The sequence below is a fragment of the Rhinolophus ferrumequinum genome, chromosome 6 (genome assembly GCF_004115265.2).
Source record: "Rhinolophus ferrumequinum isolate MPI-CBG mRhiFer1 chromosome 6, mRhiFer1_v1.p, whole genome shotgun sequence".
Lineage (NCBI taxonomy): Eukaryota > Metazoa > Chordata > Mammalia > Chiroptera > Rhinolophidae > Rhinolophus > Rhinolophus ferrumequinum.
Window position 1 is genome coordinate 23,361,990 of NC_046289.1, and position 287,411 is coordinate 23,649,400.

The 287,411-nt window shown below is 43.6% G+C and overlaps 7 protein-coding genes and 2 long non-coding RNA genes across 26 annotated transcripts; 4 read left to right on the top strand and 5 right to left on the bottom strand.

Annotated features, from left to right (window-relative positions):
* Positions 1–25,011: 25,011 nt before the first annotated feature.
* On the bottom strand, positions 25,012–28,403 carry FOS (Fos proto-oncogene, AP-1 transcription factor subunit). The gene is made up of 4 exons (XM_033109549.1): positions 28,095–28,403; positions 27,115–27,366; positions 26,574–26,681; positions 25,012–26,449 (listed from the first exon to the last, which is right to left on the bottom strand). Exons 1-4 carry the CDS (start codon positions 28,233–28,235, stop codon positions 25,808–25,810), a joined length of 1,143 nt encoding a protein of 380 aa, XP_032965440.1. The 5' UTR covers positions 28,236–28,403; the 3' UTR covers positions 25,012–25,807.
* A 32,179-nt stretch (positions 28,404–60,582) lies between these two features.
* LOC117023874 (uncharacterized) lies at positions 60,583–82,101 on the bottom strand. Of its 2 annotated transcripts, none has more exons than XR_004423270.1 (3): positions 81,993–82,101; positions 80,588–80,741; positions 60,583–60,700 (listed from the first exon to the last, which is right to left on the bottom strand). It is a non-coding gene; the product is annotated as an uncharacterized LOC117023874 (long non-coding RNA). The 2 variants fall into 2 exon arrangements; XR_004423271.1 differs by lacking the exon at positions 60,583–60,700 and adding an exon at positions 76,698–77,015.
* Positions 82,102–92,469: 10,368 nt separating this feature from the next.
* LOC117023710 (uncharacterized) lies at positions 92,470–96,254 on the bottom strand. Its single transcript, XR_004423246.1, has 3 exons — positions 95,750–96,254; positions 95,318–95,440; positions 92,470–92,642 (listed from the first exon to the last, which is right to left on the bottom strand). It is a non-coding gene; the product is annotated as an uncharacterized LOC117023710 (long non-coding RNA).
* Positions 96,255–96,395: 141 nt separating this feature from the next.
* On the top strand, positions 96,396–132,743 carry TMED10 (transmembrane p24 trafficking protein 10). Its single transcript, XM_033108791.1, has 5 exons — positions 96,396–96,681; positions 115,132–115,243; positions 120,464–120,537; positions 129,104–129,230; positions 129,642–132,743. Exons 1-5 carry the CDS (start codon positions 96,457–96,459, stop codon positions 129,761–129,763), a joined length of 660 nt encoding a protein of 219 aa, XP_032964682.1. The 5' UTR covers positions 96,396–96,456; the 3' UTR covers positions 129,764–132,743.
* Positions 132,744–135,456: 2,713 nt separating this feature from the next.
* On the top strand, positions 135,457–169,288 carry NEK9 (NIMA related kinase 9). 3 transcript variants are annotated; one of them, XR_004423245.1, is made up of 22 exons: positions 135,457–136,531; positions 139,266–139,443; positions 141,140–141,195; positions 141,762–141,832; positions 143,070–143,175; positions 144,750–144,881; positions 146,490–146,600; positions 147,389–147,453; positions 149,687–149,737; positions 150,195–150,387; positions 152,516–152,660; positions 153,530–153,730; positions 153,920–153,966; positions 155,172–155,327; positions 156,418–156,526; positions 157,023–157,184; positions 160,279–160,449; positions 161,226–161,285; positions 162,432–162,634; positions 163,725–163,920; positions 165,068–165,277; positions 166,751–166,886. XR_004423245.1 is itself a non-coding variant. In XM_033108788.1 (22 exons), the coding sequence occupies exons 1-22, from the start codon at positions 135,908–135,910 to the stop codon at positions 166,871–166,873; spliced, it is 3,336 nt and encodes a 1,111-aa protein (XP_032964679.1). In that variant the 5' UTR covers positions 135,715–135,907; the 3' UTR covers positions 166,874–169,288. The 3 variants fall into 3 exon arrangements, 2 of the variants coding, with proteins under 2 accessions (XP_032964679.1, XP_032964680.1); XM_033108788.1 differs by having other exon boundaries at positions 135,715–136,531; positions 163,725–163,886; positions 166,751–169,288; XM_033108789.1 differs by having other exon boundaries at positions 135,716–136,531; positions 163,725–163,874; positions 166,751–168,292.
* ZC2HC1C (zinc finger C2HC-type containing 1C) lies at positions 169,108–179,506 on the bottom strand. Its single transcript, XM_033108790.1, has 3 exons — positions 179,393–179,506; positions 177,068–178,415; positions 169,108–172,766 (listed from the first exon to the last, which is right to left on the bottom strand). Exons 2-3 carry the CDS (start codon positions 178,394–178,396, stop codon positions 172,503–172,505), a joined length of 1,593 nt encoding a protein of 530 aa, XP_032964681.1. The 5' UTR covers positions 178,397–178,415; positions 179,393–179,506; the 3' UTR covers positions 169,108–172,502.
* Positions 179,507–179,643: 137 nt separating this feature from the next.
* On the top strand, positions 179,644–221,867 carry LOC117023263 (acylphosphatase-1). Of its 13 annotated transcripts, none has more exons than XM_033107699.1 (14): positions 179,645–179,927; positions 184,132–184,229; positions 193,721–197,051; positions 199,725–199,823; positions 200,517–200,602; positions 201,452–201,556; positions 202,664–202,736; positions 206,715–206,786; positions 208,596–208,707; positions 209,744–209,903; positions 215,099–215,122; positions 215,229–215,307; positions 218,893–219,044; positions 219,979–221,863. In XM_033107699.1, exons 1-14 carry the CDS (start codon positions 179,765–179,767, stop codon positions 220,099–220,101), a joined length of 4,677 nt encoding a protein of 1,558 aa, XP_032963590.1. In that variant the 5' UTR covers positions 179,645–179,764; the 3' UTR covers positions 220,102–221,863. The 13 variants fall into 13 exon arrangements, 12 of the variants coding, with proteins under 12 accessions (XP_032963596.1, XP_032963590.1, XP_032963591.1 ...); XM_033107708.1 differs by having other exon boundaries at positions 179,648–179,927; positions 193,721–194,435; positions 219,979–221,857; XM_033107701.1 differs by lacking the exon at positions 179,645–179,927 and adding an exon at positions 183,628–183,728 and having other exon boundaries at positions 219,979–220,177.
* Positions 221,868–226,824: 4,957 nt separating this feature from the next.
* EIF2B2 (eukaryotic translation initiation factor 2B subunit beta) lies at positions 226,825–232,989 on the bottom strand. 2 transcript variants are annotated; one of them, XM_033109501.1, is made up of 8 exons: positions 232,739–232,988; positions 232,531–232,651; positions 232,222–232,370; positions 231,135–231,298; positions 230,436–230,531; positions 229,713–229,850; positions 228,624–228,690; positions 226,825–227,394 (listed from the first exon to the last, which is right to left on the bottom strand). In XM_033109501.1, exons 1-8 carry the CDS (start codon positions 232,899–232,901, stop codon positions 227,237–227,239), a joined length of 1,056 nt encoding a protein of 351 aa, XP_032965392.1. In that variant the 5' UTR covers positions 232,902–232,988; the 3' UTR covers positions 226,825–227,236. The 2 variants fall into 2 exon arrangements, with proteins under 2 accessions (XP_032965392.1, XP_032965393.1); XM_033109502.1 differs by having other exon boundaries at positions 226,833–227,394; positions 231,243–231,298; positions 232,739–232,989.
* A 34,699-nt stretch (positions 232,990–267,688) lies between these two features.
* Positions 267,689–284,629, top strand: PGF (placental growth factor). 2 transcript variants are annotated; one of them, XM_033106962.1, is made up of 7 exons: positions 267,693–268,165; positions 269,348–269,390; positions 273,609–273,774; positions 274,579–274,704; positions 276,807–276,836; positions 276,942–277,004; positions 280,694–284,629. In XM_033106962.1, exons 1-7 carry the CDS (start codon positions 268,046–268,048, stop codon positions 280,719–280,721), a joined length of 576 nt encoding a protein of 191 aa, XP_032962853.1. In that variant the 5' UTR covers positions 267,693–268,045; the 3' UTR covers positions 280,722–284,629. The 2 variants fall into 2 exon arrangements, with proteins under 2 accessions (XP_032962854.1, XP_032962853.1); XM_033106963.1 differs by lacking the exon at positions 276,942–277,004 and having other exon boundaries at positions 267,689–268,165.
* Positions 284,630–287,411: the final 2,782 nt, after the last annotated feature.

Here is a 287,411-nt window from a genome sequence, read left to right on the forward strand (position 1 = left end):
TGACTCAGGTGCAGTGACAGCAAGGGGCAGCCCACAGCTCTCCCCATCTGGAAGGCAGAGCCAGCTGCTGAGCAGGAACCCACCTGGGCCAGCTACAGAGCAACTTCCATAAACAGAAGCAGTGGGGTCTGGGTAGGAGCCAAAAGAAGAGGAAGTAGGAGAACAGGACAAGGGGGAGGGTAGAGCGACTTCTGCTTCCCAAGGAGTGTCTCATCCATCCTCACCACAGACGGAGGGGGACATCAGGAACTCCATCTTGCAGACGAAGGAGTCTCAGGGAAGTCGAGAGCCTTGCTCAAGTCCCACAGCTCGTGTGGGGAGAAAAGCTACCACATGTGTGCTTTATTTGAGGCAGCAGCAAAGCAAGTGTTGCCAGTGGTGAGGTACGGCAAATGGGAGAGCTGAGCCGAAACAGGGCCAGCTTTCCAGCTCTGGGGACTGGGCGTGCTGGGGTGCAGGCCCACTGTGGCTGGATCTTCTGAACTAGTGTGTGAAGAGTCTCTATTTCTGACTGTTGGATTCATTTTTAAAATAAAATGCATCTGCAAGTCAGACAGCACACCCTTACAAGCTGAGTGTGGCCAGCCAATCTGTGCCCTCAGCCTCACAGGCTGCCTGGATTGGAGTCAAGCTGCCTGGCTTGCCCAGTGGCCCCCCTTATGTATGCTGCCTGGCGATGGTTCTGGAGTTGCAGGTTCCCTGGAGAATAGGTGACATTTCCCATTGGTCTGGGGTGCTCACCCCAGAGAAATGAGAAAAGATATACAGGTTTTCAGACTATCATAAATAATAATAAAATATACAGCACTCTTTATTGTAAATTCCATAGAACCCAATAGATTTTTCACAGAATGGTTTCATCGATTTTTGCTAACACTTGGGTCTGGAGCCGATCTATTGTTGGAATTAATGAACAGTTGTAGTTCCAACAGAATATTGGCTGATGTTGTTGTTTATGTTAAAGCAAGACAAAAGGGAGACGACAACAACGTATGTTAGAACTTATCTGTCAATGGCATGAACAACTTCCTTGCTGAATTGTAAGATAGTTTTTAAATACTGAATGACTTATTTCCGCAGTTTTGCAGGCTATTCACAGTGTAATGGCTACAAGTACACTTTTAAGTTTAATCTGTATTTTTAACATTTTCTCCATCACTTAAGTTGAGACAATCAACACAACACTAACTCAATTCCTGATTTATAGCGTTTGCCAGTTTTCGTGGTGTAAATATACCCACCAATGTGTTATGAGCGGAATGTTTGTGTCCCTCAAAATTCATATGTTGAAATCCTAGCCCCCAAAGATGACAGTATTACGAGGTGGGGCCTTTGGGAGGTGATTGTGTCATGAGGGTGAAGCCCTCATGCATGGGATTAGTGCCCTTATAAAAGAGGCTCCAGAGAGGAGCCTCTGCCCCTCAGAGGGCGTCCTCTGCCCCTTCCACTGTGTGAGGACACAGAGAGAAGGGAGAAGGCACCGGCTATGAACCAAGAAGAGCCTACAAAATATGTAGTATTTCTACCATATGGATACAAGAGAGATAAATAACCTCAAGAGCATAGGGAATAGAAAAATGTAGTAAATTAATTAAGAAGTGATGCATTTTGAATATTTATTACCATAGTTGAATTCTTAATAATGGCTGAGTTTAACAACCAGCTCACAAAATTCCTGACAATTTAACACTCAATTCTTGCCAGGAACATTGGTGAGGCACCAACCTAAACTTTAGGGAGTGAGGCCAGCTGAGACCAAAGGGGTGGGCAAGTGTCCAGGCAAGGAAACAGCATGTGATGAGAATACACCATCTCCGCAGCTGAGCGGGGAGAATATTATTTAGAAAGAGAATCCTTTCTTTTTCAAGAGAGGAAAAGGCCTTGAAATTGGGCAAAAGCTGAACCTCTAAGTCCAGTGTATCTGGTAGCCCTGAGGTTTTAAAGGAAGGGGGCAGTTATGGTGCATGATGGAGGGAGTGGAGTGGGAGCTCCCAGGAATTCCAGGTGGGGAGGAAGGTGGAGGGAAAGGAAGGGGAGAGCTGAGTGCTGCACAAGGGGACCCGCCCTAGAATAGTCCCCGCCCTCAAACTTCAGGAAAAGTCACACCACAAACAGGCAAAACACTTGCAGAGTTTAATTTCTTGTGAAAAATGCAGTGTAGAGGCCACGATTTGTGTCGGGGTTAATGCACAGAGCAGCCCAGAAGTGAGAGAGCATGGGATATCCTGAGAACTGAAAATGGCTCATCCCCAAGAGCCCACGGTCTGCGGTGGGAAGGGGGAGGAAGACTGAACCCCGGAAGTCCAGTTGACAGAAATGGATCCTGCCTTGTGCAGCTCACGGCACCTTATTCTTCACGCTGATGCATAGTTCTGGGCCTCTCTGCCTCTCTTTTGTGGTTACTCCAGGTATTGTCACCTAACAGGTGACCTAGAATGTGCAGAGCCCCACATCAGAGTCAGGCCTGGCCCCAGTCCCCTGTTTTTGACCCCAAATAGCCTTCCCTAGGACCCAGAGGCGGTGGTGTGACAGGACTCAGGCAAATCTCCCCCTGAGGAGGCCACTAACACCTGTCCCTTTGCTAACGATGACCTTTAATGGGCATCAGGGGCCCAGAGTGAGGACAGCAAGGATTTTCCCCCAGCTGCAGAATACCCTCCCCGTGGACTCTTGACATTCACCCTGTGGTGACACAGCCAGCTCCTGGCAGTGACTAATCCGGGTTTGAGGTGTCTTTCCACGATGGGGCAATGAAGCCTTGGAAAAAGCCCACTCCCTCTGCAGGGGGTTTTTCTTCCCCCATCTGCAGTTGGCTCATCCTGAAGCCACAGAATTCTTGCCTTCCACTTCCTCATTTTCTAAAGCCCCTAGCTGTCCTGTTCCTGTGGGAAAAGGAAGACAGCTCCTGCCAGGCCCAGAATCCAGCTCTTACTCCCTCTGATCCTCTGCCCCTGAGCACATCTCCTGCCTTCCAGGGATTAGAGCTGCACAACCTGTCAGTACTACACATTCTCATCTCCTGGGATAGTCCAGTGGGCAAGGGGACAGACAAGTGAACCAATAATTGCAATGCAGCATGACATGAGCCCCAGTAGAGATAAGCCCAGGGCCCTCTGCGGGCCTGGAGATTGGGGCACCTAATCCAGCCTGGGCTACTTGGGAAAGGCTGCCCAGATCTGGTGGCAAGTGGGTCTAGAATTAGACACTGAGTCAAGTTAGCCTGGCTGAGAAGCAGGGACTGGATTTCAGACAGAGGCAAAAGCATGTGCAAAGACCTGAGAAGGAAGCCACATTCAGGTCTTATGAGTGGCTTGGTGTGGTAAACTATATTCTTGTTTCTATTTCTACACCCCAGAACTCAGAAATGGCCGTGGGACTTACTTGGGCAATGACATTTGAGCAGAAATCACACCCATATCGTTTCCAGACAGAAATGCATGCCCTCCTTCCCTACCTTTCCAATAGTGGAAACAGGTTAAGATAGAGCTTCCATCAGCCTGTATCCCAGAGTGACCATAATGAATAGAGCCCCCTGCTGGTCGGAATGGCCATTTGTTACTGCGGCAAAACCTAGCCTGTTCCAAACTGATACCATCTGCCTGGCTGAAACAAAGGGCTTCTGGGGGTGTGGGGGGAAAGGGGCCGTTAGGAAAGAAGCCTGCGTATGTATGCAGTCAGCTAGATCCCCTACTATTCTTTCTCCAGATCTCAGATAGCGGCACCATTTGTAATTAAGTGGGTTGGAATCCCAGCTCCATCATTTCCTAGTTTAGTTCGACCCTTTGAGCTCAAGTTTATCCATTAGTAACTGAGAATAATCAAAAAAAAAATCACATACTTCACGGGATTGTTGTGTTTCCTGAATAAGTAAATGCTGGATCTTCCCTATCCCCAGTTATAATCCTTGTGCCCTGTTCCCTGTCACCAAGGTACTTACTTAAAAATGCAAATTCCTTACCCCAACCCTAGACTTACTGATTCTCAGCAGGTAGGGCCCAGAAATCTGCACTTTTAGAAAGCACTCCAGATAGCATTTTTGTGTGCTGGAGCTTCAGAACCACTGCCCTTAAGGTTCTGATAGTCAAAAACCTCTGCCCTGAGGAAGAATCATTGCATGGAGGTTGGCTTGGCCCAAGGCCAAGAATCTTCAGCCTGCCACTGACCAGGTGTCCACCAGGGCTCAGATGAAAGCCAAAGGCTTAAAGTATTACTTAGAGATCAGGTAACCTCACGTGGAGCCGCTCAGGCTGTACAGCTCCAGCATTAATCAGCCTTCTGCAGTCAGCCTAGATCTGCTGCTGAGCTTTTTACAAGGTGTTGTCTCTGCTTTAACAATGCACCTCTCCCGCCTTTGCCAACCTCCAGTCCCTTTTCCTTCAGGACAAGGATGATTCTTAAAAGAACATAGAGTCCATAAGATGGAGGCAAGAAAAATGGATGCAAAACTAGACCCTGGAAAGTACCCTTCTGTGTGTATAGAGCTGCCCACGGGTCACGGAGGAGAAAGATGATTTAAGCTACCTGTACTACTGCCTAGACCATGCCCAGGGCTCTCCTGGCCAGCAATTTCGTCCCAACGCATGCCACTACTGTATGACTCTTCCTAAACAGAGCAATCTTCTTGATTCTTAACAATCATTAAGTTGATAGAAATTGCGCATGCACCACAAAGCCAACAATGGCCAGCTCACCTTGGCTAATGTTTCATTAAGAGGTGCTGATTGTCTCAGCCAATACATGTTCACGTTGTCCACAGGCTCTCCATCTACAGAGTGAAGAGAATAATTCTAGCCTTTCTCACATGATGATCTGGGAGCACCAATTCAGAAAAGAATGAAGGACCACAGAATGCGAAGCCACTCTGCCTGGGTTCAAATCCCAGCTCCATCTCTTACTGTCCGGGGATCTAAGACAAGTTGATTGACCTTTCTATGCTTCCATTTCCCCATGCATAAAATGAGGTTACTATTGCCAGCTACTGCACGGTGCTGTTGTGAAGATGAATGAGTTATTAAATGTAAAGCTCTGAGAGGAGTGAATGGCTCAGAGTAAGCACCAAGTAAATAAATGTTGGCTGTTGGAATGTCTGGTCTTCGGTGTTGAAGAAATTAGTCATCATGCAAGTCTCCCTCACTTACACAACCCACTCATATACACATAACACACAACTAAATACACACAACACATCCAACACGCACAGAACAAACCACACAAGACTCACAACTCACATACATACATAACCTAACCAAGCATTGTTTCACACTCTGTACTTGGTGGTTTCAGCCAACTTTAACATACCTACATGACGCTCATTGTTCTTCCATACTGTATGTCATTGTGACATCATGCAATGTCATGATAAAGCAATTTACCAACCACTCATTCTAATTGCTCTCAGAACAGAATATTCATTACCAATTTTGTTTCACAAACGTCTCAGCAATAGGGTCTTCTCCACCATAGTGTGGTGATCCAATGCAAAGTTTTGGAGTCAGAGGGACATAGGTTCAAATCCTAATATTACCACTTACCAGCTGTATGACTTGGGAGAAGCTGCTAAACTGAGCTGTAATATTATTCTCATTTTCTGGATGAGGAAATAAAGAACCAGAAAGAACAAACTGGTAAAGGTGAGCCTCTCTGAAAAAGATTCACCTTGCATCATTTTTACAAGGAATGAAAATATAAGGTATCCACCACATTTAGATTAGTGCTTGGCACATGCTAATATAACATATGTTGGGTAAGTAGTGGTGGAGATGATGGAGTACTTCTTAAAATGGAGAACAAGTTGCTTTGAATAAATTGTTGATAGTTAATGGAACTGTCTGGTGGTGACCTGCGTTCCACTCATGCATTTGGGCTCCAGATCCCATCAACTTCAACCCAGAATTGTGTTGTAACTGCACCATTTCCCTTCATGAAATTTGAGAGGCAATGTTTTGTCACTTTCATTTCATTTCATTTCCTCCTGATGGGTGGGCTTGTTTCTCAATTTCAGCAGAGCAAAAGGGAGACGTATCTTAAATCGCTGTGATAGCCCAAGTTGGACTTACCTTATGGCCCCAGAGAATGCGCCCAGAATTCTCCTGTAACTCTCCTAAAATATTTGGGCTTGTTCCATTCCCTCTAATTGCCAAATATAATCCTTTCCTTAGTTTCCTCCAACGCTCCCCCTTTCTCCTTCCAACTTGCCCCTTGGCATTCGTGTACCTTGACAATGAATTTTGAAATAATATCATAGTCACATTTCACGTTCTTATGGAGCATTTCAGTTCACTAAGTACTTTCACTTCCATTTTTCATGTTTGGATAAAGGAAGACGTAAGTCTACTCTATGCATGATACAGCTGAGGCTCAGAGAGGTGAACCAACAAGCCCTGAGGGTCAGCCTTCAAGCAAATGCCACTGTCGCGTGATACAATAAGACAACGTTTAACAGACAAGACACTTTTTTTTTAATTGTGGTAAAATATACATAACATAGAATTTACCATTTCAAGCCTTTTGAACTGTACAGTTCAGTGGCGTTAAGTACATTCACACTGTTGTGCAATCGTCACTACCATCCATCTCCAGAATTCTTCCCGTCTTCCCAAACTGAAACTCTGTACTCATTAAGCACTAGCTCCCGTCCCCTCCCCCAGTCCCTGGCAACCAGCATTCTACTTTCTGTCTCTAAGAATGTGACTACTCTAGGAACCCCATATAAGAGGAATCATATAGTATTTGTCCTTTTGGGTGACAGACACTTTTGCAGCACAATTTCTGGAGGAAGACTCTAAGATTCTTTCCTCCACTGCATATGTTTTGGCCAGAAAAGGTGTCTATTCTTCCCTTAAAGTAACACACCCCCATGAAGAACACCCTTCAGGCCCTGCCCTGCAAAGCAGATGTTTTCTAACATTTTGTTTTACACTGAATGCTCTTTATTGCTCTTCTCCTCCAGGTAATTACTTGAATTGTGGTCATCAGCAAAATAAATAAATAAACAAAAGCTCCTGGGGAAGGACATATTTTCACATTCCATCTCTGAAGTTCCCAAAGGCCCCTTTATCCTCCATTGGCTGGTGTGTGTGTGTGTGTGTGTGTGTGTGTGTGTGTGTGTGTGTGGTTGTTTGTTTTTTTGTTTTAAAGAACTCTGTGATCCACTTTGATTCATGTTTTGCCCAGAAAGCTAACACAGCTGCAGATCCTTTCTGCCCAGAAAGCCTTCCAGCCTTTCCAGAGGCCTCTTTGCTGGTTCAGCGGCCACTTCCCTCCCTCTCAGGCCAGCCAGTCTCTCTGAGCCCGCTGCCCCCCAGGACGCCAACCCAGCTCCTGAGAGAAGGTGCCGCTCTCTGTGGAAGTAGCCATAACTTCTCTGTGGATTTCTACTACTTGGAGAAGCTCAGGCCCTTCTGGTACCCCAACCCCCTCTGTAGGCTTCCCCCTCAGAGAACTGGCTCTACTTACTGCCCACTGTAAACCGACTGGCTGTCACCATGACAACGGCCTGGCCCAAAGCCTGGATGACGCCAGGCCTGACTCCCTCCCTGCCTCACCCAAGTCTGTTTGTTTGGGTTCCAGCTGCTTTTGTTGGGTTCAGTTTTGCATGTCAGTTTGAGGCAGCTCTGTTGCTGATTGGCTGCAGGGGGCTGGGCTTGGAGTCCCTGGGATACCGGGAAGTCAGCTTCCTGCCCAAGCAGGAATTTCCTGGCACTCGGGGGTATTTCCCCATCACAGTAACAAGATCTAGAAGAGCCCTTCGGGCAAGGCAGAGCCTACATCAGATACTCGGCTAATCCTCTGGCCCCACAGCCAATTTCAATCAAAAGCACTCTTACTAACCCATGCTGGCTTCACGATGCCACACTCATGAAGACCAGCCTGTGGTTTGATAAAACAAAACAAGCAGTACATGTTGACAGAACAGTCTGGCTGTGCAGAACTATCAAAAATAAATAAATCCAGGAAGAAGAAGAAACAATTATGTGGATTTTGAGGAAGTTAAAGTGAATAAAGCGATAGACATTCAAGTGAAATTTCACCTCAGCATTTGAGGGGGTTTTGCTTCTATTATTTGGATAATGATAGAAACAGGAATCTGGAACATTGTGGCTAATTGGAAAACACACCTTCCAGCCTTTGGTCATTTCCACAGGCGTCTATCTGCCCAATAACTCATTTTAAACTTGGTTAGCTGCCAGGACTCCTGAGTTTACCCCCAGACCCTCTGATTTGTAATGTAAAAGGTGCTTCTCTTCATTGTCCTTGAAGCTGTGTCAGGACAGCCTCCGCTCCTCATCTGAGGTAAATAAAGCCAACCAGCCAGGTTGTAGAGAAATTAGCTCAGGCCTGGCACTTACAGAGCTGCTGTCGTCATCGCTGACTCCCATCTGTGCCTTGTTTCTGAGGATCTTGACACCCTTTATAAGAATTATGTCACTGATTCATTTAACAAATATTCACTAAGCTTCAATGGGCCAGGTGCTGTGCTGGTCACCAGGAAGAAAACGATAGACAAAACAGCTCTTTCTGGGCCTTTGCGAGCTTCTGGACTCGTGAGGGAGGCAGACGTTAGTCAGATAACCACACAAAACAGAAAATTACACCTATGTCAGGTGAATGAAGCCAGCTCAGATCCGCCAGACCACCCCACCCCCAGCTGAATACCATGGAGGACACCAGTCTTGGGTATATTGGGCAGAAGAATTTCCCAGCCAGTTCCTGTCCTGATTCCTGATACACAAAATCCTGAAACATGATAACTTGGTTGCTGTTTTATGCCTCCCCTCCCCCCAAAAAATAATTATTTAAGGTGTAAGTCTCTAAAGCATTCAGAGAACATGAAACAGAGGAAATAAACTACCTTGTTGCCCCTTTTCCTAGTTAGGAAGCTAGAGTTCAGGTAGATTTAGATACAAGAATTTAGAATGAAATGTTTTGGCCTCCTAAATCCTAAAGCTTAAAGCAAAGCTCAGGGATGCAAATTCTCAATCCACAATCCTGCAGAAAGATCCAGGTGGGTTCTTTATATAAAACCTTGTTTCACTGAAGAGTGCCCTCTTCTGGCTTAGGGCCCTTTCTCCAGCCTCGCTGCGGCCTCTGCTGCAGCTTTTGAAGAGATTTGTAGAGAAAATGAGGTCCATTCCTTCATCAAATGTTGCTGAGCACCCAGGCTCTGGGGATACAGCCTGAATCAGACACAGGCTCCCCACCCTTATGGGGCTGGCAATCATTTGAATTTCCTGACTTCCCTGAGAATGTAGGACAAGCGTCATAACTGCCATTTGATAGATAAGGAACTGAGTGAGACAGGGATAAAACTTGGCTATGTTATTGATAATTCAGGATTGGATTTTAGGGCTCAAGAAAACAAAGAACCTCTTAGAAAATGTTATATTGGGCCCAAATTTCTCACCCTCCATAGCCACACCCTGCCTCATCACCTTCTGCTTCCTTGCAGATTGGGAAGTCTTCTCATGGCCCCCTGAACCAGGGAACACCACCTCCACATTTTTGTGGCCCCCAAATGTCTTTCCTGCCATTTCATCTCTGCAATCACTGTATCTCCATAGCTGGTCTCCAGCCTTCCTCTTCCCTAAACCCTCTGGCCCTCCCTGACATCTTGCCTCTGGTAGCCCTAATACTCTCACATATATTTGGGGATGTATATCCAGGCAGGCACCTCATTACATATCCTGTCACATTGGGGCATGGCCTTTAGAGTGGATCAGACAGAACCCTTTAGGTTCAAATCTCAGAGCTGCCACCTACTAGTCCTGTGAGGTGAGGAAAGTGAGGTCACCTTTTCTCAACTCTGGTTTTCTCATGGGTACGACATGGTAGTAATTCCTACCTAACAAGGCTGTTCTGAAACTTAAATGATGTGTTTAAAGCGCTTGGCACAGAGTAAACACTCAGCACACTATATGTCTAAGTCGTTTAACATGTTCAGTTTGGTCACCTGCTTAAAAGCAATATGACCCTCTAGGCATCTAGTACAGCCTTAGATACATGTAGGGAGATATAACCCGGGCACCAGATGAACAATAGGAGGCATGGTGCCTAGAGCCCACAGTATTTTTAGGAACTCACGGAAATATTATAATTTCTTTTAAAAATTCACCTTTACACCAATGCAGTAATAAAATATAATTTTTGATTTTTATAGAGGAAGAGCCCACAAAGGCCAAAGTGCCTTTGAAAAGTTACAACGCAGCCTTAATGAAGAAAAGCCTCTACTATTTAAAAACAACAACAACAAAAACGGGTCAGGGTAGGGGGCGGCAAACAGTGGCAAAGGAAGAAGAAAGTCCCTGACTAGATGAGTGTTAACGGTTTCTCCAACCCTAACACCCTTCAGTTCTGGGTGTTCCTCTCGCCTCAGCATGGTAGGGATCCGTTACAGAGTGTATTCTTTTCTAACGCTATGAGAATCTGTGTGCCCATCTGTTTTTAGCAGATCTTACTCCCCAAGAATTGTGTGTGAGTTGTAAAAGTCGTGCATGCTGTTTTTAGTTGGTCAAAAGTGTAATGCCCTCCAGTGACCGACAGAGGGCGCAACAACTTAACCTTAAGCGTGGGAATATCAGTGGCCTGTAGAAGAGAAAGAGGCTGTTATGTAGTTTGATGGTCTTGCTGCTCAGAATGGTTCTGGGACCAACATGGGCATCACCCGGTGCATGTTAGAGATGCAGAATCTTGGCTCCTAACCTAGACCTCCAGAATTAGAATTTTCATGTTAAGAAGATCCCCAAATAATGTATATACATATTAAAGTTGGAGAAACTGATTTAAAGTTGTAGGCTTAGAAAGGGAAGCCTGCTTCCTCAAGGGATAGAAGAATGGGAGAAGAGCTGGCTATGGCATCCCTTATAGCCCCCCAAATCTCCTGTTGCTTCAGCCAATCGGCCAGCATCAATCAAGATGGAATTGAAGCCACAGGAGGGGTATAAAAGCATTTTACAGGTCACAAATGAACTGGCTAATTCTTCTGCCATTTCAATAAATGCTTATTGAGTGTCTACTATGTCATCAAGGATGCAATAGGGAGTCAAAAACAGTCCATGATCCTGCTGTCATGGGGTTTTCAGCCTGGAGGACACCAAGGGTACACAGACACACATAACTACAAACCCTGACATTGCTACGTGGGTGCAGAGGGCCATGAGAGAGTAATGGGAGGAAGCAGGGTTGGTTTATACCGAATGATCAGGAAAGATATCTCTGAGGAAGTGAGCTTTAGGCTTGAGATCTGAAGGAATCTCTCATAGGAGTTAGCCAGGAAAAGAGTAAGAGTTCCTGGCAAGGGGAACAGAATGTACAAAGGTCACACAACAGGGAGAAACACGGTGCACTCAAGGAACTGAAAGAAGACTAGCATGGAGTGATGCAACAGGAGTCTGAAAGGAAGACAGAAAGCAGCCTCGAGAGGGCTGGGGACCAGAGGACACAGGCTCAGCCTCAGAGTGTACAGAGGTGGCCTCCCAAGCTGCAAAGTGACAGACACATGGCTCTGTTTACGAGGGTCCCTGCTCCAAATGGCCCATGTGAACATCTTGCCTCCATCCATTGAGTTCCCTTTCCCCGCACTGCCCACTCTCTCCTCTGCTAACTTTTCCTCACCCCACTCACCATCAGCCCCCTCTCTATGACTTGTTCACTTCTACCTCCTACTCTCCAGCACTTCCCCATTCACCATCTAAACCTGCTCAAGTTCTCCCCCCAACTTTCCCAGGCAACCAGACCTCAATTTCAAGACAACTTCTTCCACTGAAGAAAACACAATCCATAAATCAGAAACAAGCACCATTTATTGAGGGCTTATAGTGTGCTGCTCTAGCCACTACTATCCACATTTTTTTATCCAATCCTCACAACAATCTTAGCTGCTATCATTCCAGATTTACAGTCAAGGAAATTAAAGTGCAGAGAAAGTAAGTAATTTCTGCAAGATGACACAACTAGAAACTGGTTGAGCCAATACTACCTCCCCGTTTGTAACGGACGGCACAATGGACTACGTGACACTGTACAGACTACATGACTACGTTTCAAAAGCCTTACAAAGCAGCACACCCTTGGCCCACGTTGAAAGAAATAATCCTGGATGTGCACAAAAATTTAGCCTCAAAGATATTTGCCACCTCATGTATAATAGCAAAAAGATTTAGAAACAACCCAAATTCAACGGGTACAGGGTTGGTTAAAGTGATCACATAGAAAAATATTTTATGTTCCATGATCTACTGTGTAGGAAAAGCAGATTACAAAACAGTATTATATCATGGTTCTATTTTCATAAAAACTACAGTATATAAACTAAAGAGTATAAAACTAAATGATACATGGAAAAAGGAGAATAAAAAATGTTGACACTGAAAAAAAATGTTGACACTAAGTATCTCTGTGATGGAATTACAGTTGATTTTTATTTGCTTTATTTTGAGTACCTGAATTTTTTTCAAAGGTTTAACCATGAGTGAGCATCTATTTCTTTTGGAAAGAGGGCAGGGGGCGGGAATCAGGAGGTGTTTGAGCCTTCTCATTTACGATGTTCTCTTATCTATTTAAAAAAAAAAAAAGCGATCATACTACTCTGCTGGGAACATTTTTAAAATATTTTTTTCTTATTACAAAAGCAATATGCACTTGCCAAAAACAAAAAATCAGAAAGTACAACAAGCAAAATAAAATAAAAACACATTTCCCTCCTCTGCAGAGACAGCCTATATGAGCACCTTCAAGACTTTTCTTAAGCCATGTTTCTGCCTTTGATTTCTGCTCTAGGTGCTACTCATGGGGACCCACTCTGTTGCCATTACTGGAAATATGTGTTTGGAATGAGGCTTCCAGATTCCTCTGTGATCCCCAAACAGCTCCTCAAGTGGATTTTTCCAGCTTTTGGAATCCCTGAACAACTCGCTTAATGCAGACCCTGACCTGTTGGGGAGCATACAACTCCTCATGGGTCACAGGGGACAAGAGCTGTCAAGTAGGAGGACCATAAGAGTGATTCCCAACATGCCTGAGATTGCAACACTCTGTCATAGTTGGATTTTGCAACCCTCCTTCCCCTTCAGAAAGACTTCATACAGCATTTGTACATTCCGTTTAGTACTTTTCCACACATGCAGCTGAAGGGAATTAATTTGACTTTAAGACTGTCATAACCTGCTCCCTCCCCCCACCCCTCGGATAATTGCTGGCAATCAGTGTGGGGTGTCCTCCATCAGAGTTGGGAATGGCAGCTCTGAGGAGCTGTGCTAACAGGTTCTGCCACGAGGAAGTCCGCACCAGGCCTGGGAGTCCAGCTCCCAGGGCACGATGTCTCTGGCCCATTCCCCCCCACACACACACTCACCAACAGCAGGCCTCGCTGCCCACACCCTCTCCTACTGAAGTCCCCTGTCCTGGGAAGGAAAGCAGGAAGGGCCTGCAGCTGCTGGCACCTAGCCCCACTGGGTCCACACCCTCAGCACAGCCCTTGGGCAGAAAATGTTTCTAGAGCTGATGTGCAAGTCAAACCATTCCTGGTTTCTTCACATGCCGTGCTATCTCGGCAAGGCCCAGATCCAGGGCCTACCCTCCCACCCCCAAGCTCCATGACTAGAGCTGGGCATTCAATATGTTCAGTATGATGTTTCTTGAAATACCGAAGATTTTAGAGACTCTGTTTTCCTTTATATATGGCTCTTCTCATGGATAATAACTACAGCTTATTTATTAAGCTTCTTCTATGCTGGGCATTTTACAAACGTGTAATACACACAACAGTCTTTTCAAGTAGCCACAATTATCCTCATTTTGCAGATAAGAAAACTGAGGCTCCAAGACGTAGAATGATCTGCCCAAGGTCACACAACTGCTAACAGAGACAGGAGTCAACCCAGACCTGCTTGACCCCAAAGCTCATGCACTGTCCTACAAGGTTGGTGTGAAGAGAACCGCAAGATCATATAGTCTTCCCCCATTCCATTTGCAAGACAGCTAAGCTGGAAAATTTATGTACAACCTGTTATATGGCACTTACTACACCCCAGGTGCTGTTCTAGCACTTTGGAAATATCAACTCAATTTATCCTCATCATCATTGAGATGGGTACCTATTTTTACAGATGAGAAAACTAAGGCACAGAGAGAAGAAGAAAGTTGCCCAAGGCCACACAGCAAGTGGTGGAGTCTGGATATAAGATATAAACCCAGCTCTAGATAGACCTTGTACTGCCTCTATGATCCCAGGACCAGGGGCACCCCCTCCTAATTTTTTGTCTTTTGACCATTCCATGCCGCCACCCTCCTCCCTATCTCTCTGAGAGTCTACTTCAGACTTCCTCATCCCTCTCTGCGTGGTGGTGGTGGTGGTGTTCTCTTGTGAAACGACTTTGTGAAACTACTCATTGTGCAAGGCTATATTTGATTAGGTCACGATCTAGATTCCCCCAAAGAACTTAAGAGTTTTGAAAGGTTTATCAAAGCAAGGTCTTAGAGATGCTTTTGTAGAATTAATCAATTATTTAATCAATAACTTATTGAGAGCAGTTTTTGTCCCCAGCCCTGTGCTGGATACTGCGGGGTGGGTCTATGAACACAAAAGACACACAAGACATGGCCCCCAGCCTCAAGGAAACAACAGTAAAGTCAGCATATAAGTGTGTGCCCTGTGTGCTGGGTCTGTGTACACGTGTATTTCAATAGATACTTAAGAGGAGAGTCTGAACAGTTGTTAATAAAGGAGGTGGAATTTGAAATCGAGTTTGGCTAGCAGGAAGGAAAAAAGCAGTCCAGACAAGAGAAAAAAACAGAAGTGTTTTCTGTGTCCAAATCGACCAGGTCCTCCGAAATAAACTAGAGAGAGGGGAAAAAATGGGATTTTTTTTCTTTTTTCTGCCAAGTTTTGCTATTTCCATCGGCGTGAACAAAGTAAATCTCTTCCCCTATCCTGCACACGGTGATGGTGCTTCTGGAATTGGAGCAGGGCTCTCGGCCTCACACGTCCACCAGGGGGCAGAGCTGCCGCTTCTGCTGCTTTAGCTTAATCAGAGAACGGCGGCAGAATCCGAGACCCCTTCTCACATCAGACAGTTGGAATGGCCCGAGGCCAGCAGCCGGCACCAGTCTTCTCAGTCTGAGCTGCCTTCATAATAAGCCTAAAAGTTAGGGAAGAAATAGAATATAGACTTAAAAGGAAATTGAGTGAGACTGAAACGGAAGAGAGGCAACAGAGGCATTCCCCCAACAGGATCTACCTCTATGTCCCATGAAAAAAACACTTTTCAAAGAACAGAAAAAGTGTTTCCATGGGTTCAGACTACTCATGCCTTCTACTGTTGTCTTGGCTGAGAAAAGCTTAATACAAGACTTGGGTAACTATGAAAAATTACCAACTGCTGCCTAAGACTAGTTTCAGGACAGCCACTAACGGTCTCTGGACAAGGGTGGTCACTCCAGCCACTGTAAAGAGGAATGCTTGTGGCTTTGGGAGTACACACCTCCTGACCATCACCCCAAGCCCTGGTGTCACGCTGCGGGCTGGGTAGAGCACCAGGTCTGCCTAAAGGAGCCCTGATGTCAGTTTGTACCTTCACTGTATACCCCACCAGCTCAGCCAGGCAACAGGATAGAGGCACCTAGGTGAGGTGGAAGGGAAAGTAGTTTAAAGTCAGATATCCTGGCTTTTCTCTGTCTCTAACTAGCTGTGCAAGCTTGGATGGGTGAACCAACTTCTCTGACCCTTAGTTTCCCCATTTGTGAAACAAAAAGGCTGAATTAGAGAATCTCTGATGTGCGTTTCAGCTCTGAAGTTCTGAAAAGCACACATTTCTTTGGCCAGAGTAACTGGGGAATGTGGGTCGGGGTGGGGGCGACGCAGCTGAGCAGCTTGAAGAGTTAACCCCAAGCCGGCAACGGGCTCCCCAGCAGAGGCCACTGCGGCACTTCCCGCCCCACCCCCGCCCTCAGGCCCCGCGGCGCACACCCACGGCTCCCTCAGACACTTCTGGAATCTCGCTGGATTCCTCCCAGGAATGCTTATTGCCCTTTACATCTGCAAATCGCTTTACATCAGCAACCTTGCTGCGCGATTATTACTCATCGCAATATTCCTCCTTCCGCCAGTAAGAGGAATTGCGGGGGTCCAGTTTTACGAAGGTGAAATCTGAAGGTAATTTCCCTGTGGTTAATTCAGTAACCGGTTAAAAAGTTAATTAAGCGCCTAATATGGGCAAGGCGCAAAGAGACACAAATCCAGTTACCACAGAGACAGAATTGGAGGGGTCCCCAAAGAACTTCACTGACATTCCAGTTGTCAAGGTGATACACGATCGATCTCCCCTCACAAGCCTGATGATACTGCTGCAACCTTTACGGTCCCATCCCCACCCCCCAGGCCGGATAAAGGGAAGTGACCTTCCCAAGGTCACTTATCCCCAAAGGAGCAACAGTAATACCAAAACCTCGGTCTACAAAGTTTTGCACTAAGTCATGGGCGAGAATCTTAAGTTCAAGCCTATAAAATTATAAAATAGACTTAGGCGAGGGATAGCCGTTTCCATGATTTCTGGGCACAGAGTGAGAAAATCGTGATCCCAGCTCATCCACCCGGCACAGACCAGACAGTGCCAAATGCTGACTGCAGTCTCCACGAGTCAAGGAATGTTGGAGACCTCAGAGCTCATCCCTCAATCACCCCCTTCCTCTCTCGAGATCCCTAGCGCTGGCCTCTGCTGGGGTCTCGGGGAAGAGGCGGGGGGCACGCGGAACAGCCTCCCTGGGCACTCCACGGGGGCGTAGCCGGAGACAGAGGGTGGAACCAGGCGGGAGTCCCGCTCCCAGTCTCCACCCGTCCGGCGGCGCGGTGGCGGCGCCAAATATGGGCAGAGCGGAAGCGGCGGGCAGACGTCACGGCGCCGGGTGGGGACCGCGCTGCGGGGCGGGTGACGGGAGGTGCTGACGGCGCCTACGTGTCACCATGGGAACCAAACAGTAAATAGAGGACTCTCGAGCTCCTGGCGCGGCCTGACCCAGCGACCTGGCCTGGAGCAAAGGGCCAGAAGCTGGGAAGGGCCAGGAGAAACCTGGGCTTGGCAAACGAGGGTGCTGAGAGGACGGGGGAGGCAACGCCAGGAGAGCACCCCCTCTGGGGGGTCCCTGAAAAGCCAGCCCTCCCTCGGCCCAGGATCCAGCAGGCGCAGGTCAAGAATAGAAAGGAGCACTCCTGGATGGAAAAAAGCCTGCATGTCCTCTTTGAAAGGCTTCCATAGGCTTCCAAGGTTGTTGGGGATTTTGGTTTTGCTTTGTTTTTTCTTACTAGTGGCTAAGAATTCAGGAATTGGAACCCCCGGGCTTAAATTCTAGTGCCGCCATTCTATTTGTTTTTTGTGGTTTTTTGTCTTTTTTTTAATTTATTGGAGTGACGATTGTTAGTGAAATTACATAGATTTCAGGTGTACAATTCTGTATTACATCATCTATAAATTACATTGTGTGTTCACCACCCATAGTCAGTTCTCCTTCCATCACCATATATTTGATCCCCCTTACCCTGGTCTCCCTCCCCCATCCCCCTCCGCCATTCTATTTGAATGATCTTGAACAGATCACAATCCTTCTGTGCCCCCAGACTATTTTATCTATAAAATAAGGATAATAGTAAGACTTACCTGCTAAGGTTGTTTTAATGAGTTAACATAGGGTGTGTGTGTGTGTGTGTGTGTGTGTGTGTGTGTGTGTGTTTGGAACACTGTCTAGCACATTGTGAGCCCAAATGAGTGCTCGCTATTTTTATTCCTAAATAGCACAACAGTAGCTTACTTAGGCAACTTCTAAATCATAACACTGATGTAATGTTTTGTTTTCCTGATTCGGTTTTTAATTTTAAAATAAGCAATTTAAAAGAATTTTCCATTGTAAAGTTAATATTAAAATTTAGTAAAATATTTCATGTATTAACTGAAATGGGCACTTACAACATTGCTTGTCTCAGTTTGCACTGCTTCACGGTTTTAAATTTTAAACACAAAAACTCCAAATGGTCATACAGAATAACAGAACTGAAGTAACTCACCTTCAGTTTCTTTGTCTTTAGGGTCACTGTATTATCTTTACTTCAGATCTACGTTTTAAACACCGTGCTGTGTCCTACCACAGAATTGGGGACATACTACACCCAAAATGATTTCAAATGAGTCTGAACCATTACAAATTTACCCTTAAAGTGAAGGCACATAGCAAAGTTCATGTGTTGGAGACCAACTGTCAGTATAACTGGGAGTTTGCTTCCATGTAGAATACATATTTTAAAGGATAAGTAATTTTTTAAATGAAGCTTACATATGCATTATGAAAACTTAACAGTAGTCTCAGCAATTGTTTAGAACTTAAAAGAACAAGATTTTTTCGAGGAAGAAATATTTTGTCACTGACAACCTCTAGAATTGTCAGTTTATGTTGTTTTATTACTAATTTTACATTCTCAGCTGGTGTTGTGACCCCTTGTGGATGACAGACCCTGGGGTGACCCCCAATAATTCCTGCCTCTTGATGTTCATGCCATTGTGTAGTTCCCTCCCTGTGAGTGCAGGTGGACCCTGAAACTTGCTTCTAAGCATTAAGAGCTGGCAAAGGTGATGGGATGTCACTCCTGCGATTGTCAGTTTATATATGGGCCTCCATCTTGCTAGAACACACTAAGTGGGCTCTCCTGGTGAGCTTGACAAAGGGAGCAGCCATATTGAGGAAGCTCACATGGCAAGGACCTAACAATGGCCTCCGGCCAACAGCCAGCAAAAAGCCAGGCCCTTAGTTATGTAATCACAAGGAAATAAAGTCTGCCAGCAACCGGAGTGAGCTCGGAAGCAGACTCTGCCCCATTCAAGCATCCAGCTGAGAACACAGCTTGGATGACACCTAGATTGCAGCCTTGGGACAGGACAGAGCTAAGTCGTGCTGGGACCACTGACCCCCAGAGACTGTGAGATAATAAATGTGTGTTGTTTGGAGCTGCTAAGTGTTCGGAACTTGGTTATGCATAAATAGAACCCTAACCCATCCTCTTTGCCTGTCCGTGGGACAGACTGCTCATGGCACTTGCTGTATGCCTGCAGCACTGCATGCACTGCTCAGGCCTTCTCTTCTCCCCTGTGATGCAGTATGGGCTCCTATCAGGGCAATTCCACAGAAGTCATCTAGTGTCATCAGAGTTTTGAAGCTGGAAAGGGAGCTTTGAGATTTTGGAAACCCACTCCTGATTTGGTAACAGAAACAGTCTCAGAGGGGTTGGTCTCGCCCTAGTCCACATAAGAACATATTTGGGGACAGATTTTAACATTCTAAGAAAGCATTTAAGCACTTTGGACTTTAGAGTCACGAAGAGCCAATTTCAAATCTAAGATCTGCTACTTATCCTTGGTTAACTTATTTAACCTTTCCTAGATCATTGTCCTATCTGTAATATGAGGATCCTAATAATATCTACCTCATAGGATTGTTGTGAGGACTACATGGGAACATCCATTCAACAAAAATTATTGTACACCCATGATGTGCCAGTTGCTAGAGGTGAAATGATTAGCAAAGCAAATATGGTCCCTGATTTAGCAATGCCTGTAAAGTACACAGCACAGCCTGGCATGTAGCAAGCACATGTGAAATGTTAGCCATTATCAAAATTATATCATAGGGCTCCAGGTTCTATCCCAACCACATGCCTTCAGACAAGCTCTATAAATTAACTTCATAGAACCTCTGGCGCGTAATTCCAACTGCCTACACTCCCCTTTGGATATTCTACAGGCATCGCAAACTCGACATGTCCAACCCAGAGCTTGCCTTCTTATCCCCTGCTCTTCTTCCTATCGTCTCAAAGTCTTTGGTGCAACCACAAGCCTCCTTGTGTGTCAAACTTGGTAATCCTGGGAGTGAGTTTGGGTTCCTCCCTCTCCCTCACCTCCCACTTCCACTAAATCACCAAGTCCCGACAGTCCTACCCACTAATTACCTCTTGTTCCCTCTCCATTCCCACCACTGCTGCCTTGGTTCAGCCTACACACAACAGAAGTAAGTAAATACCAGACTTTTCATGATCTGGCCACAGTTACCTCTTTTTGACCTATCTCCAGCCCTTCCACTTGGATGCTGCAATATTGATGCAAATGAAATCCAATGTACTTATAGGATAAGATCTTTAATTTACATCTCCCATCCTCTCCTTCCCCCATCCCCACATTTTATAGTCCAGCCAAACCAAGTGCATTGTTTTATGAGTCTGTGTCTTTACAGTGCTGTCCCTCTGGCTCTTAGAATCCCTCCGCCTCCCGCTTGTTCATCTAGCGAATTCCATCCACCTTCCGAAGCCCAGCTCAGAGGTCCCTTCTCAGAGACTCCCCCAGATGGAGTCCATCACTCCCTCCTTTGTGCAAAGCCCGCACCTTGTGTCAATTTTCATTGCGACCGGTGTATTATAATGGATACGTTTATGTGACTTCCTCCCTCACTAGACCATGCGCTTTTTGAGGATAGGGCTGTGTCTTCCTCACGTCTGAGTCTAGCACCTGATACATAGTAGACACAGACAAACTTTTTATTGAATGAAATGAAGCCCATGCTTACTCCAGAACCCCTATCTATCTAAATTATAAAAATAATAAATAGTAGCTAACACTTTTATAATATTTCGGTGTGCCCAGGCACTGTAGTTAGCACTCTATACACACGAACTTATTTAATGTTCACAACTCCCCAAGAAGGAAGTAAAATTATTCCCCCCAAGAGGGCAGTACAATTCTTATCCCCCTTTTACAGATGAGGAAACAGGTTCCCCAAGATCAAGGAGACGAGATCCAAAGCTGACTATGCTCTGACCCCTCTGCGATATTGGATCCAAGTCCTCAAATCCACATTAACTCATCTTATTATTTTGATAAGTTTAACTGTGATGACAGTTTCACGATCGACAAAAAGCCTGAAGGTGAATCATTGTTTCTGTAGATCTGACCACAAATTGCTCCCCAGTGTATATATGGCAGAAACTGGGGCCTGAGCCATTTACCCTTACGATAAAGCTGATGCCTTTTGCTTCCACCTTTTAACAGGCCCCCTTCCTATGGGCCCTCTTCTAATGTAACCAATGATCAGACTCCTCTGGGTTCTTATTCTAATCAACGGATTGAATGAAACCCAAGCCCCATGTTAACTTGAGCTGAAGTAAAAGGGGCTTGTTAATTACGAAGAGCTGATGGCCATCGGGCCAGGCAGCCTTCTTGGGACAACGGCAGAGCCCTTTCTGCTCTTTGTCCTCTCCGGCAGCTAAACAATGATTCAACGAAGGAAAGGCAGCTTAGTTCAGTCCATGAGTAGGTGTGTGGAGCCAATGAAATGAATTGTGTTGCAACTAAACTGGGCTACGCTTCTGTTGCTTTCTCCTTTGTGCAAAGAAAGTGGAAATCCATCCAGCCAGCACTCTTCAGGGACTTTGAACTCACTTATCAGGAATCAATACACCTATTCACATCTGCTTTTCATCATGTCTGGACATGTTCTTGATACATGATGATTATGATAGAAATGACATTGATTCTGATAAGGCTCATGATAGCAGCTAAACCTTATTATTCTGTTCGAACACAGACTAAATTGTAGGATTTATAATTTTACAACCAGTTGCTAAGAACAAATGAACTCAAATGGATTTGTGTGACAGTCTGACAATTTTATATCAGTAAGAATGAAAAACAGTTTTGTTTCTTTGAAGATGAATATACCTATATTAGCATATGCATGCAGTCTTCGTTTAAAAGTTGTTTTAAAAGGAAAAGAAAACATAAATTACGTGCTGCAGATAGTGATATGGGCTGTGAAGAAACAAAGCAGGATAACGGGATACAGAGTCATGGAGAAAGGAGTCTGTGCAGAAGTTGTTCTAGATGGAATGACCTGGGAAGTCCTCTTGGAAGGGACGTCCTTGAGCTGAGTCCTGAATGACAGGAAGAAGCCCAAGAAAAGAGGGCCCAGGCAGAGAGACAGCAAGTGCAAAGGCCCTGCAACAGAAACAAATATACTATGTGTCAGGAAGGGAAGGAAGGCCCCATGAGCAGAGCACCTGTGGGGGAGAAAGGCAGAAGATGGAGTTGGAGAGGAGTCAAGAGTCAGCTCTTTAATGTTTATAGCAAAACAGCACAGTGTAAGACGCTCTGATACTCAGCATTCAGGGGATGCTTCTGCCTCCTTTATTTTTTGAGGAATTTAATTATTCTGTGTTTGGAGGAAGTCTCATACACAGTTACGGATTGATTTTGTGTTTTAGATTTTTTTTTTTTACACATTGAAACGTCAGATGATTTTCTTGGAGTAATCGTCTGAGAACTTTTACTTTGCCTCAGTCTCTTCTTTGTCCATTAATTAAAGATAACATAATTGATTTACTTTCATTCACACATGGAAAGTTGCTGTTGATACAAAATTACTGTTATTAAAACAAATTGTTAAATGTTACCCTCTAATCTTGATAATTACACAAGATGCAGAGATAGGCAAAGACGAGGCAGACGCTACAATCCGCTATTATATAGAGATAAATATTTCTTTTCTTCTCCCCTTTTTCCATCTACAATTAATCTGGAGCTGGAAGCACTATGGTAGTGCATTCACTTTGAAGTTGAGTTGGCAGAGGTAATCCAGGGGAGACAGTAGTGGAATTCCAAGAGCCAAAGATGGAAATGGGGTATGTGTTTAAAGCCAGACATAAAAGATGTGAAATCCCCATTGCTTAATAGCTAACAGGGCCTGGAATAGGAGATTCAGAGAATATGTGAGGAATATATTTCTGCTTGTGGAAATAGTGCAGAATTTATTCATTTATCCACCTGGCAAATATTCGTTAACCCTGTACTATGTGCCAGGCACCAGGTCTGGGAATCCACTGGTGAGCTAACCTACATATTCTCCCCATAAGAAAATTACCCCCTCCAATCCTTAATCCCATCCCCTGCGTGTATTAAATGTGTATCTTTTGGATCAGTGTTGAACTATGGTGCCCTGAGATAGCTGCTGTGTTGAGACCAGTTTAAGGCCTTATCTTGTGAGTAGGGAGCAGTCTTTCCCAAAAGGAACTTGACATCCCCAGTGTCCATCATCCATGGAAGCTGTGGAATCCTGACTCAGGAAAGGAAGATTTGGAAGGAGCATTTGGCTGGAAAGAGAGGGACTTTCTTTTCTTGATCCCCTAAGAAGAGCTGGCAGCGAGCTTGGTGGGATGTCATCCCTGTGGGGCCTCTGAACAGCCTATTACAGAGATTTCCTGTGTGCAGCTCCTCTCCTTGGCCCTTCAGTTCCATCTTGTTGATGGAGCAGCCTTGTCCCAGTTGGGATATAGTGAACTAGAGGAAGAAACTGTGTCCAGGTGTAGTCCAGCGCCGTCAAATGGAAAGCAATGCCCTCTCTTTATAGTCAGCACGGGGCTTACAGGGACCAACAGTCAGGTCCCCAGGAGCAGTTCAATGTCCAGGGCTAGAGGGCCAGCCTCCCTGCTCCATCTGGGCAATCTCCTTCTATGGGTCGCTATTACTGAACATGTAAGGGAGCCAGCCAGTTTCCTTACAGAGTATATCACCTTGGTATTTCAGAGTTGGGAGTTAGTTACAGTATAGCAAATCTGCATTTAATGTTTAAAGACTATAGAAAATTTACCCCCTGAACAGCGAACAGGGAGTCTAAGGACACTTACATTATTGCCAGACAGCAGAAATATTATGCAACTGGTGTGACATGTCAGTGCTCTTAAGTGCCCAAAGTAAGTTGCTTTCAAATGTCAATTATTTTGTGAAAAGCAGGGTGATGATGGGTAAGAACATCAACCTCAACAGAACTGCCATTTTAAATTAAAACTCAACTTGACTGAGTGTGACAGCCCATAACCACCCAGTGACTTTCATTATCACCAAAGCATTAGGAAGCTGGCACTGAAGCCGCTCTTCCACCCAGTATGTGTGCAAACATGGTCTCTGGCTTCCAAGCTGGTGCCTGCATTACACCTGAGCACGGGGGAGGAAGGGTACCTCCTCCTTTCTTTGTGGTTTGTACCTGTGCGTGTAAGTGCCCCATTACCAGAGGTGTCCCAGACAAAGGTCATGTTCTTCTTTAAGATGATAAAGTTTCTAAGTTAAAGCTTATTCAGTCATGTCGACTTCTCCTTATTGAGCTATTATGTAACTTTTTATTTACCAAATGATCAACCATTATTTGTACTGTTTGAGATCTCTTTCAAATTCTCAGAGCCACCTTTTCTTCCCCCAGTGTAAACTGCACGTCAGGCATGTGATATTAAAGAACCTTCAGGAAGTACAATGTATTTATTACTGAGGGATACAACAATAATCCTCCTTTCCTACCGAGAATAAAAATAATCCAAATAAATGTATGTATGTCTGTTAAAGGACTGAAAAGATTCGTTTGTTTCCTAACCAAGTAAAAACTTTTTTGTTTTTTAACCCAGTATTAAGAGGCACTTCAGCCTGGGGCATAGAGTAATGAGGAAGTTAAGATTCCAATCCCAATAGTGGCACATTGAGAAAGTCATTCATTCTAACCATTCTTCAATTTGCTAGCTCTCATGGGAGTAACATTTCACATGATTTTGTGGGAATAAAAAGTTAAAGTAGTTTGTGCAAAGATTAATTCTGGTTGCTAAAAGGATCCCTTTAAGATCAAGACATTTTAAATTTAGTATTAGCACTAGATTTAAACATTCATCACTTTGTCAAGACAGAAAAAGAAGCGGGAAGACATGTTCCCACAAAAGCTATACAGCACAGTAGGTTCCCACCCTCAGAATCTGTAAGTGGAGAATCTTAGTAATGTCTGTGAAGATTACGAGTGTATATAAAATATTCTAACATCAGCTCTAGAGTTTCTTTCTCCTCTTTGATACAGGATCAGAGACGTGTGTCCCCTCCAGAAGGTATCCTTCTTGACAAACTGGTCTCCACTACCTTTCAGCATCTTACCAAACTTCCAGAATGAACACAAGGTTGGTCGCATTCAACTTAAATGCTTTTATTGACAATGTCTTTGAACAATAAGCAAACAATGCTTAAATTTTTCATTCAAATTCAATTCACTTTCCACATGTCAAAAGACCTCAAGGTAGAAAAAAATAAAATAAAAATATAAATATCTGAGGATCCATCTTAATAAATAAATTAAAAACACAATAAAACGTTTTCATGGAAAACTGTTAATGTCAGAACATTCAGACCACCTCAACAATGCATGATCAGTAACGTTACAATGAACATTGATGCTGAAGAAAAACTACAGTACATGGATATAGCTATTTATTTCTATCTACTGGAAAATAAAGTCATATCTTTTCTTAATTGCTAATCAGAACACACTATTGCCGGGAACACAGTAGTTATTGTTAAAATCAGCTGCACTAGATACAATTTGAGAATATCCAGCACCGGGTTAATTCCAATAATGAACCCAATAGATTAGTTAATGCTATGAGAAGACTAAAGAGAAAGAGAAAAGAGACACAGACCCAGGCCTGGCTCAACATGCTACTAACTACCAGCTCTCAGATGTATCACTGGGAACAATACACACTCCATGCGTTTTGCTACATCTCCGGAAGAGGTAAAGACTTGAGTCCACACGTGGATGCTTTCAAGTCCTTGAGGCCCACAGCCTGGTGTGTTTCACGCACAGATAAGGTCCTCCCTAGGTCTACAGGAATCCTCGAGGGAAGACGTGTTTCTCCTCTCTGTAATGCACCAACTCCGGCAGTGGCACTAGTACGTGCCTGCTGCCTCCCCTCTCTGCCTGCTCACAGGGCCAGCAGCGTGGGTGAGCTGAGTGAGTCAGAGGAGGGCTCGTTGCTGCTGCTGCCCTTGCGGTGGGCAGCCGCACAACTGGGGAAGGAGTCAGCCTCAGGGTAGGTGAAGACAAAGGAAGATGTGTAAGTAGTGCAGCTGGGAGTACAGGTGACCACGGGGGTGCACAGGGGCTCCAGCTCTGTGACCATGGGCCCCATCCCCAGGGAGCCACCATGCAGGGGCTCCCAGTCTGCTGCATAGAAGGAACCAGACAGGTCCATGTCTGGCACGGAGCGGGCGGTCTCAGAGCCGTTGGGCCTGGACGAGGCTGGGAACAGGAAGTCATCAAAGGGCTCGGCTTTCAGCTCCATGCTGCTGATGTTCTTGACAGGCTCCACTGAGGACTTGGGCTCAGGGTCATTGAGGAGGGGCAGGGCGAAGGCCTCCTCAGACTCGGGGGTGGCAGCCTCCGGCAGGCCCCCACTCAGATCAAGGGAAGCCACAGACATCTCTTCTGGGAAGCCCAGGTCATCAGGGATCTTGCAGGCAGGTCGGTGAGCTGCCAGGATGAACTCGAGTTTTTCCTTTTCCTTCAGCAGGTTGGCAATCTCAGTCTGCAAAGCAGATTTCTCATCTTCTAGTTGGTCTGTCTCCTGTATACAGAGGGATAAAGCAAAGCATAAGACACAGTATTGCTCAAGGACATTGCTCCCTTATGCCCAATCTCCAACTTTCCCCTTAAGTTTTAAAAAGAAGTGACCCAAGAAATCTACCTACCGCTTGCAGTGTGTCAGTCAGCTCCCTTCTCCGGTTCCGGCATTTGGCTGCAGCCATCTTATTCCTTTCCCTACGGATTCGCCTTTTCTCTTCTTCTTCTGGGGACAACTAGAAGAAAAAAAGTCCAACATTCAATAACAGTGTCTGCCATCAGCTCCATTCATCCACCCCAGCGAACTGACTCCTGCAGCTTCCTAGCTTCCTGGCACCTCTTCTGCGAGGCCATTTATTTCTATGTAACCTGCAGTTAGTTGCAGCCTGGGTGTGACTTGCATTTCAAATAAGATTCTCAGCAAGAGAATGAAGAAGAGCCTGGTGTAAAAGCATGAGCTAGAACCTCTTAGGGAAGAAACTATTAGGATATTCCTTGGGGTGGGACTATCAGAATCTGACTCGGCATAGAAATGGCTTGGAGCCAGAGTTCCCGGTTGGGAATGTGGAGTCAGTTCCATCAGTGCCTTCAACCTATCCACTGTGCTCCCCATCTCCACCAATGCTGACCCGGCTCCCTGTAGAGAGAAGGTGCGGATGAACTCCTCACCTGTTCCACCTTGCCCCTCCTGCCAATGCTCTGAGCTCTGCCTCCAGTCACGGTCTTCACAACTCCAGCCCTGGAGTAAGCCCCAGCTGAGGGGGTGGGAACTCCATAGGGGTGGGGGGCTCTGGTCTGGGATGGGGCCACGGAGGAAACCAGGGTGGGCTGCACCAGCCACTGCAGGTCCGGGCTAGTCGAGATGGCAGTCACAGTTGGGATGAAGTTGGCACTGGAGGCGGCCAGATCCGTGCAGAAGTCCTAGAACGAAACAGAAGGGGGAAGCTGATGTGAGTGAGCAGCCTCGGGACACAGGTGGCCGAGTTCCCAGGGCCGCATGCAGGAAGGAGAGAGGGAGTAGACACGGTCCTGCCAGGGGCTGCTCCTGTCTTTTTAAATGTCCCTCGTCCTGGATAAAAGATCTGCCCTTTTCCTCCAAGATTAGGCAGCGCAGAGCCTTTCTCCTCCATCCCGCTGCTGCGTTCCCGTTATCCCTTCAGCATCACTCGCTTGAAAGGGGGTTTGTTATAAATATCCCTGACGTCTGCGCTGACGCAGGCGCCGCTCCGGAGTCTCCTGAATGAACTCGCTTTTTATCAATGAAACTGCCTTACACACCCGCCTGCTTCGCCCTCCTCCCCCGCCCCTGCACCAGACTGCAACGGGAGGGGGGATTGCCGCTTTTGCCGCCTCCCGAGAGAAGCCAGGTTCCAGTTAGCATGTCTTTGCTTGGGACACGTTTGCCCCAGCTAGTGTCAGAGACCAGACAGAGAGCGCGGGCCGGGGGCAGCTCAGAATGAGCCTGCCGCGGGAAAGGAGAACCAATTGTTACTGACAAGCGTGTGTGAGCGCCCCACAAGTCCGGGACTCGCGAGTTAGGGCTGCTCCCTCCCCGCCAAAAGGGGTACCCGACTCGTCTTCCTGAGCTTCCCGCCCGATGCCTCCACCCCAGTGACCCCGAGCCCTGGGCTCGGTGAAGCCAGCCTTACCTGCGCATTGACAGGAGAGCCCATGCTGGAGAAGGAGTCGGCGGGTGAGTGGTAGTAGGAGAGACTGTCCCCAGCTGGGGAGGCGCTGCTGCAGCGGGAAGAGGCCGCGTCGTAGTCGGCGTTGAAGCTGGAGAACATCATGGTCGCGGTTAGTCACAGCCGGGCGAGGGGCTGAGGGAGGCAAGCAGGTAGGAGCCGTGGGGCAGAACTGGGTAGGAGCGCGGTCACTGCTCGCTCGCTGCGCCGCCGCCGCCGGCTCTATCTGCACTCCTCGGCTGCTCGCTGCAGATGCGGTTGGAGTACGAGGAGCCGCAGCCACCGCTTTTATAACAGCTTTTTGTGAATGAGCCCAATGACGTCACGGCGCAAACCATTGCTGCGCTGGAGGGGTGGCGCGCAAGTCTCGACACATCTGCGGCCTCCTTGCTGCCTCCGCCGCCCTCGCAGCCCCCAGTTCCCGTCTTGTTGTGTTTTTTTATCTTATGAACGTTTAGCATTGAGTCTTAGGGGTTTCGTGGACCCCCTAGGGTGAGGGACTGCGGGGATGGCTCCCCGCACGACCGCAGGGACCGGCCGTGGAAACCTGCTGACGCAGATGTCCTAATATGGACATCCTGTGAAAAGGGGGAAGGGATTGACGGGAACTGCGCTCCGGCTGCAGCCAACTCCGAGGGTGCAGCGTGGGGGGAGGCGGGGGCCGCGACCGGGGGAGGGGAGGCGGGAAAGGCTCAGAATGCGAGCGGACGTTAGCACCTGCTTCAATGCGGACCCTTGTTCCCGCGGTGAGGGGAGGGGGGCGGCGCCTTTTTACCAGTATGCAGAAACCAAGGAACAGTTCTGAGGCTCAGGTATTGGAGAAACAGGTAAACAGCCCCGAGGGCTTAAGCCTCGGCCCGCGAAGGAATGGGGACTCCTCCTCTATTCCCAATTCTAGCAAGTTCTGTGCAAACTGTGGAAGCAGACCTTCATCCCCTCGCCTCAAGCCCACGGGCTCCAGCAATACTAGGACTGTTACTGCGTGCGTTTGGAAGCTGAAAGTCGGGGTATCCGAAATAAGAGGATAACCGATTTTTATCTATTATGCTAGGTATTTTCATTTAATTTTATTTTTTGTTTTTAAGGAAAAGGGCGCATTTTCTTTCTCGGTCATATATGGAGACATCAGTGTTACTGTCAAACCCCTGAAGCACTAGCCAATAAACATTGTGCAGATCCTCCAAGCAAGGATGTCTGAAGGGTTCAATTGCCTGATTCTGAGCTGGGGCCCGGGGCGTGGGGTTGGGGTCGGGGATGTTATGTGGATAAGGTCGTCAGTTCCTGGTTTCAACTGGAGCGAGCTCTTGGGGGAGTGCAAGCCCAAGCTGGGGAAGTGGGGGCGATCCGGTCCCCCAGGAAGCTGGGCTTGCTGGGAGCCCGCAACGGGTGATTTTCCAGCCGGGACTTGAAGGGGGAGGGCCGGGGGCGCTGGAAGGACGGTGCCCAGTAGCGCCCAGGCTGGAGACCTCTGCTGCTGGGACCTCAGGCGCAGCTCTGTGGCCTGAAAAACGAGGCTCTGGAGCGACAAGGTGCTCGGGAGGGCGCTGCGCCCCCAGAAACCCCCCAAACTCCTGCCCGCTGCAAAGGACAGCCGGGGTCACACTACCCCGGCTCGGTCCCAGCACGCCGGCCACCTGCGGGGCACGAAGCCGCAGGTCCCCGCAGAGCCCTTGTGTCCCTTCTCCCCGACTCTTCGGGTCTGGGGGTCACGGTGAACACCTGGAGAGGGTCGAGGAATGATTAGGACACTGGGCGGATCCTTCGGGACGCACTGGGAGCGCGACCGCGACCTGCCTCCCGCCGCCGCACCCGGGAGCCAGGCGATCCAGCTATAGATAGTAACAGGGAAGCGGCTGTTTACAGCAACACAGCGCCGCCAGGGCCGTCTCCAGGCGACGCCGCGCGGCCGGGCGCGCCGTCCGCCTGGCGAGGCCGCCCTCCCTCCTCGCTCCCCCAGGGCCTCGGCCTCCCTGGCCCGGCCCGGCTGCGGCCACTCCTGTCGCCTGACATCATCCACGGGGTCCGCGGGCTGAATGCGGCTCGCGCGCGACTGTGCGCTAACCTCCATTCTTAGAGATGCGAACCCCGCGGGAGCAGGGAGGGCAGGGAGGCGGGGATTCGTGGAACTGGGCCACTTGCTATTTTTGCATTCCCTGTCACAGGCAGAGATGAAAACAAAATTTCATCATTGTATGTCACTGGTTTATGTCGGTGAGAATTTAGGCGCTTTTTTTCCCCCCCCGTCTCTTAAAAAAGGGGAGAGGAAGGAAAAACACATAATACATAAATACAGACTACTCAGAGCTACTCTGAATCCTAAAGCAATTTTCCTAATTCTATCATCGGTCAGGCTACTTCATTATCTTTGATTATTTAATTTAAAAAAAAGTCTATGAAGGCAAATCCATCTCTCTCATTATTAGCTTCGGACAAAGTAGGTCAGGCTGTGAATTCCTGGGTCTAGTCTTGCATTCCATTCATAACTGTGTCTCCAGCCTCTTAAGAGAAAACCTAGAATAATTTCATTTACTTCCCCTTCAGAGTCTTGAATCAGCTTTGGCCAACATCTAAAGGTTGTATCAAGATTTTATATGCAGGATTTATCTCATACCTAACTTATCCTGCCTATGCCAATAAAAAGGGCAAATGGGCTTTGGATGAACCTGTCTCCTCCAGATAGCTTAACTCTTTCCTTCCTGGCACCATTATGACCAGAGTTGGAGACTTAATCCATCCTCTGAAAAGGACCATGACTCCATCCATGAATTCATTTATTCTTTTATTTATTGAACAGAACACTTGAGAGCCTCGTGTGGTAGGGCATTGTGCTGGGGGCTGATGCTTACTAAAATAAACAAGGTGGACTTGTTCCTACCCTCATAGAGATTCCAGTCTCATGGAGAAGACTGACAAAGCAATAGAGAATTGCAGGGCAGCAGTTAAGTGGTTTGACAGAGGTAAGAACAGAGTGCCATGAAGAGGGTATGAAGACAGGTATCAGAGGAAGTGACTGCAATACAATTATGGGGCTTGGAACCACTGTCCTCTGGGAAACAACATGATAAAGATTGAAATGTCAGAGCATCATCTGGAGAAGCAAGTGCTCAACTCAAAGCAGTTCTATCAGATGATACAATCTCAGACTCACTTTCCTGCCCCACTAACATCTGAACCTGTGATCATTCTAACACACTCTCACATCTCAATCTGTTCATAGTATCCATTTCAGGACTGCAAAATCACATTTTTAATATGGAGTTCACATGACATAGCCTTAAAATAAAGAGAAATCAGAATCATCATTGAAATGATCTTTGCCATTTGCGAAGGTCAGGGTGACTTTGAGACAGATGTGTGCGTGCCTCTGAGTACCGCTTTGCCTTCCAGCGGGGCAGAGGTTCCACGTTCTGGACAAGCCTGAGCATCTCAAACCCAAACTTACGTTGTTTGTGATTATCTACGTGCTAAGTTCCTCCTATTTGGGGATCCAGAAGTGAAAAGGAGGGTAGAATCCCACATCTGATTTTAACCCAAATTGAAAACAAATTTATTTCTCCTCAGCAGTTGTTCCTTATCAGATAGAAACTTTTCCAATTTTGCACTTCTCTGGCATTTGAGTAAAGAGACCTGACCCACATCAAGCATTTGTTCAATAACTCTAGAAGTCAGTGTTTAGCCTGGTGCTATTGCAACATTAAGTGAAAGGCTGCTGTCTGAGCCACCTACGTAAATGCTGCCACGCACAACACGTCCCCAGCATGCAGAAGTAGTTATTTATTTGGGGAAGTGTGGTCTAGTGGTGAAGGATTGTGGTCGGAGCACGGGACCAGAAGTCAGGAAAATGCGTGTAGCAAAATCAACTCTTTCAGGGACTAGGGGAAGTCGCTTCTTAGACTTGTTTAGCATATACATACTTTTGGCCTTTGTCTTTTTCATATACTGTTATTCAATTAGCACCTAGCACAGTGCCTGGTGCATAGTAGGTATTCAATAAATATCTATTGAAGGGATGAATGCCCTATCCAAGCAAAGGAAATATATATTATTGTCCTTTTTGGGTACTTAGAAGTCAAATCGATAATGTTCGTTAAATCTTTGGAAAGGCTGAACAGGCTGAGTCTTTTATTCTTGGGTATGAATAGGCAAAATTTGGGAAAGAGAAAATAACAAGATGTTAGAGCTATTTTCAGCTGGTGCAGCCTCTGTGTATAAAGAACACCCCAGTGGTTCGTGATGGAACATCAAACTTGCCTTTGTTATTGAGCCCCACACATAAATGCCACATTGTCTGCAGTGACAATGACCGTGTTACCACCACCCTCTAATTTATTCATTCTTAATGTCTGGACCCAAAGAGGAGAAGCATTCCACAATTCCTGCAGGACTCACACACATGTGAGCCCAATTAAGGGTCTTATGGGTCAAGGTTACTCACTCTATGGCTCAGACAGAAACCAAAAAGACTGCCCCTATTTTAAAAGATTGGAGGCATAGGCGTAGCACCACCATCACCACCACCGCCACTAATTAGTAAGAGATTTAGTCTCTGAGAAAAACTGTTTTCATTCTGAACAACTTTTGGCTTTTTGACAGGAGATGATGATTCAATGGGATCCCCATCCTTCTGCTAAATGCCAGCATTTAAACAAAGAAGTGTGGTCCCTGGGACATGCTCCATCTGAAGCTGATGAAACTGGAGAACAGCTATGGTGCTTAAGAAGGACATATTTCAGCCCAAGCTTCACCATAGGAAACTCTCATTCTGTCCGTCATGCCAAACCTTGCTGCAAAAACAAGAGCTCCCCGTCAGCAGACAAGCAAGTCTTCTCCAGGCTGTCAGCAACTTGGATGAACTTCTGCAGCTCTGGTGGACTTAGCTGCTCTAATTCCAAAGGAACCCCATCTACGTCACTAAACCTATAGGACACCAACACACCCTGACTAGAAACTTCAACTGCAGGCCTCCCATCCAATGAGAAAAATCTCACAGTCAGCATGGGCAGGGCAGGGAATGGCTAAAATGGGCTGGCTCATGACGCACTCCAGGGTGTTAAGACATCTCAAGCATAGTTTACACCATTTCATCTACCACTTTACTCAACAAGAAAGATCTTTAAAAGAGACATTAATAATTGTAATACAAAAAAAAAAAAAATCCCGTTTCCTAAACGAGGGAAATCCTGACCAGCCTGTAGGAATTCAGAGTTAGCCTGCCTTCTGATCTATTGATCACAGTTTCAGCCTGAGATATGAACATTTTTTTTAGTTTCCTATTTGATTGTGTTCTGCAAGAAAACCTCCAGTTGCAACTCCCAGCTGAGGTCTGATTTTCTCCACTGATGTTTTATCTGGAGTGTCAATGAGTTAGAGTTTCACACTTATGAAAATCTCCAAAATGACTCTACTGAAGAATTCCCCCTTCAGACTTTGGCCCACCCAAGATGGTGAGGTAATAGGGACAGATTATACACTGAAAGTCTACTCTCCCACTTAGTGGGGCTCTGATTAAATCATAACACTAAACACTAACGCATAAATCCTTCCAAACCTGTTTAGTGGTCAATTTACAAAATTACACTTAGACAAAAATCTACATACCTGGCCCCTGCCTGGCCCTCCCACTTCATCTTGAGCCACTTTCCCTCATTCACTCCACTCCAGCCTTCTTTCTGTTCCTCAAATATGCCAAGCTGGTTCTGCAGCTGGGTTCTTGTGCTCATTGCTCCCTCTTCCCTCCAGTTCGTGACATGCTGACTCTTCCCCATGATCAATATCTGCTCAAATATCTCCTTCTCCCGAAAGCCTGTCCTGTCCCCTGTCCAATGTTGCCTCCCTTATCTTTGTCCCTCAGGCACTTTCTGTCACATTACCTGGTCTTATTTTCTGTCTAGTACCTATCACTATGTTACCTTGCTCGTTTGTTTATGTACTTTTGTATTGTCCGTCTTCCTCTACTAGGCCATAAGTTTCACAAAAGCAGGGACCTTATCTATCTTATTCAGTAGGTATCCATCCTCAGTGTCTAGCTTCTTGACACTAGTGGGCACTCCACAAATATTTGTGGAATGAATGAATGTTAAACAGAAAACTCATAGCTATTGTCTATGTGGCAGATGGATTCCCTTTCTGGATAAAGGGGCTTGACGGGTGACTTCTTACCTATACCCTCATCAGGTGAGGGGAACCAAAATCCTGATCAGCACTTTCCTTATTTATGTACTTCTCAAACCAAGGGGTACACCCATCCTTAGAGCTGCATGGACCTATCATATCTGCTGTCTTAAATGCTTCCACTACCTGCCATACAAGAGGGTGTGAGTGCTGGGGTTTTAAATCCCTGCCCAGAAATAGTGATCAGCACAATAAGAAATTTCATCTGGGGTGGGTTATCCCCCAGGTCCTTTCTTTTCCACAAACTCAGCCTAATAACTACAAGCAACATTTCAGAAAATATTTGGGCATAAAAGTAAAAACCTAACAAATTTTTTAGTTTAAAAGTCTTGAGAATAGGGCCCTAATAAAACTCTCATGGCCCCAATCCTAAAATCATTATGGTTCCCTTCCAAGCAATTCAAAACAAAAACAATATTAACTTGTTTACAAATTTTTATTAAAAAAAAATAAAACTTAACAAGTATGCTGAAATAATGCCAGGATGTCAGTTCCATGAGGGAGGGGGAAATTGCTGTTTCCCCAGTGCCAGGAACAGTGCTTGGTACAATAGCAAGCTCTCAATAAATAGAATAAATGGATACAGTTTTTCTAATTCTTCCTTGAATGCTTCCTTCCTTGACTACTCCACCCCCTCCCCAGCTTGCTTGGCTTCTTGGGCAAACCGGCCATGATTGGTCACATGGCTGGAACCAGGTTGGAATTCGTTGATTGTTAGACTTGCACAGAGCAGAAGGACTGAAGTATCACGTACTACAGGATCACCTGAGGCCAGGAGGTAGTGCCTACAGCAGCCCCATCTGGGCTGAGCTGATCTCCGAAGTTACAAACAAAGCACCAGTGTGCCCCCTGCGCAGTTCAGAATGCTTAGCACTGAGGGAGGGGATCAGCCTACAGGATTCTTCATTTGAATCATTTGGCAGAACCATTCCTTTCTCCAAATTAATCAGGTGGCTTGGAATAAATCATGAGTTACCTGCCCAGGGGGTACCCGAGGGTGAAGAATCTATGGTCCACTAGTCGCTGTTGGTCGTGAATAGGAAAATTCATAGTAGGTGGGGATTCAGGAATTCATTTGTTACTGGTTCTTCACCATCCAAGTCAGGTTTATTTGAACCTGGGGCTTCAGCCAGCTAGTGTGTGTCTGAGCTTGGAACTTGGAAAATAGTGAAGCAAGGGGTTGTGAAATAGGCTGGGGAAATAGAGAAAACCTGATGATCTTCAAATAGCTCTCCACTCATTGGCCCGCCCAAAGAACAGGCTCACCAAACAACAGCTCCAAGCCACAGTGACTATTTTAACACTTCCTACCCATTTCAGGCCCATATGGTAAAATGACCAAAGAAGCATGAAAATAATAATAGTAATGGAGAAAATCAAAGAGTTTCAAATTAAGTGATTTTAGATTGTATTTTAGATAAGAGCAGCCCTGAGGTGTTTATATCACACATCTGCTTTGAGATTAATTTTGTTGTATATTCTTATCAGATATCTCTATCCTGCTTTCATTTTTTTTCATTGGTTTCAGAATTCCCTCCAGGGAAGAAAAAGGTTTCACATACTTCAAATTATTATTACTTTGCATAAGAGCCAGAAAAAACAATTACCTACAGGTACTAGGGTATATCCGCCACAAAGTTAGTTCTTTCTTAACTCAAATCATACAATTATCCTATTCTTTATTCTACTTTCAATGCCTTTTTTGAGCACCTACTATGTGCCAGTCGCTGGACTCCATAGTAAAGAGACAAGCTGCCTACTAACCCGAGGCTCACAATCTAGTAATATCCTGGGCAGATAATTAAAATGGAGAGATATGTTGTGAGGGGCTGTGTTGCTACTTTGGATTGGGTGGAAGGAAGTGACATTTGTCGTGAGAAGTGAATGACAAGAAAGAACCAGCCATGGAAGGACAGGGAGCAGAACAATCTGAGCTGAGGAAATGCTTCCCAATGTAAAGTACTGAGAAATATAACTTGATTTCCCCCACCTCTGAACCCAACAAACGTACTGTCCTTGCACCTCAAGCTCTAGTGTCTAAGTTACCAGCAAACCAGCTCTCCCTCCTCCAGACCATAAACAACAATTTTTGGATCAGTACTACCAAATTTGGAAATGTCCCAGCTATATCCACTTTAGTTTCCTCCCTAGCTGTCACTACTCTTCAAATTAGGATGTGGATGGTTCTAGTTCATTCTCACGCACTAACAACCCATATGAATCCTTCTTATAGATGGCTCCACACTAAAATTGGTGATTTTAGATCACTCTCAATAATTTAGAGAGTCTTAAATGAAAGCACTGAAAAATAGTGATGTAAGTTGCCCTAAACCAGGCTTTGAGGTCTTCCAGGCCCTTTTTCAAAGGAATTTGAAAACAGGCGCATTCCATTTTGCCTTTTGTTAGAGAGCTATTGACAATAAACAGAGTTCAGCTTAGAATTTATGCTGTAAAACAACAGAACATGAAACAAACCAAGCTTTCTCACCCAAAGCAACACTCCCCTAGATTCTGCTGATACTTACACAGGGTTCAAGCAAGTACACTTGGGAAGTTTATGGGGGACTAAATTCTCAAAGTATTCATTTCTTGAATTCTTTGTTATTTTGACTGTACTGGAGACTACTTCACAAGCCATTATTAGAATCCACCCATCTTCAGTTCCTGTAAATATTATGTCTACACAAAACTATGTGAATTATTTCATAGCTGCAATATGAACCAGGCTGTGAAAACTTGCTAATATGAATGACATAAAAAGAGCATTAAAACTTAAATGAGAGGAAACGTAGCAGCAGGGAAAGTGACTGAAGGATGATTTGTGTGTTGGGAAAAGAGAGTAGCTCAACCCTCAGAAATTGATTATTCAGACCTTGCTTGATTATTTACATCCAGAGCAAATGTATGCTGACACTTTTTTAGGGGCACAACGGTGACGTTAATTACAGCAAATAAAAGAAGCCAAGTTCAATTCTCAGAGGTCATTCTAATCGTAGTTGGTACTAATTGATCCAGGCAATGAAAACCAAGGGAAACTGAGGCAGTAACTGTCAACGGTTAGTTCCTTCCTGGGAAGGAACAAACTATAGGCAGGAGCTGAGAGCTAAATTCAATCTGGTTGCAAACTTCTGCAATCTGGTTGCAAAATTCAATCTGGTTTCAGGGACTGTCTCCCATCTTTGGCAGTCCGAGGCTCTAGAACATTTGTGAAAAGGCATTGTAACATGGAAAGCACAAATTAAATATAAGTTACCAGTATTATACATGTTCTCTTGCCCCCATCACCCACTCTTCTAATCAATGAAGCCTACTCTTATCCAGATCTCAAACTTGAAATGTCATATCCTCATAGAGGACTTCCCTGAGCACGCAGGCTGAATTAGGAACCCTTTAGAAGCCCTCATTCCACCCTAGGCTTTGCATTTATACCATGTAACCCCTACTGTTTGTAATAATATATATTTATTTAGATAACAATTAGGCTAATATCTAAAAGGTAAGTTTCACAAGGATAGAGATCTTTGTTTAGCTCATTGATGGACCCCCAAGCACCTAGAGAAGGTCTAGTATTAGCCGCTATTAATTCTTCTTTTTTTTTAACTTTTATTTATTTTAAGTGTGTTTTTCCAGGACCCATCAGCTCCAAGTCAAGTAGTTGTTTCAGTCTAGTTGTAGAGGGTGCGGCTCACAGTGGCCCATGTGGGGATCGAACCGGCAACCTTCTTGTTCAGAGCACCACACTCTAAGCAACTGAGCTAACCTGACACCCCTATTAATTCTTGATTGACTTTGGTGTCTATCTCTCCACTCCAGGAAGGCAGAAACCTTGCCTATTTCACTCATCGTTGATTCCCTAGCCCCTAACAGTGTCTGGTTACATATTAGCTGCTCAAAATATACTTCTTGAATGCCTAGAAATAACAACAGCTTATATTTATTGAGTGCTGGCTCAAGGATTTTGCTGAGTGCTTTACAGATATTATGTTAATATTCACAAACATTCAATGATATAGGTATAGTATTATGCCATTTTGGTTGAATAGGTTCGATAATTTTTGAAAAAATAACAGTTGTATAATTCTCTAATCCACAGTGGATAATTGAGCTAAGTTTCCTCCCCAGTGTAGTAGGTGGTACCCTGATGACTGCCCCAAATAAATAAGAGAATTTATTTCCCTAAGTTTCCACCAGAGAATAATTGATGAGAGAGAAATTCAGTCTCATGAGTCTTAATTATGCTTAAATTGCTTAAAATTAAATTATAGCCTCAGCTTCTATTTACATTGGGCTTTGGAGGGCAAAAATATATGAGAAAAATAGATAGATAGATAGATAGATAGATAGATAGATAGATAGATAGATAGATAGATATTGTGCTAGTTGTTCCATTGTGTTCACATGCAACCACAACACATGTTGAGCGTTTTCCACTTCTACCACAGGAAAATGGAAGCAGGAAAAAAGTATGGGCCAAATCTTGCCCAAGATGCTGGTTAAACTGGCTCTGCCAGTGTCTCCTGCATCTGCCTGGGACACCGGCTTGAAAGCAGGTTTGTTCCCTTCTCTGGGAACCATGCCAATCTCCCCCATTCAGCACCATCTGATCTGGCTAAACCAGACACAGAACAGTCAATAATCCCAGCTCCCCAGGAAGGAAGTGTTTGGATGGGTGGGTCATGGTCCAAAGCAAGGATTAGACCAAATAGAACCAAAATGACCTGCCCCAGAGTAGATGTAATTCCAAGGGAATTACTCAAAGTATTATATTCCCACCACCAGGAACCCATCCTGGTGAGATTATGTTACTTTCTTTTACCAAAGAAACTGATGACCCAAAGATGCATAGTTCGACAAGTGGTCAATTTGATTAGGAAACAAGCAATTCTTGAGTCAGATTTTTACCTCTCCTTGATTGCTCTGTCTGCTCTTAACTACTGTCAACACCACCCTATGGAGAATGAAGAAGGAATATAACTGTCAGTGGAAGATAGGAAAAATAAAAACAAAGCAGGGATTTTTCATAAAGCTACATATATTCAATTTCAAAGCCTGTCCTTTAGTCTTAGTTTATGTCTTTTTAAAAATGTCTTTTTAAGACTTTTTAAAAACGTCTCCTCATGTATAAAATGATGGTGATAATAAATGGTAATTGTCATTTGGTAAAATGAAAAGTTGGCAACCCATGTCAGTTCGACAAATTTTTAAAGCTTTGCTGGTCCCTAAAATCCAATAGTGTCGGAACCCCTGGATTAGTGTAGAGTAGTGTCACCAGAAGTTTTGAGTGTGGGTAGAGCTACAGGTGTGCTGGGTGGGCTACCAGTATCCTGTCAGCAACCAGCACAACTGTGAGGGCTGACTTTCAGTAAAATGAATACTCTTCTCTCAGCTCCCAGCATCCTGCTTCTCAGACCTATCCGTGAGTCCAGTGTTCCCACGTGGTGCCATCTCACCTGTTGAGGCGGAACATATCTGATAACCTAATTTATGTTAAACGTTAGGAGCTTACTGCTCATAAAAGAATCTGTATGTTAAAACTAAGACCTGAAGAGAGTGACAAATACATAGGCATAGATTGCTGATCATGGAATTTTAGGGACAGTGAGGGAGCACGTCTTGATATAGGACATCAAATCGCACAGGTGGGCACTCACCCAGCCTATTTACGAATTACACCCCTCCAATCCATCTTGACAATGCTCCATTTACAGGTCATTTCATCTTGTGAAATATATTTAAACTTGAAAAACCTTCTGTGTTATGGCTTTCAAAGCCCTTTCATAAGTGTTACCTGGCGTGATCCTCCTAACAGTCCTGAGCGGTAGGCAGGGCAGATAGCGATGTCTTTGTTTTCACAACTGAGGAAAGCCACACTTGAAGAGTGTGTGTTGAAGAGCGGAATTCAGTCAACAAATAAAAAGTGTTAGTAAGGGTATGAAGAAAAGGGAACTCTCATACACTCTTGATGGGATTGTACACTGGTTATGCCACTAAGGAAAACACTATGGAGGTTCCTCAAAAAATTAAAAATAGAATTATCATACAACCCAGCAATTCCACTTCTGGGTATCTACCCAAAGAAAATCAAAATACTGATTCAAAAAGATATATGCATCCCAGTGTTCACTGCAGCATTATTTATGATGGCTAAGATATGGAAGCAACCTGGGTGTCCCTCGGTAAATGAATGGATAAAATAGATGTGGTATGTATGTATAATGGAATATTACTCATCAATAAAAAGTATACAATCTTGCCATTTGCAACAACATGTATGGACCTAGAGGGTATTATGTTAATTGAAATAAGTCAGGGGTGGCCGGTTAGCTCAGTTGGTTAGAACGTGATGCTAATAACACCAGGGTTGCCGGTTCAATCCTAACATGAGCCGCTGTGAGCTGAGCCCTCCTAAAAAAAAAAAAAAAAGAAAGAGAAATAAGTTAGGCAGAGAAAGACAAGCAATATCATATGATTTCACTTATATGTGGAATCTATAAAAACAAAACAAATGAACAAACAGAAACAGACTAAAAAGTTTTTTAAAAAACAGAAAAAGACTCATAGACACAGAGCACAAACTGATGGTTGCCAGGGGGGATGGAGATGGAAGGATGGGTGAAAAAGGTGAAGAGAAATAAGAGATACAAACTTCCAGTTATAAAATAAGTAAGTCATGATGATGTAATACACAGCACAGGGAATATAGTCAATAATATTGTAATAACTTTGTACAGTGACAGATGGTTACTAGACTTATCATGGTGATCAGATCATAAGGTATATAAAAGTCAAATCAGTATGCAGAACACCTGAAACTAATATAATATTGTATGTCAACTATACTCTAATTTAAAAAAAAAAAGGGTGGATGGGTGGCTCCGTTGGTTAGAGTGCGAGCTCTGGGCAATGGGAGCTGCCTGTTCGATTCCCATCTGGGCCAGAGAGCTGTGCCCTCCACAACCAACAACTGGACCTGGAACTGAGCTGCGCCCTCCACAACTAAGATTCAAAGGACAACTTCACTTGGAAAAGTCCTGTAAGTATACACACACTGTTCCCCAATAAATTCCTGTTCCCCTTCCCCAATAAAATATTAAAAAAAAAAAAAAGAAAAGAAAAAGTAATACAGTAACATTAAAAAAAAAAAAAAAAGACGTGAATTCAGTTATGGCTGGGCAGCGACGGCTGGGATGTGAAAGAGGTATGGTGTGTGCACTTGCACCTTGTAGGGCCAGGTAGGTCACTGCTCCTATACCTCCTGGCCTGAGACAAAACCTCTTTGCTATGGAAAACTGGTGGGAGGAGGCTCCACTCAGCACTAAGATGGGAAGGTGTTGGGGAAAATTGTACCCATTAATCAAGCATTTATATACCATTTGGTGTTTCCATAGTACCAGCTAATAATCACTGTACCATTACAACCCTCTTAGGTCAAAAGCAAACACGTGGGGTCAGTGAGTTCTCCAGATGCCATTTTATAGACGGGGAAATAGGCTGGGGAGATTAATTGCCTTGTGGTTTGAAGAAATCAGCAGCATAGCAGGACATCATGGTCCTTGGGTTGAACGTGGTTGGCTAAATGTCTCAGCCAAACTACAGGGCAGGAAGGGTCTGTGTATGTGTGTGTACATGCAAGCACATATGAAACAAACTGCTGCTTTTAGTGCCATCAAAACTATAATCTATTTGATATTTCCCAGATTAAAAACTCCCTGGGCCACACACATGGCAAGAACATTTTTGGGTCATGGTCAAAAGAAAAACAACAACAAAAAGAAACAAAGAACTAAGTCTGAGAGGTGGAGGCAGAGAAGCTTTGAGGTTATAATTGATGCCCTTGGACTGAATCATAAAATCCAGTTCATGTGCCAGAGTCAAATCTAGGCACTTAGAGATGCTTTCATATTCCATCTTCCTCCCCTCTTCCTCATCCACACTAAGAAAATTCCCTCCTTCTAGCTTTTCAGGTCATCTTCAATGTACAATGTAAATATTGCCTCATTATCCCTCTTTCGGTGTAACCCAGATATATTGGCTCTCAGAGACCAGGACTGTCTGTATTCCTGGAAATATAAAGAGAGATGATAGAATTAGAAAGTGATGTTTGATAGTCTAAAAGTGACCCTATATCAGATTTTCAAATATTCCCTGGCAGTGTAAGGACAAGAGGGAGACTTGCCTGGCAATTTAATATATTTACAGGGTAAATAGTAAGCACTTGCAGTCTCTGTGACTTAATCAGAATGAAGTTCATTAGGATAAAGAGCTGTGCCCTTTGGTCCTATTTGCATTAAGCAGGCTCCCAATTTCATCTTCTAAGGACATTGTAGGTTATGAGGCTAGGCAAGGGGGTGGCGGGGAGGACGGATGAAAGGAAAAGGAGGCAGTGAGCTAAAATTAGAGCACAGAGAACACATACCCTGCTTATCAACCCCAATCTAATTTTACTTTCTTGTTTTTAACTTGAGGTTTGCATCAGTCTCTCTCTCTCTCCCTCTCTCTTTCTCTCTTTCTGTTTTGAAAACATATTATCAGGTCATCTAAACCTTTTATGAAACATTTCAGACTTGTATGTGCATGAGCTGGTGAAGATTTATTATATTTGACACCATAACTCAAGATTTTAAGGCATTCTTTTAAGCACAGCTTGTCTGAATTCCCTGAGGCTGCTAGATCACTATCTCTTGTCAGATTAGTTAACTTGGTTTCACTGATGGGAGCCCAGGGTAAGGTTAAAATTGTTCTGGAGACATCATTTGTGCCTCAGAATGTTTAACTCCATTAGTATATTACTATTATATGCCAAGAAATCTGAGATTTTAAGACCAGAATTTCCCCCACCCCACCCCCATCTCTGTCCTTAATTTATTTCTATTTCTTTTGGAGAAGGCAAATGGCCCCTCGTTTTGAATTAAAACAGGCAGAGAGAAAAGCATAGATTCAATCAGGGCACGAATATACCAACCCTTGTCCTTTGGAATTCTTTGGTATCTGCTCAGGCTACAAGAAATCTGGGCATCTCTGGGTGGGAATATGGATAAATGATGTCATTCAACAGAATTAGGACTAGAAGGAGAAATGTAGCCAAATCCTGCAGGGGATAGCACTGAATCCTGGCATCAGGTCTGAAAGGCCCCTGACTACGCTGGAGAACATGAAGTACAACTGAAGGCAATACCCTCTCTGGGCTGAGGCTGAGAGGGTAACAGCATTTCTGAGATGTGATGCGAGGTGTGGTCAGGGGTGTAACAGCAAATATTGGGCCGTGACAGACGCCGGGCCTGAGAGCCGTGATTCCCACAATGAACTTGGTCACAATGGAGCACATGTCATTTACTGGGCTGTAATCGGTAGGCGCAAGCTGCACGTTGAGCACATTTTCTCCTGGATCTCATCCTTAGCGACAGATCCAGACCTCAGCCTCCAAGATCTGTTTGAGAAATAAACAAGTGGAAGACAAACAACCAAAACAGCAAAACAGTAGAGCGGGCGCGGGAGACGAAGCTCCGCCTTTGGAAGCCTCGGACCAATCAGAAGCCTGTTGCTGGGGCCCGGTGTTTGGCCGCCTGACGTTGCCGTGGAGACAGAGGAACTTTACACACTAAACACTAGGCGACGTTGACGTCTATGCATTATATCCATGGAGACGACAGAGTTAACGTCATCCCCCCCGCCCCTCGCCTCCCGGCCCTCCCGCTCCGCCAGGGGCGGAGGGAGCGACGCCGGCGTCGCCATCACGTGCCGCCTGCCCGGAGCGAGGCATGGTGGGTGGCGCCTGTCGCTATGGTTGCGGCTGTGGCTGTTATTGTTTGGAGCTGGAATTAGAAAGTGCTGAGCCTGCAGTGGAGCCAAAACCGATTCTGGAACAGTGTCTCACGCCCCCGGGCCAGAGAGGGTTCCCCAGCCGCTGAAAAGCCAGGACACCCCCTAGGCTGTCCCCGCACGCCTCAGCCCTAGGTCCTGTGCCAAGATCTCTCTGTGCTGCCTGTGACTCCAGACTGAGGGCCAAACCCAGACCACTCCCTCCACCCTTAATTGTCCGTAATTGTCAGGGTGACCTCTGGAACCTCCGTGTCCTCCAGACAGCAGCCCATAGGACAACCACTAAACTGCCTTGTCCATGAGACAGGATCAAAACCCAGCGTAGAAGACTTACCCACTCTTGGAATAAACTTCAGAATCAAGAGGAATCAGAAAGAAGTTTGGATTTGCCTTTTATACTTTAAAAGTAGCAGAACGTTAGACGTTCATTCCTTAGACCTCTGTTGAAGACTTCAGGGAGGGTTGCCTAATAACTCCATCCAAGAACAGTTCCTTCTCAAAAGAAGAGAAAGTTTAGAAATCCCCTAGGACTGTAATACTGGAAAAATGGGAAGGCCTGTGAAAACCCTAGGTCAGTAGGAAGTGAAGCTTTGATTTCTATGTGGCTTAATTTCATCTTGACGCTACAAGCTAGGGGAATGTGAGAAATCTCAGTGTGCCACCCTCCTTTTTCTCACACAACTCTGGAAACAGTTAGAGGAAAGTTGCAGCAACAAATTGTAAACAAAACCAGATCAAGTAACAGAGGAGTGAAGGAAGGGTTGAGATGGCTACGTGAAGGCAACCACCCTGAATAGAATGTAACATTTGAATGATAAGTTACAGCTGAGAAACCCCGGACTTTGAATTTTCTCCAAATACAATCTTTCAGCCTCGCTGAATTTAATATTTATTTTTGAAGGAAAATAGAGGGGGTATTATTTGCTGGAATTAAAAATAAACTATTGAGGTGTATATGTAGCATCTTTCTGATGGCAGAAACATAAAGAAGAATTTCATTAAAATGAATGGCGTCCGGGTTGGTTGGGATCACTCCATTCCTCCACCAACACATATCCAATCCCATTTTCAATTTCTGACAAATCGGCACCTCAGTGTTCCCTCCCTATTACTCCATGCTGACCCTCCCTGGACTCCCATTGTGGGGACAGAGTCCCAGAGAGCAGTTTCCAGGCTCTCCGCCTCGCGTGGAAAGGTGCGGGCTCTGTAGTAGGTGGCCATCAGCTGTTACCAGTTAGTCATTAGCCACTGATACAACTGCCGTGGGTGCGTTGATTGGTTGGTTGGTTGGTTGGCAGAGAAGCGGATGGCAGGTTGCGGATCTTATGGCTACTGCTTCCTGTGTCTCCAACCCAGCCGCCAGCAAGAATATAGTGGTATGACTCCCCTGTCTATGGCTCCGTTGGTGTTCCCTTTTGGCCTCACCATATCCTGCGTTCTTGTGCGGGGAGCAGGAGCTGAGTCCCTGCATGACACCTATTCAGGTATTTTACCACCAGTCCTCAGAGCATATCCATCCCTTTCAACACTCCCTCGCTCCATCCTCCGACATACCTAATACTCACTTCCCTGACAACCTTCTCTCAAGAGTTCTCTCTTAACTCCCATCTCCACTATAATGTTTTTCCTGTCTGGCCCTTACTTAGTAGAAGGCGGCAGCCTTGTGTAAATGTAAGCCAAATATAGGAGGAAGGACACAGTGAACTGAATGAACTCATCTTCACTGAAAACAAACATCCCCAGATATCAATTGAGACTCATGCCACATATCCACGCATTGTGCAGATTCTGCTTCTTATAGGACGTTGGGCAAGGCAACAATTTACAAATTGTGACATTTTCAGGGAAATAATGATAATTTCTACTTTTTTCTGTCAACTGATGGTCAAGTTAGACCCCTATGGGAGTATCAGTTGCCCTCCCCCACCCCTAATACTCCACCTAAAACATAAGACAGGTGGAAAAGAGAGAAACCTCGAGTCCAGGTCAGTGGGAAGGCCTGACTTGAGTGTAGGTTAGATTGAATCAATTTTGGCATGGGAATGAAGTGTTTTGTGTTTTGTTTCAAATGGGAAAGTAAGGCACTGATGTGATTTACCTCCAGGCACATAAATAGCCTATTTTACCATCTAGAAAAAAAGTGGAGTAGCAGTCCACTTTTATTTTCCTTTGAGTTACATTTATTTATTATTTCTTAATAACTCCATGTCCTTTAATCCCTTCATGGTTCCAGAGAAGATGTTGCAGGAAAGAGGGTCCTTGGCTTTGTCCAGGAAAGAAATCAATTGAGCCAGGAAATAAAGCCAAAGTAATTTATTGAATAAAGATCTACTCCATAGGCAGAGCAGAGGCTGCCCTTTGGCAAGAAACGGCTAGTAGCAGACCTTCTTATCTTCCCTACTTTAAACTCAGGGTTAAGTTAGAATAAGACAGTTTTGTTTACTGTAAGATTCTCTCTCTCTGTAAGACTCTCCTCCAATTCTTTAGGCCAATGAATGACCCCGCAAGCCACTGACAAAGAGTGGGGAAGGGAGAAAACACTGAAGGCAAGATCTATCTAGTCCTTGGATGTGCCAGGACTGTATAGAGTGCTCTCATATGTTTCCTCATGTCACCCATCCAATATCCCTGTGAACTAGGTCTTCTTATGCCCATTTTGGCAACTGCGGAAACTGAGGAATTAAGTCACTTGCCCAAGGATGTGGTACAGAGCCAGGCTTCCAAGCCCGGTGTCCATTTTCAGAGCTTTTGCTCTTTGTGCAATCCCATAATGAGGGGGAACACACAGAAATCTTCCACTTGGATCACTTCACAAGTTTACCTTTCCGTGGGGAGACTCGAGCTCTTTTTTCCAAATTTATTCAAAAGAAAAGGTCGGGGGAGAGTGAAGATCTTTTGTGAGATCTGCTAGTATGTCATGAAAAGGTGCTGACACCACAAAGTAAGAACATGGATCCATCCCTGCCTCCTGGAACTAACCTATATATTTATTCATTGGCCCAAGATCCAAGAGGCAAAGAGAGACATGCCCCAGAGCACACACAGCCAAAGGTTTGGGCGAGTTCTGGGAGACTGACCCGCCGCAGGCTAGGGAGGCACTACCAGAGTTCACCCGCTACCTGGAGAGCTCTGCCCACATTTATCTGAAGCTGTCACTTAGGACTGGCCCCTCCTCTTCCCCACTCTCCTCCTCCAGGCCCGGCCCTGTGGAGAAGCACGTCCAGCACGAATTCCTCCAAACCTCAGAGGCCTTTAGGATTTTAAAGTATCTAAAGAGTTCCCTCCTTGACAAGCAGCATTAGGCAAGTTGAGTGGGTGGGAAGGGCATTTCCCGGTGATCCAGGGCTTGGGGGAAGAGGAGACCCTCCTCCCTCCCCGCCTTGGCAAGCAGCTCCTAGAGAGATCCATGTGGGTGGCAGTGAGTACAGACAAGCTGGAGGGTTTTTGCTGGGCAGGAATGCCCATGGGCCACACCTTCTTCAGCCCTCCAAGCACTCCATCGTGTCTGGACCCGTGAAGGGGGTGGCAGTGCCAGGGAGTGGGTTCTCCTGTGTCTGGCTCCAACAACCGGTTTATTGTGATGATTCTATTTGTGTTCCTTGTATGCTGTTTGACTTGGCATCTGGGAAGGGAAAGGGCAGCAGGTTCACTCCGGTTTGTACTGGGTGGTTCCTGCAGCCACACCCAGGCATTAAAGCCAGCGGCTTGCAGCAAGGTGCCTTTACCCGGAGGCCCTCTGCATGCAAAAGCAAGGTGTGGGAAGTATTTCCTTTTTGTGGGCCAGCCAGGTGTGGCTGGCATTTCACCTATTCCTGTATTACTAACATCACCCAGATTCAGGTCAAAGGGCAGTCTTGGGAGACTCCCATCACCCTGTAATCCAGGACCAGGAGATGGTTCATCATGTCCACTGGGGCTGGATTACCCTGAGTTCCTACTATCCAGGGGCCCCTTAACTCCCAGCTCTAAAGCAAAACATCTGAGGTGACAATTACTTTCTACTTTGGGGGATTCGTGTTCCCAAAATTCAAATCCAGACTTTCCCGAAGCATCCAAAGGAGGGATTCTTTTCATACAAGATGGTAGCATTCAAAGAGAACAGACTTCAAGGTCAAGTAGGCTTAGTCTAGAACTCTGGATTTGCCCCCTCATGTGTCTGATCCTCTATCTAGAATTCAAATCTCTGGCACGTGGGAAATCACAGCTACTACTTGTGCTCCTACACTCCTGGCATTGCTGGCATTGTTCTAAGCATTTTTATGAAAACTCGCTTAAGCTTCAAAACAACCTAAAGAGGTGAGTACTATTATTATCTTCTTTCACAGAGGCACAGAGAGGTTCAGGAAATTGCCAAAGGTCACCCAGCTAATAAGCCAGGATCCCACCGAAGATAGCCTGGCTCCGGAACTCATGTGCTTAACGACTATGTGGAAGTGCCATTCTTGGAGAGCAAACACTGTGCCAGGGCCTAGAGGTGCCATGGAGAACAGAGGCAGACATAGCCCCCAGTTCCCACCCTGTCATCCCCACACTTTACTTCCAAGGCTCCCAAGTCAACTTGAAAAGGGCCTTTCTACCAAGCCTAGAAACTGCTCTGGCCCCGGACCCTCGGATAGCCTTTCCTTGAATGCAGGCATGTCCTCGGTGAAGGTGACAGTCATGGCCATCCAGCCAGGTCGATAAAAGGACCTTCAGAAGAACACTAGCTTCCATGGGATCCTCACCTGCCAGGGGCAGGAACAAGGCCTTGCCCAGCCACACTTGGGGCCTGTCATGAAAGAACATTCTCCTGGGCAGGCTGGAGTGTGCCTCTGTGTGCTCCTTCGGGTGCTGGGAGTAACCGAGCATGTCCAGCAGGCACGACCACAGTGCCCTTCCCTGAGGAAAGTGGCTCTGACCTAGACAGCCTGGTGATGAAACTGTTTCCTCTTCAAGAGGGGCCTGCAGGGCCTGCAGGCAAGGCCACAGGCTTTATTCACCAGGCCACTCCCTACCGGATGTGATAATGTATACTGGGCCTGAGACAGTTAGAATTACGTCTCAGATGGAGGCAAGATAATTAGCATTGCCCACATTTATCAAGCGCTTAGCGTGCTTAATGTGGCTGATATGGACTCGTTTATTTAATCCTTAAAACAACATTATGAAATAGGTTCGGTAATTATCCCCGTTTCACAGATAAAAAGAATGGAGGCACAGAGAAGTTAACTTCCCCAAGTCTGCAGAAGCAATAAGTGAAATTCAAACCCAGGACTGACTGACTTCCGAGACTGTGCTCTTAACTATCGAAAGTAAAGCAGGGTCCCTTTCCTCAGAGTCAGCCGAGATACAGGACCAGGGAGAAGTCTTGAGACACTTTTATATTGGACTGAGGTGTTCAAGGCCCCAAAGTCCAGTTTACTAGGGATTCTTGGGACCACTACGTCCATGCCTCCAGAAGTGTCATCTGATTTTGGCTCCCAGGCTCTCACTGGTCACTTTGGAACTCCATGAGCCAGAGATGGCTTCAGTAATTCCTTCAGGCTAAATAGATCCCATGCTACAGTCTAAAGCTGGGCTGGAACCTGGCTGAACCTACAAGAATAGAAAAGGATGGGACAGAGACTAGGTGCAGAAGTATGACTGTCGTGTTTCTGGGTAAATGTCTGGATATGCCCTGCCCATCTGGGCTTGGGTTCTGTTCTGTGACTAGGACAGCATCATGCAAGGCCAAAGTCAAAACCCCCAAGGCACCTTCTATTCCTGGCCCTTTTCTATCACCTCCATCTCTTCTCAATAAAACACACATACCTTGGTAATATTTAATACCTCCAGCCCTGGAACCAGACTCCCTGATTTCTAATCCTAGCTCTACTGCTCATTTGCAAAGTATTTATCTACCAAATTATTTACTCGTTCTGTGCCTCAATTTCCCTCTTTGTAAAATGGGGCTAACAATAGTACCTTCCTTATAGTGTTGTTGGGACGACAATGAGATAATGTAAGTGTATGGCAAATGCTCAATAAACGTTCAGCATCATTATTATGGTAGTAGTTTATTATTTCTCTGCATCCTTCTTGCTCTGGATATGGATAAGTTTGGTGAAAACTGGCTATAAACTATCACTTTCTGGGCTATTGTTTATTCTCCTCTTCCCATATCTTCCTGCTGTCAATCCTTATGTAGTCCTTTCTGAAGAGATCCAGGAATGAGGACTCTTAAGAATGGGGAAGAAATCCCATTAGATTAGGTCAGGGGTCTTCGGGAAATTCCTTAAAAGCCCATTTTCCTGAAAATGTTAATAGTTCAACTTGGGAAGGCAGCCAAAGCTTTAATTCATAGCAACTGCTGAGAAACTATAGTCAACACCTCAGCATAGACCCCCTGTATTGGGCACAGAGGTTAGGTTGAAGGTCATGAAACCTAAAACAATTATTAAGCAACAGCAATGCAGGGGATTACTTATGGCAAAATAAACAACCTGTAAAAAAAAATCACCCCACCACCCCCGTGTTCCCCTGGAGACTTGCACCTCCTTTTCTTAGATTATTATCTCGTTCTAACTATAATACAAACCATGTCTTAGTAGATTTAACTTCTATTCAACTTCTAACATAAGGGCAATACAAACCCACATGCCTACTAAATATAAGCTGGTGACGATATGGGCCGAGGATAGAAAGTGAGCGATTAAATGGGTGAGTTAATGATGTAAAGGACAGTCAAGGTGAAGAGGTACCTTATCTCAAATCTGAACAAAGGAGTATATTTCCTGTGAAGTCTGATGAGAAACAGAAAAAAAAAAATGTGGTTTGACTCCAACACACAAAGTAAGTTACCGTGGGTCTTGCCCTGTCGTAGAACTTTAAAAAACTTGAGCAGCACACTTGTGGTTTAGCTGTGTTATCCGATTCTGAGGCTAATACATACTGCTTTTAGTTCATGGCTGTAGAGTTTCCAGTCCTCCTTTAAGCTCTTACGTTATGGTTTCAGGTTGGCCACACCTTTCTCCACTATTCAGATGGAACAGCTACCAGGTAACCCCACAAAGAGACCATGTTAATAATAATAGTAGCTGCCACTGAGGGGTCGCCGTGTGCCAGACACTGTCTCGTTTTATTCATGAGTCCCACTTTCACAGGTTAGGAAATGGAGGCTTACTACAAACAAAATAATTGATCCGGGATCACACAAGTAGAAAGGTGTTGAGTCTGAATTCCCATCAGGGACCATGCCACGTGACTGCCAAAACTGAGTATACACACATCAGATTGCGCACCATCATCACATTCTTTCCTCCTTCCACACCTTTGCCTTTGCTGTGTTTTGTCTTTCCTCCTGCACACCTACTGAGAATGTCACTTCCACACTATCCACCCTTCAAAGACCTTCTCCTCTGTTCTGCTGTCCAAACCATTCCAGCCCAAAGTAAACTCTTATTCCTCTGAACCTTTCCATCCAGACCATTTATTTTGTCATTTAATTATGCATTATCTTATATTATTATTCAAATGTTTTATCGCATAGGCTCTGTCTCCCCAACTAAAGTACAAGCTTCTAAAAGTCAGGATCAGTGTGGTGTATTCCCCCAGCAGTCAGCCTAGAACTGTGGACACAGTAGATGCCCACTAAGTGTCCAAAACAAATGAAAGGAAACTCAAGATAAATATTCCAAATGTGGCCTCTACACAGAGGTCATTTTCAGCAAGTGAGAATCATTTTGAGCTCAGCTACTTTCAACTGTCAATATTTTTGTAGTGCCTGGTCCAATAAAATAGGCGACCAGTAAATATTTGAGAAACGAAAGAAAGAACAAAATTCCATCACCACCCGTTATGAGTGACTTGGGCAAATTATCTTAACTCCTGCAAATCTCAGTTTCCTTATTTGTAAAATGGAGATAATTCTTGGAGAGTTGATGTGAGATTAGAGACATGTGAGGCACGTCCTCTGCCAGTCCTTGGCTCATGATAGCTACCGTAATTATCGTGATCCCCATTATTGTTTTCTAAACCTTTCGTGGGAAATGGTGCCAGCAACCGAAAAACACAGCACTTGGGTCACTAGTCTAATGAGTGAGAGGTGGAAAATTGCTTCAGGAGATGATCAAAACAATCCTAAGCAACCATAGGACCCGCAGTCTTCTGCGTATGGCTAGTTACCAGGTTTCGGGGTGATGTGTTGTTTTTGCTTGTGGCCAAGTCGGAACCCCCATGGTGTCTTCCTATGGAAATCAGCATACCGTTGCTGCGGGGGGGCCCTGCTTTTCCTTTCTTTATTAAGAAAAGGAAACAGGAAATCGAATGTAAAACCCTCTGACGGTTAGTGTCACACCGAAGTTGTGAATTTAACCACACCCCCGCCAGGAAATGAAAGTACAGTTCTCACTGTGATGTTCCCTGTCCTTTCGTGGCCCACACAGTGTTTTTCAGATTTTAGTGAGATAGTGTAGATGAAAGGGCTGAACTCAGGGCAGTGGGCTGACATTGGGTGTTTGTTGATTTGGGCATGGATTAACATACAAATTTGATATTGCACAAATGAAGAAGGGACTTTCATTTACTCTATGACAATATGGCTCTATCAGATGTCACAAACTGGGGGTGGGTGTTGGGGGCGGGGGTGTCCACAGGCAGATTCTGACCCACTGACAGGTTTTTCTGTTCCAGTCCACGTAATGTATTTTAAATTTTGCTTCATTGCCAGCGTTCAAAAGTGGAGAGATTTCGCATGTGTGCACTTGCACATCCAATCTGGATTTACCGCCTCCCTTGGGGGGAAAATGGTGATAGTAGGTGACAGCTGCCTCCGTTAGGTGGGCTCATGTCTTTGGTTTGGTGCAGTCACAAACCTGTGACTGCTTTTTAGATACACAGAACTTAAGCCTAGAATCTCAGAGGACCCCCGGACAGGCAGGTAAAGCAAATGAGTGCAGTTGGCAGCTTCTGCTGTTGCTGCACTTTTAACCCATTGGCCACTGGCTGACAGATGCCCGTGTATTGCAAGCTCCCTGAGGGTAAGGACTGTATCTTCGCCCCAGTTTTATATCCAGAGCCCAGGACAGTGTGCCTGGCACAGAGTGAGTGCTCAATAAACATTGACTGATTGATAGACTAGATGAAGGGATCACTAGTTGAATCCTTTGGGGCAAGGCATCTAGAAATGAGACTCACTCTGAGTCCTCTGCTGCTGCTAAGCCCTGAAGGTGACGTGACTGACTTGGATCCATCAGCATTTTTTATTATAATAATGATGTCATGCTGACGTTCATACAGGATTTCCACATAGTGTCTCTAATTCTTAAGTATTGAGGTAAAACACACACCTTGCATACCATCAACAGACAGCTTTCAAAGGGCACATGGGTTACTACAAAGGCGATGCAGAATCGTGGTTACCAGTTTGGGATCCGGAGCCAGACTGCCTGTGTTCAAATCCTAGCTCTTCCATTCACCAGCTGCGTGGTCTTGGGCATGTCACTTAATCTCCCTGTGGCTTCCTTTCCCCATGTATAAAATGGGGGTATTAAGAGTACCCACCTCATAAAGTTGTGATGATGACCTGAGTTGACAGATATAAAACATGCAGAAGAGCAACCGACATGCAGTCAGCAGTCAGTAAACATTATTAGCTAGTATCCTTGCTATTGAGAGCCCTGTTAGGTGACTTTGAGAAAGAAACCAAAATAAGTGACAAATACGAGAGCCTCTATAATTTCTCTGTCATCTTGCCTCATAAGCCAAATGTACTACTGATTTTGAAATATCTTGTCTACTGAGCACACACTATATTGTGTTAACTTGTTCTCATCCCTGGGAGGTGTTCCAATTCATTATTAGTTTCTTGGCAGTTAAAGCACATGCTTTTCTAGGTGATGACAATAGCGCCTAATACACATAATCCTTTTAGTACCCACCCACTGTGTAACCCGAGTCCCCTCTCCTCATCATCAGCTGTGGAATCTTCTCTCCCTTTCCCCTAAGTGGCCCAGCGTCATCTCAGTCAGGGGGAGCTACTCTAACCACTGCAGCTGTTCTGGAATTGTGCGCATGCCAACGGCCATCCATCCTCCTTCCCTCTCCCTTCCCCCAGGCTCCCATGCACACAGACTCTCGCTTGTTCCTTCTCTGTCATAGTAGGGTGAATGGCTGTCAGGAATTGTGAGCCTGAAAAAGGCATTGTTTCAAAGTCTGAAAGTTTCCCAGAAAATGCCAGTTACGTTCTCACCTCCCCTATAGCCAGTTTATTCCTTGGTTAATATCAGTATTCTGTTATCATGGGGCAACACTGAGAACAGGGACAAAGGACTTAAGACAACACACCTGCGTGTACACACACACACACACACAGATTTGTCTTTGGAAGATCAGGAGGCAGCTTCCAACACCGCATTAAGTGAAAATACTTGGGGTAGTGATGACTTGAGAGTGTTGAAAGGTAGACCCTACTTTAATAAGGCCCAATAAATGAAAGTGCAAATATTAAAACAGATGAATTGAGTGATTAATCATCTTCTAAAAAATTATGTCCTTTATGAAGACTGTATCAGGGATTTAATTAAAGAGCCTCTCTCAGTACATTTGAAATCTAATTTATAGTATAGGGCCTCCTCAAATCCTGTCTTCATTTCCTCAAACGTACACGTGTCAGTTAACACCCTGACCCAAAGTGGCGTAATCTAAATTGGTCAAGTATGAGGGCTGCAGCCACTGGCTTCCCTCTCGCGCCTGAAGCCAGCCTCTCCCAGGTGTGGCATAGCAGAGGGGCAGACAGCCCAGGGGGATGGAGCTGTCAGATTCTGAGGGTGATGGCAGAATCACAGCTGCCTTGGCACTTCCTTGATGGCACCCCGGGGCAGCATGGATGGTGGCCTGTGGTCCTCCCTGGAACACACTGAGGTCCATATGCAAGTCCTCCGGCTCACTCCACAGGTGCCGGGTAGAGTGGAGTGCAGACAAAGCCGAGCCTGTGTAGACTCTGGGAAAGATGCTAATCAACGATGGCTGCTCTTTGTGGTGGCATAGGCATCACACTAACTATACTACCCCAGGCAGCAGTCCTGCGGGCAGGGACACAGCAGTGTCACTGTCTCAGGCTTTGCAGACAGAGATTATAGGCCCACTGGTGGTGTTCACGGTCAGACTTCCCAGGACCTGGTCTCGCCTCTTCAGTTTCATCTACACCTGATCCAGTCCTGGAAGGGTTAACACAACTTCCTAGAGAAGGTGATGTTTGAGCTGAGGTCTATAGGAAACTCAGGGGAAAAAAAATATAGAAAGGTATTCCGGATAGGTAGAAGGGTCCACCCTAACACACAGAGGACAAGAGAGTTTAGTGCACTCAGGGAATTGCAAATGGTTCACCAAGCTTTAAGGTATCAGGGAGTGGAATGAGGAGGAGTGGAGCGGTTTGCTATGTAGAGAGAGAAGCCGGCCCCAGGTCACACAGAGCTTTGTGTGCCTGCTAAAAGCATGTGGGTTTTCTCTGGAGGGACAAATGAAGACACTTTGAAGAGGTTTGGGCAGGGACGTGACCAGATTTGTGTTTTAGAAAGGTGACTGTGACAGGAAAGCAGGGAGGACTAGGGGTGCTGGGAGACCACTGAGGAGCCAGAGTGGTGAGCACCTTGCCCCAGCCACGGGTGGAGGGGAGAGGCAGGAGTGGTGAGATTCTGCTTAAGTCGATTGTTAATACACTAGGCACAATGATTCATGTACACCTTCCCCGTTCCTAGCTTCATTTCCCCATCCGGCCCCTACAAGCCCTGTCTTTGAATCTGGTCTGGTTCCTCCAGCCTTATGTAGCAGGCTGCCAGATTCTTCTGGTTTTCCTCATGGAAAGCTCCCGAATTTTTCTTGCTCAAATCCCTTAGAAGTGCTTTGATCGGTGGAAGATAAGGGTCTTCAAGGACTTTCAAAGAGCAGCTAAGAAACAGTGCCTCCGTCAAGTTATTACTAATGGGAGCTCCAGTGCTGGGGTAGCTGCAGATGACGGGAAAACCCAAATCAGAAACCTGAGTGGCAGCCTGAGGCCTCACATTCTGCCAGGCTCCAAGAGCCAAGCTGCATACATGCCCAATCTTCACTCCCCTGGGTAATGCCTTAAGGACTCCATCATGTCAGCCAGAATGTACCCTGGGAGAGTATATGGAAACACGTAGCTCACCGAGTACAGAACATCTCCCTTCCCCTGCTTAGATTGGGGGACAGGACAAATACCGGTGTGCTAAGCTCATCAAGCTCTGGTAGGCTTGTTGGGTATGAATAATGTATATTTTGGGAAGCCTAGTTCTTTCAATTTCATAGACTAATGAGTTGTATTATATTAGGATTCTGTTGTGTATTCATTCATTCAAATATACATATCTGAAAATATTAAGATTTAATACTGGGAGATTAAAAGATACATTAGATATCATACATGACTAACTCTAGCAAGCCCCTATCTTTATACAACAGTCACGATACCAGAACCGTAAGAGTTTTGGATCTGTAAGGAAAAATTTCCAAGTAAGATGTATCTCCAGTGATATAGGAAATGCCATCTTCTGTCATCGAGCCATCTCTAAATTCAGGCTTTCCTGTTTGTTCTTCTAGCTGCTGCTCCTAATTCCAGATGAAAAATTCCTGCCATTCAGAGGCAGAGCCCTTTGTGTATAATATATGAAAATCTTGGGTTCTCTCAAAATGAAAAGAGTTACTGAGATAGAAGTTTTCTTATCACCATGCCAACAGTGGACACACGACATCATCTCACAAACATGCTCTGTCCTACAGCCCAAAGCACATATACTCACGTTCCTCCATCAGAAAGATCTTTCCATTTCCTTCAAAAACAAACCTCCTTCACATACTAGTACCTCCTTCCCCTCCCAGTAGTATATGTAGGCCTCCTCCCCCAGCAAGCTGGCAGGAGCACGCATGCACACACACACACACACACACACACACACACACACACACTCCTCCAGCATACACCTCTCTTGTTCCCTAAGAGCCCTGGAGGTGTGTGTGTGAATGTCTGAACTGATGACATATTGTGACAGACCGCGCAAGAGTGAGGCACAGCCACAAAGCAATGCAGGTCACAGCAATAGGCTTTATATAACCCAGAGCCACGGAGAGACCCAAAATAGCAGCCTCCCTGCTGCTCAGTTAGTCTCCTCCATCAAGCAGGGATAAAATTAGAGCAGGCACTGACGCGCACCTGCGTCTGCAGTGGGACTCCAGGGAGACAGTGAGAATAGGCTCTACACTCTGCCATCGGCCATGGAGACTGCCAGATTCTTCAGGCCCCATCTGTCACCAGAGATGTGTGTGTGTGTGTGTGTGTGTGTGTGTGTGTGTGTGCGTGCGTGCACACAGGCACAGGAGCTGTACGAATGCACCATGTGGAGCCCTGCTCTGAGGAGAACGGTTCAAGGGAATGGCCTGGAGCTGGTGCAAGAAGCTTGGCTGTACAGGCTTTGAGAAGGACGTTCCAGGCTTTTTGGGAGGAAGTCAATTTCCACACCAGTCCCATTTTACCTCGCAGTTCTTCTTCAGTGCCCTCCACACCACTTCTCTCTGGCCTACATGGGGTCAAGTTTAGCTGGGATGCCCCCCTTTAGGATCCCATTCTGCAAAACAAACAACAATGATAACAAAATCCTACTATGTTTCTTTCAGCCTGACCAAACACACACAATCTGGAGATTTAAAGGCTGTGTCCTGAAGTCAAGAGGAGTAACAAGGCTGACTGCTCTGTAGGCCTCGGGACCTTGACCTTGTCTGGAGGCCGTGATCACTCCTCAGGTGTCAGGGGCAGAAATGCTTTCGAGCTGAGGCAGCCGGGTGATCTGTTCTTTTTCTGCTTGAAGGCGGGCAGGGCAAAATATTTTTTTCCCCGAAAAAATAAGTAGTTAAAGGTTTGTTATCTTAATCACTGGGTACCAGATATAAATTCCATATACATTCCAAGGGAGGAATCGTAGCTGACCCCAGGAAACAAGAGACCAGAGAAATCACATGAATAATACAGACAAGATAAAATGAAACTGGGTTCTGTTTCTTTTGTTTGTTTTTGTGGGTTTTTCTTAAGAAAGAATGATCATCCTATACCATTACCTTTGGAATTCTACTAGTACACGTTCATTTCTGGAGGGTGAGGGGTGTTTCTGTCCTTGGAGTTCTCTTCTAAATAAATATTTCAGAGAATGGCAACATATTAAACTATTTCATACCGAGGCATCAGTGATTTATCAGATTCTTTGCCTTTTAAGGTAACCTGAATAAATCCTGGAGCTCCCTTCTAGCCCAGAATCGGCACAGTATCATCTTCCAAAACAAAACAAAACTATACATACACAGGAGAAATCATCTCAACTGATTAAAAACTCATTAAAATTCTTATTTAAATATTGAGAACAGCAAAATATAAAATAAAGACGCATCTGATCAGTAAACAATAGCCACACTTCTGAACCTCCTTTTCCTCTGCTCTCTAAACTTTTTTTTTTTTTTGATTTTTTGTTTAGATTTTTTTATTGGGGAAGGGGAACAGGACATTATTGGGGAACAGTGTGTACTTCCAGGACTTTTTTCCAAGTCAAGTTGTTGTCATTTCAATCTTAGTTGCGGAGGGTGCCGTTCAGCTTCAAGTTGTTGTCCTTTCAGTCTTAGTTGTGGAAGGCACAGCTCAGCTCCAGGTCCAGTCGCTGCTGCTAGTTGCAGGAGGCGCAGCCCACCATCCCCTGTGGGAGTCAAACCAGCAACCTTGTGGTTGAGAGGCCGCGCTCCAACCAACTGAGCCATCCGGGAGCTCAGTGGCAGCTCAGCTCAAGGTGCTGTGTTCAATCTTAGTTGCAGGGGGTGGAGCCCACCATCCCTTGGGGGACTCAAGGAATTGAACTGGCAACCTTGTGGTTGAGAGCCCACTGGCCCATGTGGGAATCGAACCGGCAGCCTTTGGAGTTAGGAGCATGGAGCTCTAACTGCCTGAGGCACCGGGCTGGTCCGCCCTCTCTAAACTTTATAGCTGCTCTGAGCCCCCTAAAACGTCCAGACACCCAGCCTTCATGAATATTTCTCTTACACACACACAATTTCTCTCTTAGCTTTTTATTTTTGTATAAATTGACTAGTTCTCTGGCTTCTTCTAGTCCTCTCCAATCTGCCCACTGTTTGGCTTCTCCACACACACAAAAAGGAGCATCCAGAAGATGACTCAGTAAGCAAAAATCTGTTCCCCCATAGAAGCCTGGGCATAAGGGTTCAGGAAGAGTGTGGATATTCATCTTGTTAGACCAGCAGAGCTGTGAGGCACTAATGGGTGAGGTCAGGGATCCCTGGAGAGAGACTTCTTGGGAAAGGACCTTTCTAAAGGAGACAGGATGTGGGAATGGAGAAATGCAAGTGGAGGGAGCTTCAAAGTGAGATTGTTATTGTCTCTAGCCTACCCTGTACTCTTTGTTACCAGGTGTTGGGGACAAGAATTCATTGAAAGAATGACTTAGTATGTGACTTCATATGTTAAGCTCCAACCTATGGCTCCCCTGGAAAACTCCAGTGCCACTGAGCTTTCTTCATGCTCTTGTACCTTTGCTGGTGGTCTTCTGTCTTTCCAGAATGTCCTTTCTATACTTCCCTCTTCCCTACCCAACAGCCCCCTTCTTTGGCAGCCTGGAGCACTTAAATTCGTTCTCAATACTCAGCTCAAAGGTTAACTAGCCTGGTACTTTCCTTTACCTTCTCCCTCCCCGACCCTTGGTAGGCAGAATCCTAAAATGGGCCCCAAGATTCCTACCCTCTGGTGTACAATGTCTCATATACCCTGGAAGCCCTTGAGTGTGGGTAGGATCTGTGAATTTAATGTGATATCATTCCCTTGAATTATGGCAAAAGGGATATTGCAGATGTAATTAAGGTCCCTCATCTGTTGATTTTGAGCTGATTGAAAGGAAAATTATCCTGGGTTGGTCTGACCTAATCAGGTGATCCCTTCAAAAGAGGGATCTCTGAAATAAGAGATTCTCCTCATGGCCTTGAAGGAAGCTGCCATGTTGCGAGAGGTTCTATGGAAAGGGCCATAAGACAAGGACTTGACAGCAGCCTCTGGTTGTTGAGAACGGTCCCCACTGACAGCTAGAAGGAAAACAGAGACATCAACATACAGACTCAGGGAACCAGATTCTGCCAACAACCCTGTGAGCCTGGAAGAGGACCCAAACTCTAGAAGGGAGTGCAGCTTTACAGATGCCTGGATTGCCGACTGATGAGACCCTGAGCAGAGAACCCAGTCAGCCATGCCTGGACTCCTGACTCACAGAACCTATGAGATAATAAACGTTTATTGTTTTAAGCCACTAAGTTTGTGGCAGTTTATTATGCAGGCATAGAAAACTTATACCAACCCCTTCCCAAGGATGAAGTAGTCATCCTCTGGACTTCACGGCATATTGTACTTGCCAGTATTACAACCCTCCCCACACCATAGCGTAATTGTCCCCTGTACATCTGTTACCACGTTATCATGGCAACCCTCGTCTCAGTCTTCTGTGGGCCTGGCACCCAGGATCTGGAAGTGACAGTAGGAAGGAACATACGTTTGTTGACTTCATGTCCTGCAAAAACAAAATCACTTGTATCTTCACTTGCTGGGAATTGTAAGCAGAGGTCATCTTTTTTTATTTTTCCCCCAATTCCGCGCTCTTTTATTATGCCATCTTACATTTTGATGGAAAATTTTCCCTTGCTAAAACAATAACATATTTTTACACATTTACTCAGGTAACTCTGACTGTTCCAAATGATAAGCATCTCTAAGAAGTATAATAAAGCTTTATATCCAAGGGTAACATTTATAGACAAGCACACACATAATTGTACTGCTCAATAAAAGTAAATAGGATGAATACGTCCATCTCACTCTACCCAGCCAAGAAGGAGACCAGTACTAGCAACTCAGAAACTCCTTCTTACCACTCTCAGACATTACCTCTCCCCCAGCATTTACCAGGGACGAGACTCCTAACACAAGAGATTTCACCTGCCAGGGTTTGAATTTCATAAATGGAATAGCACAGTTTGCATACTTTTATTTCAGCCTTCTTTCACTAAACATTATGTTTGTGAAATTTGTCCTCGCTATTGGGTGTAGAAGTAATTCATTTTACTCATTGTCATATAGTATTCCATTATATTAACATATCACAAAGTATTTACCCAGTCTCCCTTTGGTGAGCTTTGGGGTAGAGTCCAGTTTTTGTCCATGGCTATAATGCTGTGAACATCCCTTTTGTTTTATGTTAACGAGCACATGTGTGCATTTCTGATGGTTATATACACGGATATGTTAGTATTGAGTCAGAGGTTTGGCTAGGTTCAGCTTTACCAGATAATATCAACAATTCTCCGAAGTGGTCATACATCCCATAACAATGTATGAGTTTCTCTTACTCCACAGTCTTGACAATCCAGAGTAGGACTAGTCATTTCGTTTTAGCCACTCTGAGAGATGTGTAGTTGGAGCTCATAGATTTAATCTACATTCAATTGAGGCCTAATAAGGTGGAGCCACCTTTCACGTGTTATTTTGCCTATTTGAATATCCTCTTTTGTAATGTACCTAGTTAAAGTATTTAACCCAATTTTCTGTTAGTTTTCCGTCTTTTTTTTATTGACTTATAGGAGACCATGATATAGGGTGGATAACAGCTCATTTTTTCAATTGTAATATTGCAATGATTTTTCTCGAACTCTGGATTTTCTTTTTACCACATAATGGTGACTTCATAAACAACAACAAAGTTTTAGTTTTGTAAAAGTGTAATACAGCTTTCTTTTTCTAAATGTTTAGGATTTTTTGGGTCCTATTTAAGAAATCTTTGTATACCCAAAGGCTATGAGTATGCTATCTTATGATTATTTTTAAAAGCTATTTTATTTTCACTTCCCACATTTTTATCTGTAATCTTCTTGGAAGTGACTCTTGTATATGGTGTGGTATAGATAGGGTTTACATTCATTTTTTATGTGGATTTTCCGTTGACTCAGCAGCACTTATCAAAAAGCCTGTTCTTTGCCTGCTGCTCTGAAATTTTGCCTTTTCATAAATCAAGGATTTGCATATGTGTGGTTCTTAGAGGTCATCTTCTTGACCTCATATCTGAGCAGGGCTCTCTCAGTTCTCCATGATATTTTATATGTATGTAAATAGATTCAATGATAGTATAATATATCCCATAACAGCCCCGAAAACAAGATATTGTTTCAGGTCTCCCCTCTAGCTTTAGGCTACAACATTTCTCTTGACTGTTCTGGGACTATCAGATCCTCTATAACAGCGTCTTTAAAATCACATGTAATAGTGCTGATCCTTAATAGGCTGTGAGCAGCTGGCAAGTCTATGCTTATATATCCAGGCCTCAACTCTCAGCCAAATGTTTCTCCCAGAGTCCTCTAGGACATCCCCGAAGCACACCAGAGCGCCCCTACTGAACTGTTAGCCAACAGCTTCCATATTTCATGTCGATGGAAACTGTTGCTGTGTTGTCCCTCAAAGACAATTGCATGGGCCAGTCCATGTGGTCTGACATTTGGTTTAGAAAATACAGTCACTGAAGCCACACATGACCATAAGAACAGGGGACAGGTCTATGAGGTTGTTTTGCCTAATTCCTACCCCACCCTCACATACATGTGTGCACACACGCAGACCCAGGCATGTACACACACATACAGTCCTTCTTTACCAGCTCTGCTGATAAATACAAAGGCCTGTAACAGGGGACAGAGCTTTTTATTTTTCTTCGTGTAAAAAACATTTGTGGAATAAAAGTTCCCAAATGGGACTCTGGGTACACCCAAGTCACACATTTCTTTTGCCACCATTTTGCAACCCTGGTCAGAATTTCCTTTGGCCTTAGAAAAAAGTAGGAGGGATTTCTCATGGATCAGGGCATCTAAGCCCAGGGACTTGGGGACAGGGACAGAAGAGAAAATGAGGGTGGCGTGGCAGACACTTCTCTGTGCCTTTGATTCAGGCATTCCTTGTGCTTCCTGGGTGTAGACACCTTTCTCCGAGCCTATTCTTTTGGTGCTAAGTGGGTGTAATAATTATACTGACCTCATGGGATCATTTTAAGGATTATATGAAACAATGCATGTAAGGCAGACAACTCAAAGCTTCACACACAAAAAGCTATCCAGTGCCCTTTAGCTACTAGCATTATTTGACCTTTAGTCAGGCTTAAAAGGGGTCTTTTAGGGTCTCAGAAATTGGGTGGAAATCGGCCCACCCCAGAGTTTCTGGTTGTTCATCAAGTCTTAGGTTCTCTGGAAGGTAAGTAGGTCTGACAGACACCTCGTTACAGCCTGTTCCCCAGTTACATCACCCCCACCTCAGGAGTGGCAAGGAAGGCATTTGGCAAGAAACCCAGGAGTGAGACAATAGGTGTGAATGATGAAACAGGAAGTCTGGTTTGGAAGCAAGTGCCAGCAGTAAACTACTCATGTACAACACTAAGTCAGGCTGCTGATTGGGCGCTGAGCCATCACTCAGCTCAAGCTTCAAGGGGAAGTTTCGGATCAGTGCCCCCAAATTAAAGAAAGTAGCCCTTCAGGTTATCAGGGAAATAGATTTAGTTGGAGATAAAGGGCTCATTTGAGACAGCACAGGCTTTAGCCTTCTGGATTCAAATCTTAGGTTGCCCAGTTACTGTGTGACTTTAGGTACACTATTCAACCTCTCTGAGCCTCAGCTTTCTTATCTTTGAAAGGGGCAGGGCTGTTGGGAGGGTAATTGGGATAACATGGAAAGAGCCTAGCACAGCACCTGGCCCACTCCATAAATGTGTGCCCCTCCCACTGCGCCTCCCAAGTGTCTGGGACACCCCTCCACCCTTTCCTTGTTTCCCAGCTAGAGACAGTTGACTGCTGCCTGAGATGACGCTGGTTCTTGATTATTTGATATTGCCACATATCTGGCCTTATCACTGCTTATTGACTGTAAGACTGGCTGCTCTCTGCTCCACCTGGCTCCTTCCTGCCAGGTGGCTTGTCCTGACGCATTTGGACAATGGTGAAGGGTTGGGCCAGGTCACCTGGGGGCACCAGGATTGATGTGGAAAAGTTTCTGCTTAATATTCCAAACTTATGAGAAGGAATTACTTTGAAAATACCTATGTATCTCTGTGGCTATAACAGACCCCTTGGCAAGTCTGCCTCCATCCTCCCTATGAATGCCCTGCCTGGTCCTCCCTCCATCATTTTTGTGGTTCCCAGGCTTCTCTTCAAATTCTCTGTGGGTTCTTCTTCCTCAGCCCATCTCCCAAGTGTTGGGATTCCAAGGGTTCCACCCTGAGCCCTCTTCTCTCATCTTCCTCCCCATGCTCTCTGGGTGATCTCATCCAGGACCTCAACCACAACCATGCTCTGTTGATTTCCTAACCCATCTGTCCGATTCACACCCTTCTCCTGACCACAGCTTTGTTTATACAGCTGCTTCTGGAACATTTCTACCCGGTGGTTCCAGAGCCCCTCAGACTCAACACTACCACCATGCAAACCCAGAAGCTTCAGCAAACCTCCTAATGGGTCTCTATCTTCTGTGAATTCTGTTTCCTTAGTCTGTCTTGACTGTCTCCCCTCCTTTCTATCTCCATGCTGCAGTCTGCATTTCAGGCTCTCCTCTTATCTTCCCTGCAATACTGAACTGACTTCCTGACTCCGGCTTCATTCTTCATAATTGCCCCTAGGGAGATCTTTCTAAAATGTAAAATCTCCTCTTAAAATTCCTCAAGCCCTTAGGATCAGCCAGGGGCCAGCCAGGGAACTGACACTACACCAACTATTCTAACCAATCTCATTTAAGATTTAAGATTAATTTCAGATCAATTGTTTACTAAGTCTAAAGTTGTCAACTAGGAAACTGAAAAGACAAAGAAAATGCTAAGGTATCACTGAGGTAGCAACTATAGAAAGGCTCTTCCACCCACCCCCGGGGCTGTGGGCACAAAGGGGAGAAGTTGGAATAATTACTTTCCATTACCTTAACATTGGAAAGAACTAGTTTGCTGTGCAGAGCCCTCACTCTGTGTCCTGCTCATCTGCCTGTCGTTCTGTAGACACAGCACTGGCTTCCCCATAGCTCTCAGATTTCTAAACTTTTCTACACGTGCTGCTGCTGGCTGGAATCTTGCTCTGCATCTTTCTCATCCCTCAAGAAAGGCTCAGGAAGGCTTTTTTTCATTCAGGAAAGGCTTTCCTGACCACTGCCCCCACCACTTCAGGGAGAATTCAGTGGTCCCCTTTCTTAAGGGTTTCCATAACATCTTGGTCGTGTCATCACACTGTATTATCATTGTCCTTTTAGCCATCTATGAGCTCCATGGGGCAGGACAGAGCAGTCCCTTTGTCCTCTGCATCTCCAGCTTTCAGTACAATGCCTGGAACATATAGTATGGTGCTCAATAAGGTGTTTACTGTTAAAGTCAGACACACATTTCCTCTCATGTAAATAATAATCTCTTGCCTGCTTTCCCCATCAAATCCATCCTTCCTAAGGGCAGCACTGATCACGTCTGTCCAACGATCACAAAGTCTTCCCTGGCTCCCCACTGTCTGAGGAATAAAGTCCGAACTCCTTAGCATACCATGTCTGGCACTCGTCTCTGACTTGCCTATCTTGGCTTATTGCTCTCTACACCCCGCATGTATCATGAGCCCTTCCCATGCTGGGCCACCCACTATTTCCTCAATACCTTGAACTCTCTCCCTCCAGATCAGAGTTCACTTTGTTGCTTTCACCAGGAATGCTTTTGGGGGCTTCTGTTACCTGTTGCAATTCTCCCCAACCTTCAAAGCCCGGTTCATAGGTCGCTTACTTTAAGAAACCTTCCCGCATCCTCCGTTAGTGGTAGAGGATCAAGTCTAAATGTTTAACAGGAACTTCCCATCCATGTGGGGTCTGGCACCTACTCACTGGGCCGGCTTTATCTCTTTCCACTTTCCTCCTTGCTCTGTCTGCCCTAGAACACTGGCTTTCTCTGGTCCCTGGGATGTGCCACGCTCTTTCACACTGCTGAACCATTGTGCCAGCTGTTCCCTCTGCATGGAAGGCTGTTTCTGATCGCCCTTCATCCCCCTCACTTTCCTGAAATCCAGACCAAGTGAGTGCTCTCTGTTACACATTCTTCCTGTGTTTGTCCTTTTATTCAGCAACTGTCCCCATGTCCATAAGGTAGACTGTATGCTGCATGAAAGCAGGCCCTGTGTGTCTCATTTATCATTATATCTCTGGCAGTTAGCCAGTGCCTGGCTTACACTAGATGCTCAATGTAATAAATGTTTATTCACTAACAAGCTCCCTCATTTATAGCATGCTCAGCAGTCTGCAGCGAAGTAGTTATTTTTGTACATTTCTCCCCATGTTGATCTTAAGCTTCTTTCAACAACAACAACAACAAATATTTTTATTTTGGACATTTTCAAAGATACACAAAAGTCAAGAGAATAATATAATAACCCCCCTTTTCCCATCAGGTTGCCTCGACAGTCATCAATATTTGGCCAGCTTTCTGTCATCTGTTCTAACCTTTTTTTCCTCTAGGTTATTTTAAAGCACACCTCAGACGTCATAAATCAAACACTTCTTGAGGGTTGGGAAGTCTTGTTCATCTTTACTTTTCACATAGCCCTTAGCTTAGCATCTGACCCCTAAGAGATGATAAATATTTATTGCATTAATTAATTAGAGAAAAGTGTCATTTATTCACAAATTAATTCAACAAAGACTTATTGAGCAGCCACTATATGCCAGGCACTGTTGGCACTGGGGAGGATAAAGTGAATGAATGAATGAATGAATGAAGAATGATGACATTTTAAAAGTACCCCATAGTACTAAGATCTATGCAGATCATTAAACCGGACGACGTGATAGCAAGTGATTAAGTGGCTACTTAGAACAGGTGGTTTGGGAGAACTTCTCTGAAGAGGTGACATTCAAACAGAGTTCTGAATGGCAAGAAGGAACTAGAATGGCAGCTGAGGGGAGAAAGTGGTCAAGATATAAAGAAAAGCAACTGTAGTGTCCCTGGGGTGGGGCGGCTTGACTGTCGAGGAACAGAGAGAAGGGCGGTGTGGTTAGATGAGGAGGCTGGGGCAAAGGGGCAGGAGCTGAGGTCTGAGGAGCAGGCAGGCCACATCCTGTAGGACTTTGTAAGACAAGGCAAAGAGTTTGGGTTTTCTTGAATGTTTGTTGGGCATCCATTAGAGGCTTTTAAGGGGCAGGGTGGGGTGACACGATTTGTTTCAAAGCTCATTTGAGCTGTGGTGTGAATGATACACTATGAGACAACAGCAACACAATTGCAGTAGCTTAGGAGAGCATGGTGGTGCTTTAGACCAGGGTGAGAGCAGGGACAATGGAGAGACGGGGAAGACCCAGGAGGTGTTTTGGAGCCAGAGTCAATGGGTCTTGCTGAGGGACTGGATGTGGAGATGAGGGAGATTCCTGGTACAAGAGAAAGGTCACTAGGCGTCAGTGGCAGGGGAGAAGGTGATCAGGAAGTGCCACTGAGTGAACCCCAGTGTGGCCGTACATGACACCAGGTAGAGTCCACTAGGCTCAAATTGTTTTCTTTTAGAGGCTTCCACACCAGCCTCAGTTTCCTCTTCTGTCCAATGGGCATGGTGGTACCATCTTGAGGGGTTTCTTTTGAAGGTTGAATGCAAAAGTGTGTCAAAGGCCAGCAGTGTCTGGCACAGAGAGTCAACACACAAGAACGTGTGTTTCCCTGTTGTCCCAACCTCTCCCAACCCAAACACACCTATCCACTCATCAGCCACGTCTGCCTGAGGATTCATGCTGGGGAGTGGGTGTACTTCCGTCCCTCCCCTGGGAGTGTTACAGTCTCCAGGGAGAACTTGTTTACCTACTCACTTGTTGGGTAATTCTTGTACTTTTGGTGCTTCCAATAGGAAGGGCTGGGACAATAGGGAAATTGTGGCCCTAGGGCTATGGTTTTCTTAGATGAGTGAGACCCAGAACTCCTGGGGAACCTGGACTTCCCCATAGAGAGGTAAGAATGAGAGGGGGGCAAGAAGAGAGGGAGACCTTAGGTACTGGCCCTCTGTCCCTGTGGGACCCAGAGACGCAGGACCCCTAGGGACCCACTGCTCTCTGCTCAGAGTCCCTCCCAGCCCCTCAATGACTGAGTAAGCACAATGGCCCTGGTAACTTGCCTCCTCTTGCCCTTAGGGGAAATGCATCTGGCCCTCCTAGAACTAGAACCTACAGCAGGGGCCAGGGTATCCAAGAGTTGTTCCTCTCATCGTTCCCCTCCCCAACAGAGCACAAGTGCGAATCTTTTTCTTTTTTTAAGTTACATATGTATGTGTGTATACACACACACACACAGGTATACACACATGTTTTATAATTACGCATACGCATAGAAGGACAAAAGAGACATACACTAAAATGTTAAAGGTGAATTTTCTCTGGGTGGCTAAACGAAGAGTGGTTTTCACTTATTTTTGTGCTTTTCTGTGTTTTCCACAATGCAGTGTTTTCTAATAAAGACAAAATGTTATAGTTAAAGAATCTCTAAAATATCTTCCAAAGTGTGTACAATCTTCCACGATTCTAATCTGTTCCTGAAACAGCCTCCGTGGGGAACGTTTGTGAGCAAGTTATATTAGAGAGCATTCATTTCATTCATGCCTTTATTCAGCAAATATTTGAGTGAATAACAGATATTACTGCTGGACCCTATGGTAATCCAAGATGTATAAAATACAGCTCCTGTCCTCAGGAGCTTTAAAATTCAGATTTAAAAAAAAAAAATTAAAGAAGAATACTGCAAGGAAATAAGTGAATGATGCAAAAAATAAAGGACCCTGAAGAGGAAGAGATGACTTCCAGCTAGATGCATCAGAGACAATTACAAACGAGAAAGGGGATTTGAACTGGGCCTGGAGGGGTGGGCAGGATTTAGATAAGTGGAGCAGGTGGAAGGGTATTCAGGGGCAAGGTGAATGGCGTAAGTCAAGGCACAGAAACAGCGAAGTACCAGGAGTGTTTGGAAATAGCAAATAAAAGACACTGTCTCTTGGCTGCCATGGCTAACCAGTAAAGGTTTGCTTTGTATAAATTCATATATACTCTCTAGAGAATTTGCTCAGAGGAATTCTGTAAATTAGATGAGGCAGTAGCATACTCCTATTTCATAGGCGGGGAAAGTAAAAGTCTGAGGCAATGATAGCCTCTATCCAAAGCCTCCAAGTAGCAACGTAAGACACAGCAAGCGAAAGTTCTCAGATCTCCTGACCCCATGGGTGTTCACACCTGGGAAAGAAACTGTGGCTAGAGATAGAGAGTTTTTCATCAATGGAGAAAACCGAGTCACTGAGAATATGGAGCAGTATTCCATTACTCACAACCAGATGACCAAACAAATCAGCCCCTTGTGTGTGTCAATAGACTGTACATCATTGCTTGGGCATAGAGAAAGGTGTAGAAAAATATATACCATGTCGTCAACATCTGTTTGGGTGGAGAAGGGTACAAGAAAGAAAGAAGGAAGGTGGGAAAAACAGGAAGGAAATGAATAAAAATTTTAGAGACTGCAGTTGGGAACAGCATATGTACATACAAATATGTTCATTTGCAGGCATAGTTTATAATGGCAAAAATGGAAATAACTAAAATGTGTAGGTATAGATTTTAGGTAAAATAATTATGACATTTGGACCACAGAAAAACTTTTTAATCCTTCCAAATGATAAAGAGCATATATAATCATTCACATGAAATAATGTTTTAGAAGACATATTTTAAGTGGAAAAAAATTATTTAATAGTATGGAGAATATAAATACAGCTCTTCATGTTAATTACCACGTGGAAGCCACTTCAATGATGGCTGTCAATGGCTATAGGCTTATATTTTTTTAACATATTTTTTTTTTTAAGATTGGGAAAATTAGCAAGAATTCGAATCTGCTTTTAAGTTACATTTGCTTGTGTACTGGACTTAATCTCAGGCGTTGTCCTTCCTTTCTTTTCCTAACTGATCTAACGGCCCCCTTGGAGCACGATGGAGAAGGGCCCGCTGCTAGCGCTGCCCGTTTCCTGAAATGTCCCCCTTGGGGGATGACTTGTCCTGCTGTCCATCCTCGGGCTTATTCACAACAGATTCTCAGCCCCAAAATAAACACCCATGGTGTTTCCTCTTCCTAAAGGGGAAGCAGAAGGCCCTGGTGAGCAGAGGGAAGGGTGAGCCCTGTCTAGACCATCATCCAGGGGGAATTCTGTCTACACAGTTCCCCCTGGAAATCCCCAGGCTCTGCTGACTCAGGCCACCCATTCTGATGGTGCCTCAGATCCCAGCCATCCTTCCTTCTCCAGCACCCTGCTCCATCCCACGTCCCTAAGGTAGGAAAGGTAAATTACCTTACAGCCAGGTAGTGCAGGGTGACCTTTCAATGGAGAATTTGCTCAGATAAGGTAATATTACAACTTCCTTGATAGATGGCCTGTCAAGTCCAGCCTTGGGCCCTGCCTGGAGATAATCCTCTCTCTGCTCTGGGATGAAAAACAGGCTGGGGAATGGCCCGAAGAGACTCAAAGAACAAAGAGACATTTCAGGAATGCAGATAAACAGGTCTCATTTTTGTTTCTAAGTAAAAGAATCAAGTGCAATGAATTTTAACCACGGGCACTTTGTCCCCCCTTACCCCCAGGAAAAATTTGGGAACGTCTGGTGATATTTTTGGTTGTCACGACTGGAGGGGGTGTTTGTGTACACCTGGCATCCAGTGGGTAGAGGCTGCTAAACATCCCACAAAGCACAGGATAGCACCCACCCCTGTCAAAGAATCATCCAGCCCCAAATGTCAATAGTGCCAAGGTTGGGAAACTCTGCTCTAAGATGTGTTCTCTGCTTTACAGATGTAAAGAAAAGTGTTCTGGGAAAATCCCCAGACTTGGGATATCTAAAAAGGAAGACCACTGGGAGGAAAATTTTCCTAAAGGTAAGAGCCATGTTTCCAAGCTGCCACTTCCCATCAGAACATGGTATAGCTCTATTTTAAAAGTTTTTTTTTTTTTTTTTTTTTTTTTTTAAGATTTTATTGGGGAAGGGGAACAGGACTTTATTGGGGAACTGTGTGTACTTCCAGGAAGTTTCCAAGTCAAGTTGCTGTCCTTTCAATTTTATTTTGGAGGGCGCAGCTCAGCTCCAGGTCGAATTGCCGTTGTTAGTTGCACCATCCCTTGCAAGAGTTGAGGAGTCGAACCGGCAACCTTGTGGTTGAGAGCCCGCGCTCCAACCAACTGAGCCATCTGGCCACCCTGGAGTTGAGCGGCAGCTCATTGACTTCATTCTAGTTGTGGAAGGCACAGCTTGCTGGCCCATGTGGGACTCGAACCGGCAGCCCCATTGCCCAGAGCTTGCGCTCTAACCAACTGAGTTACCCGTATGCCCCTTAAAAGTATTTTTTAATTGGTTGTCTTATAAGTACAAGAAAAAAAAAATGTGGGAAAGGGTAGAGGATAGGAAAGTGAAAGGCTTGGATTCTGGCCACTAGCTTTGGTCTGATTCTGAGCATTTGGTGATTAAAGACAGACTCTTTCATCAAGAACCCAGCAAATAAAGCAGAAAGTTGAATCCGTATTTGTCTTGTTAACCCTTATAATTGTTTGGAACCTTGGAAATAGCTTTGACCATGCCGGAAAATGTATCAACACAATACAAAGTGAACTACAAATGTTATAACACTTGAGTTAATTTAACTAATAGGTGGTCAAATGTCTATGGTTGCATCAGTGAAGACTTGAATTAACTATGTCTGCAATGATCACATCTGCCAGATCTTCGTTTTGCTTCTCCCTACAAATCCTCGGTACTTACGGATATCTTGAGCCTCTGGTATGTTGCTGTTAGATGTCCTCCTCCTTGGAATCCTCTCCCAGGATCTGATTTGATTCACCAAGCATTTACTGTGCCCTTCCAATGTGCCCAACAGCATGGTAGCTGCTGTGGATACACACATAGTGCACCGATGTGAATTTGGGATTAGTTTAGGATTTTGAGACTTAAGACTTAAAAAGAATGTGTTGCCTCTGATGGAAGAGGATACTACCGTGTTTCCCCAAAAATAAGACCTAGCCGGACCATCAGCTCTACTGCGTCTTTTGGAGCAAAAATTAATATAAGACCCGGTATATATTATATTATATTATACTATATTATATAAGACCTGGTCTTATATCATATTAAAATAAGACCGGGTCTTATATTAATTTTTGCTCCAAAAGATGCATTAGAGCTGATGGTCCGGCTAGGTCTTATTTTCAGGGAAACACGGTAGGTGAGGGAGTGGGTCCTGAATTGGACTGGAAGATAATGACTCAGGGCGTGAGATTATCAAGAACATCCCAGGGTAAAATGTTCATGAATTTGTTGGACGTGGAGGGTTGGGTCTCAGGTGAAAACGTGAGCTCAAGATCTAAAAGTGGAAATTTTCATGTAATGATGAGTCCATTGAGAGGGGCAGAAAATAGAACAGAAGCCCAAGGAGCAGACATTGAGGTGTAATTCATAATTGAGGGGTGGGAGGAGGAAGAGAATGCAGCAAAGGAGATGATTAAGAACAATTAGAGGGGCCGGCCCGGTGGCTCAGGCGGTTAGAGCTCCATGCTCTAACTCCGAAGGCTGCCAGTTCGATTCCCACATGGGCCAGTGGGCTCTCAACTACAATGCCAGTTCAATTCCTCGAGTCTGGTTCGACTCCCACAAGGGATGGCGGGCTGTGCCCCCTGCAATTAGCTGCGCCCCCTGCAATTAGCAACAGCAATTGGACCTAGAGCTGAGCTGCGCCCTCCACAACTAAGACTGAAAGGACAACAACTTGACTTGGAAAAAAGTCCTGGAAGTACACACTGTTCCCCAGTAAAGTCCTGTACCCCTTCCCCAATAAAAAATCTTTAAAAAATAAATAAACAAAAGAACAATTAGAGAAACAGGAAGACAATCAAGAGAGCACAGCACTGTTGCAGTTGAGGAGAGAGAGTTATTTTGTTTTGATTTTTAAGGGACAGTCAAAAACTGTCAAATCTTCAAGGCATGATCCCTGAGAAAATGACCCTGGGATGTACAACTGTTCTAGTTTGTCCAAGACTATCCTGGTTTTAGTACTGAAAGTCCCACATCCCATAAACATCTCAGTCATGGGCAGACAGGGCAGTTGGGATGTGCAAAGCCTTGAGCAAGACACAAAGTTGGGGTACCAAAAATGAATAATTCAGCAGCCAGTCATGTCGATATATACCCTCTAAAGGACCACATTTTTTAAAAAATCAGATTCTGCATTGGCTACATCCTCTGAGCATGGCCCTGGCTCGGACACAGGCCAAGATTAATAAGCTAAACTAGTTGGAATCAGTCTTTGAAAGCCTTTGATCACTTTTTGAGGTTTTTAGCCTGGAAGCATTTCCTATCATAAAATTTAGTTAGCCGAACTCTCATTTGGCTCAAGTACTGTTTCTCTAAATTGTCTCACTTAGATGATTGCTTTTACTGGAAACCCAGCTGTCAAGATAGAGTTGATGGGTTTCAGAAACGAAAGTATGCCTAAAAAGCGATGTACCTGATACAGAGATTAAAGAAAACTAGCTCACTCTATCAAAGTTGTAGATCCAATTTTGAGGAAACCGAAACAGATTTGGGGAACTACCAGGTAGATTTCTGACAACTTCCAGAAGCCCGTAGCTTTCTGGAAGACCAAATGTGCTATGTTTTTGTGAGCAGTTGTCGCAAAGCTCTTGTTGTTGTAGTACTTTGTGATGCTTTGGAAATCAGAGGAAACTGGGAATGATTTTCATGTTTTTTGTTTTTGTTTTTTGCATGCTTTTGGTTCTGCCCATTTCCTTTAAGCTGGAGTCCAGAAGCTGGCTGCCAGGGGGCCAATTCAGCCTGTGAATGGGTTTTGTTTGGCCTACCCTGTGTTTTTTACAATTTTGAATTAGCTGCCAGCATTGAAAAATCAGATTTCACCAGGAAAAAAAAAATCCGGATTTCCTGCTTTTCTTGAAAAATTGGAAGATCTGAAGACGTTGGGGCTGCATGTATGTACACATGGCAATAATCCACAGGAGCTGAGCAGCTGCAGCCCCCTTTGGACAGGACATGTGCCCCCTCCCCACCTATCTTTCTACCTTCCTTTACTTTACCTTCTAGGCCCATCCCAAGACTCCACAGAGAATGAGGTTCCCAAAACACCTCAGTCATTAGTTCTAAACCACTTGCCTTGACCTGTTTCCTGTTCTACATCCCAACATGTTTCCAAGCGTTGGAGGTTCTGATATCCTAACTGATTTCCTGTTTGGGTATTCGACTCAACCCCCTGGCTGGCCACCTGGCACCATTCCCCCAGGTTACCTGTGCTTCCTGCCTCTGCCCCTCTGAATCAGGAAATTGCACGCCATGTTCCATGCTGCTGGCAGCCACAAAACCAAGCCTCAGGCACCCCTGCTTGGTTTGCTCTCACTTTGTATCTGTCCCTGCTCTTATTCCCCACTCACCACTTCTTTCAGGGCTCACCTGATTGCTGATCCTTCAACTTTGTCTCCGGTTTCCATCCTTGAAATCATCCCTTGGACTTGACCTTGGAGTTCAGCTCTTATTTCAACTCTTGGCTCCTCTCTCTTAAGCTCTGCCTGTGACTCTTCCTACTTACAAAATCTTCAACTCAATTCACCTTCAGCTCTTAGAAATAAAGTAATGTTAGCTGCTATAACAAATACCCAACATTTCAGTGGCTTAACATAATAAAAATTTATTTCTCACTCACATAACAGTCAAATGGGAGTTTTCCTGGACTGAAGGCAAGATCCATCTCCTTCTAGCTGTGTTTCTGCCATCCTTAAGGGCTTCAGAATCCTCCTTATCTGGCTAGTAGGTAGCAAAAAGGAGAGAGTGCTGAAGAAATCCCTGCTTAACTGCCTTCCAGCCTGGCGGTGACACATGTCGCTTGCACTCACATTCCATTGGTGAGAACTAATCGTGTGTTCCCACCTAAATGTAAGAGGAGATGGGAAATGCAGTCTGTGGGTGAGGTGCCATCCCCCAGTGACAGTGTCATGCAATGGAAGGGAGAGCCCGAGTTTGGCTATCTCTGCTACCCCCAGTCCAAGCAGAGGCCCGCATAGCTGGTTCCTTGGCTGAGCGGCTATCAGGCCCCATTGGGAGCACACAGGAATTTGCACATTTCTCTCCAGGATTATAGAAGTCTCCATGGCAGAACTTTCTACGGCAACTGACAGAAACCCAAATCAGCCTAAGAAAAAAGGGCATTTGTTGGCTCACATAACTGGGAAGTTCAGGGGATGAGGTGGCCTAAAGTATAGTTGGATCCAGACATTTAAATACGGACGTTAGGTCTCTCTCTCTGACCATTTCCATATCTCGGCTGAGGACCCTCTCTCCTGCCGATTCTCTCCATAGGGCAGGGAAGGTGGCCAATAGCTGTCCTTGCATCACATCCTCCCAACTTCATACTGTAAAAGGAAAAAACCCCTTCTCCTGCAACTCCAAGTTTTAAAAACCACAGAAAAGGCTCTGATTGGCCTGGCAGGGCTCACAGTTCTACCAGGGAAGCAGACAAACTGTGAGTTCCTTTCCCACCACGTTGGAGTGAGAGAAGAACAGCTTCCTTAGGGAATCAGGCACTGGCAATGACTACACAGACCTTTGACCACGCAGCCTCTGACGATACCTCTGTGGCCAGCCCAGACCCCGGGCCTCAGGGCAGGTCCGGGGAGCAGCCCCCTGAGACCAGCGCACACTCACTATACACTATGTTAGTCAAAGCCATGGTTTCCATAAGAGTTAATAAGGATCTTCATGACTTTCCATAAATTCACCAGAGTTGGAAAAGGCCTGTTGATAAGATTTTTACAAGATCTCATTAAGTTCCACCAAAGTGATATACCTACGCATATCGGAAAGTTCATGGTTTTTTAGGCAGGTTTTCACTTCAAATGCTGAAATACCTCTTTATTCATCCATCTAACAAATTAATTAAGAATCTACAATGTGTCCAGTGTGCAGTCAGATGTTGTATATGCAATAATGGATAAGTTCAATTTCATGGCCTCCCCAGGCTAGCGTCTCTAATATATAAGGAAACACAGTTGAGGCAAAATGTGATGCCATGACAAAGTCTTTAAGATAATATTGTTACACAACGGAACAGACAAAAGATATCCTGAATCTTGAGTATAGAAGCAAGAAATTCTCAAGAATAGAAGAAATTCGTGAGGAAATAAAGGTAAGGATCAGGAGCAAATTCATGATGTGTGGCAAAGCACTGCAGAGCCTAGGTATCACGGGTATGCTGTCTTGCCAATATGCCATTGAGACCAGCCATCCTCTAACTCTTTGATTGCTACTGAGACTTTTCCCCATGAACACACATTTCTAATATTTTCACTGTTAAGGCAATGGCAGTTGTTTTACATTTTCAGAAATGTGTACTACTGTTACACAAAGTAAAGAAAACCTATATAGTCTAGCTCTGAATTCTCTTAATAAACTTTTTATTTGGGGATCATTTTAGATTTACAGAAAAGTTGCAAGGAATAATACAGTGAGTTCCCAGATACCCCTCACCAGTTTCTCTTGATAGTACATTTGTCAAAACTACGAAACCAACAATGGTACATTACCATTAACTAAACTCTCTACTTTATTCTGATTTCACCAGTTTTTCTACCAATGTCCTCTTTCTGTTCTAGGATCCAATCCAGGATACCCATTGCATTTCGTAGCTCTTGATTTTTAAGGATCTTTGTTCTTCAGGCTGGGTCAACTCTGCCTCTTTTCCTCCTTCCTGCCAATGCTTTAGACATTTCATGGTTCATTAGCACCTGCTGTAGAGTGTGAGCAAGGGAAGAAAACAATTTTGAAATGCAAATTAGCCAAATGTTGTTATTTATTGGTTTGTGGCTGTTAGTTCAGTTGCTAATAAGGCCAAGGTTATTGGCTTCATCTCTGTAGATGAGTCAGCTAGCTTAGCAATGACAGAAGAAATTTTGTCCTATGGCTATTATTTGCACCCTAAACTCTGTCTAGCTTCTCTTAAATGCAAACTTTTTGCCACAATAGGGTAATGGTGGGAGTACCACCCTATTGCCTTGCTATTCAAAGTATGTTAGAAATGGAGAATCTCAGGTTCCACCCAGGTCTAAGGATCAGAATTTGCACTTTAACAGGATCCCCAAGTGATTAATAAGCATAGCCACTCACTAAAGGTTTATGGAGAACCTGTGTTTGAGGTGCTGGGGTTTCAAGAGAAAGAAAGAGAAAAATATTGGCCATCATAGAACCTACTGTCTGTCTAGTAGGGATTCCAGACAAGCAAAAGGACAACTACAATTACAACGGCAATTGTGACGGTGGGCTATTGCTGGAGAACAAAAGAGAGTTTAATCTTCAACTGGGGGGGCCAGAGGAGATTTTTCAGAGAAATGTCATATTTGAGCTGAGACCTGAAGAATCAGCAGATTTAGCCAGTTGAAAGGAAGGAAGGCACAGGGGTAGGGTGGAGAAAAACAGGTTAGGGGTTGAGGAACTCGGAGGCAAGAGAGACCGTGCTATCTCCTGGAAACTACCCACAGTGCAAATGGCTAGAGCATCAAGTGCCAACACTGGAGAATTTTCTCTCTGTACCATCAGCACATATTATTGAGCACCAGCTATAGGCTACGCACCATGCTAGGTGTTGGGGATATAGGTAATAAATGTCACCGTCCCATTAGATATGGCACTCTAGTCCCTGTCAGTTAAATGTTGTAATTACCCAAACAACTGGAGGGAAGTGGTACACGATACATCAGAGGCCGTACAGGACACTTCAAGGATCTACCTGTATTCACATAGGGTCCGTAGAGTGTGACAAATATGGAGAGGCTAAGGGAAGGGGTCCCAGCTAAAGTATCCAATAATAAAAGGGTACGTGAGTTCTATAGAGCCAGGAAGTAATGCTGAGGTCAACACTGCACAGAGAATGGGATGTGTATTAGTTTTCTATTGCTGCATAACAAAGCACTACTAACTTAGTAGCTTAACAAGATAACCATGTGTTCGCTGACAGTTCTGTAGGTGAGAAGTCCAGCAAGCTCAGTTGGGTTCTCTGCTTAGGTTCTCGCAAGGCTGAAGTCAAGGTATTATCAACCAGGCTGGGCTTTTACCTGGAGGCCCTGTGGAAGAAGCCACTTCTAAATTCATTCAGACGTTGGCAAAGTCCACTTCCATGTGGTTGTAGGACTGAAGTCCCTGTTTCCTGGCTGACTGCCAGCCAGGGTCTGCTCTCCGTTCCTAGATGCTGCTGACATTCCTCAGGTGACCTCCTCTATCTTCAAAGCCCACAACAGTGCCCTGACTCTCCCTCATGCTCTGAACCTCCAACTTCCTCTTCTGCTGTCAGCCAGAGGAAGCTCTCAGCTCCTAACCGGCCATGTGATCAGATTAGGCCCCCTTGGATAATTTCCCTGTCTTAGGTCAACTGTGTCAAATAACATAATACAGTCTCGGGAGTGATATCATATTCAGAGGTTCTGGGGATTCGGACCTCTTTGGGGGGAAGGAACCGTTTTAGAAATTCTGTCTTCTGTAGGAACTAGGGGTCAAAATGGAGATTTGGAACCCTAACTAGGAGGCGTTGGTCTGTAGCCCAAGTTCCACATGAGACATGTGGGGAGGGTGGAAATGACGTCCACATTCTCATGGCCTCCTAGGAGGTGTGCCTTTGCACTGTTCTGATGTCACACAGTCAGAGAAGTTCTCATAGCCATTCCATGATTTATCTGATCTTCTGGTGATCACGGTCACTCCTAGGGTCAAGCTCCTCCTTCCCCCAAATTAGGTCAGTCTGCAAATCGCCTCACCATCACTAAGAAGGGTCTCTGTCCCATGGCCGCCCAGATCTGGAGCTCAGTCCAGTTCCAGTCTTGGTACAAAAAGCCCCTCCTGTGGTCCTGGTGGGAACAGCAGACCTTACTGAAGTTTGATCTACGCACCCTATTACCGCCCCCCCCAATAGCACCAAGTACCCCTCTCTTAGAGGTTCTTCATGATGCTTATTTCTATCCTCTCTGTTCCCTCTCTAACTTCTCTCCTCACACGGCTTTATCTCTTCCTGGCTATCAGAAGCCAACCCCGTTTCTCCCTTTATCATATGCAGAACAATTCCATTTTCCCCAGCCCCCAAACTTCTTTTGCACAGCAGCTGATTTGGCTAAAGCTTTGGTGTTACCACTTGTAAGGATCTACAAGATGCAGTCCTCAAATCAAGACCACCCTCCTCCCAAGTCTTTGTCTTTCTGTGGCAGTGAGGTGATGGTGGTTTCCTTCTTCCAGTCTCACGTGCTATGGATGGAAGTGCCAGTGTAACGGGAGGAGACGGTTGGTGCATCTCCCCACGCAGGTTACAGGGAAGCAAAGACCTGAAAGCGTGACTGGGAGGGTGGAAACCAGGTCCTAACTGAGGGGAATAGTTTTTATCAGTAAGGGAGCAGAGAGTGAGAAAACAAAGGCCTGTTTTAGGAGTTGAGGAAGTAGCACAGAATTGGACCTGGAAGGAAAATTAAGTTTCAAGTAAGTGGAGAGGAGGAAACAGCTTTCCAGGCTCTGTTGACAGGAAAGGCTGGGAGGAAGACTGGTTGCTTCTTTTCAGTTACTAGACCTCTGAGCGGAGTGGAAGGCAGTCACATTGTCACAGAACATGCTGGGTGTTAAGGCCAACTGGTAAAAGGCCCAGAACCCAAGACTACTCCTGGACTTCACTTCTACAGTCAGCGAGGTGCCACTGAGGCTTTTGGCATGACACGTCAATTTGTGCCACCAAGGTCACTTTTATTGACTTAGCCGGTATGTTTGCAAGTATATACTTTCAGATTACACAAGACCTGCCTTTATACACATACACACACGCACACACTCCTCCCATTCACAAAAGCAACTGTATGGTAGTATAAGAACGTGCATCAATCTTATTTTTTCCTTTGGCTTAGTGAATCCTTACTTCCCAGGGAATCAGCAGCAGAGCTGACACTGACAGGCAGGCAGTGTGTTGGATACAATTACTACTCCTTACTCCCAAAGACCACCATTCTTTTTAATTAATTGCCTCTCAGCACCCAGTTCCACTTTTACTGGGGTTTTTTTTATAGCTAGAGAGCTATAAAGTGTTTCTTATTCTCCCTTGCGGCTGGAGTTCTGGATGATGCAAATTAGATTCTATCAATTACATCCATTCATGAGAGATACAAGGCAGAATAAAATCAGGAGTCAGCTTCCTAATGCTTTGGCTATGTTCTGCTGCCAAGCAATAACAAGGCCATGTGGACATCTGCAGCAGCATGGCCTTGGACATCTGGACATCTGCAGGGTTCATTTTCCAGATCCATGAGTGTCAAGTGGGACAGGAGGCAGAGGCGGGTACCTGAGCCCTGGATCACAGCCCTGCTGGTGAGGCCTTAAACCGAGCAGTCTCGTTAGTCGCCTCCCGATTGTGGAGCAGTCCCAGTTCTCCTGGCAGGTCAGTTTTGTGGTGCTCTGGTATTCATTCCAAGAGGGAGCTCAGTCCTCCAATACTTCTGATATTATAAATTATAAAATCATTAATTTCCTTCTTGCTTAAAATACCTTGGGTGGCTTCTGTTTCCCGCTCTGACCCTTAACTTCTGTAACAGGAGGTGATGAGAGCATAGTTTTTCACTAAATAGACTCTCAAAAAATATTCTTATGGTTGACATCCAAACTGATGAATTGAGGGGTCTGGACCACATGCCTCTTAGTGGACTTATATGGACTTTTCCAGGATAATGTTCCCAAAGTGCGACACACATATACGGCTAATGATACACATCCCTCTCTCTATGGGAGAATTTTAGATAACACATGGATGAACATTTACACAATTCAAAAAAAACTTTTTTTTTAACTTTTATGTATTTTAAGTGTGTTTTTCCAGGACCCATCCGCTCCAAGTCAAGTAGTTGTTTCAATCCAGTTGTGGAGGGCGCAGCTCACAGTGGCCCATGTGGGTATCGAACCGGCAACCTTGTTGTTAAGAGCACCGCACTCCAATCAACTGAGCTAACCGGCTGCCCCAATACAATTTTAATATATATGTATTCATTTCAATGTGTACTAGAGGAAAATTTACAGGTAGCATCAGATCTGATTTTGTGAATCAGTGACTTCATGAATGTTAATATTGTTTATGGCAAGGCTAGAGTGGGTATGGTGATAATAGTAAAACATTCAGTAAATAACAGATAGCTGGCACACAGATTTGGCAATAAAGAAACACATGAGGATGGTATTCAAATGACTGAGGTTAGGAAAGCCCTTTCCTAATTATTCATTCTTATGAATCCCCTCACGGCACAAATGGAGGGGCGAAAGCTGAGACCATGAAGCCTGTTCTCCCACCTGCACCAGACCCTACTCCCAAAGACCACCATTCTTTTTACTCCCAGACATTACTGAAAGTCTATACTTCTCTACAATGTCACGGCGAGAACACCCAGCACTTGTGGGTTATCACACGCCAAGGCTGGATCAGCCCATCAGCAGGACCAAAGGGTGGGGTGGGAAGGAGAAATTGCAAAATGAGCCTGGCTCCAGGAACAGCATGTATTCAGCACAGAGCCATAAGTTCAGAAATGCCAAACTTGGGTGTGTTTGTTATGGAGACTTACTATAGCGAAGGGGAGGGTAAGAGCCCAGGATCATTCTCCTCAAAGGGAAAGCTGGCAGAGTCATCTCCCAAGAGTCCCTATCAAAAGCCACAAGTCCCCGACACGCTAACGAAATCACTGGACAGCGAGGAGCCACCCTACCTCTTTTCCTTGTTTACATCCCTTGGACCTCAGAAGAGATACTGCCGATGTATGACTCCAAATGTAATGAGTACAAATTGCAGCTGCTCAAAATCTATACCTTGATAATACTTAACTGCAACAGCAGAGAGATAAGACAAGAAACTGGACTAGAGGACATTTAGAAAAAAGGGTCTAATAGGTCACTGATTTCCAAATGCCCATCTACAGATCAGTGTCCAGCTGGCACTACAGAATAATCACCTGTCTGGGGGTTTGGTGTGTGCTTTTAGAATTTTCTTGCAGCTTTAGAGATATAATTGACATAGAACATTGTGTAAGTTTAAGGTGTACAGTGTGTTGATATGCTTATATATTGCAAAATGATTGCCGCTGTAACATGGGTGTGTGTGTTAAAATTATAGGTTCCCAGTCACCACCCAGTGAGAATTCTAGTTTAGGTCAGAGATGGACTCTCAGGAGGGGTGTTTCCAACGAGCTGCCCCAATCGTTGTAATGTTCTGTCTAGTTTACAAACTACTCTTTGAGCCCTTGTGCCTGATGTCTCGTCGCTTCCCCCTTCCCGTCTGGCCCAGCCTGGTTCATTCCTTCCACGTTGGTTGACTCTAACAACTTGCTAACCCGTCTCCTGCCTCTCTCTTTCTTTAAACACTTTAGAGCCAAACCAATGAGTCTGAAGGACAGAAATATCACATAGCAAAGAGAAACAGGATTTAGTGTCCAAAAAGAGCTTTACTTCTTGGGGAAAGCCATGTAACCTCTTAAAACTGCAGTTTTCCTCACCTTTCAAATTATGGGTTAATAACTGTGCCCATATTACTGGGTTGTTGAAAGATTAAACAAAATTATTGATTCAAGCACCCAGTGACATGTGATCTAAGTTGGTCACATCATTTCTATGCCCAGAAGCATCCAGTGGCTACAAAAGCAGACTTGTCTTGTCTGTCTGGCCAGCATCTCTTCCTTTGGGTACCCTCTCCCTTCCCCTGTTCTGCAAGATTCTGGAGGAACACCAATCACAGGTCCTCTGAGGTGGGCACATGACCTAAGCTAAGCCAATCAGACTCTCTCCTGGAATTTGAATGTTGAGTGGGAATCCTGGGATGAGAGATTTAAAGTTGAGTCATAAGTTCATCTTCTGGAGATCCCCTCTGGCCTGGTCAGTTCCTCCTTGAACTCTGTAAACTCCCCAATATCCTTTCAACAGATCGCCCCCTTTTTCTTTGCAGTTAACTCAGAATTGGTTCCTGTTTTCCAAAACTGAAAAGTCCTAACCGATCCAGCTCCCCATTATCTATAGAATGAAGCATGCACACTTCTCATTCTGTTGTACAGATTTTCCACATTGTGTTTAGATCTCACTTAATGGCCCCTTGCTAACTAAGCTTAAGCCCCTGTGTCACAGTCCCCTGTGAACTAGTTATTAGATTGCGTTTTATGGATAAGGAGGATGTCTAACTCATCTCTTGTATCTTGATCAGATTTAATTAAGAACCAGCTCTGACATTTAAAAGAAGAAAAGGCATTCTGTGGCTCAGAGCAGAAATGGTTCCCAGAGATTAGGATTACAGAGAATCTGGGTACAGACCAAATTTTGTGCATGTTTTAAAAGGTATATTCCTAAGGGTATATTCTATTCCTTTGGCTAAAAATTAGGTTTTGAAGTTTAAGATAGGGGGCCCAAACCAACTAGTCCACTGATGCTCAATGAGGCCAGACATCTCTGTGTCTATATGACCCTCGGGGTTATGCATTTTAGTGTTCTGAAAGGTTATTTGTGCCTTCAGGACATTCTGATGACCCAGGAAATTTAACTCATAAGTACTGAGTTCTGGGAACTTAAATCAAGCAGACTATATATATATATATATATATATATATATATATATATATATTCTCTCTCTCTCCCTACACACACACACACACACACACACACACATGTATATAAACAAAAGGAAAAAAGCAAAAGACTGCAAATTCTTAATTGATCACAAATAAAATTAAGAAACAATGTTGATTTTAAATTGATCTGGTGGCAAGACAATTATTAGTAAATTATCTTTCCTTCTTATCTGTCCTGTTCCTTCCGTTATTGGCTCCAGTCACCAGTTAGCCATTGCTATCTAGGGCCCCATTCATCAGAGGTTTTTTAATTCCCTAATAGTGGAGAGAGGCAATGATTCAAGAATGATGCAATGACAAGGTAGCCTTGGAGTTCAGTAAGCTCAGGTTTATATCCGGCTCTGGCACTTGTTTGTAGTTCAACTTCAAGCAAGTTTTCTGCTCTCTCTAGGTCTTAGTTTCTTTATCTGTAGAATGGGGATAATAATGCTGGCCCCCTATCTCTAAGATTCTGATTCTGTGGGACCTTGATGGCCGTGGATCTTTGGAATTTTAACAGTGGATTGTTGTGTAGATTAAATGTATGAAAAGCCTTAGAATGGTGCCTGGCAGTTAGTGCTCAGTACAAGTTTCTTTCCCTTCTCCTTTGATGCCCTCTTCCCTGTTCATTTCCACTCCAGACCTTGAATCACATTGTATACAGGTATATGTACATAAAAACTAGATTTTCATATATAAACATATTCTATGTACATATTCACTCATTTGTTCAGCAAATAGTTATTGAGAATCCATTTGTGCCGGCACTGTGATAAACCAGTCAGACAAGTTCCCTGTACTCACTGGATCTTCCTTGCTAGCAGGGGAGTATTCCTGCTAGGGACGTGTGAGTGTGGGGAGGAGTGTCTCGTGGAGTAAGCAGGTGAGGGAAGGCTTCTCTTTTTCAGGGGGCCGGTGAGACCCAGAGGATGAGGAGGAGTCAACCACCAACCAGGCTGGGGAAGAGCATGCCAAGCCCAGGGTGGGAGCAGCTTGATGGGGTTGAGGAACAGAAAGAGTCAAGTGCCAGGAGGGGTGGGGGTGCGAGGGAATGGGGGGGGGGCCCTGCTGGCTGAGATGAAGAGTTGGGATTGAAATGTAACCTACTGGACATGCTGCAGTGAGGAAGGGATGGGATCTGATTTGTGTTTTAAAAGCATAACTTTGGCTGCTGTGTCTCGGAGTGGATTGCAGGTAGCTAGGATAGAAGTCCCTGGGACTACCACACAAACATCCTACCAGACACGTGGACGCCCACAGTTAGAAAGGAGCACAGAGGAGCTCTGGCAGAGAAGCACAGGAACGCCTGGGGAGTCACCAGCTTGGGGAACACTGGTTCACATCCCCACCAGCACAGTGCAATCACCTGGGGACACTGTTATCAAAATTCTAAGTATCCACAGCCACCAACCACCCTGGGCTAAGACAATCAAAATCTCATAGATGGGAGCCAGGCTAATGGGATTTTTTACAAAACTCCCCAGTATATTTTATGTGCATTCAGAGTTGAAAATCACTGTGTCTGGGTGAACGCTGTAGGACTCGAGCTCTTGCAGCTGCCTGAGGCAGCTTTCCAGCATCAGACATCCTGTTACTATAACGTTCTTTTTCAGGGTGGGCTAAAATTAGCCTCCCAGTACACCCACTCACATGGGGCCAGCCTCTCTCTTTTTTCTACAAAAGTTACCCACCCCTTCACCCCCATCGTCATGCCCACCATCACCCAAAGCAAATCTCAGCAAAGGGGATTGAAGGAACCCAGAAATGGGAACCCTGCATAGGAAAGGAGTTGTCAGGCTTCTGGGAATCTCCCCCACCCCACTGCACGGCCTCATCTAACAGGCTCTTGCATTCAGGGACCTCTGCATGTGCTGCTCAGAGCCCAGCCTTCCAGCACCAGTGAACAACAAGTCCCCAGGAGGCGAATGAATGACTGTCCTCTCCCACCCAGTCCACACGGAGAATTCGAGAACTGGAAGAGGCTTTAGCATAAGTAGTTTAATTCTAATTTAACCATGGGTTGGCAGGGGAGGTAGCCAGGCGCTAAATATAGTCAGTCTTGAATATCTAAGGCTTTCCTAGAAGCTTGAGAGAGGGAAAGAGAACTTGATCACCTACATTCTGGCAGGCTCTGGGTTCTATAACTTACAGTCTTCACAAAAACTCTATAAAAGTTGTTATTCTCCTTTAGAGATTAGGCAACTGAGGTCCAATGAGGTAAAGTCACTTGGTCAAAGTTGTGCTAATGCTCCACGAGAACTGAGTTGGCCTCACACTAAACGCCAGGCTCTGTCCACCACTGCACGATGCTTCCCCTCTTGGTGTCCTTCTCTAGAATCGCCCTTCAGTGGAGGGATAGTCAGCATCGCCCTTTCCCCGGTCACCCCATTGGAGGCCGGGAGGGCAGCTGAGCCAGCTTTCTAATTCCTCTTACTCCTTGCTCATCACTTTGTGTCCCCCCTCCCCACCTCCGCCTCAGTGCCCTCTCCCAGTGCCAGCCCCTTCGGGCCCCCTCTTTCTCCCTCATGTTTCCTACAAACCCAGGCCAGAACACAACAGCCCTAAAGTATTAAGAAAGAACCAAACATGGAGGTTGAACTTACTTACATGCTTTGACGGAGGGAACTGTTTTTACTCCTGTGTCTTGACATGTCGCAGATTGCTTTGCCCGGGTGGCTCTGATTTTGCATACTGACTCCTCAATGGTGAGGAATTTCCCAACCGCTCCAGGCCCCCAGGGATCTCTCCACCGCAGGCTGTGGCCACAGAGTTAGCACTTACCTAGGAAATCAACATATCCTGTACTGTTCTCTTGCTATTGCATAGGGACACGTTATGACTGATCACCACCACCCTACATTAAACGAAGGTGTTGTGTTTTGTGCTCCATTTGTGCTCCCCAACACTAGGGCCTACTCCATTTATACCTGAAAGGTGGCACTGCACCTACTCCGAAACTTCAAAACAGCACAGAGTAGAGAAAGACGGCATTCTTCACGACATTTTGCTTTCAAGGCAGAATTGAATCCCTGGAGGAAACCACTCCTGTAACCACATTCCTCTCCAACCTGAAGGAAGCCTCCTCCAGCTCCTGGCAGATTCTGCCCCCTTCCCCCCACCCCCAGGAACTCAGGAACTAATGTCTTTATCTCAGGTGCTCTGCCAGGCCATTTTCAGATCTTATCTTAGTTAATTCTCACAACAAGACAGACAGCATTATTCCATTTCACAGCTAAGGAAACTCGGGATCAGAAAAGGTAAGTAACTTGCTCCAAGGTACAGACAACTGATAAAGGGCAGAAGTGGGATTAGAACCCAGGTACGCTGGGCCACAAAGCCTCGGGCCATCTGATACTCATTTCTGTGCTCCACCTCCACCAGATTCAAGGCTTCTCAAGGTGGAGATCAGGTTTGGGCTCCCCACAGGCCTTAGCTTAGGGCAGGGGCACAGTGAGTGTTTGCTCAGTAAATTATCAGAGGAAGTTTACCATGATTACTTATTGTGTGAGAACCAGTATGGGGGGGAAAAGAGGAAGTGTTTGTGTAGTGATAAGGCCTGTGTGCCTGGCCCTGGGCCAGAGACAAGAAGTGGGAGGGGAGATAGCGGAGTGGCACAGGGTGAGAGGCCCCTCCCTGACTGGGGCTGACGGAAGGGTCAGGGGTGGCTGAGAGCCCTGTGGTTTAATGGAGGACGGGAGTGGCATCTGAGGGTTGACTGGCTGTTGGCTCCCTGGCATGCAGACCCGCTGGAACGAGCTACAGAGACAGGGAAGGAAGAGGGAGGCAGGCTCTGAAGGGACACAAGGGCCACCTGGGTGTAGTAGGCGAAACCAGCCAGAGCAGCTGTGTGTGAGGAGGCAGGATTTGGGTTAGGGAGACCCTGGGGGCAGATGTAGGATTTGAAGGAGCTCCCCAGGAAGATGGAGGAGAAAGAAGGTTTGATTCAACACCTCTGAAAAGAGGACATCTTCTGGGAGGGCCCAGACCAAATCATTATTCTTACTGACTCGAGGAAGCAGAGGCACAGATAGTTTAGGTAAATAGTCTGAAGTCACACAGCGGGTAGCAGAACTCAGGCATTCTGACTCCAGGCCCACACACTTACATGTTGCCTCTCATCAGCTTAAGTAAGTCTAAGACATCCAGAGACACAGCGGAGAACCAGTCATGGAGTTCGCAGCATAGCATGGGGCTTCCCAAACCTCTGGTGCATTAGAATCTCCCAGGGAGATGTTCTAAAATACATGCTCCAAGGCCCCAGGCCCAGAGAGCCTGACTCTGGCAGCAGTGACAGTGGTAGGGGCTGGAGCAGGGAGGACAGGAATTTGTATTTGTAACCAGCTCCTTAGGGGATTCTGATGCAGGCGGTCTGGAGGTAGCGGGAGGACACATGGGCAGTGCGGGTATAACCAGATGGCCCAGTGGAGACGATATCTAGGTGGCATGAAGTGGCAAGTTCTCTTGGACAAGGTAGCATTTGACCTGGGGTTTAAGGATGGTTAGCATTTTGTACATCCCTCTATCCTTCTCCATTTGGAGGCTGTACTGAACTGTGGGGCCTCAGAAGATATGTGCAAGTCCTAACCCCTGGAACCTGTGAATGTAACTTTATATGGAAAAAAAGTCTGCAGATGTAATTAAGTTAAGGATAGCACATCCTGGGTGAGATCATCCTGAATTACCTGAATGGGTCCTAAATCCAATGACAAGGGTCCTATAAGAGACATGGAGAGAAAAGAAGTCTATTCGAAGACAGAGGCTGAGATTGCTGTTATGCAGCCACAAGCCAAGGAGTGCCTGGAGCCACCAGAAGCTGGAAGAGGCGAGGAAGGATTCTCCCCTGGAGTCTTTGGATGAAGCACGCCCTGCTGATAACCTGATTTCAGATTTCTGGCTTCCAGAACTGTGACAAAATATATTTCTGTGGTTTTAAGCCACCAAGTTTGTGCTAATTTGTAATGGCAGTGCTCAGCAACTAATACAGGGGCTTTCATCCTAGTCACCCCAGGGGGAGGTCTTTGCAGGTAGACTGAGTGGTGAAGGTCACAGCCTGCAGACAGCGCCACTGTTTGCTGAATTCGCAGCCAGGACAGCAGGCCCTGAGGAGGTGCTGGAGCACAGCAGGTAGTGATGTAGCGGCATCAGTTTTGTAAACTTGAGACTTCCCCACTTCTTTTTGGATGCAGGCTTGTAAGAAGTCAAAGAAAGGCTCTGTCCTCAAGTCTCACATCTTACAAAGGGGGGTGTCAACACCTAGAAAGTGTAATTTCCAGCTCGAGGTCACCCAGTGGAACGAAGGGCAGAGCCAGGACCCATGTCTAGAGCACACATCTCTGGTGAAATGCCAGTCCACAGCTCTCACTGTGGGCTTGCCATGAAGCCCTGATTATTATAATGCTGTTACTTTAACTTCACTTCAAAAGAGTTGATTATCTCTAATGATTTTGCTTGGTGGTCGATCTTTCTTGTCTCTGACCAACATGTGGGTAGTGGCTTTTGACCTTGAGTTTAGAGACTCTGCCGGTTCTCTTCTCCATAGCTGGGTCTTCTGCTTTAGGGACGCAAGCTGAACTATCTTTGGAAGCTGCTTTCGGAAATGCAGAAGTTGGCCATCTGTAGGACTGACAGCACTGGTTGTGGTCTGTGAAACACACAATCTTGGAGAAGTACTTCTTTAGAAAGCTTATTAATACTTCCTTTGCCCATGTGCCACAATGACTTTCTGCAAGGGAGAAGAAAGGCTCCCTCATGTGCCTGCAGAGAGAGCTTCCTCCTCATCTGAAGCCTGGGCTTCCCATTCCTCCCTCTTGACTAACACTTGAGCTGGTAGAACGTGGCCAGCAGAGGAATGAACCCTGTCCCCAAGCTGGTGTTCCAGGTGCTCTCCTTACCAGAGGACTAATTTCACATCGGGTTCTAGGAGAAAGGGCAATAGTGCTTCAGCAGGAGAAACAGGGATGTAAATCAAACCGAGAAGTATTTATTGAGTGCATGCGATTAAAAGGCATTGAAAGGTTGGGTGCTAACATAGGAATGAGCAAGGGTTAGGTTGGAACACTAGTTTTCAACCCTGGATGCTTGTTGGGTCACAGGGAAGATTTAAAAAAACCCCGATGCCCAGGTTGGACCTCATACTATTACTGTTTACATCAGAATGTCTGGGGGTGGGAGCCAGGCATCAGCACTTTTAAAGATTCCCCCCAGATGATTCCAAGGTATAGCAAAGTTCGGGAACCACGCAATATGCTATTCCCACTGACGATACCCAGGTATTTTTTCAGGGGTCTGGGTTGGGTCCGAGGTAGGTTCTAGGCACAGGCAGTTTTTAAAAGCTGCTCAGGTGATTCCAGCGTGCAGAGGTGATTTGAGCAGATAATACAGGGAAAGTCACGTGGGCATTATCAAGGTGCCTGCGGTTGGTGCTCTTTTCCCATATGTAAGGTCCATCTCTCTCACAAGATGGAGTTTTTGTTGAAGGAGAATGAATTTTTGTGAATTTCAAAGACAGTTGGTGATGGTGGACACCAGATACTTAAAGCTTAGTGGCTTAGCAAGGGAAATGCATTGGAGAGGAAACCCAAAGCTCTCTCAGAACCAGGAGTGAAGGCGGAAAACATTGTAATCCCCTGCTCTACGTCACCAAGTTTTAAGGTCTCAGAGCACTTTCCAAGTAATCTCAAGCTCTCTGAGGATCTGCATGTGTCCAGTCTTCAGGCATGGCTGTGTCTAGGTGCAGAGTGTAACTAATGTTTGGGGGTAGATGCCATTTGACTCTCTATGAATCCTCCCTTGGAGGGCCTCAACTCTGGGTCTACTTCGAAAAGTATTGAGCAATTTACCCATTTCTTTCTTTCTTTTTCAATACTTTTTTTTTTTCTCTGTAGCATAAGTGACAATAGATATAAGGTAAACACTTCCCATCTTACCTATCTGACCCTACTTCCTTCTCCCTTGGAGTCCCATCTTTGCAGCTCTTCCTTTTTGTCCCTTAGTTCCTCCATTCCCGGCTGATCCAGTAGAATTCTTTTCATCTCATTTCCTGGCCTCCAGGACTTTCTCTGCTGGGCTCTAGGGCTGGTGTTCTCCACAAGCAGACAGTGCTTATGGGGCAAAGAAGCCATCTCCCTTCTAGTCCTCTCCTTTCCAACTTTGGCTTGTTCTTTAGGCATGTGGATAGTGGTGATGGTTCATGTAACGGTTCATGTGATGGTTCTTAGGTTTTCTGAAACTTATTTTTTGGGGACACATTTTGTATCTTTTGATTGCATCATATCTAAAGTTCTTCCTAATAACTTTTTTATTAAATCCAGACTTCTCAGTGCTCTCAGGTCACATATATCACTAGAAGAACTTGCATCCCGGCAATCAGGATTTATAGGCAGTAGCTTATAAGGCAGGGTCTTGATAGTTTATCTCGACAATGTCCTATAGACAACATTGATGAAGGATATTGTCATGGAGAGTTGGTGAGAGGGTTTATGTTTCCCACTTAGGAAGAAAAAATTTAGCACTATGGGAATCTGGAGAGGAAGATAAATATATTTTTCATGCAAAGTGAATTGAAGGGTGATGCTACAAGATGCTACAAGTTTCACATGAACTATTAACCTCTTTGTGGATGTTCTGTTTAAATTTATTTAAAACCCACAGAAGTTGTATTATGAATATAAGTGAGGGTAGAAGAAGACTACCCAGGAATCTTAAACTTCTTAGCAGAATGGGAACTAAGTAATAAGTACCACGTTTTAGCAAATGTAATGACAATTATGTCTGAAAACTAGTCTGTAGTTAGGAGCTCTCATATCTATTCTCAGCCCTAACATTGCCTCATAGTATGGCTTGAGGGAAGTCACTTAACAGCTTTGGACCTCAGCTGCTCCGTATGGAAAATGTCAATTAAAATACAAGATAGAGGAACTCGCATTTATTGAGAAACTGCTGTATGTTGATGTGCTAAGTGCTTTATATGTTGTGTTATTTCATTCATTCACTCAGCAAATATTTTTGAACACCCACTATGTATAGGATATTATTCCTGACCTCAGGGATCTATCAGTACAAAATAAAGATATTGCTCTCTTAGAGATTCAATTCAAGTGGGGCTGGGTGATGATAAACAAGAAAAGAAATAACAAGCTACTCTGAAATAATGACAAGTGTATAATAAAACCAGATCACATGATAGAAAGTAACTGGGGACAGGGTTACTTATGCAGGGTGGGCTCTCTCGGAGTTGACATTGGAGTTGGACCTGAATGATGGAGCAGTCTGCAGAGTCCAGAGTCCACGGGACGAGATCTGAAGAGCAGAGTTCCAGGTAGACAGTAAGTGCAAAGGCCCTGATGCACAGTTGTAGCTGTTTAGAAGGCCAGGACAGTGAATGGGTGGGTGTGGTTGGAGGAAATGATCACCGGGTAACAGGAGATTAGAGGCAGGGAGAAGCCAGACCACAGTGGCATTTCGGGCTGTGGTAAGGTATTTGGACTTTATTCTGATCGATTTGATTTACACACACACACACACATACACACACACACACACACACACACAACCACTCAAAGTATTTTAAGGAGCATGATTACAGTGGGACAAGAATGGAAGCACAGACAACGGTAGGGAGGCTGTTGTCTTGCTTAGGTGAGAGAAGAAAACTTTTTCTGTAAAGAGTTAGATAGTAAGTATTTTAGGTTTGGTGAGCCATCTAAGCTCTCTATGGGACATTCTTCTTCTTCCCTCGGTCCTGTTCCTTCTCCTTCTTTTTTAACAACCCTGTGAAAATGTAAAAATCATTCTTAGCTCTTGGGTGATACAAAAACTGGAGGTTGCATGCTAAATTTGGCCTGCTAGCTGGGCAGTAGTTTGCCATCCCCTAGCTTGTAGAGAAGTAGAAACTGATGGCCATAAATTTAGGACACAGGACTGGTAAGATTTGCTGATGAACTGGCTCTGTGTGGGAAGGAGGTAAGAGGAAGAGGAAACAAGGATGGCCTCAGTGAAGAAGTAGAAGGTGGTGCAATTTACTGAGATGGGGAAGAAGCAGATTTGGGAGTCGGGGGAGAGGGGAAATTAGGAGTTAAGTATGAGTTGCCTATTAGTCATCCAAGTGGAGATGTCAAGTAGGGACCCTGATACAAACTCTGGAATTTAGGGGAGAGGTCAAGGTTGGACATGCACAGTTAGGAGTTATCAGCCTATGGATGCATTTAAAGTCATGGGACTGGATGAGATCACCCAAAGTGCAGAACAGAGGTTCAAGGACCAGGTCCTGGGGGGCTCTGGAACTTAGAGGACCCATAGGAGAGGTCCTCGGAATCACCCTCTGGGTCAAAAAGTATGACACATGACAAATATTGCCCAATTGCTTTCCAAAAGGGTCTTTTGTATCTTCACAGAACCCATCTTGTTTTAGCTGTTTAAATATACACAGTGAGTGGGACTGTACACATGAATGGGTAGGAACACTGGAATGAGGAATCCTTTACTGCTTTTGCGTTGGAACTGGGGAGTCTTAAGCCACACTGGAGGATTAGGCTGGTTAAAGGAGGCGTTGAGAGGGCCGGGAGTGCTTCCAAGGACTCACAACCACAGAATCTCCTAGCAAGCTTATTACAAATGCAGATTTTTAATAAGAGCTTCGGATTCACTGTCTGGGGTGAGGTGTGTTTTAAACACGCTCCTTCTCATACAAAAGAAATGTTGAGAAACCTATTTTAGGGATAGATTGGGTAGAGGGTGTGTCGTGGCATCTCTTCACCTCCAGAGGCTCATGGGGGCTTCAGGAATCTTAAGTGGGTCTGGCTGGGGAAGTTTCAGGATGGGGGGATGGCAGAGGACGGGTAGGCCAAGAAGAAACATTTTCTCTAGTTGTAGGACACTTTCCATTTGCTCTCCAATTCAGAATGAGGCCTTTTCCCCACACAGATGTAAAATGGTACCTTTTTAAATGTAGATGCAATTTAAAAGTTTGAGTTCCCTAGGAGTCTCTACTCTGCCCTCTAGTTCCACAGCATAGAGGGGAGAATATTTCTGTGTCTTTATATGGAAACAAGAACACATATTTCAATTCAAAAAGAAGATATGCATGTTGTTGGTGAAACTGAAATGCTATCTACTCTTTAGATACATTATGGATTAAATAGATTTGTGTGAAAATAGCTAAGGAATAACGTAAGGAATTTGCTGTTAGGCCTTTTGCTAGGAGTTAAGGAATAAACCTAGCATTCATTGAACCACTATTTATTTTGCCTTCTAAGTGCCAGGCACTATTTTAGATTTAGAAGATAAAGCAGTGAATAGACAAAAAATCTCTGCCCCTCACAAAACAGATAGCCTAGTTAGGGAAACAGATTCATAAACAAGATAAATAAGTAAAATATATGTTGTATTAGATAGTGTGAGTGCTAAGTAGAAAAATATAAAGGAGGGATAGGAAAGAGTTAGGGGCTTGGCTAAGTGAGAATATACAAGAAAAGGTTTGAGAGGTGTGACTTAGGAAAGTAACTTAATTTATCCAAGTCTCAGTTTCTTCATCTGTTAAATAATAAATAATAGTGACTTCCTGAAGAAGGCTCAGGCCTTCAGTCTGACTTTATCACTTTTAAACTATGGGACTTTGGGCCTCTCAGAACCTCAGTTTCCTTATCTGTGAAATGAACTTGCCCAGCCTATGTCACACGGTTTTGGGAAATGGCAAATGAAATAATCTATGTGAAAATATTTTATTTTTTTAAGGAGGGAGCAGCTCATAGCGGCCCATGCAGGGATCGAGCCGGCAACCTCGTACTATCAGCACCATGCTCTAACCAACTGAGCTAACCAGCCACCCCGCTGAAAATATATGTATTTTTTAACTTTTATTTATTTTAAGTGTGTTTTTCCAGGACCCATCAGCTCCAAGTCAAGTAGTTGTTTCAATCTAGTTGTAGAGGGCGCAGCTCACAGTGGCCCATGTGGGGATTGAACCGGCAATCTTGTTAAGAGCACCACACTCTAACCAACTGAGCTAACTGGCTGCCCCCTGAAAATATTTTAAAACATAGAGCTATTATATAAATGTAAGATAAAAATTTGAGGGAAAAAACCCACACAGCTATTTTATGGATAGCAAATCTCTTGCTAAGGCTCAGTCAGCACAGCCTCAGGGCTGAGAGTAAACAATGAGTTAGGTAACTTCTTGGTACAGTCCCTACACTGCAAGGAAAAGGCCAAAGCAAATTATCAGGATGTACTGACTAGACTAGTAATCTTATCTTAGATCAGGGATAAAATAATCAAACTAAGTGTTCCTAAGTGGACACCTCATAACATAATTATTAAATGGCATTTATCAAATTCTAATATGCTTTTATAGCTCCTCTATATTTGTTCTTGTTTATTTCAGTTCCAAGGATAAGAACTAGATGGATTGAAAGGAGTTATAAATATAGAACAATCATTTAAATTACCAAGAGCAAAGGAGTCGTCTTCAGGGGTTTTTCAGTAGACGCCCAGTAAACATTAATCAAAGCAGATAATTCCAAACACAGGCTGTTGTGTATTCCTTTTTCATCTTCATATTTTCTTCAGCCCTGAAAATTTGATAGCATCCCAATAGAGGTTTGTTAAATCAATAAATATGTTGGTATACACGCATGGTATAGTGTCTGGCACATAGTAAGTACTCAATAAATACTTGTTAAACAAAATGAATGATTATCGTGTAAATTTGCTTGCTATAGACTAGCCAATTTGATTTGTAAAATGGTTCTGCATTTAAAACACACAAATACTGCCTTCCCTTGACAATGCTTAAGCATTAGGTCCATGTCTCAGACTGGACTAAAACACAGTATTTTATTCGATTTAAATACAAAATCCAAATTTCGTTTGAATATTACCTAGCACAGCAGGCGCTCAATGTTTGCTAAACAAGATGCACATTTAGAAAGCAGTTACTCCAATCCAAATACCCTGCTGGGGGGCATGAACTGGCCGCCTGCCCAGCTCACATTCACCAGGTGACGTCCACACCTTCTCTGAGGTACTGACTCCCGCTCGCCTCATAGACAAATTAGAATCTTTCCGCTCAGCCCCTCGAAGTTTTCCTCTGCAATGCTCTATGTCCCAGTTGTCACACAAGGCGGCAGGGCCCGGGGATTGTGCACCCTCCGCTTCCGCCCCAGCCCAGAGCGCCTCCGTGGCTGCCGGAAGGCTCAGCGAAGGGCCTTGTGGCTGTTTCCTATTGGGGCTTGGTTGCTATGGTATTACCTACCGTAACACTTACTGGCACTACTTCCGCAAATTAAAGGAGAATTACTTCCAGGGTTGCCCTTACTTGCTATGGCCGACTGGGCAGTGACCGAACTCAACAAAAATAAAAGTTTTGCGGAAAACTTATAAAAAGTCTTATTTACCAACGGTAACTTGTGGGTGTGACGTGGTATAATATCTTTTCTTCCTTTTTAAAACATTTACTATGCATTCTTCGCCTATTTGCCAGTCTCCAAAATGGCGCCGGCAGCATAGGTAGGCCAGCGGTGAGTCACGTGGGCCCTCCCGGTTCCGGCGCGGTAGAGGCCGGGGGTGGCGAACAGTCTCCGGCACCATGTCTGGTTTGTCTGGCCCACAAGCCCGGCGTGGCCCTTGTCAGTTAGCGCTGCTGCTTTTACTCCTGGCTGGTCCCAGCTCGGTCTTCGCCATCTCCTTCCATCTTCCGCTTAACTCCCGCAAGTGCCTCCGCGAAGAGATCCATAAGGACCTGCTGGTGACGGGCGCATACGAGATCACCGACCAGTCTGGGGGCGCTGGCGGCCTGCGCACCCACCTCAAGGTGCGGCACTGGGCGGGACAGGGAGGGAAGGACCGCAAGCGTAGGCGAGGGAAGGCTTAGGATGGAGAAGGGAGGTCAGGCCGGCGGAGGCCCGAAGGGCGGCCTGGCCTCCCTGGAGCGCGAAGGGCGCGCTCTCGAGACCGCCCCCTCACTCCGCTGGTTGGCGTTCTTGGGGCGGGGCTGGGCGCCAATGCTGGGGAACCCATAGAAGGGCTGCGAGGCCTTAGCGGATGTGGTGACAGCTGAGCTGGCGCAGCCTCGACTTTGGTCGTTGTCAGCGCCCTGTACCTGCTTTGGTCCTAGGTGCCTTGATCTGTGTAACTTGGTTCTCCAAAGAAGTCTTTGGATGTTGTTATTTGTGGGGATTGGCATCCTAAGACACATTGATGCCTGCAAGAAGATAATGGAGGCATTGAAGCTTACTGTGAAAATGAAACCTATTATTTATTGAGCATTAGCTGTGTGTCAGGTGTTGTGCTGCTTTACATACATTACCATTTAGTTCGTACACGCCTCTGTGAAGTAGGTAGTGTTAGCTCCATTTTACACAGAAGGAAACTGAGGCTCAGAGAGGTAGTAGAATAAACTGGTGTCAGAGCTGGAATTGATTCTTAGTTTGAGTTGAGTAAGGTGAAAGAAAAGTCCTGCAGTTTGATTCTCTCCTTTTTATTTGTAATTTATTTGTGATTGGTTAACGTTGATCACTGGTCACTAAATGGTCTCAGTCTCTAGTCCTTTATTTTCTAGTACCCCAGAGTCTGGACTTGACTAAGTTTTATGTTTCAACGATACTCTAGGATGGTGACAACTACTACCATAATGCCAGTTTGCTCCCATTTTGCCATTAGGATGACCAGAGCAATTTTTGAAACGTTAATATAATTTGATATCAGTCGAGATTGATTGTGTTTTAGGTAATTTTATTCATTTACAGTAAGCATGTGGTTTTGTTTTTGTTTTTAACAGAATGGGTCTTAGACTAAATAGGAAAAAACATTTTTACTTTTTAATAGACTTAGGCATAGGATGACCATAATTGATGTTTAAGGTATTGGAACCTAGTAGTGGTAATAGATGCAATTTATTTATACTTTATTTGGGAGACACAAACTATTTTCAGGGCTATTGCTCAGTGACCCATCCTTTTATTATTCTCTTCAGGTACCAAACTAATGCCTGGCCAAGAATGCCATGGTGACACAATTTTGGAGGCTTAGGTACAGTGTTTTGGGGATCATGCTTCTGGCTCTTCTAAGGATGTAGTGCATAGAATTTGAGCAGTGAAAGAGACTTTACTCTCATCTCCAGTGTTGCCCCCTCTGATTTGTACTTATATTTTAAAACCCTTTAGTGGCTTACTATTGCTCAACCAATAAAGTTTAAATTTCCCAACAGGCTCTGCAGTGCTCCTCATGGTCTGTTCCTGAAGCTTTATATACTTTGTCACTCCCCATTTTGCATTTCACATAATAAGCTACCCTGAACAGTCTCCTAAACTCCCTCATTTTCATCTTACATTGTAACCACTTATGTTTATACCTTGTCTTCCTTATTAAACTGTTAGTATCCTGAGGGCAGGAATTTTCATATTTTCAGGTTCATATTTTCCAGATGTCAATCATACTGCCTTGCTTCTAGTAAGCACTTAATAAATACAGGAAGCATAGCATAGCATGGCCTTTTGGGAATTATATCTGTATCCAAAACTGTGGAAGGGGCCTTAACAGCAGAGTCTATTTATCTACATAACGTGTTTCCCCGAAAATAAGACCTAGCCGGACCATCAGCTCTAATGCGTCTTTTGGAGCAAAAATTAATATAAGACCCGGTCTTATATTAAAATATTAAAATAAGACAAGATCCGGTCTTACAAGATCCGGTCTTACATAAGACTGGGTCTTATGTAAGACTGGGTCTTATATTAATTTTTGCTCCAAAAGATGCATTAGAGCTGATGGTCCGGCTAGGTCTTATTTTCCGGGAAACATGGTAGCATTTTGTCATTACTCAGTTGCCCCATCTTGTCTGCTCTGTTCTCTTGCTACTAACCAGCTAATCAGACTATTCCTGGGCTCCTAAACCCAATTGTCAAGTACGTAACTTGAATGAATTGGGCTAGGTATAAGCAAAAACGGTAGCAGTGCTGATAAATGGGGATACTTGGGAGCAGTGGAAGCGGTTAACATGGAATGGTCAGTACTCATCTCTGACATGGGCCTTGTTGTCATATTTGCTTTTTCAAATGAAGTCAGAAATCCAGATTTTGATGTGAAAGCTCCTGATTTTTTAAATGTACCAACTAATTCAAATTGGTTCTGGCATTGTTTTGTTTTCAGTTTTATAGAGAAGAGTATGGTCAGTCCACCACATACACATTATCGAGTTTCTAAGATCTTGCCACACTTGGTTCATCTTAACTGCTTCTTCCCCCTGCTCATTTTATGCTGAATTGTTTTAAAGTAAATCTCAGATATCATGGTATTTCAGTCCTGCATACTACATGAATCTCTTAAAAAATATGAACATAATCACAGTGTTATGTGGTTATAATCACACCTCACTAAATTAACAATAATTCCTTAATGCCATCTAATAATACCCAGTTCATATTCAGATTTCTTCACTTGTCTCAAAAATATCTATTTAAGGGGCGGCCCGCTGGCTCAGTTGGTTAGAGCGCGAGCTCTGAACAACAGGGTTGTTGGTTCAATTCCCACATGGGCCAGTGAGCTGCACCCTCCACAACTAGATTGAAGACAAGGAGCTGCCGCGGAGCTTCAGGAGGGGGGGCCTGATGGCTCAGTTGGTTAGAGCACGAGCTCTCAACAACAAGGTTACTGGTTCAATTCCCTCATGGGATGGTGGGCTGTGTCCCCTGAAACTAAAGATTGAAAACGGCAACTGGACTTGGAGCTGAGCTGCGCCCTCCACAACTAGATTGAAGGACAATGACTTGGAGCTGATGGGCCCTGGAGAAACACACTGTTCCCTAATATTCCCCAATAAATTTTAAAAAATCTATTTGAAATTAATTTGTTTTATCTCTCAAGTCTCTTTAGAACAATCCACTCTCCCTCCCTTTTTAATGCTTGCGGTTGTATTGTTGGAGTCAGTTGTCCTTAAAGAATGGCCTTCATTTTGGATTTGTCTGTTTGCTTCCTTGACGTGTCGTTTAACCAGTCCTGTCCCCCATGTTTCTTACAAAAGAAATCAAATGTGAAGATGTAATTAGATTCAGGTTTCTCTTTCTGGGTGGTTTTGTGTGTTTGATGTGGCCTCATGGCAGACCACATAGTAGTACTTTTTGTGCCCCATAAGTGCTGCTAAGATTGATCAGTGTGTTCAGGTGTGTGTTAGTGTCTTACTGCTGCTGTGACAAATTACCACGAACGTAGTGAGTTAAAATAACACACATTTGTCTTACAGTTCTAGAGGTTAGAAGTCCTAAAATCAAGGTGTCAGTAAGCTGTGTTCCTTCTCATTTTATGAGGAGGCCCTAGAGGAGAATTAGTTTCCTTGCCTTTTTCAGCTTCTAGAGAGCACCTGCATTCTTTGGCTGGTGACCCCTTCCACAGTGACGTAATATCTGCAAATCTTTTTCTCCCACCTATCTCTCCCTCCTTTGCTTCCATCATCTCATCTCCTTTTTTAAATTAATTAATTAATTTTTTATTGGGGAACAGTGTGTTTCTGCAGGGCCCATCAGCTCCAAGTCATCCTTCAATCTAGTTGTGGAGGGCACAGCTCAGCTCCAAGTCCAGTCGCCGTTTTCAATCTTAGTTGCAGGGGGCACAGCCCACCATCCCATGAGGGAATTGAACCAGCAACCTTGTTGAGAGCTCGCGCTCTAATCACCTGAGCCATCCGGCTGCCTGTCATCTCCTTTTTTGATTCTCCTGCTTCCCCTCTTTTCCTTATAAGGATCCTTGTGGTAATCTTCGTATCTCAAGATCCTTAATTCAATCCCATCTTCAAAATTTCTTTTGCCATGTAAGATAACATATTCACAGGTTCTAGAAATTAGGATGTGGGCATTTGGGAGGAGATGCCATTACTTTGCCTACCAGCGTGGTAACAACCTGAAGCCTCAGTTATAAAGCTTCCGATTATTTTTTCTCTTAAGAATCTATTGATGACTGTTGTGTGAATTTGTTTCATTAAGGTGGTGAAATGATTTTCTAATTTTGTTATTCCTTCCATATTTTTAGCTGGAATTATTCTTAAAGAATTCATCAGTTAAGACCATTTGGTCACCCTAAAATTTATAATTCACACCGGAAAGGCAGGAAGAATGCAGAATTCATTCCTTTTAATTGACATTTTTCAGAGTAAGGAATTGTTGTCTGTCATTTGCAGTGTAGTCCAAAGAGTTAACTATTATTCTGAGACCATGTTTTTGTTGTTGTTTGTTTCAGTTTTTAGACTCATTGTTTTAGTCAGTTGCATTCGTTCCTTATGCTCACACTGTCTCTGGCTCCCATGTTCTTTTGACACAATCCCATTAGGCTTTGATAGCTTCCCTGTTTTGTGGAACAATAAGATGGCCTAGGCTCATCTTTTGTATGTCCAACGTCTGATCTGGAAGCAGCTATTCCTCCAAGGAGTTCTGGTTCCTTTTTGTGGGGAGTGATATTTTAGAGACCACAAGCTAGGTGTCATTTTCAAAAATTTAATATACAGTGCAGACCACAGAATACATTTGTGGGCATGATCCAACCCCTTACCACAGTTTACAACCTTTTTTGTAGTATCTGTTCACTTAGTTCTGCTTTCTCTTAAATTTTGACCACTTGTGGTCCAGACTCTGCCTCAAGAATTCTTTCTATGCATCACTTCAGCTTCTGAAGTGCAACTCCTGAATGCATGAATCTGATTGGTTCAGCTCCTTTTCTGCCAGGCCACTTTCTAGGTCTTCTCTTTGGTCATATGTCTACCTCTGGTTCAAGCAGCTGTGGTTTGTGTTGAGGTTAGAAGGAGAACTGGAGACTTTGTGTAGTGCAAAACCTGGCCAACTGGGCTTGGCTTTAGTTGTTGCTCTGAATGAGACAGTCTCTCTTAGAAGGATCTTTGGAATGTAGTGCCTTGTTTGACCTAATTTACCTTCTTCCTGCCCAGGAGCCCCTGATGTCCAATCAATACATCAGTGTTATATATCACTCTATGCTATAGTTCTTTGTTTACCCATCTCCTCAGATAGACTGTCAGTGCCCTGAGCAGAGACTGTTTCATTCAACATTGAAATGCCTGTGTCTAATACAGTGCCTGGCATATAGTAGGACCTCAACGTAAGTAATGAATGAACAAATGAATTGCCACGGTCCTAGCCTCATCTCTGATCTTTCCCACTCCCTTCCTCCTCACTTCGGTCCTCCCACTCCCATCTAGTGGTACTGAACACCTTGCAGTTCTTTGAACACAATGTTCTCTTAATTGGGACCAGTCTTTGCCTGTACTCCTCCCATCTGCTTCCATTGCGTCCTATTTGACGTGGCACTTTTCATGTAGTAGGTGCTTGCTTTGTGAAGTCCTCAATGTCTTATTCGTTGTTGTGTCTTTAGTTTCGTGTTCTATGTGCACATTGTACAAGTGAGTTAAATGCCTGTCTTATTGATATGCCCCGTGGTGTAGTAGAAAGAGCCTGGATTAAGAACCAGATTTGACTTCAAATCCCAGCGGATCCACCACTTACAAGGAGTATGGTCTTGGGGGAGTTACTTGACCCTTCTCCTTGGGCCCCTTATCTGTAAGGTGGGGATGATAGAGCTCATAGAATTGTTAGAAGGACCAAGAGATGGGTGCTTTATTGCACAGGTTTCATTATGGTGGGCCAGCTGTTAGTAGTCTTTTCTTTCCTCTATTGAATGAAAATTGAATTGCTAATCTGACTTCCTGCCCTAAATATCGTTGCAGTGACCAGATAAAGAATATTTTAATAAGAGGAATTCTGAGTGTTTTGTTTGTGATTCTCCCATTCCTTCAATAAATACTTAATATTTAATATATGCCAGACCTAGCTGGGAATATAGAGATTAACAGCAGACAAGGTCCTTAAACTCTGGTGGGGAACAGATAAAAAGCAAGTTTTAAAAAATACACACAATGTTTGAGGTAGTGATAAGTACCATAATGAAAAATCATGCAGTAGGGGTAGGGAGTGATTGAAGGGATAAAGAGTATTTGAGTAGTCAGAGAAAGCCTCTTGGAACAGAGAAGGATTGAAATAATGGGTGGGAGGGGCTCTGCTGCAGATTTCTCCTTCAGGCCTCTGTTGAGATGTATTTTGTGTTGCGATTTCCAGTTGAGTTGATCCATACCACCCTTTCTTACTCATTTCACAAAATGAGGCTAAACCAGGCTAAATGGCTAAATAGTATCATATTTAAAGACTTTGTTGCACACAATTAAGCAGGAAGTATCGATTTATCATTCATAGTGAAGGTAGACATTTCCTCATTGCTTCAGGTTCATAATAAAAGCCTGTTGTAGGGACTCAGAATCTCGTTGATTTTGAATTGAAAACCACATTTGCATTAAGACTAGATGATGCCATAATAGTTTAATAGGTTCCAGTGTCACTTATTATTTAGAATGCTTGTTAATAGTGAAAATTGGGGGATTAATTAATTGTAGGGGATGAGATGATTTGTTGTCTAAGGGTGATTTATACTTTGGAAATAGATTACAGAAAAAGAGAAAGCAACTGTGAGGACATACTGTCTTTTGCCAGTTGTAATGTGCTCCCGTGTATAATGCGCAACCATGTTTTTGGCCCAGACTTTCAGAGGGAAAAATCTTTCATTCTAATTTTTTAATTCAATTTTTTATTTGTTTACATTTAGGTACTTGATTTTGTATTATAAAAGAATTTTAGCATTTACTTTTTAACTATGGTATAATAAATTTTATGTAACAAATAATTACAAACACAAGAACAGATACAAGGTACGAGAAATTTTATGTACTGGTAACCAATTTACGAGATTTACGTATCATACCATGTTTCCCGCAAAATAAAACCTAGCCAGACAATCAGCTCTAATGCGTCTTTTGGAGCAAAAATTAATATAAGACCCGGTCTTATTTTACTATAAATATGACGCATTAGAGCTGATTGTCCAGCTAGGTCTTATTTTTGGGGAAACACAGTAATATAATATAAGACTGGGTCTTATATTAATTTTTGCTTCAAAAGACGCATTAGAGCTGATGGCCCGGCTAGGTCTTATTTTCGGGGAAACACAGTAGAAGGCCAAGAACTCCTCATCGTTGCAAGTTTGTCATAAGTTCAACAAAACCTATTATCATATTCCAGAGTATTATTTTGCATATGAATATCATTATTGATTTCTAGTGTTACACTTTTAACTCATAAGCACAAATAAAAGAATTAGAACGTTTGTATAGGTACGGAATTAGTACTACCCACATATGATGCACATCCTTATTTTTCCCTCACAAATGTGGGCAAAAAAGTGCACATTATACACGGCAAAATACGGTAATCATCACTAGAAAGAAAAGCTTGATAGTAATAATTTAAGTCATTTATACTTTTTCACCTTCTTCCAAATAATCTAGTTGGTCTAATTTTTTTCATTGCCATTTTTCAAGAGTGCTAATGCTAATTAACAATTCATTTTGCTAAAATGAGATTTTTTTTTTTGCATATATAGGCAGTTATGGTCCCGATCTTTCCCAGTTAGCTTATAGACGAGAAAGGCCGAACAGATCATTTGAAGAGTTCAGCCTTGAGTCATAGGCCTATCACAATTTCAGCCTAAAAATTACAAGAAGCATTTTAGCAGTTGGAAAAAGTTATAACTCCCCCCACACAAAAAGCTGTATGAAAAGATAGAAGATACATATATGTGTACGTAGCTGTATATGTATATACCGGGGGTGCCAAAAAAATACACATTTTAAGAGATGTCATCTATGTATTATTTTTTGAAGTTGAATTGAATTGCGGTAGCAATGTGTAGTATGACGTGTGCTCAAAAGATGGCGTTAATCAAATGAATGTTAGCGTCATTCATTGTATTACAATTTTAATCCGGTTTTTTCCTTTCTTAAAATGTGTATACATTTTTTTGGTACCCTTCGTATATATGGTATAGTTTTGAGATGATTTTATTTGGAACAATTATATATCAGCTTATTATTATGGTGTCTGTACTGAGGGCTGATCTCTTTCTGTTGGGAGGAATATGTCTCTTTCAAATTTACATTTGATGTGACTACTGTCCAGTGGGTTAGAAACAGGTCAATAAATAGATGACTTAGTACAGAAGCCTTTAGAACAGAAGGCTAAGGTTAATGTTACAGTAACATTTAATAGTACTAAAATCTAGTTTCTTTCTGTATTATATCCAAAATTTCTAGCTTTAAATTAAACTTGACCTTGGGGTGGCTGGTTAGCTCAGTTGGTTAGAGAGCATAGTGCTAAATAACATGAAGGTTGCCAGTTCAACTCCCGCATAGGCCACTGTGAGCTGCGCCCTCCTTAATAAAAAAGCACCAAAAACCAAAACAAAACAAATTAAACTTGACCGTGTGTTTCCTTCTCCATAAAAACTAAACAATATGATACATCATTTAAATCTCTCCTATTCAATGAAGTTGTCCTTAGCCATCTCTGTTTTGAACTGATAAAGAGAAAGGGGGCTGCTTAGAATTTGAAATTGTTACACCATATCATTAGGATGACTTCTGAAGACTGAGTCTAGTTTCTAGGAAAACGGATTTATAGAGGTAATGTAGTGGGGAGGGCAGTGTTTCTATGGTGTTTCTTGTGTGAATTGCTGACTGGTGGTTGGTCCTGAGCCATTGCCCCCATACGCATACGCAGCCTGGCAGTCTGGACAGTAGAGCCCTCTGTGAAGTCAGCCAGCTGGCCACAAACCAGAATTTGGGCTCCCAAACAAGCCTCTGACTTGAGGGAGGTTGATGTCATCTGCTTTATCCTGTGCCCCAACCTCATTGTTCTGCATAACGTGTAGGAAAATCAAGGGACTAGTTGTTAAGAAAGAACAAGGCTTTGTTTGTGCCTAAAAGGGTCATGCTGGAGGTTTTTACCGTAAATAACTTTGGAACAGTATGAAAAAAAACATTTGATCTGGCTTCACCCCCGCAGTGGTATTGTTAGGGCAACAACTGGTCTTTCCTTCTCATTCCCCTCCCTTCCTCCTTCTCCTCTTTCCCCAGCTCTCCCCACCCCCAGTCAAGTGTGACGTAGGGCCTCTGCTGAGATAATGTAGCACATGCTGATAGAAGCAGGAAGAGAGCCTCTATCCAGAATCATAGCAGTGCCTGGAAATTTTCCCTTTCTAGTTGTGAACACTTCTCCAAGCCTCTTTAAGCAGTACTTCGGTGCTGTGTTGTGCCATCGCTGAACTGTGTTGGAAATTGGAAAGAATTTAGTATTGCTAAATGCTGCTTGTGGCCTAAATTTGACTTTGTTCTGGGTTAAATCTAGATGTGATCCTTTGATTTCAGGGATGCAGTTGATAGACTTGGGCTTGGTACGTGCTCATTTGAAAGATCAGGGTAAATTCATTTATGCCCATGGAATTTCCTGTGTACCTTATGTTCGAGAACAGTGGTGACTTGTAGTCTTTTGAAGGTATTGCTGATACTACTATTTTCCTAGTCTAAAACTACAGTGATTTGGTGTTTTCCCTGCTCTTTTATGTCTCCCAGTAATAGACTCTGTGGTGTAAGAGTCTCTTGTGAACTCTTAACCAAATGAAGCGCATAGACCCACAACTCCTGGTCAGTGTATTGGCACACACATCCTGTCTTCCTTCACCCCAACCTAGTGTCTTTTGGTCCTTCATGTAGTTTATTACTTATTAGGTTAGAAAACACATGCAGGAAATACTGGAGTCATCTTGTGTTTCTTGCTTTCCCTTGTTAGCCGCTCGAGTTTTCATTGAAGACCTGCTCTGTTAGGCATTTTGTTACCCTTCAGTTTCTAAATCTTGCTGGTGCTGCCTTGAGAGTTCACCTGTCTTTTTCTTTCTGTTTCCATGCAATAACCATTTGGGCCCTAATCATCCCTGGGGTTTAGTCAACGTAGTGTGCTTTATTGATTTTACCATCTATTAGCGCTGTTAGTTTGGAAGTCTAGTTAGTGACCTAAATGTTTGTGGAGTTCTGAATTATCACTAACACCCAGTTATTGTAATAACAAGAATGCTAACAATGACAATCATAACATTTATTGATTACTTACCATGTTCCACACACTGTTCCCGGCACTTTACCTGCATTAAATTTAATCTTTACAGTAGTCTCATGAAGTTCATACTATTGGCCTTATTTTGCTTGTGAGGCACAGAGAGGGTAAGGAACGTACCCAAGGCCTTACAGCTAGTAAGTGGCACAGTTGTTACTTGAACACAGACCTGAGGTCTGACTCTAGAACCTTTAGTCTGACTACTGTGCTGTACGTTTCTCAAAGGGAGAAAAGGCTACGTGTTTCTGTTTCAGTTCATTTTTATTCATTGTGTAGAGCTCCCACAAGGGACTGGCTGTTTCTGAATTCCTGGGTTAATCATTCAGGAGCTGCAAGATGGGTGGTTATCCTTAAAATAACATGTGCACATTGTCTTTTCAGTATTATACCACAGACTGAATAACCACGAGGAAGACAGAGAGCAGGTAGGAGCCTTTTTGAAGGAAATGACATCTTCAGATTTTTACCAACTACACTAAAGCCGCTAGCTGATTGCCGTCTCTTGGAAAAGAAGTGTTTTTCTTTTAAAAACACATTCTTGGACTGGTAGGATATGGAGCTGATTCAGCAAATGAAAGCAGTGTGTGGCCTGTACCAATAGGGAGACACAGACTTGCCACCTCCCCCATGGATCGTGTGTCATTTTACAAGAGTAGCTGTATAGACTTGTCCAAATTCACAGTTTGCGTAATACTTCATAAAAAATATGTGAAAATGCTCGTTTGCTTGCTTTGTTCTGAGTAGACTGTAAATTTGAGAATTGCGATGTGTGTGTGTATATATGTATGTGTGTTTGACTTAATCCTTTTCGACAGTATTTTTTAAATAAACTTTTTATTTTAGGACAGTTTTAGATTTACAGAAAGACAATGAAGATAGTACAGCTGTCATATACTCTATATCTAGTTTCCCCTACTGTTAACAGGTTTGTGTGGTACATTTGTCACACCAAATGAACCAGTATTAACACATTATTATCTAAAGTCCACACTTACGCAGATTTCCTTAATTTTGGCCTAATGTCCTTTTTTCTGTTCCAAGGTCCCATCCTGGAATATATTACATTTAGTCATGTCTCTTAGGGCTCTTTTATAGTATGACAGTTTCTCAGACTTAATTGTTTTTGGCAACTTTGTGAGTTTTGAGGAGTACTGGTCAAGTCCTTTATAGGATACCCCTCTATTGGGAATTATCTGATGTTTTTCCTCATGGTGAAACTGATTATAGGTTTGGGGGAGGAAGACTGCAGACATAAAATGGCATTTTCGTCACATCATATCAAGGGCGAATGCGATCAACATGGTTTATTACTGTTGCTATGACCTTGATCATCTGCTGAGGTAGCGTTTATCAGGTTTCTCCTCTGCCAGGTTACTGTTTTCCCTTTTCCATACTGTGCTCTTTGGAAGGAAGTCACTGTGCATGTAGCTCATATTTAAGGAGTGGGGACTGAGACTTGACTTGGTTGAGGGTGCTGTTTCCACATGAATTAGAGTCTTCTGCACAGACTTGTCTCTTCCTTGTTTGTTTGTTTGTTTAACTTATATCAGTATGGATTCATGGATATTTATTTTATACTTTGGATTACAACCCAATACTACTTAATTTTGTTACTCAAATTATTTTAGCTTTGGCTGTTGGGAGCTCTTTCATTTGGCTCTTGTGTCCCTTTGACATGTTCTCTTTCTTGGTTTTTGTTTTGTTTTGTATTTTGAACACTTCTTACTTTTTAGCACTATAAGATGCTCCAGGCTCATCTTACATGTTTCCAACCTCAGTTCTGGGATCAGCCATTTCTCCTGATTCCTTTTATTGAAGAATGGTATTAGGAATCGAGATCTGGGTGGATAGTATTATTAGTGGTTTTCTTTGTTGTTGTTGTTGTTGTTGTTTTTTGTTTTTTTTTGTGTTTTTTTTAAGGAGGGCACAACTCACAGTGGCCCATGTGGGAATCGAACCGGCAACCTTGGTGTTGTTATGTTCTTAGCACCACGCTCTAACCAACTGATCTAACCGGGCACCCCTATTAATTTTAAGACATCTTTTCCTGGCACTTTTTTTTTTTTTTTAAACACACTTGTAGCAAGCAAGTGGCCAAAAGTAGTCCTAGCCTTCTTGCAACTTTAATAAGGCTGGGACTTCTGTGAGCAGCAAGAGGAGCTAGAATGGGGTGAGACGTGGTAGTGCTACACCGGGCAGGCAAGCAGGGCCTGGGACCATTCACCTGGTTCCTCAGGCCCCACCTCTGCAGCAGGTCAGGCACGTGGGTGTGGAGGGGCAGCAGGAGCACCCATGTGAACTGGATTCGTAGCTTCGGCAAGGCAGTGGTTGGAAATGGAGAGTCTGGTATTGGTCACAGCCCTTCTACAAGGACCTTCCTGATAATTGTTCTTCATGTTTAGTTCCAGGAAAATTATCTCGGAAGATAAATTTGTGAGCTTTCATCAGAAAACAAATGATACGTGACCCAACTTGTTTCTCTGTTAGTCTTTTAATCTTGGCTTCCAGAAAACTTAAAGTCACATTTATTGTGCAGATGTCATTTGTTCAATTCAGGTTCTTTTTCTGTTTTTTTGAGAGCACTTAATCTTTTTTGTTTTTTTTTTTTTTTTTTTTAAGATTTTATGGGGGAAGGGGAACAGGACTTTATTGGGGAACAGTGTGTACTTCCAGGACTTTTTTTTTTTTTTCCAAGTCAACTTGTTGTCCTTTCAATCTTAGTTGCGGAGGGTACCGTTCAGCTTCAAGTTGTTGTCCTTTCAGTCTTAGTTGTGGAGGGCGCAGCTCAGCTCCAGGTCCAGTTGCCGTTGCTAGTTGCAGGGGGCGCAGCCCACCATCCCTTGCGGGAGTTGAACCAGCAACCTTGTGGTTGAGAGGCCGCGCTCCAACCAACTGAGCCATCCGGGAGCTCAGCGGCAGCTCAGCTCAAGGTGCCGTGTTCAATCTTAGTTGCAGGGGCCTCTGCCCACCATTCCTTGCGGGACTCGAGGAGTTGAACTGGCAACCTTGTGGTTGAGAGCCCACTGGCCCATGTGGGAATCGAACCGGCAGCCTTCGGAGTTAGGAGCATGGAGCTCTAACCGCCTGAGCCACTGGGCTGGCCCCTCAATTCAGGTTCTTGATAGCGCCTATGTGACCTGTATTCTCACTTATTTGACAGTTTCAGTGTATTCACATATTCTGGAGATCAGCTACTCTGCACATACAGTTAACACTTTTCCCCCTACTTTTTAAAAAAATTCTATTGGGGAACAGTGTGTTTTTCCAGGACCCATCAGCTCCAAGTCAAATCATTGTTTTCAATTTAGTTTTGGAGGGTGCAGCTCCCTGGCCCATGTGGGAATCCGGACCAGTGACCTTGGTGTTAGGAGCACTGCGCTCTCACCAACTGAGCCAACTGGCTGCCCCTCCCCTGCTTTTTATGTTGTGAACTTTGGTTTACTTTTCTTCAGAAGGTGTTATCTAGAAACAAATTTTTATTACTTCCCATTGCTTGATGTCATATGGACAAATTTTATGGCTTTAGTATTACTCTTGTTTAGCTAAGAACTTTACAATAGATATTATAATGTTTTTTATTGTTAAAAGCGCAGAAAGGGATCCTTTAAGGGCTTGCTGTCATAGTAGGTAAAAGTGGCAGTTATTTATCAGACTATCTAGGTGGTGTCTAGGAGAATTTAAGGAAGAAAAAAATAAAATCTCTCAATTCTTGAGAAACCAGATGACCTTTGAAGGTGATCTGTAATCAGAACATTTTAATTAAAGGAAATTTAAAACCATCATTCCAGCCTGTCAGACTTTGCCAGCTCTGGCCAGTCACTGAGCTTGGCCCAATTTTCTGTTCCCTAATTTTAGTTACCTGCTGACTTACGTAATTATGTTGAGGTTAGGGCATATGATCTTTTTCCCTGTAAGATCAGTAGTTTGGCTCCTAAGTAGCTGCAAAGTTATGAACTACATGGGAAACCTACTGGTTTTCAAAAAAAAAATTCTAGGATCTGTTAGAATGCCCAGCGGTCCATAAGAGCCTAACATGAAGGTTAAGTTGTCAAGTTGCCTGCAAGGATTTCCAAATATCTGGATAAATACTCTCATGTACTTCTGTCAACTTATACATAGTATAAAATGTAGAGGCCCTGAGTGAATTGCGATCATCATACACAGTTTCTGGGAGGTAAATTTCATGCTGATGAAAGGTTCGGGCAGTGATGGGGTCCTTGGCCTTAAGCCTCTTGTGAAGCATTTGAGTCTTTGCCCTAGAATGAATTTTTAATACATTTTCAGATGTTACAGAAAGAACCAAGAAAGAAAGTGGTTTTACCATGATTGGGGTTCCTCAGTACAACGCAAAACAGGACAGTTGAAACAGTTTTTATCCCTTCTGAGTACCAGTTGGAGGTGTGAATTGTACCAGAGTCTTTCAGAAAAACATGGCAGACTTCTTAAGTCATTTTGCAAATTACTCCATGAAGGATTTTTGCCATTGCCTTAGTGAGAGTTGTCTGATCTGCATCTCGGATCCTTTATCATCTAGATAAGCTCCTGTCCTTAAATTAATACTTTTTTTGAATAACCTTTTAATATCATAGGAGAATACAAAGAGATCATAAGCTATTCTTCTAGGAAATAAGATGGTTGGGCATATGTGTGCCAAATCTTGTAAGCCTGCTTAAGTTGGATTGTTTGTCCGAGACCTGGCTTCTTTCCTTGCCTGACAGTGGAGATAATGACATCCGTGATGACTGTTCAGCATTGTACCCTTGATGCTTATCCCCTGTTGTCCTCTACTCGTTTCATTTATATTTAAACATTTCTAGCAACCTATAATCCTTTCCTTCTCCCATAAGCATTAAACTAGTGCAGTGAGCAAATCTGGAAGCTTATTTCTATCCAGATATGTCTTGGAGAATTTCCACAATTTCTGCAATTTTATTCATAGGAGCCACATCCAAATTAATTTTTAAATCAACTTGAAATGTGAAAGTCTGTCAGTCCTACAGTCTGTATTTTTGAGCTTCCTTTTTGCTCTTAAAAATTGTCATTGTGCTTTTGGGGACTGGGGAGTGGGAAAGTATGAGTATCTGATGGGCAAACAGATTCTGAAGAAAGGAAGAGTGGTGCCACACTGGTGACTGACTACACATTACTTTGGGATTTGATTCATTCCCAGACCTTTTTGCCCGGTAATATTGTGTATCCAAGGTTCTGAAGTAGTTCTTTGTTAGGCTTTTTTCCTTTACTTGATGATTCAAAAAAAAGCACGAGCTAGAGGCCTGTAGGAATCTTCAGGGCTAAATGTTTGCCGGTTATCTATCGGTTATTGCTGACTTGAAGGCCTCCGCCTGCAGCTGCCTGCTAAGCCCTCCACGACGGGTAATGCTGACGGAACAGTGCTGGTTCCCACTCCAAGGGACTCTCGGGCTCTGCGTGTGCTGACCCAAAGAATCCATCAGATTCCGTTAGTCTTTCTTGGCTTCTGTGCATTCCACTTCTTTCGGACATTCCTTTTGTGGGGAGGCAACATGCAATATGGACAGAGCATGGGTTTTTAGATCGCTTCAAATCCACGCACATAATTTATTAACTCTATAATAATGGACAAGTTCCTAAGTTTTCTTATCAGGGAAATGGGGATAATAAGACTGGGGGTACTATAACCATCTATGGGATTATTGTGTGGATTGAAGATTATATATGTAAATTTCATAGTATTAATTCCTTAATCCCCTTGCTTTCCAAACCATTCAGTTGCAGAACCCCAACCCCAAGCCTTTTTCTTTGCTCTTGCATCCTGGCTGCTGGGTGGTGCCACTAGAAATCCATGGGCCAGGATCTCAGCTGAGACCTCAGTTGCTGCCCAGCAGTTCTTTGTGATTTTAGTCAGCTTTCTTCCTGTCCTTTGCAGAGGTCAAAATTGGTGGCCCCCAACTAGGTTCTACAAACATCTTTTGTTTGACCTTGAGATAGTTTTTCAAATGTTGGGATTGGTTGTGAGGATTTAAAAATTAGAAGATTGCAAATAAAAGTTAAAATGTCTGGATTCTTTTGAAAAATTGTATGATCTGAAAACCTGGTTGCGAGGACAGTCACTGTCTTCTCCCTTGAGACGGTCGCATCCTGTTTGCCACGCTGTCCACCATACCCTGTGGATTAGATGGGTCCCCTAGACTCAATTATGTCTGGATCCTTGTGGGCATTTACTTTTTGGTCTTGTCCTGTGAGCTCTTCCTCCTTACAATCCCTAAAATGTGCCCCCTTTTCTCCATACCCAAAGCCCTCATCTTTTCTAACCTGGAGCATTGGATAGTGTCCTAACCCATCTTCGTACCTCTGGCATTATCTTTCTTGAGTCTGTCCTCGCAGTATTATCAGATACATCTTTCTAAATTGCAAATAAGATCAGTCACTCTTGCTTCAGAGTCTTTGTTGCCTTTCCACTGTGTACTAAATGAAGTTTAAACTCCTTAGCGTGGTGTTGTAGTTCTACATGACTTGGTCAGTACCTCCCCAGCCACCTAACCTCTCTGTGTCTCAGTTTCCTCCTGTGGAACACGGGAGAAACAATTCTCCTTACCTATAGGGTTATAGTGAAGATTAAATTAAAATGCATATAATGCGCTTGGCACAGTACTTGACACTTAAGTACTCAATAAATATTAGCGATTAGTATTATGATGATACCATGTTTTTGTTTTGTTTTTTTTCTGGATCCCAGGCCTTCATGTTTGCTGTCTCTTCTACCTGAATGTTTTTACCTCAGTTCTTTTGATTGCACCTCATCCTTGAGGACTCAGCTCCATGGTATACTTCCTGACCCTCCAAACTCTGGGAAAGCTGTGCATCTTTTCACAATGCAGTGAAGTGTCAGTTCTTATTCCATTCCTCATTTAGACTCTTAAGCCCTTTGCAAATAGGAACCATCTTACACATTCTTTTATCCCCAGTGACCAGCACAGATCTAGGCATTTTAAATGCTTGACAAAGTAATGGGTGATCCTCACTAGTCATGGTAGAAGGTACTTGATTAATACTACTGCTGTTGTTTTTAGGGAATTTAGAAGATGTCATAAAGTCTTTTTTGTCAACTTATTATTTAAAATGTCTTAATAAACCCATTTTATTGATAACTATTCTTTAGTTATTGTGTTTTTCCCAAAAATGAAATGCCTTTGTAGAAAATAGAAAGAAAACAAAAGTATAAAGAAGGAATCTCACTACTCAGCAATAACTAGTGTTATTAAAGTACTTTAAATATATAAGCTTATCTGTGTGCTACTTAATTTTCATATTTAAAGTCTCACCTATAAATGGATCTTGTTTTACAAACAGCATTAGAACATCCAGTTTAATATAATGAAGCCACTACTTCTGTGTTCCACGTTACAAGTAGCTTCCTTTCTCAGGTAATGAAAAGTGCTTTCTGCTTAGACAGCCATGTGCTCTAGGAAAGAAGCCTGAGATCCAATCTGTCTTTTACCCTATCATTCCCTTCTTTATAGGTGACCGTTCACTACCAACATATGCCACTTCGTTTGTGCTTACAGGCCATTCTCTAGGAATGGAGCAGTTTAAGTTTGGAGAACTAAAGCTAACAACCTAGAGGAAAGGAATGATCATTTGTGGAAGCCAGGGATGTCTTTTTTAGGAGAACCTTCTTTCTTACCCTCCTCTCTCTCACCCCTTGTAGCCCTTGATATAATTAACATGACATTTGCGGGAATAAATCTACCAGATTTTCTTCTCTATGTATGCCTTCTCTTCCTTCTCTTCTTGTATCAGGTGTCCCCTTTCCACTCCCTACCTCCACCTCAATCCCGTCAAGATTTATTTTATAAAGAAATGTGTTCTTATGTATTTTTCTCCTTTGGTAGTATATTCTTTTGGTAATTGTTCACTTCTATTGTTGTGACATGTCCCTTTCTAGGGAATGATACTGGTCTACATTCTATAAAGTGAAACTTTGGTACTAAACCCAATTTATATCTCAACTGGCATTCTATAGTGGCAATAGATTTTTGCCTGTAGTGCGGATAGGCAGTTTGAATGAAATTTGCTGTATTTGGATTTTCTCTTCTAATCCAATCCCTGTCTTTGGGAATGGTTGGAACAGTCGTCACAATGAGAGATGTCAGCTGTCTTTTATAGACAGTGTTTCTTTATGTTTCTCCAAGCTTTTTTCCTGAGTGTTATTTGCTGCCTGTTCTTACTTTTAGATAACAGATTCGGCTGGCCATATTCTGTACTCCAAGGAGGATGCAAGCAAGGGGAAATTTGCCTTTACCACTGAAGATTATGACATGTTCGAAGTGTGTTTTGAGAGTAAGGGTAAGTAATCGAAATGTTTTCCCTGAATTAAACATCTTCTTTCAAGTTAAATAGAGCATGAACTTTCTCTTTTGGGCTGGCAGGAAGAGGAGATGAAAACTGCATTTGCTGGGGTGCAGGCACATATAAGAGAAAATAGCATTCTTGTGCAGGAATAGGCATTTCTTGAATGCTGTGACACACTTGGCTTGAATGATTAAGTTTAATATGGTATAGATGCTAGAAAATACAGTAAGTCCTCAATGTTGTTGATAGCTTCTGCAGCTTTAAACAGAAACGACGTATAATGGGGGCTGCTGGTTAGCTCAGTTGGTTAGAGCACGATGCTCGTAACACCAGGGTTGCCAGTTCAATCCCCACTTGGGCCACTGTGAGCTGCGCCCTCTACAACTAGATTGAAACAGCTACTTGACGTGGAGCTGATGGGTCCTGGAAAAACACACTTAAAATAAAAAAAGTAAAAAAGTTAAAATAAAAATATAATGTTGGTTTTTGCGATTATTTAAAAAACAAAAGAAACAAAAAAACGCTGTATAATGAAACCAATTTTACCATAGGCTAATTGATATATAAGCAAGAATTAAGTTCCTACAGCATTCATTAACATAACAGAACGAGGTTGAATGAGACATTACTTGACGGCCTTCTGTAGTGCATTTATGTGCTAGTGACACATTTTCTCAAGGGTTAGAAGTAGGATCTCTCTGACAAATAAGTCAGAAGCAGCTTTGGTTTTCAGAGCACTTGTTATTTTGTAGTCCTGACATCTTGCTATGGATTCTTCTGTGCACATCAAGGCCAAGATCCCATAGTAACTTTTGGGCTGATTACTTGATGGCTTCTGTGCTCAATGATGGGTGAAAAAGCAGATTCCCTTCCACTTCCTGTTCTTTAGCTTCAAGGACACTAGACTCTTTTAAGTGCTGTATGCAGTTATACTTGTATTAGTTTGGACCCCTTTGGGCTGCAAGACACCAAAACATAACTCAAACTGGCTTAAAGAGAATGAAGAGAAAGACCATTTGTCTCTGAACCGGAAGTCTTCTATGTAGTACTGACCTCAGGCACAGCGGAATGTTAGGGTTTTAACAGTGTCATTGGAACCCTACCTATCCCCCAGTGCTTCCTTTCCTTACCTCCATTTGACTTTATTCTTAGGCTTTTCCTGCATGGTAGCAAAACGACTTCTGGCAATTTTGTATTTATAGAATGTTCGGAACATATGATCCTAGAAGAAGAGCAAGCAAGCACCTTTGCCAACAGTGCCAATAGAGTCCAGGAATAGCAGATCAACTTGTTGCTTTTGACAATTAACCAAGAATTGACTCAGTTAACCTAAAAGCTAAGGGAGTTTGCCTGAGGGAAATGGAATAATAGATTAAAAATAGAAAATTAAAGGACTTTAATAGTGATTTCATGACTGATATCCTTCTCCCTGCCCCCACTCCTGCCAGTTCCAAGATTTCTCAACAATATTCTAGACATTTCCACATGATTGTGCCACTCTTAACTAAAAGCCAAATTGTCTAAGACTGTATTCATAAACTCCTTTTTCAAACTAGTTCCCTTCTCATCAACATCACCACCATTCTTCCAGTTACTAGGGCTCACGTTTTTGAAATTATTTTTGTCTTTTCCAGTCTGTCATCAAGTTATGCTGATACTTCTTTCAAAATATCTTCTGTATCTGTCACTACACAAATCCGAACTCTTGATTTTTTTAAATCATGAATTGTATCTTTAGCCTTCTAACTGAGATCCCTGTTCTTAATATTATCCAAATACTGCTTCCAGATTTATCTCCTAAAACATCTTTCACCATGTCAGTCCTTTTTCAAAAGCGTTCCCTTCTCTGTAGTGGCAGTAACGTTCCTGTTCTATAGAAGGAAACCTTGAATCATCACATTTTTGAGCTGGAAGAGATTTTAGGTATCATGGCATTTAATAGTCTTTATATGCTCACTCCAGCCTTATCTTTTACCACTCATCAGGCCCAGCCAGTCTGGTTTGCTCTGCCCTCTAAACGTGTCGCGTTTATTCATTTGCTGGAATGCTCTCTTCCCATATAAACATGAGTTTACCTTTAGTTCTTTTAGAGGACTTCCCTCAACAATCTAGCCTGCTTAGTTTCTTAATCAATTGATTCATTCAGCAGATATTTACTATATATCAATCACTGTTGTAGGTGTTAGGGATATAGCAGTGAATAAAACACAAGTCTCTGCTCTCATGGAGCTCACATTTTCATTGGAGCAAGCAGACAATAAACGAATAAATGTAAGTCAGGTGGTAATGAGGGGCTTTGGACAAACAGCAAACACTTTGAGATGCTGAGCATGTCTCAGAAACAGCAAGGAGGTTAATGTGGCTTCCTCCAAATAGCACATCACTTACTGGTTGGATTAGGTATTTAGGCATTTGAGTATATACCAGGGGTGCCAAAAAATAGTCCCAAAAAAATGTACACATTTTAAGAGATGTTATCTATCGTGTTTCCCCGAAAATAAGACCTAGTCGGACAATCAGCTCTAATGCATCTTTTGGAGCCGAAATTAATATAAGACCCGGTCTTACATTATATAAGACTTGGTATTATATTATATTATACCCCGTCTTTAAAATATAATATAATATAATACAATACCGGGTCTTATATTAATTTTGGCTCCAAAAGACGCATTAGAGCTGATTGCCCGGCTAGGTCTTATTTTCGGGGAAACACCGTATGTATTACTTTTGAAGTTGAATTGAATTGCGGTAGCAATGTGTAGTATGACGTTCACTCAAAAGATGGTGTTAATCAAATGAATGCTAGTGTCATTCATTGTATTACAATCTTAATACAATTTTTTCCTTTCTTAAAAATGTGTATACATTTTTTTGGCACCCTCTGTTTTTTTACACACAGCCTTGTGTTATTTCAGTGTCTCATGTACATGTCTTACATTCCCAATTTGAAACTTTTTGAAGGGTTTAAAATTAACCTAATCTACCCTAACCTAAAACCTAGCCAGTAACGTACCCTAATTCTAACCTTAAACCTTACCCTAGTCTTAATGCTAAATCTAAATATAACCCTGAACACATCTTTTGTTCTGAATTTCGTATATGCTGATGCTGTGCATGTAGATGCCTAGGAACTAACTTTTTAAAATGTATAATATATGTAACATGTATAAATGTGTATACACACACACGTTACAGCAAGCACTCAGCACTCAATTTCTGGTTTCATTTGTCTTCTCTGTTCATTCTGACGTGGAGACCTGGTACCTTTATAGTCTTGGGAGCACCTTTTAAAAGATTGTCTTTTTGCTAGGCAAATGCAGAGAGAAATTACTGACGGGTCTTTTTATAAAGGAGACCCTTTATGGCCATGATGTCAGCTAAGGGATAAGCCATAGAATGCTCTGAACTCAGACCAGCCAGAGCTGTGTGGTTTTGTGGTTTCACTTGTGCTTGAATAATGCTCGTGCTGTGCTGTGGCAAACAGAGAGAAAGTGGAAATGGTCTCTTTTAGGAGAATACCTGGATCATTTGGACGAGGTAGGGTTGTGAGCTGCTTGGATTTCACAACTTTTTAAATGAGCAGGAAGGAAACATTTCTGATCAGGATTACATATTGGATTTGGAAGACGAGACCTCTTTGGGTGCCACTTTTTTTGTTTGGTTTGGTTTTGAAGACTTATTAGTTTAATGCTCAGAAGGCATCTGTGCCTAGTTGCTTGTCCTAGTTGCTTGATCCTACCAATTCAGTCTTAACTTCTATTGCTTTCAAATTGATCTTTCTAGTCTATCCAAAAGACCTTTACTGTCCTTTAAATGTGCCATACTCGTCTCAATATCTGAGCTGTTGCCCATGCTTGACTTCTGCCTAGAGTACTTTGTCCTGACTTCAATTCTCCCTCTTTTTTTCAATCTTTTTTAAAAAGAGTTTTATTAAAATATAGCTGACATACAATATTATATTAGTTTCAGGGGTACGCAATAGTTACTCAACATGAAGTGCTCCCTCTTTAGTACAGTCTGTCCACAACTGATGTCTTCCCTCCTCTAACCTTTGCTCCATAGCTGAGATTATCTGAACAGTTTTTTTCTTAAAGTTTTATACTGCTTTGCATTTTCACTGTAGCTTTTATGCGTCTTTATGTCTTAATCCCCACTGAATTATTTGAAGGCAGAAATTACAATTTTCAGCAGTTTTGGCACCCAGTGAATTCTCAATTAGTAGTTACTGAATTGACTTCAGTGAATTTCAGAAAACCTCTAGCATCTCTCAGGCAGCAGACGGTACTGTACCATTCTCTGTGGCCTGTAGACTCAGGAACCCCAATGCTTAAGTGGCACTGTTTCCCAAAACTCCTAATTTCATGCAGGCAGTTTTTATAAATACTCAGGTGAGTTCCAGGGGATTGGGGCTGAGCAATTTTCTGGGGGCTCTTTGCGTCTTTCCCTTTCTCCTATTTGATTTAAGATTAGAATTCCTTTTTGATCAAGCTGATTCAGACTACCTTTCCTAGTATGAACAATGCTCTTTGACCCTACTATCCCACATAGACATTTCTCTTTATAAGAAGCATCCCTGAGAATTGTACTTTATTGTCAAGCTTTTTCTTGGGCGGTTCTCTCTTAAAGGGCTCTATAACATTTTCTTTACCTATTAAAATGGCCTTACATTGACCAAAGTGTTTGAACTAAAGTGGAATGTTAGATAAATCTTGAGTTCTGTTCAGTAGTCATGTTTGTATTAAGTAAATCCAAGCTTTGTATATGCCCAATAATCCTTTTCTCAGAATTTGACAGGACAGCCTTTTCAGACGTAGAAATGTACTTTTCAGCCTAAGTTGGTGCCCACTATCTATTGGTGTATGTGCCAGTCAGTTTTATACTACAGTGTTGACTTTGGAGTTTTAGTTCCTATTCCAAGAAGCCTCTTCTATTCCTCTGTAGTTCCAGCTGCAGTATCTTGTGTCCCCTGCTTAGAGATGTTTGCCAGCAGCTTGTTCTCTTTGCTTTCCGGCACCCCACACAGACAGAGGCTTTGTCCGGAATGCTTGCGATTTTAGCCAGAGCCAGGAATTTTCTGCAGCTGAGTAGGGGGAGGAGTTGTGGCTATTTCCCTCTATTGAGAGGGGAGGGGTTAGGGAGAATGAGGGTGGGTGAGTGATTTCCCGGAATTTTAAATATTCCGCACAATGAATCCTTTGATTTTTTTCTCAGGAACAGGGCGGTTACCTGACCAACTCGTGATCCTAGACATGAAGCATGGAGTGGAGGCGAAAAATTACGAAGAGGTATGTCCTGCTGTAACCGGGGAGGCAGTAGCGTTCTGTGCTGTGAGGATTCTGTGACCTCGTCAGGCCAGCAGGCTGTGCTTTGCCCAGAAGGCTGTGGTTTTCTCAGCAGTCATGTGACAACCAGTTAAAATTTAATTGATACAAAAATTTGTATTAACAGCCTTGAACAATAATTCTGGCTGTGCTGTCAGCCAAATGACTAAACCAGCTGTCCCATAGAAGTGCTGGTCTGATAAAACACTCAAGCATATTCACCATGAGCACTCTTGAGACAGAAACCAGATACATATTTATAACCTTTAAAAGCTAGAATTCACTTGTATGTTAATGTCCAACGTTAAGAAATGTGATTGGTGTTTAATTCCTAGGACTTATTCCCAGACTGACAGCTCTGTGTATATCTAGGGCATGGATTCAGTGCGTTTAGACTTGAGCAACTGTGCTGCCTTTGAGAAACAAAATAATTAGAATAGCTTTTAGTAAAAATAATTTCAAACTTTTAAGGAAGAGAAGAAGATGGAAGAAAAACTGCAATAGACTAGAGATACTGATAATGAATAGAAATGTTTGCTGACAGGAAGTGTTACAGAGACTAAAAGCTGACATTTATTTGGGGGGTATAGAGGTGCAGGTTGCACAGAATAAGTGGAAGGGGCCTGAGCCTCTGTCATCTCTATTATGAAAGACTTTGGGGGCAGCACAGAATGGTTCTTCAAATCAAGAACCATTTGAAAAACCTTTGAAAAACCACAATATTTAAAACTGGAGGATTGATCTTTACAGTAAGATAAGAGTATTTTTACTGAGATCAGAGTCTTTACAACAGTACCTGAGGGCACGAAGAAGAGGTTTGAAACGTAAATGGCTTTTGAAGAATGTAAACCAAATAAGCAAGGAAAGTTGTTTCAAGTGATTTAAGAGCATTTTCTAGGACCGATGGAACAGAAGTTGCTCTATCTTTGGTCAGAATTTGGAAGGGAATATTCATTAAAATGGAAGAAGATTGGAAGTGACTGGCTAATTCTGCCACAGGAAATAGTAGTGCCGTAACAGCCCTTCAGGTCTTCCCTCATTTTCCTAGTTCAGGTGCTCAAGTGAACAAAACTAGATTGAGTTATTTGTAGGCAGTAAACAGGAGCAAGTGGTGCAGCAGTGAATGAAACACAGTTCCCGGTAGAAACTTTGATATGCTTGTTTCGGTCCCCAGGGTAGATTAATGAAAAGAAGGCAAGCATCGAGAGCCTCTTTAGTGGATGAACTTAAGAGTAAAGTAAAAAAATCCTTTTAAACTTCCATGATTTAGAAGAATCTTAATTATATTTAAGATAACATATGTTAAAGTGGTGTTGTGAGGTATGAAACACTAAGGAAAATATTGTAGTTACGAGGTGGAAGAATAGGTAAGATCATTTTCAAGTTTTGATTACCGCTGCTATATCCTCAGACTGTTCTTTGAATTCCCACTATGTGAAATTATTCCCCGTGTGACGGTTATCATTAGTGGTATACATTAAATAACAGGCTACCTGATTAGACATCAGACATAGCTTGTTCTCTAAAATAGGAGGTATTATTGTGAGTCTACATATAAAATGTTGTGGACATCACTGTCGAATAGCATTTTAGAATCCTTATACTTCCTGGAATTTCCATCATCCTTGGACTTCGTTGACGCTGGGAAAGGGCCATTATCTTCCCTGACCTTTTGCTTAACCCAATAGGGGAATCCTTAGCAGAAAGCAAACCACAGCGCTTCCTTTGCGCTGCTTCCTGCTTTGGAAGTCTGGCACTGTCCTAAGCCTTTACGTATATGGTTACAACACAGCTCTAAATTCTGTTTCTTAACCAAGAAACTCCTCCCACTACTTTCTGTGGCAATGTAACTCCCCTCCCCAACCCCCCCAGGGGAAAAGCAGACCAAATTGAGACAGGAGAAGGGGTTATGACACAGGCCACAGACCATTCCTTTTCTCAATCTATGACTGGGCTCTCTTGAACTTACCTTAGAAAGCTTTTAGTTGTCTCTGGGCTAATGCCTGTGACAAGAAAATGGATAATAGAACCACTCTTTCCCTGGTTAATTACCAGTGAGCACTGAACATATGTAGAGGTTTTGAGGCATTTAATTTCAGGCCCTTCAGATAATGGAGAGACTTTGTCTCCAGAGGATTTGGGCCCTTTATCATCAGTATTTAGCTCAGGAAGGTGGCACATTTCTCTAATTTTCTTCACATCCAACATTCTCTCTCACATTGTGTATTTCATAATTCTGAAATCCCATTTGCTCCTGTAAAATTCAGTAGTAATCCATATCTTAATAGCTGGGCAGAGTACCACACTACCTACTAAATTGTTATGGAGGATTTAATTAGTTAATACATGTGGAATTGCTATGTAAACATAATACAAATGTAAGATGATACTATTTGGAAGACAGTTACCAAATTGTAAAGAAGCATAGTCTTGTTTGAATCTTTAAAAAAGAAAGAATGCTTATGTCCTCAGAAATAAAGCCTTTTGATTCCCTCTGTTGTATTTTAAGGACCTCTCACCACTATCCGTTGCCCATCAAAGAGAGCCATCTTTGTAGTCAGTTGAGCCATTTCTTCTTAATTTGTGGTCTGTGAACTAGAGCAGCTGTTTGCAGGGACTTACTGTCTAGTTGTGCAATTGTGGGAATGAAGGCAATTACTGTCCCACAAAGAAGGAGCTATCAGACACAGTCTCTGACTCTTGGGCTGTATATGCCCTTTGCTGTGGACGTCAGCATTTCATCTGGCCGAAAATCCTGTTTTGCCTCGCCGTTCTTTTAGTCAGTCATTGGCTATCAACAGATACACGAAAAACACAGTTGCCCTCATTGGAGCAATAGCTGAAGACTTTCTAAAAGGTGTTTCTCTGAATTCCCCCAGGAAGTAGGAACTCTGGTTCTATGTACTACCCTGCTTCCCCGAAAATAAGACCTAGCAGGACCATCAGCTCTAATGCATCTTTTGGAGCAAAAATTAATATATGACCAGGTATTATATGATATATTATATTATATTTATATTATAAACCCGGTCTTATGTTATAGTAAAATAAGACCGGGTCTTATATTAATTTTTGCTCCAAAAGACGCATTCGAGCTGATGGTCCGGCTAGGTCTTATTTTCAGGGAAACATGTTAGATCCAAAATCCTTTCCTTGACCGAAGTTACATGAGAGAATATGGGTAAGGCATCTGACACATAGTTGGTCAATTCAGTAGATTTTAGCTCCCTTCTCCGGCCCTTTCTGCAAACTGCCACCTGGCTATGACAGAGTAAATAGGATCTTACTAAATTTCATTTAGCCCTAAGATTGGCAATATTTGGACTTATTCTGGCACATTGGTGACCTGTGCCAGAGGTGACCTGTGCCTCTTCTGTGAAGAGGACTATGATTCACATACCCCACGTGCAAGTAGACTTGTCCTTGGGGGTAGTTCTGTCCTCTTTATCTTGACTGTGGTAGACTGGATGGTCTCCACATTTATTGCTGTGTTTCTCAAATTTCCAGGGGCTGTGGTGGGGGGTGTGGAGGTAACAAAGTAATTGGACTAAATTTGGCTTATCACAGAAGCTTCTTAGTTGAGTCTCAATGCTCCAGCAAGGAAAAGAATCTAGTGATTCTCTAAAACCTGGTTTGACGTGTATTTTTCAGAGTTAATGCCTTTCCTTGGCATAATTACATTATTACTCTGAACTCTTTAGATTCCAATCATCGTTAGAGGAGGGGAAGATTTGAATATAATTTAAGAAGAGTAATTATAGTTATTTTGGAGGTGTTGTACATAGGCAAGGAAAAGCTTTATACTTTTAGCTTTTCCCAACAGTACCTGCCACTACTGATGAGAGTGATAGATATCATGGTTGAGAGAACTTTCTCCTAGGCAGTGGGCCTCCTGAAAATGACTGCTGAGTGAAACGCTGAGTAGATGCAGAGTGCTCTTAGCATGCAGGAAGCGCTTGCTTCAGGGGACCAGCAGCACTTACTATCTGCTACAAGAAAGTTGGCTCCTTTGAAGAATGCATAGAAAGGACGGAACAAGTCAGTTGTAAGTATTTGCCATGTATTAGGTTTGTGGGACTATACAAAGTATACATCGCTTTAATTTCCTTGAGTTCAAGGGCCGAAACTAATGTGGCGGAAAAGGATAAAAATCAGAACAAGGTGAATATGACAATATGCGATTGAGTGTTAATTGTGTGGCTCAGCCTAAGTGCTCCGGTGCTTTAGGTAAGAGGGAATCAGTGCGGACAGGAGTGGTTAAAGGAAGCTTCATGGTTAAGGTTGAAAGATAGTAGGGTCTGGAGACACTAAGTGTGTGCTTTTCGAAGTCAGGGGTTTGGTTTTGATTGAATGTTGATTGAAGCAGAGCTTGGCAGTACTGATGCTGAATAAATGCTTTCGTGACTCAGGGTAGGGAGTTAAGAGACCATGGTTCTGCTAGTCTTGGTCTTCCACCCAAAGAACTGAGTAACTTTGTGGAATCTTCAGTTTCCTCATTTATAAAAGAAGTCCCTTGTAGATCTGATATTCTTTGATTAATTTAACAGCTAAAGGCAACCTACACGGGGAATGCTACCCCCTAGTGGAGAACTTATGTCAAATAGGCTTTGGTTTTGTCAGGCTGTGGGCAACTCACATACCATCCTTCCAGCTATGGAAGAGAGAAGTCCACTCGATGAATAAGCCTGCCTTCATGAAACATGTAGAAATTCACATTTGTACGGACATTTGGAACATTAAATCAGATATTTAGAGGAGTACAACAGTCAGTGGGGATTTCGATAGAGGTTTTCTTGTTAGCTTATTATACTGGCTATGATAAAAAGTCTTGATGATACTCATTGAATGCTTAGTCCCAGGCAAGCAAAGAGGGTTTTTCCTGAGACTACTTATGATAATTTGTTTTAAAATTTTATTCTCTTAGTCTGTAAAAATTAGAACAACAGTATAAAACCTAGGAAGTTTGACTAATAAACTAGACAACTTACCCAGATCCTTGTTGCCTAATATAGTTCATTCACGTCAACTTTAATTAAAAAAAAAAATTAGTGTGGTTTTTCTTCATCTGGTTTTCTTCATCAAATTTTTAGTTCCCACAGAATAAAATGTAAACTCAGACTTGGATTCCAGTCCCAGCTCCACCAAGCTCTGAGACCTTGGGAAAGTAATTTAACACTCTTACCTTAATTTTTTCATCTGAAAAATTGAAGAATAATAGTATTCACCTTATATGGGGTTTGAGGATTAAGGAGATTACAAGATATAAAGTACCACATTCTGGGTATGTGCTAGTAGGTCTGGCTCATTGTACTACCTTCCTCATCCTCTTGCTCAGGTTAGCTCCAACCTAACTTTTGAGCTCTGTATTTGCTATTATCCACCTCCACCCCCCACGCACGTGTGTGTGTTGACACCTAAGTGTGTGCATGCACGTGCATATATGCACGTCAGACTACTTAGGACTAGACTACACGTGGTGTCCCCAACACGGCCTGCACTGTGCTCCCTCCACGTTTTGATTTGCAGGTTCCTGTAAGCCTTGAATGTCTTTCTCTCTCGTCTCCTTCAAAATCCTACACAACTTGTGAAGATCCAACTTACCCACTTCCCGTTAAGCTTTCCTTTATCCTTTCAGTTATAATTAATCTCATGCTACTTTCTTTCCATTCCACTTTTAATGTGTGCCTTTGTTATAGAAGTTAATACGTAATGCCTTATATTATGGTTATAACTTTTTATGTGAGTCTTTCCTTCAGCCTTTGATCTTTTAGGAGCAGAAATCATAATTTGTCTTGGTGTCTTGCATTATAGTAAGCACTCAAAAAAGCATTGTTGTTAGGGTCTTAAATGTTAAAAAAAACAAAAACATTAAACATCCTTTCTACATTTGTTTTGATTTCTAGATTTAGATTAAATGTAGAAATATATCCATTATTATTTTTTTGCCATTGAATATTCACGTGTTAGATGGTTGAAGTAGCAAGTTGGTTTTCAATATTGTTTTAGTCTCTTGGTGATTCTTTTAAGTTTCCTAGATCTTAAATTAATATCAAGAATAAAGATAGTTATTAGGCAGAGATTTTTTTTTTTTTTTTTTTTTTAGGAAAAGAGACCTTCATCCCACTCAGAAATATGAAAATAATTTATTGAATTAAGGACAGGATTGAATAGGGATATTGAGGTAATACAGTTGACTTGGGCAATAGAAATTGGGCTGCTTGGTTATGAATAGAGTCTGCAGTAGGACCTATACTAGGAAAGGGGTGGGGGAATTGAATGACAACTAGACAGTATGTAGTATGGAGACTGTACAGCAGTTAAGAATGAGGTGAATCTGCAAGCACTGAAGTTTTTGGAATGAGCTTATTAAATGAAAAAAAAAAGCAAGCCATAGAACAGTATACACATTATGATCTCCCATTTATAAACAGTTTTTGATTATTTTCTATGTATATTTATATACATACGAAAGCATAGTGTGTATCTTCTAACAAGGTCTGGAAAGATATACACCAAGTTCATAATCATGGTTAGCTCTGAGAAGGAATGTATGGATGTGGGAATTGAGTTGTGAAGGTGGGCTTTTTGTTTTTGTTCCCTTTGCTTCTGAATAGTTTAAATTCTTTGGCAGGAGAACATATTTATATGTTGCTTCTACAACTAAAAAGGAAGTGAAACACGAGAAAGGAAAAGCCTTGGGAACAGGTACTTCAGGCTCTAATCTACAAATGCCACTTCAGTACCAAATTTATTTTTATTCCATCATCTGTTTTGGGTTTTAGGCCTTTGGGCTATTGTCATTTAACTAAAAAAAGAAGAAAAAATGGGGGAGGGGGTAAGAAGTAGTCTTCAAACTAATTTTTAAAAATATTATTTTCATCTGGCAGAGGCACAACCTTAGTTTCACTTCCAGTTCTTTTTGTAAGTTTCTATTTAGGGAACCTTAAATCATTCATCTCTAAAGAAGTATCATAGCATTGTTTTTATACTACCTCATTCAGGAAGCTTTGGAGGGGGAAGTATAGACCAGGAGGGAAAACATTAAACAGACTAAGGTTCAGCTTCTCTCTCTCTTGTATTGTATCTTTTTCCTGGGGAATTCCTTTGCTCTGTCGCTCTATATGAAATACATGATACATATTTTAGGTTAATGACAAAACCTGGCATTTGGGTATTTAACCAGGAGAATTAGCTCGATGCATTAATTAATCACTGGTTAAATGTTATACCCAGTTAGTTTTATTCTGTTCTGCAGCTGTCAATTGTACCATTAACTCGAGCCAACATTTTACAATGTAAGAAAATGTACATCCAGTAAAAGATATCTTTGGTGGATCATTGCAAATCTATCACCACATTTTATGTACCTTAAATATCAACTCAATTTTTATATCCCTATCTTAACAGCAGTTTCTAGCATTCTTTATTTTAAATAACTTTTGTCCTGTTCTTCACATGTTTAGTGAGGAATACAGCTAGGCAAAGAGAACATTTAACCCTGAAACTCTTCCCATTCATTCCATGTTAGTTGCTGTTAACATTTAACAGAAAAAGAACAGGAAGGTGAATTGGACAAGAGAGGGGAAAAAAAAGTAGAGAGTTCTGTAGATAACGTATGGTAAACAGGGAGTAAAGAAGCAGATGTAGAAAAAGAGTTTTTGAAGAATTCTCTATATGGAAAAATTTAAGAGCAACGGTTGTATGAATTTTAACATCTGGAAAGCTTTGGTGGTAGATCCCCATTTTAAAGCATATGATAATCTAAGATTGATCAGAAAAACAATTAGAATAATGAAATCCTTGCTCTTGTCATATCTTCGGGGGTTTCACAGATGTCTAGATTGAGAAAGGAAGACAGTTCATCTCTTTCTCACATCCTTCATTCCTTAGCATACTGGGAAGTCCCTGGAGATTTTTGTTTTTAGAATGGCAGTGTCATTCTAAAAATAAAAAATGCAATGCAATTTTTTTAGCAGACCTAGGATTCACCTGGCTTGTGGAGCTGTAAACCTAAAGCTGTTGGCGGATTTAAATGAGCAAACCAGAATTTTCCAATTTCATAATTTGAGTTATTATCTTAATGCTATAGTTATATCTATTCTCTTATTCCTGTACATTCCCTTTTGGGAATTTGGTAGTTTTTCTTCTAAAACCACAGTTGACTAATATTATGACTCCACACTTACTATGCTGATAATATGTATTTCTTAGACATGAGTAGAAGGGTGAAGTGCTTTATTAAAGTCAGAAATCTTGGGAAAATAATGTATCTTACTTTACAGCCTACCATATTGTAGTACTTCTAGGGAGATTTTAATCAAAATTGAAGTGTAAAAAGAGTCTGAAATGGAAACCTATAAACACTTGTAGGGAAGGGAAGAAGCCCAAACTTTAAAATACCATATGTTAGCATGATGACAAAAGAGATTTTACGTTTGGTGAAACTTTTTAAAAGATTCCTCTTTTGTCTTGTGTTTTTAACCAAAGCAATTTCTTCAGGGAGTGGGTTCATAATTTCTTTCTTTTCCAGATTGCAAAAGTTGAGAAGCTCAAACCTTTAGAGGTGGAGCTACGGCGCCTAGAAGACCTTTCCGAATCTATCGTGAATGATTTTGCCTACATGAAGAAGCGAGAGGAAGAGATGCGTGATACCAATGGTGAGGGGAAGGCAGCTTTCATTTCTCAATCAGTGAATCAGATCCCCAAACTTTAAATCCTGGGAGACCCTTGTCTCAGTTTTGCCAAAGGTGGGATGTATGGAAAGATAATTGCTTACTTTGGCATTGTTGCTACAGGAAAATGATCCTTGCTAGATTTTCAAGGGAATAGAAATTTCTGTGATATGCAGTTGACCTATTCTCAGTTAGCTTATCATGTATCAAATTGATAGTACTAATCCCTGTAATTTTTAACATTTACGTGTAGAAAAATGAAGATTTAAGAAAAAGCTATCTGAAATCCTCCTGTTAGGCTTAGGGACAGCGTGAAGTTAATTGTCTTTTCCCCATGGCCATTGTTTAGCCTGCGAGCCTCACTTCATTACATTTACAACGCTTTTGTTTTTTTAGAGTCTACAAATACTCGGGTCCTGTACTTCAGCATCTTTTCAATGTTCTGCCTCATTGGACTAGCCACTTGGCAGGTCTTCTACCTGCGTCGCTTCTTCAAGGCCAAGAAATTAATTGAGTAACCAGGCCCACTCTCCTCCCACCTAATATCTCAGCCAGCAGAACATCACTGGGACGTGCCGGCGGAAGGCATCCTACCAACAGCACCATCAAGGCACGCTGGAACTTTCTTTCCAGAACTGATCTCTCTTGGTGTGGGAGGACATGGGTCACCGCCCACACCCAGCAAGTCAGTGAGGGACTTCTTTTTAACTTGATAGGATTTGGACTGGTTTTGCAACAGTAGGACTATTATTAGAGTCACCTATGACAAAAAATAGGGGTTACCTAGATAATGCCAAAGCCAGTTGGGTTTCCTCGTGTGATCTCTTCGAACCATGGTTTTCTTTTCCTCTCACACTTGCTCACCAGCTTGGGCTTCCACTTTAGTTCCTTTACCAGGATTTGTATGACCATGTGGAACTCATTTCATTCTGATTGTCCTCTTTGGATTTCCGTCTGAAAACACCCTTAACTTTATCTTAACCCTTAGCTGAAGTGTTTAGGTAGCTTCTGGTGATATCCTTTCATAATTTTATCTTTTCAAATTTTATGTCTCTTAAAAGGGTGATGGATTTGACACCTCATAGAAATGAGCTTTGAACTGTAGATAACTCTTAAAGAAAATTTCCTTTTAGAGAATTAAAATATTTGTGCTCAACTGCTTGAACTTTTTTCGTGTATTTAGTTCTATGTAACTTTATTACATGCGTAGATTTGTGTGACCACCACCTGAAGATGCAGAACAGTTCCATCACAGGGATCCCTTGTCTACCCTTTTATAGCCACAGCCACTTCCCTTCCTTCCCCCCAGAGCCCCAACCTCTGGCAACCACTAATCTGTTCTCCATTTCTCTTAATTTTGTCATTTCAAGAATGTTATATAAAAAGAATCATACAGTATGTAACCTTTTGAGATTGACTTTTTTCACTTAGCGTAATTCCCTTGAAATCCATCCAAGTTGTTGCATGTATCAATAGTTTGTTCCTTTTTATTGCTCAGTAGTATTTCATGGTATGGATATATCGCAGTATAACTATTCACCCATTGAAGAACATTGGAGTTGTTTTCAGTTTTTGGCCTTTATTAATAAAGCTGCTGTGAACATACATGTACAGGTTTTTATGTGAATATAAATTTTCATTTCTCTGAGATAAATGCCCAAGAGGGCAATTGCTGGGTTGTATGGTAAGAGCACGTTTATTTTTGTAAGAACCGCTCTATTCTTTTTCCAGAGTGAGTGTGCTATTTATGTTTCTACCAGCAATGGATGACCAATCCAGTTTCTCCACATCCTCACCTGTATTTGCGGTATTATTTTTTATTTTAGTCATTCAGATCGATGTATGTAACGATACCTCATTATGGTTTTAATTTGCATTTTCCTAATGACTAATGTTGAACATCTTTTCATGGGCTTATTTGCCATCTTTGTATCTTCCTCAGTGAAATATCTGTTCGTGTCCTTTGCCCATTTTCTAATTAGATGATTCTTTTTACTAATGACTTTTGAGAGTTCCTTATTTATCTTAGATATATCTAAGTCCTTTGTCAGATATGTGCTTGCTTGAATTTTTAACATAACTTCTACCAAGGAAAAAAGTAGTAAAATTTACCAAGTCTTCTTACATGGCCAGTCACTGACTTAATTCCTATTCTTATGTGTCCCCCTAAGACATATGAGGTATAAAAAAAATAACGCATCTGGGATCATGAATAAATACTTGAGAATACATGTTGTGAAAGCAAAGCCAAGAATCACTGTGAGAATATGAGGTGCCTAAAGGCCAATACTAATGTAAATAAGAACGTGGATACAAATGACCATGTTTGTAAACAATTATGAAAAATATTATGAATATTTCCCCACTTCTCTCAGGAAAGGAGGTGGGAGTTTGTCCTTTCTGTAATCTCTTTTTTAGCCCTGCTGACTGTTACAGGGTTTGTCCAATCGCAGTGGCAATTACAGGACTTAGGGCCATGCAGCTTGTGGTTAAGAAGCAGCATCCTGGAACTAACAGAGCACACTGCTGTGGTGACCTGGATAGAAGTACAAAGGTGGAGGAGGAAGTGAGTTATGTTGTTAGAATCTCAGGCTGTTCTGTTAATGTTCCAGCTACTGTGAACCCAAAAGCCCTTTTTCTTTCTTCTCCCTTTGACTCCCTGTATGAATTTCTGGTGTGGCATTGAAAGTGGTTCTTTCATTAATTTGGGCAACATTGCCATCTGCTGGTAAGAATTGATTGGTACTGCTTCTGAGAACCTGACAGCTGAAACCTTGCAAAAGAGCAGCAGATGTTGTGAAAGTCTCTCTGTGGTATTACAAATACTCAACAACAAAGGATGCCTCCAAGTAGGGAAGAAAATGACCAAATTTGTGGATTAAGATCCAACCTTAGACGTTTAAAGGTGAAATTCTGTATTATTAGCCTAAGAAGATACTGTTTCATAATTCTGACTGGTGCCTTTCCCCTTTTTAGAAGCAATGAAAGCTATTCAGTAGATTATAGTACTCTGTTCTGACAAAATGTCAAAGAAGATAAAAGAGGGGAATATTTTATTTTGCTGATATTTTTGTTCCCAAATGTGACAGTGAAAGTGAAATTCTTTCATGTCCTTTCCTTTTACTCATGCCAAAACTACCAACTTGGACTTCTGTGCTTTTGGTTTAAAGTTCATTAGTATTACACCTTGATTTTATCTAAAAGTAAAATTACTTGCCTTCGATAAAAGGCTAGTGCAAGGGCAAATCAGTTTTAAAAATGAGGATGTTACCTCGTTTCCTCTGTTTTTGAGCCTATTATTCAACATGGTCTGTGTAATACAGGTGAGAATGAAGCAGTTTAAGTAATATTTGTTATACCATTGTCATAAACGCTGTCATAAGCAATTTTTCTGTTTGTTTAATGGAAAGAGGCATGTGGCATTTATACAGATTCACTTGTAAGAGTTGGATGGGGACTTTTGTGTAAATTTTCTCAAATAAAGGCTAGCAGAAACCATTTTTAGGTGTATTTTTCTGTTACTGTTTGTCTGGATTGGCAGTGATTCCTCCATATTCCTCAGTTTTCAAGTATGGCAAATTATACGTGATTAAGTAGAGAAAAAATATTGTCCATAATTTACTCCAGATGGATAAAGTTTTGTGAGTTAGTAATAGTTTATATTTTATATATGTTATAAATGTATATATGTATATGAAAATAATAATTATACATCTTCATAAAGACCAAACAGGGCTCTGTAAGCCAGGCATTATTCTGTAGCTTCTCTCTTGGAAACTGGTATTGGAATTATTCCTACAGAAAGTCTTCTCCTTTGCCCTCCATTCTTAAAATACCCCTCCCAGTTTAGAACCCCTCACAACTTGCTTTATTGACCCCTCACATTTATGCAAAACCCTACTCCAGCAAGTAAAGGCCATTTTCTCCTTTCCTTTTACTTGCAGTTGGACATTTTTCATAAAGCTTCTTTCCAAGAGTCGACCTGAAGTGCTTTGCACATTCATTGGCTGGCCTCTTATTCACCCTCCACCTGCATTTCCCAAAAAAACAGGTAATTTGTCAGTGAATCTATGCAAAGTAGTGGTTCCCAACATTTGAGTATAAATATTTTAACATCAAAAATGTCTTATTTCTCACTGATATTTTACTTTTAGAGAACATGAATAAATTCAGCAACTTGACAAATGAACTTTAAATTTAATAATCTCAACAGTATCATATATTTGTTAAATGGTAGTACATGTTTTGCCAATTATTATTTGTTCAGTCTGCAGCAATGGTGTCCCACCCACATAACATGAACCACTCTGTATAATTTTACATTTGTAGTACCACATTAAAGTAAAACTAATTTTAATAATATATTTTGTCTAATATATCCAAAATAGCATTTCACCACGTAGTCAATATAAAAATGAGATGTTTTATTCTATTTTTTCATAGAAAGTCTTTGAAAAGCATTTTATAGCTACAGCACATCTGCATTGACGAGGCTTAATTCAGGTGTTCAAGAGCTGCATGTAGCTAGTGGCAGATGCCACATTGGACAGTGAAGGGTATAGACTTGGGTAGATTCTTTTGTCTTTATAGTAACTTTATGGCCCCTGGGGATCTGCCTTCACAAGTGGGAACTTTGGTTATGTAGCATCTTAACTATTCACTTGTTAAAATATAACATGGAAATAACTTTTTTGATGAGAGGCTGTTTAAAAAATCAGTTATACCTGTAGTATTTCTGGACTTACTAAGACTATTCAAAGGTCAGATACGTAGTTTCATTTCATCCAGTATAAAGAACTGAGCATGAGTATTTCTGTTCTGTCTTCTCTAAGATGGAAAGGGCTATTGAGCTTCTATCTATGCATACTATACTACTAGAACAATTGGCAATACCAGGCTGTTACAGAAAACTATCTAGTTCCTCATTGCAAAGATGCCAGAAAATGAATTTTTAAGCTTTGGCCGATTATTCAGTTTCTCTGAAAGTCAGCGTTTCTGATTTTAAGTAACAGCTTTTTCCATTCTTTTTAACTCAAGAAAGCATTTATGGAATATCCTGTTTAATATGCTGAGCTAAACTCTGGAGTAGACCTGAATAAATAAGCAATACTTATCCTCAAAATGCCATCTAATCAATAGGAGGAGGTAGATGGAATCGCCTCTATCTGGAATGATCTCCCTGCTTTAGCCATTACTGACAATATTTTAGATATTCCTCCAGGAAGCCTTTACTAACCCAGCAAGTTTGGCTGGGAAAGATGCCCGTCCTAATAATACTTGTACTTTCTTTATAATAACCCTGTAACTTATGCACAATTATTCATATAATTGCCTCATCTGTCTGTTATATGGACTGTAAGCTCCATGAGAGTAGGAACCATGTTTACTTTGTTCTCCCTTGTAACCCAGCACCAGCACAAGTTGGTACTCAGTATGTGCTATAACTAGCCACCTAGTTAAAACCCTGCAAGGGTCTCCTAGACTCTTATACATGTACTACACCAACCATATCCCAACTGATCATAAAGTCTAAATGTTCCTTAGATTTCTTAAGTCTGGATCTTCTCTCCACTAACACTGATAGTACCTCAGTGCCTGTTCTTTTTTTCGCATATAAATTGCCTCTTAACTGGTCTCCCTGCCTCTTTGTTCTCCACATTGTCCTCAGAGTTCTTTGTAAAATATAATTTTGTTCAATGTAAGGTGATCATATTGTTTATTGTCTGAGCTGGGCACTTGAGCAAGAAGGCTCTATTAATTATGCTGGGGAGGAAAAAGGGGTAAACTGGGACTTCCCCAGCAAATCGGGACAGTCACACTAATCATATACTCCCCTGCTTAAAAATCTCCCGTAATTTTCCATTGCCCACAGGAAAAGCCAGACTATGAAACTGTATTTGAGGACCTGTCTTCTCTTCCTTCTACCCAGCATGTATCTTAGCCTCAGGCTACATGATCTTCTCTTCGCTCCAACATATCCTGCTCTAGGAAAGAGATGTGGAACCAGATTGCTGGGTTTGACTCCCAGCTCCCCTTACAAGCTGTGTAACACTGAGCAGGTTACTTAACCTCTCGTATTTCAGTTCCTTCTATAGAATGGGAACAATAGGATTAAGTGGGATGATACATGGAAAGAAAACATTAGCGTTATGCTAGGAACACACACTATAAATGTGTGCTGTTATCTCTGATCAGATTCCCACAATTTTACAGATTAAAAAACAAACTTGGAGATGTGAAGTTGCCTAGTCACAACTAATGGAACACGTTTTTCGACTGTATTGCAATACTTCTAGTTACTTGAGGGAAAGGAGCATCTATCTTATTGTGGATTCCCCACCCAGCAAATACAGTGGTACCTAGCGCTCAGAGAATGTTCCATGAGATTAAATGGTTACAGATTTGGAAAGACGCGCTGAAGAATAACGTTAAGTCTGGAAAAAGAGAAGAGAGAGTTTCAGGAGAGTTGACAAAATATTTTTGGAGTTGTGTGTAAGAGGAAGGGACCTAGAGTAGTTCTGGGAGAAATAACGGCACTGACTGAGACGACAGGAGGCAAGTATTTCGGCTTACTGTAATAACTCTCTAAACAAAGCGCGCTGTGCAACACTGGAAGGGCCTGCTTGCCCAGTCACTGCCCTTCAGATAGACCTGTCGCCAAGATGAGACAGGAGGAAATCTGGACCTGGAAGCTGTCTGGGGACCAGGCCAGGGATCAGGGAAGTGGTCTTACAGACTCATCGGTGACCTCCTTGCTCCTGCCAGAGCCCTTCGGTTCCACGTGCTCGCTACCACGCACCCGCCAACCCTCGCGAAGGCCTCACTTTCCACGCGGGTGGAAAGCGAAGAAAGCCGTGGCGCCGAGACTAAGCAAGTGGGCCAGTGGAGGCGGAGAAAACCCTGCTGGGCCGGAAGTACCCAGAACCGCTTCCGGGTCAGGGGGAAGGAGCCACCATGGAACCTCGCCGGGGTGCAGGGCTGACGGAGAAGCAAGGCGTCTGAAGCAAGAGAAGCACAGCACTGCAAGAGCCACCAGGGACACGCAGGCCGGTCCTGCGGCCGCCGCCATGTCGGTGCTGGGCGAGTACGAACGACACTGCGATTCCATCATCTCGGACTTCGGGAGCGAGTCCGGGAGTGGCGGGGACTCGGGCGCGGGGCCCAGCGCCAGTCCGGGGCCGCGAGCCGGCGGCGGCGCGCCGGAGCAGGAGGAGCTGCACTACATCCCCATCCGCGTCCTGGGCCGCGGCGCCTTCGGGGAGGCCACGCTGTACCGCCGCACGGAGGTAGCGGCCCCCAGTTCCGGCCGCCCCAGCCCCTCCGCAGCCCCGCTTTCCCCGTGTCTTGCGACTGGTCCTCTCGTAGTGCTTGGGTGCCCGCAGGGTATATGTCTCAGGGTCCGCTCCACCACTCTTCCAAGTCCCCGGCACTAGGGATTCGTTACATCACTGGTTTTACTTACTGGTCGTTTTTGTTTAACCCGGGGAACTGAGCAAGTCATTGAAACTGCTCTTAGCCTTAGTTTCCCCATCTATAAAATGGGTTAGTTATAACTACCTTAAAATAATCTTTATTCTTAAAGGTTATTTTGAGACTCAAACAAAGGTGCTTTGCAAACTGTAAGTTATAAAGTGGTCCACGTTAAAGTGTTGCCAAAGTTATTCCCTCTCAGCTCTCCAAGGTCATGGTGGAGAAGACGGGCATAGCTTCAAAATTCCCACATCAATGGCAATTCTGCCATCTTTGCCATTCTTTAAGCTCAGATGTGAACACTCAATTGGAAATTTTTCTTGAAGAGTAGGGAGATCGTTTACCCAGCAGCGTTTGTGCCTGGGAAATACTTCTTCGGTATGTTCTATGCCGTTGATTTTTAACTTTAGAGGGCACAAGGACCCCTTTGGGAACCTAATGTAAATATAATCACCCCGTCCACATTTGCACATATACATATCCTTTGAAGAGATTCATGGATCGCTGACCCCCAAGTTCAGAATGAAGACTGATCTAAAACTCTGCAGTGGTGACTCTACTTACAAAAACTAACCATAAACTGATTTTGATCATTCACGTCTTAAAATTTTAGCTTTAGAATAAATAGTTAAGCATTTAATGTGAGACTATGGTGGGGTTATTGAAAGTGATTCATCCATCAATGAGCCATCTGGAGTTCTGGTGTGTGTTCCAAACTAGCGTAGTTTTAAGGCTAAAAGATGGAGAGAGGTGGTTGCAAGAGAATATCTTTAAGTGTTCTTTTTTGTCATAATGCCACATTAATGTATGATATTAGTGTTAGTATTCTGTTTTCTTATTTGTACTCAATATGAGAAAGAGGAGATAAGCATTAGTATTCCTGTTTTATAGTTAAAAAACTGAGACAGTATATTTAAGTGACTTGCTCACTTAAATTAGAAGTAAGTCTTGGACTAGAATGGAGTTTTACATCTCCTTGCCCATCCTTTTGTTGTTTTTTTGTTTTGTTTTATAATTTGACTTTTTTTTTTTTAAAGATTTTATTGGGGAAGGGGAATAGGACTTTTATTGGGGAACAGTGTGTACTTCCAGGACTTTTTTCCAAGTCAAGTAGTTGTCCTTTCAGTCTTAGTTGTGGAAGGTGCCGTTTAGCTTCAAGTTGTCCTTTGAGTCTTAGTTGTGGAGGGCGCAGCTCAGCTTCAGGTCCAGTTGCCGTTGCTAGTTGCAGGGGGCGCAGCCCACCATCCCTTGCAGAACTCAAGAAATCCAACTGGCAACCTTGTGGTTGAGAGCCTGCGTTTCAACAAACTGAGCCATCTGGGAGCTCAGCAGCAGCTCAGCTCAAGGTGCCGTGTTCAATCTTAGTTGCAGGGGGCGCTGCCCACCATCCCTTGCGGGAATTGAACCGGCAACCTTGTGGTTGAGCACTAGCCCATGTGGGAATCGAACCAGCAGCCTTCGGAGTTAGGAGCATGGAGCTCTAACAGCCCAGCCGGCCCCCATCCTTTTCATTTTTATGTTGAACTTGATTACAGAAAATTTTTAAGTGAAATTTGATTACACTTTCCCAAACTGCGTAACATTATCCACCAAATATTTATTAGATCTATGAATTTACGAAGGTTTAATTAGAAGCAAACCTTTCCCTCAAGCTTATATTTCAGTGGGAAGACAAGTTGGCTCCATTAGTAAACAAATAGCATTTAAGTTGTATGTGTATATAAATGAATGCACAAGTGTCGTTTCAGTGTATGCACTCTGAAAATTAAGGGAATAGTTACATTGAATAGATGTACAGCAGAAAGCTCATCAGGACCTTCCCAAAAAAATTCTAAAGTCCTAGCAGAGCCATTTTAGAGGATGGGGAGAGTAATTTAGGTGGGGGTGCTCCTGGTCTGGGGAGCAGTGTCAGTAAAGAATTAGAGATATAAAAGTGAATGGATCTTGGGAGCTGCAGGTTGAGTTTTCATGAATAGAGAAAAACATATGATGCATAAAAGTGACAGGAGATAGAGTTACAAAATGGGGCAGCATGAGTTAAGTGAACCCAGAGCTGTTAGGCATGACTTACTTTTATCCAGGAAGGGTAAATGAAAATCACTTGAGAAATCTAATTTTATAAAATTAGAGGCAAATTTAGTATTTCTATTTTACAAGCATCTGTGGTCAGCTGTAGGTGACACTCGCCAGTTCTCTATTTCTCCAACATTCTAGCCCTGTTACAATTCTCATCATGACTAACAGTCTGTCTTAATGTCCCTCAACATATTCTTTGAGATCTACTTCCATCCCACATTTTTACCTGGAATTGACATCATGCAAATTAAATGTAGCAACAATGTAATAGCATCTTAATATCCTGCAGTAAATAACGATGCTCCATTGTATACAGAACCTTTAAAGTCTGTTCATGTTTTGTTTAAAAAAAAAAATAAAAGCAGTCAGTCTCTGCCCATCTAGGAAGTTTTCTTTCTAGGTTTACAGATCATGTGTGGATTCACTTGCTGCCAGGCAGGAGAAAAGCACGATACCTCTATTGCTGTGTTGTAGGATGACTCATTGGTTGTGTGGAAGGAAGTTGATTTAATCCGACTGTCTGAGAAGGAACGTCGTGACGCCTTGAATGAGATTGTTATTCTGGCGCTGCTGCAGCATGACAATATTATTGCCTACTACAATCACTTCATGGACAATACCACCCTGCTCATTGAGCTGGAATATTGTAATGGTAAGGTGGAATTCAGTGGGACTTCCTCTGGCAATACATTCTTATGCCCTTACTCACCTTGAGGGGGACAGAAAAAGAAAAGGCATACACAGTGGTAAAAACTTGAAATGAATGTCTTGAGTTTAAGAGAAATAGTTCAGGCCCTGGAGAGTTTGTACAAAATGTGATGTACAAAATAAAAGGAGTGATTTTTTTCCCCCCTGCATACTTAAATTATGCCTTGTAATTTTAGTTCCATTTTCAAATTACTTGTTCAGTTGGATTTTACATTGATTTTTCAAGGTTTTTTCTTATGAAATGGCGTGAGTTAGTCGTTAAAGGCGTAGTGTGGCTTGATGTAATATTTAATGAAATCTTATAGGTTGATACTGATTTATCTTGACTTCAGCCAAAGCTATCCTGTTAAAAAGTGGTCCAAAGATCATAACTGAATGAAAATGATAGCATAGTAAAGCATGGCCTTATTTATCCAGTCTCTGATTTCTTTGGACCTACTTGTTAAGAAATAGACTCTGAACCCACATCCTGAGCTTCACAACTTTTTAGCTCTGTAATGTTGCACAAGAAACTTAACTTTTCTGTGTCTCAGCTTCCTCATTTTAATATGAGTTTGTTGATAACAGTACCTACCTCCTAGGGTTATTATATTACATGACTGTAAAGCTCTTAACATAGCAAACATTTGGTAAGTAGCAAATGTTTGATACATACTGTACTGGCTATTATCCTTCTTACTACATAAGAGAACCCCAACCCCCAAAGTTCTTTCTTAAGTTGCATGCTAAAGAGGTCCCAGCTATTCACTTAAATCTCTAAGAGAAAGCTCCTAGACTCTTAACTTTATTGTCTACACTCTTGTATATCGTGATTGTGCCTGGTTCTGATCAACCTTCAATGTACAAGATTATAGTAGAGATTTTTGAAGTAGCAGAAGCTTTAAGTAGTTAACTTCCTTTGTGGTCAGGAGGATATAGAACAAATGGTATACTTATTGAAACTCTGAGTTACTAAATTATGGGGGAAAAGAAGCTGTGAAATATAACCAGGGCTAAAGTGTTATAGTTGTAGATAAGAAATAAAATGAACCATGATCATTTGCAATCTATAGTACTTGATAAAGGAAAGAGAGAAGCAAATTCAGATTTACTACACAGGAATAAGTGAATTAATAAAGGTAGTAATGACTGGAAACATTCTAAGGTGTACCCTAAATTTCAGGAAACCTTTTCAGTGTTAAATAGAAGGAAAAAAGTCAATGTTACATACCTGTATATACAAAACAATGCATCACAGGTGTAACCCAAATGTTCTAGTAGTCACACTGAGAGTTAAAAAATACTACAATTCCTTTAAGAGGAGTTTCAAAGAAAATCATCTGATTTTAAAGACAGTCAAGATAATCTCTAATTTCCTAGGAATGGTCTTTACTCTCATCTTTTCAAAAATGTCATACTTCCTGGTTTTGTATTGAGCCTCTTCTAGGGAGGGGTATGTTTGAAGAATATTTCTAATACAGTCCATGAGAGATGGGAAGAATTTTATACTCCTGTGAAGAGCCAAGAGGGAAGAAATAGTTTCCTTTGGAGAAGAAGCAGAATCTTTCATTTCCTTGTGTTACCTGTTAAAACCCTAGTAGATTCAGGAGCCAATCTTTTATCTGTTAAGCAATTCAAACCTGTCTCTTGTTTAATTGCAGGAGGGAACCTGTATGACAAAATCCTTCGTCAGAAGGACAAGTTGTTTGAGGAAGAGGTAATTCACATTTCTATGGAAGGAAGCTAAAATTATAATGTATTGCATTCTGGTTCTGTATTAACTCTTCCAACAATGAAGAGTGTTTTTTTCCTTTTGTTCAGACTCCTTCCAGGCTCTGGTTGATATTCATGAGAAAGGAAACCTCTAACAAGGAAGCTGTCTATAGCTGCTTCCTAAACGGTTTACCTCCACATCATGATTCTCTATGGGCTTTCTTTCCTGGTTCTATTACTGCATACTGGTATGCCCAGTTTTCTATACCTTTGCATTCTTCCTGGATTTCTTTCCACAAGTCTGTTTCATCATATTATATTTTATAATGACATTGGAACTATTTTATGTGATCTGCTCTTTCTTTTTGCCCCTACCACTTTTCTTTGCCTACTCAACCTACAAGCAAGAGATGTCAAATCATGTTGAATCATAACCTCTGGTTGTAGCTTCCTTTGTTGTGTGTGTGTGTGTGTGTGTGTGTGTGTGTGTGTATGTGTGTGTATGTGTGTTTTTAAATGGAATTTTTTTGTTTGTTTCCAGTCCAGATATAATTTATTCTCTCTCTGCAGATGGTGGTGTGGTACCTATTTCAGATTGTTTCAGCAGTGAGCTGTATCCATAAAGCTGGAATCCTTCATAGGTAATGAGTGAAAAACTATGGGATGGATTCCTCCCCACCAATCCAACCCGCACCTTGGGTATCTTCCATCACCACTGTTATTTTCTTGATTAAGCAGTCAAGGCTTTTACATTGGTATATTTTAGAAAGGAAATAGTGAATAACGAGGGGTGAAACCATGTTTGTGATCTAGGAACAATTTCCTCAGTAGCTAAGTACTGCTTAGTCATTTCTTTAAGAGATATTTGAGAGTTCATTTCATTACATTAATTCATCAGTAAAGTCTAGAAGCCACTATGAGAAGTGGTATTACATTGGTTCGAATTCATAGTAAATGCTTTCTCTGAGCAATAATAATTGGCAATTATTTTTTAATTCTATAATTAAGTTATTTTAAATAAAAAGCCTCTTTAGTTTGTATAATTAACTGTGCAATTTTACTAGATCTTTGGGAGGGGGGAAACAGTTTTCTATTCATTTCTACCTATAGGAGAGAACTATTATAAACATTTCCACATCGTTATATCCTTGAGTCATTGACCGTTGCTAGAGATTAATGTTAAAACATTAGTATTTCTTTTTTTGTTGGTTTATTAACATATTTCTTGATAGCTATTGAATGGTTGCTGTTGCATATTATTTTCTTTTCACAAGTTACAAAAAATATTGTCCTGATTTTTTTTTATTCACCTCTTTCAATAAAGGAAGCCAGAATGTGGACCAGGCACAGTTTATTTGTTTTACATATGGTCAATTCACCTTGAGAAAAATAGCCGGTGATTTTATTTAGGTGATCTACACAGCCTAACCATGTTGCTGTGGGGACATAGAGCTTCTTCTCTTTTCTTAAGAGATTTGAAACTTTGACACCAAGTGTTAAAATTGCCTGACTATCTCTTAATTCCAGGCATAAGTGGTAATTGAAGAGGCAGTGCAACTTATAGGAATTATAATTACCTGGGACACCATTTGTTTGTCTGACATTCTCAATTTTTCCTAACGGCTTCGGTGGTGTGGGAGACGTACATGTGCTGTGAAGCCCTGGAGGATGATGTTAATTCTCTGCCTCCACTCCCCCAAGTCTCCTTTTCAATGTTACAGTGCGTGTGAAAGTGATGACCACTCTTTGAGATCCAATAACAGTCTGAGCAGTGGTGACACACTCATTTTTATTCTGTACTAATCTTGGGCATGGTGGGGATAAGACAAAATAATTGGCTATATGAGCTTACTGTGCAGCATCTTTTTTTTTTTCCAGAGATATAAAGACATTAAATATTTTTCTGACCAAGGCAAACCTGATAAAACTTGGAGATTATGGACTAGCAAAGAAACTTAATTCTGAGTATTCCATGGCTGAGACAGTAAGTATGTGTTGCCCTTGTCTTACTTTTTTTTTCTTTTCCTTTCCAGCACCATGAGATATAACTGTACTCCCTAAATTCACATGCTTTTTTCAGTATTCCTGCCAGTTCTCCATGCTTACAAAGCAAGTCTTCAGGAGTCTTTTTCCTTGGGCTCGGTAACGGGCATTTATATGCTCAGGTGTTCACTCAAGAGTCATTGTTCACGTTACAGCTCTGACCTCATGGCCCTTTCTAGCACTGACTAGAATCTTTCAAGCAACAAAATGCTTTACCTTTCTCTCCAGCCTAGAATCTTAAGTAGATTTCACTTTATCTTTTATTTAATGTTTGAGCTTAGGATGTTAGACATCGCCTTTGAATTCTTCTGGTTCAGAAGCCCTGTGTTACAAATAAAGGCCCAGAGAATGCTCTGATAAATAAAGGCCCTGATGCCCAGAGAATAGTCTGATTTTTAATATCACACAGTCTTAACTGCAGGGCTCCTTTCTCACCTGATCCTAAGAAACACCATTGGTAAAGAGTGGACACAAGTTGGTCTTGAAAGATAGTGATAACATCCTGTTAGGAGTTCTAACACCCAAGCATTACTCTTCTGGTTTCACAATGCTCTGTCCTTAAAAGAACTTGAAAATATAAATTAATGCAGTTAATTTTGTTCTGATGATGTTTTTTTGATACTGTTGAGGTAATGCTTCCCAGGATGCTGATAGCCAGGGTTGGGAGTCTCTGCTTCAGGGACTCTGTCTGCTTATATGATGGTACCAAATTGAACTTCTGAGAAAGCAGTCCTGTCCATATTTGAATTTTTCTCATCAAGAATAATCTGGCAAATCCAAGATTTGACGTTTCTTAGCCAGTTAAATGCAAAGATGGAATTGATAATGAAAATTTATAAATGCTATGTAAGCCATCTGAAAATTTATTTGCTGATTCAAGATGGCTGTCAGTTTTCTTAGAACTTCTGGGGCACTGATTATCTCTCTTGGGAGAGACTTGACCTCCATTCAGGACATTTTTTATTTCAAAACCCATTTTTGAATTCAAGAAATCTTTTTCATATTTGAAATAAATTCACTAGCTTTATTAATATTACAAATGTCAAATTGAGCCATTTAAAAAGTTTCATTACTATGCATTTCAATTAGAACTTTTAACCCCTTTGTTCAGCTACCTTTTCCCCACTGCCAGTTTTTTGGGTTTTATTTTTTTTCCCTTGGGGAACTTCTCCTCCGTATGTCTTTATCTGTATGAAGTCTTCAGTGGGCCTTGACTGCCCATAGCCTCTGTGATCTAGGCCTCACAGAACTGTTGCGGCTCCCAAATTACCATAGTGCCTTTACCACAGAGATTAAGATTAAAAAGAGATTGTTCCTTTCTAAGTGGCCCAAGAAATTTGATATGAATAAGATTTCTCCCCATTGTGGCATCATCTCATAAAAACCATTATGGAATATGCTGATGAATGTTTTATGGTTGTTAGTTCTAGTTCCTGGGAAATTTAACTTAGTTGTTGAACTATTAATATGGTTACCTCAGAAAAGAAGTTACTCTTTGTTTTCTTTGTTGTACAGCTCGTGGGAACTCCATATTACATGTCACCAGAGCTCTGCCAAGGAGTAAAATATAATTTCAAGTCTGATATCTGGGCAGTAGGCTGTGTCATTTTTGAACTGCTTACACTAAAGAGAACATTTGATGCTACAGTAAGTTGATGTGTTTTCCCCTCATTCTCCTTGTAAATGGTACAGCTTGATTGAGGGAATCAACTTCATTTATCCCTGAGTTTCTGATTTCTTGAACTGAAATCAAGTGTAGGCAAAAATAACAACTTTAGTCGTGTATTATTAGAATACTATAGACTAGATTTATCTCCAACTTGAATTTCCCTTTGAAATAATCATAAGCAGTTTGAGCACTATACTTGAAATTTGTTAACTATAATTTTAAAGCTGGCTCTAGGATCAACTATGTGATGCTACAGTTTAGATAAGCCATTTCCTTTCTATGCTTCAGCTACATCATTTTTTAAAAGCGAAGGCAAATTATGTAATATTAAAGTGTTTTGATCTTTTTTATGAAAAGTTATTCACTGACTCTTATTAAAGATTATTATTGTTTTATGGATCCCTTTAAATATTTTTTCTTTTTAAGTAAAGTCCACTGTAAAGCAGTGCTTCTAAAACTTTAATACACATAGGAAATCACCTGGGTATCTTGTTAAAATGCAGACTCTGTTTTAGTAAGTCTGGGGTAGGGCTGATAGCTTCCAGATGATGCTGATGCTACTAATCCATGGAGCACAATTTGAGAAACAAAAGTGGATTCACAGCCAAGCTCCTTTATAAACCAGGTGTGAGAACTTAGGCAAATCATTTCATCTCTTTGACCCTCTATTTCATTATCTATACCAAGGAAAAAAATATTAGGTTGGTGCAAAAGTATAGGCGGTTTTTGCAATTCTTTTTAACCTTTTAAACTGCAATTACTTTTGCACCAACCTAATATATATCCTTTTCACAGAGATGTTCTAATAATGTATATACACATGCAAATGTAAGATGATACAGATTTATTGGGCTTTCATGAGACCTATTTATTTTTCTAAATACTGAGGTTTATTGGCATATTACTTAATTCTCCTAAATATTATAGTGGAAGAAAAATGAGTTTGGGAATCATATTTTCACTGGAATTATCGCTCCTTTTTTTACTATCTGTAGTCTTGGACAAGTTACTTTACATCTCTGAATTGGTAATGATAACAACCTCTTTCTGTGGTGTTTGCAATGGTTAAAAAAGATCAAATATATAACATGCCTGTCTAGCACATAGTGTTCTCTATAAAGGTTTTGATAGTATCATTGTAATAATATTGTCATTATCATATTATTATTCACTACCTTGTCTGTTGGAGCAGATTATTACCTGTATAACCATTATTAGGAAATATAAATTAGGAGGCAAATTAGTTGGCAAAGGAGGTACTTAAAGCTAAGAAGCATGGCTAACCTTATTTTCCTTTTTCTTGGGATTCAGTTGAAGGGTCAGATTATAATATATTCTGAGTATTATGCTATTAGCACATAGTCGTATCTCCATGTTGGCCAGTTCGCTTCATTCTATCTGATAGCAGCAGTGCATCCCTAACCATTGCTTGCTGATGCATACTAATAGTTATAAAAAAGGTCAGACCTACGGCAGACCATTACCACTTCTTTAAATACTCACAGACATCTCAGAGCCCAGGCCGGTAGATTATAATAATGTCTTCTTTGTAAAACCAAAACAATGCAATCATCATTTTCTCATAGAATCCACTCAACCTGTGTGTGAAGATTGTACAAGGAATCCGGGCCATGGAAGTTGATTCTAGCCAGTACTCTTTGGAGCTGATCCAAATGGTCCATGCGTGCCTCGACCAGGTAAATGTGACTTACGTATTGATTTCAGTTTAGTGTTTTCCTTCCCAGCTTTAGTGTTTGGGGTCTGACATAGGAGAACCTGCACAAAACCACATCCACGCCCCAGCTAGGATGTATCTGTGGCTGTACCCAGAAGAATAGGCATTGGCAATTGATAGTTGTGTGCGTCAGCCAGCAAATTCTTTACTAATTTGTGAAAATGACTTTGCCATTTAAATTTAGCTTCATTTTTTGTGATGATTAATTTTTGTAACTTGATTTTATAAAAGTATAGTCATGGGTAATTTAGAGTTCTTAATGTGCAGAATGTTCATAGTTTTCATATGTCACAGTCTGCCTTGCACTGTAGCTCTAGGTCAGTATTCAAAGTATGGTCCATGAACCACAGGCATTAGAATCGCCAGGGCATGGGGGAGGGGTTTACAAGTAAAAAAATGAAGATCCCTGGGCCCCACCCCAGACGGATTATATCAGAATCTCCGTGATCAAAACCCAGAAATCTTTATTTGTAACAAGCTTATTATGTACTATGTATATATTGAAATTTAAGAGCCACTGTCTTAACTGAGCAAATGAGTAAAGCACATTTTCATTCACGTACAGTGTTGGTGATGATGAGATAAGCATAAAGCATGACTTAAGAAATTATGTTTTTTGAAACAAAAGGATAATAAATGGTGGTCTTTGAATAATTAACCAACAGCCTTCTAGAGGAAGTAAAATGCTTCTTTAGATCCCATTTTGCCCATTCCCTTTAAATTAAAACTAGCGCCATTTGTACTTTTTAGGATCCTGAGCAGAGACCCACTGCAGATGAATTGCTAGATCACCCCCTTCTCAGGAAACGCAGGAGGTAAAATACAAAGAATTTGCTCTGTTGTCTTTCCGTAGGTGGTTAACTGTTAGAGGCTTGCTCAGAACACCACAGAGAGGGTGGTGTTTCCTGACTTGGCCATTCTACTTTCTACCGACATCTCCGCTTTCATTGTTTGAGGGTAGCTTCTGAATTTCACTTCCTTAGCCAGGGCTGTTTTATTCTAAATTTATACTGATGAGACCCTAGGGTGCGGTGCTCCCCTCGTCTGTGAATTTTACTCTAGAGTTGGGGCAGTAGAGTGTATTAGTTAAAAGAGGAGGGCTTTGGACTGAGACATCCTTAGGTTTGTATCTGAGTTCTGTTATTATCTTTGTCAAGTTATTTAACATCTCTGTTCCTTAATTTTCTCCTCTATAAAGTGAGGTAGGGTGAGGATTAAAGGAGGTAATTCAAATAAAGTGCTCAGCCCCGGGCCTGGCACAAGGTACTCAACAATTGTTGGATAGTGGTATAGATTTGGACCAGCCTTTCTTTTTTAAGGTGTTGCTTTAGATGGTAGGTTAGAGCTGGAGGGGTCCTATTCAGATACCTTTTGCCCATATCCCAAAGTCGAGCTTGATTGATTCCTGACAAGTTGTTTCCTGAGATTTATTCTGTGTTAGAGGGCTCTAGAGGTAGTAGGAAGGAGGCCCTTTATCCCTCTCTTCCTAGAAGAGGCTTCAAACCCTAATTTAAAGGAAGAAGTGTTCTTTAACCTTTCTTAAATGTTCTAGTCAGGATTTGATCCTTTTGTACTATTTTTGCCTTACTTCCCTTCATCCTTCCCTACCAGTTCTTTTGTTTCTATACCTTCCCAATATTCAAACATTTATTACGCTCTTTTTCAAGGCTTGCCCTTTAGATTTCCACAATCTTTTTCATTAGTACCTTTATTCTATTGTATTGTTTAATTCATCTTGCCTGGTTCATTTCCAGAACAGTGTTTAGTGCCTAGAATTATGTCTCATGTTCCAGATAAAATACAGTGCATGACCTCTGTGTATACTCAGGCAGTATCATCCGTTAGAGCTGAGTAAGCATATTTAAATGTTTTATCTGACTTATTTCCCAAGAGTGTAATCACTAATCTCTTATTTAAATATTTCCATTGATAATTTTTAATTGCAATTTTATTGAGATAATTGTGTATCTACATGCAGGACTTTGTTAGAACTTTGTACTTTGATGGAAAAACATAAGACAAAGAGCTTTCCAGATAAAGCTCAGGCACAGGAAGTTGTAGAACATATTCCGGAAACACCAAGTCCTGTTTTGCTAGATTAGTGCTTCTAGACTTGGGGCTCTCAAGAGCAACACGTCAAGAGCTTTCCAAAAATACTGATGTCATGTCTAAGTACCACCCCAGGAATTGAGCTACGATTGATTTAACCCTAGGCTAAAACATGGGGTGTAAGTAGAAGGAAGGAAAGCTGGAAAGGTAAGTAGAGAATCTTGAGTACCAAATGAAGGAATCTGTGCTTAATTTAAGAGATAGTACAGAAGTATTGGATGGTTATGAGAGGACTGTTCATGTGATGAGAGACAAGCCTAAGTTATTTGGCAGTGCTAATATCAGTGTTAAGTCAGTATAAGACTGATTAAAGTAGATTGGAACTGTGGTGAGACCAGTTGGGAGGTGCTGCTGTAGGCCAAGTGGGAAGTAAATCTGCCTAGAACGAAGGTGGTGAGACTGGAAAGGAGAGGTGGGTATAAAGGCCATTGTATAGGTAGGATCTGTAAAACGTGAATATTGAAGCGAGAGAGAGAACTGAGTCAGAGATGACTGAGGTTTCGAGCCTAGCTAACTGGGAGACTGGAGGGTGGCAGTTACAGAAATAGGAGAGTCAGAAAGAAAAGCTGTATGGGAGAAAGACAACGAGCTAAGATTTAGAGATGTTGAGTTTGGAGAGTCAGTGGGCAGACTAGATGGCGATGTTGCAAGGAAATTTAAAAAGTGCGTCAGAGGTCCTCAAGGTTCTCTGTTCCAGACATTTCTTGGCGATAGAAAGCAAATGGCCCCAAACTGCTAGCCCCCGTGTATTTAATGAATTGTCTAAAGCCAGGCCTATATAACTGTTTGAGTTGTACTGAGATACTTTCCTTAAAATATTGTAATGTTGTAGGAGGCATATGGTTTATAGAGGATTAAATCTGTGAAATGTATTAAACAGACACTGGTGCAATGTAGGAACGTATTATTTCGCTCATATCTTTGCCTTTCTTTTGGTAGAGAGATGGAGGAAAAAGTCACACTGCTTAATGCACCTACAAAGAGACCAAGGTATGCTCAAGAGACTCTTGAAAAGTAATATGTCTTAAATTACCACCAGGGGATCTTTCTTTGTTGGATCTGTGCATTGTTTGATCCCAGTAATTAGCCTTTGGCATCCTTTCAGAAGCCAACATCTGCGTAAATGTCAGATAGTCATTTCCGAGAAAAAGAAAGCTGTAATTTCACCCTCGTGCTAAAGTGGACATCATCACTATGATGGATGTTGAAAAGTTGAAAAGTGTAGGTGTTACGGACCAGACTGGAATCTGATCTGGCTGCGCTGTGCTGAAGCCCTGAGGCAGGCATTGCGAAGCCTGCTATGATAGAGGGTTGAAATAAGTTGCCGAGAAAGAACATACTTTCTCATACCATAATTGGCAGTTCTTCTCAGGGAAAAGACTGGAAGCATTTTTCTTTGGTGCAGTTTTGATGTTAAATGTGCCTTTGTTCTGGGGGTTGTTGGCAGGTCAAGCACAGTGACTGAAGCACCCATTGCCGTGGTAACATCGCGAACCAGTGAAGTCTATGTTTGGGGTGGTGGGAAATCCACTCCCCAGAAACTGGATGTCATCAAGAGTGGCTGTAGTGCCCGGCAGGTGTGTGCTGGGAATACCCACTTTGCTGTGGTCACAGTGGAGAAGGAACTGTACACCTGGGTGGTAAGTGAAAGCTAAGTACTTTAGAACAGTGACGTAAGTGTAATTGTTTATTGGGCCCTGGATGTCTAAGTATTTTGTTAGCTGAGCATGTGCTACGGGAGTGGGAGCGTGGGGTGACGGAATGAATGTAAGCTCTTTTGAGAGAGTGATTTTGTTGTTTAGAATTCACTGATGTGTGCCCAAAGCCTGGTACTTATTAGGTCTCTTGTAAATGTTTTTTGAATAAATGAATGAACAGGAGAGGGACAGAATTAAAAGGGCGCTAAGTTTGGACTCAGGAGACTAGACTGTCTGGTTAATGGCTCGGTGATTTCAGAAAGTCACTTAATTAGTCTGTTCTGTTACCATGAGGTTCAGAGCAACTAGTGTCTGTGAAATAGCTTTCCAAACAAATGAAGCAGTGTACCATGTCAAGAAAATGCCAAGACCTCCATCAGTGATTGAAGGTGGCTAGGTATGTCTTGAGTAGGATATTCCTTTGTTCCCCTCTAGATTCCACCCTATCCCTTGCCGTCTTGAACAGATTACCTGTATTTGCTGTCTATTTCTTTATCTCCCACTCATTTCTTATTCACATACAGTGCAGCTTCCATCACTGCTATTCCATTGAAACTACTCTTGACAAAATGACCTATAAATTGTGGAAACTAAGGTGCTTTTTACAAGCAAGTTCTTACCTTGTTTGATCTTCCAGCAGCATTTGGTACAGTTGACCACTCCTTCCTTGCTGAAGCTCTGTCTTCCCTTGGCTTTCCTCCTGTATCTTCAACTGTGCCTTCTCATGCTTGTTTTAGGCTGCTTTTCCTTTACCTGACCTTGTCTTAGGCCCTTGGTTTTCACTCTTCCTCCTCTTCCTGAGGGAGCTCATTTTTTCCAGTAATTTCAGAAAACTTCTCCATGAGGACAGGCTTTATTTTCTCCCCAGTGTATGATAGAGTAGAAAACCTCAATTGATGATTGAAAGAATGAATGGATGACTTGGCCTCTATTGTAAAGTGTTACCTTGTTATTTCCTAAAATACTATCCCTTACAGAACTGGCGCCTGGGTGTGCTGCCAGAGATAGGGTGAAATTAGTGCCTAAAAAACCATTTATATAAGGACTTACAGTTGAGTTACTGAATGAAAAGAATGACTGATCTCTATAAATTGTTGAAAAGCCATTTAGGACTGTTCTCAGTGCTGTATAGCAGCCTCTTTGATGTGGCCAGATTCTTTATAACTGCTCCATATTTCTGGGCAACTGTGACCAAAATTTGTAAAACGTCTAGTGAAGATTCCAAAAGGCTGTGCTCCTGCAGGAAATAAATTAGCCTATATAAAGAATTTTTTTTCACCATCACCTGTAATTAAATGGTTTACCTTAGACTTGAAGGAGAAAGAAAAATTGGAACTATGTCCTTTGGAGGCACGATGGGTATCAATCTGGATACTTTTTAAATCTTTACCTGCTGCCAGGGGTTTTATACTACCTATCATCAAAAGGTTTAATTCCCTTACCCGTTGTTTTTTTCATTTCTAAATTTCCAGCTGATTTTTTTTTTTAAAGATTTTATTGGGGAAGGGGAATAGGACTTTATTGGGGAACAGTGTGTACATCCAGGACTTTTTCCAAGTCAAGTTGTTGTCCTTTTCAATCTTAGTTGTGGAGGGTGCTGTTTAGCTTCAAGTTCTTGTCCTTTCAGTCTTAGTTGTAGAGGGTGCAGCTCAGCTCCAGGTCCAGTTGCCGTTGCTAGTTGCAGGGGGCGCAGCCCACCATCCCTTGTGGGAGTCGAACCGGCAACCTTATGGTTGAGAGGATGCACTCCAACCAACTGAGCCATCCAGGAGCTCAGCGGCAGCTCAGCTCAAGGTGCCGTGTTCAATCTTAGTTGCAGGGGGAGCTGCCCACCATCCCTTGCGGGACTCGAAGAATTGAACTGGCAACCTTGTGGTTGAGAGCCCACTGGCCCATGTGGGAATCGAACCGGCAGCCTTCGGAGTTAGGAGCACGGAGCTCCAACCACCTGAGCCACTGGGCCGGCCCCCAGCTGATTTTTTTCCTACTGTTTTCCTTAATAAGAAGTTATAATGATGATTAGCTTCTGGCATGAAAAGTTAAAACTTCACAAGATCTCTTTATTTCACAGAACATGCAAGGGGGCACTAAACTCCATGGTCAGCTGGGCCATGGAGACAAAGCCTCCTACCGACAGCCAAAGCATGTGGAGAAGCTGCAAGGCAAAGCTATCCATCAGGTGTCATGTGGTGATGATTTCACTGTCTGTGTAACAGGTAAGCCGTCAGCAGAGAGCATCCAAATGTATTTAATGTGGGGTATTGTACTTAATATTGTGCAGTTTTACTTGGGATTTTACAATAAAAAACAGTATTCAAAGAACCAAAGACAGTGATCAGATATACACATTAATAACAAAAATTTGCTAGAGTATTAGTGGGTGATGAGCAAGGAGAAGGCAGGTAGATAACAGAGAAGAGGTGGGATCAGGAAAAATATGTTGTATATATCCCAGGTGTGGGGAACAATAACCTCACCACCTAGTCAAGTATGGATGACACTAAATGAGGAATCAAGAGCTAAAATTTAGTTTTGGTCTTAACATTACTCACTTTCTAATTCCTTAGTACTTCTCTTTTTCGCTATACGATAGAGATGGCCCCAGTAAAAGTGTAAGCCTTTCTAACATGTTAACACCGTGTTTCCCCGAAAATAAGACCTAACCGGAAATTAAGCCATAGCATGATAGCATGATTTTTCAGGATGCTTGCCATATAAAATAAGCCCTAATGCATTTTTTTGGAGCAAAAATTCATACAAGACCCGGTCTTATTTTCGGGGAAATATGGTAGGGCTTATTTTAAATTACAAGCACCCTGAAAAATCATGCTGGGGCTTATTTTCCGGTTAGGTCTTATTTTTGGGGAAACACAGGTACTATGACTTTCTAAAAAGCTTATTAACAGTACGCACGAACCCCTAAATGCGAACAGCTCTAGACTTGCAGTCTATCCTTCGGAGATCCCTGGTGTAATCATCTCGTATGAGATCTTTGGCTTGGGGTAGCTCTCATTCCAGTCCTGCCTAGCTTTCTGATTGGACAAAACAAGTCATTCCTTTGATGGGTTCTGCTTTCCTTTTGCAGATGAGGGTCAGCTTTATGCCTTTGGATCTGATTATTATGGCTGCATGGGGGTGGACAAGGTTGCTGGCCCTGAAGTACTAGAACCCATGCAGCTGAACTTCTTCCTGACCAGTCCTGTGGAGCAGGTCTCCTGTGGAGATAACCATGTGGTGGTTTTGACACGAAACAAAGAAGTCTATTCTTGGGGCTGTGGCGAATATGGTAGGTGCAGCCTTGTCTCGGTCCACGTGTTCCCAGGCACACAACCTGCCTTCAAGTTCGTGTGCATCTAAACACGTCATGCAACCTCTACTTGTGAAGTGTTAATTCAGTACAAGAGAATCTTATAGAATGTTTTCATTGGGAAGAAGATCCTCATTTTAATGATTTCCTTTCTTATGTGTGTCCCAGGAAGACTGGGTTTGGATTCAGAAGAGGATTATTATACACCACAAAAGGTAAAATCAGAAGCAACTTCTTCTTAAAGACTATCTAGATCACATAGACTCCAGTAATATGTCTTCTTTCCCTGACTCCTCATATCAAGGCGTTTGTTTCAGAAATATTTCCTATGTGGGACATTGACAATCCAGGATTCCTGTTTCAGGACTATGTGGTCTTGTCATCTGACTAAATCATAAAAAGTTGAGAAAGGATACAGCCACTGTGAACACTGGAGTCGCATCTTACTTGGGGACGAGAGCTGAAATCAGCTTGTACAGTGAAAAAGTCCCATCAAGCTAAAACACCCTGGAAAATTCTTTGGAAAGATACTGAAAAGCAATATACTACCTCTTAACCCAACACAGGCATTTTCCCTTCCTGTTTCCACAGGTGAACACCATATGAAATAGTTTGTATTTAGGGGTCACATATGAAGCATGATAGCTAATTACTCTCATCACTGTGAGAGCTGGCACTGCAGGAGCTGGCACAGGAGCTGGAACCAGCTGAGGGAAGAGCATAGTCACATCTCTCACGCCTACCATAGGGTACAGGCTTGCCCGCTTGAAGGTTGACTGTAATCGACTATACCATTCTCTGTTAACAATGTTTATTTACATTTAAAAAATTAATTATTTATGGGACCATTCTCAGTGGGATTCTTGGCTATTCCTGTTCTCCTGAAAAGGCTGTAGTAGAAACTTTGAGGTTTGAGTTTTCAGGTATGCATCACGTTCCCCCGTCATTCTCTAGCCCTGTCTAGTTGGCTGCAGAGGAATGTGAGCATTGGGAAATCCTGGCTGGGACCTCAGTACTCTTTCACCTCACTTATAGTACGACCAGACTGGGACCCCACTGGACTACTGAGTTTCTTTTATAATTGTCCTCGGGCCTTCTAGCTAAGGACAAAATCAGCAATGGAGTGAAGCTTCTCCTTTCCCAGTGTTATCCGAGGAGTTCTGAGTAGGACCTATTGTAAAAGAAACTTGGACCTGACTTATCTGTTTCGCCGATATGGAATGGCCTTCTTTTACTTTATTATAAAACTGGAGCTTCCTCTTGAAAACAGTGGCCTCTAAGCTACTGTGTGAATCTGAAGCAAATAAAGCAACCTTTACTTCCCTGTAGTCATTCTGCTAAATGTGGGATGTCACTTTTGAAAGGATCTGAAGGTTTTCTCCTAACAGGTTATGTGTGGGGGATTTTTGTTTTCTTACAGGTGGATGTTCCCAAGGCCTTGATTATTGTCGCAGTTCAGTGTGGTTGTGATGGGACATTTCTGCTGACCCAGTCAGGCAAAGTGCTGGCCTGCGGACTCAATGAGTTCAACAAACTGGGTCTGAATCAGTGCATGTCTGGCATCATCAACCATGAAGTGAGTACCTCCTTTGGTGTCCTAACCGCATTGTCAGAACTTCTTTGGGAATGCGATTACTGGTTAGTGACTGCAATTTGACTTCAGAATAAAGTGAGGATCTCACAGACATTATGTTCAGCCAAAGAAGCCAGCCACAAGAGTACATACTATATAATTCCAATTATATGAAGTTTAAGAACAAGCTTTTAACTTGCGATGTCAGAAGTTAAAATAGTGGTTACTTCTGAGAGGAGAGGCGTGGGTATTAACAGAAGTGGTGGGAGACGGCTTCTAGGATGATAGGAGTGGGGTGTGGGGAGTAGTTTTACATGCCTACGGAAAAATGTATCAGGAAAATGCATATCGAAAAAAGCTATACAATGTTTTACAGTATGTTATACTTCAATAAATAAATTGACTACAAAGGATCAAGTAATGGAATTCAGGCTGTATCTTATCACTGAACTAGGTACAAGAAAATCATCATGAAAAGAAACACCTTTCCATGCATCACCTCCCTGGAGAATTTTTCACGTGTATTACTCCTAAGTCACTGATCCTGTGCATGTTGATTAAATGTAATTACCATTCACCTCCTACAAGGATGTCATGAAATTCACCACCAATGTTAAGTCTTAGTCTTCTCTTTGTGTTAGTATGATGAGTTTTTATCATTTTTTTAAAGAATCAAATTAAGAGACAAGTTCCCTAACTCAATGGAAAAGATAATTAATTTTCAAAGCACTCTCTGAAGTAGTGATTTTCAAATGGGAGAGTACAAATTTGGGGCAAGTTTGGGAAGCATATCTGTGTGGTTTGAAAAGGCATTTTCAAAATTACCATTATAGTAGTCCTCCCTTATCCACAGTTTTGCTTCCCAAAGTTTTGGTTACCCAGTCAACCTTGGTCCAAAAATATTAAATGGAAAATTCCAGAAATAAACAGTTCATAAATTTTAAATTGCGTACTGTTCTGAGTCGCATGATGAAATCTCAAGTTTTTCCACAATTTGTTTGAAAGGCCTTTGGTCACCATGATAACATTCTGGGCCTGTTACCCCTCCACTTTTTATCTCATGAGTCCCCACTTTTGTTTTACCTTGTCTTAGGCATACCACGAAGTTACCTACGCAACCTCCTTTACCTTGGCCAAACAGTTGTCCTTTTATAAGATCCGTACAATTGCCCCAGGCAAGACTCACACAGCTGCTATTGATGGTGAGTTGACTTACAATCTACAGGCCTTAGTGGTTCAGGCTCCTTTTCCTATCAAGTATTAACTTTTCTTAGCAGTATGTACATTATCCTCATTTCCCCCTAGTACCCAGTGTGATCTCATTAACAAATTAAGGCATTCAAGTAAGAGTTTTGTGGATAATCATTATAAATGCATAATCAATACACCTGTAATTCCATGCAACTATTGTCTCTAATTAGCACGTCTGTAAGTTTTCTAAGTTAGGTAGTATCCATTTTCTATATTTAAATACAATAGTAGAAAGAAAATACAATATTGAGTCACTTCTTGGCTCTAATTGGTCATAGTCTTAGATACCGTAGCTGCCCTAGAGCCAGGATCATGTGGCTAGCTTCGTGTTTGTACACGTGTATCTCCTCTCACAACCAGAAATTACTCCATGGAGCTCTGCATTGGCTGCATTTTCCCTCTGTTCCATGACCCATTTGTGCCTCGTTATTTGTTTTTGCTTCTCAGAGCGAGGCCGGCTGCTGACCTTTGGCTGCAATAAGTGTGGACAGCTAGGCATTGGGAATTATAAAAAGCGTCAAGGAATCAACCTGTTGGGGGGACCCCTCGGGGGAAAGCAAGTGATCAGGGTCTCCTGCGGTGATGAGTTTACCATTGCTGCCACTGATGGTGAGTCCGTACACAGCCTTTCAGGCTTTCTGGATGGATGGCTGTGTTTTCACTTTTGGTTGGGAAAGAGCTGGACCTATTACTTGTGTAGCTGGATCATATGTTTACCTTTTCCTTTGTATTAAATTGGTGGCTCATTGTGCATATGGAGCTTCATTAACTTTTCATGTATCCAACGTGGTGATTGTTTTTAAAAAGTCAGATTTCTAGATAATGGCAGGTTAATATTCTATGTCCTTACTTTTTTGATTTTAACTTTTTTTAGTAAAATGTTTTAAGAATTACTACGTGTGTGCGTGCGTGTGTGTGTGTGTGTGTGTGTGTGTACACATATATATACCATGTTTAGCACCACGTGGGTTTCAGTAAATGTTGGCGAGGTGGCTGGAAAGGAGAACAACTTGACTTAACCTTGCTCCTTGGCTGCGGTCAGCCGCACTGCAGTGATGAGCTTAGAGACGGCTAAGGCTTGAAGGGTTGTGTATACTCCGTGTGTCTCAGCCTTCTAAACTAGTCTAACCGAATTTTCTTCTCTTTCCTCTCATAGCTATTTCTTCTCCACATCATCTTCTTGCTCGCATCACGGCTTCTCTTCTTTACTGCCACTTCTGCTAGTCTTCATTTCCTTCCCTCTTTCTTCTTTCTTTCTCTTTAGCGCTCTCTTTCCTGTATCACCTTCTGAACTTTTTTGATTTTTGTAGCTACTTCTTTCTTGTGACTGGTGAACAACAAATCATATTTCAGCTTATCTTTTGACTCATTTCAGCTTTTTTTAGTGTTGCTCATGCTCTGAGATGTCTTTGTTTTCTTTTGGTCTGTGCCTGTTGTATACACACGAGGGATCTAGGGATACTGCCAGATAAGTGAGCTGTCACCAAATTTAATTAATTAAGTGAACCAGCTTTCAGAGTGGCACATTAACTTTCCCTATTTGTCCCAAAACAAGGGATTTTAGGAAGCAAATTGTTTACATCAGACTAGACAAATGGAAATGTTACCTAGAAAGACAGTCATGATTTCACTGAGGACCAAATTTAGTGCAGCAAATTCAGTAGCACTTTCTGACAGGGCCTCAAAGAGGTCATGTTTCTTCAGTAGATCTGTGCACTTCATGAGTTACGCTTCAGAGTGAGGGATTATAAAGTTGGATTCCGTGCCTGGGCATAGAACCTTTTTTTTTTTTTTTAACTTTTATTTATTTTAAGTATATTTTTCCAAGACCCATCAGCTCCAAGTCAAGTAGTTGTTTCAGTCTAGTTGTGGAGGGCGCAGCTCACAGTGGCCCATGCGGGGATCAAACTGGCAACCTTGGTGTTATGAGCACCACACTCTAACCACCTGAGCTAACCGGCCGCCCCAAGCATAGTACCTCTTGATAAATGTTCCTGTACTCCTCTGAACTGTACTTGGTCACCTCCTTTACACAGCAAACAGTGCCTGCTGTGCTCCAGGTCTTCTTTTAGGCTCTGGGAATATAGAAGTGATTCTCAGAAAGCCCCTCTCTTCAGGGAGCTCCTAGTCTAGTAGGGTAGGGGAGACACACATAAACAGACTAGTACAGGCAGGTAGATCAGGTGCCATGATGGCAGTGTCCAACTCCTCTAAGCCCTGGAATGCCCAGAGCTCAGTCCTTCTCTCTCTCCACTGTCTCCCTTCATTCCCCACCTTAAATCCCCCCATACACTGATAGCTTTATTACCACCCTTCACCTCCACGCTCACATACTCCACAGCCCCACGACTCAGATGTTTAAAGATAGGGTGGCTTTATAGCCCAGTTTTCCCAGGTCAGTCCTGATCCATGCGTACCATCATCAATACCATGTTTCCCCGAAAATAAGGCCTAGTGGGACAATCAGCTCTAATGTGTCTTTTAGAGCAAAAATTAATATAAGACCCGGTCTTATTTTACTATACTATACTATAATTAATATAATATAATACTGGGTCTTATATTAATTTTTGCTCCAAAAGACGCATTAGAGCTGATTGTCCATCTAGGTGTCTTATTTGCAGGGAAACATGGTAGCACCCCATTTTCATTTGAAAAATGTCCTGATTTGGATAAGAAGTTATACTCATCTCAAATAAACTTACTATATTCAAATCAAACTTCTAATTTTCTACACAAACCTGTTCCACTGGCAGCCTTCCCGTCTTAGTCGTGGCAGCTCCATCCTACACCCCACACCCCATCCACCAGCAAACCTGTTGATTGTCTTCAGAATATATCCAGCTACTTCTCAGCATCTTCAGTACTATAACCGGTCTCCTTGCTTCCACCCGTGGTTCCCTGCAATTAATTCTGCTCATGGTCGCCTGAGGGGTTTTTAAAAATGCATACTGCTCAGAACCTAATGGTTTCCTATCTCATTCAGTAATAACCAGTACCAGTAATTACAGTGGTCTGCAGAGCTCCACATAACCAGGACCCCAGCCATTTCCTGACCTCTTCTCTGACCACTGTCCCCTCTCTTACTTTGCCCAGCTCCAGGGGCCTTCTTGTTCCTTTTTTGTGAAGCTCACGTTACCTACACAGGACCTGTGCACTTGCCATTTCTTCTGCCTGGAAAGCTGTTCCCCTACATATCTACGTGGCTCTCTCTCTCACTTCAGTCAGGTCTCTCTCTGCCAAGTGTCAACAAGTATTTCTCTGACTTCCCTATCTAAAATAATAATATCCCACTATTATTTTTTATTTTCACTTTTCTATACCATTTATCTTCCTTTCTAGCACTTATTACTACCTGCAATACTATTTATTTATCAATCTTCCCACATTAGAATGTCAGATCCAAAAAGGCAGTGACTGTTTTGTTCACTGCTCTGTCCCCAGCACCTCGAGCAGTGCCTGTCATGAAGTAGATGCTCCAGAAATATTTGAATGACCAAAAAATGTTGTTCAATGAGCGAATGAATAAATGAATGGATGGCAGTATGTAGGAGCGGTGGTCACTTTTACCTGTGGCATAACAGCTTTTGCTTGTTTTTTACATAGTAGGAAATCTTTCTAGCTCTAGGGCATAAAGATGGGTAACCCAAAGAGTTGGGAAGCGGTGTTCTGTTAAACTGTCTGCTGTTTAATTTTTCTCTAGATAATCACATATTTGCCTGGGGCAATGGTGGTAATGGTCGCCTGGCAATGACGCCCACAGAGAGACCTCATGGCTCTGATATCTGTACCTCATGGCCTCGGCCTATTTTTGGATCTCTGCATTACGTTCCAGACCTATCTTGCCGTGGCTGGCACACCATTCTCATTGTTGGTAAGGGTTTCATATTTGTGGGTTGGGGTGGCTTTGACAGAGGATAGACCCACACCTAAGGTACCGAATGGCCATATGCTTGGAAACAGAAGTGTCCTGAAGAAAAGAGGCTATTTCTGTAAGTCTTACAATGTCAGTGATGCCAGCCTAGTGGGAGGAACAGAACATTGTCACTTCCTGAGCTTTGTCATTTTCTACCTCTTGACCATTTTTTAAAATAACTCAGGACTCTTCCCCCTTGCCAGAAATTTATAACTTCTGGTCCTCTACTAATTTTACTATCTGTGTTCATGCTGTTGTGAGAAACATTTAGTATACCTTTAACAAGAAACTAAATCATAACTGCTTTCTGCATAAAGATTACTTTTTTATGAACTAAATTATAAAGACCTGTGTGGGATTTACAAGTCCATTCTTTTGGATCAGTGGTTCACAACCTTGGCTTCATGTTAGATTCCCCCGAGGAGCTTTTAGCAATCCCACTGTCCTGACCAATTCAATCAGAATCTCTGGAGTAGGACCTAGGCACTGTTACTTTCTAAAGCTTCCCAGGTGATTCCAAAGAACAGTTAAGGTAGAGAATTGCTATTTTACATAGTGAATATTGTGCGAGTAGCTAAGGGTCCTTGGCTTATGACACTAATACCTAAAACAGTAAGTAATTCATCTGGAGTGAGGATAGCGGTTATCTCCTAGATTAACTCCCTACCCTAGTCTCCTCACTTCGCCTGCCTGTAGCTGTATATAATGCTTACCTACTGAATATTTTTCCTCAGAGAAAGTATTGAATTCTAAGACCATCCGTTCCAACAGCAGTGGCTTATCCATTGGAACTGGTAAGTAGCAATGTCGCAGATACCAGTAGTTTTGTGAGGTATGGGTCTTTGGGTTAGATTCTGTGCAGTCTCCAAAAAAAAGGAAAAAGAAATATGAAATATCTTTGGGAAGTGAGGAATACAGTGATCATCAGGGGGAAGATCATATTTTGGTGGATTTCACAATAAGTTACGACTTTTACATCGTGGTCAGAGGGAGAGTACATTTTTGCCACCATGCATCTGGAAGTAATTAAGTGGCTTGCAATGGGACTTATGTATTGTTCTTTTCCTTACTATGTTAGGGACTATGGATTCTGTCTACCCTGTACTTCCACGGTATTCCCAGGGTATTTCAGTCTATAGAAATAGTTCTTCAAAATAGGCCCTCAGAATTAAAAGTTGGTTAAACTTTCAAGTGGTTAAGAAAATCAGCCCAAGGCTCTCTGATAATTTTCCATCCTTAAGCCAGTATAGCTGGTGATCATAAACAGTCCTTTACGTTTAACTTTAGAAAGAATATACCATACAATGGTTTTTTTGGGGGGTTGGCAAATTTACTTTTTATTTTCCTTTTGGCCCATATTAAAATTCAGTTTCTTGACAACACATCAGCTAGTCTTCATTAAGGTAACTTGGAATATACTGCATGATATGAAATAACCAGGCATATTTTAAAAATTCTTACAAATAGTCATCAAAGAATTTAATGAATTTAATGGTTGAAGACTTCTCCATTTAAATGTTTCCCCAGAAAGGGAGTTAGTGGTGTGTTTGTCTGGCAACTTGAAGTGGTGTTCGGCTCAAACGTGAAAGAGCCTTGTATATAAAATGAACCTCTGTGATGGAGTCTGTATGTGTCTGAAAGGACGGGTGCTAGGTTTGGTGAGCTGTAGTTGTGATTGTTCACTTATGCTTTAGAACACTGATCATTTTCTATGAACACAGGGATAAGCAAGTTTGGAAAGTAAAAGCAAATTACCATGAAAATGCTGACCTACCATACCTTGTGTAAAAACTAAAATTTAGTCCCCAATATCTGACTTACACTGTTGCTGATCCACTTCATGCAACAATAGGCACCTGTTCAGGGGTCAGTGGGGCTGTAAGATGGTGACTCCTGGCTGCATAGCAAAGCTCTGTGTTTCTGTGTTGTGTTTCTGTCAGTGGTCCAGAGCTCCAGCCCGGGTGGCGGTGGTGGCGGGGCAGAGGAGGAGGACAGTCGTCAGGGATCTGAAACTCCCGACCCAAGTGGAGGCTTCAGAGGAACGATGGAGGCCGACCGCGGAATGGAAGGTTTGGTCAGCCCCACGGAGGCACTGGGCGTCAGCAGTGGGGCCAGCAGCTCCTGTCCTGGCTGGCTTCGAAAGGTAATTCCTTCACCAGAGGTTCCTTAGATAAAGTATCCGGCCCTGTGCAGGGACTAGGAAGCAGTTGTCAGAACCCTAGTGTCCTATGTCCTAGTCACAAGTTTGGCAGCAGGCATCTAACTTCTGATTTCTACGTGGAACAGAACACCAAATCTAACCCTTTTTTCTTCCTGACAAGAAGAGATACAGAATGTTCTCATACCTGTATTACTTAAATGAATGTAAATTAATACAACCTTCCTTGACAGTTTTTGTAAAGCATGTGTGCAAAGATTAAGCTTACAGATTTTTTGCAGTGGTTTGTAAAAGTGGCATGTTGGGGCATTTGGAATGCCGTACAATAGAGAAATGGATTATGAGAGTTGACATGCAGAGAGTAAAAAGGCTGGAGTATATTGAGTTACATCGAAAGTTGGTTATAGCGTATGGCTATGCAGAAAAGGATGGACTATCTGTGCAGTATGATCCCATTCTTCTAGAAAACACGGAATGCATAGACGACTTACCTGTGGAGACTATTGATCATTGTAACTGGTTATCTGTGAGTGATGGAATTGATAGTGATTTTTATCCACCTTTGCCCATCTGTATTTTCTCATTTTCTACAGTGGACATTTATAGTTTGTGAAATTTTAAATTTTTTTGTCAAAAAAAGAATATAGATTTATAGCTCCCTGTGTAATAACTTGATAACTACACTTGATAGCTATCTAGGAGTACGAATGGAGGAAGCAGCACACTATACTGTCTGAAACGTCAGCCTCAGCCTTCAGAGCCTGGCAGCTGGCCTTGCTGACGTCAACGTAAAGCGCCCCAACTCGCTGAATAGCCTATAATAATAAGTGTGTTGGGGAAACATGCCAGACACTCCAAACTCTGTTCTTGAATTTGAATTCATATCACTGTAACTCTTCCGAGGAAGGGATGGCAGGCTGTGGACAGGTAGGGTGAGCTATGTTGTAAACACAACTGTCCTGCTCCACTAGAGGGTGCTGATGTCACGACAGAGTGAAAGCTGTAGGAAGAACGGGATTTGGGAGAAATTAAATGGCTCAAATAGAACTGATGAGATTCTTTCTCTTGAACACAGGAGCTGGAAAATGCAGAATTCATCCCCATGCCTGATAGCCCATCTCCCTTAAGTGCAGTTTTTTCAGAATCTGAGAAAGATACCCTGCCCTACGAAGAGCTACAAGGACTCAAAGTGGCCTCCGAAGCGCCTTCAGAACACAAGCCCCCAGTAAGAGCCTGGGTAATTGAGCTTTTTGCCTTTGAATCAGAACTAGGTAAACAGTGGCTACAAACTGCCCAGTTCTTTTGGCCTCACTGTCTCCTCCAGCTTCACTGGTCTCCTAGCTGCCCTGTATGAGTTCATTATACTGTCTGTTCAGTAGTGCTTAACGCCTCTACTAGAGGATCAACTGACTTGTCCTGGAAAAGTGTTTACCCTTTCACATTTCTGACAGGCTGGCACCTTTCTACCCTAGAGGACTGTCTTTTATATCTGCCTCAGAAATGCCAAAATTCAAATCCAGCTTTTCATGACACTGCTAGGGTGGGTTGGGGGCTCTAAATATAAGTAAGAAATAATGCTTGTAGTCTCTCTAGTAAGGGAGCAACAGTGTATACCTAACCTTGATAGAAATCAAACTGGTAAATACCTCAATAAAACTGTAACCCAGGGGTCATCAAACTTTGTTCTATAAAGGGCCACTTGGTAATTATTTCAGCCTTTGTGGACCATACAGTCTCTTTTGCAGCTACACACTTTGACATTGTACCACAAAAGAAGCCATAGATAATACATAATGAATGAACATGCTTGTGTTCCAATAAAACTTTATTTACAAAAACAAGTAGTAGGCCTGATTTGACCTATAGACTGTCTTATGCTGACCCTTGCTATAAACAAAGTATAATAGAAAAAGAGAGAAAAATTCAGACTAGGATAATTGAAAAGCTTCCCAGACGAGGTAATAAAACCTTTGAAACTTCAAGGTGGACGTTTTAATTTCTCTCTCAGTTAGCCTTCTTGAATTGTTTTGGTGATCCTGTTTACTGAACATTTCTCAAATCTCTTCCAAAGTGTGATCCACTGCATTTCATGAATATTGACCCTTTGGGTCAGTGTCATCACTGTGATCAGAAAGACATGTTCCAAACTAAATCATGCTTTCCCCCATTTCAGCATTTTAAATGGGAAGATATCAGTATACTTTAAACTTTTTCACAAAGTCTTCCAAAATAGATGATTGTTCTTTTACCTTAGCGTCACAGACTGAGGCACTGAGAGTTTTCGTGTCCTGTTACGTTAGAGCCAGGTGCCCTTGTAATCCTGGTAGTTTCTCTTGCGTTTACTTCAGGTGTATATATGTTTTATCTTATTCTGGCATCGGAGGAGAACTTCCTGTGACCTCTGTCTTCACTCTTTAGCCACCTCGGCTGAATCCTGCAGGAACATGTGCTGGGAAGGGAACCCCACTGACTCCTACCTGTGCATGCAGCACTCTGCAGGTGGAGGTTGAGAGATTGCAGGGTCTGGTGTTAAAGTGTCTGGCTGAACAACAGAAGCTACAGCAAGAAAACCTTCAGATTTTTACCCAACTACAGAAGCTGAACAAGAAATTAGAAGGAGAGCAGCAGGTGAGAGCATTAAAAGAATAATTCAATTTCTAATTCCGTTTTGAAGAATCACAGAAACAAAACACCAAGGACTGAAATAGACTTGCTCCTTTTCAAGTACTTAATTTTTAATGTTGTAACTTTTGTAATTAATCCCAGAAGCCCTGGGCCTTGTTTAGGCACCTGGATTGAATTATTTTTATCACCTAACTTCCATTGTTTTTTGTTATTCTTTGTTTTTTCTTTCCTTTTTATTATGAAAAACTTTAAACATTACAGTTCACCCATATATCCACCATCTAGATTCAACAATTGTTAACAAGTTGCCATATTTGTTTCAAGTGTGTGTGTGTGTGTGTTTAGAACACCTGTGTGTATTTAAAATGTGTGTGTTTATTTTTATTTTGCCAAATCATTTTCAAGTAAATTATGAAAGTCATGAGATAGCCCCTCCTAAATACTTTATTACACATACACAAAAATAAAGACATTCATTCTCCTGGATAACCACAATACTATTATCACACTTAACAAAATTAACACTAATCTCTAGTCTCATCTAGTACCCAGTTGATACTCAAATTTTCCCAGTTTTGCCACAAAAATGTCCTTTATAACTGTTTTTATCATATCAGAATCCAGTCAAGAACCCCATATTACATTGTTACGGATCTTATTTCTCTTAATCGAGATCAATTCCCTCCACTACCATCACCTTTCCTTTTTATTCCTTTCCTTTTTAAAAAATTTTCATGGCATTGACTTGACAAAATGGGGTCAGTTGTTTAACAGAATGTCCCGCATTCTGGATTTGTCCTGTTTTCTTGGGACATTGCTTAACTTGTTCTTTTGTCACCCTGTCATTTCTATAAACTGGAAGTTTATAAACTTACAGCTCTATTAGATTGAAGTTAAACATTTTTGGTAAAAACACTTCACAGGTGATGCTGCATGCATTGTTTTTAGAGAGCCATAGTATTGCTCTGTATAGCATGAACTAGGATAGGGAAATACGGTTCAACCCTTGGCTTTCCCATATACCAGTTTTATGTGTTTGGACAAATTACTGTGTTTCTGTGAGCCCTGGTTTCTCACCTAAAAGAAGAAAATACTACTACCACTTTGTATGGTTGTTTTGAGGATTAAATGAAATAATGTCTATGAAAATACTTTGGGAAATAATCTACACACTTGACGTAAACATGGGGGATTGGCAGCTGTAGCCAGCAGAAGGATTGTCTTGCCCAGGGCTGTCTCGGTTTTAAAAGTGAGAGTTCTGAATCCCAGAAAATCCTGCAGTCCTGGGCAAACCGGGACAGTTTGTCATCCTACTGCAGGAGATGTAAAGGTGTAGACTTCACCTCAGGTAGTATTATGAGCTTCTCACAAACCTGTGGCTACAAATCCTTAGAGGCTAATATTGAAAATCTAGTCCTGAGCTGCAGTGAGTAGGCAGCAGCACTGTTAATGTGGAACTGTGTTTTATCTGGACAGGTGGGGATGCATTCCAAAGGAACTCAAACAGCAAAGGAAGAGATGGAATTGGATCCAAAGCCTGACTTAGATTCAGAGTCCTGGTGCCTCCTAGGAACAGATTCCTGTCGACCCAGCCTCTAGTCTCCTGAGCCTGTATAGCCCCCAGGAAACTGGGATCCAAAGAACTTCACAGCACACTTACTGAATGCAGAGAGCGCTTTCCTGGCTTTGTTCACTTGCAGACAAGGAGCGCGAGGTGGAGGCTCTGAAGCACTTTCCGTGTACACTTGGAGAGTGGCACTGCCTGTTAGGATCTAGGAGTGGTTTTGTTTTGGAGAATGGAAGGGCCCCACGGCCCTGGCTTTGTCCTCAGTGACTGCCATAGCAGCAGCAGCAGCTCTGTACCTCATCTGGTGGCCCCACCTTTGAAGAGGAGACACAATGCTCACCTTAATTGTGCTGGTAGCAGCTTATATCCCATTTATCATTTTCACCATTAATTGGAAGCTGCCTTGGGAGTTCAAAACCAGCCATTGCACCTCTGGGTGGAGGAGGGAAAAGTGTAAAGCTGGAGTGGGCTGCACCCAGATGTGGCCTGTCCAGGGTCACCTGGAGAGTGGTGAAGTGTACTGAGCCCTCTCCGGAGCCCTGAGTCCAGGAAAATACATCTGGTGGAGTCAGTCGAGGGCTTATTTTCAGAAAGTTGTTACTTCGTGCAGCTAAATGCATTAGGAAGAAAGGTGGGCTTAGATTGCTTTTCCTCTGAGGATTAATTTGTTCAGTGAGGAGTAGAGAAGGAAGGGCAGGTCCTTCCTCATCACACAGCTGGAGTTTCAGGCTGTGGCGAGGCAGGGTGGGCTCTCCTAGCTTTGGAAGATCCCGACTGCCAAGAGATGAGGTGTCTCGTAGAGGTTCGTCTCAGTGGGGCAGTGGGAATGGCCTGAAGAGAAAACCGTGAGGGAGAAGAAGTCCTCCTGTAGCTGCCTGTCCGTGGTGTCGGTGAGGGGCCTAGAGTGACCGAGTCTTCTGCCCGTGAGAAGGCTTCTTGTGCCTCTGCCGTCATGGCGCTTAGGGTTCTAATCCTGGCATCAGCAGCCCCACCACTCCCTTTGTGTATGTCTAGGTAGTATTTTTTCCCTTTTTGGTGTTTTATGGAGCCGTATCAGTGAATCTGGATCATCTTTCCTACTTGAGTGGCCCTAAGCCAGCGCCAAAACCTGGGAGTCCCCAAAGCCTAACAGAACAGGTAGAACCTGCCAAGTGAAAAGAATTTGGCCGAGAGCTCCTTCTGATCCTGTAGTCATCGTGTCCTGGTAGACAGGGGTGAGCTCGCTTTCCCAAAGAAAGTGGCCTAGAAGCGTCTGATGATTTTGCCAGAGGATGCGAGCTTTGTGTTTCCACCTAGACTCACGAGAGGTTCCTGTAGTATTCTGGGTCACAGGAGCTGCCTTGATGAGCCTCACATCCCACCTCCCTAGAAACAGCTACATTAATTTTTGTTTGATTTTCCCTAAATCAAAACAACAAAAAAAAAACAACAAAAAAAGAATGATGTCTGTTGAATATTCTGGAAGGACCTGTGCAATGGAAATTTTGCTGTTTCCCTGAAACTGGTGATGTAAAGGCTGGTGCTCTGGGAAAACCCCGTGTCTGGGACAGGCAGCTCTGTTCTATGGGATCTTCTTCGGTTTGATGTTCCCATTGTTTTCTCAGTTCTGGGAAGGACAATAGTGCTAATGTCATCACTGAAGCCTTTTTCTTAAAATACGGGAAGGGGCCAACCCTGGACTAAGCTCCAAGTTCTAGGGACTTGGGAGTTTGCTATAAACCCCAGCAATGGGTTTTGGTTCATGGTGTAAATGCAACTTTGATTTTTTTTTTTTTTTTAAGGACTGACTGGCCTTTCATGCTCCTGTGTCCTCATGCTCACCATCTCAGCAGGCCTGAGAGGCAGGGTCAGTTTGGGTGTTAATCATGAGTGTTGCTTCTGCCACGGAACTGAGGAACATGGGCCGTTAGGGAGACTGGGGGATGGAAGTAAGCATTGAGGGGGGTGAGAGCCCTGCTCTAGTCGGAGGGGAGTTGTCCTCTAGCAGAGGCTTGCTGTGCTCGTTTTCTCTAGCGTGTTCCCTCGGGAAGCCTAGCTTTGCTATTAATCTAGCTAAGAATCTGAGTTCTGTGCCTTAGACATAACGTGCACTTTCCTAAATTGTGCCTGGGACAGCCGGATGCGTTGTTCCCCACCAAACAGCTATGCAAACAGAAACCAGTTCAAAGATGGCAGCCGTGCATTAGATAAAAAGTGAAAGGTGAGGCAGCAGAAATGCCTTTGAATGATTTTCTGTAGCTAATTCTCTAAATTTTGTCTTTTTTTCCCTTCTATGTAGTGCTAGGTATATTTCCAGTAATATTGCTTTTGAGTTATAGTATAACCTGAGTTACTCCTCTGCTCTGACATTGTTGCTGAAGAACTAGCTTATTGTTAGTCAGATGTTTGAAAGGTTGAGGGTGGAGTGGTTTGGCATTTCTGTTTTAAATAAACATTTAAATTCTCAATCAGTGCTATGCCTCAGTAAGTCTGCACATGGACCTTAGTCACTGGGGATAAAACACTCAGATTCTAGGCCTTCATGAATCTTTGATTCAGTGAGCCTTTATATAAACAAATAAGTGGTCTGTAACAGAATGCAAGGGACATTTGCACAGAAATAATCTTTGCGTCTTTCCAATTTCTTTTTCTTGCTAACAGGATCATTGCTGCTGCTGCAGCTTTTTTCCCTCAAAACTTCTAAAATATAGTGCTTAAAATGAGAGGGGGAAAAAAATTAAAATTAGGAGAGGAAGAATCACTTCTTGTACTTAGCTCCCCAGTCACAGTGGTCTTTTTCAAGTGATAATACCAGTTTATGTTTATAAAACTTTTCCCTCAAAGAGGTTGAACTGTATTTAGTCCCCCTGGCGTACATAGCACAGCCAAGTCACAGTTTCTCCTGGCTGAGCATTTCACTCAAGTTTAAAGCAAAGGCAGCCTTAAACTCACATTTCATTTGGTTTGCCAGATATTTGGAAACATTCATGATCAAGAGAACAAATCTGGAGCAAAGATGTATTGTAAATAAATTCTTCCAATTGAGTATTCCTGAGCCTCCAAAGAAGTATTATTCATGATAGTGTCCGAGCAGAGTGGGTTGTAATCAGGACTACAAAACATGTTCCTTCCTGCTACAAAGCCAAAAATCATTTATTGCTTCAGTGATTAACTATGGAAATAAACATACTGATCACTAAACTTCACAGAATCGTAACTTTAGGGAGAAAAACAATATCACTCTCTGCTACCTCCTGTGTAGTTGTGAAGAGTGATAAATCGATGACAAAAAAAATGTTGGCCAAAACGTACTGTGCTGCGTGAAATACACCCGCTGTTAAGGAGCACTGTGTCAGCTACACTTCTAAATTAAGTGAGTTTCACCATGAGATTTTCCCCACTGCTTAACCTTCTGGACTTTAAAATTTATAACATTTACTTGCACCAAAGGTTCTTGGATAAAGTAGTATATAATTCATGGACACTAACAAGCAGCATTTATTTATCCACCATCACCCTCTGCTATCCAGGAAGAAACTTAGAAAAAGGTTTCCAACCTCTTTCCAAAGATAAGATCAAGCTAAATTTAGAAGACTAACAGATATTCCTGATACAATCAAGACCTAAGCATGTTGAGATCAAAGGGAACGCTAAGACACTATTTTATTTCTCTAGCAGCATAAGAATGAATGACTGCTTCCTGTGTCTGTAGAAAGCACTCCCCCCTGCCTCGCACCCCCCCACACACATTTGTTTTCCCTGGGGGGCCCTGATCTGTGACCTTAATAACATCATCCGGGGATCCCAAACCCAAGTGCCCATGGGGACCAGGCAGATGAGGCACATAAGTGAAGCCGGCCAGGTGGGGCTGCAGTGCTCTGAATGCTCCCCCAGTCTGACGGAGCAAGAGCAACTGCTTCTGAACCCCACTCAGTGCTACGCAGGGTTGCTGGCTTGGTGTTTCCAGAACTTCCAGGTTTTTAAGAGATGCTCCATATCCCAATTTTAAAATGCCAGACTGTATTTTGGGTGCTGTGCCAGCCAAATAAAACACCTGTGGGGCAAAGCAGTCCACGCTACCACTTTGTGATCTTGGCCACAGGTCATTCTTGCCATCTATTGTTTTTACCATCGAGTGTGAAACAAAGTGTATACCTCATTAAACTCGCCTGGGGAGTGTATATATTGGGTTAAATATCCACTGTGTCTGTGTGAGCTTTCTTTGATTGGCCAAGCAAAATCCCTGTTATGTGAGAACTCTTTTTTTCTTTGCAATAATTAAGAAGACCATAAAGCAATTCAATATGTGCTGTTTTTTTTAAAAACGTGTTTTTTTCAGCCTAGTGTCCTGCAGCTTCACAGCTAAAGCCTTAAATTCACATTTCAAATTGGTCTGGTCTGTTAGCTGAGCCACTTAGCAGAAGCTACAGAAGAAATGGAAGAAGAGTGGCCATCTTTTGTTTAGTAAAACATGGTTTTGTTTCTGCCCAGTCCCCTTTGCCCAGACCAGGTTGGGTGATTTTTTCCAGTATTTTAAACTAACAATTTGAGTAATGCTCTGAGGACAATAACCCTACTAGTATTTCAGATCTGTTATGCTGGCTTCATCCTATGAGAACTGATGTTATCCCCTTCAGATGCTGCCTTAACACTGATTCCATTTGACAAATCTAGGACTCACTCATTTTATTATTTAATTTTAAATCTCCAAAACCCACCTAATTGAGGGCCTAAATATAAAGGTTACTTGCACTAGGCATGATTCTGCATAGAGAAGATTCAAAAGATCTGGTATCTTTTCCTTCAAAGTTTACTTTCTAAAATAGAAGTTTACTGTGGTATAATCAGCCAGGGACATGTGACACAGCAATGTCCCAGCTTGCTTTGATGGTACATTTTGCTGCCTCATTTAAAAAGCCATCCAACCAACCTACCGACCTAATTTGAAAGCAGATTGCTAGCAATAGGTGAAACTGAAGTTTCTTCCCTTTCTTTGACAGTAGAAAAGAAACTACAGAGAGATACATAGTGTCATTTCTCCCATCCCTACCCTGTGAAGTAGGTAAGATGAGGGTTCCCTTTGTTACACAGTACACCACAGGGAGGGTCTAGGATATATTGGCACCCTAACCTTACGGACTTGTGTTGGCTTTTGGCCAGGACCATGCACCAGGGAGGTCAAGGATAGGCTTCCATTTGCCTTACAACAAAATCGTATTATCTTTTATAAAGGATACCCATCTGAGGGACGGTGATCCTGACACAAACATCCTAATGAGTCAACTTCTTGCAGGAGCAAGAAGAGTTAAGAGGAATCAGACAAACATGCAGAGCCAGTGGCAAGAGGGCAGAGCAAAGACAGGTACTTAACTAGCACTAACCACAAGTGAGCTTGTGAGAAGAGAGTTTTAATGTGGCCTGCTTGCTACTCCTCAGTCTTCACCCATCACTTAGGCAATAACATACGGCACACCAGCCCGAGGTGGTCATTTGGTGGGAAGCCCAGGCTTCCTTTTTGCCCCCTGCTGCTTAGCAGTGGGTCTCTCCTCACTGATTTCAGCTCTGCAGACAGATCTGGGTGATGTGGCAAGTTTTCGTTGTTTCTGCGTTAACATCAAATTCTCCCATTTCCTGCTGAAGAGAAGCAGAGCTTTCTGAACTACTGAGGTTTCCGCTGTTTGCTCAACGGCAATGCTTCCTTGGGGGTGGAGGGCGGTTCTTGATGGTCTTACACTTGGGAATGTGCCTCTCAGCCACCTTAGGAGCAAAGTGGCGGCTACAGTGAGGACACTGAATATAGTCTGGATTTTCTGCAGGCAGGATGGGAGGCAAGTCTGAGTGGTTGCCACCTTTGGCAATTACCTGCTGGACCTCTCGAGCCTGACGGAGGGTACGTATGAAAGATTCATGCTTCTGTCTCCAGTTGCTCTTCCGAGGAGGTTCAGCCTTTAAGTAGAAGGAAGACTGATCATTCAAGTTGGCATTTATCTCTGAGTCTCCATCATCTGAGTCTCCATTAGAATAACAGTAAGGAAATAAAAAGGGTGTTAATCCACAAGGTCAAAGAGAGCAGGCATGGAGCAACAGTAATAACTAACTTGCCAGAGTGGAGGTAACTTAAACTAGGGGCCTGCAAAGGGAGAAGCAAGCCATTTTCCCCAGCAGAAACTTTGAGAGGCTCGGTGGAAGTACGAGGTAGTGGAAAGGGGGGAACACAGGGCTGAAAAGTCAGTTGGACCCCAGGGCTTCCTACCCCAACTTGCACATCCAAGTATCCAATACTTCCAGCTCCCTCACTGGAGAACAGGAGTTTATTCTCTGGAGAAATTGAACCAGACCAGTTTCAGACGCAGGAAATCCAGGCACAGTGAAGAAAAGGGTTAGCCTTCGTGATGAATTGTGGGGCTGTCCCTCCTTACCCCTCTCTTCTCCTAGAGTACCAAGCACATTGGCACCCTGTTAGGAGACTGAAGCGTTCTCTGGATGCATCAAGCAGGCGAGAGAAAAGCCATCAGACACTGGTTCTGGGGGACCCCTATTGAAAGGCTCACTCTTTGATAACCCTAATAAGAAGACCCTTAGTCAACAAGCCTCACTTAAGCTTAAATATGAATGGACAGCCAAGTATCACCAGATATTTGTGTAAAGCTCTAAGGAGAGAGACCAAAACACATGTGTGCGTGCACACACACACACACACACACACACACACTCAGGAAGCAGCAACAAGGCAGGTAGCAGAAGATTTTTTTAGTGAAAAACCATAACATCAACAAAGGAGTATTAGAAGAGACTGTGTCCATAAAACAAGAAGAATATATATATTATGAGAAAGAAACAGCCAAAGAACCAAAAAGAACTATTATAAATTTAAACTTTGATAGCTAAAAATAAAAATAGAAATGTGAAGTAATAGCAAGAAAATAACTCAGAATAGGAAAAAAGGTCAAGATGGAAAGTGGAAAAGCAAATATTAAAAAATTAGTCAATCCAGGAAGTCCAACACCGACCAACATGCATTCCAAAAAAACATAGAAGGCAAGAGGAGGAAATTATTTAATAATACTATAAACATTCCTAGAGTTAAAGGTAACTTACTCTTGATATTGAAACAGCCTACCAAGTGTCCAACATAATCATTGTAAAATTTCAGGATTTCAGAATAACGAGAGAATCTGGTAAGATTTTAGAAAAAAAAATGGTTTGATACAATGGAGCAGGAATCAAAATAGCATCAGATTTCTCAACAATAACATTGAATGTAAAAGCTAACAGGAAAAGGCCTCAAAAGTGCTGACAGAAAATCATTTTCCACCAAGAATTCTGTACCTGGCCAAATCATCAATTGAAAACGGCAACTGGACTTGGAGCTGAGCTGCGCCCTCCACAACTAGATTGAAGGACAACTACTTGGAGCTGATGGGCCCTGGAGAAACACACTGTTCCCTAATATTCCCCCAATTAAAAAAAAAAAAAGAACAAGAGATAACAAGTGTGGCTGAGGATGTGGGTAAAACAGAAGCCTTGTGCACTGTTGGTGGGAATATAAAGCCACTATGGAATACAATATGGATGGAATACAACATGGAGGTTCCTCAAAGTAGTAAAGATAGATCTTTAAAAAAACAAAAAACGTGAATCAGTTATTAACTCCCAGGTACAAGATGCATGTGGTCAGGGACAGAATTTGTTCACTCATCAGTGCACAAAATTTGTGGTTATTATAATGTAAAAGCTGACCACTGGTTTAACTCAAAAGTGTGATTGCACTACAATGGAAGGATGATAATAAGGGAAGGAGAAAAGTAGGAGAGGGGATATGAAGAAGAGCTTAATCTGCAATGTCTATAAAAGGAACTCAACAGGTAATGTACAAAATTGGTAAGAAAATAAGAATACTATTTAGAAATACGGAAATGCATACCAGAAGAGTCATCTATTAAAACTAAAGACTGCCTCTGGGGGCTAGATTAGGACCTGGAGACGGATGAGGTAGGGTACTGCTGCTCTGTGTCACTTAGTACTACAAGATCTTAAAAATGTATTCAAATATTATTTAGATTAAAATAAATTTTAAAAAGAAGAAAAAAGAAAGAAGGTAAGTAGCTGTTTGGTGATCTGATACCATTAATGATGACTAACAGAAAGAGATGTCATCGAAGGAAAAGGAAGGCTCCATCAGGAGAGTCTTAGGAAACAGACAAGAAGGCAAAAGAATCAGTGTTAGAGATGGTATCCAGGAACCTTTAAAAGAACGGAATGAGGAGAAAGTTCCTCAACTATATGATACTTATACTTAAATTATTCATCATATTGAAATTTTATTCAATTAACACAATCACAAAGGGGTCCCTGTGTTCAAACGCTTAAGGTCCAGTAGAGAGACAAGAGGTACTATACTGAAAGTTACGTGAATATTACAGGACATAAGAAAATTTACCTGTTCTGAATTCACTAGAGGAATGAGAGGGAGACACAAACCACTTAGCTTCTAAAAGCACAGAGCTTTGGAATAAGACTTGGGACATTCCAAGTCGGGGAATGCATCTCAATCCAGATCTTTTCCACCTTGGTGTCCTCGATGTAATATAGGCCCACAAAGCAAATTAGTTTCCACAAAGCAAAGGTGCCTGATCTCAAGAAATCCAGTTCTTTTGCTTCTCTGCTACTGTGTTTAGGAATTTAAGAAACACAGATTCTTTTAGGTTCTGGCCAGAAATAAACCGCTGTAGTGGGACAGAAAATACCCAGTGGATTACGGGGTTGACCAGAAAGAAAACAGGAAAGAACAGGAACTGGTGATCATATCATTATCGGTAAGAGCAAAATGTTGACTTCTCGTTGGAAACTGGATTTCAGGGAGATTCTCTCTAAACATGGAAAGGACTTTCTTGTGGTGATCTCCCAAACTGGACTGAAAGAAAGAATTTTAACTGCAAACGACTTCTAGCAGCCATCACATAAACGTGAGTTTTTAAAGGCCACAGCAAATGTGCACATAAACTAAAAAGAGTTAATGTACAAGAGGTGCTAGCTAGCACAGCAGAGGGAAGGTTAGAAAGACATGAAAAGAGAATGATGCTAGAATTTTAGAGCTGGATGGGGCTTTGAGATCGTGTGGTCTAGGCTTTCCCAAACTTGGATCACTTGCATACCACTTTCATGTTATCTGCCTTACTATTAATTACTTCATATTTTTCTTTAAATTCATGATTCCTAGAAATCAAGGGCTTAACATGTTGTTATATTTTTCTAATATACACTAAAACTACTAAAATAAAAAGTGTTTGTCACTTTGAGAAACACTCATTTACAAACCAAGAGGCATAACCTTGATAGGATGGTGGACGTATTCATTAGACAATCTTCTCCAGATCTGATGGTCCAAGTGTGCCGATGAAGTTCCCCTAAGCTTATCATGAAAGTATTTCGAAGTCCTTACTTTTCACAAGCTAGTTTTTCTGCAGCTAGGAATGTTAATCAAAAATAAAATCCTTTACCTTTAAGGTGTTTACACTCCAAATTGGGGGAAGAATTCCAAACTTAATTGTGTTTCATGTATTTATTTAGAAGGTATATCAAAATTGAGCTAACTTTGGAAAAGTAGATATGGTTATAGGAGTGGTAATAAATCCTAATCTTGGGAGGTGGCAGAGAACAAAGAGCACGGAATTCACTCAAGATGGTGAAGTGCTGAATAGCTTTTTTTTTTTTAATATATTTTTCATGTCTTTAAATTTTCTATAGTAAATGTGTATTACTTTTAGAATCAAATGGATATATATTTTTTAAGTCTAGATTTTGGAGTCATTCTGACTCAGATTTAGATGCTGACTCTGTTATTTAAAGCTGTTTGTGATCTCAACCAAGTTAACCTCTCTGAGACTAGATTTTTTTAATTGATAAGAGATAATGAAATCCTCACTTGGTTATGGCGAGGGTCACATGAAAAGCTCCGGTCACAGTGACTGGCACACAGTAGTAATCAATAAATGTTAATTCCCACTTTCTCCCTACATGACACATTTTTTCTTTACAAAAATCTGATGATATACAGAGGGTGCCCAAAAAATGTATACACATTTTTTTAGAAAGGAGAAAACTGTATTAAAATCATAATACTCAATAGATACCGATAACAAAAGATGAATACAAGTCGTGTATATACATCTTTTTTGGTACCCCTGGTATATAACAGGTCCTTACAATGATCCCCACTCAAAGTCAAATCCATAAGGCCCTGTTACCTTGACTGAGGCTGGTCCCTTCCAGTTCAAGTACTGCTCTAGTTCTGTGCCCTTGGCCCGGGCCCTAGAGGAGTCAAACACTTTCCTCTTGGAACCATGTATCCTGCTGCAGACGTTGGAGTGTCTCTCCAGCCTGAGCAAGAGAAACTTGCGTCCACAGTGGCTGCACTTGCCAAGTTCTGGCTCTTGAGTGGAACAGCTGGAACCTGAAGAGTCTGGTGCCTTAGACAAGCTAGAATGGCGTGTGGATCCTGGCAAAGCACTGCCCGGCGCTTCTGAGGGCTGAGAAAAGTTCTGCTTCAACGGCCCCGAGACGTAGGCTCGGATTTTGTTATTGCTTGCCATTAGTCTTTCCCTTCTGAGCTTCTGTATTCCATAATCAGAAAAATGGAATGGACTAGAATTTTCTTGAGACCGTCCCCAAGTTTCATCCTCTTGCCTGTCTCGACCGAAGACCTCCTTAGACCTGTTTTCTGGGGAGAAGATAGGTTTGTACACAGTGTTGCTATTACCTTTACTTCTCCTCCTGGGAAATGTCATTCTCTGTGGCTCTCTTTTTGCCTTTTCCTCAGCCTGTTCCTTTTCTTTATGGATCCTTCTGAGTTCCTCCTCTGTCTTCTTCAGCTTTTCCCTTAGGAGGCTCTCTTTTCTTCGGATTTCCTCCTCTAAACTTTCTCCAGCAGCTTCTAGTCTTTGGATCTGTGTCCATTCAGTCCCATGGCGGTTTGGCATGGCCCTCTTCTCCTGCGTGGCAGCAACAGTACCAACCACAGATGAACTCACCCAGTTCCTTGAACCCAAGCTGCTGTATGAAAACTCTCTTGGCTCAGGGGGTCTGGGAGAGACATTCTGGTCCCCATCAGTGCCAGTCTCACGTGTACTACAAGACTTCCGATGGAATACGGGTTTCAGTGGGTATGCCCGGTCCACTCCAATTCGTTTCTTTGTAAAGGGGATGAATTCCTGGTTATGTGCTTTGGGGTACTGGGATTGAGAGCTTGATGAGTGAAACAAACCCTTTGCTTGGCCCCAGAGATTGTTTCTGGGATCCTGCTGGCTGATTCCAGCACAGTGGGGATGGTAGTAGCTCTGGGCTTTGGTGCAGGCGTTCCATTTGGAGTGAGTGTACAGATTATCCAGCGCCAGCTCATTGTTGCTCAAAAGCTTCTGCTGGGAATTGTTCCTCAGGTGCCCCATCGAGGAGCGCTGGGAAGAGCCATCTTTTTCATAGTGGTCTTGCTTAGCGGAATGGTTCCCTGGGGCATCTGCCTTATTATATGGGAGCATAACGCCCACAGGCAGAGGTGGAGCCAACTGGAGACCAGCCATTCAGGGCCTGGACTGAAGCCTAGGAGAGATTAAACCAGATATATGTGAGAAGTTTGTCTGAGGTTCACCCTGGTTGCTTAACTCAACTGTTTCTATCATACATTTGTCCTACCCACATTTTCCTTTAAACTTTCTAGGGACAGTGGTACTGGGTCTGCCAGAGCTCTCATTCAATAAGCATTTGGTGAGTGCTGATTATGTCCTGGGAGTGCATGTTAGGTCCTGAGGATAGAAAAATGAATGTGATATAGGTGTTCCTGCCACCTAGCTTTCCTTTATACCAGTACCAGCCTCTGCCATACAGTGCTGCGCCTGCCACACAGAGTATAGGCCATACTCGGTGGAAAGAGCTATTGGATTTGAAGTCAGGTTGTAGGCCTGTGACACAAGACGAGCAACTTCCCCTTCTGGCTCCAGTTTCTTCAGTACTCCTGCGTGGTACTGTTGCTGCCACGCAGGAGAAGAGGGCCATGCCAAACCGCCATGGGACTGAATGGACACAGATCCAAAGACTAGAAGCTGCTGGAGAAAGTTTAGAGGAGGAAATCCGAAGAAAAGAAACTGAGTGGTTCCCTCAGAGTTACATGACTGGAATTTAGGGACCTCAGGATTCCAAGTCCAGCCCCATCCTTTTACAGGTGAGAAAACTGCGGCCTAGAGGTAAGTGCCAGGGCTTCCCTCCTGCTGGAACCATGCTTGACTCCAAGGAGCACAGACGCTGCCCAGGGCCTGCAGCAGGGGCCTGGCTATCAAACCCTCACCCAACGAGTCCCCGCGGCTCAGAAGGCCAGGGGTTTGTAACTGAGAAGCGGGGGCCCCCTGACTTGGCCGCCGTGGGTTTTAGATCCGGAACGCGGAAGTCACGTTCCGTTCTGGAGGATCAGGCGGGGCGCCCCACTGGGGACTCTGCTTTGGGGACAAGCCCTCGCTTTTCTGTCTATCGGGCCTTTGGGAGGTCGAGGTGCTGACCCCACGTCTCCCCGTCCTCTCGCCTACCTGAGGCTCTCCAGGACAACTCCTGCTCAGGGGCAACCCCAAGACTTAGTTTTCCGGACCAGAACCCTACCAACCGACCGCCGCGCAGGCGCTCTCAGCTGGCCCCTGTTATTCCCGTTGCCTAGGAACGGGGTCGCGTGCGCTCCCAGCCCCGCCTCTCGCCTCTGTCGCCGCGGGGAAAGCACGCACAGGCGCAGTCCCGCGAGCGGTAGGGAGCCGCCCCGGAGGGAGGTGAGGTGCGCCGGGGTGTCACTTGACCCGGTGTCCGGCCAACTCTACAGCTTCGTCCAGCCCAGCCCTTGGGGAACAAGGGAGGGGACGGGAGAGGTTTTTCTGGGGCTCCATCAAAGAACTAGTATTTTTCTGAGAGCGATGACCCCAGACCCCGTGGTGTGCCCTTCTCGGGCAAAAGACGGCGCCCCTAGATGTGCCCTGGAGTCGTTCAGCCGCAGGATTCCGATGTCCGCCCCCGTAGCGGTAGTGAGCCTGCTGATAGTCTTGCTTAGCACGCTCGGCTGCTTCGTGCGCGCCCCAGGTATGGCTACACTGTCTCTCCGTGCTTTCCCTCACCAATAGTTTGGAGCTGGCGGTGAAATTATAGCAACTTGGCTAGGTTTTGCTACGCAGTATCTTTCTGGGATAGTTTTGTAGCCAGTGTAATTATTTTGATACGGTGTCTTACTCTCACGTGGTAACTCTGGCCGTCTCTTCATAGAGCCCAAGAATGACTCAACCACATGTAATGATAATAAAGTTAACTACTAGATCGAAAATAAGCAGTATAGCCTGGCTTCAACAGTAAGTGATACTCTGTGACCTGTTAACATCAGAAGAGTTTATTTGCCTTCATGCTTCAGTTCATTTGTGTAAGCTGTTTGGAACAGGCAACTGACTTTTTCCTTATAACTACGTAAAAGATTCATGCACATGGACGATAATATAGACAGTAGTAGTCACTGTTAATACTTCAACATATCATTACAGCTTTTACATATTACAAAGTAATTCCTTGTTGGGCCCTCCAGGGCTTTTCTTTTCCCCCCTTGTTTTCTTTCCTGGTTGACTCCCTATTTGCCTTCTTTATAGGACTCCTATATGGAGTTCCAGACATTTCCCACTCTTCTCAAGAGTCCAGTTATCTCAGCAACCCGCCTGCCTGTCAACTTCCACAGCTCCCCTCTAGTCTGGCCGAATTTCCTGGAGTGCTGACTTCCATCTTGACTTCCTTCTTGTTTTTTGAGGAAAAAGAATCTTTCTCTTTCCATGTGTTCTATTGAATGAGTCCCTTTCAGCATCCTCTAGGAATGGACTCCATGACTTTACCCCTCCATCTTGTTAACGTCAAGTTGTATCAATCCATATACTTTGGTTTTAAAATATGCTTAACTTCTCCTGCAAAACGAACCTCATTTCCCGTGACCTGTGGCCCCTTCCCCTAGGACCCCATTTATTTCTCCTCTGCTCCTCAAGACTTCTTAGTAGAAATTTTACATTTGCTGGCGCCCCTTCCTCGTCTCCTCTTCATTGTTCAGTCCATTGTGGTGTGGCTTCTACCCTTTCCACTTTGTTTAACTGCCAGGCTACCAGTGACTTTCCAATGACCAAAGACAAAAGCTGCTACTTCTTCAGCCTATTCATTTAACATTACTGACTTTTTACTTCCTTGGAACTCTGTTCTCACTTGATCCTGTGCCTTCTTGGCTTCTTTTTTTGTGTTCTTGCTCCGTCTTCTACAGGGCTATGTCTTTTCCTCACCTGTCCCCCAAATTTAGGTGTTCTCCAGAGCCCTCTTATTTCTCATATACATGCAGTTCCAGACTGCATATGGTTTCAACCAAATACTGAAATTTCAGGTGTCTTCTATGTTTAAATGGCATCTGGCTTAGCTCTCTCTCCTTGGTTACAGACTCAGATCTCCAACTGTCGATTTCGTTCCTCAGGAACCTCAGACTCAATGTAACAGAAAACAGACTCATGATCACCTCCCCACTCCCCCAATCCACTTCTTCTTCAGTGTTCCCTCTCAAACTAAAAGCATCAGTCACCTTCTACATCTCCCTCTTTGTCACACTCCCCTCTAACTGGTCAGCAGGCTCTGTTGAATTTATTCTGCAGTGTCTCTTATATATGACCCCTCCTTTACATTTCTACGACCCTAAGTGAGTTCTTGCTCACTTCTCATTGGGACGGCATGCATCACTCACCTAACTGCTATTCTTCCCTTCAACATCTGCATCCCAAGCCCATCCTTCATGCTGCTGCCAGAATAATTACCTACATAGTAATATTATTGTCCTACCCAGTGGCTTCTACTTTACCTATAGAATAAAGTTGAAACATGTAATCTGACATGGTATTTCCACCTACCGGATTAGGTCCAACCTACCTTTCCAGCCCTGCCCCCCCCAGAGTCTAGCCCAGTGAATCTCAACCTTGGCTGCGCGTGTTGTGCATGCTGTCCGTGCTTTAGCACTACCTGGAAGGCAATTTCTGGGGGTATCATCTGTATATCAGCATTTTTTTTTTTTACCATTGTGAGCAATGCTGTGATGATCATTTGTGCAATACCTATTTTTGGGATGGGTATCAGCATTTTTAAAAGCTTCCCTCCAGATCCTAATGTGCAGCCAGGGTTGAAAACCCCTGATCTAGCCACCCCTGACTAATTGCACTTTCTTACCTCAGCAGTACTACCTTACCCCAAGCTCCACATACTGGGAGGTGGTAGACATAGAATTTATGGGAGGGGGCTCTGTACTCAGACTGCCTGCAATTAAATCCCAGCTCCATCACTTACTGGTTGTGGTTGTGTAACCTTGGATAATATTTCCTCCAAGAATGTCTTCCCCATCTTCCCAGTCAAAATTAATCTCTTTGTTCCTTTATGCTCTCATGATGTTTTCTGTTCTGGTTACACCACAGGCCTGGCTTATGAGGAGCTCTTGATTGGTGTTCATGGAACTGAATTAGCATGTTGTACATTGTATTGTCTTTATTTGCATGCATGTTTGTTTCTTACACTAAATAAAAAACTCTTTGAGGACAAAGATTATATATCATTCAAATAATCTTTATATACCCTACAGTGTCCCATAAATAGTAGACACTCAATAGGTCTTTAATTCTATTGAGAAACTAGTTTTTTTAAAATGAATTTTGGAGAAAGAACACCAGCCAATTACTTTGTTTAGCATTATTTTCAAATATTGCCAAGCATAACATCCAATCCAGCTTCCCACCCTGCCCCCCACCCCTGTGCTAGCACTAAGGTTATATTTTCCAGGATCCAGAGCCTCACTTTGTAGTGGGGAACTAATGGAATGATTCCATTGCAAATCCGTCTCACCTTGCCAAGTCTGCCAATGTGGCATATTCACATATGGAGTCTTATGTTATGAAGGGATGTAATGTATACAAGCAATCCAAAGGGAACAGTAAACACAGTTTTCCTGCATACACATTCTTAATCACAAGGATAGCTGTATTCAAATGCCTACAAGGTGACCCTACTTTAAACAATCATCACGCACAACACCCCTTGACAATTCCCTTTGCCCAGAAGAAATTTATGCAATTTGGTCATTTGGCTTACATTGATTGATTCAATTGTGGTTCTGGAGCCATGGGTTATTTTGCTTGTGCTTGGGATTGATTTAGATAAGCGTTATTTGGAATGAGCAGCTTCCAGAAGCACAGAAAGAGAAATAACCACCCCTAGGACCTCTTACACACTTATCCTCGCTACTCCTAATTCCAGACTTAGGCATGACTTAAAATTTGAGAACTGAAAGAAAAAGTCAGTGCAGAAAGGTTGCATGTATTCTATTCAATTTGTTTGTTTATAATGTTTAATGTTTATTGCCCGTCTCCCATCTCCAGAAATTAAGCTCCTCTGGGCCAGAATCCTTTTGTTCACTGATGTATGTCTACCTAGAACTGCGCCTAACACACAGAAGGCTCTCAGTAAATATTTATTGAATGATTGGATTTATCTCAAGTGCTTCATCGTCTATATCTTTCTCCCCATGAGAAAAATGAGAAAAGAGGTGCTCTTGGTGACTGAGAAGGGTGAGGGCTCGGTCCGTAGAATCCGAGTTGAGAGTTCCTGGACAGATCCCCAGCCCTAGGCTCCCGAGAGGTCCCAGACAACCGGCCTCGAAATCCCACCCTCTGGGCGGGCTCTGGGCAGAGCCTGCCGTCCCTGATTGGTCAGCAGACATGATGGGCATGCGAAACAGCGAAGGAGGAACCCGCGCCCTGAGCTTCCGGGCGCGGCGGTTACGCGACTAGGAGAACCGTTGCGGTGGTGGTCGGGGTGTTGTGCCGGACTTAGAGGGTGAGCGTAGGACGGGACCCGGGGCGTGCCCATCAGTTCAATTGGCCCTAAAGTGTTGCTAGAAGGAGATTCTGGCGGCCGCGTGAAAGCCAGGTCCGTGGGAAGAGGAAGGGATGGAGAGGGAGCAGGACTGGTGTGGGGAGGTATTTGGCTAAACAGGTAATTGTCTCAAAAGAGGCCTCTGTGGGCAGTCGCGACCCGAAGCTCACTTGCCCAGGTGTCTTCTTCACACACCGTCGCTTACGCGTGTCCACTAGCGTACTCTGGAGTTCGGGGAGCTTAAGTCAGGGAGAGGTCGCAGTGGTTAAGAAGTGTGGATGTGGCCCTTTCTGCCTCAGAATTGGGGTTGCTGACGTAGGATAATGAGTTCTGTTTACTTTTCTGCTTTTCTGGTTTCTGACAGGTTTGAGCATGAGTATGGCAGAAGGGGACACCCTAATATCGGTGGATTATGAAATTTTTGGGAAGGTGCAAGGGGTGTTTTTCCGCAAGTACACTCAGGTATGTGGCCTGTAGACTTTGGGGACATGCCTAAGTTATTTCCTGACCGATGTGCATTGGGAGACGCTGGCTATTTGGCAGCTGCATGGCAAAGAGGTGGTTTGTAGAGCAATGGGTATGAAAATGCTTTGGGTAAAATACAATGCTGTTAGTTTTGGTCTCTTCTAACAGTAGTACTTGAGTACCTAGACTCATATTAATAAGCTTCTCTCTCTTCCAAAGGGGATTAGAGGGCTGCCCTAGTTCGCCCTGTTATGGTATCATCAAATCAAGTTACAATTCTTGCAGAAAAACTAATGATGATCAAGAAGATGGCGTTTAGATGAACTCGTAACATTTATGTAATTGCTTCCTCTGTAGCTGCTGCATTTTCTTCAGAACTCTTTCTCTTCTTCAACCTCCCTCATCCCCTTTCCCCCAATTAGTACATTTCTACTCATTTTGACTTTGAAAGAAGAACTGCCTTTTCCAGCTGCAGCTTTTCTAATGAAAATACTTAATCCATTCCAGGATAAGTAATGGTAACTCTGAACTTGGAGTCTGGTGTTCCTACTGGAGGACTAGGGAGTGATTGAAGGGATAACAAACTAGTAACAGCCTCTACCTCTGCCTTAATGTCATTAATCTTCCTTCAACACGCACACACACATGCAATCTCAATTTCCCTTTTGTCTTCTCTAGGGGAGTATCTGAGCTAATGTCTGCCACGTGTGTCTCCATCCTCAAAGATAATGAGTTAAGACTGCAGAACTTTCCAAGTGTCACATTCCTGGGACTGTGGTACTTAAAATTCAACCTGAGTCTTTGCAATATGAATGTTAAATGTCACTACCTCTTTTTTTCCAATTTCTTACAAATTGTTTCCTCCTGTTTCACACTCATATAAGAAGTGGCTGTTGAAGAAAAGAATTGATGAAAATCATAGCAAAAGAGCTATGTTGCAGCTAGTTTTGCTACCAATTATGCAGAGTAAGTTCATGTGATATAGTAAATGGAGGTGACAGCTTCAAAGATTAAAGTTGTTGAGGGAAAAGGACCAGATGGTAATGTAGCCCATCTTTCTCTACTGCTCCCTGGCCCCCAATTTAGAGACAGTACAAAAAAAAAAAAAGCAGAAAAACAAATATTGATTTGGAAAACTCCAAGGAAAATGCTATTTTTTCCCTCTTAACTAGACTTGTAGCTTATTCTTTCTACATATAATCATTAAATATATATGGTCATTTTAACAATTGTTTTGTATTACTACAGTCTGTTTGCATGTTGGTATCACCTGGACTCTTAATGAAATTACGTCACTCCTAGAATGAGTAATGAGAATACTTGAAGGGACTTTTTTGTTTTTAAGTTGAAATATAGTTCAATCCCATAAAATGAATCCCAATTCATCCCATAAAATTCACCTTTTTAAAGTGTAAATTTCAGTGAGTTTTAGTATATTCACAGCGTTGTGCACTAATTCCAGAACATTTCATCACCCCCATAAGAAACTACATACCTATTAGCACTCACCTCTTATCCTTCCAGCCCCTGGCAATCACTAACCTCATTTCTGTTTCTGTGGATTTGTCTATTCTGGACATTTAATGTAAATGGAATCATAAACAGTGTGGCTTTTTGCGTTTGGTTTCTTTCACTTAACATAATGTTTTCAAGGTTTATTCATATTGTAGCATATCAGTACTCCATTCCTTTTTATGGATCAATAACATTCCGTTGTATGGATGTACCACATTTTACTTATCCATTCATCAATTGATAGCTATTTAGGTTGTTTTCACTTTTTGGCTATTTTGAATAATGATGCTGTGAACATTTATGTACTTGTTCTTATGCAAACATTGTTTTCAGTTCCCTTGGGTGTATATACCTAGGAGTAGGTTGCTGGGTCACATGGTAACTCAATGTATAACTTTTTTGAGGAACTGCGAAACTAATTTCCAAAGCAACCGCATCATTTTATATTCCCACTAATGATGTATGAGAATTCCAATTTCTCCAGATCTTTGTCAACAATTGTGTTGGGTGTTTTTTTTTTGACTTTTATTTATTTTAAGTGTGTTTTTCCAGGACCCATCAGCTCCAAGTCAAGTAGTTGTTTCAATCTAGTTGCGGAGGGCGCAGTTCACAGTGGCCCATGTGGGGATCGAACAGGCAACCTTGGTTTTAAGAGCACTGCACTCTAACCAACTGAGCTAACCGGCTGCCCCAACAATTGTTATTGTCTATCTTTTTTATTAGAGCCATCCTAATGTGTGTGAAGTGGTATCATTGTGGTTTTTTGTTTTGTTTTGAGGTATCAATGAATTTAAAAGGATTAATATCAGACAAAGCATGTTCTCTAACCACAGTGGAACTAAACTGTAAATCAGTAACAGAAAGATAACTGGAAAATCCCCAAATAATATGGAAACTATATAATACACTTTTTAAAAAGTGGTAAAGTATGCGTAATGTGGAATTTATCATTTTAACCATTTTTAGTGTACAGTTTAGTGACCGTAAGTACATTCACATATGTTGTGCTACCATCGCCACCATCCATCCACAGAACTGTTTTCATCTTGCAAAACTGAAACTCTGTACCCATTAAATAACTCCTAATTCCCTTCAGCCCCAGGCAGTTACAGTTCAACTTTCTGTCTCTGTGAATTTGACTACGCTAGGTACCTCATATAAGTCGAATAATGCAGTGTTTGTCCTTTTGTGACTGCTTTATTTCATTAGCATAATGTCCTCAAGGATCATACGGGTTGTAGCATGTGTCTGAATTTCCTTTTTTAAGGCTGAATAATATTCCAGTGTATGTATATATACCCTCATTGTGGTTTTTGTTTGCCTTCCCCTCATGACTAATGATGTTGAATATTTTTTCATGTGCTTATTGGCACATGAAAAGAAAAGATATTATATACCTTCTATGGAGAAATTTTCTTAGGAAAAAACACTGTTTACTTGTTTAGACAGATATTCAAAACTGAATGTGAGTCAACAACATTATGCTATTATTTAAAAAATAAGAACAGAATCAAGTACACAAATAAAACCTATTCAAATCTTTTGCCCATTTTTTTTTTTTTTTTAAGATTTCATTGGGGAAGGGGAACAGGACTTTATTGGGGAACAGTGTATACTTTCAGGACTTTTTTTTTTTTTTCCCATGTCAAGTTGTTGTCCTTTCAGTCTTAGTTGTGGAGGGTGCAGCTTAGCTCCAGGTCCAGTGGCCGTTGCTAGTTGCAGGGGGCACAGCCCACCATCCCTTGTGGGACTCGAGGAATCGAACTGGCAACCTTGTGGTTGAGAGCCTGCGCTCCAACCAACTGAGCCATCCAGGAGGCAGCTCAGCTCAAGGTGCTGTGTTCAATCTTAGTTGCAGGGGGCGCTGCCCACCATCCCTTGTGGGACTCGAGGAATTGAACTGGCAACCTTGTGGTTGAGAGCCCACTGGCCCATGTGGGAATCGAACCGGCAGCCATCGGAGTTAGGAGCACAGACCTCCAACCGCTTGAGCCACTGGGCCGGCCCCTGCCCATTTTTTAATTGAGTTGTCTTACTGTTGAATTATAAGAAGTTTTTATATATTCTGGATACTAGTCCCTTATTGCATATATTATTTGCAAAATACTTCTCTTAGTCTGAGAATTTTATTTTTTACTTTTTTGATGAAAACTTTGAAGCCCCCAAATTTTAATATTGATGAAGTCTAACTTATCTATTTTTTCTTTTGTTGCTTGTGATTTTAGTGTTATACCTAAGAAACCTTTGCTTAATCCAAGGTCATGAGGGTTCATGCTTATGTTTTCTTCTAAAAGTTTCTGCTAAGGATTTTATAGTTTAACTTTAGATCTTTGATTTAGTTTAACTTAATTTTTTATGTGGTGTGAAGTAAAGAGTCCAATTTTATGCTTTTAAAGCATGTGGATATCCAGTTGTCCCACCATCATTTGTTAAAAAGACTATTATTTTCCCCATTGAATTGTCATACCACTCTTGTCAAAAATCAATTGACCATAGATGTAAAGGTTTATTTCTGGACTCCAATTCTATTCCATTGATCTTTATGTCTATCCTTATGGCAGTACCACATTGTCTTGATTACTGTAGCTTTGTAGTAAATTTTGAAATCAGGATATGTGTGTGTGTGTGTGTGTGTGTGTGTGTGTGTGTGTGTGTGTGTTTGGGTTTGGTTTGCTCTTCTTTTTCTAGTTTCCTAAGGTAGAAGTCTAGGTTATTGATTTGAGGGGACTTTCTTTTTATTCATTTATTTATATTATTATTATTGGAAAGGAGGAAGCATAACAGCTCCTCAGCTCTTTTTTTTTTTTTTTTTTTTAAGTTTCAGGTGTACAAAGCAATGCAATAGACATTTACACCCTTCACAAAGTGAAAACGGCACCCCCACCCCAGGAGGGGACTTCTTTTTAGATTGAGACTAGAGTTGGTGATTATATTCCTTAAAATGTTGCCAGAATATGGTTATTAGGGAGAATTATCTTTTTGGAATTTTCTTAGGAAAAAACATTGTTTACTTACTTAGATTTCAAAACTGAACATGAGTCAGCAACATTATGCTATCATTTAAAAAATAAGAACAGAATAGAGTACTCAAATAAAACCTGTCGGAAATTACCGTTCTCAACACCAGTCAAACTTGGGAGTGTTTTGTTGAAAAGACAAGTGTTAGGATAAAGAAATTCAGATAAATCACATTGCAATTTAAAGATCTGACTGTTACCTCATGTTCAAAACTCAGTACAATTATTCTTATAGTTAGATACCATATAAGGTAGCTAAGAACTAGGGTTAGCCAACTATCCCAGGTTAATTTGAAACAAAAGAGCACAATTGTTATACAAAGTCAGTTGGATGTGGCCTCTTCCTCAAAATCCATTCTCTGCATTTTTTTTTATGCCATCTCCACACTTAATGCACGCTGTGGGTATTTCGTATTTTTCTTCATTCCTTAATTTCTTCTGTGTCCCTTAAACTTATTTGATTGCAGTCTCTTTTCATTATGTGTTATGCCTTTGCTTTGAACATATGACTTGATGGATACTTCATTTCCTCATCAAACATGGTTTTGCTATGCATAACATTTTCTTTGGCGAACTCCTACAATTTCCCACATTTACTACGTCACTACTCTGGCATTTGAACATTCAATCATGTTAGCTCCATTTTCTTTTGTAATCCAACCCCTTCTATTTAGATAGATTACTTTAACAATAACTTTTATAACACCCTTACTTGGACATTTTACAAAAACAAAATTACCTCTAAAACACTGGTACCTTTCCAACTTTTCAGTGATTCCACAGTTTAATGACTTAAAGGAAAGAACACTGGAACAGCTAAGAAAGCAACTATAATGATTAGATGGTCTTTATAGGCTTATTCAACTTTAAAGGTGTGATTATTTACACAGGAGAAAGGAAAGTCAAGTGAAAACCTGATAGTTATGTAGTCTCATGAAGCTTTGGTGTTCAGAGGCTGATCACCAGCTGCTTTTTTCTTCTCTAGGAGGATGACAGAAAGTGGACTTTAGATGCAATATAAAGATCATGAGTTAGACAGTATCTACAGTGAGAACAATGGAGTGAGTTGCCCAGGAAATTGTGAAATACTCTCTAATGATCTTTAAAGATAAAATGAACACGTATCCATCTGGATTTGTTTAAGTGTGGTCCTGATTAAAGACAGAGAGAAGGATCAGATAACTTCATGCTTTTTCTATGTAACATACCGAATAGATTCTTGAGTAGGAGAAGGGAAACTAAGGAAAATACAGCCCAGTATCCTAACAACAGTTAGCCTTATGGAATCATTTTGAAAGTATCTGATCTGGTCTGAAGTCTTTAGTACTTAACCAAATTGCCTACATAGTGAAAAATTCTAGTGCCTGGATTTTATAGGGTAGAAAAAGGAAATGGACTCAAGTAGACAACACTTCCTATTAAAATCAGCAGTGGGATTCTTCTTGGTGTTGTTCTGTTTTGACTGTTCTGGACAATATCAAATTAGTTTCAGTGGCTTGATTCTAGGCCAAGGTTCTGGCAACAGATTGTTGTCTCACTTTGTTTTGTTCAATCTCACTGCATTTCTCTCTCGTTTTTGTTTCCCTTAGGCTGAGGGTAAAAAGTTGGGATTGGTAGGCTGGGTCCAGAACACTGACCAGGGCACAGTGAAAGGACAATTGCAAGGTCCCTTCTCCAAAGTGCGTCATATGCAGGAATGGCTTGAGACAAAAGGAAGTCCCAAATCACACATCGACAGAGCAAACTTCAACAATGAGAAAGTCATCTTAAAGTTGGATTACTCAGATTTCCAAATTGTGAAATAATGACCTGAATTTAAATTTTCCAAGATACTCTCAGTGGTTTTGTTTTTTATTGTTAATAGAGATAGAATTATTCTGTTCAATATTAGAATTTGTCAGTAAGTTATTTTAGTATCATATACTTGAATATTACTGTGTGTTGTTATTATATGTATGATAGAAGGATTACAACTGTACACAATGCTAATTAATAAAAACACATTAGAACCTTCTGTGTAGGGCACTTTATTTTTGGTCAACTTAATTTTTGGCAAAATAAGAGGTATTTACTCAGTAAACATCTGTGGGAAGATAATTTTGAGGTAATTTAAAGAGGTCTGAAAGAAAAAGTTAGCAGTTACTTAGAGTCATTTCTTTAAATGGCTTCCCTGAAGTTTTCTTCAGGAAATTGCACACCTAATAAGAACAAATACCACAAGTTCAATTTGTTAGCTGTTCACATGATGTTTTAGACTCATTACTTTTAGTTTTCTGGAGTTTCTGCTGTCATTCGTTTTCTCTGGGTAGGAAATTCATAAAAAGCAATGTTACGGGCTAAATTGTGTCCCCCCGCAAATCTATTTTTTGAAGTCCTAACCCCCAGTACCTCAGAATGTGACTGTTTTTGGAGACAGGGCCTTTAAAGAGGTAATTAAGGTTAAATGAAGTCATTAGGGTGGGTCCTAATCCAATATTCCTCAGCATCCTTCTAAGAGGAAATTTGGACACAGATATGTGCCTGCACAGAGGAAAGAACATGTGAAGACAGGGAGAAGACAGCCATCTACAAGCCAAGGAGAGTCCTCAGAAGAAATCAACCACTTTGACACCTTGATCTCAGAATTCTAACCTCCAGAACTGTGACAAAATAAATTTCTGTGGTTTAAGCCACGCAGTCTGTGGTGGTTTGTTGTGGCAGTGCTAGTAAACTAATACAAACAATAATCAGGATTTTGCTTCATCAGCCCTAGAAATCTCCTGATTGGTTTGGTCATCCATGAAGCAAGTATATATCAGACGCTTCCTGGGTTTGACAAATATGTCACAAATTCCAGTTTTGAAAAATACAAGGTTTCAATGAAAATGAGACAAAGCAAAAACTGGTTAAAACACCCACTTTCACAGTGTTCTTAGAGTTCCACTCTCATTCTGTTAAAAAAGAAGCTGTAGTGGTATTGGGAAGGTACCAAAAAAGGTAATGAAGGGAGCCTTGGTGTCCTCACCTGTAACTTAAGAGTTGAGCTAGTTAAGACTGAGATAGTTCCTCAGGCTTTCCATCTCTTAAACGTTATAATTTGATAAAATGGAAGGCTCCGGATTTGTTCATTCATTGAGTGTGTAACATAAGCCAGGCACTGTTCTTGGCTACAGGGATACCGCAGTAAACAAAATAGACGAAATCCCTACCTTCATATAGCTTACATTCTAGTGAGAGAAGTCAGACAATAAGCAAATAATATGTATATTGAATTAAATGGTAGTACGTGCAAAGAAGAAACGAGAAAGAGGGAAAGAGTAAACAGGAAAAAATAAACATTGCTAGAAACAGTTTTTAACACCATGCTAAATGAGAATAAAGATTGGGAATTCGGGGTAACGATGCGAAAAGACCTTGGGACGCAATGAGTGCGCGTGCCCACTGAGGTGTCACAGACGAAAGGGACTTCTCGGCGAATCTCAAGCGCATGCTCGTGGGCTCGCGCGCGCACGGGCCGCGCGTGCACGAGCCTCGCGAGCCAATGAGCGCGCGGCCGGCGTCCGAGGCGGTTGGTATCGGGAAGCTGGTGAAGCACGATTTGAGGTGACTTGGGGGAAAGCACGCGACGAAAGGATGATTCCGGGAGCTCTTCTAACACCAGATGGGTCGTGGTGACCGCCACGGGCCAGCGTCCCGGACCCAGCTGCGCAAAGGCTCAGGGAGGCCTCGCGGCCTAAGCGCCGGCGCCCACGTCAGGGCCGGCGAGTCGGGGGAGGGGCCGGGGTGGAGCCTGAGCCTGGGGGGGTCCTGCGGCCGCGGCCCCAGCCCGCAGAGCCTTCTTAGTTCAGGACCCCGGCCTAATTGTCCAGTTTGTCCCAGGAGCTGTGGTCCTGAAGGACAGGGACGTAATCAGGAAATCGTTGAGTTGGGTAACAATCCGAATACGTATGGAACGTTTACCTCTCGTTTACTGCTGACTGCGTTGTCTTAGAAATCGACAGGTCTGCAATGATAGCTGATTTTCCCGGGTCTGGAAAACTAGCCCCGCCACCTTGGAGAGGTCGAGCCCATGCTGCTCTTTCTCCTACTGTGACCAAAGGAGGGGACCTTTGATGGCACTGTAATCTTAATTTTGCTTTTTTACCTGCAAGAAAACTTAAACATCAAGTTCTCTCCGCCCCTTGCCACCATGATTATTGCCAAGGGAGTTTGTAGCCGTTGTAAAGAGTATTAATACAAAAGAATGGTAAGAACCTTCTGAAAACATTTTATCAAAGTAAATACACGAACAAGATTTAAAAATCAAATGAGACAGAAAGGCTTATAATGAAAAGAAATTTTCCTCTCTTACCCTTTCTTTCCTTTTCCCATTCTCGTTGCCGCGAGGTAACTACACTTAACCATAATAATAATAGTTGACAAAAATGATCTCTTAATGCCCATGTCTTCTTGATACAACAATTTGATTTTATTTCCTCCCGTGTCTTCATCTTCTTCTTACAGTGTCTTAGCACTTCATTATGAGTTTTTTTCTTAAAGTCGTGGTTATTGTGTAATGTATAAATGTTAAACTAGCTTGGACATTTTTTTGTGAATAATTTCTAGCTAATGTTTCTTAGCAGAATTTAGACATCTGTTTTTGGTGAACTGATTAGAATTTCAAACGCTGTCTTTATGGGTCAACTTCAAGTGTGATTATGATTTCACTTTAGGGCATGTGGGATTTAGAAAGGATCAGTGAAAATTATGAAATTATGAATGCTGCTTTGGATGTTAAATCCATTACATCAAACATGAGCTGTGTGATCTGCCCAGAGATCAGAGCTATATAATTTGTTTTGTTTTACCATGTGGTTTAATAACAGATTTCATTTCCCTCACATGCTATTTCTTCATAATACTTGAAAGAAATGGGAAATGCTATATAACTCTGAAGCTTTGATAGTATGTGTTGTTGTTTTTTTTCCCCTCTCATAGGCAATTATTTCTAGTCAGAGAAGGAAACCAGTGCCTGGCATTCTCACCAGCTTTCTACCTGCCATGATCAAGTGCTTGTCAGTTGAAGTACAAGCCAAACTGCGTTCTGGTTTGGCCATATGCTCCCTCGGCCAGTGTGTGGAGGAGCTTACCATCAACAGTATTGATGCTGAAGCGAAATGTGTGGCTGTCAGGGTGAATATGGAAACCTTTCAAGTTCAAGTGATAGACAATGGCTTTGGAATGGGAAGTGATGATGTAGACAAGGTAGGAAATCGTTATTTCACTAGTAAATGCAACTCCGTACAGGACTTGGAGAACCCAAGGTTTTATGGTTTTCGAGGGGAGGCCTTGGCCAGTATAGCTGACATGGCCAGTGCTGTGGAAATTTCATCCAAGAAAAACAGGACAATGAAAACTTTTGTGAAACTGTTTCGGAATGGAAAAGCCCTGAAATCTTGTGAAGCTGACTTGACTAGACCAAGTGCTGGGACAACAGTAACAGTATATAACCTATTTTATCAGTTACCTGTAAGGAGGAAATGCATGGATCCTAGACTGGAGTTTGAGAAGGTTAGACAGAGGATAGAAGCTCTCTCACTCATGCACCCTTCCATTTCTTTCTCTTTGAGAAATGATGTTTCTGGTTCCATGGTACTTCAGGTCCCTAAAACCAAAGACGTATGTTCCCGATTTTGCCAAATTTATGGACTAGGTAAGTCCCAAAAGTTAAGAGAAATCAATTTTAAATATAAGGAGTTTGAGCTTAGTGGCTACATTAGCTCTGAAGCACATTACAATAAGAATATGCAGTTTTTGTTTGTGAACAAAAGGCTAGTTTTAAAGACAAAGTTGCATAAACTCATTGACTTTTTATTAAGGAAAGAAAGTATTATATGCAAGCCAAAAAATGTCTCTGCCAGTAGGCAAATGAATTCAAGTCCTCGGCATCGGTCTCACCCAGAGCTCCATGGGGTATATGTAATCAACATGCAGTGCCAATTCTGTGAATATGATGTATGCATGGAGCCAGCAAAAACTCTGATTGAGTTTCAGAACTGGGATACGGCTTTGGTGTGCATTCAGGAAGGAATAAAAATGTTTTTAAAGAAAGAAAAATTATTTGTGGAATTATCAGGTGAGGACATTAAGGAATTTAGTGAAGATAATGATTTCAGTTTATTTAGTGCCACTCTTCAGAAGCATGTGTCCTCTGATGAAAAGTGTGACCAGGTCAGTTTCCAGGAAGCATGTAATAATATTTCGGATTCCTATGAAATGTTTAATTTGCAATCAAAAGCTGTGAAAAGAAAAGCTACAGAAAGCATAAATACACAGAATTCTAGAGAGTCAGAAGCTATCAGAAAAAAGACAAACAATTCATTTTTGTACACTTATGAATCAGATGGCCCAGGCCATGGTAAAATGACAGAGTCATCTTTACAAAACAAAGATAGCTCTTGCTCAGAATCAAGGATCTTAGAACAAGAGAGAGCGGAAGCATCAGAATCAGGAGAAAAGGAGAAACATAAAAAATCTTGTTTGGAGTTAAACTCTTCCGAAAATCCATGTGGAACCAGTTCAGAAATGTTTGCAAGCCCTTTTCAGACATTTGAGGAGACTGGAGAAGATCACGAAATACAGAACGTAAGTACTACTGTTAATGGCCTGTCTGCCGCCGACATCCTGAAAACTAATAGAATTCAGAATCATTCAGAACTAGAGACATTTAAAGATGCTACTGAAATGGCATGCCAACCTCTGCCTTTTGAGACAACATTACTGAGAGTACCTGGTGCTCAGAGAGAGGAAGAGAAAAGAAGAAAAGAACCTAGTAATTGTGGAAGAATAAACGTTTTTAGTTATAGACAAGTAAAATTATGTTCCACTGGCTTTATAACTCATGTGGTACAAAATGAGCAAACTAGGTCAACTGAAGCAGAACACTTATTTAAAAATTGCATTCGACCTGGACCTGTGAGTGCCAAAGAAACATTTGGAAATAGAACATGCCATTCACTTGAGACCCCAAACATCAAAGATTTAACCAGCACTTTAAGTAAAGAATTTGCTCAACTGCCCGACGAAAAATTGTGCAGAACAAATATAAGTTATGGGCTAGGGAACAAGCCTATAGCAACTTATAAAAATTTTGCTACTTTTCAGGAAGGTAGTAAAAAATCACACACAGGTTGCTTATTACCTGACACATCCTCTTTCTCTTGGTGTAGGCATGTTTCAAATGGTAGTAAGAGAACAGATAAGTTGATTGGTTCTTCCAGACCCATAGCCCATAAGAAGCTAAACTTAAGGTCACAGCTAGGATCTTTAGAGAAGTTTAAGAGACAATATGGGAAAGTTAAAAATCCTCTGAATACAGAAGTAGAGGAAAATAATAATTTTGAAACGACTACCAATCTCAGTCCTCCAGTTGAACCTGACATGCCACAGAGAGACAAAAACCACTTAGACAATTCTGATGTTTGTGAAATCACTGCTATGAAACATAATGATTCAAATAGCAATTGTCAACCAGTAAGTCACATCCTTTATTCAGAAAAGTTTCCATTCTCCAAGGAAGAAGACTATTTGGAACCACAGACGCCTTGCGTAAGAGAAAGTCCTATAACTCTAAATGAGTTACCACATTTTAACAGAAAATCGTTGGATATTGAGAAGTCACCTGAATCACTAGCTTCTAAATTATCCAGAATGAAAGGTTCTGAAAGAGAGACTCAAACAATGGAGAGGATGAGTCATCTTGAACTTCCACAATCAGATTCCAGTAGGAAAGGCAGTGACTTGTGCAGTGGGTTATCCCTAGATTCTTGTAAGTTACTTAAAAACGAGCAGAAAGAAACAGAGAGTATCATCATCCCAATGTCAGACACTGTCACGCAGGATAATTCTTTCAATAAAGATAGTGAAGCTTATTCAAAGAACAATGTAACAGAGAACTCTGAGATACCAGAAACTCCTTTGGTGTTACACTATAATAAAGGCTCAGATGTTCTTATAGCTTCAGAACAGCAGATAGGAAGTCCTAACTCTCCCAGCAGAATGTTAATGACTCGCATGGACGATTCCACAGCCAACCCAAATGGAACTTGTTTTCAGAGTGAGGAATCTATAGCAAGAACTTGTTCTGCCAATGAAGAGTCAAGCACAGGTTCTTTGGATTGGCAGCAGCACTTTGATGTCGCCTTGGGAAGAATGGTTTACATCAACAAAGTAACTGGACTTAGCACATTCACTGCTCCTTCTGAGGACGTTCGGGCTGCTTGTACTAAGGACCTGACAACTGTGGCTGTGGATGTCATGCTTGAGAATGGTAAGTAGATAGTGTTCAATGGCTTGAAATGCTTTTGAAGACGGGAATGGTGGCCAACGAGTAAGATAATCGTTGTTCAAAGAGATTATCGCAGCAGATAGAACATTTTGAAGTTTAATTATAAAATGTGTTTTATGGTATCTGAAGATTCTCTAGGTCCAATCCGATTTAAATGTAGAAATACAACGAAAGACTGTTATAGAATGGAAGTGTACGTATATGTATCTGTGTGTGTGTGAGGGGGCGGGGTGAGGCAGCTTTTAATGAAGGAGTACTATTAACAGTTGAGAAGACCCACAGCGCTTCCCTACCCTGCTTTCCCCTCTCTCCCAAACACATAACTCTCTAGAAAGTTCTCTAGAGAGAATCACCTAGAATCACCTGCAATGCCAGTGTAGTATTTTTCTGGAAGTTGCTCTCTGCACCTCCCAGGTAAAGGGCAGAATGATCCTGTAATCATCCGAGGTTTCCCAGTAAAATCTGTGGCTCAGTACAGTACTGTGTATATGTGTTTTTGTTTGTTTTTTTTAAAAAATAGCACTTGACCATAATTTTTTTGGAATATGGGTTAAACATGTACTTTCATAACTATATTTTTAAAATGTACATTATTATGATACACATGCTAATCCACTTGATCTGTTTATTGTGTAAGTAGCTTTTATTCAGGATGACGGTAAGGTGGCTTTTAGATCAGACTACAAGGTGACATCAGAGCCTAGACGCTAGTTCTCAGTGCTCAGTCAACATTAAAAAAGTGACATTGTTTTGGCAGTGTGTATAGAGCCAGATGTTGGGAGATGGTAAAGCTGATTTCCATATGGCTATAATCTTGGTTTTGCATCAGGAGGATAAACATTAAGTGTGCATCCAGATTGAAAGTCTTGAATGTTGTAAAAAATGTAAATTATATGCATGTAATTGCCAATTAACTTATAATTTCTCTTTAGGATTAATAACTGTAGCAGGAGGCTCTGATTTATTTAAGATTAAATAAGAGCTTTACTTTTCCAATGATTTCCAGTTTTTTTCATTGTGAAAAGAAATAATCACTGTAGTAACTTTCAAATAAGAGAAAACCCTTGTCTTTCAGTATGCTCCTGAGACTATCAAGTTGCTCCTAAAGACACATGTGTTTTTCAGTCTGTGTAGTTTTATGTCCTGATTTATACTGAATGCTTATCAGAGGTACATCTAAGGAACTGGCACCTCATCTTCCTGGAATGCAACTGCTTCTGATACGGTGATAAAAAAATAACTGGATTACATTAAACTAAGATGGCGGTTGCTAAACAGAGGGGGAAATCTTGGCTGCCATGCTCAGCGTAAACATCTGCTCCTGTTAAATAATCTAGATGTTTAAAAAACACTTGAACCTACTTAACTTTCTGGATTAACAAGTCTTATAATGAACTTTTGGGAGTCATGTTAACTCAGAGTTTCATAATGAAAAATAAAGCATTTTGGATATAGAGACAAGTTCAATGAAAAGATGGCTTCTAAGCACCTTCCATTCACATGGAATGTTACCTCTCTGGGAATGGCTGATGTATAGCAGGACGTTAGGACATTGTTGAACCATATAAAAACATCACATAAGATGAATTGTTAAGAGCAAATTTAATTGTACAGAAGAGAGGATATAGAAAGGTAATTTTAAGGAGTCGTTTCAAGTCTCCGAGCCCTGGCATATTATTTCTTTAAAATTTCTTTAACTCTGTCTTTTCTGTTACTAGTGATGCTACCTTATTTCACCCCCTACTTTAATTTTATCATCTGCATTAATCTCTTGACAGCTTTTGTTCAACAAATTTATCTTTTTGAAACAATTGTTTCATCATGTTTTTCCCCTGTTCAAAAACTTTCAAATTCAGCGTTGTTTCTAAAACTGAAATCTGATAACGATCCTTCAGAGAGGAGGGTAGACTTTGGGCCAGATCATACTGGACTTTGGAGTTTTAAATTAAGAGCTTTTTATTCATTCCTCTATTCATTTATTCATTAATTTTTTGATTATTAATGCTGTGGTAGGTACTGCCACATTGCAGATTAACTGATTTTGCTTTCAGGAGTTCACAGTCTATTAGGGAAGACAGCTATCTAAATATAATTATCATATGATAAGATAAATGTTATAATAGACACATATATTGGTTATGAGATATATAAATTGGGGACTTGTGAAGGTTGCACCCAGTAGTGAAGGATGATAGTTAAGTACCACTATATGTCTAATACAGGCTTTCTCAACCGTGGCACTATTGACTTTTCAACTGTTGTAGGGTTTGTCCTATACGTTGTAGGATATTAGCAGCATCCCTAGCCTCTATCTGCTAGATGCTAGTAGCACCCCTCACGCAAGTTGTGACAACCAAAAATGTCTCAAGATACGGCCAAATGTCCCCCATGCAATGCCCCCATTGAGAATCAGTGATCTATTTTAGGTCCTCTTTCTGGCTGGAATAGATGGATAAGGGAACTACACATTAATGTAGATTCCTAAGTTTAGCAGAATAATTTCATTAAAGAACTTTTGACTCTCAATCTAGTGTTTAGTAGTCTGCTTTGTGTCTTGATTCAGTTTGTACAGAAAGAGATTTTATGTAACTTAATTTTTAATAGTTTATTTATATTTTGAGTTCAAATGGTTACATTTTTCTTTTTTATATTTAGGATCTCAGTACAGGTGTCATCCTTTTAGAAGCGACCTTGTTCTTCCTTTCCTTCCTAGAGCTCGGGAAGAGAGGACTGGGATGGGACAGAATAACAGAGGTAGGGTCAATAACAGATTGCTGGGACACCTAGTACACATTGTACCACCTAACTCAAAAAAAAAAAAAAAAAAGGCAGGGTTGTATTATGAAGCTTGATTAGTGCCAGCTGTGCCTTACTGGAACCAGGAGTTCCCCACGGTCCTGTTTAACAGCAGAACTAAGTAATTGAGTGCATGCATTTAAATCAGAAATTACTTTTCCAGACTTGGCGGTCAACTGGGTGATAATGCACAGTCTGTGGTGTCTTGTGATTGAGAAAAGGTTTCTTATTTTTAAAGATTGGAGTTGTTCTCCATATTGCAGTAGTTTTGTGTAAGCAAAACTCATCTTCAACAAAAGCTACAGACGTTTATTATTTTTCTTTGTTTCTAAAAATAGATAAGGTATATTTTTTACTAAAGGAAGTGAGGCTACTAATTTGAACCAGTTTCTTCTGGACTTGTATTCTGAAATTTCTCTTGAAAATAGTTTGGAGAAAAAGCTATAATACCAAAAGATACAGTAATTAACTCTACTTTAAAAAGTAACAGGTCAAAACAATTTAAAGATACTGCAAACACTGAACATTTGTAGAATATTGGAATGGTGTATCTGATCTTTGGTCTTGGCTGCACCACACCAAATATGAGAAGCCACTCATCTTTTTCCCTGAGGCTCTTTATGCCACTTTACCTCTCTACTTTTGCACTAGATACTGTGGATGACGCGGTTGGTAGCGAATCACTTCAGTCTTTGTTCTCAGAATGGGACAATCCAGTATTTGCCCGTTATCCAGAGGTGGGTCTGCAGCAATTTTTCTTTGCTTGTTATTTAAAATTTGAAATTTCATTTAAGTTGGGTATAGGCATGACCGACTGTGCTAATTTGTAATTATGAGTGGAGAGTGGGAATGTTTCCAAATGATTTATTTGGAAATTAATGTTTAATATAGAGAGGAGGAATCAGAATTCATAGCATTTTGGGAGCTCAGCTTTAATTTTGGATTAAACATATGTGATCAGTGCTTGAACAGTGAATGTGTTTTCCACTCTTAAACACTCTGACTTATAAGGGCATCCCAGTTTCAGGTATCCCCTCTCGCAAGAGAGCTGTACTTTCTCTTTAATAAAAATGTTTGCTCCTTGACCTCTTAAAAAAACTCTGACTTATAGCTTTGGCGAAGTACTTAGGATGGTGATAATAAAAACTGTTATCATTAGAAAAAGTAGAGAGTCTTCTGTTGGAGGAGCAGTTCATCATTGGACCTGAGCGTATGTTCTTTCCTCAGTGGGTTATCACAGAATGTACTCTGTGTGTTGTAATAAGGGTATAGAATAATAGATGAGCAATTAATTATTGATTCTTCCGTTAAGATGTCATTAAGGACTTGATCATGGCGCCTAGACAAATTGTTATTCTGAAACAATACTGGTTTTTGTCAGTAGTTTTGCTCATAAGCAAAAATTATTATTGAAGAATAACAGTTCATAGAGCCTTTCGAATTTCTGTAAGTTCTCTGAATTCAACCCACCTCTAGTAGGTTCTATGAAAATGAATGTTTTCAAAGCACTTTGAGATCTTTGGTAAAACATTTCCACAGACATAAAACATTTTAATTTAAGTGATGTTTGTGCTGGGTCTTTCTAGGTTGCTGTCGATGTAAGCAGTGGTCAGGCAGAGAGCCTAGCAGTTAAAATTCACAACATCTTATATCCTTATCGCTTCACCAAAGAAATGATTCATTCGATGCAGGTAAAATATTAACTTTGAAATCTCATACAAATATCTATAAGATCTAAGCTAGACTAACTCTTGTGAATTTACTTAATGATACAGACCACCCTGGTCAAGGCATATGTGTTTTTAAAATCTTAATGGAACTTTATCATCAGAAGGAAAACCAATGGACTAATTATAATTACAAAGAAAACAATGGCCTAGTAAGTAGTATGAACAGGTTTGGAGGGATGAGTTACGGATTCAGGCTCACAGTTTCAAGGATTATATATTGACTTTATATTTTGACAATAATGTATAAACCACCTAAGTACTCTAGAGACATTGTCCTTCAATGTTTAATAATGCCCATTTTTAAATGACCCTCTATTGTGTGAGGCTACAAATGATGTGGCTTAGGAGACTCTAGATTGAAGAGTTCCATTAACAAAAGGGAGTTCTTGTCTCATTTGCTTTTCTAGATTGCCCTCTCTCTGCACCACTCTCTGGCTGTCTTTGTCTCCTTGTCTTCAGTATGGAAACAAATTAAGAGGTTAGACAGATCTAGGTAATCTCATAACCTGGCATTGACCTGGCACCAGAGCAAGCACTTGATCCAGAAATGGGCCCTGAGGCAGTGGTGTAGATGAGGGGACGTGGGGGGAGCCTTTTATCAGTACCTGGACAGAGAGGCGTCACCAAGGCTGAAAGCCACAGGTGGCTTTTAACTTACTGCTTTCATGGACTGGCTCTTCCAAAATGGGTTTCCTTGCTTGTGCATAATTTTTTCAGATTTATTTCAGCTCTATTTGTTGGCAGTCTCTGGTCATATTAACAATTCTCTGGTCGTATTACCCATTGACAAGAATGGTTCTGTTGGGAACATTTCAGGTCTACTCTAAAGTTCTGTTAGCACATCCCTCTCAGCTGCCCCAGTCTGTTTCTTTTGTGTCTTTCGATCACTCGACTTGCCATTCTTTTATCCTGCTTAGTGACTCCCTCAGGTTCTTCAGCATCTGTCTCAGGCTTCAATGTGAGTGTACAATGCAAACAACTCTAAATTAACTACAGTTTTGTCTCTTCCTATACAGACAATACTTTGTTAATATTTATTTAGTGTTGTACCACTTATTTCAATGGCAGGTTCTCCAGCAAGTGGATAACAAGTTTATTGCCTGTTTAATGAGCACTAAGACTGAAGAGAATGGTGAGGCAGGTAAGAATGGAGTTTAACTTTGACTAATAACCAGCTGCTTTTCTCACAGGTTAGTTTTTATATACAGTATAGTTGCAATGACTTGGACAGATGAGGGAAAACCAATCTAAATTGATACTATGAAATGATAGTTTTAAAGTACATTTAGTTTTGTATACATACTCACAGGCATACATGTATAAGATACATGGTAAGCCATTGACGGTATTTACCTTGGGAAGGAGAATGGGAGTGGGCAAAGGGGGAATTTTGTGTTTTACTCTTTAAAATATTTTATATTGTTTGATTTTTAAATCATGTTTTTATGTATTCCCTTTATAATAATAATAGAAAGTTTACATAATGAACTATACTAAGTTTATCAAGAGTTAAATACAATCTCTTGATGACTTGCTTTAATAAAATAATAATAGTTTATAAATAATAGGAACTCACTCAACAAATATTGAGTGTCTCTTGTATGCCTGGGACTGTAGTAGGCGCTAGGGATAGAATGGTGGGAAAAAATATATGTGGAGAAGAAACAGATAATTACACAAATGTTAAAATTTTAGCTCTAGTGCTATGGAAAACAGAAACAAGATGCTGTCAGAACCTGTACTGGGAGATTTGATTTATCAGGAGGTCAGGGAAGCTTTCTTGGTAAAGTGAGATGTGAAGTATGAGGAAACGAGTTGGGGAGGGTGTCAGGAGTCTTCTTGGCAGAGAGAATAGCATATGCAACGGAAAGCTTTTTGTTTGATCTCATTGTTTGCTTTCTGATGTTTTTGCGGTGGCACATGTTAGGGTGCAGTCCCAGTAACTGCAGAGAGACTATCTAAGAAATGATAGTTAACGGAGACCAGGGTGGACTAGAGAGAAGTGAATGCATTGGAAAGATATTTAGGAGATAAAGACACAGGTTTTGGTGATGGATTGGCTATGGGGAAGGTATATCATAGATGACTCCTAGTTTTCTGACTCCCATAACTGAGGGGATGGTGGTGCAGGACCAGGTTGGAGGAGAAGCAGGCAGAGAGGGTGAAAAGCAGGAATTCAGTCTGAAATCTCTTTGAAATGTTCAAGAAGAGATATCAAGAATGTGGTTGGATATTACAGGTCTGGGACTAGAGAAGCATTCTGACAGAGATATAAATCTGAGTTTCAGCATACAGTTGGTCATTGAAAGAGTGAAGAGTGAGGAGAAGAGAGATTCTGAATCGAGAGTAATCCCAACATCTAACAGCTAGTTAGAAAAGGGTGAACCAGCGAAAGAGATTATGAAGGAACAGCTAGAGAAATAGAAAACAGACGAAGGTTGCGTTGTGAAGCGAAGGCTACAAACAAATGCTGCCAAGAGGTTAAGTAAGATGAGAACCAAAAATATCCTTTCAGTTTAGTGACAGTGGATGTCAGGGACTTCAAGTGAAAACTGCTTCTGACGTGAGGTAATGAGCGAACATTGATAGAGGCCACAAGGAGAGACTCAGAAACCCATGGTACAGAAGAGGGAGACTGAAAGGGGGGGAGGGGGAGAGAAGGCTTTTTTCCTTTAAACTGGGAGACTCTGGAGCACATTTACAATGTTTGATACTGTAAGGTTCCAGAAAAGACCTGAGTGGCTAAGAGCCCTGAGCACCAGTGGAGGAGTTGGCTCTAGATGGGTAGACCTGCAGGCAAGTGCTTCTGACATTTTAAAGCAGTTCATTCTCTTTGTATTTCAACATATCCCTTTTTGTCGTGTTTACAGTGTAGATTTATCTAAGAAATGTCATAATAGATCAAAGGCAAATTAATCAAAAGTTCTGTCATAATTATCATAAATTGGTATTAGTGAAAGTCAAATTATAGTAGTTTTACTGTTTCTAAAAAATGAATAGATTTTTATAAAGTTTTGATTACCTGGAATTCTTTGTGAAAATACCAAAATCACTACTAATGGCACCTCAAGTGGGTGTAGCCACAAAATCTGCAGGTGTTCAAAGAAGTAAAAGGGGCCTGTTTAAATTTCTCTCGAGATCCTATATTATTGTATTGGCTAGCTGCCACCAAAGAGTACTCTTAGATAAATACGTTTTTCTAAACCAAAATGTGTTTTACTGTTGCTCATGAATACCAAGAGCAACCTATTCCTATAATTGACTTATTTTAATATCTGCACATATTTTTGTAATGGACAAAGATTGTCTTATAGTGAAATTGATGCCATGTGTTGACATTTTTTATTGCTTATTTCCACCTACAATAAAATACAATTATTCAGTTATCATACCCTAAAGAATAAGGATTCATTCATTTATTCTGTAAGTAATTATTGAGTGCCTGGAGCTGTTACATATGCTGGGAATATAACAGACAAAAATCCTTGCCCTTAGGAAACTTCTGTTATGTGGGAATAAAAATACAGCTTTTCCCTTGAAATGATATAAAATAATATTGAATATCAACTATAATTTATATGTATATGTATAGCTTTTGACATTAGTAAATTACCCCCATATATTCTACTTAATTCAAGGAATGCAGAATGTCTGAATACCATATAGTATAAGCCATTCTTCCAGAGTCAGGTACAGGACTGATTTTTCTAGGGTCACTGACCCTTGGTAATTCACATTGGCTCTAGTTTCAAATTTGAGGTTACTCCCTCACAATTTATTATTTATTCCATTGTCTTGCCCAATACAGGATGTTAGTATTCATCACAACCAGCTGCAACTCCTCCTATCCTCAAAGGAGTTCAACATTCAATATTTTGGGGCCTGTTCCTGTGGTTGAACATACTGTCAGAATAATGATTTCCTTTTTTTCTTTAAGTCTTAAGCTCTCATGCCATGAATTTGATTGTGTCATAGAAACAATTTTTTAATCTTTAGTAGAAACAAGAAAACCCGGCATTATCTATTTTGATCAAATTCAAGAGGAGAACTTTTATTTCAATATAATCAATAGCAATAAATCTTAACCCTTTGGCCAAAAGTACTAAATTTACGAGCTAAAAAGATGTAGTAACGTAGTTGAGAATCAGTCCTCCTGTCAATGAAAAAAGGATTTCCCTGTAATTTTAGCTTTTTGGGTCAGGATATTCTGCCTCCTCTCTTGCATTTGAGAGTCTAAAGCCTTGCTGCTGAAAGTCTGTAAATAGCATCACCTAGGAGTTTGTTAGAATTGCAGAATCTTATGTCCCACCCCTAACCTACTGAATCAGAATCTGCATTTTTATAAGATCTCCAGGTGATTCGTATGCCCATCAGAGTTTGAGAAGCCTGAGTCTAAAGCAAGGCAAACTATGTCTGGTGGGCCGGATCCAGCCGTCATCTGTTTTTGTACAGCCATGGAGATGAGACTGGTTTTTACATTTTTAAATAGTTGGGAAAAAAGCAAAAGAAGAATATTTCTTGACACATTAAAATTATATGAAATTAACATTTCAGTGTTCATAAATAAAGTTTTATTGGAGCACAGCTACAATATTCACATATTGTCTATGGCTTCTTTGGTTCAAAATGAATAGTTGAGTAGTTGTGACAGAAACCAGTGTTACAAAAGGCTAAAATAATTACTGCCTGTCCCTTAACAGGAAAAATTATCTGACCTCTGATCTAAAGTGTAGTAGAATTACATTCTTCATGGGTTCCAGAGTAGCTTGCAAATCAAGGTCAGCTGATTATAATAATGTATTGTTTAACGATCCTTCATTGTATCAAATTTGAATTAATAAAGCAAAATCAGTATTTAAATAGTAAGAATGTGGGGCTTTAGCCTTGTTTTATAAATGAAATATTAATGAACTAAAGAGTTTTTCATCTGAGATAAATTTGTTATAGCTTTCCCCATAATTTCATTTTTTCCCCCAGGAAATAAAAGATACAGTTGTTACTACTCTGTATGTTTGTTTCTCTTTTGCTCATGTTGTTTTTTTCTCCCTCAGTACAATAATGATTATTTTAGTCTTGATTTGAGAATTTGAAACTCCAGTAATCCTGGCTAATCTTGTAGGTGGAAACTTGCTAGTCTTGGTGGATCAGCATGCTGCCCACGAGCGTGTCCGTTTGGAGCAGCTTATTATTGGTAAGGATCTGTTTGGGATTAGAAAAGATTTGAGACTCCCCAGCACAATTATTATATTTTGCCGTGTATAATGCGCTCCTGTGTATAATACGCACCCATGTTTTTGGCCCAAACTTTCAGGGGAAAAAAAATCTTTCGTTTTAATTTTTTAATTCAAATTTTTATTTGTTTACATGTAGGTACTTATTTTTTGTATTATAAAGGAATTTTAGCATTTATTTTTTAATATTATGGTACAAGAAATTTTATGTAACAAATAATTACAAAACACAAGAACAGATACAAGGTACAAGAAATTTTACGTACTGGTAACAAGTTTAACGAAGTTTACACACCACAGAAGGCCAAGAACTCTTCATTGTTGCAAGTTCATTATAAATTCAACAAAACCCATTATTGTATTCCAGGGTATTATTTGATATCGTTATTGATTTCTAGAGTTACACTTTTAACTCATGAGCATAAGTAAAAAAATTAAAAACATTTATATAGATACAGAACTAGTACTACCCATGTATAAGCACATCCTTATTTTTCCCTCACAAATTTGGGCAAAAAAGTGTGCATTAAACATAGCAAAATACAGTAATATACCTGACAGAGTTTTTCTAACTGTGACTGTTGTGAGGAAAGATGAATTGTATGTTTGAAAAATTAAGCTGAAGTCCTCTGGTTTGGCTTCTTTTATAACTGAAAGAATGTAGTAGTTCACTCTACTAAATTCAAACATGTGAGTCTTACTTACATTGTCAAAGATACATTTGCTGTATATTTGTCATCAACCCTAAGGATCGGGTAGCTAAGGATTAGGCTACTTCATTATGACATCGGCACAAATACATGCCCCTCCATATGCCCATATTATCTTGTTATACCTTCTTCACAGTTCATCAAGCAGAGACCACCAGCAGCTCAGAAGGCCCGATAAATTGTTTTATTTTAAATTTTAACTTGTGTTTGAATAGGTAGTATTATCAAATAAATTCAAGTCTGAAAGGCAGAAAAGGGAATATAATAGTCTTTCTACCCTTGCCCTTCATCTCACCTAGTTTCTCTCCCCCAGAGGCAACCAGTATCACTAATTTGTTATGTATCCTTCCAAAGTTATTATGTGCCTTTTAATCTTTGCTACCTTTTTTCCCCATCCTGACACAGTGTGTTCCCCAACAAGTAAAATACCAAGAAAATCTTTACTCCTGTGGTCAAGTAATAAAGAAAACCCCTAATGTCAAAGAGTTAGGTGAAGACCGAGGGAGATATTTCAGGGACTAGAATGGCAGTGTTACTTCCACATTCATTTTTCCTCATAAGATGAAGACGTAATTGTTGGAAAAGATACAGTAAAAACAGCATCAGAAGGAGTTACTTGCTACAGGCCCTGGACCATTTGAGAATAGTACTACTGACTAAGTCCCTTCAGAGACTGGGAACCCTTCTGAAGGAATGAGGAAGCCTTCTTGAGCTATAGGATTATATATATAGTAAACCCATTTTATTTCCTCAGTAATCCACATTATTCACCTCTGTTATTAAAACCATTTATTGACTACAGAAACATTGCATTGTTCATTTGAATGTAAGATTTAAGTCTTAGATTTCTATTTGGTAAAATACTGCTAAAATGAATAAACAGACTGGATATTTACTAGTTTGACTTTAATAATGAAAATCCAAAGCCTAAAACTGAACATTGAACACACTGCTAAGCACTGTAGCAATTACCTGACTGTGCCTTACCAGGCTTCATTTTTATCTGAATCTAGAAGACTTCACTTCCTACTCTTAACCCATTCATCTTTCTCCCACTAGATTCTTATGAGAAGCAACAGCCACAAGGCTCCGGTCGGAAAAAGTTATTGTCTTCCACTATAAGTCCTCCACTAGAGATACCAGTGACCGAGGAACAAAGGAGACTCTTATGGTTAGTACCACCATGAGGATGTGATGTTGATAGTGTAAATTCTCACACTAATTCTGTGAAGTATAAGCATAACTATCATTCCTTTTTTCAGATGAGTCACCTGAGACCAGGAGAGGTCACATGACTTGTTCAAGGTCATAACAACTATTAAGTGGTGGAGCAGGCACTCACATGCATGTCTTCTGACTCCAAATTCTGTTCTTTCCACTATATCACAGCTGTTGAGTATAGGATAGAGTTTCCCTGATAATTTTTTCCAGCAGTTGGCTTAGAATACTCTTACCATTTCTTGGAACAGTCAGTGTTTATGCTGTGCTGTTTCTGAAAGCAAAGTTACTGCAGTAATTACTTCCATTCTGCTTTGTCTTGATGCATTCTAGATTGTTAGTTTTCATTACCATCATCATACCGGGAAGAAAGTAAAACACTGGGCCACAAGAAGGGGGCAAATTGTATAGTGAAACACAAGATAGGACGTTTTCCCACTTTTGGGCAGCACAAATTATTGGAAATGAAAAAGAGTGAATTGTCTCTGAATTTATTTCAGGTTTGGGAATATGCCACTGCCAATAAATCTTTTTCCCTGGGGCATAATTTATATGAGAGGCAGATCCATTTATTTACATCCCATTAATCTGGACTTCTCAGTTCCTGGGGCTGTTAATCACCTCCCTGCTTTTATGCTGATTCAAAACACTCTCAGCCCTTTTATTTGTGCCAAACTCCTTTAAGTGCCAGCAAGAGAAGTTAGCAATTCTTTAGTGAAGAATAAAAACTTAGGAACAAGACTGAGAAGCAAATTGATTCTCTCAATGGAAAAGAGAAGAAAACGAAGGTTACTGTAATTCAAAACGGAAACTTGATAATAAAATCCTAAACAAATACCCATATGTGTGAGAAAACCAGTATAACTTATAAAGCTTGTAGCAGCTTTTGAGAAACTATCAGGTATTTGGAACCAGTACTGAAATGTGAATGAAGTAATATTTTTATATTTGAGGTTGTAATACTTTTACATTTGAGGTTATCTCTTTAGGTGTTATCACGCAAATCTGGAAGATCTGGGTCTTGAAATTATATTTCCAGACACTAGTGATTCTCTGGTCCTTGTAGGAAAAGTACCACTCTGTTTTGTAGAAAGAGAAGCCAATGAACTTCGCAGAGGAAGGCCTACTGTGACCAAGAGTATCGTAGAGGTAAGACATAGCTGCAGATGTTGAAATTGATGAGTGATAGTAACCTGCTATTTAATTTAGAAACTCTATATTCATCATTTATTCAATAAGCATTTGTGAAATGCTTGCTGTGCGCTAGGTACTAGACAGTCAAAGATGAATTAGCTCAAGATGATGAAAGACATTTAAATAAGTATAATATAATGAAATTTGGGCAGTTGAAGTATGTTCAAAAGTGCTATGGAAATACAGAATGGTTACTGTGCCCAGGAGGGTGGAGGTCAAGGAAACTGTCACAGAAGAGCTTTTTTTTTAGGAAGAGTCTTACAGAACAGCAGGAGCCTACCAAGTACAGAGGAGGGGAAAGGGCACTCTGGATAGAGCAGCAGATATTAGAGAATTGATGCAGATCCTATGTTTAGGGAACTCCCGATATGTATGACTCAAATTAAGATAGGTATGGGGTAGTGGTGGGACCAGATGAGGCTAGACAGGTTATCACGTCCAAGACATGATGGATATAGCATAGTCTGCTGAGTAGTTTGCATTTCATCCTGAGAAGACAGATACGTGTTAGCACTGCATTTTAAATATGAGGACATGTATATGTTTGGGTAAAGGTCTGGAAAGCTGCTGTTGGAATGTCGCATTGGGGGTGTTGAAGAGGCCTATTACTTATGTGTTTATTTTTTTACAACAAACTGTTTTGTTTTTGTTGCCTTTTCTTTCCTCCTTTCCTGTTTTCTATTGGGGTTTTATTTCTCTTTTTTTTCTCTCCTGATTTAGAAATTGAATTTTAGTCCGCATACTTAATAAAGTTTAAAAGTAATTTGTTTCTGTTTTCTTCCTAAACTACGCAAGAATCTTCCATTACTCCTCTCCCATCTTCCATGTTGTTGCCTATTTTAATTACATGGTGTACTTAATCCCCCTGTTAGTCATTAATTTTATAGTCAGTATTTATTTCGATTAACCACAATGTTTAACAGAGTCTTCGTTTACTGTTGCTTCTTGCATCCTACTTTGTGTTCAGTTTTTTTTACTGAAGTAAATCTCTTAAAACTTCTTTTTAAATAAATTTCATTGGAGAATAATGGGGAACAGTGTGTTTCTCCAGGACCCATCAGCTCCAAGTAATTGCCCTTCAATCTACCATGTTTCCCCGAAAATAAGACTAGCTGGACCATCAGCTCTAATGCATCTTTTGGAGCAAAAATTAATATAAGACTCAGTCTTATTTTAATGTAATATAAGACTGGGTCATAATATAGTACAATATAATATAATATAATACCTGTATTATACCAAATTAATACTTGTATTAATTTTTGCTCCAAAAGATGCATTAGAGCTGATGGTCCGGGTAGGTCTTATTTATGGGGAAAATGGTAGTTGTGGAGGGCGCAGCTCAGCTCCAAGCCCAGTCGCCGTTTTCAATCTTAGTTGCAGGGGGCACAGCCCACCATCCCATGGGGGAATTGAACTGGCAACCCTGTTGTTGAGAGCTCGTGCTCTAACCAACTGAGCCATCGGCCGCCCCTCCAGCAGCTCAGCAGCAGTTCATTGTCTTCAATCTAATTGTGGAGGGTGCAGCTCGCTGGCCCATGTGGGAATCAAACCAGCAACCCTGTTATTCAGAGCTTACTCTCTAACCAACTGAGCCACCCAGCCACCCCTAAAACTTCTTTTATTAAGAGTCCATTAATGATAAACTGTCTTTGAAAATATCTTTATTTTGCCTTCACACTTGCATGATTGTCTAGCTAGCATACTGTCAATTATCTCTTACTATTTTGAAAATATTCTATTACTTTTTTTTTTTAATGGGGAAGGGGAACAGGACTTTATTGGGGAACAGTGTGTCAATCTTAGTTGTGGAGGATGCCGTTCAGCTTCAAGTTGTTGTCCTTTCAGTCTTAGTTATGGAGGGTGCAGCTCAGCTCCAGGTCGAGTTGCTGTTTCTAGTTGCCCGGGGCGCAGCCCACCATCCCTTGCGGGAGTCGAACCAGCAATTTTGTGGTTGAGAGGACGCGCTGCAACCAACTGAGCCATCTGGGAGCTCAGGGGCAGCTCAGCTCAAGGTGCCGTGTTCAATCTTAGTTGCAGGGGGCGCTGCCCACCATCCTTTGCTGGAGTCGAGGAATCGAACTGGCAACCTTGTGGTTGAGAGCCCACTGGCCCATGTGGGAATCGAACCGGCAGCCTTCAGAGTTAGGAGCATGGAGCTCTAATCGCCTGAGCCACTGGGCCGGCCCCTAATGACTATATTTTTTATTTCTAGAATTTTTATTTGGTTCTTTCTCAAATTTATCTGTTCTTCACGGTGTCCCATTTTATTCATTATGGTTTCTTACTCCTTCATCTCTAGTTCTTTCTGTTTGGAGCACAGGCAAATCCACATCAACTTAGTGTACTGTTTTTCTAGAAATCTGAATTACTTTAGTAATATCTAAAAATAAAAATTAGAAGACAGATTTAGTAGATAAATTGTGGGATAGATTAATATGGGAAAGATTTGAAATAGGGAATGCAGTTGAGAGGCTATTGCATTGGTTCAAATAGGAGAGGATGAGGGTTGGACTAAATCAATAGCAATGGGAATGGAGAAGAGGGACATATTTGAAACATAATTTGGAAGGTAGAATGAAGAGGACCTGGTAAACAATAGAATATAAAAGGGATACAGGAGAAAAGGTAAACAATGATTCTGCGGGTTCTAGCTAGGATGGCTTGAAGGATGGCAGCACCATTGACAGCAAAAGGAAATGGAGGAGGAAGACTGCACTGGGCTGGGGAGTTAGGTTCTGTGCTTGCATAGGTGTAGACACATTGAATGTGCCTTCAAGTGGGGACGTCTAGTAGATAGGTAGACCTACAGACCTAGCCCTTGGGAAAGAAGTCTGGGCTGAACCTATCTATTTGAGAGTTAACAGTGTATATATTTTGATAATATCAGAAGCTGGAAGGGTCTAAAGGAAATGGGACTGTCCAGGGAGAATCTGAAGAATAAAAAGAGAAGAGAGCAAAGGGTGGAGCCTCTGGAACACCAGCTTGAGAGGACGCGCTCCAACCAACTGAGGGGATATATGTTTTGCGAAAAGTCTAGGTATATATGTTTTGCGAAAGGTCTGGAAAGCTTCTGCTGAAAAGAAGAAATGTAAAGGATCATTGAATATATTTGGCCAGAGGGGGAGGAGGAAAATGGGGAAAAAGTAATATTGCCAAAGCCAAGGGAAATTTTAAGCAAGAAGTTAATGGTCAACAATAGCAAGTTGGATCTGGCTATCATGAGGACATTAGTTACCTTGTGGAATCATTTCCTGGGAGTCAGTGAGGCAGAAGACAGACCAGAGGGGGTCAGGAGTGAGTGAAAGGAGGGGAAGTGTAGCTGAATAGACTACTCTTCCAAGAACTTTGACTGCAGAAGAAGACAGGGTGATAGTCGAAGGTTAGAGGTCGTTGCGAAGTGTAGGGCAGGACACAAGGTTGAGGAAAGATTTTTGTTTCAGGTGGGAGAGACTTAAGCATGTTTGTAGGCTAAGGGTAAGAAGATATCCCGGAGGATGAGGCAGTTAACAGTGCCAGCATTTGGATTACCTTGATTTTACCCTTTCCAGAATTGTCCTTTGATGAGACAAGCTTTGTTATGTTTTCAACAGCGCTCTTTTCTCCCAACAGAGCTTATTTTTTCTAATGCTCCTCCTCCAAATTGTCTTAAATCCAAAAGATAGGATCTGTTAGAATCTTCTATTGTAATTCAATCCCTAAGTATTTAACTAGAAAGTTACAATAAAAACTTTTCCTAAATAAAAACTTCAAAGACTACTGGTCAGGAGTTTACTTCAAATTGAAACAAACCTTATGGTTTCAGAAAATCTTGATTATGTTAACTCAGGCTGATCAGGAGAGATTTTGTTGTTTCTGGAAGAAGCTAGAATAGTTTTGGTGTCTTGAAGAAAAGGTAACTACTTGGATCCTAGCAGTTTTGAAAGATCACTAATAACTTTCTATAAAGTTCTGTCCTCTAGCCTGATGAACGAACCTTTGTACTATTACTTAAATTATTTAGCATTAATCAAACCATTGAAATATGAAATGAACAGAGAATAAAATCCATGTCCCCCTCACCAAGCTTACAAACTGTTGTTTTGCAAGTCCCAGATATACAAGCACAAGACAGAATAGCAAAGAAGTTAGATTCGATCTGTATCCATACTAAGTTTTGTTAGTGGGTCAGATATTATGAGACATTGTTCTGTTTGTTTGGGAAAATACATGGCTTTTAAAAAATACATAGTATCTGCCACCTAGCTCCGGTAACTATGCTTATTTATCAGCATGGTGGACTAGAGTGTACATGAGGGAGGAGAGAATTTTCTGAGTCCGATTTAAAAAAGGAAAACTTACCTTACCGTGTTGTAATTTTAGGAACCTAATTTATACATAGCCATTTCTAGGAGTAAATAAATCCCGTGTTTTCTTATAAAGAAAGTATTAAATGTGCATGTCTCAAAACAGTTTTTTACCTTCAGAGATTAAACAAATTGGTAACGTGAAATAGTGCCTGCTTTACATTTCTTTAAAGTCCTTTTGTAAATATTAAGATCTGCGGGATATAAGCATTGAAAAGGCTGCCCTTGGGACAGAGATATGCTAATGAGGAGAAACTTCTCAACAAAATACCTCAGAAAATAAGCTTTTTGACCTGAAGGGAATTGTTCAAAAACAGAAAGCCTGTGGGAACTGAAGTGACTACTTATGTTTATGACATTTAAGCAAGTGTTATACTGAGGGCGCAGTTGTGTTGATGATTGTTGTGTATTTATTCTGTTTCTGTGTAATATTACACTTGTTCTGGCTGAGATTACAAATACAAACAGCCTCTCAGTGAGACGACTCCCCGATGTTTAGAATCAGTTGAATCATCAAGGCTCTCCACTCTCCAGTTACATAACCTCATGAGTTGATGAGTTCTCTCTGGTGGATGTTTGAGTAGCTAAATGTGTTCTCTGTTCAATAAGAGTTCTATTCAGTTGTCTAGATATTTCATATTCAAAGTACCTTACAACAAATATAGCACTTATGTGCTATATTGCTGGAACTCTCTCCTTTGGGAAGCATATTTTAAAGAAGAAAATTGGGATATTTCGTAAACTGTCAAAGGATAAGTGTAACACAGCAGTTGATTAATGCCTGTTTTCCTTTTTGCTTTGTAGGAACTTATTCGAGAACAAGTGGAGGTAAACCTTTCTCTTATTTTGGGGTTTCACACACAGGCACTACACACAAAAGGCTCCAGTGCCGCATTTCCTTTTCCCATTAATAAAGCATGTGTTTATGCATTAGCTACTCCAGACCACAGGAGGCATCCAGGGGACTTTGCCACTGACTGTCCAGAAGGTGTTGGCATCCCAAGCCTGCCATGGTAAGACCCGGCACACCAGCTATTGAGTGCGCTGCCAGGGGTATAGCAATTATGAAAGCAGTAGAAGTCACATTTACTACTCACCTCATGGAGGGTACAATTTAGATCAATAAACTGAATACATTAAAAATGAACACTAAAATATTACTATGACAAAGCAGAATGCCAACACACATATTTGTACATAATGCAGAACAACTTATATGTGTGGAGATACACAGTGAGTGGAGTTTTGAATGAGCTGAGGGACATGATTCATAGGAGGGAAGGGAAAGTTTACTACAGAGGGAGGAAATGACCTGTAGAGACCCAGAGGCACAAACAAATTAGTTCTACGAAGAGCAGCAATGAGTATCAAGAGATTAGAAGAAGTATCAAGAGATAAGAAAGAGTAGAAGCCTTGAAGGTCACAACAAAACCTTGGATTTCATACAGAAGGCATTAGCGTCTTTAAAGATCCTTGAGTCGGGTGATATGATAAAATATAGAAAATCATATTGAAGGAACTTACTTTAGGGATCATGACAGCAACAGAATCCCCTGCAACTATCATTTGACCACAATGTCTCCACTCTGCTGACACCCTCCCTGTTGCGTCTCTCCATCAACTTTCTCCCTTCACTTCCTGTCTTTCCCAGCTTAGTAACCACAGACGCTCATTAATCTTGTCTCCTGCAAATACCTAAGCTCCTTCACCCCTTTCTCCTATCTTTACTCATATCTACTCCATCTCCAAATTTCATCATCTCTACCTTCAGAATGTATCTTAAATCTGTCTGATGTGATCTCTTTCCACTGCCGCCTCCCTAGTTCTTGCCACTATTGAGTCCTCTTACTTAGTCTCTTCCCCACGTCCATCCTGGTTCCACTTCAAGCCATTCTTCCCTCAGCATCCAGAGGAATCTTTTTTTTAATCTGTGATTTTGTTTTTAATTATCTTAAGTCTAAGGATCACATAATTTACAATTTTGTGCTGATGGTGGTCTGTTCTCCTCTACTTTAATCCTTCTAGTGAGCTGGCAAAAGCACCATTACTAATCATACATATACAGTAGTTATACAGTTGTGTTTTTGAATAGCTGTTTAAAAGACAATCCTGAATTATAATTAGTCTGATTTAGTAATTACAGAATTCACAAGCAAAGTTTGCTACTATACGAGTATCTTGCCATGCTGAATTTTAAAAACTTCTGACCTTATATAGATCATCTATAAAATGTGAGAAGTGTTAAATATTCTTTATTTGATATTATACATAAACCACACTAAAATGCCTTTCATTAAGTAAAAGGCAACAGTGTAGATCCAGGGAATTTTAATTAAATTGACATAGTTAGGACCAAAAAGATAGTGGGCACCGCCACCTTTTCTTCAGCCCTTGCCTTTAACAGGCTAATGAATACAAGTTGAAACACAAGTGAGTCTGGCTGTTCTATGAGACAGTGAAGGGATTTCCTCAGTATTTAAACATATTCATATAACTAGTTATAGAAATCTGAATATAAAACCAGTCTTCTTCAGGTTTTGAGATAGCATTCACCGTCTCTGTGAGAAGTTGAACATGACTAATCACATCCAGTCATACCTTTAGAAGGGAAAACAGTGATAGCACTTGCTGAACCAAATTACCATCAAAGTTCGAAATGCTGATCATAGCCATTTAACCACAAGCCAATCTTATTTAAAGTAGGAGTGTCCAAAAGAAATGTTCTATCAGCCATTCATGATCTGAATTCTGGTGTATGAGATCAATTTAAACATAATACACATGAAAACAGTCATGAGACATTTCTGTTTTGTAATAAATAAGGCAGTGGCCAACCGTTGCTCCTTAGTAGCCTTTTTGAGATAAGCTATCAAGTCTGCCCTTTCCACAATCTTCTTCTTCTTCTTTCTTTTTAATTTTAAGATTATATTGGGGAAGGGGAAGAGGACTTTATTGGGGAACAGTGCGTACTTCCAGGACGTTTTTCCAAGTCAAGTTGTTGTCCTTTCAATCTTAGTTGTGGAGGGCGCAGCTCAGCTCCAGGTCCAGTTGCCGTTGCTAGTTGCAGGGGGCACAGCCCACCATCCCTTGCGGGACTTGAGGAGTTGAACTGGCAACCTTGTAGTTGAGAGCCCACTGGCCCATGTGGGAATCGAACCGGCAGCCTTCGAGTTATAAGCACGGAGCTCTAACCGCCTGAGCCACCGGGCTAGCCCTTCCGCAGTCTTTTTAATGTCAGTAAAGATCATTTTTGTTCCAGGGATGTCCTTTTTGGCATTCTCCAAATGCTCCATTAGTATCTCCTCTCCCCAGGTGACGCCTTTGTTCTTGTTGCTATCTATGTGAGCCAATCCAGGGGCCAAGCAGATCATGGACGTTTGGCCCCGTCATGTGCTTGCCTCCCTTTTCCACAGTGCGGCACCAGGCACACTTCTGCGCAAAAATCTGCTTGTCCTCCCCAGCATCACTCGTTGTTAAATCCCGTTTTCGTTGCGCCCAGCAGAGACTCATGCTCACAAACCAGATGTCACGCTCTTTCCAGAGGAATCGTCTTGAAACATCCCTCTGAACATGTCATTCTAACTAAAATGTGTCAAGACTATTTATTTATTCATTGTCCTTAGGATAAAAATTTTATTCTTTACCATGGCAGGCAAGGGTCTTCATGGTCTGGCCCTGCTTGCCTCTCGTGTCATCTCACAGCACTCTCCACTTTGCCCTACATTCTAGCCTGCTTCTCAGTCTTGTTCTGGTGTTTCTGCACTTCTGCATGTGCCTTTTTCCCGTCTGAATGCCTTTCTACTCCTTCAATTCTCATGTCTTTCTTTACCTAAGGCCTCAGATTAAATATCGTTTTGCCAGGAAAGCCTTCCCTAACCTCCTAAACTGGGTTTGGTTTTCCTATTATATATTCATTCTTATCCTGTGTTTTATAATACTTATGTGTTTAAATATATAATGCTAATATATAACTTAATTTACAACTTAAATTATTGTGTAATTATCTGCTTACTGTTTGTCTCACCTATTAGACCTATTAGATCATAAGCTTCATTTGTCTCATTCACTGCCTGGCATAGCGCCTAATACAAAGTATATACTTATAAATATTTGCTGAGTGAGTGAATTAATGTGTGCATAAAGGCAGGTGCTGACAGGATGAGAGTCGAGATTAGGAAGGTTATTATGGAAACAGAAAAAAGCAAATAAAATGGACTTCATAGTGAACAGAGATCTTGGTGATAGATTGGCTATGAACGAAAGATGACCTTGATTTCATAAACCTGTAAGAAGTAGGCAGAAATACTGCTCTTGTCTCTTTGAGAAAAACTCTGACAGCAGAATCCTAACAAGTTAAGGAATGCCTCTGACGTGGATTAGAAAGACGAGGGCTCCATAAGGAAAAGCTGAGAGACGGGTCAGTCCGGAGGCCTTAGTTGCATCCATCGCCGTAAGTGCCAATTTCAAGCAGTATTAAAGTCACATGAAAGAAGCCTAAGAAACGTCTTACTTTCCCCAGATATTTGGCCCTGACCCAGGGTCAGCATTGGTTTCCCACCATATACACCATAACCTTCTTGTTTCTGTCTTTCGTTTAGGGGCCATTAAGTTTAATGATGGCCTGAGCGTAGAGGAGAGCTATCGCCTTATTGAAGCTCTGTCCTGGTGCCAGCTGCCGTTCCAGTGTGCTCATGGGAGACCGTCCATGCTGCCATTAGCTGACATAGACCACTTGGAGCAGGAAAAGCAGGTACAGGAATGACTCATGGGAGAAGAGGAAACAGAGTTTATTTTCTGTTTATTTTCCAGCTCCTGTTATCCAAATGTAATCTCTCTTAATCCTTTTCAAAATACGAGATTTTTGAAAAATATGCATTGGGAGTTTTATATAGTCTCACCATTTCATCTTCTAGCTCAAATTCAAAATGGAGTTTAGGCAGAACTGTGAGATTATACACTTGATGCCTTTGTATTTTTTAAGCTTAACACATGTACAAACTGAACATCTGTTGCCTACTAGCTCTAGATTTGATAAGATGCAGAAGTTCTCTCTGGGGCTACGGAATGTTGGTAGAAACACAGCAAATTCACTGCTGGCCAATGGAACCTAAACAGCCAGTTGCTTGATACTACTTGCTGGAAATGGTAGCCATCCCCAAGGGTCTCTAGAGTTAAGATTTGGGGATCATCAGGCAGGGAACCAAGCTTAGGAGATTTCCACATTCGGCTCTGGCCCTGATTACTCAGCAGCCCGGGAACAATGATGTGGATAATACAATAAAGGCATAGACTGGCTTAAATTAAAGAACATTTTCTGTCCTTGTTAAAATCTTAAATGAAACAGAACATGAAGGCATAATTGGAATGTTCATGTTACTGCTTTCCAAAATCTTTTGCTTATCTTTCTTGCTAAGGGCTATAAAGTCTTCTCTTGCATGGAGCTTTCAGATACTTGTGTTTTCTGACTCACCCAGTAGATTTTACTCCATTAAAAACTTTTTGTTTCACATGACAATGTCCCTATTCTTGAAGAGATGAGAATCTCTTATCCTACGGAAATCTATAATCTTTTCTGAAGCAGGAAATTAGATCTCTAAACAGATTTGAATAGTCATAATTAGGAAATATTTATATGCTACTTGGCTTTTTATACTGGTAATTGGAATTGTTCTTTCTTCCCATAGATTAAACCCAATCTTGCAAAACTTCGTAAAATGGCCCAGGCCTGGCGTCTCTTTGGAAAAGCAGAAGGATATAATACAAGGCAAAGCCTGCAGGCATCCATGTCTCCTTGTGAGCCACCATGAGAACAGGATTATGGGTCCGTAAGGAGCCAAAGGGATGCTGTGTGGCTCTCGGCAGACAGCATGACCTGCAGGCACCGTGGAGTCGGGACTGAATCAGCCTGTGCACACAAGCAACGTACCAGTCTTGCTGGAGCAGATGCTCTCACCAGTCGAGGAGCCAGATGGAATTCAAGCTTAAAGACAGTTCATTCATTTGCATCCATGGACACGGGAGGTTGCCCTATAATATCAATTTTTCGGTAACTTATTTAGGGATAAAATTTCATGATTGTCTTCTTGTCTGGTTAGTTGGTTTGTGGTTTTCTTGGGGGTGGAGTGGGATTTTTTGGTTTTGTTCTGCAGTTTTTTCCAGCTCATGGTTGGCACTGGTGTAGTTTACCTGATGCTGAATTCCCAGGGATCAAGTTCACCTTTGTAAACTGCCCACAGCCGTGCTCCATTGGTCTCCTCCTGTACTTCCAGTCTTCTTCGCTTCCCTCTGCTGCTTCTTTACATCCTAAATCTTGGGCTTAAAGAGTTTCTCTACACGCAATAAAAATGCTGTCTGCCGTCTTCCACTAAGTCTGTAGTTAGATTATTTTAGGGATAAAAACTATTGATAAAGAGAAACAAGGACAAGGATAGAATAAGGAAAATGTAAAGTCCTTCTCCTGGTTTTTTTTGTTTGTTTTATTGTCTTTATAAAGACTCAGACTGATGTTGTTTATATCCCAAACCAGTTAAATGGTGAAAGTACTATGAGCTTGTTTCTTAAAATATGATTTTTTTGTACTTTATACAGTGTCTCTTTACATGAAAGCAATTTTCTCATCAAAATGCAGCATTTATTCTTTCAACCTAACCAGATGTGTTCTCCACATTTTTTCAGGAGACAGGGTTCTTTTGGTCCCTTTCAAATTATGTCTTGGTTTTATTACAATGTGCCTATCTAATGGCCTCATAATTTCATTTGGGACCAGGACTGAGCTTTCTGCAAATGGCACTCTTAATCTGTATTTCCCCCCACCTATTTAGATGACTTGATTTTTGGTTAATAAGACTTAACAGACTAAAGTCCTACGGAAGGAAAACAAAAAAGCACACACATACAAAAAGAAAGAAACAGCTGGTCATGTTTGTTGCAACTGGGATGCTGTACAATGAGAAAGATGCTGCAATGAGAACTTCCACTTTTGTATTTCCTGACCAGCCTGCTCAAATTGGCCTTTGTATCAATGGAATTATTTTCCTCATTTTTTAATACAGGAAACAAATTTGTGCTCATGGAAGAAGTTTGTTTGCCAGAAGCCCTGCAGTGAATCTTACAGGAGCAATGAAGTATTGCATTCATTAGCGTGTGCCTCAGAGAAGGTTCAGGGAAAGCCTTCACTGGTTTTCAAGGGGATCCTTGTAGAATTACGTAATTGGAACCCTGAAGAATAGGCACCACTGTCTAGAAATGGTCTCTATTGTTCTAAATACGCATAAACGGTTTCATAGACAGGGAGACATGACCTTAGAAAGGAGGGTGTTTTCAGGGGATTTGCAAGGCTGTGGGGCTCTGCCTCCAGGCCCAGTGGGGTGCCATGGCCTCTGGACCTCTGCCTCCACTCTCCGGAACTACACGGAGGCCAGCTGTCTGGGGAGTTTCAAAAATCTTTTTAGGTCAGACCAATTTATGGGATTAAAAAAAGTGTCACAATATCTCTTATATTAGGAGGATGGGTGCAGCTTCCAGAGGTTTTGCTATAATCCTAAGCGACTGTTTTCTTGAGAATAGCATTAGAAAAAAATTGCCCATAAATTATGTAACCAGTCTTCCTAGCAAACCTGAATCAATCAATGGAAGAGATAATTATCTTATTTTAATAATTTATAAACTCAGTAGCATGCATCAGCATAAAACCAACCTATTAGCCAAAAATATCTAAATTACTTTTATTATTGCCTGTTAGGGTTTTGTTCTGTTTTGAACATAGGTGCCATAAGAGCAAAGGTAATGTTTAGTTTTCTAACACAAACAGTAATCATTAACACCTATATGGTCCTTTTAGGTTTATAAAATAATTTTTACATACCTTATTTTACTTGAATTTCTTGGCAACGCATGAGATAAGGTGGTATATTCTCCCCATTTTACAAAAGGGGAAACTAAGGCTGAAAATCATTAAGTGATTTATCTAAGATCACACAACTAGCAAGTAAAGCTGAGAGTGGTATCCAAGTTTTCTAGCTCCAGTAACAAGAATAATAGTTACCATGTTACACATTATTACTAATCCTTACAACAGTCCTCTTAGGAAGCTAGTATCTCTCTTTTATGGTGAAGACTACTAAGGCTCAGAGACGTTAACTCGTTTGCCGAGGGCCTAGCGAGGAAAGCCAGAATTCAGACCCAGGTCCGTGTGACTTCACATTGCACACTCCTTCCCACTTACCCCATGCTGTCCTGTATAATACATTTTTAATTTACTGGGGATTTACCCACTTGTAAACTTAGTAGTTCAATTTTATTAGATTCTGGTTGGTGGAGGCTTTGTTAACTTTAGAGTAAAACTTGAAGCCATTCTTGAGAATTCCTTTTTGTAACATCCATCAAAATTTTACTGAGAAGCTTAGCTTTAGTCAGGAAGAGAGGCAAGAAAATTGATGGTAGAATAATAACTTCCTCTAGGTTTAGGGATCACTGAGTGACAGCTATGTCTATTAGCTGAGATAAGAGAGAATTCTGTCAGAATTAAGGCTATGGATGGCAATAAGGGCTAGTATCAGAAGGCTTAAGAGTGTAGGCTGGCAGGAAGGCGAGAGACGGGGAGGGGCTAGGGCAAGGTCCAGAATTCTTCCTGGGGATCTGGGACTCCAAGAGTAGTTGAGAAAGGAGAGGTTCTAGCCATCAGACGTCAGAGCAAGGCAAAGTCAGAACAAAGGACCGCCAGCATTTGGGACTAACAGTGAAAAGAACACAGCAACCAAAACGGGCAGAGCAGGAGGGGGCCAAGTTCTAGGCTGAGGAAGCCACGCCTGGTGAGAACAGATGCAGCCCATCAGTTTCTAGAAAGCACTGACACCAAGCTCAGCGGAAGCTTCACCAGAAACGGCAGTTTCTGGCACAAAGAACTCTCCCAGTCTGCCACCTGAATTGCCACCCATTCAATCAAAACCCTTTACACTCTCCGGCTAATGAGAACTGACGGGTATGTGTGCCGCTGTGTGTCCTGCCTATTTTCACCCTTTCTGAGCTGAAGCTGCTCATCGACAGCTTCAGATGTCAACAAAGGTGGGCTCAGGAGAGGAAAAGGAAGTCTGGGAAACCAAAAATCTGGATAATCTGCACCAAATAAACCCCTCCTTCTATCCTTCATTTATTCATCATTCAGTAACTAGTGAGTCCCATCTAAATGTGTTGCATCACAAATTGTGGGGGATTTAAAGAACAAAGAGGCTATCCTATGGCTTAGGATTTTTCAAACCCTTGGATAATTTTCACCTGTGGGAATCTAAGTATCTTACATAGTGGAATCTGTTGAGCCAGTAAGCTAGTATGACACAAGTAGCAGTCTGAAGAAGCTAGATTTGGCCTGACTTGATTCTTCACAACTTGCTTGACTAAACAACTACTCATGTTTACTGCAAAGCAAGGAGTACCCAAAGATGGTCCCCCCACAAAAAAAGTGATTTAGAGTTGGCTACTGCTATTAGTTCATCATTATTCAAGGTATTTCATCACCTCTCTTTTATAGTTAACTGCAGAATTTATGTAATTCATATAAATTATGAATTTTAGGAATCTTGTCAAGTTTTTTTCTAGGCAGGTCTTAATTCTAAATGTAACATGCCTGAAAAACCGCTACTGAAAGGCTCCTTCTCAGCAGTTTTAATATAAACATCAAACAACGTTTCAAGGGTGGTTAGGCTTAAAGGCTGCCCCTTCTACTGTGTAAGTGTCATGAAGAAGACTGAAAGCTTAGATATAGCTCTTAACAATAATTGCACAGCATCCTGGAACAGCTGTATGGTGAATGAAAGAATAATTCAATGCAAAGAAGGCCAGATATAAAACCCTTCCAAGCCACATTTCAAAAGAGGTCCTTTGTGTCAACTAGGCGCATGTCTGCAGTGGGAGTTTTGGCGAAGACAGGTGAATAGTATGGGGCCTTTACAATAATTATGTCACCATCTGGTACTATCTTTATGGCAAGTTCTGATGTGCTGAGTTCTACATATGTGGTATTATAGAGCCATGTAGCTCAGCGATGGAACTCTGACTGGCAGCCTTCAGTAACCCAAAGACTGATGCAACAGATTGCTTGGAGAAATGGTTTTGAAGCCTATCTGTGAAGCTATGATCCTATGGGTACCGGCATTTCTTTCTTTGAGGTATCACTTTACACTTAAGTTTTTCTCGGTAGAGCATTTTTCAGACTTCTCCTCTCAGGCTAAATTAGGAATTTCCTTATTGGAGTTCCAAGAATTGTGCCTTTCCTGCCCTCTGCCCAAATTGGAAAATACAAACAGTGGGAAAAAGTGTCTTTACCAACTGTATTATTAAGATTTATCTAACTCGGTTTATTTAGCACATTCAGAAGCCTTTCACATCCGTGGAATCTTCTTTCTGTTAATTCTCTCCGAGCTAAAAGTTGTTTTTTGTTTTTCTTAATGAGTTTCTGGGTTCTGCTCGCAAAGGTGGGGAGGGACGCAGGCACAAAGGCTGATAGATAGTAAGTCGATATGGAACTCCTGTCTCCCTATTCAGATCGGGTTCTCCCTTTCCAATAGTTACTCTTCCTCAAATAGGAAAAGGGAGAGAAGGAACTAGAAAAAAACAAGGCATATAAATAGCTTTCTGGGATTTACTTAACCGAGGTCCTAAGGATTCTAAAAAACATGCATCTGTGCAGTTCTTCTGTTCTAGGTACGTAAATGACCAAAGAGAGGCAGAGCATCTATCCATTTAACCGTCATCCATCTCAGTTATGCTTGGGAAGGATGTTGGTGCTAATTTTAGACCCAGAGGCTAAGATGTACAAAAGACAAGTATCACAAAGCATTTCTGGAGCCAGAAACAGATTTAAGTTCCTTGACTCACTGCTGCTCTTACTCCAGACCACACAATTATATCCAAGTGAATTGCTGTTAGAATTGGTGCCTTCAGAGGAGACAATTGCTCATAATTGGTAGCTGTAAGCCACTTCACTGAGAAAGCGAGGGGTCTTAGATGCTGGGAGAAATAATTGACAGACTGAGGCCTGAGTGAGTCAGGCTCTTCTGAGTCATAGAACTTTGGGGTGTCTTTTAGACTGACCCTCTCCATCTGGTTTTTTCCCTCCCTCAGGGAAGACAAGAGCCCTAAGGCAAAGATCGATCTCGAGGAGGTATCAAGAGTAGAGGCCTTTCCCTCACAGCCTGCCTCTGGCCACTGTTTAGCCAAGAGTGGTTCCCAAACGCTGTTAAAATCCCTTGGGGCGGCTTGTTAAACATGCAGGAGGCGGGAGGCTGGCCTTTGTGACAAGCATTCCAGGGGGTTCCCTGCACACTCAGTCTGCTTTGGACGAGTACTTCCCAACTACATAGACCATCTGGATTACCTGGGGAGACATTTTAAAAACATAATCACTGAAGCAGTACACAGAAAATATGAAAACAATATGCAAACAAACTAAATAAAATTCGATGTCCTCTTGCTTACCAGTTTGATGTTATTCTTCCAGACTTTTATCCTATGCATGTACATGTTTTGTTTTAATAACGTAAGGGTTGTGTTATGTATACTGCTCTGCAGTTTGGTTTCTTCCCCGTTTGTTTTTAATCAACAGAATATAAAATGGACTTCCTTACAGATCTATCCCATTCGTTCCCACAAAGGTCACAGATCAAATGCCTACAGGGGCTAGGCAGATAACATAAATAAGTGGACCTGGGAGGAACTGCAGAAAACTGGAGGTTTTCCATCTAATGGGATCAGAAGCTACCCAACTCCAGCCAGCTGCTGTCATTTGGGAATGTGGGTCCAGAACCGCCAAGCCTTCTGAGTTCTCAAGAGAAGCAAGAAATATAAATGTGTTTAATGTGCAGTCCCCAGATTTTTAAATATTGGTAACTAATTCAAATTAAATACTGAGTGAACCAGCCAAAATCCTGACACTGTCCTCCAGCCACCCTTTTGAAACCTCTACTGCAGTGGATACAAAATGTTCCACGGTAGGTCACACTTATTTAAAAACCTTTCTTGCTCTTAATGAACAGAACACAAATGTTACTGCGGAACACTCGGGCTGTGACGTCACAGCTGCTACGATGGACATTCTCGTCTGTGTCTGTGTGCTTGTACCAATAATTCTAGAAGTGCAGGTTCAAAACTGCCCTAGAAAAGACTGTACCAATTTACAATCCTATTAACAGTAAATGAGAGGGTCCTTTTCGAGGAAGCTTTAAACAGATTCCCAAGTGCCACTCCAGAGATCAGATGCAGTGGGTCTGGGATGGAGCCCAAGAATGTTTATTTTTTTAAGCTCCCAGATGATTCTGATCATCAGAGAGGTTTTGGAACCACTGTCTTAGATGACTAACAAGTTGTTTGGGACCATTTCCAGTGAATTAAAAAGGAAACTGTAAATACTTTCATTTGTACTTCTCTGTTTTAGACTGTTACCTCTAATTACAGCCCTCTAGGAAAACAGAAAAGGGCGCTGTTGCTGATGTTTTAAGCAGTTCAATCAGAGCAGAACAATAAATAAACCAACTCAGGAACCTTCAAGCAGCTTTTATTGGCATAGCCTACGAAAAGGTGTGGTAGTCATTTCTGAGCAAAAACCTGTATCCCAGCAAGCTATTCAGTGTTATGTTTAACACGCCACTGAACCAGAAAGTTTAAGTTCCTGAAACAGACGTCCCAGGTCACCAAGAGGGTCCAAAATCAATAGGTCAAGCCCTGCTACTCTGTTAAGACCTGAACGGCAAAACAAAAAAACAAACAAAACCAGTCCTGGATATGCATCCTTGTTATGGGATGATTAAAAAGGCAGGAGACAGTGTCCAGTTTATTTAGGTTGACGCCGGTTCACTCCCCCATTGCAAGGGAGATGCATTTCAGCAGTGGCACTCAGTCTCCTCTCCATTCTGGGTCTGCATAGGCAGCTTCTGCTTAGGATGAGTGCGGTCATAGGACATGATCATCAGGATGGTAGAGTTCACTCATCAGGCGGTAGATGTAGGACGGTGCATTCCCACCAATGTTGGAAATAAAGAGGGTAATGAGCTCTGGGGGAACGTAGTCAAACACAGGGCAATGAACGCTGACCTTCTCCAGCATGTCCCCTGAAAGGCAATCACATGTGCTAAAGATAAGAGGGTCCTGCTCTAACGACCAAGCAGCATGTAGATTCCAGGTTCAATGATGCAGGCATACTTGCCACCCCAGGAAGAGATGCTGCCGCAAAATGCAAACCAGGAGATGACATCATGTCACGATGCTCCCTGCTGGAACCTCTCCAATGCCTGTCCACAGACCTTAGCACAGAATTCACACTTGGGGTTGCAACCTTCAGGACCTGGCCCTTCCCCACTGCACTACGCTGATTACAATGCGTACCACTCCCCCTCGTGCTCATTCCTCTCCAACCATATGGCCATCTTTTTCCAACTGGGTACAACTAAGCGTGTACCCAACTCAGGCCCTTTGCACCAACATCTGGAACACTCTTTCCTTAATCTTCACAGGGCGGGTTCTATTCATTCAAAACGCAGCCGAAATGTCATCATGTCATTAAGACTAAGGTAGTCTCCTAGCCACTTTCCATCTCGTCATCCATATTGTTGTCCTAACACATGCCAGGCCCGGACATTTTCTTGTCCATCTTTTGCAACAGAATGGAAGCTCTGTGGGGGCGGGGCCTGTCTGTACTGTTCACTGCTATACCCCTAGTGCCCAGAATAGTGCCCGGGACATAGTGGGTGCTCAGCAGACATAACTATTTCTGAAAGAATGAATATTTAAATAAATGGAGGAAGTTATTCAACTTCCAAGAAGGATCACCACCCCAAGTACTAAGCTTTGCTCCCAGAGGGTGTTTGGAGTCACAGGGAACTGTTGATGAGGCTCACTGAACAAAGCTGCCTTCAGAAGTCAGAGAAACGAACCCCAACATACAAAGGTACCCAGGTGACAGGCAAGTGTTACAAGTAGGAACATTCCAGAGCCTGCTTCCTTTGGCAGCCAACAAAATGACTCCTTACAGCAACTAAAAACAAGTATATTTTCCCATTGGGTTGTCGCCTGTGTCTCAAACAATGCGCAAAGCCAAACCTAGTCAATGCTGGGTGATCCAACCGACCATGGCCCAATAACGTCACTAAAATATATTAGTTTCAGAACACAATGAGCCTGAGCTAGAGCAGGTCTTCAGGCACTCTAAGCTGCTAAAGAGAACAACCCCCACAACAAGTATGATTCAAAAGTACAATGGGACAGCATTCAATCCCACTGACCCCCAAACAAAACAGAAAGACCAAAACACACACACGTGCATACACACACACTTCTGTACCTTCTGTGAAGGGCAGGACTTCTTCAGGAGTCACAAACTTGTGAAATGAATCTTCTACATTGGGGAACTGGAAAATGAAAAATTAAAAATTTTTAAAAAACCAAAAAACCAGAGAGACCCAGCAATTCCATTTTTAGGCCAATACCCATGAGAAATAAAAACATATGTGTGCATAGAAACTTCTACACACATTTACAGCAGCATTATTCACAAAAGCCAAGAGGTAGAAATAACCCAAATGCCCATCAACAGATAAATAGATAAACTGTGGTATACCCATACAGTGGAATATTATTCAGCCATAAAAAGAAACAAAGTACCGTGTCATAACTCAGATGAACCTCAAAAACATTACGCTAAATGAAAGAGGTCATAAACAAAAGGGCATGTACTGCACTCCTTTTATATGAAATATCCAAAGTAGGCAAACCCAGAGACAGAAAACAAATTAGTGATTACTAGCAGAGGGGGAGAAAAGGGGAGAGGGAGTAATTACTGAATGGGTACAGACTGTTTTTCTGGGATGATGAAACTAGAGAGTGGTAGTTGCACAATGCTCTGAATGTAGCAAATGCCACTGAACATTTTAAAATGGTTAATTGTGTGTTATGTGACTTACACCTCAACTTAAAAAATAGAGACCTATAAATAGATTGATATTTTCAAAGCAAATAGCTTCTATCACTAATGAAATGACTCTTCACTTAGTAACTGTTTGTATTCAGGCTACAGAGGCCAGGCCCTGGAACTATGACAAATGAAACAAACTCTATGTTCCTAGTGTTAACTTGCTTGGCATTTTCAGAAATGGTCAGGGTGACGAGGAGTGGTGGCAACGTAAACAAAGGGCCTTCCCCAACTATGTTATTGTTCTGACCTTACAATTTCGACTTCTTAAAGCTGACAGATTGTAAATATGATTTGTTTTTCCTGGAGCAAAACTTCTGTGGCTTTTCCCAGCCTCCACTGGATCTAATCCATTGAGTAAATGCAGATAAAGAGAAGCCCCAGAGTAAGTAGACTGAAGGCCCAGAGATCAAGCCCATACTGTGGCTTCCCTCTCCGTTGGTTAGAGACAGACAGACATACCTGGGGGGAAAGCTTGAACATAGGAGCACAGACGATCAGTGGGGTGGAATGGTGTTTTGCTGCCAATGCTAGAGTATGAGTTCCTGTCACAGCTCTCAGGGCACCATTGGCCAGGACGGTCTTGGTGCCAATGATCACCTTTGGGACAGGAAGAAAACTGTGAGCCATCCTGGGGGTAGAGCCACAAAAGGGCCATTGGGCACAACAGCCTAACTGCTCAGGCCTGCATCTTGGCATCCTGAGGGTCACACAGCAGGAGAGGGAAAGGAATTCTAGGCTCAGGACTACAAATTCTAGTTTAAAAGTGGGTTCCCAAGGAAAGAATGAACATAGCACAGGACAGGAAACTGCAATGTCTCCTGCTTTTAGCCTTGTCTTCTGGAAAACTATATGCCACACCTCCTGAGAAGCAGGAAGCCTTTCTGTTTCCATCCACCACCGCCAAGCTCTCTGAGCATATGGGGGGAGCCCTCTACTGGATCCCTAGCAGCTGACATGCTTAGCTTAGTCCCACTTCATTCTTTCAATGCAGTAACCAAAAAGAAGCTAATCCAAATGAAAAACAATGATACAGACAAAGGGGAAAAAAATTCAGTTAATAGAATAAAAAGGCCCAAGTATGCAATTTTCTCATGGATATTGTAGGAAGGAGGGAAAAGGTCAGTATTTTAGAAGTATATAATCTTCATGAATGCAGCATAATATAACTCCAAATACACCCACCTTGTTGACTCTTGACATAACAGCAAAAATGGCAGCATCAGTCATGACAGTTGTCTCAATACCTGCTTTGGACAAATTGACTGCCATTTCATGACCCTGCAATAGGAGAGAAAAGTTGATGCTGGGACAAAGAGTAAGAGATAGTGAAGGAACTCTCAAATGTAACTGGATATGGGGAATTCTGTGATTCTGGGCTTATCAACACAATTTTCAACACATAACTAACTCATTTTTCTACCTGTGGCAGGTATTCTCCGGTAAGCTGCAAGGAAGCCCAGGGGAAGCTAATAAATGTTTAATACTCCACAGCAGCACTAGAACAGCCAGAACTGGAAATATTACTTGCTTGCATAATCAGGCATAGCTAACAAGACAGCTCCTGGCTCATTATTTTACAACATCCTGCATCCTTACATATTTCCTTTTTTGAGACCTGCTATTTACCTAGGGATTGAGTGAGGTCCGACCAAGCATCACTCATCCCCAAGGTAATTTACCCTATTTTGATTCCTAAAAGAATCAATTTTTATCTTTTCTTGGACCCAGCAGTTCACCCAACTTTCTCCAACCAATGTTAGAGAACATTCACAGGGTGAACAACTTGAAAATCTCCTTCATGTTTTGACTTTCTCTTCTCAATGGCTTGCTTATCAATTCAAAGTTTTTCCTTTTTCTTAGCAACTCCAGCAGTCCCCCTACCTGACAGAAAGGAGCACACTCTGCCACAATGACATGGAATTTCCTCTTCCGGGCAGCTTCTTTGAGGAAGGCCTCTACTGTTCGGGAGAAGCCAATGGTCATAATCACCTCATTGGAGTGGATGTGCTCCAGAGCCTGGGCTGCAATGTTCTCTGTTGTCCCTTCTGCAAGAACAGGCAGTTTTACAAGGAAAATACAAAACTGCCATGCCACAATATGGACAGACATGACAGAGCACAAAAGGGAATGTGTGCCTGTCACACAGACTGTCCACCTAGCAGACCCTGGTAACAGAGGGTTAATGAACTTAATGTGAAATGTCACGTTTTCTTAAAACCCTGCTCCTCTGGGATCTTCTACCTGCCCTCTTTCCCCGCACTACGCTCATCATCAACTTATCCCCCCGCCTTGCCATGACAGCAGCTGCTTTACAACTGATTTTGAAGACAATGAATCAGGTAAGAAATAGACCAATCTGGGAAATCTCAGCGTGGTAAGAGTTGGGTAAACAGAACTACCCCCTAAAAAAAAAAAAAAAAAAAAAAAAACTCCTCTAGAAGATGGCCACAATACCTCCACTTGAGAGGGAGGCCACAGAAGAAAACTAGGGGAGGAATTTGGAAGCAGCAGCTCAGTGCAGACAGACCCAGCTTCTTCCTCCCCTGAAGAACACTGATTGTAATGAGTATCTGCAGATCTCCTAGGTCCCAAAGACAACGTGGATGGTGTGTGTGTGTGCGTATGTGTGTAAAAAAATTCAAGAGAAAGTGTAGTGAAGGAGGGTCTATTAGCCATGGTTTTAGGGACTTCATCTTCTTTAAAATGAAAACAAAGCTATGTCTTAAAGAAGTCTCTGCCACAGTGGATTTGCAGTCTACAAAGGGTTGGTCTGTACTGAAATGAAGAGAGGGTCAGCGTAAGTCCTACCACCTGTTGCACCCCTTCTAATCAGGATGGAGGACAAACCTCTGAGAGCCAAGAGTACTGGTTCTCTCCTGTGTCTGCTGATGAACAACTTCCAGGGTCTTCTGCTGTTCCCTCATTTTTCTGCAACCTGTCCTATCCACCTAGGGATCAGGACTCTTACCCAGTTCCACAAGCAGCTCATTAATTGCCTCAATGATGTTGGACTGGAGTTGGGGATAAGGGTCGCTGAAATCCTCGCTCAGGCCTCCAGATGTCAAGAGTTTGTGCAAGGACTCCTGCTGGTCGCTCTCATCGTTGCGTCCGTGGAGTCTATGAAGGCAACAAGACCAAAAGAGGGAGGTAGTAAGGAGGTGCGATGATTTAAGTAACAAGACCTGTTGAGTTCCCATAAAGGCTCCAAGTGGGGAGAGGGGCTCGTGCAAAAAAGCGTCACTGGGTCCAACCCCGGGGCCCAGGACGTGGGCCTGACCTGCCATACTCCTCCCGGATAATCCGGAGCACTCTCCGCACCATGTTGCCCACGGTGGTCTCGGAGGGCTGCGCGGCCGTCATCCTCCGGCCCTCTCCGCGGATCAGTTCCATTAGCTCCCCTGCAGTCCAAGAGAGAGACGGTGAGCAGAGCAAGCGGGCGGGAACGGAAAGTGGCGAGGGACGCGACGGGACTAGGTCTGCCATACCTGCGTTGCTCCAGTGTTGGTCCGTGATGATTCGGCGCAGCAGCCCCAGGGTCTCCCGAGCCATATCCTCAGAGCAGCGTCGCCCGCCGCCCCGCTTCAGGGCCTCCACGAAACTCTCGATCCTCTCGGATAACTCCGAGCTCTTGGCTGCGGCTCCTGGCATCTCGAAAGAAGCCGCCTTGACGGCGGAATCCACACCTGCACGGCCGCCGGGTTTGCACTTCCGGGGTGGACGAGGTCGGCTTCCGCTTTGCGTGAAAAATTCCAGTTTGGGAGCCGGCAGGCCACGCCCCTCGCTGCCACCTCCCGCCCCTTCCATCTGGCTGAGCCAATCAGAGACGTGAGGCTCCCATTGAGTTACAACCAAGAGCCTGAGCGCCTTAAGGCACGAGGACCTGGACTGGCCTTTCCTGGCTCCTCAGACGCTGAAGAGGTGACCCGTGAGGCCTCCCCAGGATGACTAGTCCCGTTGCCATGGGGACATCCAGTCTAAGCCTGCCACCCGGTTCCGAGGTCGCGCTGGAGAAGTTGCCTCCTTCTTTCCTGGTCCGGCGACCGCCTGTCTCCTGACACAGACACTCAGAAAGCACGTTCAGGGCCCGCTGCCCCTTGTGCAGACCCCCCATTTATATTGCATGGTACTGGTTCCTTTGTGCTTTTGCCTCTCTAACAGATTCAGCTTCCTGAGGGCAGAGACCATATCTTTCTTTTCTTTGCGTTCTCAACGCCTAATATAAGACAGATGAATCAGGAATGAGAAGAGCAAATACCCACCAAAATAAGGAGATTTAAATGGGAACTAATACGGGAGCAAAAATGCTATCCTTACATTTGGACAGCCCATAGAGGCTGGACGGTGTAATACCAAGAGCTACCATTTACTTAAAGCTTACTAGATGTTGGACACTGTGAATTGTCTCATGTATTGCAACTCTGCGAGGTAGGTCCTCTTATCCCCATTTTACAGTTTAGGAAACAGAGCCACAGAATTTAAGCAGTTACTAAGGGGATGCGTTTATATTTAAATCCAGGTCTATCTGAACCCAAAGTCTGTGTGTAATGAGAATCTCTAGTGATTTCCTTTAGATAAATTCTTAGAAGTGGACTTCTTGGGCACACGCATTTTAAAGACTTGTTACAATGGACACATTGCCCTCCCAAAAGATACCAAGTCTGACAATTAAGTTTAGGAACTCATCCTAGAAAAAGTGCTACGTACCGCATTGCTGAATATCACTACCGTCACCTTCGAAGTACTCCCTTTGGGAAGCTATGCACCGTCGCCAGTGCCTAGTCCACCCATCAAAGCAATTTTGGAATTCTTTGTGGAATGGCCGTCAGAGCTGTCATCATATTACCGTTGATGTCCTGAATGTCATCAAAATGTCTTCCTTTCAACATTTCCTTTATCTTTGGGTAAAGAAAGAAGTCATGGGGGCCAGATCAGGTGAGTAGGGAGGGTGTTCCAATACAGTTATTTGTTTACTGGCTAAAAACTCCCTCACAGACAGTGCCGTGTGAGCTGGTGCATTGTCATGATGGAAGAGCCATGAATTGTTGGCGAAAAGTTCAGGTCGTCTAACTTTTTCATGCAGCCTTTTCAGCACTTCCAAATAGTAAACTTTGTTAACTGTTTGTCCAATTGGTACAAATTCATAATAAATAATCCCTCTGATATCAAAAAAGTTTAGCAACATCGTTGCAACAAGTTCACAAACTTGTCAGACCTCATACATGTAAAAACATGGATGAATTTCAGGAATGTCATAGTGAAAAGCAAGTTGTAGAAAATTATATTATGATACCATTTGTAAAAAGACTCAAAACCAAGAAAAACTAAACAGTATGTTGTTTATGGATAGTAAATATATAATTATTTTTATAGAGCAAGGGAATATCAATCAAAATTTAGTCTATGGTTATCCTTGAGTGTGGGAGAAGGCAAGAAAATGGGGTTAGAAGAAGAGCACACACATCAATGAGATGGTATTGGCAGTATTTTAGGGATTTTTCACATATACTTTCTTTAAATTGTGGTAAAATACATATAACATAAAATTTACCATTTTAACCCTTTTTAAGTGTGCAGTTCAGTGGCATTGAATACATTTACATTGTTGTGCAATGTTAAGTGCACATCCAACATCCACCATCCATCTCTAGAATTTTCTTCATCTGCAAAACTGAAACTCCTTACCCATTAAACAATAATTCACCCCTCCCTCCAGCCTCCTGACAATCACCATTCTACTTTCTGTGTACTTGAGAATTTTAGTCTTTAAATTGAGATATGGGTCCAATTTATCGGTGTTTATTTTGTTGTTACGCTTCATAACTTCCATATATATTACACATATGTATTATTGTATATATATATATAAAATAGTATGTACCTTATTTTTTAATGGCTTGATTCCTGGAAAAATAAAGAACAGCAATATCCAAAATTGGGCAGAACATGGTAAGTGCTAGAAAGCATGTAAATTGATGCAGTTTTTAAGACATTTTTAACTCAAGATGTAGTAAAATTGACAAATATTTTACGGCTTTTGGGAGCTATAGTGTTTTCAATTTTGGTTTCTGATTATTCATTGCTAGTATAGAGCAATATGATTGATATTTGTATGTTGGCCTTGTATCCTTACTAAATTTACTTATTAGTTCTAGGAGATTTTTTTTCGTTATTGTTGTTGATTTTTTGGGATTTTCTATGTAGACAATGATGTCTTCTGCTAACAGGGATAGTTTTCTTTCTTTCCTGTCTGTATGTTTTTCAGATTTCCCTTTCTTGCCTATTGCAATGGCTAGGACTTTGAATGTTATGTCAAATAGGAATGGACATCCTTGCCTTGTTCCTGATCTTAGGACAAAAGCAGTCTTTCACCATAAAGTATGTTACCAGTAGGTGGAGGATTTTGTAGATGCCCTTTATCAAGTTGAAAAAGTTCCCTTCTATTTCTTGTTTTGTGAGATTTTTTTTTTAATTAAATGGCTGTTGATTTTGTCAAATATTTTTTGCATCAATTGATATACCATGTAGTTTTACTTTTTAGATTGTTAATGTGATTTATTGATTGATTTTCAAATATTGAAACAGCTTTGCGTTCCAGGTTTAAATTCTACTTGGTTATTATACATTATGTATTAATCTTTTTATGTATTTTTATAATTTGATTTGATAATAATTTGTTACAGATTTTTCCATCTGCTGTTCATGAGGGATGCCAGTCTGTAGTGTTCTTGAACTACCTTTGTCTGACTTTGTTATTCATATAGGAGGTTAGACAATTAAATTAGCAAATTGTTGCAACAATGTTGTAAACCTTTTTTGATATCAGAGGGATTATTCATTATGAATTTGTACCAACTGGACAAACAGTTCACCAAGTTTACTATTTGGAAGTGTTGAAAAGGCTGCGTGAAAAAGTTAGACGAAAATGATCTGAACTTTTCATTAACAATTCATGGCTCTTGCATCAGGACAATGCACCAGCTCACAAAACACTGTCTGTGACGGAGTTTTTGGTCAGTAAGCAAATAACTGTATTGGAACACCTGATCTGGCCCCCAATGACTTCTTTCTTTATCTAAAGATAAAGGAAATATTGAAAGGAAGATATTTGGATGACATTCCGGACAGCAAGGGTAATACGATGACAGTTCTGATGGCCATTCCAGAAAGAATTCCAAAATTGCTTTGAAGGGTGGACTAGGCCCTGGCATGGGTGCATAGCTTCCCAAGGGGAGTACTTCAAAGGTGACAGTAGTAATATTCAGCAATGATGTATGTAGCGCTTTAACTACGATGAGTTCGCGAACTTAATTGTGAGAGAGCCGTATGTGTAGTTCGCTCATTTTCACTGCGGCATAATATTCCATTGTGTGACTATCCCACAATTTAAGTATTCATTTTCCTTCAACAGATGTTTGGGTTGTTTCCAATCTTTTTTTTGGGGGGGTGGGTGAATATAAATTATAAATGTCTATTTTGTATATTTTGGCATACTTAAAGTAGAACATTATAAATATGGAACAGCTTTAATCCAGTGAAACGGCTGAGTCATAGGCTGTGTGAATGTTCAACTTTAAAAATAGTGCTCGTCTTCCAAAGTGGTTCAATCAATGTATACTCTCTCTGGAAGGACTTAAAGAGTTCCAGATCTGCATCCTTGCTAACACTTAGTATTATCAACTCTTTTAGTTTTGGAGAATCAGGTGAATATAAAAGACCATTTCATTGTGATCTTAATTTATTTTCCTGGTTACTAAGAGGTTGTTCACTTTTTCCACGTTTGCTGGCCAAGTGCGTTTTCTCCTTTGTGTCTTTTGCTTACTTTCTTTTGGCTTAACAAAAAATCTTTTTCTACTATATTTGTAGGAATTCTTTATATATTCTGAATACTAATCATTTTCAGTTATTTGTCTTATAAATACCTACTCTCAGTTCATGGCTGTTTTTGTACTTGCTTTGAAATGAGTGAACAGAATTGTTGGGTTTAATATGGTCAGATGTATCAACCTTGTCTTTTACACTTAATGCCTTTTGTGTTTTATTTTAAAAAATCCTTTCCTTATCCAAAGTCATGATGATAATCTCCTATATTTTCTTTTAAATATTTAAAAATGTTGTCTTTACACATAATTTGGAATTACTTTCTATGTAGTATGAGAGATGGGAGTCCAATTTTTTTTTCTTCCATTCTTTCTCCATGATTTTCAGTGGTACCACAGTAATGTGTCAAGTTTCTATAATGTGTGAGTCTGTTTTGGGGCCTCTATTTGGTGAAGAGTTTGTGCAGGACTGTTGCTGATTGCTCTCGTCACTGCATCCGTGGAGTCGTTGGAGGCCACAAGACCCAAAAAGGGAGGTGGGGAGGAGGTGTGATGATTTAAGTATGATCACAAAATTGTCCACAAAAATTTTAATCCACAGAAGTATCCACAAAAGTTGCTAAATTTTCCTGTCCCTGAACCAGTATCACATTATATTAACTACTATTGTCTTATTTTTTTAAGTCTTGCTATCTAGTAAAAAAAAAAAAAAAAATTCCATACCTGCCATATTCCTTTCTATAAGAGTGTCTTGACTAGTTTTGGGCCTTTTCCCTTCCATATATATCTTAGAAATAATTTGTCTATTCCTCAAAAAAGAAAAAAAAAACAACCCACAATATTTTGATTGCTTTAAATCTTTAAATCAGTTTGAGGAGAATTGACATCTTTAAGATACTGAGTCTTTCTATCCATAAACATGGTATGTACTTCCATTTATTTAGGTCTTCTTTAATGTGTTTCAGTAAAATTTTATAATTTTTTCCATATAGGTCTTGCACATCTTGCATAAGACTTATCCCCACACACCTTATATATATTTTTGCTCTTATAGATGATTATTGCTTTTTTTATCATTGCCAAATTGATAGAGAGCATTTTAAAAACTCATTTTAATTTGCATTTCTCATTAGTCATTAATCATGATGAACATTTTTCATGTGTATTTCTTCTCTTATGAATGGCTGTTGCATATGATTTGCCCATTTTTCTAATGTGATGTAGGATAGACATTCTGGTTGTCCACACAATATGCATTTATTTCTTCCTTATTAAAAGAACTGATTTTGTTTGATTTCAACTGATAGGAGAAGTGGTCTTAGCTTATGAGTAAATCTGGATTGGTCTAAGCCAATCATGGTACTTTCATTCTTCTTTTTTTACAGCTTGGTATAGTATAACCCGTTTTGTAGCAAGTGGGATATGAGGGAGTTCCATTCGGGACTTCCTAGAAAGATTTCTCTGTTTTTAAGAAAGAAACAGAGAAAACTACTTAGTCTCTTCTATCTTTGGTCTTCTCGGAAATGATGGCTAGAGTCACTGCAGCTATCTGGTGACCACGCCGTCTCAAGACTGACGATAAATTAACATGCTGAGGATGGTAGAACAGATACACAGAAAGAACCTAGACGCTTGATAATAACATTTAATGTGTATTTTACAAATATAAATCCTTTTCATCCTTAACAACAAAGAGATAGTACTCTGATAGCACTCTTTTTTGGTTTTTTCAAATGAGTTGGTTTAATTCCAGGCAGTACAGAATTCGGGATAGAACAAAGACTGAAGAACACACTTAGGATGCTGGGTTGAGTTTCCTCTGACCTCACAGCTAAGGTTGAAATGGCTGAGTGAGAAGAACTAAACAGATGAGCCACTGCATGATTATTATTATTATTTACAAAAGTTTATTCTTAAATGTACAACAGACTCCAAGACAACACTTCATTCTAGCTATAGGTGGCAACAGGAAATCCAGATGTTAAAACTGGAATGGAATTAAGGATCACCATTGCCCCAGGCACAAGGAACAGCTCACTTTTTGCCAGATTTCTTAATTCCATCTGTGGCCAGGGGGCCTTTCCCCGCGGCCTTCACTTCTAACTCCCCGAGTTTCTTCTGCTCCTCTTTTTGCTCCTGCTTGAATGCCTTCTCATCCTCGTCCGTCTCCTTGGCCTGCTTCTTGGGCTGCTTCAGGGGCTCCTTCTGGCCGCCCCTTCCCCAGACCCTGCCACTGGAAGCCGAGATAGTACTCTTAATATAACCATTTTCAAAAGGGGAACAGGAGGCATAAATAGGATAAGTAACCTGCTCAATGTCACAGACCCGGTAAGTGGAAGAGCTGGGATGTAAGTGGAAGAGCTGGGAACAGTCTAGTTTAAACCCAACAGTTTAGTTTCAGAGACTGCTCTGTTACTCCGTGTACTGGGGTGACTTTTATTAAAGTCATTGTGTGAAATCAACAGATCCAGAAGTGGCCGTACCTTTAGATTCTTATTATATAAAATAATAAGTTTTTTTTAATCATTTATATAATTTTGAATGGAGTTTTCTGAGACTTGCAGCCCAGAGCATCTTGATATTGGGTGTTTATCTTTTTCTCATTGTTTTGTAAGATCTATTTATATATTAAGGATACCAACGGTTTGATTGCAGTTTGTGTTGCAATATTAACATGTTTAGAAACTTTGCCCAATTCTCATATGTTGCTATGGGATTATAAATTGAAGTACCTTTTGGTGGAACAATTTGGAAAAGCATAGCAAAAGACTTTAAAATATTTGTTCATACCCCTTAAACCAGCATGTCCATGTCTAGAAATTTATCCTAAGGAAATAATCAGAAATAGACACAAAGATTTACCCACAATAATATTTTTTACTTTATTATTTATAACACAAATATCTCTAAATATTCTAAATTAGGAAATTGGTTTGGAAATTATAGTACAGCCCTACAATGGAATATCATGTTTTAGAAGAATGTTTAATGACGTAGGAAATGCTTACTGATAAGGAGAATTGTTGGCAACACATTGTTAAGTTTAAAAAGCAGGTTGTATGTATTCACTCTGGAAAATAGTTTGACAGCTCCTTTAGAAACTAAAAATGGATTTATAATACAACCCAGTAATTGAACGCTTGGTCATTTATCTCGGAGAAATGAGCCCTATGTCCAAAGGGGAACTTGTACATGAATGTTCATAGCAGCTTTATTCATAATAGCTAAAAACTGGAAACTTTCCAAATGTCCTCTAATTAGTTAATGGTTAAACAAACTGTGGTACATCTGTGCTATGAAATATGGCTCAGCAATGAAAAAGGAACAAACTATCGATACATGCAATAACCTAGGTGAACCTCAAGGAAATTATGCTGAGTGACAAATGCAAATCTCAAAAGTATACATACTATGTAATTCAATTTATGTGACATTCATAAAATAACATAATTATAGAGATAAAGAATAGATTAGTGGTTGCCAGGGGGTAGGGTTGAGTGGGGCATGGGATTGGGTGTGGCCATAAAGTAGTGATACAAAAATTAGTACAATTGAGTCTCTTGATTTGATTGTGGTGATGGTTATGCAAGGCTACGCGTGGTAAAATTGGATAGAGTTACACACATACACAAGTGCATGTATAAGTAGTGAAATCTAAATTAGCTCTATGGATTTTACCAATGCCAATATCTTGGTCTTGCTATTGTACTATAGTTGTATAAGATGTAATTGGAGGAGGCGGGGAAGGGTGCGTGGGACTTTGGTGTACATTCCTTTCACCTTCCTGTTAATCTACAATTATTTTGAAATAGTTAAACAAAAACTTCATAAACCAGGATATATAAAATACAAACATCTATTTAAAAGAAAATTATAAAGCATTACATTACGCTAGCTATAATTGTTAAATGACTCAGTGCTAAAATAGATAATAAAAGAGATTTTGTTTAAAGTCTGCAATTTTTCAAAATAGTAGGATGCAAAAATAATATATTTGGTGGAATCTCAATTTCATTTAAACTATTTATATGTTATTCACATGTATTATATACAAACATGTAATACATATGATCACATATACTCATACACACACCTATATATACACATATAGTATACCATAGATATCTATATACTGTATCTACATCTACCTATCTATCTACATCTATCTACATCTATCTATCTATCTATCTATCTACATCTATCTACATCTATCTATCTATCTATCTATCTATCTATCTATCTATCTATCTATCTACATCTATCTATCTATCTATCTATCTATCTATCTACGGATGGGTGGGTGTGTGGATGTGTGTGTGTATAAATGACCTACAAGTATACCAATAGATATACACTATCTCTAGGTAGTGTGATTACAGGTTTGTCAGAGACCCCTAATTGCCTCTAAAATCATTCTTCTATAGTAAGAGTTTTAACTGGACACATAGCCACCCAGAATAAAGACATTACCCAGAATAAAGACATTTCCCAGTCTCCCCAGCAGGTAGAGGTGGCCACATGACTGTGTTCTTACCAGTGGGATGGTGTGGAAATGTTGTGTTGCTGCTTCTGAGAACTTTCCCTCGGAAACAGCTGGCACAGGTGTTTGGCCTCTTTATGCCTTTCTCTTTCCTCTGGCAGCTTAGATGATGAGGATGAAGGCCACACAGCGGGCATGGAGGGGTTATGAGCTGGAAGGGGGAGAAGGAGCTCTCTGTGGAGCAGAGCTCCCATACCAGCCTGGACATTTGGACATTATGTAGCTGTGAGCAAAATAAGCTTCAGTCTTGTTCAAGCTACTGTTATCTTGGGGTTTCTGTCACTTACAGTCACACCCAATCCTAACAAATACAAGAGTGATTTTTGTTTTCATTTGTGACTGTTCTGCATTTTCCAGAAGTTCTACAATAAATACATCCCATGTATAATCAGAGAGAAAATTTATTTGTAAGAAAAAGAAGAAATCCTTTATCAGGCCCATTCTCTCAACCAGGAGCATGATTATATTGACCAAATCTTCCAGAGTTTCCCAGTTTCAAACATTCTGGCTATTATGTGCCTAATTGTCAAATCATAGTTTCCAGACTTAAATTTGGAGAATAAGGTGATTGTGATGATAATTCTCAACTGGGGGGAGGGAGGCTGACCAAAATATTTGTGTCTTTCTCCTCCAGTTCTAAGGAATCTCCTTTAGGCCATCGGATCACTTCCTTTTCCTGAAGGGCTTTGACTCAACACTTGGGCATGTGAATGCACGACTGTTTTTATCCTTCTCTGATTGTTTTGGTGGATAAGTCATATCTCTACGCAACCTAAGAACAAGTGCTATTGTAGTGGACACCTGTTGTTTTTGTCTGTGTGCACACTCCCTTTCCTTTGGGAACTGTCCCTTCTCATTCTGTGTCATTCAGGTGAAACTGTCAATTCCAGTGCCTCCTGATGCCCCAAGTGGCCCCTAACCACAGGCATTGCACACCATTCAGGTCGGGTTAGCCATCCCCCTTCCAAGACGATTGGCTGTGCACAGCCATTTAGTCCTTCCCTGTGATTTACTATATAGACCCTGGGAGAAAGCAGGTTTCTGTCCTTTAAATCATCTGCTGTAAGGAAGTCAACTTGGGACTATCAGTGGCCAGCTTTCCCACCTCATGGAGAAAGCTTGTCTGCAGGTGAAAGTCGGGTAACTCCTCTAGGAGAAGAAGAGCAAGCAGAGCCAAATTCTAGAGCAAGAGGAAAAGAGCAAATAAGTTGATGATTTGGAATGAACTGATGTAGGCCTTAGATCTAGGTAGGCCTAAAGGTAGGGCTACCCTTGGACTTCTCAACAAATTCCCCCTTGGCTTAATGTTCTGAGTTGCTAGAGCCTTGACGAAGCTTCTCTTTTGTCTTCCTGCGATGGGAGCCCAACCCTATTTTCAGCGAAAGTAGGAGTCCATTATTATTTGATTCTGCTAGACTAGAAGCTAATCTTGGTCTACATGTAGGTTTGTATCTTTGCTCTTTATAGATCAATATACTCAATATGCAACAAGTATTTATTGAGCATCTTTATAACAAGCACCGTATCGCATAGTAGAAAACAGCCCCTGTCCTAGGGGGAACTCAATAATAATCATCCTTACACGTAGAGGATTTTGCCTTTTGATGGAGGACTTTCCTATTCCTTACCTCTTTTGGTCTCTGAACAGCCCTGTGAAGTTCGCTGGCTCTGGTCAAGAGATCAGTTATTCCACAATTGGTAGGTCAGTCCTAAGTGAGAATTGTGCCAAGCACATAGGTAGACAAAAACAAACAGCCTGTGATTCTGAAAAAAAAAGATGTGGAGACCAAGGTCTACTAGCCAATTGTGCTCTGGGCTATGGTCGCACTGTAGCTGAATGTTAAACCGTTGGCAAGCTTGGGTTTGGAAGTCATGTGGATCGCAGTTCAGATCGTAGGTCTACGCCTCCCAACCTGTCTGTCAGGGGAGAGGATAATAACAGTGGCATTTGGTAAACTGCAGTGATGTGAAGGAGTTACCGACATTGAACTGCTATTGAACTTTAAAGCAGTAGATCTGGATAACCATTAATCAAGAGAATTTGTTTACATCTCCATGAAAGGTGATTCGAATATAGTTAATAAGGATCTGGTTGTAATGTTGAAGACTAGATAATCCGGAGAAAAATAACACCAGCTTTTATTTCCATAACTCCTGTCTTTCAAGAATGAACCAGTGATTGTACCCACCTGAGAGCATTTAGAACAGCAGCAGGCCTTGCATGAGGGGGCGGCCCCGTCGGGAAGCCTGTGTGCTGGGTCTGAGCAGCTTCCTGCCGGTCTTGGTGCAAAAGTGACAGTCGGTGGTGACTAACCTACAGACAGAGGCTGCTGGGGGCTCCCAGAGGCCAGGTGCTCCCCCTCTCCCACCTGGCTCCCCTCCTTCCCTGGAAGAGTTTCTATCTCTGGTTTGATGCCTGGGCCAGGAACAGCCCTAACAATAGGCAGTCATTGTCTAACTTCAGAGGATCGTTTGATTAACCGGTTCCTGACCAGAGTGCAAAACAAAAAGGTGGGGTTACTTCTCAGGCATGCTCTCGACAAGCATGGAATGGAGCGGGAGGTGGAATGTAGTGGATGGGGAGAAGCTAAGCACTGAAATCAGAAAGGTCTTTCCAATCTCTGCTAATTTCACTTTGGAGGGCTTGAGTACCAAGAATCACAGTGACCTCCACTTAGTAAGCACCTACATTGTGCCAGAGACTTTATGTGTATGACATCTAAACCTTGCAGGACTCTACGGGGACATGCTAACTTCTTCGTTACCAAGTAGAGGGTAAGTGACAAGCTCCATCACACAACCAGTGGGGCAGAGCTTAGGATCAGACTCAGGTTGCCTGTCTCCAGAGACTTCCAGACAGCCTCCTAATTCCACGACGTCCACACACTCCATGTTAGAGTGGGAAGAATGGCCTTAGGGGTCAAACAGGGGCCAGGCTTCCTCAGACCCTCAGGATCTTGGTGATACAAGCTGTGTCCCTACCCTGTCACATGAGTAAGGAGCCAATGGATGAGACTAGAGGCGATGCTGAGATGGCTGAGTGGCAGCCTTCTGAGAACCATGCCCTGGACTTGCTAGGATGCCCAGCACACACCTGGTGAGCTGGCAGGTGGACGGGGAAGAGCCCTGCTGGGCTCCGAAAGGCCCCTGCCAGCCCCTACCCCTGAAGGGAAGACGGAAATCAGTCGGGTGGATGGCTGCGCAGAGCCCAGTGACCAGTCACACCCCGTGGGAAAGCCTTGGCCCTGGCCTGCCTGGGAGCCACTGTGGTGCCGCCTCCTGCCCACGGCTTGGCTCAGCGGGTTCCCAAGTGGCTTGACTTCCTCCCCCGTCCCCTCCCCCACCTTCTGAAGTCTGCAGGGAGTCAGGGAGGCCACTGGCAAAGTTGCCTCTCAGTCCCCTGGGCCTCCCCAAGCCCTTCTACGCGCACCTTGGAGCCAGGTTTCCCCAGGGAACATGAGGGGACTCTCCAACCTCCTGAGCGTGCCCCTTCCCCTAGGTCTGTCTAGGGCTGCAGGCCCCACTTCCACTCCTTCCACTGCACACTGAGGCTCCACTCTGGGCTGCAATCACAGGGCTTTGGGTATGGGCTGTTTTTGCAGCTGGGCTGGGGCGGAGCAACAGCAGCGGGAAGGCGTGTCTCGGGTACTGATGTCTGAGAAAGCCCTGAGCCCGCATTCCCACTAGGACTGGGGCAGCCCCCTCAAGCTAGTGAGTGTCCTGTTCCTGAGGAGAGGCCCCTGGGCCAGAGCCGGAGTGTAGAGGAAAGGCAGAGAAAGAGGCCACCGAGTAGGCGCGGGAGAGCTTAGGGGAGACCCCAAGCCTTCTCTGAGCCAGTCCTACCCCCCCCCCCCCCCCGCAGCCCCTGCTGCTCCCCTCATTTCCACTGCAGCTGGACAGAGCCACCTCCCCCTCCCCCACCCCCACGCACATCTGGGAGATCCTGGAGCAAGCTTCCTTAAAACAAACAAACAATACAAAACAAAAAATCTCGTTTACTAAGGGCAACATGCTAGAGACTCAAACGAATAAACATCACCCATAATCCCTTCACTCAAAAGTATTCATTAAGAACTTTTTGATGTATTGCCCTATGACCTCATTTTTTATTGTGTTAAAAGATACATAACATAAAATTTACCATTTGAACCATTTTTAAGTGTACATACAGTTCTGTGGCGTTAAGTATATTCACATTTTTGTGTAACCATCACCATTTCCAGAACTTTTCATCCTCCCAATCTGTCCCCATTAAACACTAACAGTCCGTTTCCCCAGCTCCTGGCACTCGCGGTTCTACTTTCTGTCTTTATGAATTTGACTCCTCTAGGTACCTCATATAAGTGGAATCACAGTATTTGACCTTTTCTGTCTAACTTGTTTCACTTAGCATAATGTCCTCAGAGTTCATCCATATTGTAGCATGTGTCAGAGTTCACTACTTTTTAAGGCTGGATGATATTTATATATTCATATATATATATATATATATACACACACACACACATACATATATATCATTTTGTTTATCAATTCATACACTGTTTTTTCACATAATTAAAATTATACCATGTCAACAGTTAGATACCCTGATTTTTTTACTCAGATGTTGCCATGCCATGAAAATTTGTTCCTAAATATAATTTTTAGTGCTTACGCTTTATTTCCTCATGTGAATGGATATAGCATAATATACTTGACCAGTCTCCTGCCATTGGATACTAAGGCATCTTCTTTTTTTTTTTGTTTGCTATCATAAACAACACTGGAAAGAACATCTCTGTAGAAATTTTTATGGGCCCTCCTGCAATTCTGTCTGACTTCCAGCATTTCAGATTATTTCCCAAAGACAAGTACCACAAGTAAAATTGCTCATCAGGCGATAAACACTCCGCAGTCTCTTGATAAACATCACCCCAAACTTTCTAGAAGAATGATACCTTTGCACCTCCTGTGAGCAGCATAGGAAATCCAGAGCCTTTTCCTTCCTTCACACGTTTAGTAAATTTCTGAGCACTCGTGTGCCTGCCACTGAGGAGCCAAGGGATGCTTGCACTGTGCCTTCTCTTTCCTTGGAGAACAGTGGAGACCTCCATAAGCAGGGATTCAAGGTACCCAACCATCCTTCATGGCCTCCTGAGGCTGCCGTCCCCTGGCAGGCTGGCGTGTCCAGTCGAGAGCTCAAGTTCTTGATGGCCATAGGGCTGAGTGGCTCATGAGAGAACCAGCCTGGGCCTGGAGTCGACCCAGAAAGAAAGCCGTGCAGAGCCAGCTGGGTGCAAAGGAGCAACTAGTGGGGTAGGGGTGTAGGGCTTCCCTCCTAACTGTGGCCTAGGCTGGGCCCAGGACCACTCTGCAGGCCCCTTCGTGACTGCGCTGCCAACCCATGCTGACGACAGCTGTCAGTGGTAGCCATTTATGGAGGGCTTACTACAGGTTAGGCCCATTGACTGCTTGCACAAACCCTCTGCCAAAAGTACCTCTATTTTCCCATTTCACTCGCAAAGCGACTGAGTTTTACAGCCATTTGATATCTTGGTGAAGGCACATAGCTGGTGTGCACAGGAGATGGGATTCTTACTCAGGTGTCTCTAACTATAGAGCTTGTGCTCTAGACTATTCTCATTTCCTGTTTCTTCTGGCGCCCTGAGGCTGGGGAAGAGAAAGAGCTGTGCAACAGTGATGGTCTGTAGGGTAGGATTTGGCTCTGCCCTCTCTGCCCAGCCTTGCCAAATCCTAGGCTAGAGACCCCCGGCCACTGGGAATGAGGAGTGCTTCGTGTCCCCAGGGGACCTGGCTGGGGCAGGGATGGAGGCAACCGGGGAGGGGGGCGGCTGGGGACCGAGCTGCACACAAAGGACCTGATTGTGTTACAGGCTCTGCTCTTTGGGAAAATAAGTATCACGAAGTCATCTGTTTTGGACAATCTGGTGTCCCAGAGACCCAAAGCCAAAGAAAACATGGGCTAAGGAACCGGAGCCAGCAATGCCGAGGCCTGCAGGTGAAGCAAGGCCTTCCAAGGTTGGGGATAGGAGTTCCCGCGGGTTCCCAAGCTGGAACCCAGCGCTGATGCCTAAAGCAGCTTCCTTGTCCGCGGCTCCTTGGGTGCAGGCAAAGGACAGGTCTTGGGGCTGCAGAAATTATTCCACAGACAGATGGGAGCATGAGATCAGAGGAGCGCAGAGCCACCCGCTAAAGCCTGGCCTTGCAGGCCTGCATGCAGAGGGGCCTCAGTGCATCCAGGAGGCTCAGAGACCTGCAAATTCTGTGGGCTCCATTCCTGAGCCTGAGGTACACGCATTGAGAGGAGCCAGGGTGGGGGCTGGCCAGGCCTCCCTCAGGCAGTCAGAGTACCCTACAAGGCAAAGGAAGGCAGCTCAGTGGGAACCCAAGCAGGGAGGAGTGATCTTTTTTCCGGAACAGGATTCCCTGTGGGGCGCAGAGCAGAAGTCAGTGGGCTCCAGAGTCTGGGACGTGCCTGTTTGACTGGCTAGGGTCAAGAGGGCGGCCCACTGGCCAGGCCTCACCAGCCAAAGCCAACACAGGAAATGCCTAGCAGACCTCAATGTCCGGGCACCTAATTTGTTCTGGCTGCCAGGGAGCTCCACCTCCCAGGCTCAGCTGTAGGCAGTAGTGAAAATTTGGAGGTTGCAACGGCATCAGTGCTCAGAGGATGCGCAGTCCCCAGCCTGTCCTGATGGGCCCTCCGCCACAGCGGGAGAAGCGGCGTGGAGTGGGGGTACACACAAGAGGCCAGCAGGCCATGTGAGAGGAGCCAGGCGTTACCCTGGACGGCGGCCACCGGCATGTTGTCGGGATCCAGTTTCAAGCTCCCGCTCCTTAGAGGAGAGCTGCGAGGGGTCATCCCCTCCCCGACGCCCCAGGAAGGAGCCTGATGGGCAGACAGTTGTTAACACCGCCGCCACCACCGTGGTGATTAAAGCGCTGTAATTGGCCTCCTAGCCAGGCAGGGGCCGGGCCTGCCAGCCGGCAGCCACCTTGGTCTTTGGGGCAGGGGAGGGGTCCTGCGCGAGGAACAGCGTGTGCTGTAACTATTTGCGCTGATCTGATTAGTTTGTGAATTGACACTCAATCCTCCTTAGTGATTTCCTTTCTGGGGCCTCAGCCAGGGCCAGAACTGTGCGTGGGGTGGCGGCAGGGAGGAGACCTCGGCCTTCCCAGGCTCCTTGTAAGCTCGGCACTAGGTAGCTGGGCGGACCAAGGTTCTCCATCCTAGGTATGACCTCAGCTTGGCCACAGACCACTCTGCTGTCCCGCGGTGATGGCTCAGCCAACCCCAGATACAGGGGCTGAACCATCTCTTGGTGGTAGGAACCCTCTTTCCTACACGCCCCATGGTGCCCAGTACAAGTTGAGCTTTGCAGGCCCCGTGCCAGTCTACTCCCAGGCCCAGCATGCCTGGCACAGAGGAGGTTTGCCAAGGACATTGGCAAAGTGAGGGCATCAGTGTCCTCTTCCCCAAATGGCCTGAGTGGGAGATTCTGTGATCCCCTCCAAGGTCTAGGTGGTCCTGACGGGAGCATTTTGCCAGACAGTCTCAGGAATAGAGAGCTCTCCAAAAGCCCCCTGGTCCATGCCCCTTTGTCTACGGGTGGCATCCCTTCAGCCATCTCTCTCGGGCAGCAATATGATACTTCAGCTGTCCTCTCCCTTTCCGCATTAGCACGTGTGCCTGGTTGAGAGTATCTGTGTCTGCCCGGAAGGAACGTGGTTCATTTTCTTCCCTGCCCTTCCTCTATGTTCTTTCAGTTTCCTGGGTTCCCTCCCTCAGAAGTCCCAGGCAGGGAGGAAGAAAGCTGTGTCTCTGGCATGGAGGCCTCTGGGTCATGACCTTTGGAGAGCCTGTCTTGTTTACACTTCAGGCTGAGTCATAGGCTGGACTGGCCTCCCACCTGCCTGTTCCCTCAGTCCCCTCCCTGAGGGGTGCCCCAAACCCTCCGTGAGTAGGAGCTGGTCCTGGCTGCTCAAGGGGTACCCCCTTCAGCTGATGGGTAGGCTGGAGGCCAAGTAGCTGGAGGCTGCAGGGTAATGTAGGGTGGTAGCCCTAGAGGGAGAACACAGGCCTGTCTGGTCAGCATTAGCAGGCAGGGACAGTAGCCAGCACCCAATGGTGTTAGGCAAGAAATGCCCCTGGAGGCCGAGGGAGGAGGCAGCCAGAGGAGGAATGGAAGTGCCCCGGGTACAGTGGAGGCTGAAATGCAATCCTTCCTTCCTTCTTGCCAGGTCTGGTTTGAAAACCCCTCCACTACCAGCTGACAAGTCCTGCCCAGCCCAGGCCTCTGGGGCCCCAGGCCCTTGGGCATGAGTACAGCATGGGCTCCTGGGGGACACTGTAGGAGGGCCGCTGCACTCCAGGCAGACCCTGCACCTCCTCCCCAGCCTGCTGCTTCCTTTTCATTCTCTGCCCCTCTCTCCCATCCCAACTCTCCCTCAGGGTTTTTCCAGCCTCTCTGTGCCATCCTATCTACCCTCCTAGGGAAGAAGCTGGAAACTGTGGTAGTGTGGAAACAAGGTCTGGGTGCTTAGCCTGGGACAGCTATTCAACCTTTCTAAACCTCAGTTTTCTCATCTTTAAAATGGGAGTGAGGAATATGTACACTCTGCTTACTGCCTTGGAAGGATATTAATGAAGTATTGTTGAATGAAAACAGCAGGATATAGTTCAGAATGCAATGGATAAAATGTATTTATCCAATACATTTTAAACAGACCTTACCCCTGGAATATGAGAATGGTGAGGGACGGACAGCGTAATGGGTGTTGGGAAGGATAATTTTCACTTTTTACTTAATATTCCTTGATATTGCTTTAATTCTATTTCAAGAAGTATGAACATTTTTTTGGTAATTAAAAATGTAAGCGTTCTATCTTAAAGGGTTGTTGCCAGCTTTAAATGTTAATGTAGATTTGCTGAATGAATGAATAAATGAATGAATGAATGAAGTCCCTAGTGCATGTCTGGCTCAGGACATGCTTCTCTTTCCTCCTGTAAGCTAACTCTGACTCATGTTTTCTCTCCCCACTTATCTACCTTCTTTCCCCGAAGGGGTTAAAACAGCAGCACTTCCAAAGCAGAGTCAGGGAATCCAGAAGCCCCCAGTGCGGCAGCAGTGGGAGCTGTGGGGTGGCAGGGAGGAGGCATTCCCTCCGCCCCCCCCACCAGTCAGGCCACCAGAGCCAGCCCACTCAGCTCAGCTCAGGACCTGCTTCCAATTACCCATGAAATCTGAGCTGGAAGAGACCTATTAAAGCCCCATTTAGTTTGATCCCCCTGGGGGCCTGGGATCTTTTCCGGCGACATCCCCCTCCTGGTCTGACTGGGACTCCAAGCCCTTTGGATGTTATCTCCTCCTGGGTCAATATTGTGACAACTCCAGCTGTGACCCTGGCCACCCTGGAGCCAGAGCTGATCTGGGCCTGTTGTGATTCAGGGGGCCCCAAACCCAGCTCCCGTCCTACCTTGGGTCTCCCGGAGGTAGTGGGGGCAGTCCTGGTAGACCCGACCCACTTCTAACCAGAGCTCAGTCTGGCCTGCACCCCTCTTTCCAGCCTGGTCTGCAGGTTGCCTGATGACTCTGGGCCCACCTGGCCATCCCTTGGGAAGCTCTTACTGGGATGGACCATCTTTCACATATTCCCAGTCGTGCCTGGTACAGGTCCCATGTTTCATAATAGCCGTTGCATAAGAAATAATAAATAACGGTGATTAACGATCTCCTCCCCTCGTCCCTGGGCTCGTCTGGGTCAGACCTCCCAGGGAAGGCACAGGAGCTCCAGGAGGAGGAGGAGGAGGGGAGCCCAGGGTGTGGAGGAGCACCCACCCTCCCTCCACATGCACCCAAATCACCTCGGCAAGTCCTCTTCCATGACCACTCCCTGCGGAGAAGAAGCCACCAAGAAAGGCAAGGCAGGGGCCCCAAAGTCCCTCAGAGAAGGGGGACCCCAACACCAAGGTGGTGACCCAGGGCCCCTCGGACCCCAGGGCACACTCTCACTTCCGGTGGGCCTCAGCTCCCTGCAGACAACCCTGGTGAAGGATCGTGCCCACGGGACCCACCGTCTCCGTGCCTTCCCCAAGAGCCCCTCCCGGTTCGGGCCTCTGGGCACCTCTCCTGTGAGTGGGAGGCCCGGGCTGTACCCCAGGGACCAGGCGGGGCTGGGCTGGGCCTTTGGGGGTGGTCTGCTTGGAGAATTTGTGCCTTCTTTCCTGAACTCTGCAGGGGCAGGGAGGGAGTGAAGAAGCCACTTTAGGGGCAAGGCTGGGGCAGCCACTTGGAGGTGAGAGGAGGGCAGCAGGAAATGGCGGATAAGAAGGTTCCAGAAGGAGGAGTGGAAGGAAGGATCTTGGGAGAAACACAGAGTGCGCCTGACTAATCCTCTCCCCGCATGCCCCTCTCGGCCCCCTTAGGGCTGCACAGGACAGGGGTGTGGAGGGGTGTGCACGTCTAAAGATCATCGAGGCCAGTCTCCTGCCTCCGACCCCCTCCCCGCTGTGGGTGGATCCTGTTGGGATAGACGGAGATTTTATGGCCTGGGTCAATGAAGGACGCTCCTTCCTTACATGTAGCCTAAGCTTCCTTGCTGTACTTTAAACCAGTATCTCATTATTGCATCTAACGTGGATGCACATAAATAGACCCCCTCAGCATTAACCTGTGGCTTTGCTCCTCCAAAGTTCACTCCCCAGAGGAAAGAGGACCATCGCTCTGGCATTCTCTGAATACCCTAGTCCTGTCACCGTCCCCACTGCCAGGATCCAGTACATGCAGCTCCTCACTGGCCCAGAGAGGTCTCCTGTTGCCTGGGGTCCCGGACAGCCATTATCTCTTACTGGACCCGTCCTGAGCCCCCCTCGTCCTGATTGCCAGTTCAGTGAAGGATGGGGTGCTGCAGCCCGGGGCCAGCAATCAGGTCACCGTGGGGCCAGATCCCTGCCACTCACAGCTGCTCATCACCGTGGCTGAACAACCTCCAAGGAATGTTTCATTTATCTCTGTCAAAAGTCAGGATGCAGTGTTCAACCCCTCCTCACTCCCCTGGCGGTGGGGGGTGGGTGTGGAAGACAGATGGACTAGCCTTGGCCTTCCCCTTACCCCAGGGCTGGGCAGAAGGAAGTGCGCCAGGACACGTCAACTCATGTGCTCATCATGCAGACCCACCTGCGTAAATGAGCACGCACCTTCAACACACGCAAACACCTATACAGGTTCATTTTACACACATGCTTTGGCACGTGGGCACAGGTTTACCTTCACAGGCTTACATGCACACACCCACTTTCACACATTTCCACACATTTCCAAACACACACATGGCTCTCCCTGCACACACGGCTCCCCCTGCACACACTTGCTTATATCTTCCTTTGAACATATATGCGAGGTCTGACAATTAAGTTCACAGACTTGTTGCAATGATGTCGCTAATCTTTTTTGATATCAGAGGGATTATTCATTATGAATGTGTACCAACTAGACAAACAGTTAACCCAGTTTACTATTTGGAAGTGCTGAAAAGGCTGCGTGAAAAAGTTAGACGACCTGAACTTCTCGCCAACAATTCATGGCTCTTGCATCACGACAATGCACCAGCTCACACGGCACTGTCTGTGGGGGAGTTTTTAGCCAGTAAACAAATAAGTGTATTGGAACACCCTTTCTACTCACCTGATCTGGCCCCCAATGACTTCTTTCTTTACCTGAAGATAAAGGAAATATTGAAAGGAAGACATTTTGATGACATTCTGGACATCAAGGGTAATACGAGGACAGCTCTGATGGCAATTCCAGAAAAAGAGTTCCAAAATTGCTTTGAAGGGTGGACTAGGCACTGGCGTTGGTGCATAGCTTCCCAAGGGGAGTACATCGAAGGGGACCGTAGATATTCCACAATGAGGTATATAGTACTTTTTCTAGGATGAGTTCACGAACTTAATTGTCCGACCTCATATATTCATCCACACACAATGACACACTTTGTATGCACTCACATAGGACATTAATGGGAGGCTGCCAGCTGCTGCTTGGTTCTAATGATGGAATATATGATGGGAGTTGTTCACAAGCCATTGGCTCTGGAGAGTAGGGGAGGGGAGGAACCCTGGGCGCCCAGGGGAGGTTTCTCTCATGCCCTTCAGGGAGCCAGCAGCCTTCCAGGGAACCAGGAGATGCCAGACCTTGCAGAGTGAGTAGGATTTCAGTAGGAAGCATGGCAGTAGTGAGTTCCAGGAAGAGGGGATGGCCTGAGCAAGGGAGTAGAGAGGGGAAGTTTCAGGCCACGTTGGGGGGAAGGCTAGCAGGCACAGCCTAGGGCATGGACGATGAAGCAGAAAGTACAAAAGGCCTTTTTGCAATGGGGAGCCATGGAAGATGTTTGAGCAGGAGAGTGAGCTCAGAACGGCTCTTTGGGAGGCTTTATTCTCTCATTGCTTTGTGCTAAGGGAGCACAGAGGGGGAAATGAGCGATTCTGCCTGGAACAGATGGGGAGGAACAGAAGCAGCTTCACTTCTGATATGGGCTTCAAAGGGTGGATAAGAGTTGTCCCAACAAGGAAGGACAGGAAGAAGAACCAAAGCTGAACCTGGCAGCTGGGGGGCTGGGGGGAAGGGCTGTGTAATTATTCACGTGTACTCCAGAGAGCCAAGCACAGGTTGTCTGGAGGAGCTGAACAGAGTGTCTACCCCAGAATCGGAAGTCAGACAGCTATGACCAAGTCCACTGAAACATGAAAAAGAGGCGAGTAAACAGTGCCTGATGCTACCCTGGGGGAAGCTGACCTGACCTCAGAAAGGAGAGGAACTGTTCTCCTGAATGAGTGGGAGCCACGGGGTGAGGACACAGAAGGGGTGTCAGCGCCAGCTAGCTGACCTTCCCGATGGACCCACTCAGGTCTCAGGGGCACCCAGAGAAAGAACGGGACCACCTGGCCCTGATCCTTTGACACACCCCTTCCCTGGGAAACCTCGCTGAGGCATTCCAGCCAGCCTCCACCCACCCGTGACCCCACTGTCCCGCTGAGCTCCGTAGCCGAGGGGCTCTACACTCCAGGCTCCAGCCCCACCTTGGCCCCATCTCCAGCCTCCATCTCCTCGGAGCAGGAAACACCACATCCCAGCTGTCTGTCCCAAATCCACCTGGAGGCCAGCCAGCTTGGCCAAAGCCCAATTTAGGCCAGACCCAGGAGACACTGCCGGGAAGAGGCAAGGACTGGGAGGGAGCGGCTGAGCCAAAGTCGGGCCCCTTTCTGGGTCCTACGCGCTAGGGTTCCCCCTGGCACATCCATGGGCTTGCCCATTGCCACGTACTGCTGAGCCCCTGGTCCCCTGGGCTGCAGGCTCCAGGCCTTTCTGTGCAGTCCTGAAGAGATACAGGTTGCCATGACAGCTGGTAGTTGGACTCCACCCTGATTGCCAAAGGCCTGGAGGCCTGGCCTTGAACCCCACTTGGGATAGAAGTGGATCTGGTTAAGAACCCAGAGTCCCATCTTGCAGACTTGAAAGCTTGTCAACAGGCTTGCGCAGAGACCCTTACTCTGAGAACAGCTTCGTCCTCCTCTCAGCCCTCCCGTCTTCCTGCAGCCAACAGCTTGCATCAGCAGCAACAGCTGCTGCAGCCCTCAGGGCAGCCTGGGGCCGCCACCACCACTGTGGAAGATAAAAGGAGGCTGGGCACAGGGGGGCCGAGGGCTGCTGCACCCTCCCTAGTTCTGGGGAACAGGCATCTCTCATTCTCCAGACACCAGCCCCACTGGCCCCCAGCCCCTCAACAGGCTCCTCCCTCCCTTCCCCTGTGCTTTGTCCTCTATCCATTCAGCTCCTGGCTGGGAGACACTTCTCTGCTGCCCATGGTAACTGGGTGCCCCAATTTGTTTGCCACATTTCATGCAAATTCCTACTTCTTTTTCCTACCAGAGAGAAGAGCCAGAGAAACCCAGAGTCGGGGCGTCAAAGAGCAGGAGAGACAGCCATAAGACACAGCATCTGAGACTGTCCCCAGGGATAGCTGGTCGGGAGGAAGGAGACACAGAAGAGACAGGCGAGGCAGAGGCCTGAGGTCAGGTGACTCACACTGAGCAGGACCATTTAAGGGACAGCGTCGGTGCTCCTGTGAGGACGGTGGCCAGTGCTGAGACAATCTAATGAGGGCAGCGGGCTGGCACCTTCTACTTTCCCCACTGTTACTCTCAGCCTGGTCTGTGGCACTGGAAGTGCCCCCTGGCGGGCTGGGGGCGGGGAGGAGTTATGGGGGTGTGAGACATGTAGGTCTGCCCCTCACAGGCTGTGTGACCTGAGCGAGTGCCTTCCTCGCTCTGGGACTCAGTTTCTTCGACAAAAATGGGTCTACTGTTATACCCACTATTCTTGTGAGACTTGACTAAGTTAACATTTGCAAAGTGTTCTGCAGAGTTCCTAGAACCTAACAAGCAATCTCTAGGTTAGGCTAGTATCACTCTTGTTTTCTGAGCTTTGATTTGCTTGTTTGTCAGAAGGACATAATACACACCTCCCCATGGCTGTGGGGAGTGAGTGGAGCATTCAGTAGATGTCGAAGCAGGGGTCCCCCTCCAAGTTTGCCTGTCCCTGGAGCCCGGGCCCAGCCCTACGCCTTGCTCTGTTGATGAGGCCCCCAGGCAGGCCTTGTGCCCAGTCAGGCAACAGGTGGCAGGGCCAGCAAAGCACAGGTGCAGCCTTGCAGGGGATGTGGGGGGTGGTCCCGCCTGTTTCCTCCCCACGCACTGCTTCCCCCAGCTGCTGGCTGGGCTGGCTGTGCCTGGGAGGAAGGCTGGGTGGAGGGAGGCAGCAAACACAGCCACGTGCAGTGAGACAGCCGGGGCTGAGTAAGCACCGCTTCCTGTGCCACTGCGGCCAGCACCAGTGACCAGTGGGTGGCTCACAATGCTTACTGGGGCAGGAGCTCTGTGACTGGACAGGGTCACTTCCCTGAATTGTCCTCACCGCCGGCTCCCACCAGCACACCTGGCCTGCCTGGGAATGACGGGGTGTCCAGCCGGACCTGAGAACACCATCCTGGGTGGCAGCCAGCACCCAGCCCTCACCAGGCCAGGAGGCAGGGGGTTGAAGAGGCACTTGCTCAGAGATCAAGACACAGCACGAGGCTGGGATCCACAGACAGGCTGAGTCTGTGTTGGACTCAAGCGACCTGAGTGTCCCGGATGTAAAGGGCCAGGCTTGCGCCACCCGCCCTGCAGTCCTCACTGGTGACATGTCTCACAGTCTCGGTGGGCGCGGTGGGGTAGGAAAGACCCAGCAGACACACAACCAGAAGAAATGCAAATGACCAGTCACATGGAGAAATGTGCAACACAGTTGCCTAGCAACCAATGAAATGTATCCAGAGCCACCCCTGAGACATGACTTTATATCTATGATGGCAAAGATATAAAAGCATTATAACACCAAGGACTGCCAGAGTGCGGGGGTCTCAGCACTCACGGACATTCAGGGAGGAGTGGAAACTGGAACAGTCTTTCTGGAGGGCAACTTGACATTGAGCATCAAAACCTCTGATCCAGAAATTCTACTTCTAGGAACTTAAGGGACAAAAACAACAAATGTGTATAAAGATACTCATTGTAGTATTGTTAATAATAGAGAAAACATTAGATATAACCTAAATGCCCAATGGTAGGTGGGCTTGAAAAGAAAAATTTAACCATGCAGCGGAAGTATTCCCTGGGAGTACAACCATTAAAAATGTCACCAAATAGCACTCTCAAACTTTAAGATGCATAAGAATTACCCAGGGGTCTTGTTCAAATGAAGATTTTGATTCAATAGGTCTGGCGAGACCTAAAATTCTGCGTGTCTAACAGGGGAGGCCATTTCCGCTGGTCCCTGACCCACACTTTCAGCAGCAAGGCTGTAGAATTTTCACTACTGATATGAAAAGGCATTACCAAAATAAGCTAAGATGAAGAAAAGTGTGTTACAAAACAATAGGATGCCATTTTTAAATGAAAAAATGATATGCATGCATAGAAAAACACTAGAAAGATATACAACAAAGTATTAACAGGGATTTTTTCTGGGTAATGAAATTGGGGGATTTTTATCTTATTCTTTATACTAATTTGTATTTTATACAATGGGTGTATATTTAATTAAAACAAAGCAACTGAGTTTATACTGCTAGGCCACACCCTAGCAGTATAAGAGGTGGGTCTCGCTGGAAGAGGAAGCATTGCTGAGTCTAGTTACGAAAAGTGTGTCCCTTGGCACAAGAACCGGCCCTGAGCTGAAAGGCCTGGCCAGGCAGCTGGCTGGGAATAGCGTTCTTTGGACCTGGACCATGAAGAGGCTGCAAAATGTAAGAGGAACCCAGGTGGTGGGCAGATGAGCTGTCCATGTGGAGGCAGGCGCAGGCCAGGAACTGAGGCCCCCGGGCCCTTGATACTGGAGAACAGACTTCTCAGGCTCTGGACCGTGACCCATTTCTGTTCCTTGGTGTTTGTGTCTCCTTTGTCCATCCTTCCCTAGAGTACCCACTAGGACCAGCAGGGTGGGAACATGGGAATCAGGAAGACAGAGACACCCAAGGGAAGGTGAATCCAGTCTCAAGGTCAGAAACCAGACTCCCAGGACCAAGGGACCCTCCAAGGGTCGGGTTTCCTTTGATACGGAACAGGTTTCCTGTACAAAATAGATTCTTCATTCTCCTACCTGAGGATGGGGTGGCTCTAGAGAGGGTCATCAGGTATTTGCTCAGTGTTTTGTGGGGTAACCTGTTGCATGACCTTGGGTAGGCCCTGTGACCTTTTCTACCTGAGCTTTCTCAGCTGTAATGGAGAGAAAAATTACCCAAGGATCTTTTGGGCAGTAAATGTAGGTTCTGGGGGAAATAATAGGTTCCTAGAAGAAAGATATGGAAGTGATTCAAGGTACATGATGTCATCTGGAGCATTTGATTTGTAATTTGGGAGAATTGGACTCCCCAAAACTTTCCAGACAAAAAGCTAGAGCTGGAAGATTTGAGAGTGAAAGTGCAGATGTCAGTGTCCAGACCCAACTCCACTTCTATATTTCCACCCCACACCCTCCCACTTCACCCCATTATATCCATGGCAGGAACTGTTTCTGTCCCTTAGGGTCTCCTGGGCTATAAACTCGAGGCCCCTGTTCTCCTCCAAATGAGGGGAGCTGGAGGCAGACGAGAATCTTTGGAGAAGCAGCCAAGCGTTCTTTGACTCATAGGAGAGCCTGGGGCCCGAGGGGCCAGCTGGAGGTCCGCTGTCTGTCTGCTGAAGGCTCCACTAGACTTTCTGTCTCCTCCACCCCTGGGAATCCAACCATAAGAGGAACTAATCTGGCTCCCCTCTGCACCCCTCGCCCCCAACACAGTTTCCTTCCTGTGCTCTCTGGGGGAAGACAAGAGCTGGGAAGGGAGGGATGCGCCTGGGGAGGCAGGTCCAGCCCAGCTGGGCCACAACATCTGTATCCTTCACAGCGGCGTCTCCATTCCTGCTTCGAACTGAGAGGGGATGGGAGAGCCCCAGTTCTTCCCAGGAAATAGTGATATGACTCACTCCCCAGCATAAGCCATGGAAGAATGCAGATTCTTTAAAAAAAAAAACAAAACAAAAAAAACGTATAGAACTACGGAACTCATTTTTCTCACCTTTATAAGGTAAAATGTGGACCAGCACATATGTTAACAGAAAACTCCAAACTAACAGAGACTTAAACACGATAGAAACTGATTTCCTCCTCACAAAAGAATACAGGCCAGGGCTGGTGTGGCAATCCTGTAAAGTTTTCAGGGATCCAGTTTCCTTGCAACTCATCCTGATGGTACAAGATGACTGCAAGAACTACTACCGTCATATTTGAATTCCCGGCAAAAGCTTAGCAGATAAAGAAGTAAGACACTCTCCTCCCGTTATGGAGATTTCCCAGAGGTCAAACCCAACACTTCCCCTCATACTCAGAATCCTTCAAAGCCGTAAGGGGCAGGGATTGGCCAGAATTTAGTCATAAGGCCACAGCCAGCTCCAAAGAAGGCTGGGAAATGGATCATTTCTTCTGAGTAGAGTTGGGTCCCGTCCCATCTCCTCCTACAGCCACTGTCCTGATTCAGGGCACACTTGTCTCTACCATAACCACAGACCTGGCCTTCCTGACTCCAGGCCAAATCCTCCACCTGCCTTGAGTTGTTTCTCCGAAATACACATCTGGCCATATCACTCCCTTGCTCAAGAATCTGCAATGGCTCTCTGAAGCCCTGGGAATAAACCATGGACTCTCAGCATGGGGTTCAAAGCACTTCATGACCTAACCCCAGCCTCCCCTTCCAGGCTTGTCTCCTGGCACAGCCCCTCCTCCACCCGGCATACTGTCCAGCCCATCCAGATTCCTCAATGTCACTCAATTAGTCCATACGTCACCAAGCCACTCCACTTGACCGCAGTGCTTTTTCTGCCTTTTGATTCCTGATAAACTTTGATTTATCCTGTGAGATACTGCAAAGCATGACTGTCTCCATGTGACACCTTTCTTGCCCCTTCTGTGGACCTCCTGGGAAGTCTCTGGACTGCTCCGTCTTTCACATGACTGAAGCCCTTGAGAGGACAGCCCATCTAAGGGTCGGAGCCACTCATCTGCCTGCAGCCGTGACTCTGAGGCACAGGCGAGGGACGGCTGGGTTTTGCACAGACGTGGTGTTGTGTAAGACAATATTACGCCTTTACCACTGGACTGGACGTTCCTCCAGGGCCGGCATCATCTCGGTGTCCCCAGCGGTGAGCCCTGGGGGCTGGCGCCAAGTGAAGGGCCTGCAGAAGATGTAGCTCTCCCCTGTTCTTAGCCTGGAGCCCTGCTGACTCACCATGCCCCGCCTCCTCCCTCACAAGTGTGGAATGACAACTTGACTGTGGATTAACACTCCGAGGGTGACATTAAAATGGAACAGATACAGGCCCTCCCTGGGATCCTTCCTCAGATCCGCGCTGTTCCAATTATGAGATGTTTAGTCTGTACTGTCTCTACTGACCTTTCGACCCATAACAGACACAGCGTCATTCCTGACAAGCGCAGAAGCCCCTGTCACCCCCTGGGCTCTTGGCATCAGGGCGAGTGCTAAGTGGGGCCTCTAGGCCCTTCACCCCATTGCCAATGGAACAATGGCCTTCAGGCCAGACTGGCTGCCTCCCCAGACTCGGCAGCCTCTGGACACGGTGTCCTCCCAGTGAGGGGTGGGGACAGGTCTTTTGGTTGCTGTTTTCCTCCACCTCCACACGAATCCCTCTCCAAGTGCTCAGGGAGGGAGGTTTTCCAGTCACTACCTAGAAAGCAGGCGTTACTGTTTGTTCCTTTCGGGGGAATATCTGGAGAAGACATTTTGCACACTAAAATTCTGAAGACTTGGCTGAGGCATTAAGAATTCCTTTGCTAGGAATCTCAGGTCCTGGTTCTAGGACCAATCTCCTTCCCTATTCACAGCTTCTACCTTCTGGGTGGGTGCCTTCCCTGGGGGGAGGGATGGTCGTGATTCCCAGGCCAGGAAAATCCATATTTATTTTGACTCCACGCCCCCCACCTCACACACACACACACACACACACACACACACACACACACACACACGGGCATCAGTGTCCCCACCTTTTATGTCCCCATAGTACTTTGCACCCTGACTGTGGTTCTTCAGATGATAGTTCCTAATCACCTGTGATTGTCTATGAACTGGAGCATCTCTGTCTCCTTAGTGACTGGCACAGAGAAGGCATGCCATGGGTGTGAGTGCCCTCTCCTCTGCCATCCTCTTCCTGTATTCCTGCTCTATGGAGAAGGAGGTCGTCAAGGTTGGCTCCAGCCCCTCAGCGGGCAGAGGAATACCCTGGAAGCCTTGCCTCCTCGGGGTGGCTTCCTGCCACCCAGGGTGACCATGGTCCTGGAGCCCGGAGCGGGGTCTGCTTGAAGCTTAGTGGGAGCAATCTGGCCCACCTCTTTCCCCGTTCCGCAGGAAATGATCCTAATAGCAGAAGTGATTAGGCATTGACAGCACACCAGGCACTGTGCTACCCGATCAATTTCCACTTTCTCATTTAAGCCACACGACCAGTCTCTGAGATGGCGTCAGAAAGCTGACAAGCTTGCCCAGGGTCATGCAGCTGTAAGAGGAAGCTCTTAATCCCTGCTTCCCTGCCCATCACGGCCTCCCTGCCCATCACGGCCTCCCTGCCCATCACTGCCTCCATGCCCGTCACTGCCTCCCTGCCCATCACGGCCTCCCTGCCCATCACTGCCTCCCTGTCCAGCCTCAGCGCATCTTTGGCCATCCCTCTCCTATCTGCTGCTTGCTAGCTGAGTGAACGTGCATGAATAACTTCACCTCTCTGAACCTCCATTTCCTCATCTGAGATGTGAGGCAACAATGCTTCCCTTGAAGGAGGTTGGGAGAGTCCCATGTTTTGAGTGTGTCAAGCACAGAGCCTGACACACAGAAGGTGCTACATGGGCCAGAGCTCCCACCCACCGTCATCCATCAGGCCTCCCCAGCAGAGTGGGGGAGGAGAAGGGTGACTTGCCATCCCCAACTCCCCAGCTGTCACAGAGGCAGGACAGCCCCAAGCTGTCGGCAGGCCCTCCAGTTCTCAGAAAACTCCGTTCCACATCACAGCCGATTAGTTACAAATAGCTTCCTCTCCTCGTGTATCACTTACACAACAGAGAGAAAGGGGCAATTGTTCCTGAGAAGGTCTCCCGGCCCCTCTCACCAGGGCAGCTGAGAGATGCAATGGAGAGGAAAGGTGGTTCTGGGGGGAGAAGGGGGGCTTAGTCACAGGAAATGAGGACATGGAGGGTCCCGGCAGTTGGGAAAGGACCAGGTCCCAATGGGCAGCAGGCAGGTAGGGGACCATGGCTAACCAAGTTGTGAGGGTAGGAAGAGAAGGCACTCATGAAGCGGATTCCTCAACAGCATTTGCCAAGTAGCCCCCAGCTGGGGACAACTGCCCCCAATTGGGTAACCAAAGCACAGCAGATGCTTGGCCTCTGGGTTTCTCCAGAGCTTCGGACACCTCTGAGACCTGAACAAATATGCCCTCTGTCAAAGCAGCCATGACTGATTTCAATAAAGCTCAAGCCAGAGCCTGGAAGAGCCTGGAAGGAAGCTCTGTCAGGGAGGCTGCTAGCTGTGGCCCCAGAGACTCCTTTTGCCCTTGGTGGTCCTCAACTTTGCTGTCACCACGAAGCGATCCCTCCGTTAAAGCAGAGGGCCAAGCACACACAGAGTACCCCTTTGTCATTTCTCTTAGCACAGCTGAGACCAGCTGGCATTTTCACAAAGGGCTTTACTAAATACTAAGGGAGAACAAAAGGGAAATAATTACAGAAAACACGAAAAACCCAGCCCTGGCTGCCAAGTTCCCAAAGTACAGGTTTCTGATCCTTTGGTGACGACATGTTGCCCCAAAGGCTTGGGACACGGCCGCAGCACCTCGTCTGGCTGCCCTTGTTCGCAGCCCTCGTGGCGGGTGCCATCTTGTTTCCCGCCCTGGGAGCCACTTGGTCACCCGTGGCCTCTGCTCTTATCTCCCTTCCAACTCGGCCCCACCCCAGGCCTCCCATCGGGTTCTGGTCTCTGGCCCAGGCATGAGCCTTGTCCCCTGGGGGCTGGTGGGGCTGTGGTGACCAACCCAGGCCATGATTACACAGTAACGGGAGGTTGTCCTCCCACACTCTTGCCCCACCAGAGAGGCCACCCAAGTCGTCTTGAGCATGGGGTCTAGGAGGGCTGCCTCTGAAAGCTGAAGGACATTTGGATAAGGAATAGCAGGCTTGCGACATTTTCCCTGTGGGGAGAGGAGAAAGTGCTCTGAGGACTGGCCCAACTCTACGAATACCAATGGAGCCTCTAGTGTGTACCAAGCCCTGTGCAAAGTGCTGGGGATCTAAGGGTAAGTAAGTGCCCGTCCTCTCAGATCTTACAGTCTAAGGGAAAACAGACAAGCAGCTAAGTAGTGATGAGAATGAGGGCCAGGTGCCATGGGCATCTCACCAGTGGTCGTGGCCAAGATGGCCGATGGAGCCTGACTGGAAGAAGCGCATGGAGACAAAGAAAGGGACTCCGGGTTGAGGCTGGGTGGGGCCACAGGGCATCCCAACCCAGGAGGCAGGAGGAGAATATAGGCCGGTGACTTTGGGTAGCAGGTGGCTACAGCATGTCCAGCCTATCAAGTAGAAAGGACCTCAGCTCCCACTGCCCACTGCTGCTCTCCCTGCCAGCCAGGAAGGGGGACAGGCTAGTCCTTAGATACTCTACTTCTCACATACCCAGGTCTGGGGCTGTGGGATAAGGTCAGAGGGAGCATGCTGACCCAGGGCCACCTGCGATACCACTCTAGTACCAGATGCTGAATTGTCATCAAGGGAGAAAGAAGAATCACAGCTGGGAAATAGTTCAGAGGGTCAGGACAATGAAGAAGCTAGGCCAAAATGGGAAAAATGAGTCAGGAAGCCGAAAGCCAAGAAATTGGGATGGGTTCAGGCAGGTGTTTCAGGCTAAGACCATGACTAATGCAAGGTGTGGGAAGCCCTGTGTTTTTGGGCAACCTTGGGAGGCAGGGGTTAGCCTGGCATCCTGGCATGCAGGTCTAGAACCCATGGCCACTCAAGGTGACTACTGTCATGGCCTGAACTGTTTCTATCGCCTCGACCCTTGTATTTACCTGTATTTGCTCCCCGTGAAAGAACCAGGCCTGGGAGCAGGGCTTCTCCCTCTCACATGTCAACCTTTCAGAGTTTATCAAGCACCCACTCTGCTGCAGCAAGTGGAAGACCCAGAAAAGGTTTGAGACATCGCCCCTACCTTCAAGGTATTTGCAATCTAGATGGTGGAGAGAGCTTATGCTCACCGGAAAGAGCTCTGGAGAAAGACCAGGCTGATCCCCATTTCTGTTCCTTCCTTAATAGCTAAGTGACTATGGGCAAATTACTTCAACTCCCTGCACCTCCATTTTCCCATCTTTATAATGGGAATAAATCCTAGGTTTGTTGCGAGAATTCAATGAGTTGAAGTGTTTAAAGCACCAGGCACACTACTTGGCACATAATAAATGCTCAGTAAATAACTTCTCTCCCTGAAACAATAACAAATGATTGCAATGATGAACAGCTAAATGTTGAGTTGTGAACACTGACTCTGCCAGTGGATCTACTCAGAAGCTTCACTGACAGTTGGGGACTGATTGCCTGGATGGTGATGGCGAGAATGTGTGTGTGTGTGTGTGTGTGTGTGTGTGTGTGTGTGCACGCGAGCACATATGTATATATATGCCAATCCCTTTATTCTTTTGCTTCCCTGCAGTTGGCAGAAGTGTAAGATTATTTTCTATCTCATGTCCATGACGATTAGGACTCCGCTCTGTAACTATAATATTTTTATATCTCTAAGAAGCATTAAAAATTTATTAGAAATCATGCCTAACAACTGCCATTCTTGCACCCCAGGTGCTTTATCAGTCCTCACCCATGAGGTAAGCACTGTGATTATTCCCACTTCAGATGCAGGCAGCTGGGGCTCTGGAAGTTACTTGAGATTATAGGGCAGGTAAGGAGTCCCAGTTCAAAGGAGCAGAGCCACCAGCACACCTGCCCTGGACTGGATGTGAGCAAGAGGAAACCTCTACTGAACTCGTGGACACTTGGGGGTCTTATTGGTTTCTGCCACCTACCTTAGCTAATGCATCTCACAGCCCAAGAAGCCAGGTTTAGAAGGGTGTGGTTTCCAGTTTAGTGACAAAAACACTGAGGCACGCTTGCAGGAATCGCAGAGATTGCCCAGGTATTGAGCTCACTCCAGAGTGTAGAGAGAGCTGCGGCATCCCCAGCTATCTGAGCGTAAACCCTCCGTGAGCGTAAACTTCAGTGTTACCTCCACTCCACATTCTCACGTCTGCCACAACGCCAGGAGCATACCGTGTTTCCCCGGGAATAAGACCTAGCTGGACAATCAGCAACAATGCGTCTTTTGGAGCAAAAATTAGTAAAATAAGAGCAGATCTTTATAATATAATATAATATAATATAATAAATGTAATATAATATAATACCAGGTCTTATATTAATTTTTGCTTTAAAAGACGCATTAAAGCTGATTGTCAGGCTAGGTCTTATTTTCGGGGAAACACCGTCGTAGGCCTGAAGCAATATGTGTCGAATGAAAGAATCAATACACACACACAAACATATACAATGTACACAGCTCTATACATACACAGTTATAGGCAAATATGCCCAATGAATACGTGCTCAAAACATTCAGTTATAAAAAAGCATGTACAATACGATTACTTTAATACACACACTCATGCACAACACACACGTGTGCCCACATACACAAATCCAAATCCAAAATAAAGAGACACATGTGTATGTATGCACAGATGCAAGCATACGATCCAGATACGTACAAACACACGTCTACTCACCCCCATACACATGCACAGCGATTCTTAGACCTCCACTATGACCCTGGGCCTAGGAACAAGTCTGTCTGCCTCTGAGTCCTAGCATGTTGGAGCTCATCAGAAAGTTCTTTGCAAGCCCCTGCTTAGCTGGCTGGTAACTGGTCCCTGGCTACCGGACCTCCGGCTTGGGGCTGGCCAGGAAGGGAGGCAGCATCTCTGGCAGCAACTCGTGGGTGGGCAGGCAGGCAGCGGACGTAGAGGTCACTGGGGTGAGAGCTGGGGCTGCCCTGGCCTCTCTGCTTCAGCCTGGAATGTGCGCTGCAGGGGCCACCTCCCAGGCCTCCCTCCTCTCCCATAGCCACCCACCAGCCCCAGGCCCGGACCAACCCATGACCCCAAATCCTGCCAGGTTCTTGCAGCCAGGGAGCTGTGCACAGAGGGTGGTGGTTGTGATAAACACTTGTAGACCATGGGAGGGCACAGAGAGAGGCACAATCACACACAGAACCTGGCTCAGACATTCACACACGGAGAAAGACACACACAGAAAGACACAGGCAGACATGCAAATTCACAATCCCACTGAAATACCCGTTCAGATACACTTCCAAACACACGTAGAGACACAGTGGACACACACACACACATAATCACACAAACGGACAGAGATACCAAGAGACCAGACCCCCACACAAGCGACGTTTATACATACAGAGGACACACGAAGAAACGCATACCACACAGAGATTCAGAGCACAGTGGCCTCTTCACAGTCACACTTAAATGCCAAGACGCATGCACAGACACATGAAGGCGTCTGTCGGCAGACCCCTGCCGAGCTGGAGCATTTCCTCCTCCTCCTGGGCCCAGGAGGAAATGCTGCCCTAGGCACATGTGGTGTGCTCACAGGGAGGGCCTGAGACAACTGCTTCCCACACGTGGAGATAGGGCAGCACCCCAGCCAGGTGCCCACAGCTAGGCTGCCCTGCTGTCTGAGTGCTTTGCCAGCAGGATGCTGTGTGGGGCGAGAGCCAGTTCTGTAGTCATGTGGCTTGGTTTCGTCTCTGTCAGTTACACACACACACACACACACACACCACACACACACACACACACAGTTTTCAAGAGTGCATATGTATGTACAATATATATATACGTGCAGGGACACTCTTGGAAGCTCAGTGCCTTCATCCTTAAATGGGGTTAATAATCTTTTCACCCTGAGGATTGTGGGGACTTAAACTGGCACCGTGGAGAGCCAGACCAAATTGCTGCCTTCCTGGGGGGCTGGGGCCTTTCTGTAGAGACTATTTAAAGTTTTGAGCCTTGTTCGCAGACGTTGGACTCCACAGCTGGATTCCCCCACCCAAGGTGGCCAGCCTAGAAGAACTGAGCTGTGGGCCTCCTTCTGATGGCGGGCACTGGGTGCCGGCTGCCCTGGCACCAGGCTCCGGGTGGCCTCGTGGGAAGCTGCAGGCTGGGCTCCAGCCGGGCTCGAGGGTCGGCGTTCGGAGCGCTCTTTTCACTTACGGGCGGACGCAGCCGCCGCCGCTGCCGCCACCCCCGGCGGGGCTCCGCGCTTGGCCGCTCCCCGGGACCCGAGCCTCGTCTGCGGTGGGCGGGGCGGGCCTGGAGCCCCGCCCCATTCACGGCCTCTGAAACCCAGTTGACGACAAGCTCAGTCCCAGAAGGGGTCTGCTGTCTGAGCAAGAAGCCGCATCTTCACTGGCCAGCCGGGAGAGGACCTGGGGTCTCGCTGGGCGCCCGACAGACCCTCCCCGGGGACCCGCCTGTCCCACACCGCCCGCGACGCCGGCGCTCCGCATCAGGTTCTCCAGCCACAGCATTACCTGTGGGCTCTCGAATTCCCAGGGTTTCCAGAGGATGCTCGGGCCACCAGCTGGGACCTCGGGGCAACAGTGAGAGGGGCATCCATCCTCCCTTTCGGCTCCTCTCCTCCTGTGCCAGGGGCTCCCCCAGGGGGACGAGCATGGTGGTTTTCCATCGGAGCCCCTGGCTTGGGACGTCTGAGAAGATGCCTGCTATGAGGCTGTTCACTTGCTTCCTGCAGCTTCTGGCTGGGCTGGCGCTGCCTGCTGTGCCGCCCCAGGTAAGACCCGCTCCCGCCTCCCAGCCTGGGTCCCCTGATCTTCCGACCCTCAGCACTCAAAGCAGAGCGCTCTGAAATCACAGACCCACTCCCAAGAGCTGGCCCTCTCAGGATGTCCACACATTTCTCAGGAGCTAGGCTGGACCACGTCCTCTGGGAGGAGACTTCAGGCTGGGCTGTCCTAGCCTCCAGCTCCAGGGTCTGTCTTGGCGGGGGCAGGGAAGCCACAGGGAAGGGAGGGAGGTTTCCTGTCTGGCCCCTGGAGCCCCAGTGGCTTTGCTAAAAGCATCTCTCCACTAATCCCAGGCGGTCCCGGACTTGTGGTCAGGGTCGAGGCCTGTGACCAGGCAGGCGCCCCCAGGACCTCTGACCTGGCCTGGTGGAGAGGAAGCTGCCAGAAGAGGCCATTGGTGGGGAGGCTGGGCCCTGCCCCCACAAGGGTTCCGGACTGAGCACAGGGCTCCAGGGTGGGCTGGGGGCAAGACAAGAGGTCCTGCTGTGCCTTCTTTCCCTGGTGGGTAGCCGGAGGTCCTGAGTGCAGGGCCTGGGGAAGTGAGCAGGGCCCTTTTCCCAGGAGCTGGGTGAGTCTGGCTAGGAGCCAGCTTGGGCAGTGAAATCCTGACAAAGCCAATGAGCTGCCTTCCCACTGCACTGTCCCACTGCCCTGGGAGTCCCCAGCCCCAGCCCAGGAGTGCTGGTCTGGACATTCCCTTGAGGCAGAAGAGCCCCACCGCCCACCACCCTCCTGCCTGCTACAGGGGTGGCCAGAGGTATAACGTTACCAGCAGCACCAGCTCATGGCGCCACCCTCCAGCCCCTCGGCTCCCACCAGCTGATCACCTCCCACTGGGCTCTGGCACCCAGCCAAGGCAGGCTGCACAGGGCCCAGCAGGGCTGGCCTGGGGGCTGGGTAGGAGAGAGACCCCAAAGGATTACAAGGTCTTTGAGACACAGAAGGCAAAGGGTTTCCAAAAGCGTCCAGCCTCCCACCTTTTCAAAATGAGGAAACTGAGACCAGAGTGAGGGTCCAGTGAGGTTTTAGTTATACTGGGAAAGACACAGCTCTGAGACAGGACAGAGTGTGCAGCGGGTGGGAAGGAGCTCAGGGGGACCTCTATACTCAGCCCCAGGGCACAGAAGCCCAAGGTGGTCCCCCTCATCTCTATACCTTTCTGTCCACAGCAATTGGCCTTATCTGCTGGGAACAGCTCTTCAGAGATGGAAGGTAAGCCTGGGTTGGTACCTGTGCTCACCAAGCCTTCTCCTCCCAAGCCTCTGCAGAGGACGGGAAGGAACTAGCATGGGGTGGGTGCAGGATGATATTAAGTTGGGAAGAGTCTGCAAGCTGGCTGATACCCTAGCTGACAAAGTTGGCAGGGCTTTAGAAATCCCCCCGTTGTGACCCAGAGGCCTAGGGAGGTGTATTATTGGGCCAGGGTTGGCATCCAGAGCGCAGAGCTGGGCCAGTATGTCCAGGGTTGGTCTAGTTGGTTTCACAGCCCCTTCTCAGCATGATGTCACAGGGCAGATAGGGTCTTGGAGGGCAGTGTGGGCAGTGAGTGCCAGGGGCCAGACTGGGGATCTGGGAGCCTGGATGCAGTGGGCAAGCAAATCAAGAGAATCAGGGAGGGGTGAGGGGACCTTCCCAGAAGCCAGGCCTGGTGGAGCTGCAGGGATCTGACCAGGCCTTTCCATTGATTACAAACAGACAGAATATGAGTCGCACCCTCTCTGGCCCGTCCACTCCCCACCCTGAGTTGAATCAAGAGGGAATCTTCAAAGGACGAGAAGTTTGCCAAAGAGACATACATGCATGCAGAAGGCAGGAGGCTGATGCCAGACCCACTGCTTTGCTCCTCCCTCCCTGTCTCTCCAAGACACGCAGCGAGGCCACACATCACTGCTAAGGCTTCCCACGGCTCCAAGGGAGAGGGAGCGTGTAGGGACATGCACGGGCACGCGTGTGATAGGCAATGATAGCTGGGAACAGCCTCCCTCTGCTGGCCTGCCTGCCTAGTAGCCAGCCTCTCCTAGGTCTGGCCATGCTCCCATGCCTGAATCCCAGAACCCTTTGGCAATGAGAAGCTGGGGAAGGTAGCAGACCCACGTCTCATCCTCTCCCTGCTGTGCCCGCTGGGACTGGCACAATATTATGCTCTCTATGATTTGGGGGAAGGACCCATCATCATCTTCCCTCCATGGCCTTTTTGATGCTTTTGGTGTAATCAAAGCTACCAAAGAAGGCTGAGCCTCAATTTCCTCATCTGTAAATGGGAGCAGTAGACTACATGATATCTAAGGTTCTTTTTCTAAGACTGTAGTGATTCTCTGACTCCATGGAGGGGACACAGGAGTATATATCTCCCAGGGAACCAGGGTGAGGAGGCTTAGCAGGGTTGATTTATTAGGGCAGCTCATCTGTCATCTTAATTAGGAGACCTATATTGTGGCCAAGGGAAGTCCCAGGAGCTTTGGACCCCAGTTATCAAAATCTGAAAATGCCATCCCGTCCTGCCAACACCAGACAAGAGACAGCATGGTCTATACTTTGCAGACATGGATGTTGAGTTTTACTACTAATATCATGGTAATAGTATTTTGGGCACTTACTATAATTCTATGCTGAGCATGCGTAGTCTCCACATTATATAGATGGAGAACCTGAGGCTCAGAGAGGCCCTTGGAGTCACCTAAAGCCTCGGACACGCCTCAGTATCCACAGCTCCTGGATGAGCAGGCGCGAGTAGGGCGTCCCTTGCGGCAGGCTGGCTGTGTGCCCCACTAGTGCCTATAGAGAGGACACCTGCCGGCCTCAGGCCGGTGGCCAGCAGCTCTGCCCAGCCCTGTGGCCCCTCCCTCCCCAGCAGCCTCCCCAGGAGCTGGCGATTAAACATTTCCCTCTTGAGTCTCCTCAGTCCTAGCTGGAGCCAGTTAGGAGGCTCTCCCACAGGGCTGGTGAGAGCTGAGAGCTCACTCGTGGTCCCGGGAGCAGCCCTTGCCAAACGGCTAGCCCTGGCCCAGAGCTTGACTGGGCCACAGCCTCACACTCCTCTCACCCCCACCCCTGCCTCTGGAGCAGCTCTGGGGCCAGAGGAAGTGCTCTCAGGAGCAGCTGAACAGAGCTCTTCATGAGGGGCTCAGCCCACATCTGGGAGTGGTCACCACTCTCAGCCCTCAGCCGGCCCCTCACCCAGCCAGCCCCCTTTGTTTCTACCACACACCAGACAGCGGCCTCCACAGATGAATTACCCTCATTCCTGGTGGCCTGCCAGGTAAAACAGACCCACCTCATCTCCTTCTCAGCCTTTCCCCAACAGGATCTGGCCATGTGGCCTGGAAAGTGGCAGATTTCAGGGCCCTGTTGATGCAGTCTGTATGGTAGGGTATGGGAGTGAGGAAAAGAAATCCCTTCTTTTGCCGCCAAGGCCCAGCCGCTCTGCTTAAACCTGGCTGGGGCCCAAACAGCCCAGCTGGCTGGGAGTCTGTTTGCAGAATGGTAGGGGCTGGGGTACCCCTTCTTTGCTGCTGTCCCCCTCCCTAATGGCTGGTCCCAGGGCAGGACCTTCTATGGCACTTCGGCGGCTGGCTATTCCTCTGTTGTTATTTATGTTTTCGAAGGCGGAGATTAAACTTTCAGAGTTGCATAGTGCTCTTGAAGATTTTAGACTAAACACTCATGCATGAACTAACGACAGGGAGGTGCCCCTCTGACCTTGCCGGCTTCGCTATGGCTTTGGGGCTGCCTATGGGGACAGGGGCTGTTTCCCATTTGGGGGTTCAGGGAGAATGTCCCAGTGGTCTGGAGAAGTAGGATCAGGGGATCTGGTCCTCCACCATCCCTGGGCCCAGCCCTAGTGCCCTCTAAGCAGACAGGACAGAACGGAGCAGCAGGCGCTCAGATAAGCACAGTTTATTGCCTCTGTGGCCTCTTTGGCCAGCTCCACGTGGACACACCGCCTCTTTGGTATTTTCCACCAACTTGCAGCCTGTCCCAGGGCCTCTGCTAGGGCTGAAGTTTATTTTCCTCTGAGATTACCCTGAGACTCACGTCCTCGTAGGCTGGACTTCGGCCCCTTCTGCCTCCTAGGAAGGGCCTTGGAAGGAAGTGAGGGGCTGTTAGGAGAGCCATTGCTCTAGGGCAGAGGCTTCAGGGCCCCTGGGTGACCCAGCATCCATGTCCGCTCCCACCAGCTGAGGACGACCGTCAGGCAGGATGACTCAGGGCGGGAGACATAGTTCTCTGCCCATGGGCTCATAGCTGGGCTGGGATGTGTGCACGGAATCACAGACCATCTTTCAGAGCTGGGAGAGACCTTAGCAACCATCTGTTCCCAACCTGCTTCTTTTTCCTCAGATGAGGAAATGGTTATGCCCAGAAAGGTCACACAGCCAGTGTAGGGCCAGGACTAGATGTCAGATCTCCTGTCTCTGGCTGCCTACTGCCTACTTCCTGTCAGCCTCTGTTTGGGGCCAGGCCCCAGGCTTTCCCTCGAGGGAACAGCGTCTTTTGAAAGATTCCAGATCAGCCCCCAAAAGCTCCCGGTCCTGACCACCAGGACATTGTGGGGGTCCGGGATGTCCCTGATAATCCTCAGGGAACTATCACCTCATCAATCAGTAATTACTTAGCCTGTGTTTACCGGGTGCTTGGGTCCCTGTCCTCATAGAGCCTCTTCAACTTGGCTGTAAAGGAGATAAAAGCTACCAGTGACTGAGATAAGGCAAACCCTTGGGGCCTAGTTATGCTCAAAGGAGGAACATCTGTTCATACTAGAGAAGTTGGAGAAGGCGGGGAGGTGGGCCTTGAGAAAGGGGTGGTAGGCTTTGTTCCAGTTCGGAATGAGAAGTGGTGATTCTTGTGATATGGCCCAGGTTGGATCTGGTGGAAGTGCTGGTCCCACTAAGATGAGGGGTGGGGATGGAGCACATTGCTGAGTGAAGTTCTTAGCTGCCTGGCAGAGGAGCTGGCCCAGAGTGGGGCAGAAAATAAGGACTCGGGGAAGACTACACCTCCCCGGGGGACTCTGCAAGCCAATCTCACAGAATCCACAGAACCGTTTTCTCCGGATTCCTCAAGACTGAGAAAGCACCAGGTCAGGCCTGAGAAGACCCTGCAGGCCTGTGGAGCGGCCAGGCAGGGTTCTCGAAGCTCCAAGGGCACTAAGGCAGATGTGGGTACCTGAGCTAAGATTAGAGCAGAGAGCTCAGGACCCTGAGGAATTCCAGTCCACGAGAATTTCTGTCTGGCAGATGAGCTAAGGGCCCAGTAGTTTTCCCAGAGGGATCATATCAGTTCAGAACAGAGGGTGCTCAGAAGGCCTGGGGCTTCCTGGAGGAGGAGATGTGGGCTAAACCTGGGAGGCTGCAGAGCCTAGGGAGCCAGGACTAGGGTTTCGAGGAGCAGGCCCCTCCTGGCCTGACCCAGCTGATTTCGCCCTCGTAGTGGTGCCCTTCCAGGAAGTGTGGGGCCGCAGCTACTGCCGGGCCCTGGAGAGGCTGGTGGACATCGTGTCGGAGTACCCCAGCGAGGTGGAGCACATGTTCAGCCCGTCCTGCGTCTCCCTGCTGCGCTGCACTGGCTGCTGTGGTGATGAAAACCTGCACTGTGTGCAGTGGAGCGGTCAATGTCACCATGCAGGTAGGGAGGGTCCCCCCTCATGTCCTGCCTGCCCCATTGTCCACACCCTTCTCAGAGGCACGGAACCTGCCAGCTAAAAGGGACCTAGAGAGGGAAGGAGGGCAGGCCAAGGTCACAGGGAGTGGCCCCTGCCTCCCAGGCCTGTGCTCTTACCACCCCGCACAGCGCCCCTCCTTTTGGAGTCCCCATCCCAACTTTGAGCCCGCTCACCTCCTCCCTCACTGGCTTTCCCAAGCTCTCGCTTAGCCCTCCTCCAGACCCAGGATATCTGGTTGAGGTTAGAAAAGACATCTGCTCAGACTCAAGAAGTCCCTGTTTATATCAGTAGCATTTGCTTAGCGTTTGGTACCCTGATCTTTGCTTAGCCACACACACACACACACACACACACACACACACACGGTTTACTGAGCACTTACGAGTAATGCCAAGTAGCATGGTAGGTACTCCACAAATGCTACCTCAACATTCAATCCTTCAAGGCAAGTGTTATTCCCATTTCACAAATAAGGAACTTGAGATCAGCGCTCAGCAGGTGGAAGAGCCAAGATTTGAACATGGGTCTCTCTGACTCCAGAGAATGGCCCCCCTTCCTACGCTGTTGCTATGCTGGAGGCCCTGGGGAGGGAGGAACGGGGCCCCCCTAAGATTCACGTGCAGGTGGGAGGGCTGTTTGCTCCACACTCAGAGCAGAATGAGGGAATAGTCCAAAAGCTGGTGGGAAACAGGGAGTCTGGTCCCCCCCTGAAGGAGAGGCTGGAGAGAGTATTGGAAGCCCATTGGCCACCCCCCAATCCAAGCATCCAACCTTTCTCTCCCTACAGCTCCTGAAGATCCGTTCTGGGGACCGGCCCTCCTATGTGGAGCTGACATTCTCTCAGCATGTGCGCTGTGAGTGCAGGTAGGTCCTCAGGGCGCGGCAGGGACAAGCCCAATGCCCTTGGCAGCCTCAGCCACGTGGTTGCCCATTGCAGCTGCAGCCACAGTTCCTTCCTGGCTGAGGAAGAGCAGGGAAATCAGGGACCAGTGGCAGCTGCATTTTGTCTCCCTATCAACTGGTTTTTGCCTGGGGAAGTGGTCCCAGCAGCATGAGCACAGCTGCTGAGAAGCCACAGGGGCAGAGGAAGGCTGGGTCCCTCCCAGACTTGCAGGGGCTCAGGGCACACCATCACCCTCGCCAAGATGGGAGGCAGCTGCCACAGCCCTGGAAGAAACACCTGAGACAGGGCATTGCAAGCCTGGGCTGAGTTCTGGGCCAGGCTGGTGCCTGTGGAAGGGGCAACTGGGCAGGGGAGCACAGGGCAGGACAAGCCTTGGCAGGAGGAAGGGGACAGAAAGGAAGGAGGCATTGGGGTTTCTTTAAAATTGCACCCCCACCCAGCAGAGCCTCTGACCAGCACCAGTCTTTCTGCCTGTTCCCAGGCCCCTCTGAACGTTAATTACCAGGAGGAGCAGCCTGGCACTGCCAACAACAAGGCCCAGGGAAATAAACGGCTGAAGGGCTGTACTGATGCCACTGGGCCATGGATCGAAGCACCAGACAAGAGGTCCTAAGCCTTATCCTGGGGCGGGAAGAGGGGGAAGGAATACCGTTTATTGTGCCCCTACTCTGTTCCTACCCCCCACGCTAAGTACTTGATGGGTTTTCTCACTCAGTGTTCAAATGTTCACATTCTCATTCAAATTTTTCTCAACAAACATTTATTGAGCACCTACTGTATGCCAGACATGGTCATAGATGCTTAGGATACAGTGGTGAGCAAGACAGACAAGGTTCCTACTCTCATAATAACCCAGGGAGGTCGGTTCTATTGTCAGCCCCATTTTACAGATGAGGAAACTGAGGCTTGGTATGGTTACATGATTTGCCACAGCTTGTGAGTAAACCCCAGCCTGTGTAACCCCTAGGCCTTCCACTTTTCATGCTATCTCTCATGGCTATTACCACACTTTCCAGGAGCCCCAGTACTGCCTAGGGTCCAGGACTCTGGCCGCTCCTCTTGGATCTGAAGCCAGACTCTTCACTATACCACCGTTGGGGGCCCTGCCTTGATCTGTTTCCTTCTGTCTCTTCCAGCCAGGGCTTAGCCTTATAACAACAGCTCGGTAATGAACCCTCCCAGGCACAGTGCTAAACGGTGACCTTTCATATTGCACCTCACCTTTGCCCTCACAACCACTCTGTTGAGGCTGGCAGGTGAGGACACTAAGGCTCCAAGAGTGTCTCTGACCTGCCCAAGATGACAGAGACATGACCAGGCAGTCCAAGAGGCCCTGGTACCCTGCCCTGGCTCCCAAAGGAGACAGCCAGCCTAGGGCAGCATTCCCTGGCCAGATCGCCCCACCCTCCCACCCCTGTTCCCAGGGAAGACTGAAGCCCTGTCACTTCCAACGAGCTGGCCCACAGGGACACCTTTCTTCTCCCTTCTGGGCCAACAGCCACAGCTCAGAGGCAGAGCCAGGACATTCCTGGTGACTGTGGGGCAGTGCTTACCTCCCCTCACTCCACTGCTCCGCCACTCCTCTTGCTGTTGCCTGCAGCGCCACACATCCCCAGGACAGGGGTGGCAGTTGTGTCCTGACAAGCAGCCTTAGGAGGTAGCAAGCATGCCCCTCATTTACTGTCTTTGAGGAAACGCTGAGTGCACCCTGGAAAGAAGGGCAGGAGCAAAGGAAGGGAGTGAACAGAGAAGGCAGCAGAGAACAGGCATACAGTTCCCCAGATTTGATGCCAAGAGGCTGAAAACTGCAGGAGGGTGTGGAGAGGGCCCCACGACGGAATTCGTACCTCTCTTGATGGAGTCACAGAGTGCAGAGTGGGAGCTCAAGCCCAGAGGCCTCTGACCGCCTCTCCCTCACTAACTCCATGCTGCCCCCTAGTGGCTAGAGCACCAACTGCAGAACCAGGACTCCGAATGTTTGAGGGGAGGTGTGCGGGTGGCAGGGAGCCCCCATTTACTGCTTTCCTGATACTCCCCTGCCCCTCTCTGTCTGTTTTCCCAGGCCTCTGCGGGAGAAGATGAAGCCAGAAAGGTAAGTGGTCTGACTGGGGCACCGGACTATTCTCCGGCCTGCCAGCCCCTGTCCTAGCATGGGCCCCCCCAGCCACTCTGTCCTGACGCTTTTGGCTTATTGCAGGAGGAGACCCAAGGGCAGGGGGAAGAGGAAGAGAGAGAAGCAGAGACCCACAGACTGCCACCTGTGAGTGTGCGGCGGGGTGGGGTGGGGCCCAGGGATGGCAAGGAGGCTGGGCCAGAGGGGAGACGCCGCCAGCAGGGGACAGTGGTGGGGAAGGGGAAAGTAAGGCCCAGAGCAGTCTTGGGGGCCAGAACAGGGAGCTGCTGGAGATTCTAGGGCCCAGGAAACCTCAGGGGACCTTGGTTCTCGTCCTGACTTAGCCCAAGTCTCTGTGTGGCCTGGAGCAAGTCATGTCACCTCTCTGAGCTTAGTATTTCTCTCTGTAAAATGAGGGGTCAGGGGCCCACCAAGCAGTTAGTCATTCTAGAAATATTTACCAAGCACTTACTGTGTGCCAGTTACACCAGTGAACAAAACAACAAAATTCTTACTCTTAAAAGCTTACCTTCTCGTGATGAAAAGTCCAACAGCTGAAACCGTACCCAGGGCTACTTCCTAGTTGTCCTGGGGAAGGGGCAACTGCCCACTAGTTCCCAGACCACCTAGGGGTCCACTGGCTTCCTCTTTCCCTCTCAGTGTGACCTGCCCATTTCGGCTTCACACATGGAGGCCCAGCCTGGAGTCCAGGCCTGAGTGTGGCTGGGAGAGAAGTATTAGAAAAGGGAAAACCCAAATCTGTGAGAGTAAATTGTAAAAATAAAATATTTCACATCTACAGTAACTCAGTCACATTGAGTTTCCTCCCTGCTCTAAGCTCCAGGGAATTATTTCATGCCGTGGGACTGGAGCTGACCCATGTCTTACCCTATGGGCCCACACCTTCATGAGCAGAGACTTCCACCCCACTCCACAAAGACAGGGTTCTGGGGAAGTTGGTCTTCCTGAAGGTGTGTGGCCCTCATTTCTCCCCTGGGCCCAGGCAGCCCCAGATAGAAAGCATCCAGTTGCTCCGTCTGCCAGGGCAGCAGTCTTCAAACGTCTTATTTGGGAATCTCCTGGAAGAGTTTCAAAAACCTATGTGCTCCCTTGCTCATTTTTAAGTTATCATTGAACTTTTCTATCAAAATTGTAAATAATTGCAAAGGATATCGTTTCTGGCATGTAATAAATATTAATATTTTGATATAAAGCCATTATATAACTCTTCAGCTGTATCCTATGCAATAAGGCACCCTAATTTACACCATCATCCACTTTAATATATATATATATACATACATCTATATATGTAAAATGGGGGTGCCAAAAAATGTATATGTATTTTAAGAAAGGAAAAAACTATTAACATTGTAATACTCAATATATACCGGGAACAAAAGATGAATACAAGTCACATTTGACTTCTGCAATTACAAAAGGTGCTCAAAGTGGTCACCACTGTGTTTCTCTGAAAATAAGACCTAGCCGGACCATCAGCTCTACTGCGTCTTTTGGAGCGAAAATTAATATAAGAACTAGTCTTATTTTATTGTAATATAAGACCAGGTCTTTATAATATAACGTAATATAAGACTGGGTCTTATATTAATTTTTGCTCCAAAAGACGCATCAGAGCTGATGGTCCGGCTAGGTCTTATTTTCGGGGAAACACAGCATCGGCGTCCAGACACTTCTGATTATGGCAAACTACTGCTTGAGCAACGTTGACCAAAGTGTCCACTTGTTGTACATTTTTTGGCACCCCATATATAAAATATATACATGAATACTCTCCTTTAATAGTAGTTGCATACTTACATTGCTTCTTTTCTCCTTGAACTTGTATTTCCATTTCACTTCCCCCACAGAATTTCAGCCAAACATAACCTTTTTAACATTCAAAAGTCTTTTGTATATCGCCATGTCACATGTATCTGCCACAGCAATAGTATATAAATTTGAATTATTTTAAATTTCCTGTGAACATAAAACACTAAATTTTCTCCTGGAATGAATCTTCACAATAATTATTAGTAGTAGCAACTGATCAAAACAGCACAAATGCATCATATTTTAATAAATGTTAAACATAAAAGTACAACCAATCTCATTGGGAGTACATCTCAATGGCATGGATGTGGTTACCTCTTTTCAATTAGTTAATAAACCTGTTAATGAATGTCACCTCCTGCCAGACTAAAGGTTCAGCATTCATTCCATTCCTGTTCACCATTTTTTATAGATGAAAGGGTTGAGAAACCATGTTCACATAAATAAGTAAATGGGACTAAATGTTTCTTAATCACTTGAACTTGTTGACGTAAGAACCGTCCAAACCTGTAGAGAATTTTTATGAGTTTATTTGAGCCAAACTGCTGACAATTGCTGGGAAGCAAAATCTCAACAGATTGAGAAAATTCTCCAGAAAATGGCACTTTTGCAGCTTACTTTATACATTAGAATCAAAGGAGGAGACATAAGGAAGGTTACATGAAATTCATTGGTAGTAGATTAAGGGGGCAGGAGAAAGCAAAGCAGGGATTGGATAAAAAGCAAAACAGAAAGAGACATATTTCTTTTACATTGGTGGGTACAGGATAGTTAATAATGAACATTTACAGCTCATAGAGATGGTATGTGGGCTTCAAGATAACAATGAGGGTTCTATGGTCCTGTGCTCTGATGGGAAATGCCCTGAGGGGTTTGGAAATGGAGATTACTTTGACATTTCAAAGGTATGTTATCTTAGATGCAAAAAGACAATAGATGCTCACTTTTACGTTCATCAAGGAAGCTACTGGCATAGGACGTGACTACCTGCCGTGACCCGCTTTTAGTTAGGAACTTTTGTGTTTAGACCACCCTGTGTGGTTACTTTCCATGTCTGAGTTTGTAGGGTCTGCCATTCTGGCCTTCCCTGAGCTTGTCAGGTTTAGTATGTGGCCCCTTTTTCGTCCACAAACTCCTTCCAAGTTATTTGCCAAAAACCTCAAGGTGATCTGCTAACAAAAAACTACTTCTCATGACGTATTAGCTGACAATTCAGTTAAGTTGTTCCTCAGTTTTGTTGAAAGCAAAAACTTGGAAACCACCTGACTTGTAAAAGGCTTATACATACACCAGTGTCTCAAGTTGTTCTTTTGTTCAGTGTCCCCCACCACCACCCCAATACTTCTGCCTTGGGGCAAAATACTATCACAGGATTCAGAATGGGCAGGATGCTTCCTTCCTTTTAAAGGGAAAAAGGCAATTGTGAACTCTCAAGATGGTGGGGAAGCAGACCTGAGCTGGGAAAGATGGTGGGGAAGCAGACCTCTAAAACAGGTAATTTTCAGGTGGAGTACATGAGGCTAGAAACAGATTCCTTTAAAACCATCAATAGTCATACGCACCTTGGACAATCTTCATGTACATCTAGGGGTACCTGTACCCCCGTTTGAAGGCTGCTGTCCTAGAGTAACCAGAAGTATTAGTGCATGTAGCTAACTAAGTTCATGTCACTGACAAGCTGTGTGACCTTGGGCAAGTTTCTTAACCTCTCTGAGCTTCAGTTTCCTCATCTGCAAAAGGATGATAACAGTACTTCCCTCATGAGATATTGTTAAGGGTAAATGAGAGAGTGCTTAACACAGGGCTGGGCACCTGGGTATGTGATTGGTGAAGGGTAGCTCCTAGCTTCTTATTGGCCTTGGTGCAAGCAGAGATCCAGGCGTGCTGCAATTTCCCCATGCTCCCTGTCCAAGCTTCCCCTCTGGGTTTGTTCCCCCTCCCATCGGAGGGACCCCACCCTCTGCAGTGTGCTGACACAGATTTCTGTGTTTGGTTTCTGGCAGGTGCGGCGATACTGTTCCCCGGAGGTAACCAGCCCCTCGGAGGAGAGACCCCACACCTGGCTCGTGTATTTATTACCGTCACACTCTCAGTTACCTCCCTGCTGGCACCTGCCCTCTATTTATTAGCCAATTGTATCCCTGCTGAATGACTCTCGCCCCATCCAAGATGAGGGGCAGGGAGGGACAGGACCCTCAGGAATTCAGTGCCTTAAGCAGAACGTGAGAGAAAGAAGGCAGCCACGGACCCGTGTGTACTTCAGCTTGGCAAGAAGCAAGGCATGTGGCTTTATGAGGGGCAAGCCAGACCCCAGAGGCCCTGGGGGTCTCCAAAGGGCTGGAGAAGGAAGACGAGGAGGACACACCGCCTGTTCTTGGGCCTTGGTTTCTGCACAGACAAGCAGCCCTGGCCAGGGTGGGAGTGGAGGAGCCTGCTCTGGCCCTGACCGAGTGGGAAGGCAGGCAGGGGGTGGCGGGGTCCTTTGGCTTCCTCTTCCTGGCAGCAGCTCTGCACCCTGGAGAGCAGAACATTCAGCTCTGAAGAACACTGGTTGCCTGGGGCCTTTGCCACTCCTGGTCCCCTACGGTCTCTCCTCACATCTTGCCTCTGCTTGTGCTGGGACATTGTTCTCTATGTCCAAGACATCACCATCCTGCCCCTCTCAGGGACACAGGCAAAGAGTGGGCCCCGGGCTGAGCATGGAGCAAGGTGCTCTGCGTGGCTGGCTGACTGCCAAGTCAGATTCTCTTGAATAAAGTATTCTAGTCTGGAGTCAGCTTCTCCAAGGGAGCGTCTCTGCCACAGCCGTGAACAACAGCAGAAAATGGAAGCAGGATAGAAAAAGGGCTCATGGGTCCCAAAGCAGCCTTTGGCCTCGGAGGCCAAAGGTGGCTCTGGCCTCTCTTGTAGCTTCCTGGGGTGCCTTCTTCCCAGCTGCTTTAGGCAAAACCCTAAAGTCCACTCTTCCCATAATGAGGGGTTCCCAAGATATAGTCTTAGACCCAAAGTTGGGGAGGCCCTGGCCCCAGCCATCCTTGAATACCCTCAAATTCAAGAGCATAGGCCCCTTCCCCTCCCCCCAAGGACACCCCACCCCGCACCCCCCACCAAATGCCTGGCCCTCTAGACCCTGAGTGAATGGGGCTCTTCAGGTCCTGGCCCCAGGGGACTGAAATGCCCATCTCTAGCCTGCTCAGGCTGCTGAGGGCAGGGATCTGCAGAGGCTGCCTCATTTCTTTTTTCTTTTACCTCCCATCTTCCTTTGCCTTCCTCCTGAAAGCCTTGGCATGAAATGAGAAAAATGTTTTTTCTTTTCTTTTTTCAGTCCAAATCTCTAGTACTATCAGATTCGCATCTACCTCTTACCCACATAGTGCCTTCTTTTATTGTATGGGTTGTGGGAAGGGGAGTTCCCTATTCTCTCTCTTTGCAGGCTGCTCAGGACAAACCCACCAGGGTTCAGGGGCAGGCCTGCCTCAGGCTTTGGAGGGAAGCCATGGACAGTCCAATGGGGTGGGTGGCCCTGCTGAGGCAGCTGCCCTTGGCAGTCTGTTCACCGATGCCTGGCTCCCCTGGAAGACACTCTGGTGAGAATACACTTCTGGCTGGTGATCACAGATCGGGGTGTGGGCCAGCACCAGAGCCCTTTTCATTTGCAGAGGGTGAAGGGGTCTGGTGTCTTCTCCTCTTCCTAGCAGCAGGATCCAGTGGGGAATAAAACACACAAGGACTTGCTCTCACAGATCTTGTATTTGAGTGGAGAGACAGACCATAATCATGTGTTATAGGATATTAGGTGGACATTATTGTTGCTCAAATGGGTGACTGGACTTATGGCTGAGGAAAAAGGGGTCTTGAGTACCCCACACTTTAAAACAAAGCAGAAGCAGTTTGGGGCTGGATTCAGCTCCCTGTGGGATTTGTTAAGAGTTGACTGAAGTAATTCTGCTGGGCCCAAACATCGCCCAGCACCCATTCCTCAGTCTCCATTAGCAGAAGACCAGGAAGGAGGAAGGGTTTGGGGAGGTCACTGGAGACCTGGGTTACTGGTCCCTCCCCCCTCCTCTCTCTAGAGCTGGCTTTGCCATTCAGATCAGGCCACATGCCATCTGAACTGGAATTGAGGGAAGTGCAGAACTGAGGAGTGACAGAGGACAAAGAGGGGATACTGTGAGACATCCAAGAAGAGTTTCCCATGGGTCACGTGGACATGGTGAAAGGTTAATGGCCATGAGCTGCCTTGCCCGTGTTCTTCCAAGAGGGAGGCCTGCGAGTGAGGAGACACCACAGGCAATAGGCTGTGGATATAGGGTAGGAGACATAGCCGAGTGGGGAGTATCAGATGTAGAGCTGGAAAAGGCACACAGCAGGCGACAGTGCTGTGGGGTGGCCCTCTGCTGTGCCCGCAAGGGATTGGCACCTGGATGTGTGTCATGCTAGGCGCAGTCACAGCCAGAGAGGAAATGGCCATAGCTAAGAGGAACTTTTCCCCAATTTCTCCTTCCTGACCTCATGTGAAAGAAGAGAAAGGGACCGTGGAGAGGGAAGTGGGGAGGAGTGCAAGGGCAGACTGTGCCCCTCCCTGCTCCCTGGAGCCAAAGCCAAGCGCTGCCTGGAGGAGGGAGAGGTGTTAGACTCAAATTGGATGGACCAGCCTAGATGGGGCTGAACCTTTAATAAATTAAAGTGACAGGAGCATTAGAAGATCTGCCCAAAACACCATTAAGAGACAAGAAAAGGAGAATCAACATAGTTCATCTAGAAGCAATGATGAGAGAGAAAAAAAAACTGGTTTGTTTGTACTCCCACTGTTTGCTCAATAAGCAAGCTACACGTGTAAACAAAAAAATTAATAAGAAAATATCTTATTGCCAAAATGTGATTCCAGCACATTAGAGGTGGCCTTGAATTCTTTGACATTCCTCCCCCGAGAGGGGAGGGAGGTCTCTGTTCCCTCCCTTTGAATCTGAGTTGACCTGGGTCTGCTTTGATCAATAGAGTATGGCAGAAGGGACCCTATAATAGTTCCAAGTCCTTGGAGCCCTGAGCTACCACGTAAGACGTCCAATTACCATGAGATCACCATGTTGGAAGGAAGCCCAAGCTAGCCATATAGAGGTGGAGAGAGAGAGAAAGACAGAGAGAGAGATGCTTAGTCAGCCTTCAGTTGTTCTAGGCTCCCAGCCTTTACAGTCATCTAACAGAAGCCGCAGAGACCCATGGAGCAGAGACAAACTGTGTACTATTTGATTTCCTAACCCATAGAATCATGAGATATAATAATAACAAATTGTCTGGGGGCAGTTTTTTTATGCAGCAATAAAGGCTGAATGGAAAATAAGGAAAGGGGATGAGTCAGGGTTTGAGGGAAGGTCCTTCAGACCAGGAGGTCACGAAGGCCTCTCCGTGGAGGAGATATTTGAGACATTCTGTCAAAAGACAGAAGGAGTTGATCATATGAAGATCGCTCTAAACAGAGGACAAGAACACTCCGAACAGAAGACACAGCTGGTGCCACGGCCTTAGAAGGAATCCCAGTGTGGCTGGAGCATGATGGTCAAGGGAGGAAGGGACCTGAGACGTGATGTTAGAAGCAGGCAGGGCCCAGACCATGGAGGGCTTTGCAGGGCGAGGAGTTTGAATTTTGTTATAATGTGGAGGAAACCAGTGGAGGGTTTCAAGTAGAGGAATGAAGTGAGACTACCCACATTTTTCAAATCACTCTGCCTTTTCTGTGGAGAATGGATCCTAGGAACACAAGGCTAGAGGTACAAATATCACTTACAAGGCTGTAGCAGATCCGGGCAACCGACTGAAATGGCTCGGTCTAGGAAGAAGTACTGGGGATGGAGAGAAGTAGAGAGTTTGGTCTTAATTATACACGTGGGCTGCTTACCCTGATCATTCATTCATTCATGAGCATTTTTTGAATCTACTAGGACGAGGCAATTTGTAGTACTGCGTTTCCCTGAAAATGAGACCTAGACGGACAATCAGCTCTAATGCATCTTTTGGAGCAAAAATTAATATAAGGCCTGGTATTATATTACCCAGTATTTATATTATATTATATTATATTATATTATATTATATTATATTATATTATATTATATTAAAACCCTGTCTTATAGTAAAATAAGACCATGTCTTATATTAATTTTTGCTCCGAAAGACACATTAGAGCTGATGGTCTGGCTAGGTCTTATTTTCGGGGAAACACGGTAGATGCACGTGGGTGGGAGGGAGGCAAAATATATTAGCCGGTGAAAGTCTTCCAGTTTCCCCACTTACTGAAGAAAATCACATTCTATGAAAACTAAGGAGAAAAGGAGAGAGGTCTTGGCTGAAGAGGCTAAGTTGATCTACCTAAGGATTAAGAGAAGGCAAGCTGGGAAGAGGAAATAAAAGACCTTAAGGCTAGATCTAGAGAAAGAGGTTGGGGTTTTGTTGTGGAGCTTCTGATGATTTGGGGAGTAAAGGAAGGGTTTGGGGACGTCACAGCCCCAGGAGACACTTCCCTATGTTGAAGGCCCTAATGTTCTTTGAGAGATGCTCACTCAGCGAGGTGCTAGGCAGAAACCAAGTCGAGTGGAACACCTAGATTAGCTAGGGTTACACAGAGATAGATGAGGTATTGTCTCTGACCTTAAAAAGTTCGTCAGATGAATCTGATATGCACAGGTGATTATAAAAGAAGGAAAGAAGGCCACATAGCTTAAGCAAATGCAGATGCAGTGCTACTGAAGAAATCTGAGATACCTGAGATGATTTGCACATAGGGACCATCAGGGCTGGCTTTGCAAAGTCAGTGGTATTTGAGCTGCGACTTGAGTAGGCAAGATTGAGTGTGGGGAGTTGGCTGAAGAAGGCATGCTAGACAGAGGCAACCCGTTAACAAAGACGCGGAGGTGGGAAACCCATATCTGTATAGGGATTATCAAATGGTTCCAGTTGGCTGATGCTTAAAGTATATGAAACAGACGAGAGCTGGATAAGGCTGGGAGGTAGGCTGGGCCCTGGATGCCATGTTAGCAGTTAGGACTTTGCGAGGCAGTGGGAGGCACTGAAATTTTTTAAGCAGGAAATTTTTTAAGGCAGGAGAATGACATGATCTTGGAATTCAAGGCTGAGGGAAAATTTATAGATAATCCATTTCTACCTCCTTATTTAACAAGTGAAGAAACTGACACCCAGGCTTGTCCAACACCATGAAAGGTAGGTGAGCCAGAATTTGAAAAGAGGCCAGTAAGCGACTCAAATGGAATTGAACCCAGATTTGTCTCCAAAGCCTGTGCTCTCTACCCCTCACCACATTGTCTCCGCCTCAGGATGGAGAGCAATGCGCAGTAGAAGGGGAGGAGAATTCTGTCTGCTCCGAGCTAAGAAGCAGGCCAGACATCTGCGAGGTGGGTTGGATGAGTGGACAGAAGAGGCCCCTCTACAAACTCTGGTGGGAAATCAAGGCTCCAGACAGGGCGGTGACAGAACAGAGCCTTGGTATGAAAAGGTGGCTGTCTGTCAGCACCAGAGCCCAGCAGCTGTTTTCCTAATGAAGGCTGACCCTTCCCTTTCCTGAGGGAAGACTGGAGTGCTCTCCCGCTCTTTGACACTGGCTGTGACTGAGGCTAATGAGAGCCTGGCCCCTGCTAGCAGTCTGTGGGCCCCACCTCAGAGGCCATGGGGCTCCGGGCCAAAAAAGATAGTGTGTTTCTAGTCCCTGAAGTAACTTCATTGTCACGGAAACCACCAGGCAGGACAGTCAGTCAGGGAGGAGATTGAGTGCTTCCCCATCCAGTTGGGCCCATTCCCTATTCCTCTCACTGACAGGGTGACAGGGAGGGGGTTCTGCTGCCATATTGACCTCTCATTGAGGAGCTCTGGAGACTCAGCTCCCGTCCTCAGCTGGACTCAGAGTGGGAAAGATCCCCGCCGCATGCTCTAAGTCTCCCCCGTTTCCTTCTCTCTCCTCTACGGTCCCTGTTCCCACCCACCAGCAGTCAGTCTGGGCCACCCACGAGTTACCAAGTGGGTAGCCCAGTAATGGAGGCTCTGTGCTCACACAGCCCCCGCTGACAGTGCTGGGTGTTTACAGACATACAACCACCTGACGCCCCCAGCAGGGGTCTGAGATTTAGACTGTAATGGTGATACCCTTCTCTCTCTGAGCTCTTTATCCCTTTCAAAGCCGTCTCTACCACAATCCTCTTTTGAAGCCCAGGAAGCTTCTCACTTGCCAGACGAGCTGGAAAAAGTACTAAGAGGGTGAGAAATCTGCTCAAGAATTTCAGCCCCTGAAGGTCAGGGGGCTGACAGCTGGCCACGGCTGCCTGCCGGCTGCCGCAAGGCTCTGATTCACTTGTGGAACCAGGGCCAGCCTTGTGAGGTCACAGAGGTCATCCTGCAGGAGGGATGGCCCCATCAGAACCTGGGGCCCATCCTGGAGCTGTCCTCCTGGGTCAATCGGGAATTTAACTTGTCACCAGACATGGGGAGACGGAGGAGGAAGTAGGACTCCGCTCACAAGCAAGTCCCGAGACTCTGGGTGCCCTTGGGATCCTTCTTTAGAAACCAACCCTGAATGATAGAGATGAACCCCAGCAGCCAAGGCTCCATATGGGCTGTTCACCGAGAACCTTCATCTTGCTGTATGGATAACCTACCCTGCCATCCCCGCCCCTTTCCCTGAGAATACAACGTTCCAAGCTCTCAGGAAAAGACCAA

Excerpts from the sequence above, each read along its gene's own strand:
- TMED10 (XM_033108791.1), top strand. The coding sequence starts at position 96,457 with ATGTCTGGTTTGTCTGGCCCACAAGCCCGGCGTGGCCCTTGTCAGTTA. Across the intron at positions 120,538-129,103 it reads AGGCGAAAAATTACGAAGAG|ATTGCAAAAGTTGAGAAGCT; the intron begins GTATGTCCTGCT and ends TTTCTTTTCCAG. Across the intron at positions 129,231-129,641 it reads AGAGATGCGTGATACCAATG|AGTCTACAAATACTCGGGTC; the intron begins GTGAGGGGAAGG and ends TTGTTTTTTTAG.
- LOC117023263 (XM_033107699.1), top strand. The coding sequence starts at position 179,765 with ATGACCCCAGACCCCGTGGTGTGCCCTTCTCGGGCAAAAGACGGCGCC. Across the intron at positions 208,708-209,743 it reads GAACAAAGGAGACTCTTATG|GTGTTATCACGCAAATCTGG; the intron begins GTTAGTACCACC and ends TTATCTCTTTAG. Across the intron at positions 219,045-219,978 it reads ACTTGGAGCAGGAAAAGCAG|ATTAAACCCAATCTTGCAAA; the intron begins GTACAGGAATGA and ends TTCTTCCCATAG.
- FOS (XM_033109549.1), bottom strand. The coding sequence starts at position 28,235 with ATGATGTTCTCCAGCTTCAACGCCGACTACGACGCGGCCTCTTCCCGC. Across the intron at positions 27,367-28,094 it reads GCTCTCCTGTCAATGCGCAG|GACTTCTGCACGGATCTGGC; the intron begins GTAAGGCTGGCT and ends GTTTCGTTCTAG. Across the intron at positions 26,450-26,573 it reads TGACTGACACACTGCAAGCG|GAGACAGACCAACTAGAAGA; the intron begins GTAGGTAGATTT and ends CTCTGTATACAG.
- EIF2B2 (XM_033109501.1), bottom strand. The coding sequence starts at position 232,901 with ATGCCAGGAGCCGCAGCCAAGAGCTCGGAGTTATCCGAGAGGATCGAG. Across the intron at positions 232,652-232,738 it reads CCAACACTGGAGCAACGCAG|GGGAGCTAATGGAACTGATC; the intron begins GTATGGCAGACC and ends CTTGGACTGCAG. Across the intron at positions 228,691-229,712 it reads TGTTCAAGCTTTCCCCCCAG|TTCCCCAATGTAGAAGATTC; the intron begins GTATGTCTGTCT and ends TTCATTTTCCAG.
- PGF (XM_033106962.1), top strand. The coding sequence starts at position 268,046 with ATGGTGGTTTTCCATCGGAGCCCCTGGCTTGGGACGTCTGAGAAGATG. Across the intron at positions 268,166-269,347 it reads TGCCTGCTGTGCCGCCCCAG|CAATTGGCCTTATCTGCTGG; the intron begins GTAAGACCCGCT and ends TTCTGTCCACAG. Across the intron at positions 269,391-273,608 it reads CAGCTCTTCAGAGATGGAAG|TGGTGCCCTTCCAGGAAGTG; the intron begins GTAAGCCTGGGT and ends TCGCCCTCGTAG.
- ZC2HC1C (XM_033108790.1), bottom strand. The coding sequence starts at position 178,396 with ATGGCTGGTCTCCAGTTGGCTCCACCTCTGCCTGTGGGCGTTATGCTC. Across the intron at positions 172,767-177,067 it reads AGGGACCAGCCTCAGTCAAG|GCTGAACCTCCTCGGAAGAG; the intron begins GTAACAGGGCCT and ends TTCTACTTAAAG.
- NEK9 (XM_033108788.1), top strand. The coding sequence starts at position 135,908 with ATGAGACAGGAGGAAATCTGGACCTGGAAGCTGTCTGGGGACCAGGCC. Across the intron at positions 150,388-152,515 it reads AGGAACTGTACACCTGGGTG|AACATGCAAGGGGGCACTAA; the intron begins GTAAGTGAAAGC and ends TTTATTTCACAG. Across the intron at positions 153,731-153,919 it reads TTGGGGCTGTGGCGAATATG|GAAGACTGGGTTTGGATTCA; the intron begins GTAGGTGCAGCC and ends TGTGTGTCCCAG.